Here is a 236,102-nt window from a genome sequence, read left to right on the forward strand (position 1 = left end):
CCCTGCAGAACATCACATAACAGTGCACCCACACAACCCTGACCCTGCAGAACATCACATAACAGTGCACCCACACAACCCTGACCCTGCAGAACATCACATAACAGTGCACCCACACAACCCTGACCCTGCAGAACATTGCACAACAGTGCACCCACACAACCCTGACCCTGCAGAACATTGCACAACAGTGCACCCACACAACCCTGACCCTGCAGAACATTGCATAACAGTGCACCCACACAACCCTGACCCTGCAGAACATCACATAACAGTGCACCCACACAACCCTGACCCTGCAGAACATCACATAACAGTGCACCCACACAACCCTGACCCTGCAGAACATCACATAACAGTGCACCCACACAACCCTGACCCTGCAGAACATCACATAACAGTGCACCCACACAACCCTGACCCTGCAGAACATTGCACAACAGTGCACCCACACAACCCTGACCCTGCAGAACATCACATAACAGTGCACCCACAGACCCACAAAACTTCATATAAGTGCTCCTATATACCCCTTCATCCTGCAGAACACCACATAATGCACTCACACCCCCCTCACCGTGCACAACAGTGCCCTCAATGTGGCTTACACCGCACTCACTAAACTGCTGCCTCATAAAAAGCCAAACAGGCGGACGATTGCTCCTCCCACACATGAGACAGGTCACATATGCATGACGTCATCTAGGGTCCCCTGCATTCTAGCCGCCACCATAATAGTAGACGCAGCCGGTACATAAGGCGTGGCCTATGTACCAGCAGTCACGTGGTCCATTCATTCCCCATCTTGATAGGTCATCGCAGGTGACAACAGCAGTTCAATGTTTTACATGTGAAATTCCGTTGATGCTATTGGCTCTCGGTACAGGATGCAGCGTTTTGTGCTCGCTGCGCATGCGTAGTGGAATCGCGCGCTCCATTTCAACAGCTGAGTGTGTCGGTGTTGTGCTGGGTGCTTAGAAGTGTAAGTAGTGGCTACGGCTCACCCGATGATACGTAAACTTTACGGAAATCCTGCAGTATCCATAACGACACAGCTCCAATACCTTGTGATTTGGAACTGCACGAGAGAGCGGGGTGTTTCTGTATTAACAGCAGGCGGGCTCCGGCCACAGTGCACTATGACTGACCGGGCAGGTGATGGCGCTGCGGGCTGGGTAGTGGCCGAGCTGCTGCCCCTGTATCAGGCTGGGGAGTCCACCCTCCTGCTCTGTGGCCCCCAGGGGCCACCCTCCGCCCTGCCTGCACCGCACAGCCATGTTATAGCGCCCCCTAACCTCAGTGTATCTAGTTCTTGCAGCCGCTCTGTAACTGTACAGGGACAACGCCCCCTTCCCGCATCTGTGTGCTGCACCAACCTGTGTATGTAGCCGGGCACTGCATATAGCTGTGTGCTGTACCCTGGTCACCCCTTATACCTGTGTGCTGTACCCTGGTCACCCCTTATACCTGTGTGCTGTACCCTGGTCACCCCTTATACCTGTGTGCTGTACCCTGGTCACCCCATATGGCTGTGTGCTGTACCCTGGTCACCCCATATGGCTGTGTGCTGTACCCTGGTCACCCCATATGGCTGTGTGCTGTACCCTGGTCACCCCTTATACCTGTGTGCTGTACCCTGGTCACCCCATATGGCTGTGTGCTGTACCCTGGTCACCCCATATGGCTGTGTGCTGTACCCTGGTCACCCCATATGGCTGTGTGCTGTACCCTGGTCACCCCATATGGCTGTGTGCTGTACCCTGGTCACCCCTTATACCTGTGTGCTGTACCCTGGTCACCCCTTATACCTGTGTGCTGTACCCTGGTCACCCCTTATACCTGTGTGCTGTACCTTGGTCACCCCTTATACCTGTGTGCTGTACCCTGGTCACCCCATATGGCTGTGTGCTGTACCCTGGTCACCCCATATGGCTGTGTGCTGTACCCTGGTCACCCCTTATACCTGTGTGCTGTACCCTGGTCACCCCTTATACCTGTGTGCTGTACCCTGGTCACCCCTTATACCTGTGTGCTGTACCCTGGTCACCCCTTATACCTGTGTGCTGTACCCTGGTCACCCCTTATACCTGTGTGCTGTACCCTGGTCACCCCATATGGCTGTGTGCTGTACCCTGGTCACCCCTTATACCTGTGTGCTGTACCCTGGTCACCCCATATGGCTGTGTGCTGTACCCTGGTCACCCCATATGGCTGTGTGCTGTACCCTGGTCACCCCTTATACCTGTGTGCTGTACCTTGGTCACCCCTTATACCTGTGTGCTGTACCCTGGTCACCCCATATGGCTGTGTGCTGTACCCTGGTCACCCCATATGGCTGTGTGCTGTACCCTGGTCACCCCTTATACCTGTGTGCTGTACCCTGGTCACCCCATATGGCTGTGTGCTGTACCCTGGTCACCCCTTATACCTGTGTGCTGTACCCTGGTCACCCCTTATACCTGTGTGCTGTACCCTGGTCACCCCATATGGCTGTGTGCTGTACCCTGGTCACCCCATATGGCTGTGCGCTGTGCCCTGGTCACCCCTTATGGCTGTGCGCTGTGCCCTGGTCACCCCTTATGGCTGTGCGCTGTGCCCTGGTCACCCCATACGGCTGTGCGCTGTGCCCTGGTCACCCCATACGGCTGTGCGCTGTGCCCTGGTCACCCCATACGGCTGTGCGCTGTGCCCTGGTCACCCCATATGGCTGTGCGCTGTGCCCTGGTCACCCCATATGGCTGTGCGCTGTGCCCTGGTCACCCCTTATACCTGTGCGCTGTGCCCTGGTCACCCTGCTTCCGGCTGTGCGCTGTACCCTGGTCACCCTGCTTCCGGCTGTGCGCTGTACCCTGGTCACCCCGCTTCCGGCTGTGCGCTGTACCCTGGTCACCCCGCTTCCTGCTGTGTGCTGTACCCTGGTCACCCCGCTTCCAGTGTGTGTAGCTGAGATGTTACCATTTAGGCGTTCACTGTTGAATTTTCTTTGATGTAGACCCTGTTCATTCGATGTCTGGCATGAAAGACCCCGAAACTGAGATGGCAACGGTGAAACTAAAAGACTCCTCAACCCAACAAATGGAGGAGGCACTTCACTACTTCAAGCGGAGTATGTAAAATGTATACTTAATGTATGTATTCTTCTAACTTCTTTATATTAAAAAAAAAACCTTATGATTAATTTCTATTTTTGTCCTTATAGTAACCTCCAAGGTACCCATGAAAGGAAACCTTACTCTTATCCAGCACCTTACTACCATAGAGTCTATTGGCCTCAAGCATGGAATCCCAGCAGATGGTGTTAATATTCTACTCCGACTTGCTCTGAGTGGCAACCTTGGTAAAGTACAATATTAAACAAGTGTTTGGTTATATACTGCAGACTAGCTGAAAATCACATACTTCACTCTTCTTACATAATAATAGTAATTTTTGTTTTGTTTGCCTTCTACTAGTGGACAATGTAAATACTCGAATCTTAAAATGTCTGGTTCCTGCTACAGCGCTGCAACAGGACTGTATTATTGCTGCTGTGTCTCTGTTCTGTACTGGAAGAAGTACCCCCAGCACTCAGGTCAGTTTTTGATTTGTTTCCATACACTATAATTATCTATGAAAAAAGGGGGTTTATGGGCGTAAAAATAAAATTGTTTTAGTATTGAGAGTGGGAGCTCTACGCTTGTGATGTTTCATTTGTGCATCATATGTCAACTCACTGCAGTCAATAACTGACTGTGCTGGCATGTCCTACACAAGCTAAGCATCAGAGGAAGCAAGGAGCAGCAGGCATAGGGGCAGGTGAGAGTACATCTTTTTAAAATATTTGTTTTTTTAATTCTGTTTATTGGCCGGCGAATGTCATAGTGGCAATCCAAAGTTATTTATAACACAGAAAGATGAAATGTACCACTAATCCAGAATGTTCAGACAGTGTATGGTACGGTGCCCTCCTCAATCGCTATAGTCCATTCCGTTGCTACTAATTTCATTCTAGGCATTTGGCCGGACCTCATAGACTAGGGTCTGTTCAGAGTGCCAACGTCCTCCTTGACTACTTTGACCCTGAGGACTGCCCACATGCCTAGGTAATGGGTAATTTACATGCGGTGTAGGAATTTTACAAAGTCCGTTTTCAGGGGTTAGTAGTAACACTGCTAGCGCTTATATGTCTAGAATTAGTAATATAAGCTTTATTACACTATATTTACAAGTGGCATTTTTATGCTGACTGTTTCCCTTTAACCTCTTAGGGACATATGACGTACCCGTACGTCATATGTCCCCAAGAGGTGTTCAGAGCGGGGCCGCGGCTATTAGCGGCCACGGTCCGATCGCCGTGCCCGCTAATACAGTAATCAGATGCAGCTGTCAAAGATGACAGCTGCATCCGATTACCGGATGCAGCACTTCCCTGGTGTCTAGTGCAGGCAAATAGCGGAAAAAAAAAAAGTGCGTCAAACTCCTAGATGCCAGCGCTGCCTCAGAGGAATCACAGGGACGATGATGGTAATATTTAAAAGGTTTATTTAGAATACGCACAGAGTATTACGCGTTTCAAAAGCATAAGCTTTCTTCCTCAGATAGTTGTGCATACAGAGTGTAGGACAGTGGGAGTTTAAAAGGACTGAGAGGATTGAAAAAAAGGGCGCCAATCCCGCCCATTACTGTTGCTAGGCAATAATATAAACAAACCAGGAGGTACACAAACACTAATCAATACAGTTGTATACATAGAGTTGATGTAATGATAAGGCAAAAGGTATATATTACACTGCAGCTATTGGGAACTAGAGGCAGATCGCTACAGATAAATGTAATGAGATTGCAGGAAACCAAAACATGTTAGATCCCTCTGGATACATTGTAACAGTGAGGACTTGTTCTGCTGAGACTGTGTGCCGAGAGCAGAGGTCACGTGAGCAGATGTGTCCAATTACAGAGGAGGTGTGGTGAGAGGGAACCAATGAGGGCACTTAGGGATGTGCCTTCAGCTTCAGACTCCAGCAGGAGGGAGCTGTCAGATCGTGTTGTGAAACTGGAATCCCCATCAGGCTGTGGCGTAGTACAAAGGCTGATATCACTGTGCTGAGCTGCAGGGGGATTCATGCTGAGCAGTTCGGCTGTCCCATGGGCATGGCAGGCAATAGAAGAATGCTATAGAGGCAGGTAAACTGCAGCTGGTAGTGGAAACCGAGGAGGGGATTATCGCATAACAGGGATAATGTATATATACACAAATATAGATAGGTAAACTATTGGAATAAATTCATGATGATAAAAGAATACCTAGAAGTATATAAGGTAAACATAAGGGGATTAGAGGTAAACACATTCCTCAGGGGGTATATTATCACATAAAAACATTAAATTAGTGATAAAACCATATCAAGGGAATAAAATCATGATGGTGAATAGTCTATATCAATATAAATAAATAAATAATAGTAGGATAAATTCATGGGGGGGGAAAAAAGGTAGAATAATGATAATAATTAATGATCAATAAATTAAAAAAATAATCAGAAAAATAAAACAAAGGAACATGGTGATATAAACAAACAAACAAACAAACACGCAAACCACTATATCTATGATGGTATATAAGAATATAAATAAGAATGAAATGCACCAAAATATTGGTATTAATATTCGAAAAAGGCAAAGCAAATTAGTACACGTTTTCTATATATTCATTTAATCCTTTAGGGACCAGGGTCTTAAGCTTATAGATCCAAAAATTTTTTCCCTTTTGCGCAGGGATTGGAATCTGTGACCGCCTTTGGGGATCTGCTCGATGGGGGTAATGCGGAAGGCGCTAAAGTTGGAGTTAGTGCAATCGATGGCATGTCTGGATACACTATGTAGATAGAACCCCTTCTCCACGTTAGCTCTATGTTGGTTCATTCTCCTCCTTAGGGCTTGGGTGGTGCGATATAGAATGAACCAACATAGAGCTAACGTGGAGAAGGGGTTCTATCTACATAGTGTATCCAGACATGCCATCGATTGCACTAACTCCAACTTTAGCGCCTTCCGCATTACCCCCATCGAGCAGATCCCCAAAGGCGGTCACAGATTCCAATCCCTGCGCAAAAGGGAAAATTTTTGGATCTATAAGCTTAAGACCCTGGTCCCTAAAGGATTAAATGAATATATAGAAAACGTGTACTAATTTGCTTTGCCTTTTTCTAATATTAATACCAATATTTTGGTGCATTTCATTCTTATTTATATTCTTATATACCATCATAGATATAGTGGTTTGCGTGTTTGTTTGTTTGTTTGTTTATATCACCATGTTCCTTTGTTTTATTTTTCTGATTATTTTTTTAATTTATTGATCATTAATTATTATCATTATTCTACCTTTTTTCCCCCCCATGAATTTATCCTACTATTATTTATTTATTTATTGATATAGACTATTCACCATCATGATTTTATTCCCTTGATATGGTTTTATCACTAATTTAATGTTTTTATGTGATAATATACCCCCTGAGGAATGTGTTTACCTCTAATCCCCTTATGTTTACCTTATATACTTCTAGGTATTCTTTTATCATCATGAATTTATTCCAATAGTTTACCTATCTATATTTGTGTATATATACATTATCCCTGTTATGCGATAATCCCCTCCTCGGTTTCCACTACCAGCTGCAGTTTACCTGCCTCTATAGCATTCTTCTATTGCCTGCCATGCCCATGGGACAGCCGAACTGCTCAGCATGAATCCCCCTGCAGCTCAGCACAGTGATATCAGCCTTTGTACTACGCCACAGCCTGATGGGGATTCCAGTTTCACAACACGATCTGACAGCTCCCTCCTGCTGGAGTCTGAAGCTGAAGGCACATCCCTAAGTGCCCTCATTGGTTCCCTCTCACCACACCTCCTCTGTAATTGGACACATCTGCTCACGTGACCTCTGCTCTCGGCACACAGTCTCAGCAGAACAAGTCCTCACTGTTACAATGTATCCAGAGGGATCTAACATGTTTTGGTTTCCTGCAATCTCATTACATTTATCTGTAGCGATCTGCCTCTAGTTCCCAATAGCTGCAGTGTAATATATACCTTTTGCCTTATCATTACATCAACTCTATGTATACAACTGTATTGATTAGTGTTTGTGTACCTCCTGGTTTGTTTATATTATTGCCTAGCAACAGTAATGGGCGGGATTGGCGCCCTTTTTTTCAATCCTCTCAGTCCTTTTAAACTCCCACTGTCCTACACTCTGTATGCACAACTATCTGAGGAAGAAAGCTTATGCTTTTGAAACGCGTAATACTCTGTGCGTATTCTAAATAAACCTTTTAAATATTACCATCATCGTCCCTGTGATTCCTCTGAGGCAGCGCTGGCATCTAGGAGTTTGACGCACTTTTTTTTTTTTTTTTTTTTCTCCCGCTATTTGCCTGCACTTCTACGGGCCCCTTTGGGAGCATCCCGGTCTGTCTCTCCCAGCTAGCTGCAGCCCTGAAACACAGACGCCAAGTTGAAACAGGATACAGTACCCCATAAAGGGGTGATATGCAACAAGCCCAAGGGGCTTTAAGGTGAGCCTCTTTCTATCTTTTCATTACCCATTGGTACCTACGGTATCACACGAGGCGCCGCCTCCCGCCTTTCGCTTTTTTTCTTTATCCTATCTGGTGTCTAGTGGGGAGATCGCTCCTCCAGGACGTTGTCCCAGTGGAGCGATCCAAACGTCTGTGCCGGCCGGGTGTCAGCTCCAAAATGGCGTTGATCCTGGCTCGGCACTCGGATGCTTTCGGCTGCAGCAGCCGAAAGCATCAGAGTGCCGATCTCATTGATCTTTGCAGTATAACTATACAGCAAAAATCTCAATGAGCGATCAATGCACTTATACTAGAAGTCCCCCAGGGGGGCTTCTAGTATAAGTGTAAAAAAAAAAGTGTTATTAGTAAAAAGTCCCCTCCCCTAATAAGTCTGAATCACCCCCCTTTTAAATAAAAGTAAATAAATAAATAGACATGTTTGGTATCGCTGCGTGCGTTATCGACCCGAACTATTAATTAATAACATTCCCGATCTTGCTTGGTAAACGGCCTAATCACAAAAAAATCCCAAAGTGCAAAATTGCGCGTTTTTGGTTGCATCAAATCCAGAAAAAATGTAATAAAAAGCGATCAAAAAGTCGTATATGCGCAATCAAGGTACCGATAGAAAGTAAACATCATGGCGCAAAAAATTACCTCACACAGCCCCATAGGCCAAAGGATAAAAGCGCTATAAGTAAGGGAATGGAGCGGTTTTAAGGAACATATATTTAACAATGGTTTGAATTTTTTACAGGCCATCAGATACATAAGTTATACATGTTATATATCGTTGTAATCTTAACGACTTGAGGAACATGCATAACAAGTCAGTTTTACCCCAAGGCGAATGGCGTAATAATAAAAAAAAAAACAAAATAAAAAAAACGTTTTTTTTTTGTTCAATTTCACACATTGAATTTTTTTCTGGTTTCGTAGTATACTTTATGCAAAAATTCAGCCTGTCATTGCAAGTGGCGCAAAAAATAAGGGCTAATGTGGGTCTCTAGGTGGAAAAATGCAACGAAAACACAAACGAAAATTGGCTCTGTCCTTAAGGGGCTAAAGGAGAGGTCCTAACAATCATGTATTACTGACTGGCTCGGTTGAAAGGCATTTTCTCACGAGTTGTGATGACATCTTGACATCTTGAGGGTGGGGGGGAGGGTACTAAGAGAAAATACACTACCTGGCTAATGGACTGTCCGCTCGCCAATCAGTGACTGCAGCAGCATCTCGCTCCAGTCACTGACTGGCTGAGCGACCAGTCAATCAGCCGGGACGTGACATTGACAATCCAGGAGATACTGGAGCCCGGCGGAGATACTGGAGCCCGGCGGGTGTCACGGAGCGGCAATCCAGTGCTGGAGAGGCACGGGGAGAGGTGAGTTAAGATTGTTTATGTTCCCTGCCTGTCCTGAGATTTGAAAGCAAATGCCTGTGGACAGATTTGTTGTTTAACCCCTTAAGGTCAAAGCCAATTTTCGTTTTTGCGCTTTTGCTTATTCCATTTTAAGTTTAAAAGTCAACAGCGCTTGCATTTTTTAACCTAGAGACGTATATGAGCGCTTATTTTTTGCGAAACCAATTGTACTTTGCAATGACAGGCATTATTTTTCCATAACATATGCTGCGAAACCGGAAAAAAATCATTTGCGCTGTCAAATTGAAAAAAAAAACGAATTTGTTTTGATTTCGGGGAGTTTTGCATTTACGCCGTTCGTCCCATGGTAAAACTGACTTGTTATGCATGTTCCTCAAGTCGTTACGATTACTATGATATATAACATGTATAACTTTTATTGTATCTGACGGCCTGTAAAAAATTCAAACCGTTGTTAACAAATATACGTTCCTTAAAATCGCTCCATTCCCAGGCTTATAGCGCTTTTATCCTTTGGTCTATGGGGCTGTGTCAGGTGTCATTTTTTGGGCCATGATGCGTTCTTTCTATCGGTACCTTGATTGCGCATATTTTGATCACTTTTTATTACATTTTTTCTGGATTTGATGCAACCAAAAATGCGCAATTTTGCACTTTGGAATTTATTTGCGCTGACGCCGTTTACCGTGCGAGATCAGGAATGTGATTAATAGTTCGGGCGATTACGTGTGCGGCGATACTAAATATGTTTATTTATTTGTTTATTTATTAATTTATATTTATAAAATGGGAAAAGGGGGGTGATTTGGACTTTTATTAGGGGAGGGGATTTTTTATTAATAAACACTTTTTTACTTTTTTTTTTTTACATGGACTAGAAGCCCCCCTGGGGGGCTTGTATATACATAGCACTGATCTCTCATAGACATCAATGCTGTGTATATACACAGCAAAGATCCATCAGATCGGTCATAGATTGCTATGGCCTGCTGCAGGCCATAGCAATCTATTGCCGAGCCGGGATCAGCGTCATTCCGACGCTGAGGCCCGGCACGGGCAGAAGAACGGATCTCCCCCCACCGTGATCGCATCGCGGGGGGGGGAGATCCGACCCACTAGACACCAGGGATAGTGTGCATTAAGCACTTCAATGCAGCTGTCAGGTTTGACAGCTGCATTGAAGTGCTTAATTAGCCGGCGCGGCAACGGGACCCGCGCCGGCTAACAGAGGCACTGCCCGGCTGCACGTGTCAGGCTGCCCGGCGGGACCCCGCTCTGAACACCCCCTGCGGCACCATGACGTATCAGATACGTCATGGGTCGCTAAGGGCTTAGAGGTTCTCCAGCCAGGACCCCTTTTTAAGAAAGGGGTTAGTGGAAAAAAACACCTACTTGACTCCCTTGTTGCAGTGCTGAGTGGGCCCTCTACATCACATCTCAGAACCCAGAAGCGGCCACACACCAGGATCTGAAGGAAGGGAGTACAGGTGCCAGCATGGGAGCCAGGCGGGTAATTGTATGTTTGTTTGCTTTTTTCTACTCGTTCCCTCCCTGGGTTTTCTGCAAAAGGGGTCTTGGCTGAGCAACCCCTTTAAATTATGTAACTGTTTTCGGCTTCCCAACCTTCTCCAGCTACCCCACACAGGCCAGAGGGGGCTGAGAAGCCATTTTCACAAGAAAGGAATACTTCTTTGATAATCAGGTGTATGCTTGTGCTACGTTTGTCTGTAAATTGTGTTTGACAATCTCTAATTTTTCAGCTAAAGAACTGTTTATTCTTTGACAGATCTTGTTTATTCGCTGGCTGATCTCTGTGTTTGATCTCATTCCATGCAAAGATGTCCTTTCCTCACTTTACAACTTTTTCTTCTGTTTGCTACAAGATGACAAACTGGTAGGAGAACTACTGTTTTTTTTTTTTGTTTGTTTTATCATAGTCTGCATACATCCCTCATAATCCAAGATCTTTCCTGGGGTCCGTTCGTCAGGTGATGCAGTTATTGTCCTAAAAAACAACTTTTAAACTTGCAGCCCCGTGCCCAACGGGAGTATCTGTGCCCTAACTTTGCACCACCCCTCCGTCCCTCCTCCCCACCCTCTTCATCATTAGGAATGTCACTGGAACGGTTTTTCCTGTCTGAACATTACACAGGTGTCTTAACGATCCAGCCCATGTGCCGTCCTCACACAGCTGATGAATAGGAGACAATCTGCCTGGAGCATTCCTAATGATGAGGAAGGCGAAGAGAATGGACGGAGAGGGTGTGGCAGCCTAATTCATACACAATCTAAGCCCCAGCCGTTGGGCACGGGGCTGCCAGTATAAAAGTTGTTTTTTAGGACATTAACTGCATCACCTGCCAAACGGACCGCAGGACAGATCTTGGATTAAAAGCAGCTATCCAAAGGTACAAGCGGTTTGGGGGAACAGATTGTGGGTACAGAGTCGCTTTAAAGAAAGAGCTGTCCACAAAATGAAGACCTCACCTGTTTTCACACCTTATTTTATAACATACGTTATGGTGATTGTTTCAGTAAATCTTTCTTCAGTGATCTTTTATCATCTGTGGATTGTGCTATCTCGGTGGGGCTTCATGTTTGAAGCGCCACTTAGCCCGCCCACGATGCCACCGTTGGTGCGGCCCCGTGACATCGACGCGTAGGCCCTGCCCCTCAATGGCCATTGGGACAGACCAGCATAAAGGTCTAGGCCCCACCCCCTCTAGATCGACTCATACCAATGCCTGCCGAGGGGGCAAGGCCTATGTGGCCATGACGTCACAGGGGTGGGGCCAATTGTGGGCAGTGCAAAGTGGTGCTTCGCCAGTGAAGCCCCGCCCAGGTGGCACAATCCGCAGATGATAAAAGATCACTTTTTACTTGAACAAGCACCATGACATATGATATAAAATAAGGTATTAAAACTGCTAAATTTACCCATTACACCTGTGTAGAGAAGTCAGAATGCAAAAAGGGGGTTGACAGTGTCACTTTAAACTGATGAAAATACTCACCTTTGTGCAGTCTGCATGTATAGTCTACCTCGTGTAGAGCTCTAGTGAGACCACATATGGAATACTGTGTCCAGTTCTGGAGACCTCACCTGCAAAAAAAAAAAAGATATCAATTAAAATAGAACTGGTCCAAAAGGCTACACAAATGGTGGATGGTCTAAAGCATAAAATCAGGAGGGACTTGAGGATTTGAAAATGTATAGTTTTGAGAAAGTAAAAGTGGACACATGATGATAACATTTAAATATGTTATAAATAAGGTTCAGGAGGGAAGTGTTTTTAATTTAAAAAACAAAACAAGGGGGCAATCTGAGGTTAGTTGGGGGAAAATCAGAAGCGAAATGGGAAACATTACTGAAAGAGTAGTAGATGAGTGGAACAAACTTCTAGCAGATGTGGTAGATAACTCTATGATAACTGATTTTAAACATGTGTGGGTCTCAATCACTCAATTATATAGTAAGCATAAGGTCTACCACTTTTTTTTTTTTTTTATTATGTGTAGATCTAGTAGTAGGATGCTAAAGGGGTACCAACATGTCAGACTGAAGAGAATATACCACTTCCTGTGGGGCATTTAGCAGCTGATGTGTAAATGATTTCTAACTTCTTCCATGACAGCACTACAGAAGCCTGACGCCACACCCTACACTCCCATACAGACGATTTTAAGAAACTTTGTAATTGGGTTTATTAGCCAAAAAATGCTTTTTTTATCATAAAAAAGCAGTTTGAAGCGCCCCCCCCCCCCCCCCCCTTCATGGTTTTCTATGAAGAGGGGAGGGGTGGAGGGAGATGAGGCATCAAAACAGGACAACAAAGAGTTAATTTACAGCTACATTACCGGGCTATCTCCTCTGAAGTCAGCACTGACCTCTCTGACCTCTGAATACCGGCTTTATTCCTTTGTTGCTCCTCCCCCTTCCCTCTCCATAGATTACACAAGGCTCTACTTGATGTAAAACAGTCGAGATTTCCTGATAATGAGCAGTGAATGAGAGGAGGGGGGAGGCCTGGGGAAAGTCTTTTTGAATGCAGATAATGGCATATTTGCCTAATAAACCCAATTACAAAGTTTCTTAAAATCGCCTGTACTATTGATTTCTGGAAAAAAAACAAAAAAAACAAAACGACAGTGACACTTTAAATCATTTTATACATTTTTTTTTTTCATCCCTGCAGTGTCCGTTTTTATGTCACCTGCTCTACCTGCTAACCAGAAAGGAGCATGGTAAGAGAATGTTTGTGTATGAATGTGTAATATTGTGAGATTGCACCCTTACATTTTTTTTTCTTTTTTTTCTTTTTATCCTAACAGTAAAGGCATACAGAGTAAGGAGTCTACTTGACCTGCAAAGCAAGAAGGTATGAAATATGACACTACAGCATAATCCCTAAGTGTGTGTACGTAAATAATCTTCCCAATAGAAGCTATGGATTGAACCAGGGCTGGTAACTGCACTGATCCCAATGCGGAAGTGCACACCAGCCTGTGGATGACCTGCAGTCATGGAACTGCTATTCATAACACTCATGCTGACTTGTTGAGAAAAATCTGTGGATTGGATGTCTATGTTAAGGGGGTATTCCCATCTCATGAAGTTATCCCCTATCCACAAAAGGGATAACAAACTGATCCCAAGAATGGGGACATAGTTGTGTTTGGAATGGCTGAAGCATGTCAGATATGCATGGTCCACTGCTCTTTGGGTTATCTGAACTTAGCAGTGTTCGGTGGCAGCATAGAGAATAATTGGAGCTTGAGCTGTGCTTGAATGGTGTACTTCATTAATTCCAGGGTCAACTATGTCCCGTTCTTCAAATCGGTCAGGGTCACAGTGATTGGACCTCAACCAATCAGCATATTATACCTGTCCTATTGATAAGTGGTAACTTAGTGAGATAGAAATACCTTTATAAAATGACCAGAGACCAGTATCCTATTTTTGTTGTCACTTCACACAGCCCCCTGCAGCCACACTTTAAAGTGACACTGTCACCCCCTTTTTGCATTCTGACTTCTCTACACAGGTGTAAAGGGTAAATTTAGCGTTTTTCATAACTTATTTTATATCATACGTCATGGTGCTTGTTCAAGTAAAAAGTCATCTTTTATCAACAGCAGATTGTGTCAAGTGGGCCTTGATGCCCATTGGTGGGCCGACCTAGAGGGGGTGGGGCCTAGACCTTTAGGCCAGCCTGTTCCAATGGCCGATGAGTGGGCGGGGCTAACAGTGGTGTTGTGGGCAGGACTAAGTGGCGCTAATGCCACGAGGCCCCGCCCACTTAACACATCTGCAGATGATAAAAGATTACTTTTCACTTGAACAAGCACCATGATGGATGATATAAAATAAGGTATGAAAACTTTACATTTACACCTGTGTAGAGAAGTCAGAATGCAAAAAGGAGGTGACAGTGTCACTTTAACTTAACGGTATTGTACTTTTGCAAGTTTTAAACTGATTATACCTTTTTATTATACTTTTTGCAGGGTTTGCAACCACATATCCTTGGCCTTTTATCTATGTACAAAGTTTTCTGTCCAGAGTTGGTTTCTCTTACTTTACCCAGCAGAATAAAGGCAAGTTATTATTATTATAATAAGGTGCAGTTAATATTCCATTCTTAAGGGGGGAAAATAAATGATCAAAAATAAGGATCTGATCCAGAAAGGCCACACTGTGCTGGCTAGATGAGCTGAAGCAATTTTTAAGGAGAACTTTGGGCAAGATATAATATTTCTCAGAGGCAGGAGTGTGGGGGGCTATATCAAAGAATTTGTACCTACCCATGCCCCTGCAGCCTCACCACCACCAAACACTGACAGCCTCCGGTCTCCTACAGCTCCTGGCTTCTTGTGTCAGCGCGACCCAGAGAAAAGTACCCACTCAGCCAGTCAGTGACTGCGAAGGTGTCCCGTCCCAGTCACTGACTGGCTGAGCGAGAATCTCTGAGCCAGGTCTTGATGTTGCAGGAGCTGCACAGAGTCCAAGAGCAATGACCCTGCACTTTGAGGGGCACGTGGACGGTATGTAAAACTTTTTTTTTTTTTTCTTCCTCCACAGCCTATGCACTCTGTGAATTCTGACTGGCAAAATTTGGAATCTTGTGTATTCGTTTTTTCTCCTCTCCCTCTAAGAGCTATAACTCTTTTATTTTTCCATCTACAGGGGCATGTAAGGGCTTTTTTTTCAGAAATGTGTACTTTGTAGTGGCACACTTCAATTCTCCAAATAATGAATGACGAAACCAAAACATTATTATTTGAGTTGAAATTGGGGGGACAATTTTATTTTTATTTTTTGGGGGGGGGGGGGGTTGTCTGTGTTTAGGCTACGCGTTGTATGGTAGAACTGACATGATATCTTTACTCTATAGGTCAGGTTAAATACAGAGAGGTGCATGTTTTAAACAGCTTTTCTAATGTTTTACATTTCGACTGGTTCCGACTCCACAGCCCTAAATATAAGGATGGTAACAGAGCAATTTTAAACATATTTAGTTTTTTGTTTTTAAACATGAGGACAAAACAAAAGTGCAAAAAATGAAAAGTGGCTGAGGAGGGAAGGGGGTTAAAGGTTACAAAGTATGCTCAGTAATGTTTTACATTTATGTCATTGAGACAGGTCCTGTCTGTCATGTAAGTTTGCTGTAACACGTATCCCTAAATGCTGTTAAATGCTTGGACAAGATAGCAGCCCCCATAACAATGTACAATGAATATAATAAATTACAATAAGAACATAGAACCTTATGATAAAAAAACATGTTCCAGTATCTGTCTCCAATGAGTAAAATAAAGTCTAGGAGATACATTTTCTTAAAGGGGAAGTCCCGGAAAAATTTTAAGATATGTTATTGCCCAACAAAAGTTATGAAAATTATTAATAGACACTTATTATGGGAAATGCACCTATAGTGCATTTTCTCTGCACTTACTACAGCATAGCGTGTTCAGGTGTCTCTGTAAAGTTGGTGATGTCACGTCACATAAACTGCGGACACTTGCTGCAGTGGTCGGACAGACTGGAGCAGCGGGAGTCGTCAGTTTATATGATGTGACATCACCAACTTTACAGAGACCTGAACACACCATGCTGTAGTTAGTGCAGAGAAAATGCACTATAGGTACACTTCACATAATAAGTGTCTATTAGTAATTTTCATAATTTTTGGTGTGCAATAACATATCTTAAAATTATTTTGCACGGACTTCCCCTGTAAAGGGTTATTCCCACCTTACCTTTTTTACCTTGCACATTGCTTCACTTCCTGGTTTCCTCTGTGGATGGACTTCTTCACTGTAATTGGTCCTCATCACAAACAGCACTAGGGCTGGTATCGTTACTGCACATAAGGTGGCAAGGGAGCCTGTATGCACACTAAGGGTATGTGCACGCTACGCAATACATGCAGAATGCACGTATTCCGTAGTGTGCACATACTCCAGCCAGGGAGGCTAACACATCAGAGGGTCTAGCAGGGAGCGAGAGCTAAAAAGGTAATCAATTGCAAAGTTTCTTAAACTTTTAGATAGTTATGGAGATATAAAAAACCCACTTAAAGGATCTAACCTAAACACCTAAAATCTTGGTGTCTGATAGCACAGGACATCTTCTGAGGTCTTGTGGAGTCCATGCCTCAATGGGTCAGAACTGTTGCAGAAAACTAAAATTTATTCTAATTAATCTAATTCTAAAATAAATTCTAATCCATCATTTTTTTTTAACAAAGTGTTGCTCTTTTGCAGATGTACTTTAAGGATTCTAACTTGCTCTTTAAGTTAAAAACTATCACAAGAATTAGCTTGGGGGATCCTGTTAAAGATTATAGGCTGTCTGCAGGAGAAAGTAGCAATCCACCATCCAGATCTGTCAAAAGGGTGAGTTTATGTATTTATTTTTTTGTTTTTCTTGGAAACTAACTATCCTCCATAATGTCCCAACTACCTTTTGTTATATATTGATGTCTTGTCACCACTTTTTTAGGACTTTTTTTGGACCTTTCCTTCCTGGAGCTGCAATATCACAGCACATTTAGATCTAATGTTGTACACAGTTGGGTGTTTTACATCTACAATATGGTGTCCTAGAGTGTTCAGTTTTGCCTCCTGTGTTCTTAAGGTCATGTATTCTGTGCAAATATGAAATATACTTTTTTAATGCTATCTATGACATGCCATCTGACAGTCATGTAAACATCAAGAACCTCTAAAGAGCCCCTGTCTGTTTTTATGCTGACTTCACTTCTGTATACAGCTGTTTTCCTTGCACATGTTTTCTTGTCAGTTTTAAGGGGGCACTCCCGCAAGAAAAAAAAAGTAAACTAATATAGATTTGTAAATTGACTTCTATTTAAAAAAATATTTTAGTACTAATCAGCTGCTTTATGTCCTGAAGGAAGTGGTGTATTCTTTCCATTCTGAAATGGTGCGCTCTGCTGCCACCTCTGTCCATGTCAGGAACTGTCCAGAATAGTAGCAAATCCCTGTAGAAAACTTCCTGCTTTGGACATTTCCTGTCACAGACAGAGGTGGCAGCAGAGAGCACTGTGTAAGACTGTAATTTACAAATCCGGATAACATTCTGAAACTATTTGATTTCAAAACAATTTTGTTTAGCTGAAATACCCCTTAATGCCAAGTTGATTTTTTTTTTTCTTTCAGAAGTGGAACAGTAATCCATATGTGCCTGTGAGCAGCAGTACTGTTTGGAACAGTGATTCCAAGAATTTTATATCTAGTAGTAAGACTTATCCCATGGAGAAAATTCAGTCATTTTCACAGCTGCTGGAGAACATCCTTAAACTTCAGGTGATGACTATTCCTGGGAATTTTCATATTTACTAAACAAGTCTACCAGTCAGATTGTTGGTTGAATTAATTTTTAACAATGTCATTTATCCTTTTCTCTTTAGCTTCCAGCACAGATGGGCTGTGTAATACGGAGTCCTTTATTGTTGAATTACATTAACTGTATTAGAGAGGATGACTCTTTGCTACGACTGAACTATTGGTTGGCGTTTACACTTCATGAAGGTAACACAAGAATTGATTATATTACTTGGCATGTTTCTCAGATTTCTCATGCAATACACCAGCATGTCTATGGCATTGGCTTTTGGTCTAGAGAATTTTAAGTTCATATTTTGCACTCTTGGTTTAAAATGCCTTTTAAAATGATTTGTAAATTTTGACCTTTTAAATTTTTGTGAAATCCTGTTATCATGTTGATATAAGTGGAGTGTTCTGTTTGTTTGCAGAATGCGCCTGGTACACAGGACAGAAACACAATAAACAAGAAGTGGAAGCTTTTTTAAACACTGTTGTGTACACACAAGAATTTCTACAAGTAAGGGTTTTGCTTTTTTTTTTTTTTTTTTTTTTTTTTTTTTTTTTTTTTTTCCCTTTTCCCGCATTTTACTCTCTCCCCACACCACACCACTGTGGTGCCAGTAAGGGGGTATTGCCAAGTCGTGAACCCTCTTTCTATACCTGGTGGCTTCTGGCTGCTATCATTTTAAGTGACAGGAGGGTTATAAATGTAGAGGCAAAGCAGAATGTGGTGGTTCATCATGACTTTTGGCTCCTTTTGACCTGCCTGTTTTCATCTTTTAAGACCCTTCTGGATCAAGTTCTTGTCAGCACACAGAAAAGGAACCTGCTTAAATTTAGATCCTGTTAATTTCGACCCCTCAAAAAAAAAAAGAAAAGTGTACCCTAAGTTTATTTATTTCTTATTCTTATAGGAAGGACTGTCAGGTACTGAAGAGTTTCTTCATAAATGTTTACCCTGCTGGAATGGGATTTATTGCACCCAGATATTGCAGCTTATCAGATGGATTCCACTTTACTCCTTTTTAGGTGAGCAAAAGAAGAAGCCTACATGGGAAAACACAACCTTGAGTTAGTATCTCTACCCATTATCTGTGCAGTGTTGTTATGCTAGTGCAAACAGGGCTTCTGTCACCAATTTACTGGAGCATTGTTGAATACAGTGATTATTACAAGGTTTAAGATTTACACTGAAGCTGAAAATACATTTTAAATAGCTGTCTGGTAAATGTCAAATTAGCGTCAGCGTTTCACGTAAGCGAGCGCCGATATGCTAAATCAGCAATTGCTTACTGAGCCTATTTAACAGCTTGATAATCATGCAGCAAGTAATGCAGAAACATCATTAGCAATTTCCGTGCGGCCGTTGCTATATATAATAAAATTAATAAAGTTTTACTTACCTCTCTGTGCACCTCAGTGTCGTCCTGGCTGTTCCTCGATGAATGGAGCTGAGGCTGGCACGTCTGAAGCCATCTGTGCAGTGACAGGCTGTTAAACGCAGTGATGAGAGTTCAGATCAGCTGATTGGCTCCTTGGCTGATCGTTGTCTTTATTACATGGGGCAATATCTGATTGGGCAGATAATAGGACTTTTAGGCATTAACACTCCCCTTGACAGAGTGTACATGTTTTCTAAAAAGCAAAGGCACTGCCGAACACCTCTGATGAAAGTTTTATCTTAAAGGAGACCTGTCACCCCCCCCCCCCCCCCGTGCCGGGGTGACAGGCTCCCGACCCCCTTTAGAGCCCCCTATACTCACGTGATCCCGCCGGGTACCGCTTCCTGAGCCGTTCGGGTCACGGAGATATCAGCGCCCGAAGCCCGGCGAGCGCGCTGACAGCAGAGTCAGATGCCCATAGAGAATGAATGGGGAGTCCGATGCTCCGTCATTCTCTATGGGCATCGGACTCTCCTGTCAGCGTGCGCGCCGGGCTTCGGGCGCTGATATCTCCGTGACCCGACCGGCTCAGGAAGCGGGACCCGGCGGGATCACGTGAGTATAGGGGGCTCTAACGGGGGGGTCGGGAGCCTGTCACCCCGCCACGGGGGGTGACAGGTCCTCTTTAAAGAGCAGAAAGATTGAGCATGTTGACATACAGCATGCCTCACCGCTGTCAACCTATTTCCATGAAATTAAGTTTTTGTTTTTCTTCTCCAGAAATTGGACCTCTGTTGTTTGAAACTCTTATCCAACTGTTTGTCTCGTCATCTTTGAGTTTTAAAGTGAGTATATATGAAACAATTATATATTTTTAATCAAGATTTTTCATGTAGCAGAGTTGCTGTTAATAGAAGAGATACCCCACAGAGATTGGTGCTGTGAAAAATGTATTCTCTATTAATAAGCCAAATCAGTCCTAGATAGCTGGACACCCTTTAAAGAACAAGAAATGCCTCTAAAGATCAGAAGGCAGCAGCATTTAGGTAAGCCTTCTGGTTCTTCAAACTAATTTTGGTGCCCCACATCCCTAGTGTGACGATATCCCCTCCCCTTGGTGAGGGGCCCTGCTTTACTTGGAAAGCACATCACTGAGGGGATATATCGTCACACTGGGGTTTCTGGGCCTGCCGCCAATGCATAGAGGCGGACTGGTGCACAAGAAGAAAACTGCAAAGAGCGCAAGAACCAGGCGGCATTTAAAAAAAACAAAAAACAGTAATGGTACATTCGCTTTAAATTTTATGGTAAAGTGCAAGTGGTAAAAAGAAACCTTCCATATATTATATGGTAAGATTTCAATGCAAAGTACAATTGGTACTACAAAAAACAAGTCGTCTTAAGTTTTTGTTTATAGAAAAATATTATGGTTGTAGGTATAAATTTATATTCACATTTGCAATTCCATGGAGGGAAAAAAAAATTATAAAAAATGGACGTACATCCCCATGGCACACACTATTTAATACTAATCGATCCAGTGATCCAGCAGCCCCACTGCTGCCTGATTTGATCGTCTGTGCCCCATCACATCTTGCACCTGCTCCTGTGTGGCGACCCTCATTGCTGCAGTCCGGTGGGGCCCATAGGGTTATGTCTGTCTGCAGTGGGGCTCCTGGACTACTGGGTCGCTCCATCCTTGGGCACTGTTGCTTCCGTGGGGTACTTGCTGTGCGGCACTGCGCCATTTAGTTTAGGGACCCACACAAATTAGGAACCTTGAAGCGGTGTGTGGGCTTATACACTTTCATCAAGTTGTAAGTTACTCCTGATCTTGGTATTTAATAGTGCTGAGAAGTGCTTTTGACAAATTCTTAAATTCTGCAGTGTTAGGAGAGTTATCAACAGAGGTCTCTGAAAGCTGAGCTTCTCCCAGCAGCCTTAAAGGACAAGTGCCATGAAAAACTTTTTCCCAGTAATTGAAGCACATTACAAAGTTATATAACTGTGTAATATGCTTCAATCACCTATCTGCCTCCCTTCTCTGTCTTTTCCCCCCTCCACCCCCCACCAGGAAGTGTCCTGACTCACACAGACCTGATTACTGTCGTCACAGTCACCAAGCTCTTCTCTCAGCTCCTTCTCCTGTTACACTAGCCTCCCCCCTCCCCTGCCTTGTCAGGTGACAGGCTTGCTCAGCTCCCATTGGCTGAACAACTGCAAGCCATCACTTGTCACATCTCACTTGCTTATCTTCCCTCAGACTGACTCGGGCACATAGGCAGCTCCCCCTCCCCTCATACCCTCTCTCCTGCTGCCGTGGACTCAGTGAAGGAGTCATGTCACTAGAGAAGATAAGCTGAGCAAGCAGAGTCACCTGACAAGGAGGGGAGGGGGAGGCTGGTGTAACAGGACCTAGAGCAGCCCTCCTGCTGATGACTCACCCTCACAAGAAGGAGCTGCCTGGTGACAATCAGGTCTGTGTGAGTCAGGACACTTCCTGGTGGGGGGTGGAGGGGGGAAAAGACAGGGAGGCAGATAGGTGATTGAAGCACATTACAGAGTTACAGTGAGTCCAAGAAGTATTTGATCCCTTGCTGATTTTCTTTGTTTGCCCACTAATAAAAACACTATCCTTCAGCACTTTTAATTATATTCTAACATGGAGAGACAGAATATCAAGAAAAAAATCCAGAATATAATTTTAAAGAATATATTTTAATTAATTTGTATTTCAATGAGGAAAATAAGTATTTGATCCCTCTTGCCAAACACACTCAATACTTAGTGGCAAAGCCTTTGTTTGCAAGCACAGCGGTGAGACGTTTGTTGTAGTTAACCACAAGTTTAGCACACACACCAGGGGGAATTTTGGCCCACTCTTCTTTGCAGATTCTCTCTAAATCATGAAGGTTGGTGGGCTGTCGCTTGGCAACTCTGACCTTCAGCTCCCTCCATAGATTTTCGATCGGATTGAGGTCTGGCGACTGGCTGGGCCACTCCATGACCTTAATGTGATTTTTCTTGAGGCAGTCCTTTGTTGCCTTTGCTGTATGTTTAGGGTCGTTATCATGTTGGAAGACCCAACCACGGCCCATTTTCAGATCCCTGGCAGAGGGGAGGAGGTTGTCCCTCAGGATTGTGCGGTACATGGTTCCATCCATCTTCCCAGTGATGCGGTGAAGTAGCCCTGTACCCTTGGCAGAGAAACACCCCCAAAACATTATGCTTCCACCTCCATGCTTGACGGTGGGCACAGTGTTCTTGGGGTCATAGGCAGCATTTTTCTTCCTTCACACATGGCGGGTGGAGTTGAGGCCAAAAAGTTCAATTTTGGTCTCATCTGACCACAAAACCTTCTCCCAATAACTTGGTTCATCTTTCAAATGATCATTGGCATACTTGAGGCGCGCCTCCACATGTGCTCTCTTCAGCAGGGGTACCTTTCGGGCACTGCAGGATGTGAATCCATTGGTGCGCAAAGTGTTGCCAATTGTTTCCTTGCAAACTGTGGTCCCAGCTGCCTTCAGGTCATTTGCTAACTCCTGCCGAGTGGTTGCAGGACGATTTCTGACTGTTCTCAGCATCATTGCCACCCCATGAGGCGAAATCCTCTTTGGAGCACCGGGCAGAGGTCTGTTGATTGTCATGTTATACTCTTTAAACTTTCTGATAATTGCACCAATAGTTGTTACTTTCACATCCAACACCTTACTAATCTTTTTGTAGCCCATTCCAGCTTTGTGAAGGTCAACAATTCTGACTCTGGTCCTGTGACAGCTCTTTGGTTTTACCCATGTTGGAGACTTGAAATCTGTGTGATCTGTCTGATTCTGTGGACAGTTGTTTTTCACACAAGTGATTAGTGAGAACAGGTGGCTTCAGGTCAGGTAACAAGTTGATTGGGAGTGTCTAACTGGTCTGTAAAAGCCAGAACTGCTAATGAATACTAAGGGATCAAATACTTATTTCACTCCATGAAATACAAATCAATTAATATATATTCCTTAGATTTATTTTCTGGATTTTCTTTTTAATATTCTGTCTCTCCATGTAAGAATACATATACCATTAAAAGTATAGAATGATCATGTCTTTATTAGTGGGCAAACAAAGAAAATCAGCAAGGGATCAAATACTTCTTGGACTCACTATATATAACTTTGTAATGTGCTTCAATTACTGGGAAAAAGTTTTTCATGGCACTTGTCCTTTAATGCACTTGGGCTTTTGGCAGCTCAGACAAGCGCTAGAGGTTAGAAGCCCAGAGAACTATGCACGCACTGAGCATGGTTTTCAGAGTGCTTGTACAAGATTTCATCTAAGGGGAGTAGTTGAAAGTGAAGCATAGTTAATGTCAAACAAGGAACTGGAGGTGGATAGAAATGATGACGGGGTGTTGCAGGTAAGCGCTGAGATTTAGGTAGCTGGGCTTATGTGTCCAGGAGGACCCCCCCCCTAAACTTTAGGAGCTCATTTCCATATTAATAAAAATAGTTCTATCTCAACACTAAAGGGTTCAATCTATAAAAGCAAGGTATGCATGCAATCAGACTGAGAAGCCCTATACAAAAATGCACTTAGTTTAACCATCTAAAATTCTGCTTTAAGGGTGACCAGTTAAATTTATGTTCTAGGTACATATGTCTTAGTAGCCCACTAGTTGTGGGCTTGTAATTGCATTGTTCTCAACAGTGTGTGAAGACAGATTTGATGTGTTAACATATATTTTCCCGCAGATTAATGTGATAAAGACCCTGAAGGAACTCTTGCTAAACTGGTTGGTGAAACATTCTGTATGCCCAGACCACAAAAGTGCAAACAAGTAAGAGATACCCACTCCTGCCCACCCCACCCTTTTATTTTTGTTTTTGTTTTTTTCAAATAGCCTAAACCTATATAGTAGCTTTTCAGCTAATCTGTCTTTTTACTATTAAGAATGTAGCGTAGTAGTAGTGTACCTGTCACGAAGGCTGCTGACCTGATTGGCGGTCAATTCTTCTCTGTGGCCTTAAATTTGTCTTATTGGATACAAACATACAGTGATGGTAATACGTGTGACCCCCATTGACCAGAATCCATGGATACCAAAGATTCTGGCCGCAGAAAATAATTCAACGCTCAGTAGGTCAGCGGACTTTGTGACAGGTACATTTTAACTAAAGACACAATACCCAGATACCCTCAGGCACTTGACCTAGCGTACAAAAACTAGATTGACATAATTAGATTAACTGTAGTTGTTTGTGCCTCCTTTCTCTTTAAAGAAAGAGATTTCATTAGTAATGTTGGCAGCATTAGGAAATCATTTCAGTTGGGAAATGGGAATCAATATTACAAGGGATGGTAGGGGTAACTTTGTCACTTTGGGCTGATTTTTCTGCACAGTGTCACTATTGTAGGAAATAAAGTGATTTGCACTTTTGTCTGTGGTCAAATCAACTTATGATTATGTATCTGTCATATGATGTGTTGAAACAATAACTACTTATACCTACTATGTGCTTCAGTCAGGAGGGGGTTAAAAATAGTGCTATGATAATATTGGCAGGTTCATACTTAGTGTGTTAACAGAGAAATGTTTTTGAGAGTCCATTTACAGATGCAGTATCTGCTACAGATTTGATGTCACAGATTCTATGATGCGCTAACTATATTATGGGGCACCTCATCAAATCTGCAGCAGATCCTTTCAATGGACCCTAAAAGTGTTTTTGCATGGTATTTTGAACTTCTTTTTTTTTTTTTTTTTCTCCCTCCCTCCAATGTTGAGTTTACTTTAAATTCTATTTATTTTTTGTCTATAAAGCTGTAATAATATAAATCTCTGCATATTTAGACTTTGTGTTTTGTGACAGGAACGAGACCATGTCAGGCTTGATGACTTCTGTTGATGATCTGATCGAGTTCACGGGCCGTTTGTGTACTTTGGGTATCCAGTTACATAATAGTCCACTACTTCTACACATTATTCTAGACTTCTATAGATTGGTAAGAGTACTATTGTTAAACATGTGAAAGCGTTCTGGACTTTTATATTAATAGAATTTAAATAATGGCACTTGTGGGACACTTTCAGTAACTTCGGCTTTTTTGACCAAGCGCTGGGATAAAGCAAAGGTGCACGCTTCTTCTAGCCTTTTGGCAGTGTACATTTGCAAAACATCTGTTACTAAGTTGTATATTACTGAGCACCTCCGTTTTTTGCATCATTGCATCATTTCTCTGAAGAAAGTTAGGGATTTTATCAAATCCCTGAACCCTTTCAGGGGAATGATGAAATGAGTGAGTTGCCGGAGCATTGCTTACCCTATTGGGCCAATCGTCTGTAGTGTTACTCACGTTGGAAGGGGAAGCGGCTGTCGGTGACAGTATAGCATGTTGCGTTGTTTGTGGAATGGAATCTGCTGGGGCCCATTCAAGTGACCTTTTGTAAAATCTGGCACACGTGATATGTGTGGCAATACCGTAGGAGAAGGATACAGGTCGAAATTCTGCGCTGTTTATCCTGAAAGGCAGAGAGCGTTAAAGATCGAAGGTAAAATGCCGCGAAACACCTAAAAGGATTGGCTGAAAAAAAAATGAAAGATTCTTTGAAGAAATGTAAAGACTAGTGATGAGCGAACATGCTCCCAGCTTGGTACTCCTTCGAGTATTGGGGTACTCGTTGTTTGGACGAGCATCTTGTGATACTCGGGAAAATCTCATCATCCGTTTCCTGTAAGTTTAGGTGCAGGAGACTCTTTGGTACATCCTGCGATCACGTGGGACCCATCCATGTCAATAGCAGCGTTTAGTTGGCCAGATCAGATGACCCTGCCATATTAAAATCTCGTCCGCCGAGGCTCGGCTCACATGCATGCTGGAAGAGATTAGGGACAGAGCTGCTGCTGGTCAGGGAGAGCGTTAGGGAGGGAATTAGCGTTCCAGTAGGCAGGGAATACTAGCAAAACAACCAAAGAGCCCTTGTAAGGGCTTCAAATAGTTTTTTAAATTGTATTACTACAGATTGCTGGCTGGGACTTGCAGTGTAGCTACCACAATTTCAGGATCACACTGTGGTGATCGGCTGCTGGCATAAAGGGGACATTAGGTGTTGCATACAGACCCCTAAGAAGTGCTCAGTACTATTTTATTGGGACCTCTACTAGATTTTCTGATTTCTATATTTCTTACACAAGGCATATCTAAGTTCACTACTGCTTGTTCAGTGTAAAGGGGGTGTCACAGAGTGTGTATAGGTGCAACCACCAACAGATTGTATCCCACAGCCCCCTAAAAACTAGTGGGCCTTCTACTATATTTTCTTATTTCTGTATTTCTTACACAAGGCATATCTAAGCTCCATACTGTGCAGTGTCCATAAAATGGTAAACCCCAGGGGTAAGGGTCGAGAGTGTGGGGTTCCAAGCGATGCAGTTGGCTGAGGCCGTGGTTCAGGGCAGGGTGACACAGCAGCACCTGTTGAGGAGGGAGCAGTGGCACACCGCAGACGTTCACTCCCTAGCTGCTTCTCGCAACTTACGGGGTCTCAGGGTACACCACTTCCACGCAGTCCACCCACGCTACCCAAGGGAGTGGAACCCTTGCTCCAGCAGCTCAGCCTCCTTCCCCACAGCCTGGCCCCTCCAGGGAAAGAAGGGATTCAGATCCACCACCACCATGCTCCCAGGAACTCTTTTCTGGACCCTTCCCTGAGTCTGAGCAACCGGAGCAGTCGATCTGTCCCGATGCCCAAACTATGCAGCTCACGCAGTCAGTGGGTGATGAGAGTGGAGACTTGCAAGCGGGGTTGGAAGAGATGTCTGATTATGACAATGAGACCCGGTTGTCAGACAGTGAGGTTGTTGTCATGGATGTAACTCAAAGTGGGGTGCAGAGTGAGAAATTGGAGGAAGAGCTGGTGGATGAGGACGAGGTGACTGACCCGAGCTGGGTGGATAAGCCTAGTGAAGAAAGTGCTTCTGAGGGGGAGGCAAGTTCACCCGCAGGATCGGTTGGAAGAGGGGTGGGCAGAGGGAGAAGCAGGGGCAGAGTGAATTAATCAGCAACTGTTTTACAGAGTCAAACTCCCATGGCCAGGCCTAGATGTTCCCAAGTGTGGATGACCGACGGACTGTAGTTTGCCACGCAAGGATCAGCAGGGGAGCCACCACTACCAGCATGCGCAGGCATATGAGTGCTAAACACCCCACTCAGTGGAACCAAGGCCGTTCAGTCAGTGCAAGTCGCACCCCTGCTCCTTCCCCTTTGTCACATGCTGGCTCTGGCAGTCCCCCTGCCCAGGCCCCAGGCACGAGCGCCTCCCGCCCTACACACACACCTTCACCTCCACTGTTCAACTGTCCCTGCAGCAGACCTTTGAACGGAAGCTCAAATACGCTGCCAGTCACCCTCACACACAAGCCTTAAATGTGCACATAGGCAAACTGAGCCTTAAGATGCTGCCCTATTGGCTGGTAGAGACAGAGGCTTTTAGGAAACTCATGGCGGTGGCTGTCCCTCGGTACCCTGTCCCCAGCTGCCACTACTTTTCTTGGTGTGCCGTCCCAGCCCTACACCAGCACGTGACGCATAACAACATCCGTGCCCTGACCAACGCAGTCAGTGACCAGGTCCACCTAACCACGGACAGGTGGACAAGTGCTGGCGGCCAGGGACACTAAATCTCCCTGACGGCACATTGGGTCAACTTGGTGGAGGCTGGGACAGAGTCTGACCCTGGTTCCGGTCATGTGCTGCCCACACAGAGGATTGCGGGGCCTACCTCGGTTGCGGTCTCTCATGAGTTGTACACCTTTCTTCTCTTCTTCCTCCTCCTCTCTATTACCCTCCACAAGCACGTCGCCTCCATTTCGTAGCGCTAGCTGCATCAGCACTGCGGTGTGCAAGTGCCAACAGGCGGTGTTAAAACTGCTCAGCTTAGGCGACAAGAGGCACACTGCCCAGGAGCTGTTGCAGGGCATCACAGCGCAGACAGATCTTTGACTCGCGCCCAGAGGTGTAGCCAGTTCTTCTTCCTGCACCAGGGGCAAAGATTCAGTTTAGCGCCCCAACCCCCCCCCCACACACACACACGCCCAATCCCCAACACCCCAAATACAAACTCCTCAGCATTACGAGCTGTAACTGCACACTGGGAGCACAGAGAGGAGGTGCAGGGAGCTGGAGAGCAGGAACAGACCCAGGCTGCAGAGGGCCCCAGTGTATAACTAACCTAATTGTACCACCACCCTCCTGCTTTAACCTCTTAAGGACTGAGCCAATTTACGTTTTTGCGTTTTTGTTTTTTCCTCATTGTGTTTAAAAGGCCATAGCAGTTGCATTTTTCCACCTAGAGCCCTTATTTTTTGCGTCACTAATTGTACTTTGCAATGACAGGCTGAATTCTTGCATAAAGTACACTGCGAAACCAGAAAAAAATTCAATGTGTGGTGAAATTGAACAAAAAAAACGCATTTTGTTTATTTGGGGGGTATTTGTTTTTACGCCATTCGCCCTGGGGTAAAACTGACTTGTTATGCATGTTCCTCAAGTTACGATTAAAACGATATATAACATGTATAACTTTTATATTATGTGATGGCCTGTAAAAAATTCAAACCATTGTTAACAAATATATGCTCCTTAAAATCGCTCTATTCCCATGCTTATAGCGCTTTTATCCTTTGGTCTATGGGGCTGTGTGAGGTTTCATTTTTTGCGCCATGATGTTTACGTTATATCGGTACCTTGATTGCGCATATACGACTTTTTGATCGCTTTTTATTACATTTTTTCTGGATTTGATGCGACCAAAAATGCGCAATTTTGCACATTGGAATTTTTTGCACTTACACAGTTTACCGTGCGAGATCAGGAATGGGATAAATTAATAGTTTGGGCGATTACGCAGGCGGCAATAGCAAACATGTTTGTTTATTTTTATTTATAACATGGGGAAAGGGGGGTGATTCAAACTTTTATTAGGGGAGGGGGCTTTTTATTAACAACACTTTTTTTTTTTTACATTTGGGGACTTCTAGTATATGCACTCTGATCTCTCATTGATCTATGCTGTAGCATAGATCGATGAGATAGGCACTTGATTGCTTGATAGCCGAAAACAACCAAGTGCTGAGCCGGGATCAGCGCCACAACATCCCGAGGGGGAATCTCTGCCACTAGACACCAGGGACGGCTGCATACAAGTGATCGGATGCAGCTGTCAACTTTACTCAATTAGCGGGCACGCGGCATCATCAGCTACTCAGCCGAGATTGTCTGAGCATAACTGTGTTCAGCGAATCGCGGCTGAGCAGCTGATGACGCCGCAGAGGGGGAGCCGGCATGAGGGACGGTCAAGCGGTTTTGCCGCCCGCCCAAAGATGACATCATTGTCATAAGATGGCGGACGGGGGTTGACACGAATCAAGTGAGTATAGAGCACTACACTTCCGGGTCTAGCGTGGGGGGGGGGGGGGGAAACACGAGGAAGGGGGCCATTCACTAACATAACATACATTACAAAGTTGTATAATGGTTCTCTGTGTGCTCACTGCCATGCTGTGTCTGGCCTAATTTTTGGGACGCTCACTGGCTATTGCTTTTACCTTGGTCACTCTGTTTTCACCGCCATGCTGTGTCAGGCCAAATTTTGGGGTGGTTCATATGCTACCTCTGTTTTAACCAGGCTGTTGCCCAGAATTTGGTATAATGGTGCGATTAGGCCGCCTCAGAGGCATCCATACATGCTCCCCTGCTGTTTCCTGTCCATTTCCATGGTGTTTCCATCATTTTCTGAGGTTGACAGGTTTTCACACGACCTTTCCTCTACCGAACTTGGGTCCCCTGCAAAAATGCTCCAGTTTCCCATTGACTTCAATGGGGTTTGTTACTCGAAACGAGCACTCGAGTATCGGGAAATATTTGTCTCGAGTAACGAGCACCCGAGCATTTTAGTACTCGCTCATCACTAGTAAAGACGTGTCTGTGGATTCCACAGTTTTGGTGTATGTACCTAAGGTTGATAGAGGCCCATTAAATGGAAGTACCATTGAAAAGTAAGGTACTCTTCAACTCTAGACACCAAAAATCAACAACGTGTTTTAATTTTAAAGGAAAAAAATGAATGAACGTGATTTATTAATTGCATTCGGTAAAAATATCAGCTTAACTACCGATTTCCTTTGTTAGTTTCGAATACATCTCGTTTCAACGACTATTGTTGTATTACTTGATAAAATAAACAAAGAGCCGGGCGACTCCTGACTCATTTCATTATTTCCCCAAATGGGGTCAGGGATTTGATCAAATCCCTGACTGACTTCAGGGAAATGATGTAATGGTGTGGACATTTCATCATTTCCCGGGATTTGATCAAATACCCAGATTCTATCATTTCCCTGCAACTATTGCCACTTGTAGTATCTTTATGTCCATTGAAAGCTATCATTGGATATATGATGGTAATTAAATATATCCTCACTTCCTTCACTAAGTAGGTCATGATTTCCTGGGATTTGATAAAATCCCTGATTCTATGATTTCCGTGCAACACATGGAACCTCTCCAAAGCAGCACCCTGATGCAGCGGTTGTAGGTTCAGCGGTGAGAGCCACAAAGCAGTCTGCTCTGCCATATCGGATCGCTTCCCCTTTTAACCGCTCTGTCTGGTTAGCTTGCCAGCTAGGGTCAGTCACCTCATCGTCCACCACCTTCTCTTCAAAATCCTCACTCTGGTTGTCCCCCTGACTTTCTGTCCTTACAACAGCCTCACTCACCGACAACCGTCTCTCATCATCCATCCATCAATCTATCCCTAGTTGCTGGTCCCCATCCTTCAGGTGCCTCCTAAAGCATTACTTACTAATCAGGGAAGGAACCTGAGAACAGTTTCTCGGAGTATCCCAGTTCAGAATCACTCATTTTCTTGGAGTGGCCCAGTTGGGTGGAAGGAGGAGGATCAGAGGGAGGAGTGACAGGTCCAGTCCCTTGGCACGTGAGACTGGACAGTGTGGGAAAACTAATTTAATGTATTATCCGCCATCCACGTCGTCACCCGCTCGCACTGCTATGGATCATATAGTGCTGTACCACCCGTCCTTGTTAACTGGAAGAGGAGGCCGGGACCATCATCAGTATGGCTACGTCCTCGCTCCTTACCGCTAGTCTTATCCATGTTGTACATAAGTACAGTAAGTAACTATTTCTTACAACGTACTACAAGAACACAAACTTTATTATAGTGCTTGAAAAGCACTATATTGTAATCCGTATTCTTCTTCTTCTTCCGTTTCTTCTTCCAGCCATTTTTCTGCGCGTAATACAGCCCGAACCGCTTTGCGCACAGACTCCGTTCAAACTGCGTTTCAAAGCCCTCGGCGGTGTGTGGTGTGCTATCTATTTTTCGTTTCGATCGGATTTGTCGTTTTTAAAAAATTTACGTTTAAAGACCCCAAATTTCCCATAGAAAATAATGGCCCATTGCAAATGATGGCCACACTCTAACCGCTGACAGCCAATCACAGCACATATGCAAATAGCTGAAATATAGCAGCCAATAGGAACTGTAAGGTCTCGTCATGCATTGTATCACACCATCCACAGTCACATGTCCACTATTGGCCAACAGAAGATGTAATATATGGAAGGTCCTTAACGATTTTGTTTCCCTGACATGAGTAAGATTGTCATGGTAACCGAGCAATGATCTTTACCATTATAAGTAGCAGAGGTCAGTCAGTAAAATAGCAGAGCTGAGGCAGCCATGTAGCAGGTACGGGATCTAAGCTGCTCTTAAAAGGACAGTACCCAAGCCGCTATTAAAGGAACGGTACCAAAGTCGCTCTTAAAGGGACCCAAGCCGCTCTAAATGGGTCCCTTTAAGAGCGAACGAAGTACCTGTAAGAGCGACCCGGGTCCCTTTAAGAGCGACCTGGGTCCCTTTAAGAGCGATATGGGTCCCTTTAAGAGTGATCTGGGTCCCTTTAAAGGAAATATTTAGCTCTTAAAGAGACCCGTTTCGCTCGAACTGAGTCCCTTTAAGAGTGAAATATGTCCCTTTAAAAGCGACCTGGGTCCCTTTAAGAGCGAAATATGTCCCTTTAAGAGATAAATCGGTCCCTTTAAGAGCGACCTTGGTCCCTTTAAGAGCGAAATATGTCCCTTTAAGGGCAAAATGGGTCCCTTTAAGAGCGACCTGGGTCCCTTTAAAGAGCGACCTGGGTCCCTTTAAAGAGCGACCTGGGTCCCTTTAAAGAGCGACCTGGGTCCCTTTAAGAGCGACCTGGGTCCCTTTAAAGAGCGACCTGGGTCCCTTTTAAAGAGCGACCTGGGTCCCTTTTAAAGAGCGACCTGGGTCCCTTTAAAGAGCGACCTGGGTCCCTTTAAAGAGTGACCTGGGTCCCTTTAAGGGACCCAGGTCGCTCTTAAAGGGATCCATGTAGCTCTTAAAGGGACTGGACCCAAGTCACTCTTAAAGGGACCCAAGTCACTCTTATAGGGACGGGAGCCATGTCGCTCTTATAGGGACGGGATCCAAGTTTCTCTTAAAGTGAAGTCACTGGTAAAGGGGCGCTCTTTTCAAGCACTATTTTCCTGGAAATGCAAATCTAGTTTTATACTACTGTGTATAGTTGCTGGTCACCAGTTCCAGTATACCATATAATAGTGTTATATTGTATGTCAGATGTTCTGGGGGTTTTTCTGTATCACACAGGGACATTACTAGTCCTGAAAAGTGCTTTTGGCTACTGGCCTGTCTAACTAATAAAGCTATTCCCAAGCTCTGTCTCTCCTCTGCCCACTCTCCCTACCTACTAAATACTAAGTCTCAAGCCTTTTCTTCTGTTAGTCAACAGGTACTCGACTTCATGTAGCTACTGCAGCCTACCTGAATCACACAGCAGTGCTTGTCAGGTCTCTGTTCCCAAACGTTATGTAATAGAGTGATGTATGCTGAGGTTGGGGATATATAGTTTTCTTCGACTTGATGCTGTATTTCCTGAGAGCTAGGCAGGAAAATGTGTTTAAAAAAAAAAAAAAAAAAAAAAAAAAAAGCAAAAAAAACTTTTCACAGCACATTTATGGTGTAATGGTATCTACAAGTCGACGGCCACTTTATAGTCCAATAATTTAAATAATTTCAGTTATAGTAATGAAAGATTAAAATCATTATATATATATATATATATATATATATATATATATATATATATATATATATATATATATATATATAAATAAATTTTTTTTTATTTTTTTTTTACAGGTCTCTGATGTATATGTACGTTTTCATTTGCCCCTGATTGTCTTTCCACCTCCTGCAGTCTTTTATGCAGCTCTTCTTTGTACAGACTCTTTTAACCTTAACCAGCTCTGCTACATCATGTATAGGTAGGTGATCAGAATCTGCTTCTTATATTATGCCATTTATATTGCAGAATAAATAATTTTCTGTATGAACTTGCAGATACAGGGATAACCTCTTGACCACAAAAAAGGATGAGCAGCTTAAAAAGGTAAGCTATAATAAAGCGTGAAATGCAGTTAATATTACAAGTGTTTGAATTCAAACAATAATACCCTATTTTTCCTGTGTTTCCAATCTGCCTGTATATAGAGTCAAGTCCTTTTAAATATAAGCAGCCAGACGTTTCAACTGTATAACCAGTACTTGACCGCCATGGTGGGATGCCTTTGGACATCTCAAGCCTTTACATATGACAACCATCCCCAGGGTATCAGGATTGCGCCAGAACTACTTGAAAAGGCCGGAGTTCCAGCATACAAGAAGACTTTCAATCTGGTGTTTCATCCGGCATTACTGAGCTTTGCTGTCAACTTTCTAAGAGATGTAAGCAAATTTAGAAGCGTTTTAATACTTTGTTAACATTGGAAATGCAGTCTCAAATTACCAAATTATGCTCATCTCTTTCTTTACTGTTTTATTTTAAATAAACTTAAAGAAGATAATAAGGTTGAAAAAGACACAGGTCCATCAACTACAACTTATATAGTTCAGGCTTAAGGGGACAAACACACTTGGCGGATCCGCAGCGAGACCTCTCGCTGCGTATTTGCAGTGAGACTCGCTGCAGATCCCGGCCCTATTGTTTCAATGTTAGACAAAATCGATTTTGTCCCCAGCCCGCTCCGTTAACCCCCCGGCCGCCAGAGCATATACTTTACCTGATCCCGGCTCCGGCTTGCTTCGGCGGTTCCCGGAGTCTTCAGCAAGCCGGAGACTGGATCAGGTGTATGCTCGCTCCAGTAACCGCCCGCAACCACTCCCCCCCCCCCCCCCCCCCCCCCCCCCCGGAGCGCCGATCGCTTCACGCAGCCCCGGCAGTCTTATCGCAGCCCCGATCGCTCCCCGCAGCCCCGGCAGTCTTATCACAGACCCGATCGCTCCCCTGCAGACCCGGCCGCCCGCAGATTGGGGCTGCTGGGGGGGCGATCGGGGCTGGGGGAGGGCCGGACGGGGCTGTGGGGGGCGATAGGGGCTGCGATAACACTGCCGAGGCTGCGGGGAGCGATCGGGGCTGCGGGGGGGGGGAGGGGGTCTGAATAGGCGGCCGGGGCTGCGGGGGGGGGGGGGTCTGATCAGGCGGCCGGGGCTGCGGGCGGGCACTGGAGTGAGTGTATACTGTACCTGATCCCGGCTCCAGCTTGCTGGAGACTCCGGAAACCGGGATCAGGTAAAGTATATGCTCCGGCGGCCAGGGGGGGTTAACGGGGCGGGCTGGGGACAAAATGTACATCCCTGCTGCGATTTTGTCTAACATTGAAACAATAGGGCCGGGATCCGCAGCGAGGTCTCGCTGCGGATCCAGCAAGTGTGTTTGTCCCCTAAAGGGGAAGTCCAGGCAGAATAATTTTAAGATCTGTTATTGCCCAACAATAGTTATGAAAATTACTAATAGGCACCTATTATAGGAAAGGCACCTATAGTGTATTTTCCCTGCACTTACTACAGCATGGCGTGTTCAGGTCTCTGTAAAGCGGTGGGACAGACTGGAGCAGCAGGAGTCGGCAGTTTGTGACGTGACATCACCAACTTTACAGAGACCTGAACAGTCCATGCTGTAGTAAGTGCAGGGAAAATACACTATAGGTGCATTTCCCATAAGTGTCTATTAGTAGTTTTCATAACTTTTGTTGGGCAATAATATATCTTAAAATTATTTTGCCTGGACTTCCCCTTTTAACCAGGACTATTAAACCTGAATAGACAACACCCCCATCCCTTCCTAAAATGCTTTAAAAAATTTAAAGGGGCCCTTTTTCCTTAGCTACAAAAAAGATTTGTAGGCTGCAGGGGCCACAAACAATCGCTGGTCAGAGAGAGTAACGTCAATTTGCAATGCCTTTACATGGCACAACAAATCGTGCAGTCCTATTAATATATCTGTGCTTTACGATGACAAGCTGTGTATACCTACAATCCACACTGCTTGTTATCTACCAGCTCTCCTGTCCTGCCCCACCTCCTCCAGCTGTCACTCAGGACTAGAGAACCGGATCACACTACTTGTGACATGAAAACTGACAGCACAGATGTACTCATATGTGCTGTCAGTTTACCTTTATCGTTATAGGCCTTACATAATCCTGTTTACACAGAAAATGTGTGGCGGATAACTATAAAGTTTAAAACATGTTCTAAAGACCCGATCAGCCGAGGATTGGGCGTTTGCTCTGTCCTCAGTTTATTGCTGTCAGTTTTATACGGGCTGATTATTGGCCATAGGAGCATTTTTAGCAATGCTCCTGGCCGATAATAGTCCTCATTTAATAGGCCCTTTAGCCTTACTGCTATGCCATGCTATAGTGCTTGAAAGTGCACTGGACTGAACAAGCTGGCACTGTGCTGGGCGATGCTTTACAGTTCATTACTATAGAAGGCTTGTGGAGAGGGAAGGGGTCAATGTTGTAAATGTTTACAAATGGTGCACTTGCTTGTCTGTGCTGCTTACAGTTGTGGGATATTAGGGGGAGCAACTGATTTGGCTTATCTGTGCTGTTCCATGTTGTCAGATTGACAGCTGTGAATAGCAGTGCATGTTGCCCTCCTACCAACATGACAGGCAGGACTTGTATTGGCATTCTCGGCGGCCAGGTTGTTAGATAGCCGACATCTATTGCCCTTCTAGGCTGTTGCAAGCTGTCAACTTAGAAATCTGACAGCCAAGAACATTAGACAAGCCAATCGACTGCTCACCTCGGCCTAGGAATGAATTAAGGAGATGGGACAAAGGGGCGCAGCTGAAAAACCAAACCCATTTGTTCACATCTTCAGGGTGATTACTAACCCAACCACGGGTGGCAGCAGACACAAAAGAACTATACAACTTTTAGCGTGGTTTTCATGGCCTGGGATCACTAGAAAGGATTTAATTTTACAATGAATATAATTTGGCAATCTATGTAGCATTCTAACTGCTTTTATTTGAGCAACAAATTTATTCTGTGGAATATCCCTTTGTGTGTACATCTGGCATAGAAAAAGCTTGAAAAATCAAAGTTAGTCGGCCAGTATAAATATCATATACAAGAATTACTAACATTTCTTTCCATTTATATTTCCTCCTAGAGATACTCTGAAGACAAAATGTTTGAACTCAGTCTCTTGAAGGTAACATTTATGGTATTCACTAACTTATGTATGACAGCCACCAGTTGTCACCTAATCTAGTGATAGATTCACTACTACTGTTTAATGCTGTACACATAGACTAGTCTATCATAGTGGCTCACTGTTTAGTTAGGTTTACTTTACCCCACAGTTTTGGCACAATGTCACATGCAAGCCACACTCTGCTAATCCATGCCACCTTGTTGAGTGAGGCTCAAAGGTACCGAGGAGACACACAAAATTTAGTATAAAGTATGTGTGCCATTTTTTTCACAAATTAAAGAAGTCTGGCAAAAAAATTTTATTAAAGTATTGTATTGCCCCCCAAAAGCTATAAAAATCACCAATATACACTTATTACGGGAAATGCTTATAAAGTGTTTTTTTTTCCCTGCACTTAATACATCAAGGCTTCACTTCCTTTATTAAATGATGATGTTACGACTCGACTACCAGAGCTGTGCGGGCTGTGACTGCTGGAGAGGATGATGGCAGGGGGACACTGAGGGACACAGGGCACTGGAGGTACACTGAGCATCTCTCTGCCATTATCCTCTCCAGCAGCCACAGCCCGCACAGCTCTGGTAGTCGGGTCGTGACATCACCATTTTATCCAGGAAGTGACATCACCATTTTATCCGGGAAATGAAGCCTTGATGCAGTAGTAAGTGCAGGGAAAAAAACACTTGATGTACATTTCCCATAATAAGTGTATATTAGTGATTTGTATAACTTCTTTGGGGGGGCAATAGAATACTTTTAATACAAATTTTTGCTGGACTTCTCCTTTAAAGGGAACCAATCACGCCGATAATCCATCTTAAGATAAGGAAACGTGCTGGCACATCACCCAGCACGTTTCCTAAACATCCCCCTGTAACCTCCGTGCCCCCCTCCATCAGTCAGTAATCTTACTTTGAAGAAGTCCCGCGCTGTATGTAAATTTCTGGCAAGTAGTCAGGGTGGGTGGATTTAGTCAAGGTGGGCAGAATCAGTCAGAGGTCCTGGGCGTCTGTAATGGCTGTAATCACGCCCAGAGGGGCGTGCTTGAGGTCTGCCTTCCATCCACGTTACCCGGAGGCTTACGTTTCACGTCGGCGGCGCGCTGACATCCGCACGCAGCGCCGTCATCTTCCGGAGTCCGCGCATGCGCAGTACGTCGGCGTCGTCTCCTGTCATACTGCGCATGCGCAGTACGTTGGCGTCGTCTCCTGTCGTACTGCGCATGCGCGGACTACAGAAGACGTCTGCGCTGCGAGCGGATGATGTCAGCGCGCCGACGACGTGAAGCGCAAGCCGCCGGGTCACATGGATGGAAGGCAGACCTCAAGAATGCCCCTCTGGACGTGATTACTGCCATTACAGACGCCCAGGACCTGTGATTCTGCCCACCTTGACTAAATCCGCCCACCCTGACTACTTGCCAGAAATTTACATACAGCGCGGGACTTCTTCAAAGTAAGATTACTGACTGATGGAGGGGGGCACGGAGGTTACTGGGGGATGTTTAGGAAACGCGCTGGGTGATGTGCCAGCACGTTTCCTTATCTTAAGATGCATTTTCGGTGTGATTGGTTCCCTTTAACTCTTAATTGTTTTGTGATCTAGTCTTTTATAATGGGCTTTTCAAACCCTCTCTGTTCTCCACTGCAAACTTGTACAAAAGTCTTCCCTATGAGAATAATTTTATAATCCAACAACACTTGCATTTCTTTCAAGATATACCTCCATTTTTCCCTACACTTCTGCTACCATTTTAGATAACTTGCACCCACCAGCTACTGAATGTTAACATGATATGAACAGCAAGAATTTCGAGTTCACAAGCAAACACTCTGTTGCAGTTTCTCCCAATATAATTTTAACAAACTGGTTTGCTCTTATTGCCCAATACTGTGCCTTCTGTAACAGCTATACTCTCTTCACTGTGTGCTTTTCTGCAATGAGATCCATATAACAGCCATACTCCCTTCACTGTTATATGGATCTCATTGCAGAAAGGCATACAGACACACTGTACCTAGAAATCCCTCACCAAATCCAATATGATCTCTTGTATAGATTCAAATGCATGAAAGTAATTGCACCATCACCACGAACCAAAAAGCATGATTTGTAGGAAAAAGTAGTGGAGTGATTTCCCTCATCTAACGTAATAGCATTGTACATGGCATACTGGTTAATGCATTTATATATCATTGCACAATATCATTTAACAGCTGTAAAGATAATTTGAGACACAATGATTTCAGATTAGCCAATTATTATTTATATAAACAAATCCTATTGTTTTGTGATCCTTTGTTTTATTACTGCATCGCACGCTTTGTTGAATGTATTTGATAACTTTATAACTTACCAGTTGGATGTGTAAAATGATAAAACCTGCTGTGTACAACAAAAAGATGTTGATTTTATTACTTTTACGTAGTGGGTCATATTAGATATGTGAAATAACGTTTGGCACATTATTTTTTTTTTTTTTTTACATTTCATGACGTGTCCCATTACATGTATCACACAGGGTCGGTCCTGGGATGCATATATTGAATTTCTGTACAGTGAAGGAATGACTGATCTTAAGATGTTCATAGAGAATAGTGTAAATCGTGTGAGCTCCAAGAAGAAAGAAGAGCAAGAACTTCAGTCCTAGTTGAATGCTTGCCTTATATACAAGTACAGTATTTGAGAGTGGGACAATTTTGCACTAATGAACCTGTCAATTACAACAACTGTGTATATATATTTAAGGGTCAGTTTACACTGTGCTTAGGCTCTATATTGCCTGTATGCCTATGTATACTACAGTGGGCCCATACCTTTTTGCTGGTAGAATGGTAATTGTTTAGGCTGGGTTCATAACATGTTCAGGTTCTCCAATTGCTTATCAGTCTTTATTATTGCACAGTTTAAACCAGGTTTCCTACAATAGACATTTGACATATTAATTGGATATGCTATAAATGTTTCATTGTAAGCGTCAAGATGGGACATGGCCATACATGCATAGTCATTGTAGTTAGAGAGATATGGAGAGCAGTAAGCTTGCTCCTTTGAAACCATATGCCAGAAGGTCTATTGTGAGGAGCTCTATTTAAAAGTTTTTTGGGATATTTTAAAATGTTGTTGTGTTTTTTTTTTTTTTTGTTTTTTTTTATATATATATATTGCTGCCCTTGCATAGGACTTGACCAACACCCTATTCATACCTAACCACGCTCCAAGGTGTCCTCCTATGTCGGATTTTGGTCTCCTGCTGAAAGCTCCAGCAGCTACTTCCGAGATGGACTTGTCTCAGTAGTGACAGCTCACTCGGCCAATCAATGAAGTGGGACAGAGATTGGATGAGCAAGCTGTCACTGCCGAGACAAGTCAGGATGCCAAGGGAGCCTGGTTAGGAAAGAATAGAATGTTTTTTTATGGCAGTAATATGTATAAAATTTTAAATGGCTGGAGTTCCTATTTAGGGTCCATTAACTTGTACAGGATCTGCACCAGATTTAATACTGTAGTTATTAATATGACTAAATGCTGGAACAGAAAAACTGAGACATTAAAGCGGCACTATCAGCAGGTTCTTCCTAGAAAACCTGCTGATATGCTGCAGTAGCTGTGTCCCTCAGTAGTATATAGCCATTAGTTTCACCCCTCTCCTTCCCCGCATTGCTTCAAAAATCGCTAAATGCTCTTATGCAAATTACTTGCTTAAGAGCATTTAGGGCGTTGCTCGGGGACCCCCTCACCCCCATCCCGCCCACTATGCATATTCGTATACGCATAGTGGGCTCTATACACGGTGGCTGCTCAGGAAAGCAGTCCCCTCAGAGACAGGCTGCTTCCCGCGCATGAGTGAATCCCCCCAGGCCCCCGCCGGCCCAGGGGGATTCCTGCATGCGCGGGAAGCAGCCTATCTCCGACAGGACTGCTTTCCTGCACAGCCACCGTGTATAGAGCCCACTATGCGTATATGAATATGCATAGTGGGAGGGGGCAGGCTGGGCGTGGTGATGCTCTTCGGGGCCGAGCAACGCCCTAAATGCTTTTAAGCAAGTAATTTGCATAAGAGCAGTCAGCAGTCATGAGATCAGTGGTGACATCAGAGGAGAGAGCCTGGTGATGTAGCTGTAAATTTAACTCTTTGTTGTTCTGTTTTGGTGCCTCATCTCCCTCTCTCCATAGGAAAACTATGAAGAATGCCGGAGAGCTTCAAACTGCTTTTTCATTACAAAAATTCATTTTTCGGCTAATAAACCCAATTACAACGTTTTAACATTTTAACGACAGTAACGTTTTAAGGGGTATTACACTCAAACATATTTTTTCATATGTTGCTGCTCATGGTGAGACTAACAATTTATTCCATGCTTGTTTTATTATCTATTCAGTCTCCTTCTGAGTTCTGAGCTGCTGCTTTCTGCAGATGACCGTGTCTGTCTCCTTCCCCCATCCACAACTTTGTAATGTCAGGAGGGTCAAAGGGATCCAATCAGCCCAATTGGGCTGATATGGTTCCCTGAACCATATCAGCCCAATTGGGCTGATATGGTTCCCTGAACCGCTGTATACAGCTCCTGTAGCAGCCACAGCACTTACGGGCCGCAGCAGCAGCTGCATACCCAAAGAAAAGTAAGTCCAATAGAGACTAGAGCTAGCACCAGTGTTAATGTATGGCTTTTCAGACTGTATGGGCTAGGACCAACAGACTGAGGGCGTATAGGCAGAAGTACAGCTAGGTGGTGCATACAGCTAGTAGCAGAAAATAGCAAATCTAATCCAGTAGAAGAAAGAGCGAGCACTCGCCATCTGCTGAAAACATAAACCACTTAATTCGGGGTTCACTTCAGCATGTGTATCTCCCTCCCCAGTACACATGCTGAAGTGAACCCCGAATAAAATGGACTATGTTTTCAGCAGATGGGGAGTGCTAGCTCTTTCTTTTACTGGATTATAGATACCCAAAAAAAGCACTTAAAAGCGACTCTGTACCCACAATCTGCCGTTTGGCAGGTGATGCAGTTATTGTCCTTAAAAAAACAACTTTTATATTTGCAGCCCCGTACCCAACGGGCGTGGCCTAGTTTGTGTATGCATTAGGCTGGCAAAACCTCCCCGCCCTCTTCATTATTAGGAATGCTCCAGGCAGATTGTTTCCTATTTCCCAACTGTGTCAGCCTGGCACATGGGCTGGATTGTTAAGGCACCTGTGCAATGTTCAGCATGGAGAAAATGTTCCAGTGGCTTTCCTAATGATGAAGAGGGTGGGACTTGTTTACATAATTTGTCTCGTAAGGGAGGGGGAGTAGGCAGAGACTGAGAGAAAAGCTCACACACAGTTTTTCTTTGTCAAAAAAAAGCAGCTCAAAACTGGTTGAAGTAGACTGAATAGATAATAAGATTGGAATGAATTTGTTAGTCTCACCATGTTGCTATATGGTGTTATGTTTGCGTGAAATACCCCATTAAGATGTAAACATTTAATCTCATTATAACCTTTTTCCTTGCATATTTTAACATACCCATGTTCCATGTTCTAGCTATGATAATAGAGAACATTTATACTAGAAAATTGTTAGGCTCTGTTAAAGGTGGTTTCACTTTTTACTCATAGTTTATTATCTGGTAAATTTCTATAAAAGCTCTGTCAAATCTGAGACCCAAAATTGTATAAATGTTTTGTTATTTAATGTATATGACATTAAAGAAATACTTGTGTACTTTTGATACACTGCTCTTGTTTGTTATGGTCTTTATCATTTTCGCATTTGAAGTGATTTTTAAGCAGTTTTAAATTGTTGCATTCACCACTGCAAAAGTGAGACTTTCTCCCAGGAGACAATCTTCTCAATAGGTATTATCTTATCAGTTTTCTTACCTGAGTTCTGAATCTCCTGAAGTAGGGAGGTTAAATCACAGTGAGGTCGCCAGAAACTTGACCTCATTGGGGGCTGCCCAGCATCACAGATTGCAGAGACAGCCAGACAGAGACACTGTTTACATGAGTGTCATGAGGAGTTAAGAGCGGGCACGGAGAGAGCAGATTGGACTTTTTTTTTTTTTTTAGTGGAGACTCAGGAGTGTTTAGCAGGAGATTTAGAACTTGGGAAAGGTTACTGATAAAATAATAAGTATGAAGCTGATTGTTAGCTGCCAAGAAGGGGGATTATTGAACATATATATTACGAAAATTTATGACCCCTTTTAACCCTTTGAGGACCAGGACCAAAATGACCCAGTGGACCATGCAAATTTTGATCTTTGCGCTTTCGTTTTTCCCTCCTACCCTTCTAAGAGCTCTAGCACTTTCAGTTTTCTATCTACAGATGAATAGTTGTACTTTGTAATGGCGTCTTTCATTTTACCATAACATGTATGACGGAATCCCAAATATATTATTTATGAAGATATAAATAGGTAAAATCTTAAAAAAGAATGCAATATGGTAACGTTTGGGGGGGTTCCTGTGTCTACGTAATGCACTATATGGTAAAAGCGGCATGATAATATTACTCTATAGATCAGCCCGAACACAGCCATATGTAGGTTTACACAGATTTTCTAATGTTATATATATATTTTTTTTTTTTTATGAAATCCTTTTTTTGGCAATTATTAATAAAATGGGCCTATTGTGACGCTTATAACAGTTTTATTTTTTCACCTACAGGGTTGTATGGGGTGTCATTTTTTTCCGCCATGATCTCTAGTTTTTATTAATGCAATATTTGTGTAGATCAAACGTTTTGGTCACTTTTTATTAATTTTTTTAATATATATAATGTAACATAAAATCGGTAATCCGTGCACTTTTTTCCCTCTTTTCGTCTACGGTGTTCACCGTTCGCAATGACACTTGTTGTATTTTAACAGATCGGACAATTACGCACGCTACGGTAACTTATGTTTATCTATTTTTATGTTTTATTTATATAATGGGAAAGGGGGGGTGATTTAATTTTTTATTGGGCGAGGGGTTTTGGGGTAGTGTTAGTGATTTTAACTTTTTTTTTTTTTAATATATTTACATTTTAAGTCCCTTTGGGGGACTTGTACATACGTTTCATTTTCTACACTGATCATTGCTATGCCATAGGCATAGCATTGATCAGTGTTATCGGCGCTCTGTTCATTGAGCCTGCCTGTGCAGGCTCAGTGAACAGATCGCCGATCGGACCGTGCGGAGGCAGGTGAGAGACCTCCGGCGGGGTCCCGATCGGTAAGTGACAGGGGAAGCGGCGTTTAAGAAGTTAATGTCACGCTGTAGCGCCTCATTAACAGTGAGGTGCTGACTGCAGCCGGCCCTCACCTGCTATGACGCGCGCTTCATAGCTCAGGACGTACCGGTACGTCCAGGGTTGTCTGGGCACAGACTTCCAGGACGTACAGGTAAGTCCTCGGTCGTCTAGGGGTTAAAAGCCGCTATCCGAAGGTGCAAGTGGTTTTGGGGGGGCGGGTCAGATTGTGGGTACAGAGTCGCTTTAAAGGGAACAGGCGCAGGTTACGTATACGCATACGTATACACTCTGTCCAGGGTCATTAGCGACCGCACAAAAAACTGACATGTCGGGAAAAAATGTATCAACTCCAGCTTTAAAAAAATCTTTTAAATTGTAGAATTTAATTTTGATATGAATTTTATTACACGTTTTGCTCATGAATATATATTATGAGCAACATTCTAATAGGACACTGGCCCTATTACATAAGGGTTGTCATGGAAAAGTTGTCGGTCACTATTCAGCAGTTTGTTTCTGAGCTGGAAGAGTCAATTGTGTGGGGGGAGATCTGTGCTGTTCTCTTCCTGGATGCTGGATGACTGTATATGAGCAGCAGTGTAATATGAAGATATCCTGTGTAAGAAAACCGCACTGGGACAACAAATTAGCTATAGGCCACCACAAAACTCCTATCTGATCATTTCACATGACTTAAAGGGAACCTGTCACCTGGCATTCCGATGCTGAACCCGTCCGACCCTCCGATGCAGCCCCTGATACTTACACTTTGCTGGAAGTCCCGCTCCTGGACCCGGTCACCGGGCGGAGATATCAGCGCCGGAAGATGAGTGCGCGCTGTATGCAAATTACATGAGATGAGTCAGATGCCCATAGAGAATGACTGGAGCAGTCATTCTCTATGGGCGTCAGACTCCTCTCTGGAGCGCGCGCACACTGCTGCTGACTGCAGTATCTCTGCCTGGGGAACAGGTCCAGGAGCAAGACTTGCAGAAAAGGGTAAGTATCCAGGAGTGCACCGGGGGGGTCGGGTGGGCTCAGTGTCTGAATGCCGGGTGACAGGTTCCCTTTAACAATATAAAGTACACAGTGCATCTAAATATACAGTGGTGGCCAAGAGTTAAATACCAATACTCTTCAAAAATGGAGGCTAGATCGCCCTCTAATTACTTTATACGGCAGCCTCTGACCACAGCTCCCCTAGGAGCCATACCCGGCACACATGTAGCCTCTTCAACACAAATGTGTTGTGATGCGTACTCCAATCTGCCTGTTTATGCGTATGAATAAGTAGGCGTGAGCATCTGCGCCATCGGGAGAGCTGTATGGTGCTTTGGAGGCCCAAGCAACGCCTACAGTGCTCTGAAAGATCTCAGTGCTCTGAAAGACCAGTGCTGGTTAGAGGAGTTAAGTTGTATTTTAAAATTTTGAGAAAAAGCAATAAAATTCTTTTTACCAACAATTTTTCTTCCACCTGAGCCAAAAAAAGTTTTTATAGTGTTACTGTCACTTGTAAAAATGCTTCCCATTGGGGAATTATGATAGGTGATAAAGATCACAACTTCTGGGCAAAAGTATATGTAAATGCGAAGAATTATATTACTGATAAGAAGCACACAATGACACCGTTTTTTTTTACACACACAGATTGTATTCTCTATCGGATATTAATAAATGGCGCAAGGGAGAACCCGTTGGGTGTTGTAGATGTGGGTTTGAGAGCGCATCTATAGATCATCACTGGTGGTTATGTTGGGGGTGTGAATAAATTCTGGAGGGAGGTTTTTTTCAGTCATGACACTGTTATTTGAAGAGGTCATAGAAGATGAATATGTATGTGCACTATTGGGTGTGTTTGAGGGTCAACATTTACCAAGAAGCACGAAAATGGTGATTTACAAGCTTTTTGGCGGCTCGTGTGACCATATTGCAGAATTGGATTTCGCCCAAAGCTCCAATGGTTAAGGAATGGAGGGAATTGGGTAGCACAATGTTAAGGAATAAACTGTGGCATAATACCTATATAAAGAAAAATAAGGATGGGAAGTTGGAGGAACATGTTGCCAATTGGGAGAAATATTGGTGTGATATTATTTGAGGGTTGTTTTTTACCAGCTGAAGAGGAGGAGAGGTATTGGGGCAGGGAGATTATGGACAAAGTGCAATTTAATATTAGTATAACAAAAGAATAAAAAAAAAAAACTTCACGTTGATTTTTCTATGTATAAGAACACATTTTGGCTATGTTCACACATAGTATTTAAGCATTTTGTTTAGTATTTTTTTTTCACCCAAAATCGAGAGTTGAACTGACAGGGCACATTATAATGGAAAGATTTAAACAGTTTTTGATTTCAATCCACTCCTCCGCTCCAACACATTGTATACACTCTGGCCAGGATCCTTAGTGGCGCCGTAGAAAACAGACATTTTAGTTTTCTGCCACCGCTATTCAGTGAATAGCGGCCGCAGAAAACCATGTCAGTGCACGCTATGGAGCAAGCGGCTCCGGACGCTCGCTCCATTGTGTGCTATGGGGGAGTTCTGATGCGGGTGCGCAGGGATGCGCCTGCATCAGAACTCTGCTGCACTAAAGATCATCCGGTCGGTTCTGCAGTACCGGCCGGGATGATCTTTTCTGAGACCGGCTGTTCCGTGACCCGGCCGCTCTCATGTGTAGTGTGAGTTAGAGGAATTTATTCCACTTTCACCTTGAAAACCTTTCAAACTTGAAGATTCACAGAAATAGAAAAGACTAAGTCGCAGCAGCATCTGACAATGTCTCCTGCCCAGCCGCAAACACACATGATGAAACACTGATACCTTTTTGACATATTTGTTGTTGTGTCTTGCAATGACGTCTCCCTTTCTTCTCCTCTTTGATCATGTGTCATTTTGGTATGTCTGTAATGAGCACCCAGTTATGGGCTCCGCATTCCACCCCCCCCCCTTTTTTCCTATGGTTTCCAGGCAGCAGGAGTCAGCAGCCAAACAATCAGGTTCCGATTTGTCTGATTTACTGTAAGTGCAATCATCTCTGGTTATGGGTGCTGCAATGTGGAATTTCATTGTTTTAGGTAGAGTGTTAAAAATATAGTAATGGTATTTCTGTAATTGTTCAGAGCTAGAGAATAAAATCATAAAGTTATTCTGCAGGTAGACGTCCGGAGCGTATACGCATACGTATACACTCCGTCCAGGATCATTAGCGGCCGCACAAAAACCTGACATGTCAGTTTTGTACGGCCACTATTCATTGAATAGCAGCTGCTCAGAACATGTCAGTTCTTCCCGGCCGCACGCTCCTTTGTGTGCAACAGTGAATCGGGATGCGGGTGCACACGGATGAACCCGCATCCCAATTAAGCAAAAATAAAGATCATCCGTCCGGTATCTTCAGTAACACAGAACGGACGGTGTTTTACACAGTGGGAACCAGGGCTGTGGAGTCAGAGCTAGTTTTGGCTGGAGTCGGAGTTGGAAAAAAATGTATCGACTCCGACTCTAGCTTTAAAAAAAATCTTTTAAATTGTAGAATTGAATTTTGATATGAATTTTACAAGTTTTGCTCATGAATATATATTATGAGCAACATTCTAATAGGACACTGGCCCTATTACATAAGGGTGGTCATGGAAAAGTTGTGCGTGCTATGGCAGCAGCAGGCTGTGTATGCTATGGCTGCAGCAGGCTGTGTGTGTGTGTGCGTGCTATGGCTGCAGCAAGCAGTTTGTGTGTGTGTGTGTGCGCGCGCTATGGCTGCAGCAGGCTGTGTGGGTGTGTGTATGCTATGGCTGCAGCAGGCTGTGTGGGGTTGTGTGTGTATGGTATGCTATAGCTGCAGCAGGCTGTGTGTGTGTGTGTGTGTGCGTGCTATTGCGTGCCCCCACAGTGACCTTCTATATCACTGTGTGACCCCTCTCTATATCAATATGTGTGACCCCCTGTATATCACTATGGCTGACCTCCTATATCACAGGTATCTGGCATTGTTAGCAGTGTTTCTTTAAGTTTGGTGAATATTTAGTTAGAAACATAGAAGACTGTCAGCAGGAAAATATCACCTGCTCCATCTAGTCTAGTTGTGAGTAGTTCAGGACATGGAGGCTGGAGACTGGCTGCCAGGGCCGCCGATAGGGCAGTACAAGTTGTACTGCCGTATGGGGCCCGGACCCTAAGAGACATGGGGGGGGGGCCCGCCGGCCGCCGCCCCCCGTCCGCTACGCTAGGGGGGCCCGCACGGCCCCCCTTGCCACTTGTTTTTGAGCATCCCGAGAAGCTGCGGCCGCGCTCGGGATGCACTGATCGCTTCGATGTTCCGTCCGCACAGTGAGCGGGCGGAACATTAAAGCGATCAGAATACAGGAGAAGGACCTGTCAGTGTCCTCCTCCTGTATTCCCTCCCATAGGCTGCCGGCACTTCATACCAGCAGCCTATGGGAGGCCGGGACGTGACCTCTCCGGCAGGCGTGATCATGTGACGTCATCACGCCTGCCGGAAGTCCCGTCCCTGCGGCTCGCAAGATGGAGCCCGAAGAGGAGGAAAAGATGCTGCCTGCAGCCACAGCGTGGATTAGGTGAGTAGGATGTTTGTTTTTTTTTAGGGGCACCTCTGGGGGCATTATTAGTATATGGGGGCACCTCTGGGGGCATTATTAGTGTATGGGGGTACCTCTGGGGGCATTATTAATGTATGGGGGTACCTCTGGGGGCATTATTAGTGTATGGGGGTACCTCTGGGGGCATTATTAGTGTATGGGGGTACCTCTGGGGGCATTATTAGCTCATGTGGGGCACCTCTGGGGGCATTATTAGTGCATGGGGGCACCTCTGGGGGCATTATTAGTGTATGGAGGCACCTCTGGGGGCATTATTAGTGTATGGGGGTACCTCTGGGGGCATTATTAGTGTATGGGGGTACCTCTGGGGGCATTATTAGTGTATGGGGGCACCTCTGAGGGCATTATTAGCTCATGGGGGCATCTCTGGGGGCATTATTAGTGTATGGGGGTACCTCTGGGGGCATTATTAGCTCATGGGGGCACCTCTAGGGGCATTATTAGCTCATGGGGGCACAGCAGGGAATCCTACATACAGGGGGCACAGCAGGGGATCCTACATACAGGGGGCATCCCACATTCCTACTCGCTTTACTGCACATAACACCAAACAGCGCAGTTACTATGGGAGCCTACAGGGGGGAGAAAGGAAAGGAAGCTGCTAGAAATGTGCGGAGCCTAAATTGTCTCGCAGGTTCTGAAAAGATGAAACATATCTGGAAGGAATCATCATGGAGGACTGGGCCGGATGGAGAGGAAAAGGGAAAGTGACGCCTCAGATCAAAGAAGACGTCACCTGTGAGTCCCTGTATGACACTTTTCTTATGTTGTAGAACATCATTTAGTAGGGGTGCCCCGAGGTGACAGCTACTACATTATCTGTACTCAGAGATATCACTGTGTTATCTGTGGTGTTACATAGGACTGCAGGTGCCATCTACATTATCTGTACTCAGAGATATCACTGTGTTATCTGTGCTGTTACATAGGACTGCAGGTGACTACTACATTATCTGTACTCAGAGATATCGCTGTGTTATCTGTGGTGTTACATAGGACTGCAGGTGACATCTACATGATCTATACTCAGAGATATCACTGTGTTATCTGTGCTGTTACATAGGACTGCAGGTGACATCTACATTATCTGTACTCAGAGATATCACTGTGTTATCTGTGCTGTTACATAGGACTGCAGGTGACATCTACATTATCTGTACTCAGAGATATCACTGTGTTATCTGTGCTGTTACATAGGACTGCAGGTAACATCTACATTATCTGTACTCAGAGGGATATCACTTTGTTATCTGTTGTGCTACATAGGACTGCAGGTGACTACTACATTATTTGTACTTAGAGATATTGCTGTGGTATCTGTGGTGTTACATAGGACTGCAGGTGACAGCTACTACATTATCTGTACTCAGAGATATCACTGTGTTATCTGTGCTGTATTCATGTGTGCTGGTGTCTGTATACATGTGTGCTGGTGTCTGTATGTGTGTATACATGTGTGCTGGTGTCTGTATAAATGTGTGCTGGTGTCTGTATACATGTGTGCTGGTGTCTGTGTGTGAGATCAATTCTAGAGAACTGGCTCATATACCCCATTTTCCCTAGTGGCTTAAAATGTAACCTCTGTTATACAGTTATAAAATTGTAGAACCTAAATGTGAACAAGGTGCAATTCAAATAGACACTTACTTGTATAGCTGTCTCTTGTGCTCTGTATGCAGTGCATTATATTCACCCTTGCAACGTACAATTAATAGCGTGTCTACAAGCCCAGCAGGGCTCATTATGATGGAGACTAAAACTTATACAAGAGTGGGGTAGGGGTTCCCCTGTATTCAGAATGCTGTTGAGTGCTAGGCAATTCCCCGTCTGGGATTATTGAATTTCGAGGGTCTATGCAGAGCAGGATAAAAAAAACCTCTGCTGCACAAACAGGATCTCCTAGAAAGCGTACTCACCGCCATGTATTCGCTATCACTGGCTTGGGTGAGCTAAACTAGTCTGCCTGGGGGGTTGTGTGATTTGTATATGCTCACTAACATGGAACAGCCTCATTATATTAGCCTTATCAACATATTCTATGTTAGTGAGCATACCGGGGGGGGGGGGTTATATTGGTGAACATATACAAATCAAACAGCCCCCCAGACCCTCGAAATTCAATAACTCCAAACGGGGCATTGCCTAGTACTCAACAGCATTCTGAATACAGGGGAACCCCTACCCCACTCTTGTATAAGTTTTAGTCTCCATCATAATGAGCCCCGCTGGGCTTGTAGACATGCTATAAATTGTACGTTGCAGGGGTGAATATAATGCACTGCATACAGAGCACAAGAGGCAGCTATACAAGTAAGTGTCTGTATGGTGACATTTAAATTGCACCTTGTTCACATTTAGTTTCTACAATTTTATAACTGTATAACAGAGGTTACATTTTAAGCCACTGGGGAAAATGGGGTATATGAGCCAGCTCTCTAGAATTGATCGGAACCAAATTATACCTCCCAGCAAGGCGTGGGTCGAACACACAATTTTTTATTTTTATTAATGTGGGGGGCCCAGACACTTTGGTTGTATGGGGCCCCGAAATTCCTGATGGCGGCCCTGCTGGCTGCATCCACTGCACACACAGGAGAATCTGCTTTATATACAGTATTCCTTTATTCACTCAGAAGTCGCCCCAGGATCATGTAGGACATTAGGGAGAAGCTGCTGAGCCAGTGTGATAAATAACTCCCCTGGTATATGACTGGCCATTTATGAAGGAGCAGGAGTCTGAGTCGGTCCTGATAAAATTCAGGAGTCGGAGTCGGAGCCTTACCAACTCCATAGGCCTGGTGGGAACATGGCCTAATGGCCCTATTTCACGGGCCATCTAGAGGAGCAAACGAGCGCTCTCTGTGGGGGGCTGCCCGGGTGATCGCTGATCGTCCGGGCAGCCCATAGGATACAGCAGCGTCTGCTGCCGATGCTCCCTATTCAACGGAGCGACGGCAGCAGATCGTTGCTGTATCAGTCGCTTGTTTTTCAAGATGTTGAAAAACAAGCGATTGCAACGATCAGCCAACATGAACGATGTCAGCTGATCGTTGTACTCTATTCCACGGGACAATTATCGGCCGATATTCGTTCCGTGGAATAGGGCCTTAAAGCGTAACTATCATTTCAGGGTAATTTTTCTGAAAATATTAAATATCAACAGTACAAGCGATTTTAAGAGACTCTGTAATAGGTTTTATGTACTAAAAGAGTTTCCTTCTGGACTGAAAAAGCAATCTCCCAGCCTCCCCACTCACATCAGATGAAGCAGGATTTCTGTGTCCATTATGTGGCTATGGAGAGGGGAGGGGCTGTTAGGAGTGACTGAGCACGGAGCAGTCCTGCACAGCACAACACCCTGCAATCTTCTCTCAGTAAGTTCATAGATAAGCACTGACCTTTCTGACCCATGAATTTAGCGATTTAGGTGCCCAGACAGTCTACAAACAGCTGACCTTCATGTCACCTCTTCCTGCTCCCTCGTCTCCCTCAGCCCCTCCCCCCTTCATAGGCTTACAATGGAGAGAGCAGAACCCGTCTTCACTGGCTTCTCTGTAATGAAGACGTGTTTGCCTGATAATGCACAGATAGGAAGTAGGGGGGGGGGGAGGCTGGGAACTTGCTTCTTGAGTACAGAAAGAGGCTTTTTTGGCTGATAAAACCTATTACAGAGTTTCTTAAAATCGCTTAGACTACTGATTTCTCCAATAAAAAAAACATGACAGTTACGCTTTAAGATGCATACTAACTTATCTAAAGCAGAGACTGAGGCATTGAGGGATCTGCAAAATGACGCCTCCATAATTGTAAAAAAAGCGGATAAGGGGGGCGCGATCGTGGTTCAGGAACGCGCCTCCTATATCTCGGAGGCCATGCGGCAATTATCCGACACAAACGTGTATTGTAAACTAAAAGGAGATCCTACAAAGGACTTTAAACAGATTGTGGACACATATGTTGGGGAGGCCGTGATGTCGGGTGTTATAACTGAAAGAACTGCCAAGATTTTGTGTGTTGATTCCCCTAGGGTACCTGTGTTATATCTGCTTCCCAAAATTCACAAGGACTGCAGCACCCCTTCTTGCAAAGTATTGTGAAAAGTCTTGATCGCTGTCTCTCTGACACGGGCCAATTTTTAGATACTATGGAAAAGATCTCTAGTGATAATGTAAGTCTTTTATGTACGCTGGATGTACAGAGCTTATATACTAACATCCCTCAAGATGAAGGTATGGCGTGTGTCAGAGAGCAGTTGTGCAAGAACGCAATGTTGGATAATAAGATGATTGGTTTTTTGATGGGACTCTTGGACCTAGTATTATCTAAAAATTACTTCAGGTTCGATGATGAATATTTCTTGCAGCGGCATGGAGTTTCCATGGGCTCATCGGTGGCTCCTAGCCTGGCTAATATTTTTATGCATAATTTTGAGGAATTATTTGAGGTCAGTAACCTGCCGGAATCGTCCACATGGATGCGCTACAAGCGACATCGTCTGCTTGTTATGGACAGAAAGTGAACAGAGGCTAATAGAGTTTGTCAATAGTATTAATTCATGTCATCCTTCTATTAAGTTTTCGTTGGAGTACGACAAGGATGTCATTCACTTTCTTGATGTCGAGGTTAAACGGAAAAACAATGAATTTGAGACTACACTCTACTCTAAATCAACTGATAAGAATAACATGCTACATAGAACTAGTCAACACGCTCCATATGTGTTTAAAAGTTTGCCCAAATCCCAATATGTGAGAGCTAGGAGGATTTCTAGCTCATTAGGGGAATATAATAAAAACGCAAGAAAATTAACTAGAAAATTCATAGAGAGAGGCTATAAGAAGCATGATCTCGAGAAGACTTGCAGAGAGGTGGGCCAGATGAGTAGGAGTGAAGTACGTAAACGAAAGAAAAAGAAAGAAAAAAAGGAAATCAAAATGATGTACAGTATGACCTATGATAGACATTCTAGACTAATTAAACAATCTGTGTTAAAACATTGGGGCTTACTGAGTAGTGATCCTAAGTATGGGTCCCTATTCAGGGAGAAACCCATTTTTGGCTATAGGAAAAATAAATCCTTGGCTAACAAACTAGTGAGGAGTGACATCAGGAAACGTAAAATGAGCAGACAGACATTTATAGCGGCTACTAGAAAGGGAGGGTACCTTTGCATGTATGTAGTGCCAACATTGTAATAGCATAACTAAAGGTGGTGAGTTATCCCACCCTACAAAAGGCAAAAAATATGGGATTAAAGGTTTTCATACATGCAACGATACCAATGTGATTTATTTACTCAAGTGCCCGTGTGGCATGGGGTATGTCGGCCAAACTAGCAGACAGATCAAGGTTCGTTTAAACGAACATAAATCGGCCATCAGAAGGTTTAACACAGTGAAGGACAAAAAGGAGGAAAGTAGGGGTGAGTTTGGCGAGACCACGGTCGCACGCCATTTCTTCGAACATAGACACAATATCTGTGATTTAAGGTGGCAAGTCATAGAAAAGCTTGAGGTGGGTAACAGTAGTGAGGAGAACCGAAGACGGTTACTCCAACGTGAAGCATATTGGATCACTGAGCTTGAGACATTAAGGCTGGGTTTACATATTAAGGGTATAAACCCACACACCGTATACGCAGCTTATTTACTGCTGCGATACGCAGCAAATACGCAACAAATACGCAGCAGATTAGATCTAAATAACTGGACACAGCATCAAATCTGCACCACCAAATCTGCTGCGTTTTTGCTGCGTATCTGCTGTGTATACGGTGTGTGGGTTTGTACCCATAAGTTGGCATCAGTTGCGTTTTTTGCCTAAAAACTGACCACAACTGATGTCACAACTGATGCCAAAAATGCATCAGTTGTGATCAGTTTTTCTATCTGTCTTTTCATTAAAAACCATCAGTTGCCATCAGTTGTCATCAGTTCCCATCAGTTGTCACAAGTTGCGCTCATCAGTTGACATTTTTTTCCCCAGTATGTTTTCCTGTCATTTTCAATGGGATTTGCGGGGGAGCGCACGGGGGCTATATACTAATTGGGGGAGCTCACAGGGGGGCTATATACTACAAGAGGAGAGCGCACAGGGGGGCTAAATGGGAGGGGGAGAGCGCACATGGGGGGCTATATACTATTGGGGGAGAGCGCACATGGGGGGCTATATACTATTGGGGGAGAGCGCACAGCAATGCTGTATACTAATTGGGGGAGAGCACACAGGGAAGCTAAATATTACTGGGGGGGCAACAGGGGAGCTATATACTACTGGAGGAGAAACAGGGGGGGTGATATACTACTGGGGGACCAAGGGGGGACTATAGGGGAGGGGGAGAGCACACAGGGGGAGATATATGTTTATTTTGTGCTACTATTTGCCTGAACGCCGGATGCCAGAGCCGAACGACATGCGTCCTGCCCGGCGAGGCATCCGGCGCTCTATTCGATTGAATTGGTGCGGCGCCGCATCACCGGAGCGGCGGTCCGCCAGGACGCTGCAAGATGCGTCCTAACGCACCGACGGTCCGGCGATGCGGCGGCCACTAGTTCACCGCCGCACATTTTGAACGATCCCATTGAAAACAATGGGATCAGTTCAAAGATGCGTTTCCCTCCGGCGCTTTTCTCCTGCGCCGGAGGGAAACGCCGCCGCACCGCCGGACATATGTAAACCCGGCCTAAGTCCGAAAGGTCTTAATGAAACTTGTAGTTTTCGAGTATTTTTATAAATGTAAGGTATAATGGTTCTCCTTCAGAAAGGATCATGCGAGTTATATATGAATTGCTATAATGAATTGCTATAATAATGTGATGTAATATAAAGAGTTAATGCTTTTTCTCATATATTGAACTCCCACCCGTTACGTCCTTGCGCATGAAGAAGGAGGAGCTTATCCTCCTAAACATCCGCAGGCCAACAGGTGGACGCTGGGTGAATGATATAGCCTCGTGAGCATTGTTTGTACCAGCACCCTGAATAATAAAAAAGAAATGGATCTATGATCAGACCTCGGGGATTCATTTTTCTAAAGAGTCCAGGGATACGAAGGACGGCCGTCCGGAGGGGCTGAGGTACAGGTGTATACACACCAAGCTTTTCTCACTATTATTCTTGTTACGTGTATGAATGGGACGGAGTGGAAGTCCCTAAGTGAGAAGTGATTTGCAATCTATATAGTGCGGTTTTTGCTGTTTTCTATACGGAGTTACGCTTTGACCTTTTATTCACACGTTGTAACAGTGCGGCTGTATTTGCGGCTGTAATTGTGCGGCGGTATTTTTGGTGGTTCGTGTGTATGCTTGGAAGTATAGGATATGCGGCTGCACAGTGCACACTATGTCTGAATCTACGGCCCTATCGTAAACGGACCCGTAAAAAATGAACAAGATCATTGTTTGCGGCTGAACATGCGGCCGAGGATTGACAGGCGGTCCGTACGGAGTACTTCAAAAATAGCCGGCAATGATGCCGAATGCCGATGCCTCTAATAGTTAATATATTAAATTACTAAAACACATTTTCTTTGTAATCAAGACACTTTCGTTGGTCAATAATTTATTTCTAACGAATCCATCATTTTGCAATTAAATATACTGTTAAAAAAAATAGATATATAAATAAATGTATATTTATCTATATATTTATTTTTTGACAGTATATTGAATTGCACAATGATGGATTCGTTAGAATTAAATTATTGACCAACGAAACTGAATTTATTTCCACGAAAATGTGTTTTATTCATTAAATATTAATTAGTACAGGAAGCTCTATAAGCCGTTAATTCATATTCCCGGCAATAGAGCATTCTGTACTAATCATCACTTTACTTTAATTAAAACATCAAATGTTTCTTCTAATTATGTTATGACAATAGCATTATTAGAAGAAACATTTAGAATTATATGTGCGCTCAGCTGATTGGCTGTTCGGCTGAGCACACATATAATGAGCCGGTCCGCAGCACAGTGACTTCATTGTGCTGCGGACCAGCGAAGAGGACACATCGGGACATCGGATGGTGAGTATAGAGCTCTCCCCACCCCCTCCCCAGCACTGCACCCCTCCCAGCAAGGAAGGGGGGGGGTCAGTTAACCCCTTCCTTGCTGGGATGGGTGCAGTCTGACATCAGTCTGGCCCCCAGGGGGTTAAGAGGGATGCAATACATCCTCCCTTAACCCCTTGGGGGTCAGACTGTAAGCAGCGATCTGTAAAGATGCTGCATACTGTAAGGAGCACAACACCGCTCACAATGATGGGTGTTGTGCTCCTGTTTGTGTGTTTTTTGTGTGTTTCTCCCTTTTTGTTTTTCAGATATCGGTATCCTGGGGATTACGTCGGATTCCATGGACTACGTCGATGACCAGCGGTTGTTCTTTGAATTTTTTTAATAAAATGGTCAATGAGGGGTGTGGGGGTGTTTTTATTTGAATAAAAAAATATTTTAAACTTGTGTCTTGTCTTTATTTCTTTACTTTATAGACTTAGTAGTGGAAGCCGTCTAATAGACGGAATCCATTACTAAGTTGGGGCCTAGTGTTAGCCGGTATAAAATGGCTAACACTAACCCCCCATTATTACCCCAGTACCCAATGCCACCAGGGGTACTGGGAAGAGCCGGGTGCCAGTGGTCCCGGAGCGTCAAAATTGGCGCTCCTGGACCGGGCGGCAGCAGGCTGGTAAGATTTAGGCTGGGGAGGGCCTAAACCAATGGCTCTTCCCACCCTGGTGTTACCAGGCTGCTGTCGTTTGGTTTTTAACCCGGCTGGTTATAAAAATAGGGGGGACCCTATGCGTTTTTTTTTTAAAATAAATAAATAATTTAAAAAAAACGCATAGGGTCCCCCCTATTTTTATAACCAGCCGGGTTAAAAACCAAACGACAGCAGCCTGGTAACACCAGGGTGGGAAGAGCCATTGGTTTAGGCCCTCCCCAGCCTAAATCTTACCAGCCTGCTGCCGCCCGGTCCAGGAGCGCCAATATTGACGCTCCGGGACCACTGGCACCCGGCTCTTCCCAGTACCCCTGGTGGCATTGGGTACTGGGGTAATAATAAGGGGTTAGTGTTAGCCATTTTATACCGGCTAACACTAGGCCCCAACATAGTAATGGATTCCGTCTATTAGACGGCTTCCACTACTAAGTCTATAAAGTAAAGAAATAAAGCCAAGACACAAGTTTAAAATATTTTTTTATTCAAATAAAAACACCCCTCATTGACCATTTTATTAAAAAAATTCAAAGAACAACCGCTGGTCATCGACGTAGTCCATGGAATCCGACGTAATCCCCAGGATACCGATATCTGAAAAACAAAAAGGGAGAAACACACAAATAACACACAAACAGGAGCACAACACCCATCATTGTGAGCGGTGTTGTGCTCCTTACAGTATGCAGCATCTTTACAGATCGCTGCTTACAGTCTGACCCCCAAGGGGTTAAGGGAGGATGTATTGCATCCCCCTTAACCCCCTGGGGGCCAGACTGATGTCAGAATGCACCCATCCCAGCAAGGAAGGGGTTAACTGACCCCCCCTTCCTTGCTGGGAGGGGTGCAGTGCCGGGGAGGGGGTGGGGAGAGCTCTATACTCACCATCCGATGTCCCGATGTGTCCTCTTCGCTGGTCCGCAGCACAATGAAGTCACTGTGCTGCGGACCGGCTCATTATATGTGCGCTCAGCCGAACAGCCAATCAGCTGAGCGCACATATAATTCTAAATGTTTCTTCTAATAATGCTATTGTCATAACATAATTAGAAGAAACATTTGATGTTTTCATTAAAGTAAAGTGATGATTAGTACAGAATGCTCTATTGCCGGCATATGAATTACCGGCTTATAGAGCTTCCTGTACTAATTAATATTTAATTAATAAAACACATTTTCGTTGAAATAAATACAGTTTCTTTGTTCAATAATTTAATTCTAACGAATCCATCATTGTGCAATTAAATATACTGTCAAAAAATAAATATATATATAAATATACATTTATTTATATATATATTTATTTTAACAGTATATTTAATTGCAAAATGATGGAATCGTTTACATTTAATTATTGAACAATAAAAGGGACTTTATTAGTCAGAAAATGTGTTTTATTAATTCAATATATTAACCATGAGAGACATCGGCTATAGTGCAGAGGATCGCAAACCCCGGTAATAGCAATTCATGTAAACTGTGTTCCCTGCTTTCCCAGATGCATCCAGAGGTGTTTCCATCACTTTCTTAACATTTTATTTCTTATTTTTAGTTGAACCAGATTTCCAAGTAAATGACCGTATGTTTTGAGCCGCATGTCTATTTTTTCCCACGGCCGGAGTTTCACCCGCACATTTACAGCCGCATAAAAAAAAAACAGCCGCACAGTTACAGCGTGTGAACCCAGCCTAAGACAGCACAACTGATAGCAGCATATACATGGAAGGCCTGGGCTGCTGTGGAAAAAAAGGATACCTGATGATGGACAAGAAAGACCCACCCATCTGTTACATGCTGTGGACATGATTTGACTGTGGCATCCAAGGGGTTAAACTGCTGGGATAGGATGTTGCTTCAGGCCTCGCAGTTCTCTGCCACTCTGCTCGGCCGCTTCTGGAAAAAAAAAACACAGCAGCTTAGCCTAAATGGGCCATGCCACTCCAAATAGCTTTTGACGCCTCTGATGACGTCAAAAGCCGTGGCAAGATTCTGGCGATCCACTCCCTGGATTCCGTCAATATTTTTTCATAGACTTACATTGAAAAATATCAACAGAATGAGCTACTGGCTGGGGAGTGGATCTCGCTGCAGTGATCTCTCCTGATCAGAGCGTGATCTATAACTTTTTACTTGTCACAAGTTATTTCTAGTGACAGCCTACACTTTAAAGCCCCTTAATGTCTGCTGTAAAAACACGTATGGGTGGTTACTTACGGGGTTAAAGTATTCACGATTTCACAAGTTAAAGGGGTTGTCCCATAAAATCAAGTTACCAACTATCTGACATCTGGGACCCCCACAATCTCCAGAACAGGGACCTGACTCTTCAGATGACCTCCACTCCATTCATCCTCTATGGCTGATACTGGAGACAGGGTGGTGCTGTGCATGTGTGACCACTGCTTTATACTCGGGGGTCTCAGTGGCTGGAACCCCATGATAAGTTAGTTATCCCCCATTTGGAGCACAGGCACAGCATGATGGTGCGACCCTAACAACCCATCACCTACTTAGGGCGCCAGGGGACCACTGTAACAGGGCCAATATGTAATTTATCTGTATGGAGAGAAGCGATTGCAGGAGCAGGATACAACCATGGATGGCCACAGAGCATCCAGCGCAGCGTTGTTCAGGTGCGACATTGGTTCGTGTGCAGCGTCCTCCTCCCCACACGGAGGATGCTCAGCGCCGAGTGATGCAGGAGGAAATCTGGGGGAGAAACAGGGGAGGGGGCAATAATAATAATGCTGGCTGAGAGGAGGGTGGGGGTGACCGGACAGGCGCACTGAGAGCTCCGGCTTCGCTCCCCCGCAGCACCGTGCCCGGTAGCAGGTAGGCCGCTTCCATCACCACCTCATCCTTCCCTCACCGCGCCCGCCCTATTCTCGTCACAGCGCCCGGGTGTACGGCCGTGACTGTGTGCGGCGCTCACGGCGGGGCCTGGATTCCGCCAGACTCTGTGAGGAGCCGCCATGTATGAGCTGTGCTGTGTTGTGTCACACAGGTGACGAGTACACCGGGACCCGTGGTGACTCCGCTGTGGTGCTGGTATAGGAGAAATGCCGCTTGGATGAGGGTTGTGGGTACAGTGTGATTAGGGCTGTATGAGTATGCCTTACCGCACAGTATACACACTCTATATACACACTGCTTGTAGACACTTCTGGAAACCTAGGTCTATCACAGCTGTGAGCTGCATCTGCAGGAAACCCGACAACCCTTTTAGGCTGTGTTCACATTAGTACAGTGTCCTGCATGAACATATACATGGGAAATCTGTTCATATAGTTGAAGATGAAGTTGTTCACTATCTTAGGGCCATTCCCAAAATGTTTTTTACTCAGACTTAAAGGGGTTCTCTGAAATAAGGAAATGCTTTTATAGTTTTCTGGGTATAGTATAAGGCTATGTTCCCACACAGTATTTTTGCTCAGTATTTTGCAACCAAAACCAGGAGTAGGTTGAAAACACAGAAAGGCTATGCCCACACACTTGAAATTTAGGGGCTGGCCTCCATTTAAAGGCAAATAACGGCTGTTATTTCAAAATAGCGTCCGTTGTTTTGAAATAATGGCCACCGGAGGATCCAACGGTAGTCTCTGGTCCCCACGCTGATACGGCGCACTGACGGCCGCAGGCCCCCCTTGCCGCACTCTTGTGACCGCAAGCAGTGTCTTGCTTGCGGTCACAAGAGGCAATCCAGCCCCCAGCTGATGCTGTGCTCCCTGGCGGGGTGCCCTGCACCCGCCCGGCGCACGCATAAGGAAGCCCTGTGTGCGTCGAAGGCCGGAACTTCCGGTACAAGCAAGCGCGTATTAGAGATGCTCGCTGTACCGGAAGTACTGGCTCCGGCACGCACAGAGCTTCCTGATGCGTGCGTCGGGCGGGTGCAGGACAGGGAGTGTCAGCCGGGGATAAAGAGAAGAAGACAGCCGGCGGGGGAGCGAGTGGTTAGGTGAGTTGTTTTTTTTATTACTTTTTATCTGCACTGGGGGGCATCTATAAGGGGGCTAACGGGGGCCGGCCATCTATAAGGGGGATATCGGCGGGGCATCTATAAGGGGGATATCGGGGGGGGGGCATCTATAAGTGGAATAACATGGGGGCCATCTTTAAGGGGGCTAACGGGGGGGGGGCATGTATAAGGGCCATAAAACGTGGGGACATCTATAAGGGGGATAACAGGGAGCCATCTATAAGGGGATAACAGAGGGGCCATGTATAAGGGGGATCACATAGAGTCAGGGCTACCCACTAAATGAGGATGTAAAGGGGCCAATACAGATGTGCAGTTAGTATAGAGATGAGGATGGTGCCTGAGTGAGGAGCCTAATATGTTTGTTTGGCAGATTCTGTGGATTCGTGGCTCGGAGAAGTTCTCATAACGGCCCAGGACAGATGGAGAAGAAGATGAAAAGGGAAGAACTCGTCCCTTGTGAGTCACCAGAAGACGTCCCTTGTGAGTCACCAGATGTAGCTGCACTGTAATGTATATGGTGTACAGAACCTGTGTAGAGCTGCATCCACCTCTATATGACTGGATGAGGTGATAGTGATCTGTGTACAGTGGATGTTATTTAGTAGCATTAGTCAGTATGTGGTGGTGTTAGTCAGTATGTGGGGGTATTATTTGTAACTTATCTGGTACTGTGTTTTATTGGTTTTAGTATACAGGATTTGGTCAGTAAATGCCCTATTACACCAACAGATCATTTGACAGATTTTTTTAAGCCAAAGCCAGGAATGGATTTGAAAAGAGGAGAAATCCCAGTCTTTCCTTTTATTTTACCTGTTCGCTGTGTATAGTCCATTCCTGGCTTTGGCTCCAAAAAAATCTGTCAGATTATCTGTTGATGTAATAGGGCCTAACAGTATGGCGGTAATATGTATCGTGATAATATTTCCTTCCTATATACTGGTATTATTGGTAATATCGGTCTTGATATATATCAATAGCATCGCTTGGTCATTAGTAACTGCACTGTAATCACTTACATAGTGTGCAGAGCATGTGTACCATTGGTGTCTAAATGGTTCAGTGTATGGCAGTCCCGTGGTCACTACAGTACACTAGTGCCATCATAATTAATCCAGATGCTAGGAGCTCCCAGGTCCAGTCCCCGGAACAGTGTGACAGTATGCTGATAATATGGTAGGGGTAGATGTTTTTGTTCTATCCCCTATTAGGGGTCACTTCCCTAAACTTAGCCCCCACTGATCTATGTATTCTTATATGCCACAAAGCATCCAGTGTATAATGCACCTAGGACCCAACTACAACAGCTGCAGGCACTACAATTCCCAGCATGTACTGACAGTCTGCAACCCTCAGGATATGCTGGGAATTGTAGCACAGTAGTACAATCGTCTGATAACTGCCGCTGTAGACAGATGTATTGCTGGACCTTCAGGGCTGATGGTTGTCACCCACAGATTGCAGCCACCAGGAGCTTCTGCACACAGTGATTTATTAAACTGTTGTCGACTCAGAAACTACAACTCCCAGCATACCCTGAGAGCTGTATATCTGAGATTTGTCACAGATGAATCCAGGAAAGGACGGGGTCAGCATGTCATGTCTCACTGGTTCTATATTGGTGGGCCCCAGGTACCCCAGTCCGACACTGATAATGGCAATTTTTTGCCATAAAATGTTGGCCATCCACCAATGTTCCCTCTAAGCTTCAGTCACTGCTGAGCGGAATGGCAAGTGAGCTAAGCAATGTTCAAGCAAAGGTGGGCAAACCAAAATCCTAACACAGGAACGTCGGTACCTTAGTCTAATGTAATATAGCAAATTAATTCTAGTGAACAGTCGGTGTACATTCACATGGCCACCGGTTGTGGATTTGATGCAATATTTCGAAATTTAGTTATATTGGTTTACACAGCATAAGATCCGAGCAGTTACATCCAGTGACTCACATGGGGCGTCTTCTCTGATCTTCTCAGTCGCTAATTAATCCTTTCCAACCAGGCCGGGCTGGCTTGAAGATTTTTTTCTGGCCTCCAGAATCTGTGAGAGAAACATTTTAGGTTCCTTTCTCCAGCACATATAGTAGTTGGCCCCACTTCAGGATGCTCTTAGTATTATAGTACTCCACTGCTAGGATGCCCCTAGTATTATAGTAAACCCCTGCCCCCTCCAGGATTCCCCTAGTATTATAGTTACCCCTGCCCCCTCTAAGAAGCCCCTAGTATTATAGGTACCCCTGCCCCCCAAGTATTGTAGTTAACCTCCAGGATGCCCCTAGTGTTGTAGTTACCCCTCAAGGATGCCCCCAGTATTTTAGTTACCCCTGCCCCCCCAGGATGCCCTAGTATTGTGGTTAAAGGGGTTGTCCGGCGATAAAAAATTATTCACAGAATAACACACATTACAAAGTTATACAACTTTGTAATGTATGTTATGTCTGTGAATGGCCCCCTTCCCCGTGTTTCCCCCCACCCACGCTAGACCCGGAAGTGTGGTGCATTATACTCACCGCATCTCGTGTCGTCCACGGTCTCCGATCCTCAGCAGTGACGCCTTCTTCGGGAGGCCGGCGGATCTTCCCGAGTGCCGGCCACCCTCTGCAGCGTCATCCGAAGCACAGCCGCGATTGGCTGAGCATAACTGTGCTCAGCCAATCGCGGCTGAGCAGCTGATGACGTGGCCGCGTCATCAGCCGCTCAGCCGCGATTGGCTGAGCACAGTTATGCTCAGCCAGTCGCCATAGGCTGTATCCCAGTTTTCCAGGTGGTCCTCCCACTGTATCCACCCGCTGCACGGAGTGGCCAGACAGCAGGTTCGGACCATCCTTAATTCCAAATGTTTCTAGAAATCCCCCATATGTGGCCGCAGTGTGTCACCTGACTTAATCACAGGCCACAGACATGACAGAAGCCTTATGTATTTTTGGGGTCTTTTCTTATTTAAGGTTTTTTATAGTCATTATATCATGTCACGGAGGCTTTGGGGTGCCAAAATATTTGTGTAAGACAAGTTGACGTTTCCATTGGTTCAATTCTGGGGGACATGTGACACCCTGATCATTATTTATTTAATTTTTTTTTATGAGATGGTACAAATAAAAAACACAATTTAGCAGCAGTTTTTCAACAATTTTTTGTACGCCGTTTACTATACGTTACATATGACATGTTATCGTTATTCGTCAGGTCAGTACGATTACAGTGATATCCATTTTATATAGCTTTTGTTATAGTTTATGGCATTTATACTATAAAAGCTGTTTGTGTCTTGCATGTTGTAATAGTGGTAATATTAAAAAATTTTTGCCAATGGAGTTATGTGAGGGCTTTTTTTGCGGCATAAGCTGATGCTTTTAGTGGTACACCTTTTGGGTACATGTGACTTTTTTCTATATTTTTTAGGGAGCGGGATTAACAAACAATTTGTCGGCGGCCACCGGTAACGGGCATTGCCAGCGCAGCTAAACACTTTCATCTCTTCTTACAGTGAATCCACAGTGAGAGGAGATGAAAATATGTCCCCCCCCCCCCCCCCCGTCCCCATAATTAACCCTAGTGACCTGGTCACTGACCCTCCCCTCACTGGGCGGCCATCTGATCCAAGATGGCCGCCGCCATCACTGTGAACAGACTCTGTTCACAGTGATGGATTCCTAAAAATGATCAAAGCTCCATTCTCTCCACCACCGGAGGTGGCAGAGAGCATGGGGCAATAAGCGGGGACCACCCAGTGTGGTCCCAGTACATGCGATCAGCGGTATATACTATATACCGCTGATCGCTTGTTCCAAATGGTGCCGGCACTTTTTTACCCCTGTCACCAAAGTCAAAAGCCGCCCCAGATTAGCTGTAACCACTCCAGATTACCTGTAACCACCCCAGATTACCTGTAACCACCCCACATTACCTGTAACCACCCCAGATTGCCCGTCACCTCCCCAGATTGCCCGTAACCCCCCCAGATTGCCCGTAATCCCCCCCCCCAGACAGCCCGTAACCACCACAGATTGCTTGTAACCATCGCAGACAGCCCGTCGCCACCCCATATTGCCGGTCGCCACCCCAGATCACCAGTGACCACCACCAGATTGCCCGTCACCACCCCAGATAGCCAGTGAACACCACCAGATTGCACGTCACCACCCCAGATAGCCAATGAACACTCCCAGATAGCCAGTAAACACCCCCAGATTGCCCATACCCCCCCATATAGCCAGTAAACACCCCCAGATTGCCCGTAACCACCCCAGATTGCCTGTAACCACCCCAGAATGCCCATAACCTACCCAGATTGGCACAGACTGCTCGTAACCCCCCCAGATTACCCATAACCACACCAGATTCCCTTTCGCAACCTCAGATAGCCAGTAAACACCCCGAGATTGTCCATTACCACCCCAGATAGCCAGTAAACACCCACATATTGCCTGTAACTAAAATGACACTCCTTCCCTTCTGAGCCCTGCTGTGTGCACATACAGTGGTTTATGCCCACGTATGGGGTACCGTTCTACTCAGGAGAACCTGCGTTACATATATTGGGGTGAGTTTTCTCCCCTGTTCCTCGTGAAATTGAGAAATTTCAAACTAAACAAACATGTTATCGGAAAAATTCTATTTTTTAATTTTTACGGTTTAGTTTTGAATACTTTCCTCCAATACCTGTGGGGTAAAAATGGTCACCACACCCCAAGATGTATTCTTTGAGGGGTGTACTTTCCAAAATGTTTTGGAGGGGTTCTATTCTGCTGACACTATAGGGGCTGTGTAAACGAACCTGGCGCTCAGAAACTTCTTCAGAAAAATCTGCACTGAAAATGCTAATTGGCGCTCCTTCCATTCTGAGCCCCGTTGTGTGCCCATTATACCCCTAGATTAATTCTTTAAGGTGTCTAGTTTCCAAAATGGGGTCACTTATGGGGGTTTCCACTATACAAGCCTCCTAAATCAACTTAAAAAAAGAACTGGTGCCTAAAAAAAAATCAGTTTTGGAAATTTTATGAAAATTTCATAATTTGCTGATACATTTCTAAGCCCCGTAACACCCTAAAAAAGTGAAATATGTTTACGAAATGAAGCCAGAATAAAGAGGACATATTCATAATGTGACTTACTAACTAATTATTGTCATGGAACTTTCTTTTTTTAGAAGCAAAGAATTTCAAAGTTGGTAAAGTGCAAATTTTTCAAATTTTTCATGATATTTTGATGTTTTTCATAAAAAAAAAACCACAAGACAGTGACCAAATTTTGCCACTAACATAAAGTACCATATGTTAGGAAAAAACAGTCTCAGAATCGCTAGCGTACGTTAAAGCATCACTGAGCTATAAAGCGCATAAAGTGAGACAGATTTTGAAAAATGAGCCTGGTCATTAAGGCCCAAATAGGCTTGGTCCCTAAGGGGTTAAAGGGGAACTCCGGATAAGAAAAACTTGCTTTCTATTAAAAGTACATTAAGAGTCTGTTCACATGTACAGACTCGCTGCGTAAAACTCACACAGAACTCGCATCAAACTCGCATGAAAGTAGCTGCGTTTTTTGTGGTGTTGAACTCTCCTGAGAAAATCATGTGAAAATCAAAACTCGCATGTTAAAATCGCACCAAACGCAGCGAGAATACACATACATTGACTTGATAGCAATCAGTATCACTGTGGATTTATGTGCGAAAAACTAGCTACGATAAATACGCAGCGAGTCTGTACGTGTGAGCAGACCCTAAAAGTTATATAGATGTGTCTATACAATGTATTACTGTATCTGTACAGTTCTGTCACACTGGTAGCTGATAGAAATCCAGGAAGTGAAAAAAATGGCCCCTGTGCCAATCCACATTGTCTCCTGCTCCTTCTGCTTATCCCCCTAGGAGACAATTCTTCCATGCCTCTGTCTCACATTGTGTTGTTTGCTGATGATGCAGACAGGGGGCAGGGCGTGATGTGACAGGAGGCTTGGCTGGATAACCCAATCCCCTGAGTGATTTACCATCTCTAACCGGGCAGAAGCAGCTGCTGCACTAATTTTTCTGATTGTAATGGGTGGGGGCTGTGATTATCACATGAGGGAAAGCATTGCATTCTGGGAAATGCCAAACCAGGAAGAACAGAAACACAAAACAGTGCAAAATCCCCCCAAACAAATGGATTTTTGGTAGTTTCAAAACTGGGATAGACGGGTAAGTAATGCGTTATGCTTCTGCAGAAGTTTCTATTTTTTTAACCTCTACCTGGATTTCCCCTTTAGGTATAAGTATAGATTTATTTTAAAGCACGATAACAAAAAAAAAAAAAAAAAAATTAATAGAAATCTTACTTTATTTCACTTCCACTGAAGATTTAGGTTTTGGACAGTGACATTTAAAAGTGAATGTATCACTAGGCACATCGCTTTGTTTTTTTTACATGAACAGATTAGCGTGGGGATGCTGGTGGTGCGGTCCTTTTTTTAGAACCACTGCCGGGTCCAGTGCACGGCGCCAGTCTATTCCCGAGCACCAGCCCAGCATGAAGCAGTGGAGGCAGGCCGGCTGGCCACCAGTGTGACGATCTCTCCTCTGTGACGCAGCTCCATTAATGGAGCCGTGTCACAGAAGGCATCCCACGCCGATTCATTCATGTAAAAAAAACAAAGTGATTTACCTGATGGTACGTGCTCTTTAAGTTCTGTGTAGGAACAGGTATGGGTAAGATTCTGAAACTTTGGTAGGTAAACCCCTTATATAATAAAATGCTATGCTCTTTGAGTAATAATATGGATCTGAGTAGGTTGTAGAATTTCATTATTTGACTGGAGGGACTTTTCACTAAACTTCTCAAGTTGTAAATGTTCTTGTCCTAACTGGGATCATGGATGATAAACAATACAAGTGTCACAAATTCCAAATCTTAAAGCTCTTCCTACACTGATAGCCCACACAAATGCCTGTACAGATTCTACAGCTGTACACAGGGCAGAAGCTGTAAGCATAATATATTCTAGATGAGGATAATATAAATACATTATTCTTCAGTGCCAGAGTATTCAGGGCTAAATCCTCATCCTCATGAATAACAAGGCACACCGTTAAATGGGCGCTGACGTTATAACTTTCAAAATCTAAATCAACAGGGGATGTGAAATAAAGCAAGTTTGCAATTTACAATATTATTATTTTCCTTTTTGTTATGCTTGAGGGTGCGTTCACACCTACAGGATCCGTAGCAGATCTGCAGCAGATCCACGGCAGATTTGATGGTGCAGATTTGATGCTGTGTTCAGTTATTTAAATGAAATCCGCTGCGGATCCGCAGCAGAAAATCTGCTGTGGTTCAGGTAAGTGTGAACGTACCCTTAAAGTTTTTCTGTTGTTTGGGAACAGAAACACTTCCCAAACAACAGTAACAGTACAGTAGACCCGTACTGATTGAGAAAACCAGTGAGTAGAGTACCGTGCTGCAGCATGTCCTCTCCTCGCTTTGTGTGAGGAATAAAAGAGTTGGGCTCCATAGACTTATATTATGAGCCTGACTCCTTTTTTTCTAACACAGAGCAGTGCGGTCCTCTCCCTGCCCATTCTACCGATCGCTATGGGTCTGAACACTCAGACCCAGACCGATCAAAACTTTTGACACTTTAAACGTTTTCCCAAACAACAGGTACGCTTTAAAACAGATCTTTAAAAGGCAGCTTTTTATGGCTCAGCCAACATTCACACGTCCGTAAATTTTGCAGACCTTACGGATGGGAAAGTCCTGTAATGGATTGTTTCCTCGCCTGTCATGATGCATCATTATCACGCCGGGGCGGAGAAAATTTTTGAATTTTCGGGGCACTGATTTAATCAAAGCTCGATTGAAGTGGAATTCAGTTTTGGAATTTAAAAATAAATACATTTAAGGTACCTTCACATGTACCTGATATACTAATGATATGCTAACATCAGTGCTGTCAAAAAAAATAATTGTTTGGGAATTGACAGTTTACTAGATAAAACCAGGAGAAGTGTGCTAAATGTGGTAAAGCTATAATAACAGTAGTTAAACATGCCTGAGATAAGCATATATCTATCCTAAGATAATAAGAAGGGAAATACTAAAAAGGCAGACTAGATGGACCAAGTGGTCTTTTTCTGCTGACAACATTCTTTCTTTTATTTAACCCTTCCACTGCTGTACTGGTTGTATGTAACCCTTCTACTGCTGTCCTGGCTATATGTAAACCCTCCACTGCTGTCTCAAGATGTCTGTGCTTCGAACTCGTCAGAATCAAGTTGTAGTCACAATAAGTCAACAGTATGGACTGGGATGGATAGAAAAGAAACAGGAAGGTACACAGCTTCAATCAGAGAAGATATCACCTGTGAGTTACTGGATGTAACAGCACTGTAATTACTCTCATACTATAGCAACTGTATGTGGGTAACATTTGTGTGTCCACAGTGGTTTCTATCGAGTAATATCGTATTATTATTCAATCCGATGCCAATTCTTCCTGATGACGTCACCTAGTGATGTAACCTATAATAAATGTCTATAATAAAAGTTACATTTTAGGTGTGGATGTTTACATAATAACGTTTTCTTATGCCCTAGGCTTCAGCCTATGGTAGTTGGTAATTAAGAAACAGAGCCTCCAGCACAGAAGTGAAATCCCACTTTCCAAACATGCCACAAAAAGTAAAGCAAGTAAATTGCAGACCTGATGATTGTGCCAGTAGCCATTTACTTGCTGGGTTTTGATGGGTCTGCACTCCCCCGCACACAGTGCCATTGGCATGATTGGGCTGTCACAGTCACCCTGATCCTGAGATATAGCTGGAAGAAGTCTTCATGGTGGTCTGGGTTAAATGGGAAAGAAAAGGAAATTAAATTACTCGTTCCTGACCACCAGCAAGGAAGGCAGGAATATATTTCCATGGTTGCAACAAATCACAGGATGTTTAGTTAGGCTGGCCGGGCACAGTGATGCAGCTCGCTAGCCTACCAGGAAAAATGATGAGTGGCCCAGCGATTCTGATTGTTAGCTGAAGGGAAGTTTAAACAGGCAGCTAATTTGAGTATTTGCCTGTATTTATTTGTGCTTTGCCCTACGCCGATTGCGTTTTTTTGTCTGTATCTTCTGCATTTCTGACCTTGACTTGTTTCTCTGACTATGTCCCCAGATCCTGACTTTGTAGCTTGCCAATGTCTGTGTTTAATCTCGGCCTTTTCACTTAGCTTCTTATTTTGTCTTTTCTGATCCCCTGACTTATTAATGGATCTTCCTATTTAGCGTTTTGTGGCTTAAAGGGAATCTGTCAGCAATTGGACCCAAGTTGCTGACAGTGTTATAAGCATCCTGTTCAAAATGGTACATATAGCTTATCCGTCCCTGTAGCAGAAAATGTGCAATCTTCATTTTCTTAGTGTAACCAAGTGTCAAAGACGGGTTACGGCTCTCCGGCCTTGCCGTGCTCTGTCACGGCTTATCCTTGGTGGTTCCTCCATCCTCCTTTTGAATAATAATTTCAACTCGGCCTCCAGCCAGGAAGAGCGGCGCACATTCATTGACGGTAATAAGCTTCACTGCTCAGCATGCATGCACATCCGCTATTCTTGGCAATGTAGGACGTGTGCATCATTAGCGTTGCGGAAACTGGAGGTCAAGATAAAATTACTATACAAAAGGAGGAGGTAATTACCACCAAGGATGAGGCGCCACCAATCGTGGCACGGCCGGAGAGCTGCTACTCCCTTTTCGACCCTTGGTTACAGTAAGAAAATGAAGATTGCACATTGTCTGCCACATGGACGGATAAGCTACAAGTACCATGGATAGTGAACAGTTCTACCCCTGACAAGCCTTGCACCTAGAAACAAAATATAAGACAGTTAGGTTAGGTGTGTCTGGTGTTCACAGTTTGGGGAAAGATCCAGGTAAATGTTAGGGAGAATAAGGGCCATTTACCACTTGTACTTGTCATCTTTTGTTTCATTCTTGGCTGCTTTCATTATCATTTGTTTGCATCATCATTCAGTCCATTTTCTGCAGTACCAATCATCAGATGGAGAGTTGCTAATCTCATTCTTGTCATTTTACCTTTTATTAGTATGAGGATTCTTGTTTTCTTTATGTGACTGCCTAACGGCATTCTGTTATATGGTGAGTCCTAGGAGTATCTGAGTAAACAGAACCACTGATAGGACTTAGGTAAAGTGACTTCTAAAAATGTAACCCGGTCCTAATCTTAAACCCTACTTGAAAAAATCACAGAGTTTAGGAGTGACCCCATTATGGGGAAATGAAAGATTTCACAAATTTATAAAGATAGAAAATAGCAGGTTTTGGAAAAACAAAGGTATTAAATGTGTTACCAAATATTCAAGGAAGGGCGTTTGAAAGAGTTTGTCACATTTATACAGGAATATAAAGACAACAACACTTGTTTTATTGCAGCTGCAACATGCAGTGACACACACGACTGACAAAGATATATTTGAGGTTCAACAATACACTTTACAAAAAATCTCAGGGAATAAGAGGGGGGAGATGGGAACACTGTATTAAGTTATCCTTAACGCAATCACAGAGATAATATATAAACATAAGGAGGAGAATTGGGAGAAGGAGGTAGGGCCAATAGCACAAGAGGAGTGGGAGAATGCCCTGGCTAATAAAAAGTCCTCTGTTAGCAAAAATTGCTGTTTATTACAATTAAAAATTAAGAATAGGAACCAGTACTCTCCATTAAGACACTGTAAGAGGAATATTAGAGAACACGATAATTGCCCCAAGTGTGGATTGGGGGAAGCAAGTTATATTCATATGGTACTGTATGGGGCTGTCCTAAGATACAAAGACTTTGGAGATAAATAGCAGACTACACTAGTAGGACGCTGAGCCTAACCGTGCCTTAGGGTATACGGAACGATAATTGGCTGAATTGGCCTGATTCGGCCGATCATCGCTCCGTGTAATAAATGCAATAATCAGCCGATGACAATGATCATCTGCTGATCGTTGATATAGGTTAGAACCTGAGCAACGATCTAGCAGATCGGCGCTCTTTTACAGGTATTATTGGGCCCTGCTCGGCCCGTGTAATACCACCCTTAGAATGCAATTTATCTAATTCTGGGCTGTAATGATATGTTACAAAAGGAAGAAACAATTGTCCTGAGGTTTCTTTATGCTGGTTAGGGGATTGATACTAAGAGTATGGATAATGAGCGAGAGGCCAACCCTGGCACATTGGATCAGGCTGGTAAACCAAACCAAAATCTTGTATTCAGGGAAAAAGAATGGAGATAGAAAGTTGGCAACCTCTGGAAACCAAGCAAGTATCACAGGGCTGTGTTTTTTTGCACCATGGTCCTCTCCCTCCTCGATGGGTGGGTAAATAGGTGGGGGAAGGGTTTTATTGGGTTTGTTGGTAGTGTATGAAGAAAATGAAGAATGGTATAAAAAATATATACTACTGTATATGTAAAACTGGAGATAATTGGCTATATAGTGGTACGTTAGTTTAAGAGTAACTTGGATTGAGAGCGTTTTGCAAGAAGAGCTCACAGTTTTTTAAAATTGTAACTTGGTTTAAGTGTATTGTTTTGGTTTAAGAGCTCCCTGTACTGGGTGGTAGGGTGATTGGGGGAGATACATGGTCTGCATAGCGTGGTGAACAGCACTGTTGTCTGACCCAGGAAATCTCCCTCACCTTCCAAATCATAGCAGATCCACTTCAGGCTTGGGCTTACATCAGGGGACAGGACTGTGGAGGTGACTTCTCTGCACTTACATTCCGTTATACACACTGCTGTATAGAAAAGTCCTCCTGCACAGCTCGGCTCTGTGATTCTCACTTCTTTGCTGTCATGTGACCACACAGACCTGTGCAGTTTTTTTTTTTTTTTTTTTTTATTCTTATGCACTTACTGTACATTGTACTTTACACGCTGATTGCTATACTGTACAGTAACTTATAATATCACATATTCAGCTTTCTAAATGTTTGTTTCATTTGTTTTACATGTTATGATCTTTAGCCCCGCATAGTTCTGATGCGAGCGCTCCATAATGTGCACTGACAGGGTTTTCTGTGGCCGCTATTCAATGAATAGCAGTAGCAGAAACCTGACATGTCAGTTGTTTGCGGCGCCGCTAGGGATCCCGGCCGGAGCGTATACTATGTGTATACCCTCCGTCCGGGATCCCATAGACGGCAAAGTAACATATATTTTCGTAATAATCATGGCCGTGGTTTTACTAAAATATACGTTGTGTGAACATAGACTAATGAATAAATATGTGGAGGAAAAAAAGATGGTTTTCAATTTACTCAAATTTTGTTTCTATGTTCTGTACTGTTCAAATGAAAACATTGTGTTATTGAGTTGAAACAATGGTTTTGACAGCAAAGGCGAGAGGTAATTATCATGTGATGAGTACATTTTTCTCTTGCCTGTAAATGCTTACTGTTTATATGGGAGCTAACATTGGGGAGTGACTGGAATGTATCCCGGACAAAGCATGGTTTCTTTAGGAAAGGGCACAAGAGTCACAGTCCCCCAAATGACATTCCTAAGAGCAGGGGAGGGGACATGGAGGATCTGGGCTCTTTTGAAACAGTTCTTCCTTCATTCTTCTCAAGTACCTTTCTATCCTTTCTGTTATATAGTTTATTTTTTTTAAGAATGTGCAGTTTTTATTCTTTCACCTCTTACATTCATCTTACATTCTATGTCTCCTTTCTTTTCTAGCTGCATCTTTCCTAGCATTTCCATATTTACCATCCTTGGAATGTCTTAGCCGTCTGAGAACACTCCAGGTAAGATGTTTCTTCTAGTGGTATAGCCTCAATTACTTTTGCAATCATGTTAAAACAATACTGTCAATGTTAAAACAATACTGTCCATGTCCTCTGAAATATTCAGCCTTCTTTTCGTTGTCTCTTGTAGTTCTTAGATTCTGAGTAGACAAAGAAATCTCAGATTTGGGCAACATGAACCTCTGCTGGAATGAAATAAAGAAGAGATCTCACAGCCTAAGGTATCTGTAAAGTCCATTGATGACAATTGTCTCCCATGTATGTACTAAGAGATTATGAATGCCCCCACATACTAGAAGAGGGTGGAGGAACAGGTGCCTCAGGTTTTCTTGTATGTATAATATTTTGATAGTATCAACCTTATATAAGGCCATATTTTATTTTTTCTTGAAATGTTTGAAATATGTTGATTGCTTGTTAAACTAAACTGGTTTCTAATGGATATACTGATTTAATTATAGGTTTATGTAGTGTGTACAATGTGTGTACATAGAATTTACTATTGTGGAATACTGATTATTTTACTGATTAATTTATTTTATTGCACATTAGGTAGTATTTACATGTGTGAACACATCCTTGCTAGTTTTACTTCTACTGTTCTGCTAATAGTACATTTTCATTTGTAAGCATGGTTTCAGTATGCCTGGAGCTTTGTGGTAGCTCAAATGTCCTCATTACAGTACAAATCTGTAAGAACTATTGGCCAAATTGGAAAGTGTATGTACAACAGAAACAGGTCATGTGGTTGCTATGAGGCAACTGCTTAGGCTGGGTTCACACTGCGTTTTCTCTATTTGTTTAACATATACGTTTTGTGGAAAAAATTAATGCAAAAACAGATGTAATATAGTGTGTCATCCATTTAGATCTGTTTTTCCATTGACTTCCATTATAAAAAAAACCAAAAAACGGATCGAATCGTTTTTTTTTAACGGACACAAAAGTAGTGTTGACTAAGTTTTTATGTCTGTTAAAAGTAACCAATTAAAAACGGATACGTTAAATGGATTGCAAAAACGCAGTGGGAACTCAGCCTTAGGGCCAGTTCACACTGAGCAAACACGGCGCAAGCTCTGCCGCGGAATCCCGCCGCACTCAGTGTCCTGCTTTGAGTGAATGGAAGAGCGCGCGCCTGTCCGCTGCCGCCGCTCTCCACTCGAGGAATGAACATGTTAGTTCCTCGAGCGGAGAGCGGTGGCAGCGGACGAGCGCACGCCCTCTCCATTCAGTTACCGCAGCACACTAAGCATGGCGGGATTCCGACGATCTTGCTCAGTGTGAACTGGCCCTTAATTTGTCTTGTCTCTATTTTAGTAGAAGGCCTTAAAGGGGAACTCCAGGTGGAGGTTAAAAAAATGAAACTTCTGCAGAAGCATAAAGCATTACTTACCTATCTATTCCATTTTTGAAACTACCAAAAATCAATTTGTTTTGGGGGGTTTTGTTCTGTTTTGTGTTTCGGCACTTCCTGGTTTATCAGTTGTAAACAGTACTACAGGTTCCAGGATGCAATACTTTCCCTCAGCTGTTCATCACAGTCCTCCACCCTGCCTATTCCCCGCCCAAAGCTGTTGCAGAACATCTAGGCTGTGTTCACACATTGCAGTTTCATTGTGTTACTGAATTATTTGCAGTAATTTATGATTTCATTGTGGTCCCACAGAGCACGCTGTATTCTCTACCTGTAACACCACACAGCATGCTGTATTCTCTACCTGTAACACCACACAGCGCGCTGTATTCTCTACCTGTAACACCACACAGCATGCTGTATTCTCTACCTGTAACACCACACAGCACGCTGTAGTCTCTACCTGTACCACACAGCACGCTGTATTCTCTACCTGTAACACCACACAGCACACTGTATTCTCTACCTGTAACACCACACAGCAAGCTGTATTCTCTACCTGTAACACCACACAGCACGCTGTATTCTCTACCTGTAACACCACACAGCACGCTGTATTCTCTACCTGTAACACCACACAGCACGCTGTATTCTCTACCTGTAACACCACACAGCACGCTGTATTCTCTACCTGTAACACCACACAGCACACTGCATTCTCTACCTGTAACACCTCACAGCACGCTGTATTCTCTACCTGTACCACACAGCACGCTGTATTCTCTACCTGTAACACCACACAGCACGCTGTATTCTCTACCTGTAACACCACACAGCGCACTGTATTCTCTACCTGTAACACCACACAGCGCACTGTATTCTCTACCTGTAACACCACACAACATGCTGTATTCTCTACCTGTAACACCACACAGCACGCTGTATTCTCTACCTGTAACACCACACAGCACGCTGTATTCTCTACCTGTAACACCACACAGCATGCTGTATTCTCTACCTGTAACACCACACAGCACACTGTATTCTCTACCTGTAACACCACACAGCATGCTGTATTCTCTACCTGTAACACCACACAGCACGCTGTATTCTCTACCTGTAACACCACACAGCATGCTGTGTCCGCACCGCCTCCTTTGGCAGTCTTCCACGCCCTGTTTAGTGACGCTCTTGGCCCAGCCCCGGCTCGCATGCCTGTCAGCGGCCACCCCGCCCCATCGCATAACGCGCACACTGCCTACGTCATCTTATAGAGTTCTTGGGATCGGATCCTGCGCAGGCGCACTGACGCGACCGGCTTTACCAAACTAGTCTAGCCAGTCACGTCAGTGCGCCTGCGCATGATCCGATCCCAAGAACTTTACAAGATGACGTAGGCAGTGTGTGCATTATGCGATGGGGCGGGGTGGCCGCTGATAGGCATGCGAGCCGGGGCTGGGCCAAGAGCGTCACTAAACAGGGCGTGGAAGATGGCCAAAGGAGGCGGTGCGGACCCGGCCATGTCACTACAGCGGTGCCGGAGCTCAAAAAAAACACCACATGTGCATTTACATGGAACCCTGTGAAGGCGGGAGGCAGGGGGAGACGACCAGCTACCCCACAAAGGCGGCGCTACACTAGGGCACGAACGCTTCGGCCCCGCCTCTTAGACACGGCAGCCCCGCTACTAAAGTTGGATTTTCTGCCTCATCAAAGCCTAAGCTGCTTTATATAACATACCACCAGAAAGAACTTCGCCTAAGCTACAACAAGGTATAGGTAGTTTGGGGGGGGTTCCACAGTGGCTACAAAGTCGCTTTAAGGGGGGATTTATTAATGGTTTTATGTATTAATGGTTTTTTATGGTTTGTGTAATAAAAAGTATTAATTAGGCTAATTTCTATGGGAAATCCGTGCCGTGCTTCTGTTCCGAGTAATGACATGTCCTATTTTCAAACGGAACGGATTGGAGATCCCTGAAAACACTGAACATGTGAATCAACTAATACAAAGCAATTGGCTGTAACAGAATGTGTGAATGCAGCCTTATGGTTTTGTGCTTTTATCATTCACTAGAAACATGTATATGATAATAAAAATGTGACGTGCATGTGAAAGATTTACCTTAACCTATGCCTGAGATCGTCATTAAAACTGATCTGTCTTAAAAATGGAGTATGAAATCTGGTGTTAGCATTTCCCTTTTATGTTTTTTATATTTCAGCTTTGGGGACATTTATCTTTACAAATGTGCCACATTTATTATATGTTTTAAAGATTTTGTAAGCACTTTTGTGCCTTGATCAACAAGAGCCGTGGATTGGATGAAGAGGGTATGGTACAAATTTACCAACCAATAGGTTGTGAAAAGACAGACGCTTTGATAAATCTGCCCTACTGTGCAAGCCTATATATTCACACTGAGCACACTGAGTCTGTGGCTGCCTTACTGTCTCAGTGTGATGTCTTTTGCGGCTCCGCTCAAGATTTCACCACCAGCACAGATGGGGAATCTTTACTGTAAGAAAAGCGAGACTATGGAACTCATTGCAAAATTATGTTGTGATGACTGACTTATTAGTAACTTCAAGGGAGGCACGGATGCCTTTTCTTTTAAAATATTTAGCATTGTTTCAGCATTTTTTTTGGAACAAAGCTGTAGTTGAACTGAATGACTGCATACATTTACTTTACACACCTTATTTTCCATATTTTAATGCCTTCCTGCACAACGACAGTTGCGCCGTGGTGCCGCTAAGTGGGTATAGAGGCGGCTCCCGGCTGTTATCAGTAGCTGGCGACCTCCGCTAGTAGCCAGCATGGATCGATCCTCGGTTCTGCCTATGTAACCATTTCAAAACTGACAGCGGCATTTAAATGGCCTGAATTACCCTCAGCTCTCAGCACAGTCTCCGCCTTTCGGGCTGCCACATGCGGAATTGCCTGAACTTTTAGATTTATCACATTCATGATCTCACATGATAATTGGTGTAAGCCCCAAAACCAGCCAAAGTGCAAAATTGCGGATTTTTGGATCCCAGAAATGTAATAAAAAAATTAATAAAAAGTGATCAAGTCGCTAGTGTGGTACCCAATAAAACTACAGATGATGGCGCAAAAAAAAATTAGACCTCACTGATGAGGTGAGCGAGTACTAAAATTCTTAAATGCTTCGAGTTGAGTATTTTCTAATGCTCCAATGCTTGATTCAAATAATGAATCCCATTAAAGTCAATGGGGGACTGAAGCATTTATTCAGGGACCTCCTATTTGGCAGAGGGGAGGGTGTCTGGCGCACCTGAGAACCTCAAAAAGTGATGGAAACACCATGGAAATGGAACTGACCCATTTTGACATCCAGGGATATCTTGATAGGTTAAGGAGCATACAGAGAGAGCCCTCTCTGTACATCACCGCTCCCGGCACTCAGCAGCCAGGGAACGTGGCTATTAGCCATCAAGCTTGAAACGCTATACTGGCTAATTAACCATTTAAATGCTGCTGTAAAAACTGACAAAACTTGAAAAAGCTATCACCTGGGGTCTAATGGAGGGATCATCCCCCCGGGGCTGGGACTTGGCGCCACAATGACGCTGATCCTGCAACAGCAATTGACTATTATGCGCTCAGGCACTGATCTCGGAGATCAATACAGAACATATGTACTGCATTGATCTATATGAGAGAATAGTGCAGTTATAATAGAAGTTACTGTAGGAAAAATCACCCCTCTTTCCCAATGTATGAATAAAATAAATAAATAAATAAATAAAACATTGCTGCATCTGTAATCATCCGAACTATTAAATTATCAGATCCCTGATCTTGCACGGTAAGTGCAAAAACCTGCCAAAGTGCAAAATTGGTCACATCAAATCCGGAAAAACTGTAAAAAGTGATAAAAAAGTCACATATATACAAGCAAGTACAGATCATGGTGCAAAAAATGACACCTCATATTACCCCATAGACCAAAAAATAAAAGCATTATAAGGATGGTAATAGAGCAATTTTACACATATTTAGTTTCTTTAAAAAGGTTTTAATTTGGCAAAAACTGTCAATTAAATAAAAGTTATATGTTACCTGTCGTTGTAATAGTACTGACATAGATGACATTAGGGCTGGGCGATAATGGCCTAAATCAATATCGCGGTTTATCGTACATGTAGCCGCGGTAACGATAAATCGAACGATAATTATGACACGCCCCTTTTAAAAAGCCACACCCCTTTTGAAACCCCCATTTTCCGATGGTAATACAAAAGTGGATTTATTCCATATAACAATATGCAGCAAACTTCACAAGTAATACAGAATGCTTTGGCGTCTCCTACGCCATTTTCAAGTGGCACTTGAAAATGGCGTAGGAGACGCCAAAACATTCTGTATTACTTATGAAGTTTGCTGCATATTGTTATATGGAATAAATCCACGTTTGTATTACCATCAGAGAGCTTCAGAGTATTTTTTACTAGCTGACTTGGTCCAAGGTCTGGGATTCATATGCTGGCAGCCACAGTTCATTTAGTGTGCTGCCTATATTGTTTTCTCTATCTATCTATCTATCTATCTATCTATCTATCTATACAGTATATATTCAGATAGGAGATAGATGGATGATAGATAGATAGGAGATAGATAGGAGATAGATAGGAGATAGATAGGAGATAGATAGGAGATAGATAGATAGGAGATAGATAGATAGGAGATAGATAGATAGGAGATAGATAGATAGGAGATAGATAGATAGGAGATCGATAGATAGGAGATAGATAGATAGGAGACACGTAGATAGGAGATAGATAGATAGATAGATAGATAGATAGATAGGAGATAGATAGATAGATAGATAGATACATAGATAGGACTCCTATCTATCTATCTATCTATCTATCTATCTATCTCTATCTATCTCCTATCTACCCCCAGTCACTCAGTGGCTGCAGAGGTCAGGTATAGGTCGGCACCTCCATGCTCCCCCGGGCACCGCTCTCTCTCCCGCACAGGAATCCTCTGCCTCTGTCACTCAGTGCTGTAGCACATATACCTGTGTCCCGGACTGAGCGTCACACATGGCCGCTTCCAGAACGTACAAAAGATAACGGGGTCCGAGGATTCCTGTGCGGGACAGATTGCGGTGGCCAGTGAAGCATGGAGGTGCCGACCCATACCTGACCCCAACTGTATGTGCAGGAGAGGGGGGGCATGGCTCACGCGCAGATTCCAAAGAAGCTAGAAGTGAGTCGCCCGGCAGCAGCAGTGCAGGAGGGGGAGCTGCTGCCTGTGCGCAGCCTGTCAGCAGCCCCGCAGCAGGATCTTCCATCCCCTGCCCTACCAGTATTTGTGCGCCCTGGCTCGGGAGGTAAATCGAAAAATCAGCTTTCCAGCCCCCACCTCTCCACCCGGCCACGGTGGTATGCGGATGAGGCCGGCGCTGTACTGCTGCTGCACTGTCAGCATGCACCCAGGCCCCCTGCGTTGTGGTAACAGGCTGCTATCACCACACAGGGGGCCTGGGTGCACGCTGACAGTGCAGCAGCAGCTTCCATCCAGATCGATATTGTACAGTACAGCGCCGGCCCCGCCCCATCGCCCGCATACCACCGGCAGTCCGGCACCAAACGCTACTGCACCCATGGACCCCCAGGCTGTTATCACTACATAGGGGCCGGGCCTGGGTGAGAAGCGGCTGCCATCTTACCGCCTGTGGCGCAAGAAAGTGCCGAGAGGAGAGCACAGCCAACTGCCAGCCCGCGCGACCACAAGAAAGCCCGCCCGCACGCAGCCAATAAAAAGGAGGGCCGTAAGCTCATACATAGTGTGCACTGTGCGGCCGTATATCATATACTTTCAAGCGAGCGCATCAACCTCAAAACTACGTGCGTATATTCGCGGTTCGCACTACGGCCGGAAAGATACGTAGTGTGAACATAACCTAAACCTGTATAAGATTTTTTTAACATCATAATCATTATAATATTAATGCAGAAAGCAAATCTATTAACCTTGTAAGAATTATTTCCTCCAATTTTTCATTAGGGCACGCCTCGAAGCATTTTCAGATCCCACTCTCAAGTTGCAACCACCACTCCAGGAGATAATTGACTGGCTAGGGGAAAAAGATGAAGATTTGTCTGCCCAGCTTCCCCTGCGAGGTGACCTTTCAATGGTGGAGCAAGCCAAGGATAAACATCTGGTGAGCTATACTACACCATACTTTACCTAAGCCTTTAAAAGCATCTAAACCAGTGCTTCCCAACCTTTTCCACCTCGGGGCACACCTTGGAAAAAAAGATTTCCTCGGGGCACCCCTACTAAATAATGTTCTACAAAATAAGAAAACCATCATACAGTGACTCACAGGTGACGTCTTCTTTGATCTGAGGAGTCACTTTCCCTTTTCCTCTCCATCCGCCATGATGATTTCTTCCAGCTACTTTTCATCTCTTCAGAACCTGCAAGACAAAAAATTTAGGCTCCGCACATTTCTAGCAACTTCCTTTCCTTTCTCCCTCCTGTCGGCTCCCAAAGTAACTGCGCTGTTTGGTGTTATGTGCCGTAAAGAGAGTAGGAATGTGGGATGCCCCCTGTATGTAGGATCCCCTGCTGTGCCCCCATGAGCTAATAATGCCCCCAGAGGTGCCCCCATGAACTAATAATGCCCCCAGAGGTGCCCCCATGAACTAATAATGCCCCAGAGGTGCCTCCTATGAACTAATAATACCCCCAGAGGTGCCCCCATGAACTAATAATGCCCCAGAGGTGCCCCCATGAACTAATAATGCCCCCATAGGTGCCCCCATATACTAATAATGCCCCAGGGGTGGCCTCCATATACTAATAATGCAACCAGAGGTGCCCCCATGAACTAATAATGCCCCCAGAGGATCCCCCATGAACTAATAATGCCCCCATATACTAATAATGCCCCCAGAGGTGCCCCCATGAGCTAATAATGCCCCCAAAGGTGCCCCCATGAACTAATAATGCCCCCAGAGGTGCCCCAATATACTAATAATGCCCCCAGAGGTGCCCCCATGAACTAATAATGCCCCCAGAGGTGCCCCCATATACTAATAATGCCCCCAGAGGTGCCCCCATATACTAATAATGCACCCAGAGGTGCCCCCATGAACTAATAATGCCCCCAGAGGTGCCCCCATATACTAATAATGCCCCCAGAGGTGCCCCCATATACTAATAATGCCCCCAGAGGTGCCCCCCATGAACTAATAATGCCCCCTGCTCTGCCCCTTAAAAAAAACAAACATCCTACTCACCTAATCCGCGCTAAGGCTGCAGGAAGCAGCTCTCCTCCTCTTCGGGCTCCATCTTGCGAACTGTGGGGACGGGACTTTCAGCAGGCGTGATGACGTCACATCATCACGCCTGCCGGAGAGGTCATGTCCCGGCCTCCCATAGGCTGCTGGCATGAAGTGCCGGCGGCCTATGAGAGTGAATATACTGTAGGAGCAGGATGCTGACACTTCCTGCTCCTATATTCTGCTTACTTTAATGAACATAAAAGTGATCCGTGCATCCCGAGAAGCTGTGCAGCCTCAGCTTCTCGGGATGCTTAAAGAGACAGCGCACATTTCCCACCGGGATCCCGCGGCACCCCTGGTTGGTTCTCCCGGCACACCAGTGTGCCGCGGCACCCTGGTTGGGAAACGCTGGCTCAAAGAGACAGCGCACATTTCCCACCGGGAGTCCCGCGGTACCCCTGGCCGGTTCTCCCGGCACACCAGTGTGCCGCGGCACCCCGGTTGGGAAACGCTGATCTAAACGAGAAAAGTCAACAGTTCTAAGCGACTCTGTGCCCACAATCTGACCCCCCAAACCACTTGTACCTGTGGATAGCTGCTTTTAATACAAGATCTGTCCTGGGGTCCGTTCGGCAGGTAATGCAGTTATTGTCCTAAAGAACAACTTTTAAACTTGCAGCCCTGTGTCATACTGGCGTGGCCTAGAGTGTGTATGCATTAGGCTGGCACAACCTCTCTGTCCCTCCTCCCCGCCCTTTTCATCATTAGAAATGCTCCAGATTTTCTACTATTCATCACCTGTGTCAGCATGGCACATGGGCTGGATGGTTAAGGCACCTGCGCAGTTTTCACTGCAGAGGAATAGGAAAGAGGGTGGGGAGGAGGGACGGAGAGGTGGTGCAAAGTTAGGGCACAGATACTCCAAGCCAAGGCTGTTTGGCACAGGGCTGCAAGTTTAAAAGTTGATTTTTAGCACAATAACTGCATCCCCTGCCGAAAAGACCCTAGGACAGATCTTGGATTAAAAGCAGCTAATCAAAGTTACAAGTGGTTTGTGGGGGACAGATTGTGGGTACAAAGTCACTTTAAAGAGTGATTTTTGGTTGCACTACATCAACTATACGTCTTCAGTTTTTTTATGAAAAAGATTCACTAAGTGAGGAGTGTATTGTAATGTTCTGCAGAAAGTCAGTCAATTTACTGTATAATACACACTGTAATTACCAGAGTGTTTTTTTTTCATATTTAAAGCTTAAAGGGGTAGTGAGGCGGTAAAAAAATTATTCACAGACGACACACATTACAAAGTTATACAACTTTGTAATGTATGTTATGTCTGTGAATGGCCCCCTTCCCCGTGTCCCACCACCCCCTACCCGTGTACCCGGAAGTGTGGTGCGCTATACTCACCTGTCATGTGCCGTCACCCGTCTCCGATCTTCAGCTAGTGACGTCTTCTTCGGGCGGACGGTGAACAGCTCCGACTGTCCCGAATGCCGGCCGCCCTCTGCAGCGTCATCCGATGCTCAGCCGCAATTGACTGAGCATAACTGTGCTCAGCTAATTGCGGCTGAGCAGCTGATGACGTGGCCAGCCTCATCAGCCGCAATTGACTGAGCATAACTGTGCTCAGCTAATTGCGGCTAAGCACAGTTGTGACGTGGCGGAGGGGGGACGGGCGGCAGCGACTCGGCCGTCCGTCCGAAGATGATGTTTGGCGCAAGATGACGGATGGCCCTCGACAGGGATCAGGTAATGTATAATGCACCACACTTCCGGGTACACGGGTGGGGGTGGTGGGACACGGGGAACGGGGCGATTCAGACATAACATACATTACAAACTTGTATAACACTTTGTAATGTGTGTTATTTTGTGAATAATTTCTGAGCGCCGCACTACCCCTTTAATTGACAAGGAAGCAGAGTACATAAACGCAAAGTGGGGATGAGGGAGAACTAACAGCAAAAGCATAACAGAAAAGGCAAGAGTCTCAGTACCGAACAGCTAAATAGAATATTAGGTCAAGCAGGTCAAATTACGGGTTTAGTTGACAAACAGTATTGTCTTAACAGTGTATAACAAGGGTTGACCAACAGTATCAGTAATCAACATATGATTACAGCTCCAATTGCTAAAACTAAGGAGGTTTCAGAGATGAAAACCACATACAGTGGGGAAAACAGATATGTGATACACTGACGTTTTTGCAAGTTTTCCTACCTACAGACGATGGACAGATCTTTAACGGGGCTACAAAACAAAAGGCCACTTTCTTTCAGAGGCAGCACTGCTCTTGTCTCCAGTTTGGGTGGGGTTTTGCAACTCAGTTCCATTGAAGTGAATGGAGCTTAATTGCAAACCACACCTGAACTTGAGACAAAAGTGGTGCTCTCTCTGGAAGAAAGTGGCCATGTTTTTGTAGCTCCGGATCACCCCTTAAAATTTTATTGTAGGTACACTTCAACTGTGAGAATCAAAAAAAAAATTCCATAAAATAGCATTTTATGACTCTTAAATATTTTTTTGCATGAAATAAGTTTGATACAATAGAGAATACTTTTTTGCAATTATGCTGAGATCTTGCATTTAGCCCCAGACCAAGGAATATTGACAGTCATCTTATGTTTCTTTCATTTTCTAATAATTGGCTCAACAATTCCTTTTCACCAAGCTGCTTCTCAATTGTCCTGTAGCCCCTCCCAGCCTTGTACAGGTCTACACTTTTGTCCCTGATGTCTTTAGCAAGCTTTGTTCTTGGTCAAGGTGGAGAGATTAAAGTGTGATTATGTGGACAGGTGTTGTTTTTTTTTTTTTTTTAATGAGTAATGAGTTCAAACAGGTGCAAATAAAACAGGTAATGAGAACAGAGGAGAGCTTTAAAAAAAACAAAAAAAAAAAACAGGCCTGTGAGAACCAGAATTCTTGCAGGTTGGTAGTTGATCAAATATTTCATGCAAAAAATGCTAATTAATTATTTAGAAATTATACAATATGATTTTCTGGATTTTTTTTCTCACAGTTGAAGTGTACCTACAATAAAAATTAGACCCTTCTACATTCTTTGCAGGTGGGAAAACTTGCAAAATCGGCAGTGTATCACATACTTATTATCCTCTCTCTCTCTCTCTCTCTCTCTCTCTCTATATATATATATATATATATATATATATATTTATTTTTATTTTATTTATTTATTTATTTTTCTTCAGCTTTTTCATCTCCCCTAGGGAACTTGCAACTGCTTTATCGTTAGTACTGAAAACTGTAATACTTTTGTATTGAGTATATTATAAGTCCAAAAACAAGGAATGCAAGTTTTAAAAATGTTGGAAATGACAAGTGTGCATTAGGTCATAACAACCTAAATCTAAATATATGGATATCGGTTTTGTGGCATGCTCTTTTTAAATATAATTTCACCCTAATCACAGCTATTTATGGAAGAGGTGAAGTCTCGTGGTCCTTATATATATTCTGTACTTGAATCTGCTCAAGCTTTCCTCACACAACATCCTTTTCAAGATATAGAAGATGACACATCTACTTTAGCCAAAGGTTAGTACCTTTTTCCCCCTTAATAATCCTTGCAAAGGACATAGGACATAGGAGTTGCATCCTTCCCTCTACATCAGATATAACCTCATGTACAGTACTGTTCAAACGTAATGTAAGGTGTATGATTAACCAATTATGCCATACAGGTGAAAATGACCATCATTCCTTATGTAGGTTGAAACCCAGTATTAACTGAGACAAAAAGTAGCTATGTAGGAAGCCTAAACTGGTGAGGAGCAGCCAAACTCTGCTACAAAGGTGAGGTTGTGAAAGATAGTTTCATACCACAGTTCATACATCACAGCAAAACTGAGCACTGCAACATAAGACATAAGATAGTTTACTGCATCAGCAAGGGGTCTCCCAAAGATTTAAAACAGATTTTAAACTGTGCTGTTCAAGATCTTCTATAGACGCACAAAAAACAGGTAACCTTAAAAAGTGTGCAATGCTCAGCCAAGGTTTGAGCTAATACCCTGAAAGCAGGGAGTTTCACAGAGTCTGATTTTTCTTTGGCACTAGAGAACGTAGCTATTTAGCAGCCTGTAAGATCAGGGCTGAATTCTAGTTCTTGTGGTGGGAGTGTGTACTGTAGTCTCCATTGAGTATTTTTATACATGTGCTAAAAAAATGCTCAGTAAATAACCTGTGCTAATTTTTGGAGTACTGGCCCTTTCTCTTTTACATTTTCACTTGACAATCAGAATGTTGTAGCAGAGCGGCTGGTGCCGGTCACCAAAACACAATGCTAAACTTTCAATTTCCTTTAAAACTTCTCCAGATGCCTCGCCCAGGAGCCGATCTCAGAGTCTTAGCCGTTTACTTTGGAAACAAGCAAGTGTGGCTAGTGAACTGTGGGACAGGTTGACTGCTCGTAGTTTAGACCAGCAACGTCATCTGGAACGGACATTAGAGCAGCTTCGAGATTTAGGAGTTTCAATGAAAGAAGCTACAGATGCGCTAAGTCAAGCAGAGAGTGTTCAAACAACTTGGGAACCAATAGGAGACTTGTTTATCGATTCCTTGCCTGAGCACATCCAGGCTACAAAGGTAAAAAGGACAATGCGCTGTTGATGTTATTATATGCAGTAATAGCAAATTTAATAAAAATTATGTCTTCATTATTTTTTAGCTATTTAAAGAAGAAATAACTCCTATAAAAGACACAGTCAAGATGGCTAATGACCTTGCCCATCAGCTAGCCTTATGTGATGTTCACCTCTCTGTAGAAAATGCGCGTGAGCTTGAGCAAATTAACAATCGATGGAAACAGCTACAGGTATATGCAGTTAATTTACATTCAGTACCAGGATCACTTTTTTTTTAAAGGCACCTAATCCCTATGTGGTATTTAAAAGGGAGTATAGTCTTCTTCATCTGTACTGTTAGTCTGCTGTGTGATAAAAAAAAAAAAGCTTATTATCTCTTTCATAAAAGAATACAATATTCTCTTCCAGCACAAATTCTTTTAGATCCATAATCAATAGTACACGTGAATATAAGAAACTTTATTATATATCCTATCAGAGAAAAAAAAGCTTACTTCTCCTTTTATGCATCATCTTCTTGGTACAGTTAAAGGGGTGCTGTGGGGCTTTTCCGCCTATGGCCGGATCCCGCCTCTGACACTGACTGGCTGAGCGGACGTCTCAAACCCACGTAAGAGACCAGGAAGTGGGCAGGCAGCGCGGACTGGAACAGTGCGTTGGAACCGGGGAGGTAAGAGGACGCCGTTGCCTTCAACCACCTCCTCCCCGGTCATAGGCGAAAAAGCCCACAGCCCGGAGTACCCCTTTAATGTCTACAATTAAAAATAAAGCGACTTTGCAAATAGTCTGTATTAGGTATGTTCATACTGAGCAAAAGCGGCGGAATTTCGCAGTAAATCTCTCCGCCGCAGAATCCTGCCTGCCTAATTGTCACACAGTGCTTCTATGGGAAGGCTTGCGTGCCTCAGTCAATTTTTGGCTAAATTAATGTTTCTAAGAACACTCATTAGTGATATTCAGGCTATGTATAAAGGGCTCTTTACCCCTTGACCAAGCAATTGTCTCAATTTTTTTTAATTGTCACCCAAGTGCCATTATTTTTTTGCAACATCTTTTGTCAACATACCTATAATACATGCTTGTTTTTTGTTTGTTGTTTTTTTGCATTATTTTGGTGTACATATAACTATTTGATTACTTTCTTTTTGTATTCTGAGGCAGTTTAACAAAATACAGAAATTTTTGCATTTGAGGAATTTTATTTATTTATATATTTATTTTAATTTTATTTTAAATAGTTTTACTCTTTATTAGTCCCACAAGGGTACTTTGAAATGGAGTCTTTGGATTGCTCATATATTACACTGCATTATTACTACAGTGCAGGGTATAATTCTGTCAATATAATGCTGATAGGTGACCAAACTGATCTTGCCAGAGGCACAGCTGGGTGGGCGCGAATACATGGCATACCTGGGGGCCTTTCATTAGGCCACTTGCTGCCAGAAATTGTGTCACCACAGAGCCGATAAAGAGTGACAGAAAAAGCACATAAATGCCACAATCACAACTTGGCTGCAGCATCTAAGGGGATCATAGGTTTCTCTTCTTCTGCTAGAAGGCAGGCAGTAACATTTATTGTCAGCACTCTGGGTTATATATTGAGGTAGGGTAAAGGGGGTCAGGCAAAGAAGGATTCAAGAAGGCAGGTAGAGTTCAAACACATATAATGAAGCATTTAGTAGAAACACTTTCACTTGGAACACTATAATGCAAGTGACCTATGTGGAGCATGTGGCTTCCTTAAAGGTAATGCAGACAATAGTAGTGCAGGGATTGGCTGGGGCAGATATAGGGTGTATTTAGACCAGTGTTTCTCAATGATGGTTTATTTGCCAGCCGCCCTCTGCCGCGTCATCAGCTGCTCAGCTGTGATTGGCTGAGCACAGTTATGCTCAGCCAATCGTGGTTGAGCAGCTGATGACGCTGCAGAGGGCGGCTGGCACGAGGGACGACATCATTGTCACAAGATGGCGGACGGGGGTCGACACGGATCAGGTGAGTGTAGAGCACTACACTTCCGGGGGTGGCGTGGGTGGGGGGAAACCCGGGGAAGGGGGCCATTTACTAACAAAACATACTTGTTGTATAACTTTGTAATGTGTGTTATTTAGTGAATAATTGCTTGCCGCCGCACTACCCCTATAAAGCAAATAAACCATCATTGAAAAACACTGGTCTAAATAACAGCTGCAAGTAACAGTAGAAATAAGGCCTTCTACACACATTCCATGTTTCACGGACAGCATGGACGTGGTAGCCTTGTAGTGGAGCCAACTCCCTCCCCTCCTTCCCTCACAGCATCATCTACCAATATGATTCTGGGAGCGGAGAACCCGCTCCTGGACCTTGCCGATAGCCTGCAAGTCTCCCCTTTGCTGCTATGTCAGGACCCAACTGATGAATGCCCCACACAGCCAGTCAGTGACTGGGGCAGGATACCGTTGCAGTCACTGATTGGCTGAACGGGCTAAATTCCACCCGTTAGTGACATGGCAGCCGCTAGAACTGGCAGAAACCTAGGTACACCCATTTACTGTTTGGAGAAGCCTGTTTGGAAATCAATTTTAGAATATTTGCAGCCAAAAGCCACACATTCGATATTGAAATAGAGACAAGCAATGTGTGGCTGTAACAGAAGCCACTTTGCAGGCAATATTGAAGCATGGTGGAGATTCCTTGCAGGTTTGGGGCTACATTTCAGCAAATGATGAAGGACTTGGGATTTGCTCATAATTTATGGTGTTCTCAATGCTGAGAAGCTTTGTTCTTCGTGTAGTGCCATCAAGGAGACACCTGGCTCGAAATTTTTTCTGCAGCAGGACAACAACCCCAAAGATACAGTCAATGTCATTTAAAACTTTCACCTAAAATCTTTAGCGTACAAATGAACAAAAAGTCTTGAAAGTGATCATATGGTCCCCACATCAACATCAAGATGTGAGGTCAGTGTAGTCACACCAAATATTGATTTGCTGTAGATTTTTTTTTATACCCAAGAGAGCCTTTATATGCCACCTGTCAAACTTGATGGTACCAATATTTTTATTTAGTCAACTAATTGTATTGACATATACAAGTATACATGTAAGAACAGCTCCTCCACTGCAAATCACAGGTTTCAACAAAAAGGTACCAGATGACCAGTATAACAATTTTTTAAAAAGACAATGCTTTGGTTATACTTTTATCTGCTATTGCAGTGGAGGAGTTGTTTCTATATTTGAGGATCCTTGTGATTCCATGGAATTAACTGCGATCCATTACCTGCATGCATTATTGAGTGTTGTGCCTCCTATTTTGCACAACCGAGCCAGGTGAGAGTTTCTTGTGAGTTCTCCCACCCTCTGAGTAGCCATTGATCCACACTATGAAGTGCTGTTCCCCTTTTTCTTTTACAAGTATGTATGACAGCCTATACTGTAAGTTGATTGTTTAATAATATGTTTGTGCACATAAATATAATGAATTCATAGACCATTCTTCTGTAGACTTCTGTTACGGAACGTCTCCGGCAGCTGCAGGATGCTCACCGTGACTTTGGACCCGAGTCTCAACATTTTTTATCTTGTAAGTTTCTCTACTTTCTCCATAAATGTTAAAGTGAATAGCAACAGACTATTAGTAAAATCAGACATTATGAAACCTACACATGTCCCTTTTATTTTCAGAGATGGTAAATATCATAGGGTCGTTGGACAAAATGTAGGCCACAAGCTACAACACCAAAATGCCACAATTTCATCAAGAATTTACCTTATTTAATTTATTCTTTCTATCTGAAAATTACTGGAATCCTTTCCTTTAGTTAGGCCACATAATCTTGTGGTGGCCCATACCCTGGAAATTACATGTGCTTCTGAGCTCTCAATAAGGTCATTATCTCAGATACTAGAACCTCCAGTATTATGAAACTGCGTGGACTTTCCACACAAGCTCCCTCACGGACGATGCACACACCTGTGGGTTGCAACGTGACCCCCTTCACTTGTATGAGTAAAGGGGTCAGGTGACTAAAAATGTATGATATGGTCTGTATCTTGGGAGTTAGCGATTAGTTAAGCAACTTGACACACTACTGTGAATTTCCCTTAAATGTCTAAAGGCCCTATTGCACAGGCTTATTATCTGCCCAATCAGGGAGATACCGCTCCATGTATCAGGGCCAGTGATCAGCTAGCGTCATGACTCATTTCTTTTTTTTTTTTTTTTTTTTTTTTAATTTTTATAAAGTTTATTTAACATAAATAGAATTCACAATACAAACCACCTTAGCTCTCGTCCCAAAATCAGGACAATCGCACATATACAAATCTTATTTACCCCAATACATCAATCAGAAATAATTGTAATATCATAGAAACAAACCCTCCCCTCCCCCATAACCCCCCCCTACCAGCCACAGAACGAGAGAGACAAAGGAAGAGGAAAAAAAAAAAAAAAAAAAAAAATTCACCACTTCCTCCACAACCGCTTACACTTATCCTCTCTACTCCTAATACCCCTAGCCTCCCACCAATCATACCTTTTGATCACATTCACTTGACTTATCCACTCCTCTATTGAAGGTCCCGTCTTCCCTATCCAGTTTCTCAAGATTACCAATCTTGCCAAGAAACAATACTTTAACCAAAAGATTTCCCTCTAACTGTAATTCCGGTTTTTTCCCCCAAAACTGCCACCTCTAATGTGAGTTGCCCTTTACAGATACCTTTATTATCCAGAACTTCCATTACTCCTATCCAGTATTCTTTAATCTTAGAACATAGCCAGAACATATGGGTCAGATCTGCCTCCCCCTCTCCACATCTATCACAGCATGAGCTCTCCCGGACTCCCACCTTGTGCAAAAAACAATGGTGAATAATGAACTCTGTGCAATATTTTAAATTGTATAAGTTTGTATTCAGGATTCTGTGATACATTATTAACACTCTTAAGCATACCCTTCCATCTAGATTCTGAAAGTGATCCACACACCCTCTCCCATTTAGCCTTAAGGGCGGGCACCCTTAATTCATATCTTTCTTCCAATAATATTGTGTACACCCGTGAAGGAAGCCCCTTCCCTTTTGTCAAAGCCATAACTTTTTCCATTCCTTCATTACAGAAAATAAAAAAACTCTCTTTATTACGTGTTCTATTAACCGCGTGTTTTAATTGTGCATAAAAAAATCTATTTTGCCAGGTATCTACATAACCTATAAAGAGATCTTCCCATTTCCTGAGAAGACCTCCCTCAAAGAAAAACTGTACTTTACTATGTCCAAACTCCTTCCAAACTTCTGATTAGAAGTTCCTCAAATTCAGGGAAGTTAATATTATTCCACAGCTCCGTACATGCAAGCTCCCTCTAACCTTACAAACCTTCTTAATTTCCTGCCAAATCCTGTGAGTTAGTGTACCAAAAAATCTACACCCTTTGAGAAAACCTGTAAAACCACCTGACTCTAATATTTCAAAAATCCCCAGTTCCCTATTTTCATATACAATTTAAGAAACACCAACTTGACTCCTTATGGGTAATAATATAGGCAAACTGAAAAGCCAAAAAATATAAAAAGAAGTCCGGGAGAGCAAAGCCGCCCCAATCCATCCTAGGGCAGAACCGACCATACCGAAGCCTTACCCTCTTTCTTCCCCAAATCAGTCTGTTAAGCAATATCTCAATCTTCCTAAACCACTTAGTAGGTATCCAAATTGGTGAGGCGGCCAGAAAAAAATTTATCTGAGGGAGAAGGACCATCTTGATAAGCGCCATCCTCGCCGACATCGATATAGGGAGACTAGACCACACCGCCACCTTCTTCTCTATTCTTTCTACAGAGGCTTAATATTATGTTTCAAAAAATGAGAGGGATCCACCGCCGCCAGTACCCCTAAATACTCAAGACCCTCCCCCATCTTGCAGACTTTCAGATTACAGAAGCCGTCCCTAGGTCTCTATCCAAAGGCATAATGAACGACTTGGTCCAGTTTATCGACAACCCCATTAGATACCTAACACCCCAAAAATCCTCTATTATGCCCGGAAGATTCACACCGGGGTCGACGACAAAGAGGAGCAAGTCGTCCGCGTACATAAGTATTTTTTCCTTATCTCTCCTCAAACCGAAGCCCCTAAATTTACCACAAGACCTTATCATTCCGCCAAAGGCTCGATGTACAGAGCAAATAACATAGGGGACAACGGGCACCCTTGTCTAGTCCCTCTATGAATACTAAATTGTGGAGACACCCTACCATTAATAAGGAGTCTACCCAAGGGCTGCCTATACATCACCTGAATCAATTTTATAAATTTAGCACTAAAGCCAAAATGCTCGAGGGTCTTCCATAAATATGCCCATTCTACCTGATCGAATGCTTTACACGCATCCAATGCTACAACAGCTCTGTCCCCCTCAGCTGGAATTTGCATATTCAAGTACATTCCTCTTTATGTTATTAAATACTGTACGGCCTGGCATAAAGCCGTTTTGATCTTCCGAAATCAAAGCCGTAATAACCTTTGACAGCCTCCTAGCTATTAGTTTAGAGAACAATTTAAAATCTATATTCAACAGAGAGATTGGCCGGTAGTTCCCCATCTCAAGATGGTCCTTCCCCCTCTTTCCTATAAGCACAATAACCGCCTCCTCCATAGATCCCGGAAGTCCCCCGTCCCAAATAGACTGATTCAACACCTCTAGCAGAATCGGAAGCACCACCTTAGCATGTCTTCTATAAAATTCATACGGTAATCCGTCTGCCCCCGAGCCGTATTTCCAGCTACAGAGGCCAAAGTTGCCTCCAACTCTGCCAGAGAGAGTGGTGAGTCCATTACTTCTCTCTGCATTTCTGTTACTCTAGGCAAGGAAATGCGATCAAACAATAACCATATCTGATTTGGATAGGTCTGGGGAAGAAGAGGAGTACAATTTAGTATAGAAATTCACAAAAGCTGTTTCTATGGCATTCTGATCAGTGGCTAACCTACCATTTCTCCCTAATGGAAAAGATATTACTGTTCTGTGTCTGATTCTTAATTATATTAGACAAAAGTTGGCCTGGTCTACTCCCATCCCTAAATCTCCTATAGTCAGAAAATAACATTTTATTATAAGCTCTATCTTTCACAAACCTAGCATATTCCTCTTGGGCTATCTTTAATTCTCTAAGTGATCCTTCATCCGCCCTTATCTCATAATCTCGACTTTTCTTCTCAACCTCCTGTACATGCTTCCTTTCCCTATCTTTAAATTCTCTCTTTTAATCAGATCTTTTTAAAATAACACCCTCTAATAAATGCCTTTAAGGCATCCCAAACAACCTGGATACTTGCTGTTCCCCTATTAGACAGCATAAAGCCCTCTATTTCTCTGTCAATTTCCTCATCCTCCTTTCCCAGAATATTAAGCCAATGAGGGTTAAGTTTAAAGGGTCTATCCAAATGCTCATTTGCCCCACATAATTTCAGACCCCATATCACCGGAGTGTGATCAGATATGTTTTTTGAAGCATATGTAACCTTAGTAACTAATCTAAACCCCCCCTAATCACTGAATACCATATCTATTCTAGAAGCCGAACTGTATGAGGAACTAAAACAAGAGAATGCTTTCCTTGTTGGATTATGACACCTCCATACATCTAGCCATCCCACTTCATCCACAAACCTCTCCAATGGAGAGCTTCTATTGACTAGCTTTCTGACATCCGATCTCCTGTCCTCCAAGGACATAGTACAGTTAAAATCCCCCGAGACATAAAGCCCCCTATATTCCTTATTTGCCGCGAAACGCAGCAAATCCTCCAATATGTCCCTGGAGAACGGGGGAGGGATGTACACAAAAGCCAAAATTATATTAGAACCCTCTATGCAACCATACAAAAATACATATCTTCCCCTATTGTCCGTCTGTGACACAAAGATTTTATGGTCTATTCTACGGTGAATCAGAACTGACACTCCTGCAGAAAAGGAGGAACCAAAAGAGTGAAATGACGAGGCTACCCAGCCCCTAGAGATACCCACCACCGATTCTGAAGTTAAATGGGTTTCCAACAGCCCAACTATTGCCGGCAGATGTTTATTAACTTGATCAAACACAGCAAACCTTTAGCCTTTCACCCAAACCTCTCACATTCCAACTAACTATATTGACCATAACACCTACTCAGCCAAAATTGCGTCTCCACAGCCAAAAAAAAAGAAAAAAAAAAAAAAAAAAAAAACCTCCTATCTCCCTCCCGTCCCGGGCTGGACCCACCCCTCCCCTCCCCCCCCCTCTCCCCCCCCCTCTCCCCCCCCCATCCCACCACCTCTAACCCCCATAACCCACTGCAAAACACAGTGTGTCCTACACCCGAGTTTTCCCCACCCGCCACACTTGCTACCTATCCCACTTATATAAATATGGGGAAAGAAAAACACTAGAATAAAAAACAGTTCATATTATGGGAGCTTCATACTCCCTCATTAATTTATCCCCTGCGTATCCATCCATTTTCTTGCTTCCTCTCCGCCGACTGAAAAAACAAAACCTTCCCCTCCCATTCCACTCTGAGTCTAGATGGAAAAAACAGGGAGTATTTAATACCTCTGGATCTCAACGATTTTTTAACCTCAAAATACTGGGCCCTAGCTCTCTGTGTCTCTACCGCGAAGTCTGGAAAAATAACAACCTTAGCATTGTTATAACGCAAATCCTCCATTTGCCTTGCCTTCCTCAAAATCACATCTCTATCCTTAGATAGTGACACTTTAACAATCATGGCTCTCGGGTTGTTACCCACAATAACCCTACCTGGAATCCTGTGCGCCCTCTCCACCGCAAAGAGGGAAGAGAGACCACCCGCAAATTGTTTCTTCAACCAATTTTCCATAAGTTCACATGCACCTTCTCTCTCTTCCCCTCTGGGATGCCTATTATCCTCAAATTGGCCCTGCGGGATCTATTCTCCAAATCCACCACCTTCTCCTTCAGTGCTTTATTACTGACCAGTAATGAGGCCACCTCCTGTTTGATTTTATTTATGTCATCCTCTGCTGTACTAATCCTAGACTCAGCTTCCGTACACCTATCCCTAATTTTCTTAACATCTTCTCTGATAAGGGCAATATCATGCTGTAGGGCTCCCACTTGTCCCGACAGTGCCTCCAAAGTGCTGCTGCTCTTTGTCACTACTCCCAAGATTCTTCCCAATACCGAGGAAGGATCTACCTCCTCCATCTCCCCTCCTGGTATCTCTTCCGAAGCGGACTCATCAGCTGTCCTTGTAATAACAGTTTTACTTTTACTTGCCCCCTGACCAGGAGAGAGAAACTTATCCATTTGTTACTGGGTTTCCCCGGGGTACCCCCTCCTTTTTCCCTCCCCTTTTATCCATCCGAATGCAGTACTCAAAACCACCAGGCAAAAGGAAACAACTCTTTGTTTTGAAGTCTCTTGTTCTCGGTCCAGTAAAGCACTAAGATCCGACCACAGAGTCCCCAAAAAAATTCCTCTGATAAATCCCTATCTGGAGTCTCTTGTTGTCGGGTCCCGTAAATCACTAAGATCCGACCCCAGAGTCCCCACTAAATCAGTACCCACAGATCACCTAGGTCTCTTGTTCTCGTCTCCAGTAACACACATAGATACGAGCCCAGAGTCCCAGACCAGATCTTCGTCAACCAGCATTCCCCACTTTCCCTCCCCCAGAACTGTAAAGAACACAGAGATATGTCATGCAATCATATAGAAAAATCAGTCCGCCTATCCACCCTCGACTAAGCAGAAAAGAGATGACCGTTCAAATCTCCTTTCGCCCTCCCGGGCCAAGCACATAGGGAAGTCCACCATTTTATGGGGGAGGAGCCCCTTCTTAGTTCAATGCAGTCCAGATCTTCAACTGCAAGTCAATCTTACACTTTATATCCTCAACAGGATATTGAGTTACAACCCAGGGTTCAGCAAACACGAGCTTCTGGTTCCCACTTATACAAGAAAGTTATGGGCTTTATATTTCCAGCAAGGTATACGAAGGCAACACAGGATCCAGTAAGGATAAGAAACTTCTCTTTTGCCAACCATAGAGAGTATGACAAAGAGCACAGTACATAAACCAAATACATAGGCTGCGAGGTTATGTTATTGCTCCTGTTCTACAAGTTCTGTTGGATCAACTCTCAGGTGAGGGAGGGAGAGAAATTCACTTAGCAAAGTGAGGCACCATAGTGCCATAGTCCACGTAGCATGGGAAACATAGCATAAACTTGTAACTCCGCTGCTCCCAGGACTTAACACATAAACAGATTTTAAATGGCTCTGACCCAGATAATAATAAAAAAAAAAATCAGCAAAACGACACAGTTCACTAGATAGACACGGTCAGATAAAAGAAGCCGTTATTCCCTCTTGAGAGGGTATCACCTGTCTTCACCTCCTGCCGAGGCCGCTGCCGTATGTCCTCATATGCCCGAGAGGGGGAGGCCGATAGCCGAGTCTCCCAGCCGCCAAAGATCCTCCACGCTCGCTGCTGAGGCCAGACTTTCAGCCTCGTGGCTGCCTGCAGCTCTCTCACCGCTGCTCCGCAGCCCTTCGTCCGGCCGGAGACCACCCCCTCACGGCGTGAGTCGCTCCCGCTCTCTCACTGCAGGAACAACCCCACTCTCAAATCAGTTTGGGGAAATCGCCAGTCACCCTCTGCAGCTCTCTCACCACTGCCTCGGGTGACAGAGGCGCTCTCCGGCACCTCGCGGCCCTCCCGCCCTCTCACTGCGGGGGCCGCAGTCTTCAGCGTCTGGCCGACTCTCCTGGCTTAGTCCACCACGGCACTCCGTCTCCCCCACACTCCTCATCAGCAGCGCTCGGCCTATTCCGGCTTCAGCAATTCATGGCACCTGGCCCAGCAGTCATTCAGCCCTGGGAGCTCTCATGCAAGCGTGGCAGGTGAGCAGAGGAACACACCTAGCTCCTCCTCTTCCTCATCCCCCATGACTCATTTCTTACTTCAGATATGTAAAAAAAAAAATCTGCTTTCAGCTGCACATTTTCCCATGTAATAAGATATGTGCGGCTAATGGATGAATAACACGGGGCTTGCACAGTTTAGTGTCTATTTGTGCAGCCCTAGTTGCACAATTATCGATCTAGGAGATTAGTGCTCGTTTACAACAGAGCTCATGCTGCGTTTATACGGAGTGATAATTCGCTTAATCGAACGAATAACAATTTCTAAGTAACTATGTCTTTTTCATAACGATCAGCGTTTAGACTGAATGATAAATGGTTTGGAAAAATCGTTATTACAATCGTTTTATGATCACTTAATCCTGTCTCACACATAGGGTGAATCGGTGAAAAACCAACAATGATTTGAGAACATGTTGAAAGATCACAATATACGATTTCTTGCTCGTCGCTTGAGCGTTCACTGTGTTTCCAGGAGCCGATTATCTCTCAAATGTGATCGTTTTCACGAAAATAAAAATCGCAAAAATAAATGCACCATCAGGCCGTCAAATACAACATAAAGTTGAAAATTCCTCTTAAGGCTGGGTTCACACTACGTATCTTTCAGTCAGTATTGTGGTCCTCATATTGCAACCAAAACCAGGAGTGGATTGAAAACACAGAAAGGCTCTGTTCACACAATGTTGAAATTGAGTGGATGGCCCGTCATTTAATGGCAAATATTTGCTGGTATTTTAAAATACGGCTGTTGTATTGAAATAATGGCAGGTATTTACTGTTATATGGCGGCCATCCACTCAATTTCACCATTGTGTGAACAGAGCCTTTCTGTGTTTTTAATCCACTCCTGGTTTTGGTTGCAATATGAGGACCACAATACTGACTGAAATATACGTAGTGTGAACCCAGCTAAGGGTGTATTCACATGTACAGGATCTATAGCAGATCTGCAGCAGATTTTATGGCGCAGATTTCATTGCCCAGATTCGATTTGCTTTGAATCTGCAACTTCAAATGAGAGAAGCAAACATGGGAAGCTCACCCTGGAGACCTTTTTCAAACGCTTTGCTAGTTCACAAAACATCACCCCTCACTTACCTTTTATTAAGCAGGGTTCCTACGCTTCACACACTTTGGCCCTATTGCTAATGTGTCATAATTTTGGCACAATTGCACCAAAACCATCTTATATATCTTCTGCCACATTTACTATTTTTGATATTTTTCCAATGAGTACAAAAGGTGACATAGTGGTATACAAAGAGACTGGCCTAGCTATAAAAGTGGACATTGCTTTAAGTGTGCCAAAAATTGTGCAAGATTGCCCCTAACAGTTGGTCTAAACCTAAATCAGATTGCAGAGGGAAAATCTGCTCAAAAATACCTGATACAGGTAAAATTGTGGCCAGGAATGAAAGTTTACACATAATAACTTAATTTCCATCCAAAATGATAGCACATGATAGGAGTGCACAGAAAGTGATTGTCACAACACCAATTTATCCTCTAAAACAGACATGTCAAACTCTGGCCTGTTGTCCGCAGAGCCATTTTTTTTGGCCCGCCTAGGAAATCTGTGATTATAATACAGCTGGGCCGCCGAAGTTTATTATTGGCCCGTTAAGAATGTGTAAGCAAAGATCTATTGGCTGCCATTGGATCTATCCTATGCTGCCATTGGATATGTCCTGAACTGAACCCGCCTCCCAGTAAGTCGCGTAATTGTACTGCACAACTCACCATTCCAGGGTTGTGGCCGTAACTGTCAGGAGTGCTGGAGTCCAGGACAGGTAATTATGTTGTGTGGGGCCTTGGGGGGACTGTGTGCACTGCCTCTGGCGTTCTCCCCCTCAGGACTCTCCTCCTTCCCTCAGCCACCGGCCGACCACCACACACTCAGCTCCTTCCCTCAGCCACCAGAGCCACACAACAGCAGTGACAGCAGCAGGTGACGTTGTTATGTACACATGGGGGATGCTGGGGGGGTTAACTGGACACATGGGGGATGCTGGGAGAGGGGTTAACGGGACACATGGGGATACTGGTAGGGGGGTTAACTAGACACATGGGGATGCTGGGGGTTAACTGGACACATGGGGGAAACTGGGGGATTACCCGGACACATGGGAGATCTGGGGGGGTTAACTGGACACATGTGAGATGCAAGGGGGTTAACTGGACACATGGGGGATGCTGGGGGGGGGGGGTTAACTGGACAATTATACACGATTTTTTTTATAAATATCATGGTCGGCCCACGACTTAGTCCAAGTTTTTAATTTTGGCCCACTAAGGTTTTAAGTTTGACACCCCAGCTCTAAAATATTCAGAGCTTTGTGGAATGATCACAGATTTCTATGTCTGCTTCTAAATGAATACTGCAAAGAATCGCCCCTGGCATGCACTGCTTGTATCCTCATGACAGATTTCTTTATAGGATTTTGTAAATCAGTAATAGATTAAGGTTTGTTTGGGGTGTTTTGGGGAATAGGGTCAGAAACATGTCTGTGCAATATTCAAAAATCATTATATGTCAGCTGCACATCACCTTGTGTAATAGGGCAGGTGCAGCCAACAATGTCTGAACTATAGGACCACACTAACAATCCAGCAGCCTTGTTTACCCAATATGAAGATGTTTAATAAGCTCAATAAACTAGTTGTGGTCTCCTAGATCTGCACTCATATTGGATGGGGGTCAGGGTGTATTTTAGACATTTGTAAAAGATAACTAACTTTGAAATTTTAGTATAAAAGATTAATCACATTTTAATATTCTAGCTTCTGTCCAAGTGCCCTGGGAGAGAGCAATATCACCCAACAAGGTTCCCTATTATATCAAGTAAGTAACTAGAATGTCCTGCTTAAGTTGTAGCCTTATTGTCTCTTATATTTCTCTGGTGTATGATTGCATGTGTATTACAACAAATAGTTGTAAAAATTATTATATGCAACTTATTAATAAATAGTTAATAGAAATATTTTTTCATCCTTTGCCAGGCCATTCCTCCTTGTTAGCCTTTTCAGTCTTTTCCACAATCCACATGGCCCTCCCATCCTGGAAATTAGTGCTTTTTTAGACTACGTTCACACTTAATATTTCAGTCAGTCTTTTGGTCAGTATGTTTCAGACCAAAATCTGGAACCGACAGGGCAAAATTATAATAAAAAGATTTTTGTGCTCAGTTTCTGTGTTTTCAACACATTCCTGGTTTTGGTGGGGAAAAGACTAACCAAAATACTGACAGAAATGCTATGTGTGAACATAGCCTTAGGATGAAAACACAGCACAGTCTGCGAAGAAGAATGTACAAAAAGGGATTGTGGCTACATTGGTGGGCATATCCAGGCTTTAAAAATGAATGGCATGCTGATCAGAGGGACTGGCAGCATGGCCAATGCTCACAGAGCAAAGATTGGTTGTCGGTAACCTAGGCCAGTGATTTTCAACCTTTTTTTAGCCTCGGCACACTTTTTATACTTAAAAAATCCCGGGGCAAACCACCAACCAAAATGGCACAAAATGACACTAAAACAGTACATATTATACATATAGTTAATAATATAGATTCTAAACGTATTTATACTCACTCAATGTGAAACCTGGGCCTGTTTTCTTCTCCCCCCTGTGCTTCTCTCCTGTGCTTCTCTCCACCATACTTCTCCCCCCTGCTTCTCTCCTGTGCTTCTCTCCACCATACTTCTCTCCTGTGCTTCTCTCCCCCATGCTTCTCTCCTGTGCTTCTCTCCCCCATGCTTCTCTCCTGTGCTTCTCTCCACCATACTTCTCTCCCCCCTGCTTCTCTCCACCAAACTTCTCTCCCCCCTGCTTCTCTCCACCAAACTTCTCTCCCCCCTGCTTCTCTCCGCTGTTTCCCTCCCCCATCCCCATGTTTTTCTCCCCCCTGCTTCTCTCCCCTGTTTCTCCCCCATCCCCAGGTTTCTCTCCCCCATGCTTCTCTCCCTGTCTCCCCCCCCTGTTTTTTCCCCCATGCTTCTCTCCCCCATTGTTTTCTCCTGTTTCTCTCCCCCATCCCCAGGTTTCTCTCCCCTACTTCCTCCTCACCTCCTCTAAAATGATTGCCGCTGCTGTCCGCCTCACCTACTGGCCGCCCGTAGGGCCCGGACGTGCTCCTCCAATCAGCGGAGACCGGGAGCGTGGTGCTCGCATCACGGCCTGCCACAGCGCACCATGCTCCCGGTCCCTGCTGATTGGATAGGAGGAGCACGTCCAGGCGCTACAGGCGGCAAGTAGGTGAGGCGGACAGCAGCAGCGGGGCGATCTGCAGGGGCACCATAGTTTGGGGAGCTTTTCCCGCAGCACACCCGACCATGTGTCGCTGCACACTAGTGTGCCGCGACACACTGGTTGAAAATCACTGACCTAGGCAAAGGGCTAGGTTGTTATAGAGTACAAGGCATGACAGCGAAAGTAGGCAATCTTGCTAATTACTTTTACATCAGTTAAAACACTTTAACATATGAGAATAACCCTTTAAGTTAAAAATTGGGTATGACCAGGGCTATGGACCTTTTACACACTTTGACACCACTTTGATAATGAGCACCGATCAATTAGCATTTGTTAGGAGAGCCTGTGTGGCCACCTAGCAGAGATCTTCTTGAAGGTCTTTGGCAGTCAAGTGGGTCGGATTTGCCTTTTTAGTAATCCTATGAGCAGCTGGCTCTAAAAGTTTTCTTGGTCTTCCAGACTTTCTCCTAACTCCACTGTTCCTGTTATCTGCCATTTAATTACAATAGGCAGCTGCTTAGAAGAAGCCATGTTTACTTTTTTGGGGATAAGGTTAGAGGAGTTGGGGTATTCATAAAATGTTGAAATTTGTATCACCTAGCCTTTTCTAACAATGATTGTGAACTGGACAAATGACTGGACAATGATTGTGTCTTTAACTGGATAAAGTTACTTTAGTGCTCAAATCTCCTTGAGTTTGCTCTAAAATTGTACAAATTCAAAGTAGTACACTGATATTGCTTAAAGTGTTGAAAAGTGTGTTTCATCCTTTAGACCACATTCACCCATTCCAGACCGTGAAGTTGCCCAACAGAATCAGAGATCTCCTGGTATAACGTGTCATTAAGATGGCAGAAGTGCTAAAAGTGCTTAAATCTTTGTGGGACTGTACTGACACAGCTGCACAGCTTTATCAGTGCAGTTCTGCGACGATTTAAGCATTTTAGTGCTCCTGGCATAATAATGATACATGATGTCACAAGGTCTCGTGTTCACAGTCCACAGTTTCTGTTATTTACGGAATGTTTGGAGTAGCCTTACTTGCTTGAGTGTTCACAGTAACAAACCTAAACATACCCTGCCCATTCTTGTTCCCTGGGCATTATTTGTGTATGGAGAGAAAAACTGAAGTTACTAGGACTGCCTGGGTTCCCTTGGGGCCTGAATTGGTGCTACAGCTGTGGCCGGAGAGTTTCCCTACATGGACAGTGTCAACTGGACAGCATGTATTGTCCTTGACTTCCCCTCAAATACTCTACGACCTCCCCTTCACATTTGTGAACAAGGCAGTAAAAGTGGCCCTTTGCTAGCATATTTAACTTGGAAAGCCAATACTTTGCCCCCTGTAGTAGCAATTCAAGACACTAATACTTATACTTTCTGTTTTCTGTTTTTAGTCTCCCATTCCCAGGGTATAATGGGATACAGTGTTTGTCTAGTGCCTTATTGCTAATGATTGCTTGTCTTTAGCTGATTGTCTCTCTGTTCATATAGTCACCAAGCACAAACAACTTGCTGGGATCATCCAAAAATGACAGAGCTATATCAGGCACTTGGTGAGAAATTGTTCTTTTGTTAACTTCCTCCTCAGTTTGTGTTTTTTGGTATACACAATCCTATACATTTGTTAGTTCTGAAAAAAAAAAAAAAAGTTGATGGAGATACAACCAAGAGACATAGCGGTAGTAACACAGCACTGATCCAAAGGCGTCAGTCACCACAGCCATCAGTCACTGATCAGCACGGTGCTGAAACCCACCACCCGCTCCAATCGGCTGTTTACTGTGTACTGCGGGCTCTGAATAGCTGATTGGCATGGGTGCTGGGTGTCACCAGTCAGTTCACTTTGCCCAGAAACCGTTAAAGGACAACTACACACAATTATAATACACTCTGTATAATATATTTGCCTTTTTTTGTTGCTTTTTTTTCCAGGAGATTTAAATAACATCAAATTTTCTGCATACCGAACAGCAATGAAACTGCGTAGAGTTCAAAAGGCTCTAAGATGTAAGCATCAGTAGTTTTAAAACTGTGTACATTTGGGTGATGCAAACTATATTTTAAATGTATAAGTTCACTTAGAGGACATTCTAACTGATCACTTAAACTAATACTATAAATACACAAAAACACAGAAAAATGCAAAAGCTCACCGCAATGGCAAAATACAGACCCACTATAGACATGAAAATAGTTAAAAGCAGCCCCCCAATCTGCTAAAAAAAATTCCCACAAAAATAATGAGGCTCTTGGTTACCATTTGCAAACTGTGTAAACTACCCCACCACGTTAAAGGCAGACCCTACACTGTACTGTGGCCTCTCCATGGCATGAAATACGCCTATGCTCTGGGCATGCAAGATCCATCTTATACCTGCAAAAGTAATTACACCACCTGGGTGGGATAGGTGGAGTGCACAACCAAGTAGAGGCAGCCACTCCCCCCATCTGAAACACAGAAAAAAGGACAAATTTGGTCAGCTTTCCTAGAACACCATTCACACTAGGCAGTAGCATGTTGCTATGGCTGAAATGGCAAACATACAAAAACACAGAAAAATGCAACAGCTCGCTGCAATGGCAAGATACAGACCCACCATAGACATGAAAATAGTTAAAAGCAGCCCCTCCAACTGCTAAAAAAAATTCCCACAAAATAATAAGGCTCTTGGTTACCTATTGCAAACGGTGTAAACCACCCCACCACGTTAAGGTGGCCTCATTCCAGGGCAATCTTACACTGTACTATGGCCTCTCTACTATAAATGGTTCCTATATCACATGGTTGGGATACGATTTTCCCTTATAATTCAAGCATTGAAATGTGTCCATATTATAAATATGATGGACAGCCGATTTAATAGACCACCAGCAAAAACTATACACTACAAACCTTTTGCACATTTATTGCATATGCCACAAATACCTTATCAAAGTCTACAGAGACCCCAGTTGTCATGAGAATAGGGTTTTTCATTGAGGAGGTGACTGTGCTTAAAATCTGTTATTTCTCCTTTGATGTCTTTTTTTTTAACATTTGTGTTACTTCATACTGCTTTTTATTTCTTTCTATCAACATGTTTCAGTGGACTTAGTCACCCTGCCCCTCCTATCTCAGATATTTAGTTCGGATATCCTGCAGTCTGCAGATCGCTCTCTGGATGTTCTTGATGTAATTCGATGTTTGAGTTCACTGTATGAGCGATTAGAAGAAGAACGTGGACTTTTAGTCAATGTGCCATTGTGTGTGGATCTAGCCCTCAACTGGTTGCTAAACGTCTTTGATGGGTAGGCATTTGCAATAGCTTTTTTGTTGTGCATACCATAACATAAAATGGGCTTTTCAGCCAAAATACAGTGGCTTGCGAAAGTATACATTACAACCTGTGTTTAAATCTGTTTTCAATCTGAATTGTGTATTTATGATGCATCTGTTTTTGCAATTTATGGCCATGTTCACATTACGTATAACACTGGCCGTTCTGTGACCTGGCCAGTTACTGAAGATCATCCCGGCCGGTACTGCAGTACTGTTTTTTTATTTAACCAGAATCAAAATCTGACAATGTCTTTTCCTTCTTATTATACAGTGGTCGTGTTGGAAGGATACGGGCTCTTTCTTTTAAGGCGGGAATAGTGTGTTTATGTGATTGTGATGTAAAGGGAAAATTGCAATGTGAGTATTATATTGGATTGATTAGAATGCTTTGTATAATTACATAATTACTTTTTTATTTCTGTAGAATATTTTAACAACTGCATAATGTGGTTGGAAAAAGTCAAATGATCATCTAGTTCTCCCAAGGATGTTTAGGGAAAGATGGTTGTGAATTGCGGGGAAGGCTGTGAGTAACTTTTAGAACTTTGTTTACTGTCTATTAATCCATAGCAAGGTAAAAACACACAAGGCATAAACCATTCTGCCCTAAACAGGAAGGCCCCATTCACACGTCCGTGTCAGTTTTTACTGTCAGGAAATCCTGATCAGGAGACCTCAAATGTCATCAGGATAGTATCAGGATTTCCTGACAGTAATCCGTTTTTACCATCAGGAAACCATCAGGAAAAACCTTCAGGATTTCCTGATGAGATAATATTGTCTAGTATGCCAACATAAATCACAGGTACCCGTGTACCTGGATGGCCACAGGCTGCAGAACTACAACTCCCATCATGGCCTGTCAGCAAGGCATGATGGGAGTTGTACGTCTGCAACCTGGATGGCCACAGACTGCAGAACTACAACTCCCATCATGGCCTGTCAGCAAGGCATGATGGGAGTTGTACGTCTGCAACCTGGATGGCCACAGACTGCAGAACTACAATTCCCATCATGGCCTGTCAGCAAGGCATGATGGGAGTTGTACGTCTGCAACCTGGATGGCCACAGACTGCAGAACTACAACTCCCATCATGGCCTGCCAGCAGAGCCATGATGGGAGTTGTACTTCTGCAACCTGGATGGCCACAGGCTGCAGAACTACAACTCCCATCATGGCCTCTCAGCAAGGCATGATGGGAGTTGTACGTCTGCAACCTGGATGGCCACAGACTGCAGAACTACAACTCCCATCATGGCCTGCCAGCAGAGCCATGATGGGAGTTGTACTTCTGCAACCTGGATGGCCACAGGCTGCAGAACTACAACTCCCATCATGGCCTCTCAGCAAGGCATGATGGGAGTTGTACGTCTGCAACCTGGATGGCCACAGACTGCAGAACTACAACTCCCATCATGGCCTGCCAGCAGAGCCATGATGGGAGTTGTACTTCTGCAACCTGGATGGCCACAGGCTGCAGAACTACAACTCCCATCATGGCCTGCCAGCAGAGCCATGATGGGAGTTGTACTTCTGCAACCTGGATGGTCACAGGCTGCAGAACTACAACTCCCATCATGGCCTGCCAGCAGAGCATGGTGGGAGTAGTAGTCCTATGGGGTAATCTCACCTGTCCCGGATCCTGCTCTGTCGGGGCCGCGAGGTTGGGGTCCGGGTCCGGGTCAGAGTGCAGTGCTGAGGTCCGGGCAGCGGCGGCGGTCGGAGGTGTGGAGCATCCGGCGGGCGGCCCGGTGGTGAGTTCCCGGGGGGGGGGAAAGCGGTGTTCCGGTGGTAAGCGGCGGCGGCGGCGGGTATGGGGGCGCGGGGTGGTTGTCGGGGGCTAGCGGGTACTGGGGGTTAGGCGGCGGCGGCGGCGGGGGGGGGGTGGGCCGGGGCGGGGGATCTGCACCGCAGTCTGGCCGGCCAGAGTGTGCGGTGCGGTGCGGGGGGGAGGGGGGTGTGCGGGTGATCGGACGGCGGCCGGGGCTGGCTCTCTACCAGTCCGGAATCGCGGGCACTTTCCTGATATACATCAGGAAAATGCCCGTGATTCCGGCGCTCCCATAGACTTCTATGGGGCGTCCGTGCCGGATTTCCGGACGAAAATAGGACAGGATCTAAAAAATCCGGTCCTATTTTCCGGAACGGACACCCTTCCGGAAAAATCCGGAAGGGTGTCCGTGTCTAATGTTAGTCTATGAGTCCGGAAATCCGTCCGGATTTCCTGATAGGAAATCCGGACAGATTTTCCGGACGTGTGAAGGGGGCCGAAAAAAATCAATTCTGATCCTGAGTGGGGATTAAACTGGATCAATATTTATAAAATAAGTCTATACATTCACATACGTATTAAAGGAGAAGTCCATGTACAAAAACTACAGGCAAGTTGGTGGAGGAAGGAAAATAATAAACAATTTTTCTTTATCTTTATGTACATGTTGTTTTGTATATAATAACTGTGGAAAAATTTTATAAAAATATATATATAAAAAAAATCAGTAATGTGATAATTGAATAGTTCAAGTGATTCTGCATGCATGCATTTTATTTTATTTTTTGAAAAATGGGCTGATTTAAACGTTCATTATAGGATGCATTTATTTATATTTTAAAAAAACAAACATTTTTGTTTACACTCATTTTTAGTTCCCCTAGGGTACTTAATACCATGATTGCTCATAGGGATCAATGTAATACTCTATGTATCGCATTGATCCATCATTTCTGCACACAATTGCCTCAGCCTGTTGGAAGCACGCTGAAGCAATCACAAGCTGATTGGTTCCCTAAAAGCAGTAGATTCTCCCTTGGAGCTGCTGCTAGTAGCCACTATGGCATAGAGAAGCAATTCATTGCTCGGTCCTTTCCCACCATTGTTCTTAAAATAAGCATATTTTGCAGTGGTAGGTATGCAGCATTTCTATTTTTGTTTAGAAAGTGAGTCTCAGACATATCTTTCCATTTTTTCTCTCATTTCTAAACTTTCTTCCTAGGCAGTAAAATGAGACAGGAGCTTACCTTTATTATTTCCCTGTTTTTACTGACTGTGAGTGTGCTAGAAAAGTATTGGGTTTACCAAATGCTGTTGGTGGTAAGCATGGAATAGTAGTTGCACAGTGGTACCTCAGCAATCTGGCTGTGCACCCTGCGCAGCTGGTTGTCTTTGGGCCACTTGTTAGGACAAAAACAGTAATGCCATCCCTTTGTGAGGTGGGCCTACCTATTTAATAATAATACTAATAGTAATATGTTCATATTGATATTACTCTTCTCTAATGCAAAGTAAATGTTTTCCTTAGATCTGTTTTCACAAGTTGCTGGACCTGAAGGAACTTGTGATCAACGGCAGCTTGGCCTTCTTCTACATGAAGCCATTCAGATACCCCGTCAACTAGGAGAGGTTGCAGCATTCGGAGGAAGTAATGTTGAACCGAGTGTGAGGAGCTGCTTTAGATTTGTAAGTGTACAAACATTAAATTGCATAGTTAATTATTACTACTAATCTATTTACAGGGCTGACGTCCTGTGGCCACATGAATACCTTACAGCCTCCTTAAATAATAAACTGGACACTTTCCTGACAGTTTGGAACACGGGGGATTTCCTCTCTATCACTGACACCATGTAGGATTCCTTCTCCCTGCTGCCCCAGCTCCCTTCCCTCTGTTGTTGTCTCCTATTGTTTGTCTTGTCCCATATCTTCATATTTAGTGAAAATTGCTAATTTAATGATTTAGTTTAGATTTATTGTTCCCCTCTAGCCTTAGTATGGTGATCTTTCCTTTGTAGAGATGAGTGAATTTACAGTATAAGGCTCGGTTCAGACGTTGTAACTGTGCGGCTGTATTTGCGGCTGTAATTGTGCGGCGGTATTTTTGGTGGTTCGTGTGTATGCTTGGAAGTATAGGATATGCGGCTGCACAGTGCACACTATGTCTGAATCTACGGCCCTATTGTAAACGGACCCGTAAAAAATGAACAAGACCATTGTTTGCGGCTGGACATGCGGCCGAGGATTGACAGGTGGTCCGTACGGAGTACTTCAAAAATAGCCGGCAATGATGCCGAATGCCGATGCCTCTAATAGTTAATATATTAAATTACTAAAACACATTTTCTTTGTAATCAAGACACTTTCGTTGTTCAATAATTTATTTCTAACGAATCCATCATTTTGCAATTAAATATACTGTTAAAATAAATAGATATATAAATAAATGTATATTTATCCATATATTTATTTTTTGACAGTATATTTAATTGCACAATGATGGATTCGTTAGAATTAAATAATTGAACACTGAAACTGAATTTATTTCCACGAAAATGTGTTTTATTAATTAAATATTAATTAGTACAGGAAGCTCCATAAGCCATTAATTCATATTCCCGGCAATAGAGCATTCTGTACTAATCATCACTTTACTTTAATGAAAACATCAAATGTTTCTTCTAATTATGTTATGACAATAGCATTATTAGAAGAAACATTTAGAATTATATGTGCGCTCAGCTGATTGGCTGTTCGGCTGAGCGCACATATAATGAGCCGGTCCGCAGTACAGTGACTTCATTGTGCTGCGGACCAGCGAAGAGGACACATCGGGGTGAGTGTAGAGCTCTCCCCACCCCCTCCCCTGAACTGCACCCCTCCCAGCAAGGAACGGGGGTCACTTAACCCCTTCCTTGCTGGGATGGGTGCAGTCTGACATCAGTCTGGCCCCCAGGGGGTTAAGGGGGATGCAATACATCCTCCCTTAACCCCTTGGGGGTCAGACTTTAAGCAGCGATCTGTAAAGATGCTGCATACTGTAAGGAGCACAACACCGCTCACAATGATGTTTTTTTTGTGTGTTTCTCCCTTTTTGTTTTTCAGATATCGGTATCCTGGGGATTACGTCGGATTCCATGGACTACGTCGATGACCAGCGGTTGTTGTTTTAATTTTTTTAATAAAATGGTCAATGAGGGGTGTGGGGGTGTTTTTATTTGAATAAAAATGTTTTTTAACTTGTGTGTTGTCTTTATTTCTTTACTTTATAGACTTAGTAGTGGAAGCCGTCTAATAGACGGAATCCATTACTAAGTTGGGGCCTAGTGTTAGCCGGTATAAGATGGCTAACACTAACCCCCTATTATTACCCCAGTACCCAATGCCACCAGGGGTACTGGGAAGAGCCGGGTGCCAGTGGTCCTGGAGCGTCAAAATTGGCGCTCCTGGACCGGGCGGCAGCAGGCTGGTAAGATTTAGGCTGGGGAGGGCCTAAACCAATGGCTCTTCCCACCCTGGTGTTACCAGGCTGCTGTCGTTTGGTTTTTAACCCGGCTGGTTATAAAAATAGGGGGGACCCTATGCGTTTTTTTTAAATAAATAAATAATAAAAAAAAAACGCATAGGGTCCCCCCTATTTTTATAACCAGCCGGGTTAAAAACCAAACGACAGCAGCCTGGTAACACCAGGGTGGGAAGAGCCATTGGTTTAAGCCCTCCCCAGCCTAAATCTTACCAGCCTGCTGCCGCCCCAGTCCAGGAGCGCCAATTTTGACACTCCGGGACCACTGGCACCCGGCTCTTCCCAGTACCCCTGGTGGCATTGGGTACTGGGGTAATAATGGGGGGTTAGTGTTAGCCATTTTATACCGGCTAACACTAGGCCCCAACTTAGTAATGGATTCCGTCTATTAGACGGCTTCCACTACTAAGTCTATAAAGTAAAGAAATAAAGACAAGACACAAGTTTAAAAAATTTTTTATTCAAATAAAAACACCCCCACACCCCTCATTGACCATTTTATTAAAAAAATTAAAACAACAACCGCTGGTCATCGACGTAGTCCATGGAATCCGACGTAATCCCCAGGATACCGATATCTGAAAAACAAAAAGGGAGAAACACACAAAAAACACACAAACAGGAGCACAACACCCATCATTGTGAGCGGTGTTGTGCTCCTTACAGTATGCAGCATCTTTACAGATCGCTGCTTACAGTCTGACCCCCAAGGGGTTAAGGGAGGATGTATTGCATCCCCCTTAACCCCCTGGGGGCCAGACTGATGTCAGACTGCACCCATCCCAGCAAGGAAGGGGTTAAGTGACCCCCCTTCCTTGCTGGGAGGGGTGCAGTGCTGGGGAGGGTGTGGGGAGAGCTCTATACTCACCATCCGATGTCCCGATGTTGTCTCTTCGCTGGTCCGCAGCACAATGAAGTCACTGTGCTGCGGACCGGCTCATTATACGTGCGCTCAGCCGAACAGCCAATCAGCTGAGCGCACATATAATTCTAAATGTTTCTTCTAATAATGCTATTGTTATAACATAATTAGAAGAAACATTTGATGTTTTAATTAAAGTAAAGTGATGATTAGTACAGAATGCTCTATTGCCGGGAATATGAATTAACGGCTTATGGAGCTTCCTGTACTAATTAATATTTAATTAATAAAACACATTTTCGTTGAAATAAATACAGTTTCTTTGTTCAATAATTTAATTCTAACGAATCCATCATTGTGCAATTAAATATACTGTCAAAAAATAAATATATATATAAATATACATTTATTTATATATATATTTATTTTAACAGTATATTTAATTGCAAAATGATGGAATCGTTTACATTTAATTATTGAACAATAAAAGGGACTTTATTAGAAAGAAAATGTGTTTTATTAATTCAATAGATTAACCATGAGAGACATCGGCTATAGTGCAGAGGATCGCAAACCCCGGTAATAGCAATTCATGTAAACTGTGTTCCCTGCTTTCCCAGATGCATCCAGAGGTGTTTGCATCACTTTCTTAACATTTTATTTGTTATTTTTAGTTGAACCAGATTTCCAAGTAAATGACCGTATGTTTTGAGCCGCATGTCTATTTTTTCCCACGGCCGGAGTTTCACCCGCACATTTACAGCCGCATAAAAAATACAGCCGCACAGTTACAACGTCTGAACCGAGCCTAAATGAAGCGAATTGTTTCATTAGCTCGGAAATCGTTTTATCAGCTGGTTGCATTTGAAGTCTGTACTGCTCCGACCCGGGGGCCTGGAAAAGCTGGTCCCAGTCCGGGGAGAAGCTGCACAGAGCGCCATGGACTTCAAAAGCAGCAGGCTGTCAATAGCAACAGTGGCCATTGTTCACACAATGTATTGAACAACGGCTGTTGTTTTACACTCAATACAACAGCCATTGTTTTTGAGTGCCAAACAACGGCCGTTGTTCATACGTTATGTGAACATAGCCTAAGCCATCATTTACAGTGGATTTCACACAGTGGATTTAATGCCATGTTAATTCATTTATTTCAATTGATTTACACAACATAAAATCTACAGACCCTGACTTAGGGTCCCTTTACACACACACACACACAGATTATCTGACAGATTTTTGCAGCCAAAACCAGGAATGGATTTAATAAGAAGAGAAATCTCAGTCTTTCGTATGACCTGTTTTCTGTTTATAGTCTGTTCCTGGCTTTGGCTGCCAAAATCTGTCAGATATCTGTCCGATAATCTTTGTGTGTAAAGGGACCTTAAAACTTCCCTTGTATTAAGTCTTGTTAACCAGAAGGATCAAATACTTATTTCTCAATGCAAAATGCAAATAAATGTATATGATTTAGACAATGTTATTTTCTGGATTTTATTTTTAATATTCTTTTTCTCACTGTTAAAATTAATTTACCCTTAAAATGATAGACTGTTCATGTCTTTTTCAGTGGGGAAACTTACAAAATCAGTAAGGGATCAAATAATTATTTCCTTCAATGTAAAGGTACAAAGGGGCACATTCAATTATGAAAAGGTACACATTAAGCTGTGGTACTCATCAGACAATGTCATATAAGGTATGACAAGATGTTTGAAGAGGACCTGTCACCACCCCTAGAGTGATATGAACCTTATGATGTGACCATCAGTCAGACAGTGTTTTTTAACTGTGAAATAAATGCCACAATCTAGAAAATGTTTAGAATCTGATCTCCACAATGACTTCAGGATTTTTCTTTTTTAAAAGGGAAATGGAACATCACATCTGGAGTTGTCTCAGTTTCTTGAATGGGGAAGTCTGGAACCGCAGTCCTTAGTATGGCTTCCAGTTTTACACAGAGTAACATTAGCTGAAACTGTCAAGCATCAGACAAAGTGCTCCATCTGTAAACAGTGTCCAATAAAGGGATTTAGGTTTGTATATGTGTGATCATGAAATGCCCCAGGTATAGAGGACTGCATATTAATTATTAGGGTGTGTTTACACTGTTAGGCTATGTTCACACAACGTATGTTTTCGTAAAAGTACGCCTGTTGTTGCAATCTGCAACAACGGCCATTCTTTGTACAAGAACATACGTTGCCTTGCTTTTTATGGGTCCCCGGCCAGAGCGTATAGACATAGTATACGCTCCGGCCGGGATCCCTCCTGGCGCCGCAAAGAACTGACATGTCAGTTATCAGTGAATAGTGGCCGCAGTGAATAGCGGCCACTTTTCAGTGCACACTATTCCACGCTAGTCCAGTGCACACTATTGAGCAAGCAGCTGCAGCTGCACGCTCGATAGTGTGCAGTGGAGAGTTCTGATGCGGGCACGCATGGATGCATCAGAACTGTGCAGCAGCAAAGATCATCCAGCCGATGCTGTAGTACCGGCAGGGATGATCTTTTCAGAGACCGGCCGTTCCGTGACCTGGCTTGGTTACGGAACGGCTGGTCTCTCATGTTGTGTGAACATAACCTTAGGGTGTGTTTACACTGTCTGATTTGTAATTGTTGAAGTCAAAACCAGGAACATGTTATAAATGGAGGACAGGTTATAAAGGAGAGACTCAGATTTCTTAGATTTAAATGCATTCCTGGCTTTGTTTTTATTAATTGTAATTAAAAACCTAAACATGTGGACATACCATTAGGCAAGGTTTACACGTTGGCAATCATGAATGTGGCCAATAGAGATGTTATGCTTCGTACATTGCTTTGCTTATGTCGAATGGCCCACACCATACCTCTATTTCTTCACCAATAGCCATGCGATGTTGCCCATAATCCATTTCTAGGTTTTGACCGCATTCCAATATTGTATGGATTAGCAGAGTCACAGAATGTTACAGCTTTCATTACTTATTTTATATCACACCTCATGGTGCTTGTTCTGGTAAAAAGTCGTTTTGTGGATTGGTATATGTGGGCGGGGCCTCCCAGCCTACGTGCCACATTGCTTCGCCCCTAGCGACACTTAGCCCCACCCCCATCCGTGACGTCATTGACACATAGGTCCCGCCCCCTCATCGGCCATTGGTGTAGGACAATCTAGGGGGGTGGGGCCTAGAGCTTTAGGCTGGCCCTTCCAATGACTACTGAGGGGGCGTGGCCTATGTAGCGATGACGGCGCTGATGGGGGCAGGGCTAAGTGGTGCTAGGGGCAGAGCGATGTACCAATTCACAGGTGATAAAAACGACTTTTTACCAGAACAAGCACCATGAGGTGTGATATAAAATAAGTAATGAAAGCTGTAACATTTACCCTTTACACCTGTGGAGAGCAGTCAAAATGCAAATAGGGGGTGACAGTGTCACTTTAAAGGAAATCTGTCACCAGGTTCATTCCGCCTTAAATGCGAACAGCATGGATAGATAGCTGCCAATCAGAAGCCGGTGGGCGGAGTTTTCTGCTTGTCAGGAATATTGAGGACTCCTGTGCTTATGCACATAATGGAGAGGACTACTTATTGTCCATGTTATTAAGAAAGATATCTCTGGATCAGCTGCACAGAACACTGTTAGTAATACAGTGGTACCTTGGTTCTTGAACTGCTCGGTTCTCAAACTGCTTGGAACTCAAACTATTTTCAAGAAAAGTTTGCTTTGGTCCTCAAACTTTGCTCGGTTCTCAAACACTTTTCGGGCCCCCAGTCTTGAAGTACTGGGTATCTGAAGGTTTTTGCGAGCGTCGATGGAGGGTTGAACCTGGTGAGTTTAGCATTGGTGAGGCTTCACATACAGTACGGTACTATATAAGACTGCTGGAGTGCATATACAGTACAGTAGTAGTACAGTCAGTGCACCACCATCTCCCATCCTGTACTGTATAAGACTGCTTTAGTGTATATACAGTAAAGGATGAGTGAGGAGTTAGTGACTACTGTTTTTGTTGAATGTTTCTTGTGTATAATGTCCTGTACAGTATAGTGCTGTTCTGTTCTGTACTGTAGAGATGACACTGGGCACTATACAATGTAATATATGGGTACTGTAGGTAATTATTGGTGGGTGCTGGAACCAATTATACACACTTACATTATTTCCTATGGGAAGACACTGCTCGGTTCTCAAACTGCTCGGTTCTCAAACTACCTTCTGGAACCTATTAAGTTCGAGAACCAAGGTACCACTGTACATCATTCTGTTCAGCTTCTCTATGACTAGTTTATGCTACCCTTAGATAGGACAGCATAAACCTGCTGACAGAGTCTCTTTAAGTAATTCTCTAGTTACCACAGTCCACTTTTCCTTCACTGACCTGTAAAGAAAGTAGTCCCTCACACACAGCTGCAGAGATCTAAACAATACTCAGTGCTATGGTATCTAATCATCATGATAGTTTCTTCTCCACTGCCCCCACCAATTTATATTTCTTTATTATTTGTGCTTCATATACTTCATTTTTACACTTCTATAGGCCTGTGTATGTAAAAGAAAAAATAGTGCAACACATAGATTCTTTCTCAGTCTGAGAGATATAAATAGTTTTCTGTCTTTACATATACAGACTTATGGAAGCACATAAAGAAAGCATATGATATATACGGTAATATACAAAGGTATCAGTGCACATGGCTTATTACCAGAAATTGAGGGTCCACCCCTGGAGGCTGCAGAAGGTGGACCCAGAAACCAGCAGGTCAAGGAATAGCAGGGGCACTGCCCTTGACATCAATGTATCTCATAACCGAAACAGATTTTTCAAGTAATACCTATAGTGATGAAGTATTTATTTTCATACATACTGTTGAAATACATGCAATATTAGGCTGGGTTCACACACAGTATATTTCAGTCAGTATTGTGCTCCTCATATTGCAACCTCAACCAGGAGTGGATTGAAAACACAGAAAGGCTCTGTTCACACAATGTTGTAATTGAGTGGATGGCCGCCATATAACGGTAAATAACTGCCATTATTTCAATGCAACAGCCGTTGTTTTAAAATAACAGCAAATATTTGTCATTAATTGGCGGCCATCCACTCAATTTCACCATTGTGTCAACGTGTCAACAGAGCCTTTCTGTGTTTTCAATCCACTTCTGGTTGAGGTTGCAATATGAGGACCACAATACTGACTGAAATATACTGTGTGTGAACCCAGCCTTATTCATGAAATACCCCCTTTAATTTAGTTACTTTGGTTTTACAGATATCGCAGTTTAAAACAGTTTGGTGTGGATATATGCCAGTCCTGCTTCTTAACTGGACAAGCAGGGAAAGGAAACAAGCTCCATTATCCCATCATGGAATATTACACCCCGGTAAATAAGTTATTTATTTTCTTAAATGTTTGCTTGGTATGAGTGTAAACAAAAGAAAAAGGAACTAAATTCCATGTAGCAAAGAGACAAATAAATACAACAACCCATCACAGATGTGGGAGCAGAAAGGAGGAATCAGTGAATCAAAAGTGTTTCACTGAGCTGTAGAATTGCATTAACAGCTAGGTGTACTCAAATGCATAATGGGGTTAGGGAGAACAGTGGCGTAGCTACCAGGATCGCAGCGGTCACTCCTGCGACCCGGCCCGCCATGAGGGGGGGCCCACGAGGGCCCCCCTTGCCACTGCACTGCTCCCCCATTAATCACTCTTGTGACCACAAGCCTTGTTTTGCTTGCGGTCACAAGAGCAAGCTTGTCCGGTCTGATGCATGGCTGCCAGGGGTGTCCTATCCCCAGCAGTGAACTCAGTGAACTCCCTGTGCCGCCTGGGGCCCTGATTTCCGGCACAGGAAGCGCACGTCAGAGACGCTTCCTGTGCCGGAAGTCCTAGCCCTGGCGCATAGGGAGTTCACTGATGCGCGCGCTGCCGGGGATAGGACGGGACACCCCTGCCAGCTGCGCATCAGCCAGGGTCCCGGACGAGCCTGAAGAAGGAGAAGATCGCCGGGGGAGCGAGTTGTGAGTGAGTTTGTGTGTTGTTTTATTTTAATTCTGCTTGGGGAAGAGGGGGACATCTATAAGGAATGGGGGAAGAGGGGGGCATCTATAAGGGATGGGGGAAGGGGGGGGCATCTATAAGGGATGGGGGAAGGGGGGGCCATCTATAAGGGATGGGGAAGAGGGGGGCATCTATAAGGAATGGGGGAAGGGGGGTGGGCATCTATAAGGAATGGGGAAGAGGGGGGCATCTATAAGGGATGGGGGAAGAGGGGGCATCTATAAGGGATGGGGGAAGGGGGCCATCTATAAGGGATGGGGGAAGGGGGGCCATCTATAAGGGATGGGGGAAGAGGGGGGCATCTATAAGGGATGGGGGAAGGGGGGTGGGCATCTATAAGGGATGGGGGTAGGGGGGGCCATACATATGGGATGGGGAAGAGGGGGGCATCTATAAGGGATGGGGGAGAGGGGGGCATCTATAGGGGGGGGGAAGAGGGGGACCATCTATAAGGGATAGAGGAGAGGGGACATCTATAAAGGAGCGGGGAAGAGGGGGCCACCTATAAGGGATGGGGGAAGAGAGGGCCATCTATAAGGGATGGGGAAAGAGGGGGCCATCTATAGGGGATGGGGGGAAGAGGGGGGCATCCATAAGGGATGGGGGAAGAGGGGGCATCTATAAGGGATGGGGAAGAGGGGGCCACCTATAAGGGATGGGGGGAGAGGGGGGCATCTATAAGGGATGGGGGAAGAGAGGGCCATCTATAAGGGATGGGGGGAGAAGTGGCCACCTATAAGGGAAGGGGGGAGAGGGGGCCGCCTATAAGGGATGGGGGGAGAGGGGGCTGCCTATAAGGGATGGGGGAAGAGGCGGCCACCTATAAGGGATGGGGGGAGAGGGGGCCACCTATAAGGGATGGGGGGAGAGGGGGCCACCTATAAGTGATGGGGGAGAGGGGGCCATCTATAATGGGGGGAGAGAGGGGCCATCTATAAGGGAGGGGGGAGAAGAGGGGGACATTTATAAGGGAGGGGGGAGAAGAGGGGGACATCTATAAGGGAGGGGGGGAGAAGGGGGCCATCTATAAGGGGGCTGGCAACATGCAGTGGGGGCCATCTATATATACTATAAGGGGGGTCACATAGTGTCAGGGCTACCCACTAAATGAAGGGTGTAAAGGGGCCAATACGGATGTGCAATGTGTATAGAGATGAGAATGGTGCCAGAGTGAGGAGCCTAATATGTTTCTCTGGCAGATTCTGTGGATCTGTGGCTCGGAGAAGTTCTCATAACGGCCCAGGGCAGATGGAGAAGAAGAAATTGAAAAGGGAAGAACTCTGATCAGAGAAGATGTCCCCTGTGAGTCACCTGATATAACTGCTATGCAATTTATATGGTGTATACAACCTTGTGGAGCTGCGTCCACCTCTATATGACTGTATGAGGTGATAGTGATCTGTGTACAGTGGACCTTATTCAGTAGCAGTGGTGGTGTTAGTCAGTATGTGGTGGTATAAGTCAGTATGTGGTGGTATTAGTCGGTATGTGGCAGTGTTAGTCAGTATGTGGTGGTATTAGTCAGTATGTGGTGGTAATATTTGTTACTTGTTATCTGGTACTGTGTTTTATTGGTCTTAGTATACTGGATTTGGTCAGTAACAATGTGGTGGTGATGGTAGTGGTTGTGGTGTGGCGGTAATATTTCCCCCTTGTATACTGGTATTATTGGCAATATTGGTCTCCGTATACAGGATTTGGTCAGTAACAGTATGGCGGTAATATGAATGGTGATAATATTTTTTCTTCCTATATGCTGGTGTTATTGGTAATATCTGTCTTGCGGTACATATCTATCTATATACACACGTACACCTGCCAGTAGCATCACTTGGTCGTGAAAGGGGGGGGGGGCAAGTTGACCTCTTGCACCAGGGCCCAGGAGACATTAGCTACGCCCCTGAGGGAGAATGTGAAACTTGATGGTAGTGCAGAGGGTGCTGTTTATTACCTTTTCATCACTCTTCCTCATAAAGTACAGTCACTTATATGAGGGTTAAGCTTCTTCCTGTTTGTTGAGGTTTTATACGAGAGAGAATACACATAAACACTTTTACTGACTAACAGATCAGTATTAGGCATAAGACCACTTGGAAGAGACCCTGAAGGACTCCCATTAGTTTATGGGCATCACCATAGGATAGACAAAAATAGTACTATACGTTATATTGAAAGTTATAGATGGTGGAACAAACTTACAGCAGATGAGGTAGGTAGATCTGCAATAACCGAAAGAAAATACTAAACAATGGGTGAGTCTGTACAGTATACATCAATATACAGCTTAGTTACAACAAAACAAATAAAAGCTTATTGTCAATATCCAAACCAATATATGTATATATTTGACAAATACCTCTCCGTTTTTTATCAAAATAACCAAACCTTATTGTCTCATCACTCCTGTCCCTAAGATTTGTCCCTAATCTTGACTACAGATGTAGCCCCCTTCTCTAGGTCCCTTTACCGTAGGACTGCCCCAAAAAGTAGAACAATCCTCCGTCTCGAACCTAACCTAGTCTCCTGTCACTCCTACGTCTCCCTGTGACATTGAGTGATCAGACAATAAGTTCTTCACTGTATATAACAGACTTGACTCTATCACAAGGACTCTACCACTTCAGCATCATGTGGGTATTGGAAAGTCACAAAAACTAACTTTAAAAAGTTTCTGAAAAGGAAAAGTTTAGATGTGAGCAAATCTTATCTCATGGCAAAAGCAAAAATAAAAGTTGATTGACACATAAACCAAAAATAGCATAACAGGTAAATGCAATAAATAAATAAATAAATACAATGTGACCTACTATGTAAACACTAGATTCACTTATAACCAGATAGTGAATTCACACTCTTCAGTAAGGGATTCTCAAAATTTCCACTTTTTTTTTTTTTTAGTCTTTTTACTTCATTTTGTACCTAGGAAACGTCTTTATGATTAGATCACACAGGTCTAATGACTGGTCACATCTCTTCCTATAAATAATCATATACTGATATACATACACCAGTTATATGAAGTAACTGGGCGCTTATTACTGATATAATATTTGGATCCTACTGAATTGTCTCTTGTTTCACTGAGATCATCACATATTACAAATAAAATAACCACCATAGAAATAAAAGCAAAGTATATACCATACATCGTCTAAGGATTCAAACTTTTTTTATGAGAATAATATATATCATATGATCCTTTTTGTAATAGTAGCATTGGTATGGATCCTTTATCCTTAAACCCATCTTTTGACTGACAGGCCTCTCTACAGACACTTGGACTCTTGGCCTCAGTTATATAGCTTCTTTTAAGGCCACTCGTATAACCTCAGACATTGGCTTTGTTCTCTCCCATAGCTTTGGCTGACTTGTAAAGAAGACACCAGTACAGACAAGGACATACCTATATGGACCACCTGTGGCAGGTGGATGACGTCCACTTACATTCCCTAAAACAGGCAGGAAGATGACAGACTATGCAGACAGGCACTTTACGGTGTTACTTATGTAGGTTATGACAGGTGTAGATAATACAGCCGTACACAACCCTCTCTGCTATATTTGTTGTCCCCTGGGCCGCCCAATGCGAGGATACTACACCACATTACACATGGCTTCCTTCTGCTGGTTTTGTCAGATAACTTACAGTGAGATACAAGGCGGTTGGCAAACACAGTGCGTTACTTACTGTCCGCATTCCATCTTTACCCTGTACCTCCTCTCCATCCGCTGATCTCACAGCTTGTTGCTGATTGTCTCTGGAAAAGACTTAAAAACAAACAGATCCACATCTCCCCCTCCACCTGTACACTATGTACGGTTACCTCAGGAAGAGACCGAAAACATCTCCCCATTCCCTTGTACGCTTTGTACAGTTACCTTGGGAAGAGCACAGAAACCGCAGCATCGGCAGCTTCGTCCATCATCCATCACCCTTTTGGCTTCAGGGTTTGTCTGCGTGAACTTTGCGTCAGCCGCTCTATGGCAGCTTTTCTTCTTTGAACAGTTTTTTTCTTTTTTTTTTTTTTTTTTTTTTACAAGTGTTTTTGGTAAGCCCAGGGATCAAACAAATCTCTCACTTGCCAATTAACCCATAATAGTGGGCTTCATATAGACCTCTGCACAGTTACCTTCAACCATCCTACATGTCTCAGTGATTGTCCTCACCTCCAGCTTATGGCAGGAGCGGTTTCTGCAGTGGAACGTCACGCTGCATGGCGGTCACCATATATCCTTGCGTCTGGTGTCATCCATCTTTAAAAAGTCTGAGATAATCTACAATGAAAACTTTTAAACTTTCATTAATATTTGGGCTTTCAATTACATTTTCATCTTTCACAATTTAAAATATCAAACACATTAAGTAATAAAACCATCCTTATTCAAAAATAAAAAGTTGGTACAGTGTTTAAAAAGAAATTTAAAACATCAAAATTGGCTACTCCATCAAAATGGGCTACTCCCATTTCCATTCACCTCTATCCCCTCCCCCATTTGAATCTACATCAAGAGGCAACAGAGATGCTGGATTCAATGCACTTAGTACAAGATATATATATATTGGGGGCATAAGGAGTGCAGACTGGAGCCATGGATATGGGTTTGGCTTTACTAGGGATAAAACTATATATATATATATATATATATATATATATAGTCATGAACTAGTTTGCTATAATCATCACAAAACTGTTAACCCTAAAAATAACAAATATAAATAATAAAAAAAATAATAAAACATATTACACTCGGCTAGTCCAATTTAACCTTCTTTTGCTATAAATGAAATAAAAGACACCTTAAAGATGAAATGTAAAACATACTGTATATAGAATAATTCTTTTTATCAGAGTTCTTTTTGTCAGAACCTTCAGCTTAATTTGTACCATTATTAGCTGAAATGAATCCATTCCTTCAATACGCTGCTCTTATCAGTAAGCAGAATGCTCTGTACCTCGCTTCTAACCTTGAGCAGTGAGCAGTAAAATCATAGATTACAAGAGTTAAAACTTCTTGGAAGTTCTTTTTTTTTTTTTTCAAACATCCTTGAAGTTACAGAAGATATCAGATGTGCTCTTATACACCAGACTGTAACCTTGGACAGTGACACACATACTTAAAACTTAGTAGAAAAAAAAACAATTTGTGTAGAACTTATTAGGATAGATGTGTACATATATATACAGTAAAACCTTGGTTTCCGAACACCTCGGAGTTCGAACAATTTGGTTTTCGACCTAAATTTCCCCCTGAAGTTTTGCTCGGTATCCGAACAAAACCAGGGGGATAACTGTCAGCTGAACTGATGTTCAGCTGACAGTTAGAGGTGTTCGGAACACTGAGAGGCAGGAGCGGGCGGCTATTTAAACTTGCCGCCGTGCTCCTGCTCCAATCAGCTGCGGGGGACACCCTGTAAAGAAGTGGGGAATCCCATCATAATGATGGGATTCCCCACTTCTTTACAGGGTGTCCCCGGCAGCTGAGAGGAGCAGGAGCACGGCGGCAAGTTTAAATAGCCGCCCGCTCCTGCCTCTCACTGCGGGGACAGGCTGTAAAGAAGCCGTCTCCCAGCGCTGTCCTCCTGTCTCTCCCCACCAGCCCCTCCGCCCCCCCGCCAGCCCGGAGCGCTGTACACCCCTATAGACTGCGGCTCGCCCGCAGCCCCGCTCACCAGCTTCTTGCTCCCGCTGCTCCCCGCCGCCTCTGCAGACTCTCTCTTACCCTGCAGAGGCGGCGGGGAGCATTATGATGGGATTCCCCACTTCTTTACAGGGTGTCCCCCGCAGCTGATTGGAGCAGGAGCACGGCGGCAAGTTTAAATAGCCGCCCGCTCCCGCCTCTTACTGTTGCGGGGGATGTGGAGTGTTTTTGCACTCTGTGGGCCGGGTGCTCTGCACCTGACCCACGGAGTGTAAAAACCAATTAATCACATTTACATTGTTCCCTATGGGAACTTACAGCTCGGTTTTCGAACTGCTCGGTTTTCGGAACAGCCTTCCAGAACCAATTATGTTCGAAAACCGAGGTACCACTGTATTTATATATATATATATATATATATATATATATAAAGACTTGTTAAATAAAGTTACCTAGAAATATATATATTACAGTAGTAAACTACTTCTTAATAAGTGCACAAACTTCTGCGTTTGATCTTTACCAATTATCACTTTTCTCTTGACATATCTAATAAAACGTGCTTTTTCTCTCTGACTCCTCCTGACACTTACGTACAACACTAATAGGTCTACTAGACCCGGCTCTTTCAAACAGTCTCTATACTTTTCCTTTCAACAAACCTTTGTCTAACTTTCTTCACCATCAGGTAATAACATTCATTAATAAATGTGCAAAACAGTTGTTAGACTCTATCGGAGAGTCCTGTGCCCGCCCCCTCCGCCCCCTATCAACGTCCATTATTTTGAGGCTAAAATAACAGACGTTATTTAGCAGCCTGGCCTCCCCTTGTGACTGGTGTTTGCACATTATTTTAGTTTGGGGTTACTAATTGAACTTTGGGTGTGTCTTAATTGAAAAGTCCATTGAATTTAATAGTAAAGACGGAGAAAGAACGGTGGAAAAAGGAAAACTGTGTGTGAACTACTAATAAAAAAACGTCCGCTCTTTGCAAAAGACGTCCGAAAATAATGATCATGTTCATTATTTTGACGGCCGCGGCAAAAACGTCCGTTATTCAATACACTGTGTGCATTAGACGTTCGTCTTCCCATTGACTTCAATGCATTGCTATTGTAGTCAGTTAAATCGCGGCAAAAATGGCCGTTATTTTAAATATGTAAATCGGCCGCTTTTTTCTATTTTTGACTTTGTATGAACGTAGCCTTACTGTGTGGAAACATTTTAAGTTTAGTGTTTCCTGTGGAGATACATTAATATATATATATATACACACATACCATTTAACTCTTCATGTTCTTTTATAGATATTCACCAGGTACAGTGATTGAATTCAGTTTATGTATATTGTTTATTAGTTCCATAATTTGGTTTGCCTTTAGGCTGTGTTCCCACATGGCATTCATTTTACGTTAATGATGCATTTTTGCCACGATATTGCAGCAAAAATTGTGCTATTTTACTGCAATTGTGCAATTCACAGCAAAATAGAATCAAAATTGTGGTGGAAATGCATCATTAACACTAAATAAATGCCATGTTGGAACACAGCCATGCACAATCTTTTGTTCCCATCAACACCATTGGCATTACTGGTCTATCACATTCTCATTCTCTTTTGGCAAAAAAGAGAAATAAAAGCATGGACATTTAGGACATTTAGAGCAGTATTATTTTCTAGAATCCCCTCTTTCACCGTTTGTGTATGTAATCAAAAGGAAACTAACAGCAGCTTTGAATACTTTAGCCTGCTGTTGTGTTCCTATAGGCCTGGGGATGCTGAGAAATAATTTTCTTTATGTTTTTTATCATTACCCTCAGCACAGCTTTTATTAAATCTTTATTCAGTATGCAAATTAGGCAGTTTAGTGCTCTGGGGACGGGAGACTACTATCAGCTGGCCCCTCTACATGAATAAAGAGGCGTCGCTCTCCAGTGGTGTTACCCTGGCCTCTCATCACTGCAGAGTGCCAGAAGACTATTCAAGAGATGGATAGGGCGGAACAATGCACTAAGGGCAGTATTCCCACCTCCAGTGCACAAAAACAACTAATTTACTTATTGAATAGAGTGAAGATATACTGAAATGGCACTGAAGATAAAGGTGATAAAATTTACTTTATTCTTAGTGTCCCCGGCCCTATGGGAACATAACAGCATGTTAGAGTCTTCTAACTCACTGTTAGCTTCCCTTTAAAGTCACACTGTCACCCCCTTTTTGAATTCTGACTTCTCTACACAGGTGTAAAGGGTAAATTTAGCAGTTTTCATACCTTACATTATATCATACGTCATGGTTCTTGTTCCAGTAAAAAGTGATCTTTTATCATCTGCTGATTGGGATACCTGGGCGGGCCACTTGGCCCTACCCCCTCAGTGACATCATCACCCCTTTATCCTGGCCCTTCCAATGGCCACAGAGGGGAGGGGTCTATGTGTCGATGACGTTACAGAGAGGCCAAGGTATCCCAATCCACGGATGATAAAAGATCACTTTTTACTGGAACAAGCACCATGACGTATGATATAAAATAAGGTATGAAAACTGCTAAATTTCTGTAAAAATATATAATTAATATTATCCGAACATATCAGGGAAAGGCAGCCATCTCGTTAAATAGATGCTGCTAATAATGATCATGATCTTTATTAGTGGCCATCTTTGTAACGGGATGTCCGTCCTTGGCCGATATGTTCCCAAAATGGGAACACAGCCTAATGGTCCATTTACACATAAAGATTATCTGACAGATCTGCCAAAGCCAGAAACAGACTATAAACAGAGATCAGGTCATAAGGGAAAGCCTGAGATTTCTCCTCTTTTCATATCCATTCCTGGATTTGGCTTCAAATCTTTGGCAGATAATCTGTCAGGTAATCTATCTGTGTAAATGGGCCCTAAGGCTGATGTTACGCATGGTGGTAATGAGGTCCTACACACAGTGGCTGGTTGCAGTGATTAACACACATGTAAGAGCAGCCATAGGTTATCATAATATTGTTACTTGAAGTACAGGATTATCACAAGTATTCTACCGTGATGAGTAATTCGCACTGTTCATTGTATTACCGTATGTTCTAATTTATTTATTTTTTTAAAGCTTATTTTGAAATTAGAACAGTATTATTAAATTAAAGTAATTATTATTATTTAATTATTATTAAATTGGGAATTATGTTATATAAAATTTACCTTGATCATCATACATAATGACCATTTTTTAGACAACATCAGGAGAGAAAATGAGAGATTTTGCAACAACTCTGAAGAACAAATTTAGGACTCGTCATTATTTCAGCCGACATCCCCAGCGGGGTTATCTTCCTGTGCAGTCTGTACTTGATGTAGAAGTTACTGACACGTAAGTTGTCCTAAGGGTTCTTATAGGTAAGAACAGTGTAATGGTTACTGTTTTATTGGCCACTATTAAACGGCTATTCTGGACAAAATTCACTGTTGAGCTATCCACAGGATAGCTAATCAGTAACTTATTAGCAGGGTGACGATCTCTTTATTGAGTAGCAGTAGAGATGTGTAACTGCAGTTTAAGTCCTGTTAAAGTGAATAGAAGCTAGGCTGCAGTGGCACATCTTCACCACTACAAAATGAACAATTTGAGACAAAACTCCTTTAACTGTGTACGGCATTCTACTCATCAGTTACTGATGAACTATCCCGTGGATGCACTGGAAAATCAGTTTTTGGAGATCAAGCCTTTACCTGCTACGCATGTATCTATAACTCCTGCCAGGTAGGCAGTTTAGCAGCAGTTCTAATACAGTGGTGCCTTGGATTACGAGCATAATTCGTTCCGGGACCGTACTTGTAATCCAAATCCACTCTTAAACCAAAGCAAATTTTCCCATAAGAAATCATAGAAATGCAGACAATTGGTTTCACACCCCAAAATTAATGATTTATTATTCAGAATAACATGTAAAACAAATGAAAAAAACATCTAGAAACAGCTGAATATGTCATATTATAAGTTACTGTACAGTAATGGAGAGGATGGGAAACACAAGGGCGGACAGAGACTGCAGGGAGCATGAAGGAATGAGCAGGGCAGATGTGGGCACATACATGCAGCACTCTCTGTCCGGGGAGAGAGGGGTTACACCTATGAAGAGATTTATTCCACAGTCCTGTCCCCTGATGTAAGCCCTATCCTGAAGTGGATCTGCTATGATTTGGAAGGTGAGGGATGCAAAAAACACAGAAATGAGTATAGAAAAACAGGCTGCACCTCAATATATAATATGCAAAAGTATGGATAAGTTTATTTTACACAACCAAAGTATACAAACATTTAAAAACACCTAAAACCAGAAACTGAATCAAGCAGAGAGCTAAATGAGGCTCAATGTGCAACCTCACACACCCCCCGAGCAAAAAAGGGATAACATAACCCAGAGCTGTGTTATAAATAAGATTGGTAACCCACAAACAAATAGAACAAAAAATATATGTGTATATATAAACCAATGAAATTATTGCATTCAATAATTTCTGTTCCTGCCACCCCCCTGAGCAGTTTTGTGATACCATATTTGTTCATACGTATGTTTTTTGTTTATTGACTTTCCGGTGTGATTGGCTTATTGCCTGCATTCATCCTCTTACTCAATTTATTGATCTCCAGTAGTATATTGATTGCAATAATTTCATTGGTTTATATATACACGTATATTTTTTTGTTCTATTTGTTTGTGGGTTACCAATCTTATTTATAAGACAGCTCTGGGTTATGTTATTCCTTTTTTGCTCGGGAAGGGGGGGGGGTGAGGTTGCACATTGAGCCTCATTTAGCTCTGTGCTTGATTCAGTTTCTTGTTTTAGGTGTTTTTAAATGTTTGTATCCTTTGGTTGTGTAAAATAAACTTAGCCATACTTTTGCATATTATATATTGAGGTGCAGCCTGTTTTTCTATACTCATTTCTGTGTTTTTTGCATCATGTCTTTTGGAGTTTAGTGGCTGGCACTCAGCTAGGATTACATTGGTGGTGCCCGCAAAGGAGGTTTCTTGTTTTGGAAGGTGAGGGAAACTTCCTGGGTCAGAGTACAGTGCTGTAGACCCCGTTATGCAGACCATGCCCCTCTTCCACTCACACTTACACCCAGTACAGGGAGCTCTTAAACCAAAGCACAATTTTGAAAAACTGTGAGCTTTTAAACCAAAACTCTCTTAATCCACGTTACTCTTAAACCAAGGTACCGCTGTATATGTATTAGATATAGCTACTAATACTACTACTTATAGTTGTATCTCAGGGTAGGTAGCACCTAAACCTGCAGTCGGTGCCCTATTTCAAAGTGCAGTCCAGGCAGACATAGAGTGGCTTAAAGGGAATGTGTCATCACAAAATTTCTTCTTCCTTTTTTTATGTAAAACATATTTTAAATACATTTTTGGGGAGGATTTTTTTTAATAATTTTAAATTTTTCTCTATATTATATAATAATTCTGATATCTTGCAATTTTGATTCTCACTACTGGAGCTAAAGCAAAACTGAGACAAGAGCTGTTAAGAGGAGGCTGCTGTAATATTTCATAATCATTTTAAGTGGACAGAGTCTGTATTTTGTCGTCTATGTCCATGAGGCTTGCCGTAAAGAATGTCACTAAATGCTGTAAAAAACGGCTAAGGCCCCATAACAATGTACAAAAAAATATAATAAAAAAATTACAATCAGAAAATAGAATCATTAGAAAACAACTTTTAGAGCTTCACCTTCTCTAACTAAAAATGTATGTGATAAAGTGTTTTTCTGTTTTCTTATAAATAAAATCTGTAAATAAAAGCTGTAGTCGGTACATTTTTCCTGAGTTGAACCGAAATTAGCTCCAACTCCACAGCCCTGATTAAAACTGAGCCTTAATGTGACCAGATTTAACCAGAATGTTTAATGCTATATTGCAGGCCATTGTCTTCTCCAATGCTTCCCCATGCTGATACACATTCAAGGATAGAACACTTTGCCAGCAGGTCTGTATAATAAGATTGTTACTCAACATTAGGCTGCTTAATGATCCATACTGCTGTGTCATTTTTTCTGTTGTTTATGTCTGAGTGTTCAGACCATGACTGATTGTGAGATTCATCCGGGAGAAGACCGCATTCAGCGTGGTCCTTTCCTGGCTCTGTGTCATGTGATGAGTCTATGAGCCCAACACTTTTCAGCTCAACTTTGAGAGACAGAATGTTTAGAACTATAAGAAAAAATTGCATTTTATTGCATGAAATAGGTTTTTAATCACCTACCAACCAGTAAAAATACTGGCTCTCACAGACTGAGAGTTAGTCTTTCTTTAAGAAGTTTGTCTTTCTTTAGGAAGCCCTTCAACTCTGCACTCATTACTTGTATTATTTGCACCTGTTTGAACTCATCCTCTGTATAAAAAACACCTGTCTACACACTTAATCAATCGCACTCCAGCCTCTCCACCATGGCCAAAACTGAAGAGCTGTCTACGGACACTAGTGACAAAATTGTAGACCTACACAAGACTGGGATAGGCAAGCAGCTTGGTGAGAAGGCAACAACTGTTGGCACAATTAATAGAAAATGGAAAGAAATACAGGATGACTGTTATGTCTTTTTTGGTCTGGGGCTCCATGCAAGATCTTGCCTTGTAGGGTAAGAATGATTCTGGAAAAAAGTCAGGAACCAGCCCAGAGCTACATGGTAGAAACTGGTCAATGACCTGAAGAGAGCTGGGACCAAAGTCTCAAATTACCCTTAGTAACACACTATGCATTTATGGATAAAAATGATGCAGGGCATGCAAGGTCCCCCTGCTCAGCCCAGCACATGTTCAAGCCTGTTTGAATTTCACTAATGACCATCTGAATGATCCAGAGGGGGCTTGGGAAAAGGTCATGTGGTTAGATGAGACAAAAATAGAACTTTTTGGTATCAACTCCATTCACCATGTTTGGAGGAAGAAGAAGTATGAGTACAACCCCAAGAACACAGTCCTAATGAAGCATGGGTGCGGAAACAACAAACATACATCATTCTTTGGGGATGCTTTTCTGCAAAGGGGACAGGACAGCACTGTTTTGAAGGGAAGATGGATAGGGCCACGTATTGCAAGATTTTGACAACAGCCTAATTCCTTAAGAACATTGAAGATGGGTCATGGCTGGGTTTTCCAGCATAAGGGCGGGTTCAGACTGAGGAATTCTCGTGGAAAATGTCTGCGGAATTCCGTCAGCTGTCCGCCCGCACGGGCACGCGTTTTCCGCCGGCCCCATAGACACCATTCTATGGGCCGGCGTATTCTGCAATCCGCTGAAAGAAGTGACATGACACTTCTTTCAGCGTATAGCGGAATACGCCGGCCCATAGAATGGTGTCTATGGGGCTGGCGGAAAGGCACCCAGATGTGCGGGCGGACAGCTGACGGAATTCCGCGGACATTGTCCGCGAGAATTCCGTAGTGTGAACCCGCCCAAACAGTGACCCAAAACACACAGCCAAAACAAGAAAGTAGTTGTTGCATAAGCAGCATTTCAGGGTCCTGCAGTGGCTTAGCCAGTCTCCAGACCTGAACTCAAAAAAAATCTTTGAAGGGAGATGAAACTCAATGTTGCCCAGTGACAGCCCCGAAAACTGAAAGATCTGGAAAAGATCTGTATGGAGGAATGGGAAAAAAATCCCTGCTGCAGTCAATGCAAACTTAGTGAAGAACTACAGGAAAAGTCTGACCTCTGAAATTGCAAACAAAGGTTTCTGTACCAAATATTAAGTCATGTTTTTCTATTGTATCAAATCCTTATTTCATGCAATGCTAAATTATTATTTGAGAATCAAACAATGTGATTTTCAGGAATTTTTTGGGAGATTCTGTCACTCACAAGGGGATAAATCCATCCTACATAAATGCAATACAAATGGCTAAATCACAAAGTCCTGGTGCATACCACAAAACCCCACGTGTGGAGGAAAGGCTGCAATTCAATATGCAATACAACCCCCCCTGATTGCAGCTAAGTGGCCATAGAAAAAAAAGTTAAGAAAAGAAAAATAAACACTATTTATAAAGCTGCCTAACTTCATACTGTATGTGCTTAAAGGGAACTTAACAGCGGATAAGAAGAATCTAACCTGCTGTTACATTCCTATAGAGCACAGTGCAGATTTTCTGCAATTACCTGTACTACTGCCCCCACTGCACCAAACAATCTCATTCACAAAATAATAAAATCCAGGGTTGCACGAAAATCCTGGTAATGGTAAGAAAACCTTGGTATTGCTGCATTTGTGTAATCACCCAGGCTGTAAAACAATAACATTATTTAACCTAAAGGGTGAACATAATAATAGTGAATAAAGAACTTAGAAAGTTACTGGAAGGCATTTATTAAGTCCGGCGTTTTTTACGCCGGACGTAAAAATGCCCCCGCAGCTCCGGCGCTACGGAGATTTATGTAGAGGCGGACTGCCTCTACATAAATCCCGTGCGCGCCGTTGCGCACCGCCGAAAACCTACGCCAGCTGAGGACTGGAGTAGGTTTTCGGCATACATTTTGGCGGAACGGATGATAAATCCGCGCCCTCCGTTCCGCCCACTCTCCGCCCCTTTTCTGCCCCCTTTCCGCCCCCTGGCGTACTCGGCGGAAAGTGCCGATTTGCGAATATTTTATTCGCAAATCCGCCATTTTTGCTTAAAAAAAGACGCAAATCGGCACTTTCCGCCGAAAATCATCCATTCGCCGGATGATACATGTGGCCCACTGTCTTTTGTTGATCATGCAGCAAAAGTAAAATAGGTGATGGTAGTGACGTGCAGCAAAATCCTGAATACTGAACAGGTTTGAATGGTAAAAATAAGGACTACTTAGGGTGCCTTTACACAGAGAGATTTATCTGACAGATTTTTGAAGCCAAAGCAAGGAACAGACTATAAACGGAGAACAGGTCATAAAGGAAAGGCTAAGATTTCTCCTCTTTTTAAATCAATTTCTGGCTTTGGCTTAAATAATCTGTCAGATAAATCTCTCTATGTATACACAACATTAGATAATGCCCTTAGAAGTGGCCCCAAATCAATTTGATTAGGCGGCATGATGGTTCCATGATCTTTAAAAGCTACATAATTTTTCAGACATAATATATAAATACATTTAATATAGCCTTTATCTGTTCATGTTATTCTTCATGTGTCTTGCAACAAATTATTTTTCCTTTCTTTCTGTAACAGACTTGCTGAGATGGAAAATCAGAACTGCTCCTTCTTCACTGATAGCCTTTCTCCTGATGACAGCCTGTGAGTATTACTGCCACAATTGTAGTTATTCATTATATAATAACCACAAAATACATCTGACAAAATACACATGTAAACAGATGGGTGTGCAAAACCAAGTATTCCGTAAATAAGTAAATAAACATAATAAAAAATATCACATTCACTACCACTTAAGGTGACAGCCATATTGCCGACCATACTGTAGATGGGTTAAAAGATGAGGCCTAAACATAGTTCTATTAGTCCTCTCAAAACAACTATTCGAGCCCATACACGAAATATCTCTCAGATATCTAATGTTCAAAACATCTTTTCTCATTGCAATAACAACTGAGAGAAGAGTTGGAGAAATCAAAGCTCTGAGAAAGCTGTAAGAAAGCTTTGTGAGAATAATTACCAAGTAAACCACTGAATATACAGGAGTTGAAAGGGGTGTGTGTGTGCTCCCTCTGTTTCCAGAGATTACCGTGATTGCTGCGAGCCCCTGGTTGCCATGGCTGCCAGGGTCCTGACAAAGGCCTGCCAGCCCCTGTATTGTATGAGGTCCCTCTTTGTAGCCCCCATATAGTATTAGTCCCCTCTGTGCCGCCCCATTTATTATTAGGCACCATTGTGCGGACCCTGTATAGTCATAGCCACTCAATGACATGCCTACGTAAGTATAAGAATACAACTGCAGTGAGGACTGCAAATTCAGAAAATCTGCGGTGACAGTGGGTCACACCGTTTAAGAATACCCTCGCTGCCCAGGCAACCTCTTTAAAGAGAACCAATCATGGAGAAAGATTAAAAAAAATTCCCCTAATTAGATGTAAATAATAATTTTATTAATATTTGTAAATATAATTATTTTAAAGCTGCGGTTTTTAATTATTCACTTTATACTTCTCTGTCTCGCGACGGCTCTTTTCAAAAGAGGCGCGAGACAGGAAACTCCCGTCATGAAAAGTGGCAAGGCAGGGCGCCACCATCTTGATGACATCACTTGCGTTCCACCGCTGGAACGCAAGTGACTAAATCAAGATGGCGGCGCCAGGCCTTGCTGCACCGAACAAGAGGATTGGGTAAAGTAAAAGATACAGACTGCAAAAGCAGTCTGTATCTTCATAAATAGACAAAATGAAAATACAGACTGCCTTTGCAGTCTGTATCTTATACTTTACGTAATCCTCTTGTTCGGTGCAGCAAGGCCGGGCGCCGCCATCTTGATTACGTCACTTGCGTTCCAGCGGTGGAACGCAAGTAACGTAATCAATATGGCGGCGTCCGACATTACTGTATCGGTGGAAAGGATTAGGTAAAGTATAAGATATAGACTGCAAATGCAGTCTGTATCTTCATGAAGTCTATTTATTAAGATACAGACTGTATTTACAGTCTGTATTTTATACTTTACCTACTCCTTTGTTCCGGTGCAGTAATGCTAGCCACTGCCATCTTGATGACGTCATGCTGGAACACAACTCAAGATGGCGACGGACGGCATTACTGCACCGGAACAATGGAGTAGGTAAAGTATAAAATACAGACTGCAAATGCAGTCTGTATCTTAATAAATAGACTTCATGAAGATACAGACTGCATTTGCAGTTTATCTTATACTTTACCTAATCCTTTGTTACGGTGCAGTAATGCCGGCCTTCGCCATCTTGATGACGTCACTTGCGTTCCAGCGGTGCGTTCCAGTGCGACGTCATCAAGATGGCGCCGCCCGGCATTACTGCACCGGAATAAAGGATTAGGTAAAGGCAGTCTGTATCCTCATAAATAGAATTAGGGAGAGATGACCTTTGATAATAGGGACAGTTAGTTTTAGGTGATAGGTTCTCTTTAAGTTCCCATTACACTGGGTGATTATCTGCCTAATCAGGCAGAATGGGGAAGATATTGCTTCATGTAATAAAGACAACAATCAACCGAGGAGCCGATCATCGGCTGATTATTTTCTTTCAGAATGTTTGAAAATTATCAGCCGCCGACTGCTCATCGCTACGTGTAGTAGAGCGCTGATGCGAGTGTAGAAAATAATAAAGAACATATGCTTACCTGTCCATATGCTTGGTCAACTCTTGGCTTGTTTCTGGGATTCCCCTCATACTGCAGCCACCTCCAGCACTTCCCAACCCATCTCAGAAGTGGCAGGCTGCTCAGCCAGTCACTGACCGCGGCAATGTCCCATCTCGGCCAGTGATTGGCTAAGCGGCCTGTCACTTTAGAGACCGTATCAGAAGTGTCGATGGCAGCTGTGGTGAGCAGGGAATCCCAAATACAATCAATGCAATGTTCATGCAGAACAATAATAAAGCCATGTAATAGGCTCTGTAAGTGAGCTCCGATCTAGCAGATTGCCACTTTTTTACCCTGACCATTGGGCCGTGTAATACCATCCTAAGTCATCATATTATCTTGAGCCTACCTAAAGTTAATGAGTTAATGAGCCTTGAGACTTAAACACTCGTATTGCACTTACTATCGAATGATTGCATTGTCAAGATTTATGCATTTTATTTCCTATGTGACCAGTGATGAGGATCAGTACTTACTACGCCACTCCAGTCCTATTACAGACCGAGATCCATGTACTACACAGACAGTGGAAGGACTAAATCCAGAAGAAGAACAAGGGGAGTTAGAAAAAATACTTTCCCAACTGGAACATGAAAACAGGTATTATCATAACTCATAATTTCTGTTTACGGATGAAGGGACTGTTGATTTCTAGTGTCTCGGGATGACGAGACACTGGAGTGTGAGAAGCTGTCAGAAAGGGACGCAGCAGGCTTTCCCTGATGGCGGAGGGGGGTCCAGGTATTAGCAATAACAGAGCAGGGTTGGAAGTAATGATTTTGTCTGTGCCTTGAGTGTATATTTTAAAGACAGATGAGAATATAAGGGGTTAGTAATAAAGACAACACAGCAGACTACAGCAAGTGAGGATGTGCTATGATCACAGGCTCTCTGCACTGCACATAGAGAGCCTGCTTGTGTGAGCTTTCTGAGCTGTTTGAGATGTTGTTTTGTTGGTCAGCTATATTACTGTCTGCATATTTCTGGGTACTGAATTGATCTTGCAGTCTTAGTAGGCCTAGTGTAGCCAGACTTCAGATAAGAGAAGAAAACAACCCACAAAGGGTCAAAAGGACTGCTAGGTCATCTTCCTGAATCTAGTTATACAGCTTAGAAGAGTCCTGCCCGGACTGGCCATTGGGTGATTTTGTTTGTTCTTAGGCATGGTTCCATATTGATGTTGTTTGTCTTTATTTCAAGGCAGAGTTTTCCTATTTTGCTGTCATAATAATATTGTGATGCTCACAATAATAATTGTTTTTATCCCAAGTAGTATTCTTGTTTCATAATTGTTTGAATTTCCTTCTGAACAAAGTTTTATTATGGAGATGCCACAGAACTGTTCCTTGTGTTTGTTAGGCAGGATTTCATTGTCATGTCACAATAATTGTTTTTATTCCTGAGCAGAATAAGAGTTAGGTACTGTCGAGTAGTCCGTAGTATTTTAAATAAATGTACACAAAAGTTAAGTACTATCACATTGACACTAGTAATTTAAGTACATTTATTGTTGTCACTGTGGTGCAATTCATCTGAACCTAAAGCTGTGTCTTTGATTGTAGGATAAATGCCTTTGTGTAAAAAAATAATAATCATCACTAGCTAAACATTATGTAGAAATGAAACAAAAAAACAAAATGTTTTAGGCTGACAAATCCTTTTCAATTTATTTGGTCAGGTATAATTGGTATATGGATGACTTTATGCTTATCTTGGTTGGGAGGCTTCTTGGAGGGATAGGTTTCTTTGTGTACCTACTTTATATAAAAGCAATATGAAGGTTGTGTTCCCACTGTATTATGAGGCTCAAAAAACTTTACAATAAAAACATGCCTCAAATTTCCAAGTGTTTTGTAATTGCATTTGGAGCATTTTATTTTTGTTTTGCATAGCATTTTTGAAACCGTTTGTGGAATTTCTTAGCGTGTTTAATGTGCATTTTTTAAACTATTTTATGCAAACGTTGTCTTTGCTTGCAATTTTCTAGCAAAAAAAAACCCTACTGCAGTATTCAGTGTAATTCATAGAGAAGAATTGTAGACATAAAATTAGTGTATTTTTTGCCTCAAAGTTCATGTAAAAGCTGCATGTGAACATGGCCAAACAGTAATCTCACATAAGAGTACACAAGAAACAGTCATTGTAAATAAGTTTATTTGTATTCTACATTATATATTAGAGCCTTCAACAGCCTTCTTTCTCTGCAGAATTCTTCAGGGAGAGTTAAAAAGATTGAAATGGCAGCATGCAGAGGTCGGAGAAGGTGCCTTATTTGGGGAAGTTTCACCTGACTCTGGGGGCAGCGGCAGCGGTGACATACAAAGTGAAGAATTGTTAAGCGAGGCACGGATACTGCGACATCACAAAAATCGCCTAGAGACCCGTATGCAAATATTGGAGGATCACAACAAACAACTTGAATCCCAGCTACAACGACTCAGGGAATTATTGCTACAGGTATAAAAAAAAAGAGATTTAAGGAAAAAGTTAAAGGAAAAGGAAAAGTTCGGTCAAAAGTATTTTTTAATATGTTATTACTTATGGAAAGTTAGACAAATTCCTATTGTACATTAATTATGGGAAATGCACATATACTACTATTTCCCTTAAAGGACAACTCCCGCGGGACCCCCCCCCCCCCCCCCAAAAAAAAACACAGACACACACAGACACCATACTCACCATCCCTCCGGTGACGATCGCCACTCCATTCGACCGCCGTCCGCCTCACCATCACCGCCGTCCAGCGATGTCTCTGATTTCCGGGTCCTGAGGATGGAAAAGGCTGCCAGTGCGCTTGCGCACTGGCAGCCTTTTCATTGGCTGGAGTGCATCACATGGCTTCCAGCAACCTCAGCCAATCAGGGCTGACGAAGCTGGAAGCCATGTGATGCGCTCCAGCCAATGAAAAGGCTGCTGGTGCGCATGTGCACCAGCAGCCTTTTCCGTCCCATTCACTCTCTATAAGGACGCCGAGGAGGAAGAAGACCCGGACCGCCCCCCGGCTCTGACGTCGTCGTCACCAGATGCCGCCCGGGAGAAGAGGACCGTGACAATCGTAATAGGTAATGTATATATTCTTTAACTTCCGGGCGGGGGGGTCGGGGGTCCGAAAGTGGGGGAAGGGGGCCAGACCGGGTATTTAACCACATTACAAAGTTATATAACTTTGTAATGTGTGTTAAATAAGCTAAAAAATTTTTTCGTGGGAGTTGTCCTTTAATTTAGCAGATCATGGAGACTTCAAATTCTCTAAAATACCGTGACATATATATATAGAATTCAATGAGTACCATTGACTTCTATAGTGCGCCCCTGCTGGACACTCTATGGAATTAACCCCTTAAGGACGGAGCAACTTTTCGTTTTTGCATTTTAGTTTTTTCCTCCTTGTGTTTAAAAGGCCATAGCACTTGCATTTTTCCACCTAGAGACCCACATGAGCCCTTATTTTTTGTGTCACTAATTGTACTTTGCAATGACAGGCTGAATTTTTGCATAAAGTACACTGCGAAACCAGGAAAAAATTCAATGTGTGGTGAAATTGAACAAAAAAACACATTTCTTTTATTTGGGGGGTATTTGTTATTACGCCATTCGCCCTGGGGTAAAACGTGTTATGCATGTTTCTCAAGTTGTTACAATTAAAACGATATGTAACATGTATAACTTTTCTTTTATCTGATGGCCTGTAAAAAATTCAAACCATTGTTAACAAATATATGTTCCTTAATATCGCTCCATTCCCAGGCTTATAACACTTTTATCCTTTGGTCTATGGGGCTGTGTGAGGTGTCATTTTTTGCGCCATGATATGTACTTTCTATCGGTACCTTGATTGCGCATATATGATTTTTTGATCGCTTTTTATAACATTTTTTCAGAATTTGATGCGACCAAAAATGCGCAATTTAGCACTTTTTTTGCGCTTACACCGTTTACCGTGCGAGATCAGGAATGTGATTAATTAATGGTTCGGGCGATTACGCACGCGGTGATAGCAAACATGTTTATTTATTTACTTTTATTAAAAACATGGGAAAAGGGGGGGGATTCTGACTTTTATTAGGGGAGGGGGCTTTTTACTAATAATAACACTTTTCTTTTTTACACTTAGGCCCCGTTCCCACTGAGCAAAACTAGCGGAATTCTGCTGCGGAATTGTCCGCCGCGGAATGCCGTTAGCCTCCCGCTAATAATGGGAGTCTATGGGAGGCGCGCGCTCCTGCCCTGTCCGTGCTGAAGAATGAATTACAGCAGCTCCTGCGTGCCGAGCGGGTCCGCTGCTGTAATTGAGGCCTGCGGAGGTATGCAGTGTGAGTGACAGCAGGGTCAGGCATCAGCGGCAGCGCAGGGGATTCCGCCGGGCCCGGTGCTGTAATTGAGGCCCCGGTCTAATGGAGGAAGTAGGCCCCGGAAATAGTGATCCAGAGCTCCGGAATGCTGCTTCAGGATCAGTGGCAGGCTCGGCATCAGTGCTGCGGTGATAAGGATAGCCCTGGTCCTACTTCCCCATCATCTACCCATAGTATGAGCAAATGATGGGGAAGTAGTACACAGCATATGTGGTGGCGGTGGGGGGGGGGGGGTTCGGGTTGGTGATGGGCATGGCCCTGGTACTACTTTTCCATCATCTGTTCATACTATGAGCAGATAATGGGGGAGTAGTACAGTGTGTAACAGTGCAAACAGTTTTACATTGACAGCCATTTATTCCATAGTCCAGAGTGTCCAGCAGTGGCGCACTATATATAGAAACCAATGGTTCTCTTGAATTCTATATATAGTGCGCCTCCTGCTGGACACTCCATTGGAATTACACCTGATTTGTGACGTCACAGTATTTCAGAGAATTTGAGGTCTCCATTATCTACTAAATTAAGGGAAATAGCAGTATATGTGCATTTCCCATAATTAATGTACAATAGGAATTTGTCTAACTTTCTATAAGTAGTAACATATTAAAAAATACTTTTGGGCAGAGTTTTCCTTTAATGGGGTTGTCCAGGCCTTGGAAAACATGTCAGCTTTTTTTGCAGAACTGTGTAGTAAAATAGCTGTTTTTTCTAGTCTTGAATGACCACTTTATTAGTTTCTGATTATGTTTTAAGCTCTAAAATACGGAAGGCAGCTTCCAAGACGAGAGGGGGCAGGGGGGCAGTTATTGGAAATTGCATGCAGGTATTGATTCAGCTGATTACCAGGCTCAAAACATACGTGAGGAAAGAAGTAAAGCATTAGAGAGCAGAACAGGCAGGACCTTTTCTGCTCTCTGGATAACTCCTTTAAATAAATGGGCTCTGTCATAAAAACTACTTTGCATATTCTGACAGAGGCATCAATATTTAACATATTTGTAATTCACTTCATTTAACCCCTTAAGGACAGAGCCTGAAATGGCCTTAATGACAGAGACAAATTTTATGAATATGACCAGTGTCACTTTATTCATTAATAACTTCGGGATGCTTTTACCTATCCGGCTGATTCTGAGATTGTTTTCTCGTGACATATTGTACTTTACATTTCTGGTAAATTGGAGTCGATACTCATAACGAATCTTTATGAAAAAACCCCAAATAATGTGAAAAAATGTGAAAAACTGCATTTTTCCAACTTTGAAACTTTTTTGCGTATACAGAAAGTGGTTATACCACATAAATTATATATTAAATAGCATAAGCAACATGTCTACTTTATGGTGGCGGCATTTACTAAACGATCTTTCATTTTTTTTAGACAATAGGAAGCTTAAAACATTAGCAGCAAATTTTCAGTAAAATTTCAAAATCAGATATTTTTAGGGACCTGTTCAGGTTTATTAAAGTGTATTTGAGGGGCCTGTATGTTAGAAAGCCCCACAAAGCACCCCATTTCAGAAACTGCACCCCCCACACTCTGCAAAAGCATATCCAGAAAGTGTTTTAACCCTTTAGGGGAGTCACAGAAATAAAAGCTAAGTGTGTAAGAAATTTGAAAATTTTAATTTTCTGTGCAGAGATTTTATTGTAATCAAATATTTTTCATAATTATAAACCTATTACCAGAGAAATGCACCCCAATAATTATTGCCCCGTTTCTGCAGTTTATAGAAATACCCCATATGTGGCCCTATTGCGCTATTTGACGCAACCACAAGCCTCAGATATATTTGGTCATTTCTGACTGTACCACTTCAGGTTGGCAGAGGCTCTGGGGTGCCAAAACCTAAAAAACACCCCTAAAAGGACACCATTTAGAAAACTACACCCCTCAAGGAATGTAACAAGGGGTGCGGTGAGCATTTGGACCCCACAGGTGCTTCACAGATTTTCCGAACAATATGGCGTGAAAAAATAAAAATTTATTTTTTACACTAAAACGTTCTTCTAGCCTTCAATTTTTCATTTTCTTAAAGGGATAAGAGGAAAAAAAAGACACAAAATGTGTAGCGCAGTTTCTCCCGAGTACGGAAATACCCCACATGTGGCGATAAAGTGCCAAGGGGGCGCAGGACGAGCCTCCAAACGGAAGGAGCGCCATTTGGCTTTTGGAAGCTGAATTTCACTGGAAAGGATTTCAAGGGCCATGTCGCATTTACAGAGCCCTCGTGCTGCCAAGACACTGGAAACCCCCCACAAGTGACCCCATTCTGGAAACTACACCCCTCAAGGAATCTAACAAGGGGCACAGTGAGCATATGGACCCCACTGGTGACGGGCACAAATGTGGAACAATGTGACGTAAAAGTAAAAAATTTAATTTTTTCACTTTCATGGCACAAATGTGCCCGTCATCAAGGGGTCCATATCCTCACTGCACCCCTTGTTAGATTCCTTGAGGGGTGCAGTTTCCAGAATAGGGTCACTTGTGGGGGGTTTCCAGTGTTTTGGCAGCAGGAGGGCTCTGTAAATGCGACATGGCGTTCATAATCCATTCTAGCCAAATCCAACCTCCAAAATCCAAATGGCGCTCCTTCCCTTGGGAGGCTTGCCCTGCGCCCACATGGCGCTTTATGTCCACATGTGGGGTATTTACGGACTCGGGGGAAATTGCTCTACACATATTGTGTGTGTTTTTTCTCTTTTAACCCCTTGTGAAAATGATAAATTCAAGGCTAAACCAACATTATAGTAATATTTCATTTTCACGCCACATTGTTCCACATTTGTGCCCGTCACCAGTGGGGTCCATATGCTCACTACACCCCTTGTTACATTCCTTGAGGGGTGTAGTTTCCATAATGGGGTCACTTGTGGGGGGTTTCAACTGTCTTGGCAACACAGAGGCCTTTTGAATGCAACATGGCCCCTCGAAATCCATTCCATCCAAATCCAGCCTTCAAAAACGAAATGGCGCTCCTTCTCTTTGGAGGCTTACCCTGCACCCGCATGGCGCTTTATGTCCACATGTGGGATATTTACGTACTCGGGAAATTGCGCTACACATTTATTGTTTTTTTTTTTTTATCTTTTAACCCCTTGTGAAAATGAAAAAATCATGACAAGATCAATGATTTAGAGTAAAAATTTTACAAAAATTACACTAAATGTTGGTCTAGCCTTGATTTTTTCCATTTCCACAAGGGGTTAAAAAAGAAAATTAACACAAAACGTGTAGGGTAGTTTCCTCTGAGTACAAAAAATACCCCACATGTGGGCATAATGTGCCATATGGGCACAGGGCAAGCCACCAAAGGGACAGAGCGCCATTTAGAGGCTGGAATGGAGGACGGAGGTCATGTCACAATTACAAAGCTCCTGTGCTGCCAGGTCAGTAGAAACCCCCGACAAGTGACCCCATTCTGGAAACTACACCCCATAAGGAATCTAACAAGGGGTGCAGTGAGGATATGGACCCCACTGGTGACAGTCACTTACATAGAACATGTGCCGAGAAAATAAAAAATACCATTTTTTTTAATTTTCACGTCCCAAATGTGGCCGTCACCAGGGGGCCATATCCCCGCCGCCCCCCTTGTTAGATTCCTTATCGGGTGTAGTTTCCAGAATGGGGTCACTTGTGGGGGGTTTCTACTGTCCTGGCTGCACAGAGGCTTTGTAATTGCATCATGGCATCCTCTAATGGGAATGGCGGCCATACCTACTTAGCTGGGAAAAAGGGACAATTCTAATTTATTTGGGGGTGTTAGGCCAATTATTAGTTTATAAGGTTGGAAATGACAGGTGTCCATCAAATTCAACCTGTGTTGATCCAGAGGAAGGCAAAAAACCCTCGTGAGGCAGACGACAGTAGCCTCATCACAGGGGAAAAATTCCTTCCCGACTCCATAATGGCGATCAAAATAATCCCTGGATCAACGTGACCCCTGAAATAGGAATAAGGGACAGAATTTAGATAATGTAGAACCCCAATGACGTGTGGTACGCCTTGAAGCGATCCAGTATGCAGAGGCCGGGGGGGATCAGGACAGGTGTCACACTGGAAAATGGTGTCCTTCCTGATCCCCCTGTTACGCCACACTCTGCACTTCTTCTGGGGTCTCCCTTTCTCCAGTGTGGGGGACGTCACCTGGAAAATGTTGCCCTGGTGCGATATGGGGTCCTTCATATCCAGAAGCGCTGGGTCCGCTCCATAGCTGCTAAATATTAGGGCTCTGTTACTGCTTCTGATATGTTCGGATCGTGCCGCAAGCTTCAGTAGCTCGGGCAGCAAGGGACCAGAAGAGGGGGTGCTGGTATAAAAGTTATCCCCGTACAGGTGGTAACCTTTATCCAGCAGTGGGAAGATCAGTTCCCGGACGATCTTTCCACTTGTTCCGAGGATGGGGGGGGAGGGGGCTTCTGGGGGCTGGATTCGGGTGTCCCTTCCTACATACACTCTAAGGGTACGTGCACACTGCGTGTCATAGACTCCATTCTATGCACGAGCGGATTCCGCTCTCCGTCCAACGTATTCATTCTTTGGATGGACGATGGAATCCGCCCGTGCATAGAATGGAGTCTATGACACGGATAGAGACATGCGCCCGCATCAGTCCGCCGGCGGGTGCCAGCTGCGGAATGCACGAAGGGTTATCCTTCGCCATTCCGCAGTGTGCACGTACCTAAATCTGTAAGTGTACCCTGAGGTACTCTCACAGAGTTTGGAGAATTTCACGCCATACCGTCATCTCTTATTGGGACGGTACTGGCGGAAAAGACGTGTCTGGGGGGCAGCGTACGCTACCCCCAGATACGTCACTGGATGATGAGGATGATGAGGATGAATGGAGGAAAGAAGGATCCCCCCATTCATCCTCACTGGCTGTTTCGGTGTCGGAGGCAATAATAACGTATCCCTCTGACGCCGAAAACACCCTGGGGGCCATCTTTATATGGGGATTGGTATATGGGGTATGTAGTGGTGTAGTGTCAAACTTTATTCAATGTAGTGTGGTGTAATGTAGTGTTTTTTACGTGTTTTTTTTACAGTAAGTATAAAAAAAAAACCTACGCCAACAAAGGCGTTGCTGATAAATGCCGCACTTATGCGCGGCACTTATCAGCAGACCGTGGCAGTAGAATATAGAAAAAAAACACCCTACGCCAAAAAGGAGGAGTTGCTGATTAGCAGCGCACTTTCGTGCGATGCTGATCAACACTCAGCGGCGATAGGGTGCGGAAAATAGAAAAAAAAAATTTCTACATTCTGAACATCCCTGTAGCTGCTGATAAGTGTATTACACATATCAGCCGCTAGAGGGCAGCAGAGCGCAAAATCCGGAAAATGACAAGGCTGGAGCCGAAAATAGCCGAAAGAAAACGACGGGGACCGCCGGAAAGATCCGAAGACGCGCCGGAAAGACGGAGGACGCCGCGAACCCGGAAGACGCCGATCAGGACCCCGGGACAGGTGAGTAATGTACAAATACCTGCTCTGGACCCCTCAGCTACCTAGCTGAGGGGTCCAGGGCAGGTATTTTTTATTTTGTGGGACTCTGATCGCCGTGCCACCGGCCCGATCGCCGTGAACGGCCAGCCGGCCGTTCACGGCGATCGGGCCGGTGGCGCGGTGACCACCATTACTTTTTACAGTAATGGCGGTCAGTGCCGTCTTCGGACAGCACCGACCGCAATTTTTTTCCAAAGTTTCCGATCGCCGCTATTGGCTGATCTGAATTGATCAGCCTATAGTGGCGATCGTAAGCACGGGGGGTGTTAACCACCCCCCGTGCCGAGAAGCTAAGATGGCCTGCTATGATTTATAGCAGGCCATCTTCCCCGATCGCAGCGATCTGGGAAACATCGGGCGTAAATTTACGCTCTGATGCGCCAAGTACCAGGGCGCGAGGGCGTAAGTTTACGCCCGATGTCGTTAAGGGGTTAAAAAGAATTTTGTTTTCTGTTATATTATTGGCCACTAGGTGTCACTGTTTTAGCTGAATTATATTGAGATCCAGAATGTCATAATAAAATTCACAATAAAAATGGTGATATTTTACATCAATTAGAGCAATTGTGGCTAAAATAGTTTTTGACTACAAATTTACAGTAAAAAATGTCAGTTTAGCCAGATTGCTGTAAAATTGCATTTTTTTAACAGCGATTTTGTGAATTTGCTGCAAAATCACATTAAACAGACATACAAAAAAAAATATTTTTCAAGATAAGCATAATGTGATTTATATTGCAAAAATAAAGTCCAGGTGTCACAATCATGTACACAAAGTATATATGATTACTTCGGGAGCTTATTTAAAGGGAACCTGTCCCCCCCCTTCCCCCTGTGCCGGGGTGAAGGCCGCCCGACCCCCGCTAGAGCCCCGGATACTTACCCCATCTCGCCAAGTCCCGCTCCTGGAGCCGCTCCTGAGACAGAGATATCCTCGTCGGAAGCCTGGCACGCGCGCTGCTGAGATTTGTCCGACTCCCATAGAGAATGACGGCTCCATTCATTCTCTATGGGCATCGAACTCATCTATGCAGTGTCACGACTCTGCCGGATGCTGGATTTTATAATACGCTGGACTTCTCTGTTAATGTTGAGTTGATGCCTCTCCAGATTAACTCCTGTGCTGTCTGATGTGCAAGAATAAAACTCTGGATTTCAGCTGCAAATTGCTTAAAAGGTACTTGCTTTTATTAAAAAGCAGAAAAGTGTAAATAAAGTTTTTTAAACTTTAAACTTTTTGTAATTTTGCGTGTGTGAGACATTGTTTGGCTCTGCCCCTTTTGTGGGGGTGGGGCGGTTCCAATATTGTTTGCTTTTACCTGTATTATAGCAGTTTTGTTACCAATGTATACATATCTGGATATAAAGAAGGGATTTGTCTCGCAAAACACATTATCGATTTTTTTACATAGTTTACATAGTGTTTTTATTCCCATAATACAAGCACCTACCTTTTAAGCAATTTTCTGCTGAAATGTGGAGTTCTATTTTGGACCTTGGAATCATAAGCTTTTTATTTTTCTTGGTTACCATGTTGTGGACATTCAAATCCTCTTTGATTATATAATATTTGATTAAATATTATTATTATGTTTTGTAGCCCAGTGTAGATGATGGTAAGAGTTCTTCCACCTCACAGATGGACTCGGAAAGTAAGTGTCCTACAGGTGATAAGAAAGGAACACCAGATACTGAAGCCGCAGGTGATTTAAAAACTTACTGTAATTTAATTTTAATTTCAGCTCAAATGTTTGTTTACCCGAGATATAATGGTGGCTATATACCTGTTGCTGTTATCCAAACACTCGTTCCTCCAGGTCCCTCTATACACATACTTGCTCAGCTCGTACACATCAATCTACAAATTAGTAATATTGATAGGGGCCCCACTGCTGAGACCTACCACTGCTGAGATTACTAGAATGGTGGTCTGAAGACCCATGTTCCTTTTTACTGCATGACTGCAGTGAGGACAAGTTTGAATGGAGTGGTGGTCGTACATGCAAACTGGTGCAATTTTTAAAATATCTGATTATTGGAGATATCTAAATAGAGCGCTCAGTTGTCCCTCTCAACCCCATAAACAGTGGCCCAGATTTATCAAGCTACCTAAATCCCACAATGTCTGGCTTTTCCCACAGCAACCAGTCAGAGCCCAGGTTTTATATCGAGGGAAAAACTAGACAGTTTGGTTTTCAGGCAGTTTAAATCTGGGCGTACATGTCAGGGCCGCAGCGATCCTAAATTTATCAGAAGTGATGTGAAAATTAACAGCAGGTTAGAAAAACTGCTGTTTTGTTCCCATAGGGCCGGGGACGTTGAGGAAGAAGGAATTTTAACTACTGCATTTAATGCATCGATCAATAATTATTGATCGATATTAATCCTCATTAATATTCATCTGGCACTCTGCACTGATGAACCACTGAAGGATTGACGATACTGCAGAAGCGCCACCTAAATATTATTAAAAATGGGCATGCCAGATTGGCTAGCTTGGGGTGGTAGTTCCACCCCCAGTGCACTAAACAGTGAAATTGTTATATTGAATAAAGTGGAAATTTACCAAAAATAACAGTGAAGATAAAGGTAAGAAAACTATCTTCATTATCAGTGTCCCCAGCCTAAACAACTGTTAGTTTCTCTTATGGCCCAGAATTATCATCCTTGCGCTTGACAAATACTTGAAAATAATCCAAATGTTAAAATCTGTGTTTATTTTTAAGTATCCACCAGACGCAGCCCCATTCGCGTAGGGGGTCACGGCAGGGCAGGGAGGTGGCCTCCTCCTGCACGTAATTTATTATGCTAGCGGGCATAGATCATGCTTAGAATGTAGACTTACATTTTTACACCTGTCTCAGGATGGCAAGTTAACCCAGGACTGCAATGCCTGTGGCTAAAGATGAGTGACTTGAGCACACTCAAGTTCATCCAAACCTGAATGCGCAGCATTTGATTACCGGTGGCTAAAGAAGTTGGATACAACCTTAGGAAGTCCTGGAAAACATGACATATGGCTATATTCATGTTTTCCAGGCAGTCCTAGGGCTGCATACAACTTCTTAAAAGTGGACATAAGTTGTTTGTGTAAGGGTCATATTACACGGCCCACTCATAAACTGTAAACGAGTGCCGATGTAGCAGATCGGCGCTCGTTTCCTGAGCAATTACATGGGCTGACTATTTAGCAGCAAGGGCTGCATGGACATTGGACATGGTTAGTGATGTTCGTGCAACCCTTGCCTTTAGTGTAAAATAATTAAGTATTAACCTACCTTACCATGGTCCTCAGTGTCTTCTGGGGCCTTCCCCAGTGTCTGCAGCTCTGCCTGCTGTTCCAGTCTTTACACTGACAGGGCGCCGGCCACTCAGCCAATCACTGGCGTGAAGTCATGCGTGCCCGAAGACTGATGATTGTAATATAAAATCGTTTCATTGGCTGATCGTTCTCTCTATTACACGGAGAGATAATTGGCCAAATCAGGCCAATTCAGCTGATTATTGCTCCATACAATAGGGCCCTAAGACTACCTCTTTAAATGCACTGTTTATTTCTGATGTAATCTACTATTAAGATTTTACATGCCAAAACTATAATATCAATGTATGATTTTATCCAGATGATGTGGACAATGGAACTAGGGATGTGAGCTTACACCTGGAAGACATCATGGAAAAGCTAAGGAATGCTTTTCCAAGTACAAAAGATAAAGAATTATATGGTATGTAGATGAGTGTGTATACTTTAATTAAACCCTTCTTATCGGGGGACATTTATGAAGCCTGCCCAGGTGGCGTACCCCACGGAGAAGGCACATATTTTTACCTTCTCTATGGCGTAGTCCAACTGTAACTTATGTCTAATGGATGGTTTGGAGGTAAATGGGCATCAAAGTAGGGAGAAGCCGTGGCTTGATTGTAGATGTAGACTATGTTAGAAATCTTCACCTGCTTAGGAGCAGGTCTAGATGTCTGTGCCCGCTGTGCAGGTCCTACCGTATTTATGCCAAAGGCATGCATAAGAGTAAGCCAGTCTTGATAAATGCCCCCCAACTAGGGATGGTCTGAAACTGCCGAGGTTCGGGTTCGTATGAAGATTCGGGTTCGCATCAGATTCCCGCTGTCTGCTCACTCCGTGCAGCGGGTGGATACAGCGGGAGGACCGCCTGGAAAACTGGGATACAGCCTATAGCTATGGCTGTATCCCAGTTTTCCAGGTGGTCCTCCCGCTGTATTCACCCTCTCCACGGAGCGGGCAGACAGCGGGAATCATCCTCTCCACGGAGCGGGCAGACAGCGGGAATCATTTCCGAGAGTTCGGGTTCGTACGAACCCAAACCGAACTCTGTTCGGACCATCCCTACCCCCAACTGTTTATATGTGTCTCTGTTAACCATCATATGACAAAATAATATTTTACTTAATTACCATGTTGATGACATATGCCTCTGACCAATGGGGGAGCACCCCATGACAACCTGTGTATTACTTGGACAAATTCTTAGAACACAACATTACAATTTTATGTAGTTGTATAGAATTCTTGTCCATACCCTTCCCTTCTATCCATCCCTCCCTTCTCTTTAATCAACCTCTTCTTCCTCGATTGTGTCCTTCTTCAAGTGGACAGAATTTCACTTGTAGGACAGATTTCTGAAGCACAGCGTCTAATCGGAGGATAAGACAGATTTATTAAGACACTAACATAATAAATATGTCCACAATAGAGACATATAGACAGTCATAGAGAAAGATGTGGATGGGAAAACAAATTTGAAAAATTCCTCCCTGTGGCCCATAGTTAGGATTGTCGATTTTTCTTTTATTTTACACCAAACACATCATTAAAGGGCTATTCTGCTCAAACTTTTCATATGTTGCTTCCCATGGTGAGGTTAACAATTCATTACACAGTTGTTATTATCTATGCTGTCGTCTTCCCGCAGTTCTGAGCTGTTGCTTTCTGCTAAACCCTTCTGCTACAGTCCCTGACAGGCTTTATCTGCAACTTTGTAGCTTTTTTGTAATACTGGAAGGGTTCATCTGAGGTCACGTTGCTGATAAACTCACTGTGATTATCCCTCTCAGCAGATAGGAAATTGTTTACATCAATTCTTGGAAGGGAGGGGGCGGAGGGGGAGACAGAGAGAAAGGCTGCCACACAGATTTTTGTGTCTTCAGCAGAACACTGTAAGGGTATGTCCACACTACGGTATGAAAGGGAATAGCCCTTTAATGTGAATACTATCAAGTTTTTTTTTTTCCTTTATTTATTAATTTTAATCAATAAAATACAAAAGAAAAAAGAAACCATCTCTTAACATACATTCACAATCAGAAAAAAAGTTATTTTACATATTCAACCTTCCCTCCCCCTCCCCACACCCCTTGCCGCTGAGGGAGACAAACAATACCAAAAAGAATACTATCAAGTTGATCCGCTAAGTGCAAACTAGATTTACTAAAAACTGTAGGGAAATCCTTAGTAAATAAATTGGGACATCTAAAAAAAAAACCCAAAGGGCATGTCTCTTGCAGGTTTCTGCGCTGATTTACTGCTCACTTCCTAATTTAATGAGAGAATTTGATGAGTATGCCAGACTAATTTTAAAATGAATTTCACTAAATCAGAGGCCTTAAATGTTTCCCTTTTAGAGACCGTAGTATTAAACCTCAAAATCGTTCTTTTGTTTTAAGCTGGCCACATACTCTATCAAATATTTGGGGATTAACCTGACTGCTGATCTAAGTTCATTATATCAAAGCACCTTTGTCCCACTTTTAGCAAGTATTCTAGCAGATTGTTCACAGTGGATGAAAGGCTTATTTACATGGTTCGCCGTTGTGCAATTTATAAGGTGAATATTTTACCACTTATCATTTTTTTTTTCAATGCCTACCAATTCGCTTGCCTGCTGCTTTTCTACGATCTCTAATTTCCTCACAGTCTAAATTCATCTGGGGTGACAAACCAATAAGGGTACGTAGGGATTTATTGTTCTGACCCAAGGACCGAGGAAGAGTCTGTCTCCCTATTATAGGAAGATACAACCTGGCGGCCCAGCTCTCTCACATAATGGATTGGTGCCACAATCACTCTAGAAAACATTGGGTAACCATAGAACAATCCTTTACAGACATACCTCTACGTGAAATCCTTTGGCTTCCTAGTTCATCCTACCATGGGACCAACAATCTACATCTACAATGTCTTTAATACTAGGTCATCCTGAATTTAGCCCAAGCCAGAACGATCGCGTGTTTCATGAGTGGATACAGGCAGATGTCTTCAGAGCTAAAGACTTTTATTACAGAACTCCGCCTGCTGGGCCCCTGGGGGTTATGTAAACTATTCCACTTTCTTATATCCAGGCCTAATCCTACTTATCTCTCTAACTCACTGACTCCATTTGAATCTTTGTTTACTAGAAAGAAACCTCAGTGGCCTACCAATTTTTGTTAACAGTTCCAGAGGAACCGCCACCAAACTTTATTTTGAAAGGGAAACTAGATTTCAATATTTTACCCCTAAACGTGTTAAAATCTATACCCTCACACACAAGTCCTTCATTAGTTCCCACTTTCATGAAGCTAGTTATAAAATTTTATCCAGGTGGTATAGACTTCCTGCTTGGCTACATGCCATTATTCCAGAAGTAGAACCGACCTGCTGGAGGTGTGGTTCTGGAAGGCCACCGTGGCATTGCGCGGTGGACACATGAGAACAGGGGCCCCAATAAGTTATGTTATTCGGGCATTGGTTTGCTTTCCCTGTCTCTCTTTTATTTCAGGTGATGGTTGTAATGTGTCTGAGTCTGATGGCTGCGGAGTTAAGGACGTCACCATTATGTACTATTGAAAGCAGTATCTGGGCAGAATAGGTTGCCATGGTGACAGTTGGTCAGCACTGATTGGACAGAAGTACTGAGCATGAAGGAGCAGTATATAAACCTGCGCTCTGTGAGGAGAGGCTCAGTTAGTTACCTCACCTGTAACAGTGCCCCGCCCCTCAAGTTATCCCTATGAATTGTCAGTGTTTTATTAGTGGATGTGGTCACAGAAGTAATTTCTGTGGACTGGTTTTTAGTTTGGACTTTAAGTTATTATATTTATGAATAATAATATTTAATGGTTGGTTTAATAAGTAAGCCATAATAAAACACTGTGGCCTGTTTCACCAAATCAACTTGTTACGTCTTTATTCAGTTTTATATTAAAGAGGATGTACCACCTGGTACCAACTAAGTGACTGCTTGAATTACCAGGTTACTTCTGACGGGAATGAGGTGAGGCGAGGACAATGCCAGAGAGCATGTAAAAAAAGTGCCCACTTCATGAAACCAGAAGGCCCACTTAACACATATACTTAAAAAGGATGTACCACCTGGTACATCCTCTTTAACCTAAACCCACTGATCGAACGGCGCCGGCACGGGGAAGCCAGTGCCGCGGTCCGTTTTTCGAAACGAGGCCCGGTTCCTGTGCACAGCGCCGTTCTGTGCACTGGAACCGGCCGGTGCTCAAGCACTGGAGGCGGGCCGGGCCGGGCCTCCCCCAGTGAGAGGAAATTCCCTCCCCTGTATGACGCGGCTCCCTTAGAATGAATGGAGCCGCGCCATACAGGGGAGGGAATTCCCTCCCACTGGGGGTGGCCTGGCCCGCCTCCAGTGCTTGAGCACCGGCCGGTTCCGGTGCACAGAACGGCGCCGTGCTCGGGAACCGGGCCTCGGTCCGAAAAACGGACCACGGCACTGGCTTCCCTGTGCCGGCGACTTTTGATCAGTGGGTTTAGGTTAAAGAGGATGTACCAGGTGGTACATCCTCTTTAAGTATATGTGTTAAGTGGGCCTTCTGGTTTCATAAGGTGGGCACTTTTTTACATGCTCTCTGGGATTGTCCTCGCCTCACCTCATTCCCGTCAGAAGTAACCTGGTAATTCACGCAGTCACTTAGTTAGCAATTCCTACAGGTCCTGCTCTTTCTCCTCCATCACTACGACTTGCCCCTTAAGGTTTATAGTAATGGCTGCAAGGGCATGTATTCCTTTTTCTTGAAAAAAAAAAAAAAAAAAACACAGGATCTCCCCGTCCCCCAATCTCCATATGGGTCTTGGAAATTAATGATCTCATGTACATGAAAGATCTCACTTCAAGCCCTCAATAGTCTTCAGTCCATATTTTCTCGCACCTGGCTGGCTTGTATGCAGTTCCAAGAGTCAGATGCCTACAAAGACCTTTTTGGGTAACTCCAGTAATTCTCCAAGCTAGAGTCCATGACACCCCTATCTGGAATTCCCCTTTATGTGTCAGACTGTTTTCATGATGTTTTTTGTAATTTGTGGCAAGATGTTGCTTGCGCAATGTGTTTAATTTGTACTTCAATAAAGAATAAAAAAAAAAAAATAAGTGTGTGTCTTTGAGATTAGACAATGCCTTTAACATAACATTTACATTTTCTTATCTTTTTATATTTCTTAGATGATAATTCTGCAAGCCAGAAATCTCCAGCATTGCCTTTGTGACACTGGACCTCCTTTCTATACAAAAGTATTAATTGGTTTAAGAATAAGTAACTTTGAAGAAGCACTGTTTATACTTCATGAGCAATGAAAAGGTGCATCAAGGATTAACAATTGATTGTTTTTTATGTGTAAAACAATGATTTGCTACTTACATTTTTCAGATACATCTGAGAACAAGAGAAAAACATTGTGTGTAGTCAATTTATAGACAATCTGGTTATTAGGCCTTTTCAAGAAACTAGTAAAAGAGCTTTTCTTTTGGTCCTGAATTATTTTGACAGTTGTCAGGCAAGCTAGATTAAATGGCTGAAGTCACCTACAGTGTTTTGCTGCGATCTTTGTGACGTTTTCATTGGCACTTTTGACTGAGTTTCTTTAGCTCGAAAAAGCAGTGGATAGACCTTGAAAAGTGGACATGCAGGTAGGGCCAGGACCTATGTTATAAAATCAATGCCTTGAAAAAAGCTTGGAATGTATTCTTGTATTCCTTTTTTTAAAAAAAAAAAATGAAAACACTGTAATGGAGCACCAAGGCTGGGTTATCTAACAGCTATCTCCTACTACTAAGCAGTCTATTTTGACTTTGACAGTTTTACTACTAGTAAAAAAAAATGTTCTGTACATGGTAAATCCTAGTCTTTGGACATATACCTCTATGTTTGCTCAAAGTAAATCCTATAAATAAAGTGCCAGATACAATCAGATCACATGCATAACATTTAACCCAGATAAATAACCCCCTCTTCTATTTACTGGTCTAAATTATTGGCTAATTTCGTACAAGTATGTAATTGTGTAATGAGGTGGAACTGAATGTCATTTCAGTTATGTAAATGATGTTTGTTAGATGTGTTCAGCCATGTAAACTAGAAAGAAATAATACTGCTAATACAGAAAGATGAGGAAACACTGACTGATGTCCCTTATTGAGTATGAAATGTGATTGGTGGTCCTTGAGTGAGCAGATCTAATTGTACTCATCTTTTAAGTGAACCAAGTCATCTAGTTCACATTTCTGGCAAGGATTAGTTCATCAGGAACTAAAGCAAGTGATGAGTCAGGGAGTGACACAACTTTATTCACATTTGTATTTGCTGAACTGTTTTGTGTTTTACTACTTTCCAGATCACTCACACTAATGCTGCGTTTACACGGAACGATCATCGTTCCGTGTAAACACAGTAAACGATCAAGCGATGAGCCGTAACAGTGTGAAACAGCAGAACGCGTTTCGGCTATATGCCTTTGTCAACAGGCAGTTGACAAAGGCATATAGCCTAAAACGCGTTCTGCTGTTTCACACTGTTACGGTTTTTAAACCAAATAAAATTATGAGATGAATATGGTGAGTGCCGGGATTTCAATTTGATATACTACTTTGGGACTACGCTCCTTTCCTCGTGCACCACCAGCTTGCACGGAGTGCCGCTCTGATCCTTCTCCGTACAGGGTTTAAAATTTAGACTGGTGCAAACTGCCCATAGCAACCAATCACAGCTCCTCTTTCATTTCACCAGAGCTGAAAGCTGAGCTGTGATTAGTTGCTGTGGGCACTTTGCACCAGTCTAAATTTTACACCCGTTGAAAAAAGTAGGCCTATGTATTTAATAACGGACGTTATTGCCGCGGATGTCAAAACAACGTTCATGTTCATTTTTTTCAGAAGTCTTTTGCAAACAGTGGATTTTTTTTTATTAGTTGTTCACACACACTTTTTCTTTTGTTACTGTTCTTTCTCCGTTTTTACTATTAAATTCAATAGACTTTACAACTAAGACACACCCAAAGGCCAATTAGTAACCAAACTATTTTAGGCTCAAAATAATGGACGTCATTTTAAACGGAGCTGAAAAGACATTGTGTGAACATAGCCTAACTCACACGCTATTTCCTTTAGGGTACAAACCCACTTGACGTATTTGCTGCGTGAATCAGTCTTAAAAATAAGCAGGCAAAACGCAGGTTGGCTTTATACAATTGTTCTGTGTTAAAATACGCAATTGCGTATTTTTGAAGCATGAAGCTTGTTGTTAGCAAAGCATCAGTTGTTAACAACCTGTGCGAAAAACGCATGTAGCTTCATGCTTCAAAAATACGCAATTGCGTATTTTAACACAGAACAATTGTATAAAGCCAACCTGCGTTTTGCCTGCTTATTTTTAAGACTGATTCACGCAGCAAATACGTCAAGTGGGTTTGTACCCTTAGTTACTGATTCTTGAAAATGAAAGTAGTAAAACTCAACACAGTCTAGCAAATCTAAATAAAGATAAACCTCTAAAAATGCAGCCTAGACACAGGCCAGACAGTGTCTGTCTGTGTGTGCGTGGTAAAAGCATGTTCAATTGCTGTCATAATATTACTCTCCTGTTACCACAGGGGCCCAGTCTTGCTGATTCCCCCCCCCCCCCCTCCGCCAGATTACTCCTTTAGCATATTTTGCAGTGGTTACTATACTGTCTGTCACCAAACTGTCAGACAATAATTCTGGGTTGTGACACTGCTAATTTGTTATATATGTAATTGCACATATAAGTACCATTACACAGTATCATCACATAAAGTTGTGGCAAAATGGTGCATATTTATTGCCATCACTTTACTGCGATCTTGGTCATATTGAGGCTAGTTCCCATAAAAACCATATACTTTATTCATAAAATTATACACAAACACTAAAAAACAACAAAGAAACAGACCAGGATGAAAAGTGGCAGTGCGCAGAAATGGCATGTATTACAAAAGATGACATGTACAAAAAAGTAATTTATGGGGAGATAAATTCATAAATCTCACAGTATTGTGTATGGTTAGCTACCTATCTCACTGTAACCCCTACAAGGAGTATTCGTACCGGTCTCCCAATACACATACAAGATCTCCTGAGGAAGCGATAGACGCGAAAACGTGCCTTAAGGGGGATCTGGTGGCGGTGGCATTAGTTTACATCACAAGGGGTGAGTTTTAATGATGTTCACTTGAGATCTTGTATGTGTATTGGGAGACCGGTACGAATACTCCTTGTAGGGGTTACAGTGAGATAGGTAGCTAACCATACACAATACTGTGAGATTTATAAATTTATCTCCCCATAAATTAATTTTTTTTACATGTCATCTTTTGTAATACATGCCATTTTTGCACACTGCCACTTTTCATCCTGGTCTGTTTCTTTGTTGTTTTTTAGTGTTTGTGTATAATTTTGTGTATAATTTTATGAATAAAGTATATGGTTTTTATGGGAACTAGCCTCAGTGTTTTTTCAGTATATAAATTTGCGTAGAGGTGTTGATGTTTTGAGGTTCATCTGGACTAGTACATTTTGAGGAGTTTTTTTTTACATTGAGTTATTATTATATGTCCAGGTGGGATTATAAGTATAATTGATCTTGGTCATATGCAGCAAAAACTGATAAAGACATTTTACCTCAACATGTAAAAACATTAAAGGGAGTCTGTCAGCACCTGGGCCCTACCCGAGGTGCTGAGAGTGTGCTGTAGCTGGCCTTCCCCTTGTAAGCATGTATCTCAGAACCAGAGAAATAATAAACTGAAAAAATGTAATGAACTAGTCTTCAGAACTAATCTTTTAAATTAACTAGATCATAGCGAACTAATCTTCAAAATGAACTAGATTTCCCATCACTAATTTCTACCTGTTATGCAGAAAGGAACAATAATTTACTATGAACACAATGTCTGGCAGAGAGGAGGAGGAAATTAGTGGGAAAATGGTCCAGCGAGTCACTCCACACACTGGACTTATAGAGCCCTTTGTAAGTAAAGATTTCAGTCAATAAATTCCAAGTTACATTAAATATTTCCTAAACAAAACTATTAATCAGTCTCCATCATACCCACAGACTAGACTGGTTACTTTTTGTAAAAGACTCTGTAAAAGTGATCAATAGTTGGAAAAATTGCTACAAGAATTGGATGGACGTTTACCGCCATACAGTTGTCATGCATATGCCGCAATATTTTTAATGTAAATTTAATTGTGGATGGGATGTACTGTCACAGGAGGCAGATGATGAACTCTTACATTTAACAATGTCTAAAGGCACCTTTACATGCCAGTGATCATTTTACAGACGGTAAAATCTTTTTTGGCTGCACATCTCTCTAAACAGCAGCTGTGTAGCTCATAACATTGTGTTTAATGGCCTCATGGATGATGCAGGGATCATTTGTGTGGCCCAGCCATGTGTTTAATGCCTTATAAAAGCTGACCGCTGCTCGCATACTGCGACATGTAAGAGGACCTTTAGTTTTACTATACAATTAATCTTTCCTCATTAAATACAGCTTTCAGTTAGTTCTCTGCACAAAATGTTAGGGGAATTAGTCCTGCTCATCGGTGAAATATATTTGAGTAAGTTCTAAAGACAAACTGTAATCCACCGAATTGTGCAGGTATTGCACTATTATGCTTCATCAGATATGAAGCAGCTGGTTTACCAATTATCCTAAAGAAATATAATTTATTTGCAATTTTGTTTAAGTGCAAGATCAGCTGTGGGGAGGGCTGGCGGCAGCCCAGAGAAGGGTCCAGGGAGCTGGGGCAGGCTGCAGAAGCTGTTCCCCGCAGCAGGGAGAAGCAAGGGGCGGCGCAGAAAATTCAAAAAGCCGCCTGCTCTTGCCTCTCTCTCTCTGACTCCGGTGACTCCTAAAAAGGAGCTGGGATTCCTGTCATAATGATGGGAATCCACGTTGTAACTGGGTGTTCCCTGCAGCAGTTTAGAGTGGGGATTGCTGTCATCATGATGGGAATCCCTGTTTTTTTTTTTACAGTAAGTAGTGGTGCAAGATGCCCCCCAACTTACTGCTAGGCTTTACACTCTGTGGGCCGGGTTCTCTGCACCTGACTCATAAAGTGTAAAAAGCAATTAAAGACATTACATTGTTCTTGAACGGCTCGGTTTATGAACGGCCTTCCAGAATTAATTGTGCTTGAGAGTGGAGGTATACTGTAGTATAAGGTGAAAAGAATTATCCAGGAATGTAGTTTATTCTAAAAGTAAATGTCCACCCTTGAATACCATTTTGTTTTTCTTTATAGATCTAAGTGGTTTCAACATTTTGTGCTACTTAGTTTCTTAAAGTGATAAATCCAACCTGCTGATATCTGCCTAGCGTACAAAGGGCACTTAGGATGAGTGTATGTCTTAACTTCATCCGCTGAGCTGTTCCCATGCTGTTTTTTTTTAATCTCATTTAATACATCTTTGGGCTATTTTCATACAGTGTCTTTTTATGCAAAATAACGGTCGTTATTTTACACTGACGGACATCAATAATGATTATAAACATAGCTTACGGCCGTCATTATAAAACAGCGACTTCCTCTGTTAGCAAAGACGTCTGCCACCGTGGCTAGATTGATCATGCAGCCTATTAAAGTTATTATTTACAGTACAGTGTAATTTTTTTATTGCACGATTGTCACAAAAAGTTTAAACCACTGCTCATTCATGTTTTACACAGGCGAAAAATTGGGAGATAAGTGCCAGCTTAGTATTTTATCTTAACAGTCTATGCAGAGGCTGATTGAGGGGAAAAAAATATCTGCTTCAAATTCTATAAAGATCTAAATACAATATGGTGTTAAAAGGTGGACATCCAGTTTAAGCACAGCAGGCAATTGTAAGTTGTACAGGATGGTCAATGCATGTGATTGTTTTGTGAAGCAGCAGTTTTTTTCCAGATTGATATAATGAAAAAAAAAAGGTTTATACATGTGTTCCTTAAGGCTATGTTCACACAAGGTATGTTTTCGTAAAAGTATGGTCGTTGTAATCGGCAACAACGGGCATACTTTTCACGAAAACATGCGTTGCCTATTCCTCTATGGAATCCCGGCTGGAGCGTATACACATAGTATATGCTCCGGCCAGGATCTCTTGTGGCGCCGCAAACAACTGACATGTCAGTTTTCTGAATAGCGGGAGCAGAAAACCCTGTCAGTGCACACTGTGGAGCGAGCGGATCCGTCTGCTTGCTCCACAGTGTGCAGTGGAGTGTTCTGAAGCGTGCGTGCGCGGATGCACCCGCTTCAGAACTCTGCGGCCCGAAAGATCACCCGGCCGGTCTCTCACATTGTGTAATCATAGCCTAAACATGTAAATTACATTTTAATGTTTCTTGTGAAACTGTGCATCTTAAAATGTACTTTATACAGGCTTTGCTGTGTGATCCTACACTATTTTAAGATTAGAGATTCTATTCCATACTTTAAGGTTCGCTCTTTGTGAAAACAGTTCCAAATCATGAGGTTCACATACATAGGTTGAACTGCAGTAAAGTTAAGAGTTCTACTGTGACCGCAATAATGTCATTACAAAAAAAATAGGTGTAGAGTTTTGATCTTCAAACAGTGCTTTTTTTTCTGCCATATAGAAGAAGTGAAGTCTCATTTTTGTGTATAGCACAATTAAAAGTCTATCATGGACTTCTTCAGTTTCTCTACTCAATGATCGTGCACACTTACAGTTCATGACAGAATGTTTGTAGTGTGTCCATTATAAATAGAAATTTACAGTAAAATCAGTTAAGCTAAGCGCTGAATTCCTAGGTCTGCATCCATCTTCTCCAGCCACCAGGAGTCAAATACTGAGCGTTTGGTAATTCTCAAAACAAAACTTACTGTAATTTTGCTCATCTCTAATTATGATAAAGACTAGATGGACCCAATAAATGTTTTTATTTGGAATATGGTACACTGTTATATGCAAACCCATGAACCTGAGAATCACTTGGTACTAGGAGACTTTACAGAGCTAAGGTGTCATTTTGTCTGTTTCTCATTTCTCTATGAGGGCTTCAAGCTGCTCCTGCAATGATGTCACCTAAAGAGAAAAGATACTTTGTATTATTAGCTGCTCAGCACACATGCTAATACTTATTTTTACAAACAGTAACACCTTTATTCAGGCTATGAATAGTGTCAAGGAGGTGGGCCTATCATTCCTTGGGCCCTTACACCACTACTTCTCACTGTGCTGTATGCCCATCCTTTTGCTTAATCAGCTATGTATAGTGAGTCATAGTGGTATCAGGTCCCAGGGCATTATAGACCCCACCTCTTTTACACTATTCATGGCTATAAAGGTGTTTTAAACTAAACAAAAAATAAACAGAGGCAAAGTAGAGATCAGTGAACTTACAGTAAGGTATGCTTTTGAATGATTTAACTGATGTATATCCAGTGATGCTGCTAAGGGCCTGTTCACACTACGGAAGCAGTGCCGTGGAAGGCAGACTGATGGCCAGGACTACGTTGAGAGTCTGATTTCTCGGATTAAAAAAGACTCCACTGTTCTAGTTCTACTCTGCACTTGTGCTATCTGAATTGCAAAATGGTGCGCAAAATAGTCACTGAAGTTACAAGTCAGCCTGCTGAGTAATGGCTAATTTAATAATGGTAATATTAATCTTGGACTTTTTCTCTTCTAAATATTTTCAAATTTACTTACTGCCTCCTATTTTCAATAAAACACGCAGCATTCAACACTGTATGGTAACTTTTCAACTTATATTTAGTGGGTAAAATTACTATTGAATTATTGGAAGTGTGTACTTTTTGTTATTTTAACTTGTTTGTTTCATTGCACTGTATAATCAATAAAGAGTTGCCTTTACAACTCTATATAAAAAATTCTGTACATACTGACCCTGACTGTGTATTCCTACCATGATAACATTGTTTTGAAGTGTGTCTAAACGCAGTGATATTCACAGAATATTTTTACAACATTTATAAAAGCCACTAATAGAAAATGTTTGTTTTTTTTAAATCCTAGTTGAAAATTATTTTGGGTGTGAACACAGCTTGTAAAGTTCAATAAAAAGAAAAAATCAGTACAGCTTCATAAACCTCAAGCTTGCCTCATTCAGCCACCACACGTTATTCATAAGGAATTAAATCAGCTGTTATGCCTAAAGAAAGTTGCAGCCTGCCATACCAAATGATACCCTTGGGCCCTCCATTTAATACACGGACAGGCTATGTTCACGCTGAGCAAAATGACAGGTAAACTCTGGCTCAGGCAGGCTCTAATAGCAGAGCAAAAAACAAAAACCCATAATAAAGTTCTAACAATACTATATTTTAATTTAAGGGTCTTTTTAATCTTTGGCTGTCTGTGGCCGCAAAAGAGTACCAGTCAGCGAGATCTGTGCTCATTTGCAGTGCCTTTAAATCCAGATAGTCTGCTGCAGTACAACAGATACCACCCCCAAAGAACGGACGTGGCCTTTCCACTGAAAACTATAAGACGGAGCAGGTCAACTGGGGGCCAGTAGCGCTGTCCCCAGTACTCCAAACAGCCTTACTAGATGCTGAATTCAACTACAAACTGCATGGAAACTGCTCCAAAGATGAAGGTAAGAGACTTACCTTCACCCTCAGTGCCCCCTGTGCAATAGGGAGTCATGTGCATCTAACCTGCTGATAGTTTTATAGCAACGATTCATTGACTCCTAGATAGCGCAAGTATAGCGCAGAGAACACGGCCGGCGGCTATCTGAGCGGCTGCCGTGTTCTCTGTATGCCTCTCACTGTGGTCACCTCCGCTGTTCTCCCTCCGCATCCATTGGCGCCAATTTCAAATAGCCGTCACTCTGCGATTGCTAGTGCCGGCTATGTAACTGTGTAGATGCCGCTGTCACAACTGACAGCGGCATTTACCCCTCCTGAGCCCGCTCCATATGCAGCAGGGGTCGGCTACTGTGTGTGGCAGACCCCCGCTGCCGCTGCCTCTCTGATAATAGAGTCTGGCTCGGCCAGACTCTTATCAGGGAAATGATTTATGCAGAGGAGCTGCACTGAGGTATTCGAGGCTGGAGGTCCGGTAGAGGAGGACGGAGAAGGCTGGAGGTGGGGGAGGCTGAAGAGGGAGAGCGGGGGTCTGGGAGAGGAGGACGGAGGAGAAGGGGGGGCCCTGCAGCACATGTGAGGATCCAGCCGTCTGGCAGATGGGGGAAGTGGGCCAGGGCTGTGAGGAGCCGACATCAGCATAAGTAGTGTATAGCAGAGCTGGCTAAGTAGTGTATAGCAGAGCTAAGTAAGTAATGTGGAGCTGAGCTAAGTAAGTAGCATGTAGCTGAGCTAAGTAAGTAGCGTGTAGCAGAGCTGTCTGAGCAGCGTATAGCAGAGCTAAGTAAGTAGCGTATAGCAGAGCTGTCCCATGTACGCGGTATAGCGGAACTGTCTAAGTGATCTCTGTACTCAGTACACAATTATGTAAAAAACGTAAACCTTTATTTTTAACGTAATAAAATTTAAAAAAGGTCCATGAATTGGTATCTCTGTAATAGTGCAGGTCTGAAGAATATAGATAACATTTCAGGTTTATTATATTCGCTGTCTAGGGGGTATTATATTTCTATAGTTTTTTTTTTCTTTTCTTATATTTTAGTATCAAACTGGTATGGAGTATCGAAATAAAAAAGTTAGTATCAGTATCTCAAAAGTCTGGTATCGTGACATCACTAAAAGAGAATAACATTTTTTTAAACTATGCTCCAGTTTTATCAAAGGGTGTAAAATATACACTGGTGTAAACTGTAAACAACCAATCAAAGCTCCTCTATCATTTTACCAGAGCTAAAAGCTGAGCTGTAATTAGTTGCTGTGGGCAGTTTACACCAGTGTATATTATGCACCCTTTGGTAAATGTCCTCCCATGATTATATACAATATGCTGACCGCATACCAGTGCTTTGGAATCCCACAATAAAAACAGATTTTAAATAGACCTAATGGTCCCAATTTATCAAAGTGTGTAATATGGCCCCTGGTATAAAACTACTGTGGTCATATAAAGACAACTGTATATAAAAATACACTGTATAATATAGTTTGGCCAGGCAAATTATTCTATTAGGCTGTCAGGATGTAAGCAGCAATGCTGTATACATCAATTCACAGCTCACACTATTTCCAGGGTAAAAGTCCTAACCTTGCCAGATGTACACAGCACTCACTTGCTGTAGTTTCCTATTTTCCCATTATCTGAAAATATTACAGCCTGTTCTCTACAGGCAACCAAACTCCTGAACAGTTTGGGGACTTTTATGAAGTTCTTGACAGGGTTATAAATAATTTTGCAGTGAAAAAGAGAAAGGCTGGCCTTGTTGAATAGTTGTGTTTTGTGAACCTAATAATTACGTAACTATGTAAAACCTAGCTGGTAACATCAGAAAGTTCCCGGCCGCTCGCTAATTCTGACAATGTAGCGTCATAGGCTTAAAGAAGAAGTCCAGTAAAAAATTTTATTAACAGATTTTATTGCGCTCCAAAAGTTATACAAATCCCCAATATACACTTATTACGGGAAATGCTTATAAAGTGCTTTTATCCCGGCACTTACTACTGCATCAAGGCTTCACTTCCTGGATAAAATGGTGATGTCATGACCTGACTCCCAGAGCTGTGCAGTGGCTGCTGGAGAGGATGATGGCAGAGGGATGCTCACTGTCCTTCCAGTGCCCTGTGCCCCCCAGCATCCCTCTGCCATCATTCTCTCCAGCAGCCACAGCCCGCACCGCTCTGGAAGTTGGGTCGTGACATCACCATTTTATCCAGGAAGTGAAGCCTTGATGCAGGGGGAAAAAAAAGCACTTTATGTGCATTTCCCGTAATAAGTGTATATTGGTGATTTGTATAAGTTGTGGTGGGCAGTACAATACTTTTTTTTAAATTGTTGGAATTAAGGAGATACAGCTGGGGAGTGTATTGCACTGCTGCAGTAATCCCTCCTGGTTATATCTCCTGATCTCAGTGGGTCACAGCAGTGAGAACCGCTGCAATCAATAACTTTTGACATGCCTGATGACATCTCGAAAGTTATCTTTTTAAGAGAACCTGTCACCCAGCATTACGGCGCAGAGCCCGCCCAACCCCCCCAGTGGAGCCCCGGATACTTACTCTTTCCTGCAAGTCCCGCTCCTGGAACCGGTCCCGGGACGGAGATCTCGCCTTCGGAAGCCGTGCGCACGCGCTGCAGAAATGAGTCCGTCTCCCATAGAGAAAGACGGCTCCAGTCATTCTCTATGGGCATCGGACTAATCTCTGGTAATTTGCATACAACGTGCGCTCACCTTCCGGAGCAGATATCTCCGTCCGGGGCCCGGGTCCAGGAGCGGGACTTGCAGGAAAGGGTAAGTATCCGGGGCTCCACCGGTGGGTCGGGCAGGCTCTGCGCCGTAATGCCAGGTGACAGGTTCCCTTTAAATCAAATTTTTACTAAAAACATATGATATAGAACTATGTAGTGGAAGAGAACATAAGAAGAAAACATCTGTAATGTAAAACTAAGTAATATTTAGTAAAATATCTCACCTGCTGTTTCTCACGGTCTTCCTGCTGCCTGAATTCATCAAGCACTGCTTGTAGCCGTGTCTGGGGGTTTACAGATTAAACAAAATGGTAAGAACACTCATTTTATAAACAACCATCCCACATAGATAGTCCTGCTTTCTTACCTTTAAAGCAACATTCTCCACCTTCATTATGAGCTCTTCTTGACGTTTCCTCCTTTCCTGAGTCTCCCGCAGTTTCTTCTGCAAATTTTCAACTTGTTTCTGCAATTCTAGTACTAGAAGTAAATGAAAAGTAAACTATTCAGAAACAAACACAAACATTACTACATGGGTATTTATGGTATACCATTCTTTAGTTTGCTTATTTTTCTCTAATGGCTGCAACATTCTGCAGATAAATTTTATAATACTGTATCTTTGTAAGGATGTAACTTACCCTGTTTTAACAGGAGCTGTGTTTAAACTTTTACACTTTTTAAACTACACTACCTCATGCAACTCATGCTCAAAGACACATAAAAATCCAATGCGAGCTGTAAAACTTTTAAATGTCAAGCAACATCACTCACTATAAATAAAGCAATAATTAAAAGGGTACTCTAAACATAATTTTTTTACACTGCTTTATTTCTTTTTAATGCTGCTACTAATAGTAGCAGCAGCAGTAAAGGATGACATGCCACCAACATTTGTGTCGGGAACTGCTGGTCCCAGCTCTGATCAACACTATACTGCACTGTGCAGTATACAGTACACAGAGGGAAGCGGGACCCTGCGCTGTACAGCATTTGATCTAAGCAGGCAGTTTCAGGCACAAACGTTGTTGACAGCAGAGGGGTTGCATGCTTAAAAACATAGAAGATAGTCGGCAGAAAGAGACCCAACTAGTCTGCCCTTTTAGTGTTTCCTTTTTTTATTATCCTAGGATAAATATAAGTTTATGCCAGGCAGGTTTTTAATTCTGTTATTGTAGATTTACCAACCATATCTGCTGGATAATTAAGTTTATCCACCTCTCTGTCTCTTTATACCTCCTATAGGCTGAATGTTTTTTTCCCTTCACTCTAGCCTTAATAAAAGGGTATACCGCACAAACATAACTTTTAACATGTTGCTGCCCATGGTGCAACTAACAATTTCTTCTATACTTATTTACTCTCCTTTCCCCAGTTTCAAGTTGCTGCTTTCTGCTTAAGACACAAAAACTGTATCTAGGCTGTCCAGTCTTTTTCTGCTTTCAACCTCTTCCCTTTATCACGGTGAGTTCATCAGCAAATTGACCTCAGAACCACCATTACAAAGAAGTTACAGAATTGCAGATAAAGCCTACTAGGAGCTAGTTTACATCAGCTGTCTTGGAGGGGAAGTGGGGGAGATAGAAAGAAAAGCTCACACATTTTTGTGTCTTTAGGAGAAAGCAGCAGCTCAAAACAAATATGTAAATAAGTATGTAATGAATTGTTAAGTCTTGCCATGGGCAGCAGCATATGAAAATTTATGCTTGAGTGGAATACCCCTTTAAAGTCTCTAGTTAACCATAATCGATTCTTTTTTCTTTTTTAATGTGCCTGTTTATGTGCTTTTAATATGGTACTTTAAGTACTGCTCACCATTGAACGTGGCCCTCATTCAACCTAAACTTAAATATGCATGCAAACCCAGAGTCTCTAGCTCTGTATATATTTTGGATGACTGTTAAGTGACTGTCCCTAATATAAACAGCTACCCCACCACCCCCTTCTCTCTGCTTTGTCTTTAGTGTACAATATATCCTGGTACAGCTATTTCCCCATCATTAGAATCTTTGAACGAGGTCTTTGTTACAGCAACTAGATCCAAATCATCCCTAAATATAACGGCCTGAAGCCCATAGATCTGTTTCCTAAATTGCAAGCATTCGTACACATTACATTCTTCTAGACAGTTTCCACAATTCTTTTCTGTAATACAAAAAAAAATATTCTGTAAAAAAAATAAATAAAAGAATGTGACTCCTATATGGCTCTTGCTAAAAAAAAAAAAAAACTAAAACGTTTGAGTACTTATTTCAAGATATTATTTGGGAAACAAAGAGGTTCCTATGTACTATATATGAGATGCTGCAACTGATTAAAATGATGGTTATCTGGCAGCATTGAACCCTTGGATCGATTATTTAATAGCTGTTCAGCATCTAAAGGTGGTGAAGTATCAAGGTCATAACACTGGTTATTGGCATTCCAGACAGATAGTTTCTGCCCATGGGAATTAATAGGGATTTGCTTTAAGACAAAAACATGCTTAAAAACCCTGGAGAGGAATATTTGCTGTACTGCAGGATGTTTTATCAACATTTACAGATAAAGCATGTCTGGCCCATTCAAAAGAATACTAGTAGGCAAAACAAAGGCTCTTGGTGCTTTTATCACCCAAAAGACCATTTGATTATAAATACCTCAACTTTCCACTAGTGAATCCGTCAATGCAAAGTGCTGTTTGACACCAGCCATTGCAACATGTGTTCTGGACTCTGGACACATACCCCTATGGGCCCTTGCTAGAATACCCTATTTTAGATGGCATACACAATAGATACAACTTTATGACAATTGTCAACATTCACCTATCTGGTTGGTACCCCCATCTTGGCCATTTTGACGCCCTCTTTGCTCATCTTCCATTTCCATAATGTTTAAGTCTTCTTCTTCTTGTCGTTCTCTATCCTCCTCCTCTCCATCACTGCTGCTACTAATGTCATTAAAGATCTCACGCAGTTCATCTCGCTCCACTAAACAGGTTTTGAAAACAGAAAAAGGGAATAAGTATAAAGGGAAAAAAACAGATATTGCTGAACAAGTTTTAGGATGCAAACATATGAACGCTTCACTCATAGAAGAAAAAAGAAAGAAAAAAAAAAAAACAAAAGTTCAAATGTGATAAAAGTGTTTTTTTTTTGTCTTGGTACTAAAAGCTAAAAATACTACTTGTATAAATATCTGCTTTATGAAATATGGAAGCAAGATAAATAAAGGGAACCTCTAATGACTTTTTTGCAGCCTGAACCATGAGTCATGGGGGCTGTTCCTTGTAGCTTCCACCAGCCGCACTGACCTTGACTGATTGATCTCTCATGAGCAGCTTGTGTAATAAGGCCCTAAGAAGAGATCAATCAAGTCTGGTGAGCAGGTAAAAGACATTAAGGAATGCCTTGATGCAAGGCTCAGGCAGCATGGATCCGATAGCAGATTCCTTTTAAGTGAAAAGTTTCAATTAAAAACAGGGTCATTTTAATGTGGCAATTTAGTAATTCTGTTTATGAGGCATACAGCATGCCCTTGTATCGTATACTATAGGTGCACAGTAATCTGTACCCCTAATATGTTAAAGCCTGCAATAAACATCAGCTATCTGCTGGTAGTAGTGGACTTTTAGGCCCTAGTATGAAGCCAACCCCTTGCCACTACGGCCTTCTCCTCATATTGTGCTGAAGTAGTATGGCTACTGCATGCAATAAAAAGTTGTCAAACACACTTTAAGCATAAGAGGAGTCCCACACTGTCAAATGTGTTATTACCCCCCTCAATCTCTCAGAAACATACATTTGGACTAGCACAGCTGTTTTTTGTTTTTGTTTTTTATAGAGATTAAAGAGTGGAATAAAGAACAGGGAATGCTGGATCGCAGCAGACATCAGGTTTCCCCTATACCCATAAGAGCAGTGTTTCCCAACCACAGGGTTGGGGGGGATTCTCCAGGGGTGGGAGGGTAGAAGGGGACTGAAGAGTTTTTACAACAGTAAACAGGTTGGATATTACTGCTTTGGATTGTCAAAAGGTCATTATAAAAATAAGCTTTGTCAGCAGAACTGAATCAAGAGAGGTCTTTTCTATGCTAAATACTGTACTCTCTTTTAAAATCGATGTAATATTTTATAACAGCCATTTATAACACAAGTCAACAAAATGTTTAATTACTTGAGGATCCATGTACTTGTTTCATGCCAGACATTCCAGGAGACCCATCCAGGCCAGTCAGATTTTCATTTTCTTTGGACTCATCTTCAGCGATCACCTCCCATCCTACAAGCTGTTGTCAAGGAAAAAAAGGACAGAACTCCCCACCAATCTGGTCAAAGCCAAGCAAGTACACACACACACACACACGTATATATTTAACCTCTGTGTTTCACATAGTTGAATAAAACCACTTTTTTAAAGAAGCATTCTGCTTTTTAAAAAAAATTTTATTGGGGCAACGGCAGCAGGCTCGCCTGTATACTCACCGGACTGGTCACTTGTGTGGCGTTATTCTGGTGCTTCAAAGCTGTCCAAATCCCACAAACGGCTTGAATCTACAGTGCTGTTAAAGAGCCGAAAGTCACCACCTTCTAAGAATCATTATGAGAGCACTCTCACCGGGATGCATAGAAGACAATGATTTTCTGCCTCTGTAGAACCAGGACAGCAAGAAAAGAGGTCACGTGGGCATCAGTGGGACCTGAACAGTATCAGAGCACCAGAATAATGCTGTGCCGCAGGAAAACTAGGATGAAACTAGGGTGATCAGCCAGGGTGATTATACACAAGTGGAATGCTTCACCTCCATTTTTGTATTTAGATTCTTGGCATAAGTTTTGGTTTCCTACACTGTGTTGCTCTTGTTTTTTATCTGTATACATATATGTATATAGTATAGAAGAGGAGCATGAAAATTGCTGCATAATGAAGCTGAAATGTCATGTGGCACCATCTTGCTAGAAGATCTGCATCTACACCAGAAAGAAGGATGTACATGATCTTCCACGTGGATAAGTGCCTGAAGAATGCCAAAACAACATTACCCAGACCATAATGCTGCCATTACTACCTCATGTTCCTTCTCTGTTGTTTCTCCTCAGATATGCCATTTGATTAAACAGAAGATGAGACTTGTTGGAGAAGGCATCAGCATACTAACTTTAAAAGTGAAGCCTTTCCTGCCGATGCAAGTTTGTCATCCACGATCTGGATATTACTCAGAAAAAGATACGGACACTGACTGCCTCTGCATCTGTGCTCAAAAGACGTTTCACTTCTTTCTCCACATCTGGGGACTCGATGTACTGCAAGTGTCAGAATGTATCAATATTTGAACCAAAATAAAGTAAAATACACACTTCAGCATACAGATGTTTAAAAAAAGAAAAATTAAGGCCACACACCTTTTTTTTGGCAGTTTTCCTGAAACGCCTTTTGCGCACATTCTTTAGAGGAAGGGTTACTGAAAGAATAGAACAAATCCTTATAAGCAGGAAAGTTAAAATTACACATTAACTATGTTCAAGTATGTTTATGTTAGAGGACTCAAAAGTGTGGTCTGCAAACTTAACATATGCCTTAGGCTGCATTCACACGTTCAGTGTTTTTCCCGGTCCGTGATTGTGGTCCGGCAGCAACCTCCGTGCAAAACAGTCCGTTTTTCATCCGTTTTGTATCCGTGTCCGTTTTTTTTCATAGATCTGTGTTAAAGCATTTTAAATTATATTGATTACATTACATCCGTGTTTTTCATGGATGAACGCAGATGTCACATCCGTGAAAAACACGGATCTCATTGATTTCTATGGGGAATCCTTTCCGTGCATCTGTTGCGAGTAATGACATGTCCTATTTTTTAACGGAACGGATCGCGGATCCGTGAAATCACGGAACATCTGAATAGCCCAATAGAAAGCAATGGGCTGTAAAATTGTCCGTGAGCACGGACAACTTCCCGGAACGTGTGAATGCAGCCTTAGGGAATTGGATTGCATATAGCCAAGAGTTGACCATGTTCAGACCATGGAAGCATACATGTCACAGTTAAGCAGTTCAAACAGTGCTTCTCAATTACAGTCCTCATGGCCCACCACAGGTCATGTTTTGAGGACCTTCTTAGTATACTTAGTGATATAAGTATACCCAGTGCATCAACTATGATCACAGGTGTTCTTTGCATGGGATATCCTCAAAACATGACCTGTTGAGCCACAAGGACTGGAATTGAGCACTGCTTTTCAAGCACCGCTTTAAAACTTCCACATGCTGGCTCAGATGACATGGAAACAACCCACACTTCAACGAATATCATGCACAAGCCATATTAAGTTAGGGTAGGGCACATGCACAGAACTCTGATGAGTGGAACTTTTCCAAAGTAACTCACTCTGACATCTTTAAACTAAATAGGCCCTCTGACATATAGGTGAAATTTGATGTGAACCCATGCTTTGGCTGTGTGTGTAAAGGGATCCCAAAGGAAATATGAAAATGTTTGTAAAAGATCTCTTCTGGCACAACTAGTGAAAAGCATCACTATATTCATCTTCCTAAACTAGAATAGAAAAAAAGAGTCTTACTTCCATGATTCCAAATGAATTTCTTCTCTCTGTCTCTGTCCTTTTTTTTGCTGGCCTTTGGGTCACTTGCTCCAGTTGGTTCCTCTACAGGAGGGTAAAGATCGCCATCAAGGGTACAAACTAACATCTATAATAAATTAAGAAACTATTTAGAACAAAAAAAAAAAAAGTTACGCTCACATTTTATAATCCAAATGGATAAAAAAAAGTTACCTGGCAGATATCAGCAGTCTTGTAGAAAGTCTTCTTGTCTATGGTTTTCAAACACTCTAATACACATGGAACATCAACCAGTTTTGCAGCAAGTGGAACCCTATCAACACGTACAATCCCATGGCGGCCATCCGCTGTAAACAGAGACAGAAAAATTTTAACCTTAAAGTGTCACTGTCGTGAAATTTTTTTTTGCAGAAATCAATAGTCCAGGCGATTTTAAGAAACTTTGTAATTGGGTTTATTATCCGAAAAATGCATTTTTATCATGAAAAAGCAGTTTGAAGCTCTCCCCCCTGTCTTCATTGTTCTCCTATGGAGAGAGCTAAAGAAAAGACCAAAACAGGACAACAAAGAGTTAATCTACAAATCCCTCACGGGATATCTCCTGTGACAGTCACCAGTGACCTGTCTGAGCTCAGATTACAGCTGTCACCCAGCTCCGTGCCTGTAATCCTCTGTTATCTGCTTTCTGCTGCCGGCTAACTCCCTCCTTCCTCCTCCCCCCTCCCCTCTCCCTAGAGCAGACAGGGGACGTCTCCTGCAACAAGTCACAATTTTCAGATTTTTCAGAGTGGATGAAAAAGAGGAAGGAGGGGGGGACCTGGGAAAAGGCTTTTTACATGCAGATAATGGCAGATTTGGCTAATAAACCCAAATACAAAGTTTCTTAAAATCGCCTGGACTATTGATTTCTGCAAAAAAAAAAAAAAAATACGACAGTGACTCTTTAAGGCTATGTTCACACACAGTAAAATAAAGGTAAAACACAGTGGTTATTTTCGCGACACGAAGCATGGACATGGCACAGACTGCTCAATAGAAGTCTATAGGACCCGTTTTTTAACTGATTCCACAGATGCCACACCTGACGGAGAGTGTAAGGGGGTGTGTCATACCAGCAAAGGGAGCACCAATTCCAGTTTTGACAAGTGCTAGGGAAAGCAGGCTATAACTGGGGCCCAGAGGGGGAGAACTTGAAAATAACCCACCCCACCAGCAAGGATGCAGGTAGTAAGTACTACAAGCCTGCATTTTATTTTTCATTAACTAGCAACAGGTAAGCTTTAACTATATTAGTCTTATGATTACAGACTGCTATAAACTGTGGAAAATTACCATGTTGAAGACACTATCAACAATAAAGTTAGTGGACATTTTTTTACATGCAAAGCATTTGGGCAATGCCAAAGTAACATGTGTTCATAAATACACTTAGTGGGCATAGACCTTTAATAACTTTTGATCAAACGATCATTTAGCCGACAGCTCTCTCTCCTGTTTGGCTGGGGGCAGAGGTAAGCTGCAGCCACACAGTAGCTGGGCTCTTTCTAATCCTGGAAAACTCCCTCAGGGTACCTTCACATGTACTATTACAACTTACCGGATTCGCAGCGGATTTCAGGCTGCGAATCCATGTAGTGTGAAGGTACCCTAAAGGAGTAGTGTGAAGTGCAGGCCCCTTTAACCGCCAGCCTTGAGCATACATTATCTGCTCTGCGCCGCGGCTGTGTGTAAGGCTCCCGTCGGTCCCCATCAGCCAGAGTTGCCATGCACAGATTGGCTGGTGGGGACCAATGTGAAGCCAGAAGCCTCACACACAGCCAGGGCGCCAAGCAGGTAATGTATGCTCTGGGCCGGGGGCTGTGGGCGGTTAAAGGGGCCTGGTTACGTATCCGCAGCAGAATGAAAATTCCACTGCAGATATGTAACCCCATAGAACTTCACACGACATGCATTCGCAGCGGATTTTGCTGCAAACTCGCCACCCTGAAGAGGATCTGCAGAGAAGAATGGCAGAAAATCCCCAAATCCAGCTGTGAAAACCTTATGGCATCATCCCAAAGAAGACTGTAAGCAATGTCAAATGTGCTTCTTCTAGGTACTAAGTAAAGGTATGAATATCTTTGCAATATATTTTTTCCCCTAATAAGATCAACAAATTAGCCAAGATTTGTGACATTCAGTTTGCACTGAATGTCATTATGGGGTACTGAGGGAAGAATGATGGGGGGGGGGGGACTTACTTCAGCATAAAAGCCGCAACATAACATGTGAAAAAGGGGACATATTCAACAGCATAACTTTGTAAATGACCAGTATAAATTCTTTCTTTTTTTATACTTACGATGCAGCTCAATTGACAGTCTGTCTTTTGCATTGACATTGCCAGACTGCACCATCCTTCTCACTGTTGATGCATATTCCTATAAGGCAAAATAATATGGTAAAAAAGCATGCCAAAAAACCTCTGTATAGAAACATTTAGAAAAGATTTTATTCTCATTACATATACCTCTTTTAAAAAGGTTTTCTGGCTAAAGAAGACTGATCTGTGGGGTGCCAGCACCCGCACTATACAGTGGATGGAGCCAGATGCAGTTTCCTCTGTTCCTCGTGTAGTGCTGCTGATTAAAGTGTACCTCTCACGATGGGCTATCCGCATTAGAGTTGGGACCCTCTGGTAATCCGGAAGTTCGGATCTCCGTGGACACGCAGACAAAGTCTGACGATAATGCGCATAACCCCCTTTAGATCCAATGGGAGTTGCACGTATTATCAACTGATTGCACCCACTGGAGGCTGATGTGCAGCAGGCTAAAAGAATCTACGCCAGCTCTGAGCTGGTGTGGATTTTTAAATGAATATATGCATAAAGGTTAATACATTTTGCAATGCCGTTCCCCTCCCCACCCACATGCTGAGCGGGGGCGCAAACTTGGGTAAAAAAAAGCCACAACATTTTTTTGCAAGGTGGGTCCTTGCTCAAAAACGGGCAACTTTTACCCAATTTGCACCTGGCTGAGACATTATTCTGTATTCTTCAACTTCCATTGAATATCAGCAGTAAAACAACACAGGCTCCTCTGCTAGCAATGTTCCTGCAGTTCCTGGACCATGTCCTGATGAAGCCCTGCAGCAAAGCGCTATATGGAGTAGGGTCCTGTATATTTTTACAGTACCCAGGGGGGAGGCTGCCCAACACTATCGCTTTATGACAATGAAGAAACAACACATCAACAGCATGCTGAGTAAGAAAACACTGCACTTTACCTGAGGGAGCCTCAAAATGAACTGGTTTTCCAATTCATGGGGAGCATCATCTTTGCTACGTGATGTCTTTTGTTCTATGAAAAGCAAATAAAGGGTGTGGTGAATAACGTCTAAATTTTTTAGATTTCAAAAATGATGACATTTAACAGAAACCAGATCCCAGTTGCTCTGGCCCCCTACATAGGAAGTAATTTACAGTCTCCAGTCGCTCTTTCTGACTGTTGTATGTAAGGATTTGCTTTATCCATATGAGTTATCTGCTTATTTTCCTTTAAATCTTATTTGAGTCTCATTTTGGGATTACATTTTAGGGGATTTAGAACCAATTACCAGTTTTCCCATAAATTTTTGGTCTCAACATACCAAGGTCATCCTGGAACCAATTAATATTGTATGTTGAGTGGCCACTGTACTATAATGGCTTAGAGGACAACTCCGGCGCTTTTCTTTTTTAGCTTATTTAACAAACATTACAAAGTTATATAACTTTGTAATGTGTCTAAATAAGCAGGAAGTTAAATAAAGTATACATACCCGATTACTGTCGACCCCGTCCTCTTCTCCCGGGCGCCGGGCGGGCCAGGTCTTCTTTCTCCTCGGCATCTTCTGCTAAAGTGAATGGGACAGGAAAAGGCTGCTGGTGCCCTTGCGCACCAGCAGCCTTTTCATTGGCTGGACCGCATCACATGGCTTTCAGCTTGCTCAGCCCTGATTGGCTGAGATTGCTGGAAGCCATGTGATTCCCTCCAGCCAATGAAAAGACTGCTGGTGCGCAAGGCACCAGCAGCCTTTTCATGTCCCATTCACTTCACACGGACCCGGAAGTGAGGGAGATCGCAGGATGGCGGCGGGAGGTGACGGAGTAGCGGGCGGCCGGAGATTCAAGTGCCGATTGTCACCAGAGGGATGGTGAGTTCGAACTGTGTGTGTGTGTCTGTTTTTTTTTTTAGGTCCCGTCGAAGTTGTCCTTTAAAGCAAATGTACCACTTTGCATAATTTTTTTATACTATCTGGTCGGCACAGGCGCGTAAATCACGATGACGTGATCCATTTTTGGATTCTGGTAAAGGTGCATCACGGAGGGGATATCGGTACACTAGGGGCACTGGGCCTGCCTCCAGTGCATAGAGTGGACCAAAGTGCACACGTAAGTCTATGAGAAAATATTGACGGAATAAGCAGCCGGCCAGGGAGTGTATTGCAATCTCTCCCCAGCGATATCTTCTGATTAGACCCACTGTGATCAATAACTTTTGACATGTCATGCTGGCACTTGTGGTGCGGCTGCTCCCCCCCCGCCCAAACTCCTCCCATCCTGGCCGCTCCATCCGCATAACAAGTGCCAGCAGCCCCAGTGAAAATACCCCTAGCCCCCAAAGGACCCCCCCCCAACTCACAACCCCCGCCAGCCGCCCGAACCGCATCAACAGGAGCATCTCCTCCTGTGTGCATGTCTTCCTCCCCGCTGTCTCTCTCCCACTGCAGTGAATGACTATATGCGGCTGGAGAGAGACAGCAGGGACTGCTATAGCAGCGCTCACCCCGCTGCACACAGGACCGGACAGCGGGGTGAGTACCGTAGCGAGTTGAAGGGAGGGGCAACCGCACCACAAGTGCCAGCAGCCCTATCCTATGTGCTGTGGACGGGACTGCTGGCACTTGTTATGTGGATGGGGCCGCCAGGATGGGTGTAGTTTGGGGGGGGGGGGGTTGTGTGTGTTTCACTAGTGGCTGCTGGCCCGGGGGGCAGCCGTACCACAAGTGCCACCAGCCCCGTCCTATGTGCCGTGGACAGGGTTGCTGGCACTTGTGGTGTGTTTGGGGTGGCCCAGGGGGGAGTTTGGGGTGGGGGGAGGTCACTATAGTTGTATTTTGCGAATAAAAGCATAGTAAATGTCCTAGTTATTTTTACAATGTAATTTCTTCACACTTCATCTGAATTACACCCGATTTATGATGTCACTTTTTTTTTTTTTTTTAAGAGAAATTGAAGACTGCTTCATCTACTAAATTGAGGGAAATATCACTATATGTACTGGCTGGAATTCCTGTGTTTAGTCTCTTTTTTTTAACCAGCAGAAAATCTGCCTTCAGAAGACTGGAGCTGGATTTCTGGTAAGTTCAGCTTTGTTTTACAATATAAGTACTAAATAAATAAATAAATAAATAAATAAATGTTTTTATCACATCCCCTACTGATTTATATATTAAAAGTTATAACTCCATTGACACTTTAAGGAATACTACATAATGAATATAGATTACTTGTAGAAGTCATCTTGCTTGATTTCTGTTCTGCCTTGTTCTTTAATACCTGGTAAAAGAAAAGAAAAAAAAACAACATTTAGGGAACACCCCAGGCAAGACTAATGGTGCGTTTACACAGGCAGATTTATGGAAGCCAAAGTCAGGAATGGACTTGAAAAGACAGGGAATCGCAGTCTTTCCTTTATGACCTGTTCTCTGTTTATAGTCTGTTTCTGGCTTTGGCTTTAAAAAAATCTGTCAGATAAATCTCTCTGTGTAAATGCACCATAAGACACTTGCCCAGATTTATCCATTCACCTGAGGCAAAAATCAAACACATTTCTATCTCAGGCAGACTGATGACTCTGTGCCACTGTGGCACTTATCCCTCTCTCATACTTTAGTGCAGAGCGAGAAGCATAACACAAGGACTTCCCCTTTGGTATCCCTTGAAACCCTGTGTTTTGTCATAATACAAAATGGGCTTTAATAAATGTTTGGGAAGACTTATAGCGCTGTCTTATAGTAAAAATGTTCTTTATTGCCCATAGGACGAATCACAGCTAATCGTTCATTTTACCAGCTCTGATTAATATCTGAAAGCTGAGCTGTGATTGGTTGCCACAACCATGAACAATAGAGATGAGCGAATTTACAGTAATAACGATGTGAATCAGTTTGTTATCTCAGCAATCCGCTCCTCAGCCGGCTGCCTTCTAACTCACTGCCGCTCCACTCCAGGTGCTGGGAAATGCTGGATCTAGTCCAGGGAAACTGGGAACAGTTTTCCAGGGCTGTATCCAGCTTTTCCATACACCTGGGAAGGAGCGTTGCTGAATTAAAAGGCAGCCAGCTTGCCAAGATAACAAATCAATTTGCTTCTTTATTACTGTAAATTTGCTCATCTCTAAAACAATTGCTCTGCTTAAAAAAATAGTTCACCAAACTGTGCTAATTAAATTCACCAAAATGGTGTCTCACAGCGCCGGGCGCTATGATATATATGCAGGGCCGATTCTAGCTTTTCTGCTGCCTGAGGCGAAAATTAAAATGGCGCCCCCCCCCCCCCCCCCAACACACACGCCCAGGCTTCCTGGGTCAGAGTACAGGGCTGTAGACCCCGCTATGCAGACCATGCCCCTCCTCCACTCCTCCTCCCACCCAGTACAGGGAGCTCTTACACCAAAGCAATGCTCTTACACCAAGTTACTATTTTGAAAAACTGTGAGCTCTTACACCAAAACGCTCTTAAACCAAGTTACTCTTAAACCAAGGTACCACTATATATATATATATATATATATATATATATATATATATATGCAGTAAATATACCATATGCATAACCACACCACAGCAGTGAATATACCGCACAGATACATATACACCAGCTATGAATATACTTCTGCACACGTTCGTATATACTATCAGTGAGTATTCCCAATGCATTACCATATACCAGTAGTGTATTCTGTACAGATACATACATAACAGCAGTGAATATACCAAATGTATGCATATAACTATATACTAGCAGTGAATATACAAAAGCATCCATACATATCGGCAATGAATCTACCGCACATACATATATATATATATATATATATATATATATATATATATATATATATATATATATATATATATCAACAGTAAATATACGAAATGCATAACAATATACTAGCAATAATTATACCTAATGCATAACCATATACCGGCAGTGAATATACAAAATGCATAACCATATACAGCAGTGTACACCACACAGATACATATATACCAGCAGTGAATATACCACAAGCATACATATATAACAGCAACAAATGCATTCATATATACCAGTGATGAATATATTGTATGCATTGATATATACCACAGCAGTGAATACAACCATGTGGTACATGGTTATATTCACCAGGTGCGAATTCGTTGCACTGGCTACAGGGCACAGCTCTATGAGGTTTGCTGTACTTCTGCTGAATGCCTCAAGCAAAGAGCAGAAGGTGGCACCAGATTTTGACACACAACCTGGATTGTCTGCCAAAATCTACTGGTGTTGCAAATCGTCACATTTGTCCATTTACACAGAAAGATTATCTGACAGATTATCTGCCAAAGATTTGAAGCCAAAGCCAGGAATGGATTTAAAAAGAGGAAAAATCTCAGTCTTTCCTTTATGACCTGATCTCTGTTTATAGTCTGTTTCTGGCTTTGGCTTCAAATCTTTGGCAGATAATCTTTCTGTATATATGGACCCTTAGGGACTGAAAAAGGTGGTCCAAGGGCAGGTAAGTATCATTTTATTTTGTTTATATTTTTTTAAACTTTCATTCTGGACTACTTCATATAGAAGATTCTTACTTTTAATAATAGGGTCAACGAGGGTTCTTGGGGTATTTTATTTCAATAAAGAGCTTTGTTAAATTGTTTTTCTTCTTACTTATTTTTGGCTTAGTAGTGGAAGCCGCCTAATAGATGGCATCCATTAGTAAGCTAGGGCTTTGTGTTAGCTATTATAAGTGCTGACACTAACCCCCATGCTTATTACCCCGGTACCTACTGTCACCAGGGGTACTGGGAAGAATCAGATACTGTCTGGCCTGGAACGCCAGAAAATGATGATCCAGGACTAGGCAGCAACAGGCTGGCGTTATCAAGCTGGAAATGACCAAAATAAATGGTGCTTGTCTCTCTGATAGTGTCAGGCTGCTGCTGCTTGGTTTTGTATCTGTCTGGTTATGGAAAATAGGGGAGACCCCATCCATTAGTTTATTAAATAAATAAAATGCGTCGGGTCCCCCTCATTTTCCATAACCAGCCAGATACAGCCAAGCTGCAGCAGCCTGACAGGAAGGCAGGGGCCATTTATTTTTGGACACTGCTACCCTGATAGTGTCAGGATGCTGTTGGCTGGTTCTGTATCTGACTGGTTATAGAAAATGAAGGGGCGAAAGCATGCATTAGTTTATTAAATAAATAAAAAAAATACATAGGGTCCCCCTCATTTTCCATAACCAGCCAGATAGAAAATCAAGCAGCAGCAACCTGACGCTACCAGGGTGGCAGGGGCCATTTATTTTGGCCATTGTCACCATGATAGTGTCAGGCTACTGTTGCTTGGTTCTGTATCTGACTGGTTATAGAAAATAAGGGGGCCCATGCATTAGTTTATTAAATAAATAAATAAATGAAAAAAAATTTGTGGGGTCCCCCTCATTTTCCATAACCAGCCAGATACAAAACCAAGCAACAGCAGCCTGACGCTACCAGGGTGGCAGGGGCCATTTATTTTGGCCACTGCCAGCCTAATAACGCCAGCCTGCTGCCGCCCAGTCCAGGAGCGCCATTTTCTGGTGCTCCAGGCCTGACGGTATCTGGCTCTTCCCGGTACCCCTGGTGGTGGTGGGTACAGGGGTAATACGCGTGGGGAGTTAGTGTTAGCCCTTCTACGGGCTAACACTAAGCCCGGGTTAATAATGGATGCCATCTATTAGATGGCTTCCACTACCAAGCCAAAAATAGGTAAGAAAAAAAACACCAATTTTAAAAGGTTCTTTATTGAAATAAAACTCCCCCGAGACCCCTCATTGACCCTTTTATTAAATCAAAAATGTAAAAATCTTTTTTCCGAAGTAGTCCTGTCTCTACCTGTAAAAAAAAAAAAAAGTGAATGAGCTGCAAACAAAGACCCTGGCTGCATTAAGTCTGTTGTCATTATGAGGAGGTCTCTGCAGAGGCCCTGACCCCTGAATGCAGAGACTCCCTAATAATGAAAATAGACTGCCAACCCGGAAAAAAAAACTAACAGGTCCCCCCACCGCCGCAACCCGCACCTCCGCAAGCCGCCCGCCACCCATCCAACCCCCCTACCACCCCAGGTACTTACCACAGCACAGGGAAACCGCTCTTCCTCAGATGAAGACCGAAACTGCACTCCTACTTCCTGGACAGGTGACGTGACCTCAGTGCGTAGCGCCGCGGCGGACGGCCGTGGCGCACGCACGCACACATGTACGCACCCAACCAATCAGGAAGAAGGCTGGGTGACGTCAGATGCAGGGACACCGGTGAGCGTGGGCGGCGCGAGCCGCGCGACGAGTGGTGAGGCCGTGGCTGCGGCTGTCATTTTAGCCAAGTTAAACTTAGCTATAATGACAGCAGCGGGGGAAATCTTGCCGCCCCCTGAAGGGACGCACAATCTGCCGCCTGAGGTGGAATACTCATTCCGCCTCATGGCAGAAGCGGCCCTGTATATATGATATACAGCTATGGCATGACGAGTATGGTATTAAAACTTCCCCCCTTTTAAAGGGGGTTATCCAGTGCTACAAAAACATGGCCACTTTCTTCCAGAGACAGCACCACTCTTGTCTCCAGTTTGGGTGGGGTTTGGAAATTCTGTTCCATTGAAGTAAATGGAGTTTAATTGCAAACTGCACCTGAACTGGAGACAACAGTAGGGGGAAAAGTGGCCATGTTTTTGTAACCCCTTTAAGCCCCATTCACTTCAATGGAACTGAGCAGCAAAACCCCACCTAAGCTGGAGACAAGAGTGGTGCTGTCTCTGGAAGAAAGTGGCCATTTTTTATAGCGCTGGATAATCCCTTTAATTAAAGCATCCCCCCATCAGCAATTTAGCCCCCTGCATTCCCCAGCTCAGCAATTACCAACCCCCCAATCTGCAATTAAACACCTTCACGTCCACATACGCAATATCCCCTTCCCCCACGTCTACAATTTACCCTCTCTGCTCCCCACCTTTCTGCAAGTAACCCCCAATCCACCGTCTGCAATTTAAATCACATCAGCGAATGTTAGCTTAGGTTTAAAAATACAGACTGGCTTAGCATCCGTATCTAATACATTACCGAACTCTGTTGTTATGATGCTGTTCCGACGGGCGCCGCCATCTTAGAGTAGTCTCTGCGTTCCAGCACTCCCTTCCCTCCTCTTCCGGCGCTTCACGCCATGGCGCATGCGCAGTATGTCCTTCCCGCACAGCGTTGGAAGACAGGAGAGAGAGAGACATCTAGCGGCAAATGGAGTTAGTGAAGAAAAAGGATAAGAGACAGAAAAAAGAGCCCTATCTACAGTGGAGGATCATCTGTGTATTGTGTGTGACAGCAGGGGGCGCAGTAATACGGGGGGTTAATCTCCAGCTGCTGCGGCTCCTTGCTGTGAGGATGTGGATGGTGTGTGATACAGACAGTGCTGGAATTTTACACCAGATTAGGCGAGTTCCATATCAGCCAGCAGAGGGCTCCCTCTATCCAGCCGGCATACAGCTTTCTAATGGTGTGGTCGGTTGTGCCAGTGTAAGGTAGATGACTGGTACTAAGGGATCCATCCCTAGCACTCAAGCCCCAGCAGCCACATCACATATCCTCCTCCCCCACATATCATGGATAGATAAGTAAGATAAGTATATATATATATATATATATATATATATATATATATATATATATATATTATATATATATGTTGCTCTGACTAATTGTGATACAAGGCAGCGCTGCAGCTGTGACACTTCAGCTGGTTATGTAAAGGACAATAGAAAGAGGCAGCTGTGCTTTCCTTCTTATGGAGAAGCCTTCTTCACCTTAACCCTTTGAAGACCAGGCCCAAAATGACCCAGTGGACCGCGCAAATTTTGATCTTCGTGTTTTCGTTTTTCCCTCCTCCCCTTCTAAGAGCTCCAGCACTCTCAGTTTTTTATCTACAGGCCATGTAAGGGCTTATTTGTTTACAGGAATAGTTGTACTTTGTAATGGCGTCATTCATTTTACCATAACATGTATGATGGAATTCCAAATATATTATTTATGAAGATATATATAGGTGAAATCGTAAATAAGAATGCAATATAGTAACGTTTGGGGGGTTCCTGTGTCTACGTAATGCACTATATGGTAACAGCGACATGACACTATTATTCTATAGGTCAGCCCGAACACAACCATATGCAGGTTACACAGATTCTCTAATGTTATATATGTATTTTTTAATGAAATCCTTTTTTTGGCAATTAAATATTAATAAAATGGGCCTATTGTGACCCTTATAACGGTTTTATTTTTTCACCTACGGGGCTGTATGGGGTGTCATTTTTTCCGCCATGATCTCTAGTTTTTATTAATACCATATTTGTGAAGATCGGACGTTTTGATTACTTTTTATAGATTTTTTTAATATATAATGTAACATAAAATCGGTAATCTGCGCACTTTTTTCCCTCTTTTCGTGTACGCCGCTAACTGATCACAATGACGCTTGTTATATTTTAATAGATCGGACAATTACGCACGCTACGGTATAGTATATGTTTATCTATTTATTTATTTTTATATGTTTTATTTATATAATGGGAAAGGGGGGTGATTTAGACTTTTATTGGGGGAGGGGCTTTGGGGTAGTGTAATAGTGATTTGAACTTTTTTTTTTTTACACTTTTGAAGTCCCTTTGGGGGACTTCTACATTCACTACTTTGATTTATACACTGATCATTGCTATGCCATAGGCATAGCATTGATCAGTGTTATCGGCGATCTGCTCATTGAGCCTGCCTGTGCAGGCTCAGTGTAGCAGATCGCCGATCGGACCGCACGGAGGCAGGTAAGAGACCTCCGGCAGTCCGTTTCAACGATCGGGACCCCCGCAGTCACACTGCGGGGGTCCCGATCGGTAAGTGACAGGGGACTCCCCCTGTCACTTACACTTAAACGCCGCGGTCGCACCGCGATCGCGGCGTTTAAGGGGTTAATGACACGCGGCAGCGCGATCGCTGCAGCGTGTCATTACCGGTGAGGTCCTGGCTGCTGTTTGCAGCCGGCCCCCACCTGCTATGAAGCACGCTTCATAGCGGGAGAAACACCCAGGACGTAAGGTTACGTCATGGGTCGTCTGGGGACAGACTTCCATGACGTAACCCTACGTCCAGGGTCGTCTAGGGGTTAAAGTGTCACTGTCGTGAAATTTTTTTTTGCAGAATTCAATAGTCCAGGCGATTTTAAGAAACTTTGTAATTGGGTTTATTATCCGAAAAATGCATTTTTATCATGAAAAAGCAGTTTGAAGCTCTCCCCCCTGTCTTCATTGTTCTCCTATGGAGAGAGCTAAAGAAAAGACCAAAACAGGACAACAAAGAGTTAATCTACAAATCCCTCACGGGATATCTCCTGTGACAGTCACCAGTGACCTGTCTGAGCTCGGATTACAGCTGTCACCCAGCTCCGTGCCTGTAATCCTCTGTTATCTGCTTTCTGCTGCCGGCTAACTCCCTCCTTCCTCCTCCCCCCTCCCCTCTCCCTAGAACAGACAGGGGACGTCTCCTGCAACAAGTCACAATTTTCAGATTTTTTGGAGTGGATGAAAAAGAGGAAGGAGGGGGGGACCTGGGAAAAGGCTTTTTACGTGCAGATAATGGCAGATTTGGCTAATAAACCCAATTACAAAGTTTCTTAAAATTGCCTGGACTATTGATTTCTGCAAAAAAAAAAAAATACGACAGTGACTCTTTAAGTCCCAGGATGGATATGTTACAATATGCAAATGAATTGCCCAATGTTTGCAGATTGTAAATGAGCACCTAAAAGGGGTTTTCCAGGCAAATAGGATAATCACCACCTGGTACCTGTGCCTGCGATCAGCTGTTCGGCACCTGCAGTACACGGTCAATGTTGTTTGTCACCACGTGTCAGATCGCTGCCTATACACGGTGACAGGTGACAAACTTCTTCCAGGCTCTGTTCACGGTGTGGCGCGGGCACAGAAAAATTACTGGTGGACTATCCTGCGGACAGCTATTTGGCCAATTTAACTCCAAGACCCCTTTTGAGGGGATATTTTAGCAAGAATGTAATTAAAGGGAAACTCAGCAAGTTATAAGCATCTAACCTTCTGATATGTCCCTATAGTGTACTGACTACACAGAGGATTCCCCCCCCCCCCACAGTAACTAGCCTTCTTTGCAAAAAAACACAAGCCACCAAGAGCGGCACCCATCTCCCTTGGCAATAAGCATACGACCCTGTAACAGTGACTGTCCCTCTCGTCAACGAGCATAAGAGGCCCTGAGCAATACCTACTCCTTGGCAACAAGCCTAATGGTGCCTTTACACAGAGAGATTTATCTGACAGATTTTGAAGCCAAAGCCAGGAGTCTTTCCTTTATGACCTGTTCTCTGTTTATAGCCTGTTCCAGGCTTTGGCTTCAAAAATCTTATCTGTGTAAACACACCATTAGGTACAGAGCAGTACCTAGCCCCCTTGACAACTATCATAAGACCTTAGAACAGTAATTGGCAAGGAGCATTAGGCCCCCCGTGCAGTAACTCGTACCCTTGGCAAATAGCATATATTTTTTCATATACTTTATTAGCTTAGTAGTGGTTGCTTTCTGATAGATGGTGTCTGTTATTAAGCTGGGGCTTAGTGTTAGCCCATATGGCTAACACTGACCCCCGCCTTATTACCCCAGTAACCAAAGCCTTTTCGGCTCAACAATTAAGCTCCTTTCAAGCAATGTCAGTACAAGTGCAAATAATGTAGGATAATTGCTAATCACATACATACAGTGTGAAAATATACATGATTATAAAAGTAACAACCATATTTACTTATATATACTTATATAGTAATTTTCCATTCTCCTTTATCCATATGTATATATGGATAAAGGAGAATATATATATATATATATATATATATATATATATATATATATATGGCATGTATGGCCAAATTACCACCTAAAGCTTACCAGAGAGCTTACTTACAATGTTCACAATGCTCATTCCGCCACCTAACAAGAATAAAGCCTTCTGAATACCACCCTGCAGACCGGACTGGAGCAGCGGCTGTCACCCTTCATCTTACTGTGGCTGACCATCACACCACCCCAGGCCCTGACAAGACAGGAAACCCTTGCATTTAGGAGTCATCTAGCCGTTTCCATTGTTGCATCATTCTTGGTCCCATCTAAACAGGACCAAACTAGGACATAACTATGAAAACCCCCAAGAACCAATCACCATCACAGTTCAACACAGCAATTAACTCGAACAAGACATGTCCCATAGGATCAACAGTGGCCCTGCGGGGCGACCGACTCCGGGAGCCAAACATATGTGGCTGTCAATGCCGAGACAAGTCTGTCTCTGAAGTGGTGACTAGATTGTTCAGCGGGGAAATTGAAGACATTGCAGAAGGGACCCTGTGGCGCATGGTGAGATAAGAATAGCATGTTTATTATGTTGTACTGATGGTTAACTAATGGTGCGTTTACACAGGCAGATTTATCTGACAGATTTTGGAAACCAAAGCCAGGAATGAATTTGAAAAGAGGAGCAATCTCAGTCTTTCCTTTATGACCCGTTCCCTGTTTATGGTCTGTTCCTGGCTTTGGCTTAAAAAATCTGTCAGATAAATCTGCCTGTGTAAACGCACCATAAGTAATATCACTAGTCATTTATTGATGTTATTGGAACATCCAGCCTATGGCTAACTGCCACATCAATAAGGATGTTATTGGAACATCCAGCCTATGGCTAACTGCCACATCAATAAGGCCGTCATGTAAGGCTTCGGATCGGCTACCATGTCACGCATAAGCATAGGAGCAGAGAGTAATGCCAGTGAGTGGTTGATATTACACTTTATCACTGTGGTATGATTATGTATTTTGAATGTTACATTTCACACTATTGTATATGAAATATTTGGCACGTTTGTGATATATTGTACACAGATAATAGCTATGTTCCCACACAGTATTTTTTATACCAAAAAGAGGAGTGGATTGAAAACACAGAAAGGCTATGTTCTCACACTGTTAGAATTGAGTGGATGGCTGTCATTTGTGATTTTCAAACAACAATGTTTTGAAATAACAGACATTATTTGCCATTAAATGACTCAATTGACTCATCCACTCAATTCAATTCCAACAGTGTGTGAACATAGCCTTTCTGTGTTTTCAATCCACTCTGGTATTGGTAGAAAAATACTGACCAAAATACTGAGCAAAAATACTGTGTGGGAACATAGCCTTAAGGTACAAACACACACGGCATATACGCTGCGTATTTACTGCTGCGACACGCAGCAGATACGCAGCAGATTAGATCTAAATAACTTAACACAGTATCAAATCTGCTGCGTATCTGCTGCGTATGTTTGTACCCTTAAAGGCTATGTTCACACTACGTATATTTTAGGCGGTATGTTTGAGGCTCTATAGCAACCAAAACAAGGAGTGGATTGAAAACACAGAAAGGCTCTGTTCACATAATGTTGTAATTGAGTGGATGGCCGTCATTTAATGGCAAATATTTGCTGTTATTTTAAAACAATGGCTGTTGTATTGAAATAATGAAAGTTATTTACCGTTATATGGCGGCCATCCACTCAATTACAACATTATGTGCACAGAGCCTTTCTGTGTTTTCAATCCACTCCTGGTTTTGGTTGCTATGAGGACCTGACATGAGGACCAAATACAGCCTCAAATATACATAGTGTGAACCCAGCCTCAAAGTAGTTTCACACACACCATGGATTTTATGCTGTGGATCCGCAGCAGATTTGATCTAAATAACTGAACACAGCATCAAATCTGCACCGTCAAATCTACTGCGGATCCTGTATGTGTGAATACACCCTATTACATGGGACGATTATTGTGCGAAAAATCGTTATATTGTTCGAATTTATATGATAATCGTTCTGTGTAATTGCAGGCAACGATTGAATAATAGTTTGTATGTCGTTGATTGTTGATTTAGATCTGAACTTAAAATTATCATTAATCGTATCATTAATCGTATCTTTGAACCCACCCACTGCAGCCCCGGAAAGGGCTAAACATATATTTATGTTTGTTTTGGGTATGGTATTGATGTGGTATGTTAACATGAATATACGGGGGGTTATGGTCCTTTTACACGGAACGATTGATCGTTCGTTTTTGCACGATAACAATCGAATTCGAACGATAATCGTACGTGTAAACGCAGCGAACGATCAAACGACGAGCGTTCATTTTGATCTTTCAACATGTTCTCAAATCGTCGTTGATCGTTCGCAAAAAATTCGCAGATCGTTCAGTGTAAACAGTCTTTCAACAATTTCACCTATGTGTGAGATAGGCTTAAACGATCGCATAGCGAATTTTCCGTACGATGTATCGTTCCGTCTAAACGCTGATCATTATAAAAAAAACATCGTTCATTCAAAATCGTTTATTGTGCAATCGGGCGAATTATCGCTCTGTGTAAAAGTACCATAAGCTAGATCAAAGATTAGAGGAAGAGGGAATATGTAGTAATACAAGGGGTTTTATAGGCTTAGCTATACTAATGTTTAATATGTGATATATTGTTCATGGTTGTATGTGTTGGAATATCAAATAAAAACTGAATTATAAAAAAAAAAAAAATAATTGTTCGCTGTAATTCCACATTCGTTTACTCAAGTTCCGCATTTTTTCACTAATCGTACAGTGTAATTGCACATGGTTCATTGTTATGCTGAGATCAGAAGGAATAAACGATCATAGTAACGATCGCAATAACGATCGTAGTAACGATCGTAGCTAACGATTATCGTTCTGTGGAATATGGTGAACGATTTCAGGTTAATGACAAACAATCTCGTTTGCAATTGTTTATTGTTAATCGTTAATTGTTAAAAATCGCTCCGTGTAATAGGACCCTAAGACTGTGCTATCCAGCAATAGCCAACATTGCTGGAATATAGAATATAAAATATAGAAAAACCTTGTATGTCACTGAAACATACTGTGTCTCTGTATATCCTGTGCGCAAAAAAATGATTGCTCATAGTTACGTGTCCTATGAGCCATCATCTATGCATTGCCCTCATGTAAACATTACTTAGAAATGGATGACGTCAATTGTTTAATCCTTTGTGCACAGTTGAGTAACATACCTGTGGTGAGAACTGCGTGGGTTTCAACTCCTTCACTTTTTAACTTTTAAAAAATCCTGTCCAACCACACTAAGGCAGAAAGGAAGACTTAGTATCTTTTATACTTGTTTTACATATTTAAATATTTTATATTTAAATAATTAAATATTGAAATGTAGTTTTGAATAAATGAAATTCACATGTTAAGAATTTTTTATTGCACGTTGCAGTAAGAGCAGGGCCGTATTAACAGCTGCTGCTACCCTAGGCATTAAACCTGAAGACGCCCCATCTTGGGGAGCGCGGGGGACAGTGGTTTTGGTCACATGCATTTCTCTTAATGTATAAACATTGTCTGCATCGCGTTTTTCCTGCTTTTTAACTGTTTAAAACATAAATTGAATCAATGCTTAGAGCAGTCTGCATATTGTGTGAAGGAATTCTCACTACAGGATTGGTAGATTAGTAGGTAATAGCTCCAGACCCGAACAATTCCATCATACCTCCCCCCCTCCCCCCTCGAAAAGACAACAAATTTAATGGCAAATCTGAATGGGAGGTGGGAGACTAAAAAATTAAAACAACTAAAAAAATTAGTTTCTTTCCTCTTGCTCCCTGGTGCTGCCATAGGCATCGGACCATGGGTCCCTAGTGGTAAATACGGCCCTGAGTAAGAGCAGTAAAATAATCCACTTATGCTAATATTTACATTCCTGGTTGTTATAGATAGGCATTCAGTTAATGTACATTGTAGACCCAATGTAGACACACAAAGTGACAGGATGGGCACGATTTCACAGGTACAGAGCTTACACTACTACCCTCACACTGTCCTCTATCTGTCCTGATACCTAATCAAGCTTCTATAAGCCTCTCAATACCGCTACCTGTGTCGCTAGCTAGTGTAAGGCTGCATTCCCATGTTCCGTGATCCGGACGTGGAATGCATGTACTGGAGTCCCCCCGCGCCCGGACAGCATCTGTAATTAGATGCTGGGAGCGGGGGAGACTGTATTCATAAGCGCCGCGCCTCCGTGATCCGTGATAGGTTCACACTATGTAACTGTGCGGCTGTATTTTTTATGCGGCTGTAAATGTGCGGATGAAACTCCGGCCGTGGGAAAAAATAGACATGCGGCTCAAAACATACGGTCATTTACTTGGAAATCTGGTTCAACTAAAAATAACAAATAAAATCTTAAGAAAGTGATGGAAACACCTCTGGATGCATCTGGGAAAGCAGGGAACACATTTTACATGAATTGCTATTACCGGGGTTTGCGATCCTCTGCAGTATGCCGATGTCTCTCATGGTTAATCTATTAAAATAATAAAACACATTTTCGTTGTAATAAAGTGCCTTTCGTTGTTCACTAATTAAATTTAACCCCTTGCCTCCGCAGCCTGTTTTGGCCTTAATGACCAGGGCCTATTTTTCAAATCTGACCTGTCTCTCTTTATGTAGTGATGTCTCTGCGATGCTTTTAACTATCGTGGTTATTCTGAGATTGTTTTTTCGTGACATATTCCTCTTTATGTTTGTGGTATACTTTGGTTGATACACTCAGTAGTTTTTTGTAAAAAACACAACATTTGGGCAAAAATTTGAAAAATTTACAATCCTTTATATTCAAAATTCTCTTTTTCTGAGAAAGATAGTCATGCCACATGAACTAATTATTAAAGGACAACTCCCGCGGGACCCCCCAAAAAAAAAAAAAACACAGACACACACAGACACCATACTCACCATCCCTCCGGTGACGATCGCCACTCCATTCGCCCGCCGTCCGCCTCACCGTCACCGCCATCCGCCGTCCAGCGATGTCTCTGTCTTCCAGGTCCTGGGGATGGAAAAGGCTGCCAGTGCGCTTGCGCACCGGCAGCCTTTTCATTGGCTGGAGCGCATCACATGGCTTCCAGCAACCTCAGCCAATCAGGGCTGAGCAAGCTGGAAGCCATGTGATGCGCTCCAGCCAATGAAAGGCTGCTGGTGCGCATGTGCACCAGCAGCCTTTTCCGTCCCATTCACTCTCTATGAAGACGCCGAGGAGGAAGAAGACCCGGACCGCCTCCCGGCTCTGACGTCGTCGTCACCAGATGCCGCCCGGGAGAAGAAGACCGTGACGATCGTAATAGGTAATGTATATATTCTTTAACTTCCGGGCGGGGGGTCGGGGGTCCGAAAGTGGGGGAAGGGGGCCAGAACGGGTATTTAACCACATTACAAAGTTATATAACTTTGTAATGTGTGTTAAATAAGCTAAAAAATTTTTTTGTGGGAGTTGTCCTTTAATTCAACATCTACAACATGTCTGCTTTATGGTGACGTCATTTGGTGAACTTCCTTTTACTTGTTAGGATGTTAGAGGGTTTCGAAATGTCGCAGCGATTTTTCAAATATCAAGAAAATGTCAAATTCTGATTTTTTTAGGGACCAGTTCAGTTCTGAAGTGGATTTGTGGGGCCTGTATGTTAGTTACCCCCATAAATCCCTCCACTGTATTCATAGTAAAATTTCATAAGTTTATTAACTCTTTATGTGTTTTGCAGAAATTTAAGCAAGCTGGAGGGGAAATTTTAAATTTTCATTTTGTTGGCAGATATTCCATTTTGATACATTTTTTTCTTCTAAAACAGCAAATACTAACTGAGAAATGGAACTCACTATTCATTCCCCTTATTCCAATGTTTCTAGAAATCCCCCATATGTGGCCACAGTGCATCACCTGACTCAACCACAGGCTGCAGACATGACAGAGACCTGGGGAATTTTGGGGTCTTTTTTAATTTCAGGTTTTTTTTAGCCATTATACCATGTCATTGAGGATTTGCGGGGTCAAGTTATTTGTGTAAGACGAGTTGACGTTTCCATTGGTACCATTCTGGAGGACATGTGACACCCTGATCAATATTTATTAAAATTTTTATAAGGTGGTACGAATAAAAGACACAATTTAGCAGCAGTTTTTCACCATTTTTTTTGTACGCCCTTTACTATACATCACATATGACATGTTATCATTATTCGTCAGGTCGGTACGATTACAACGATATCCATTTTTATATAACTTTTGTTATAGTTTAGGGCATTTATACTTTAAATACTGTTTGTGTCTTGTATATTGTAAGAGCAGTAATATTTTTATTTTTTCACCAATGGAGTTATGTGAGGGCTTTTTTTTTTTTCGGTATAAGCTGGGATTTTTAGTGGTACACCTTTTGGGTACATGGGACGTTTTTATAGCTTTTATCTATATTTTTTAGGGGGAGGAATTAACAAAAAATTGTCATTTTGGTTTGTTTTTTATTTATTTTTTGAATGGAGTTAATCGGGCGGTATAATTAATGTAACCAGTTAACAGACGGGGTCATTACGGACGCAGCAATACCAAATATGTGTACTTTATAGGGGATCATTTATAAAGGGGGATGAGGAATGTGTATATTTTAATTATTTATGTAATTATTTAATTTATTTGTTTTAATTATTTATTTATTTATGTATTTGTGTTTGTGTTTTTTTTTTTAACTTTTGTACAAATATTGTACAAGTACAAATATAATGCATTACAGCACATAATCAGTGCTGTAATGCATTATATAGTGAATGAGTGTCAGTGTCACACACTAACACTCATTCAAACTATCAGGTCCCTGCAGCTGATTAAAACGATCAGTGCAGGGACATGATCGTTCAGCACGGGGGGGGGGGGAGACGGATCGGAGGACGGGGGACAAGGGGAGGGAGAGGACGGGGGACAAGGAGAGGGAGAGGACGGGGGACAAGGAGAGGGAGAGGACGGGGGACAAGGAGAGGGAGAGGACAGGGGACAAGGAGAGGGAGAGGAAGGGGACGAGAGGAGGGAGAGGACGGATCGGAGGACGGAGGTGGGAGGTGGATCGGAGCGGGGGGAGAGCACTGATGCAGACTGAATCGCGGCGGTAGGAGCCGAATGCGGAGGGAGGGAGAGGTGAACGGAGGGAAGAGAGGAGAACGGGGGGATCTGCATCGGGGCGGGGGGAGCTGCATCGGGGCCGCAGGGGGCTGGATCGGGCCGGGGGAAGCCCGGAGGTTACAGGGAGAAGGAAGGGGGGTCTAGGGGGAACATTACAGCGGTGACAGCGGGAGGAGGCAACGTGCTGCAGCCTCCTCCCGCCGTCCGATCAGCTGAAGACACAGCTAATCTCCCCATAGAGAGTTAACTGCCCGGGGGGAGCACGGCTCCCCTCCGGCCAGTGGCAGGGGGAGGAAGCTGTTTGACACAGCCTCCTCCCACTGTAACATCTCAGCAAGGGACAGTGGGGGGAGGCTGGAAAAGCAGGGACGTCATGATGAGTTCTGGCACTGTTTTTCATGACGTCCCTGGACGTCATATTGGGGGAAGGGGTTAAACTAATCCATCATTTTGCAATTAAATATACTGTTAAAATAAATAGATATATAAATAAATGTATATTTATATATATTTATTTTTTGACAGTATATTTAATTGCACAATGATGGATTCGTTAGAAATAAATTATTGACCAACGAAACTGAATTTATTTAATCGAAAATGTGTTTTCTTAATTAAATATTAATTAGTACAGGAAGCTCCATAAGCCGTTAATTCATATTGCCGGCAAAAGAGCATTCTGTACTAATCATCACTTTACTTTAATGAAAACATCAAATGTTTCTTCTAATTATGTTATCACAATAGCATTATTAGAAGAAACATTTAGAATTATATGTGCGCTCAGCTGATTGGCTGATCGGCTCAGCGCACATATAAAGAGCCGGTCCGCAGTACAGTGACTTCATTGTGCTGCGGACCAGCGAAGAGGACACATCGGGGTGAGTATAGAGCTCTCCACACCCCCTCCCCAGCACTGCACCCCTCCCAGCAAGGAAGGGGGGGTCAGTTAACCCCTTCCTTGCTGGGATGGGTGCAGTCTGACATCAGTCTGGCCCCCAAGGGGTTAAGGGGGATGCAATACATCCTCCCTTAACCCCTTGGGGGCCAGACTGTAAGCAGCGATCTGTAAAGATGCTGCATACTGTAAGGTGCACAACACCGCTCACAATGATGGGTGTTGTGCTCCTGTTTGTGTGTTTTTTGTGTGTTTCTCCCTTTTAGTTTTTCAGATATCGGTATCCTGTGGATTACGTCGGATTCCGTGGACTACGTCGATGACCAGCGTTTTTTTAATGTTTTTTTTTTATAAAATGGTCAATGAGGGGTGTGGGGGTGTTTTTATTTGAATAAAAAATTTTTTAACTTGTGTCTTGTCTTTATTTCTTTACTTTATAGACTTAGTAGTGGAAGCCGTCTAATAGACGGAATCCATTACTAAGTTGGGGCCTAGTGTTAGCCGGTATAAAATGGCTAACACTAACCCCCTATTATTACCCCAGTACCCAATGCCACGAGGGGTACTGGGAAGAGCCGGGTGCCAGTGGTCCCGGAGCGTCAAAATTGGCGCTCCTGGACCGGGCTGCAGCAGGCTGGTAAGATTTAGGCTGGGGAGGGCCTAAACCAATGGCTCTTCCCACCCTGGTGATACCAGGCTGCTGTCGTTTGGTTTTTAACCCGGCTGGTTAGAAAAATAGGGGGGACCCTATGCGTTTTTTTTTTATTATTTATTTTAAAAAAAACGCATAGGGTCCCCCCTATTTTTCTAACCAGCCGGGTTAAAAACCAAACGACAGCAGCCTGGTATCACCAGGGTGGGAAGAACCATTGGTTTAGGCCCTCCCCAGCCTAAATCTTACCAGGCTGCTGCCGCCCGGTCCAGGAGCGCCAATTTTGATGCTCCGGGACCACTGGCACCCGGCTCTTCCCAGTACCCCTGGTGGCATTGGGTACTGGGGTAATAATAGGGGGTTAGTGTTAGCCATTTTATACCGGCTAACACTAGGCCCCAACTTAGTAATGGATTCCGTCTATTAGACGGCTTCCACTACTAAGTCTATAAAGTAAAGAAATAAAGACAAGACACAAGTTAAAAAATTTTTTTATTCAAATAAAAACACCCCCACACCCCTCATTGACCATTTTATAAAAAAAAAACATTGAAAAAACGCTGGTCATCGACGTAGTCCACGGAATCCAACGTAATCCACAGGATACCGATATCTGAAAAACAAAAAGGGAGAAACACACAAAAAACACACAAACAGGAGCACAACACCCATCATTGTGAGCGTGTTGTGCACCTTACAGTATACAGCATCTTTACAGATCGCTGCTTACAGTCCGGCCCCCAAGGGGTTAAGGGAGGATGTATTGCATCCCCCTTAACCCCTTGGGGGCCAGACTGATGTCAGACTGCACCCATCCCAGCAAGGAAGGGGTTAACTGACCCCCCCTTCCTTGCTGGGAGGGGTGCAGTGCTGGGGAGGGGGTGGGGAGAGCTCTATACTCACCCCGATGTGTCCTCTTCGCTGGTCCGCAGCACAATGGAGTCACTGTACTGCGGACCGGCTCTTTATATGTGCGCTGAGCCGATCAGCCAATCAGCTGAGCGCACATATAATTCTAAATGTTTCTTCTAATAATGCTATTGTGATAACATAATTAGAAGAAACATTTGATGTTTTCATTAAAGTAAAGTGATGATTAGTACAGAATGCTCTTTTGCCGGCAATATGAATTAACGGCTTATGGAGCTTCCTGTACTAATTAATATTTAATTAAGAAAACACATTTTCGATGAAATAAATTCAGTTTCGTTGGTCAATAATTTAATTCTAACGAATCCATCATTGTGCAATTAAATATACTGTCAAAAAATAAATATATATATAAATATACATTTATTTATATATCTATTTATTTTAACAGTATATTTAATTGCCAAATGATGGATTCGTTAGAATTAAATTATTGACCAACGAAAGGGACTTTATTACAAAGAAAATGTGCTTTATTAATTTAATATATTAACTATTAGAGGGGGTTAGTGTTAGCCGGCATTCGGCATCATTGCCGGCTATTTTTGAAGTACTCCGTACGGACCGCCTGTCAATCCTCGGCCGCATGTCCAGCCGCAAACAATGGTCTTGTTCATTTTTTACGGGTCCGTTTACGATCGGGCCGTAGATTCATACATAGTGTGCACTGTGCAGCCGTATATCCTATACTTTCCAGCGTACGCATGAACCACCAAAAATACCGCCGCACAATTACAGCCGCAAATACAGCCGCACAGTTACATAGTCTGAACCTGGCCTTAATGTATGTGTTTAGTTCACTGTACAGGAGTTGACTTGATCATATATATATATAAGTTGCAGTTAAATGATAGAATTAGGGATTTGATCAAATCACTAAGGGATTTGATCAAATCCCGGGAAATGATGAAATGCCCGCGCCGTTCCATCATTTCCCTTGGGATTTGATTAAATCACTGACCCCTTTCACAGAAATAATGGAATGAACTCTATCGCCTCTCTGTTCCCCCCTGCCTATCCTTTCTGCTCCCCATCCGCCTCCGCCGCCTCTCTGCTCCCTGTTCCGATCATTTCCCGTCCGCCCCTCTGCCATATGCCTGCCGGGAGGTGTGTCGCCCTGGTCCCCGTCCGCCTCCGGTCCTGCCTGCCCCGCCCTACAACATGCCTCCTGCTCCCCTGGCCTGTCCACTCTGCTCTGCTCCCCGTCCTCCCCAACACCGTCTGGAGGTGTGCAGCTCTGCTCCCTGTCCGCCTCCGTTCCCGTCCGCCCCACTGCCATATGCCTGCAGGAAGGTGTGCCGCTCTGCTCCCCCGTCTGCCCCGCCACCATATGCCGGCCGGGAGGTGTGCCGCTCTGCTCCCCCGTCCGCCTTCGCCGCGACTCCTCGATCGTTCACTCCATCATTTCCCTGCGCTGCTGAGCCAGTACCCCCAGGCTCCTCCCCCGGCTGGTCCGCACCAGGGGCAGGAAGCCGCTGCCTTCCGCACAGGGCCGAGAGGAGAGCAGGCCAAACCAGGCTGTGATCTGCCATGCCAGGCTTGCTCCCTTGCCCAGTCTTTACCAGTGGAGGCCACCGCTGTCTTTCCAGGGCTGCAGGGGGGTAGTAACACCACTGAGGCGACACTGGGCTGCATTCCACCACGCCCGGCTTACCTTCATGACAGAAGGAGGAGAAGGTAAGGCTCCATTAGGGGCCGGCACAGCTGACACCGGAAGGTCCCGAGGGGGGGCTCTACAAGTGGCCATGCTGGGAGTCCGTAGGGCTCAGTCGGGTAGGGGGCAGAGAATGGCGGGTGCTGACCCTAGGGGTCGGCAGAACCAGCGGTGGGGGGACTTCACTATCCCCAGGGGGCCTCGTTAGAGCAGATTGGAGGGCACGCTGCACCCACTCCTCCCCATAGCTAAGGGCCGCACCCCTAACAGAAGCCAGCAGGGATTCCAGGGACATGCTAACTAACGGCTTACACAGTTTGCTTTCACTTCCTCACCTACTTTCACTTTCCTGACTAGGTGGGCAATGATGTTTTTCTCCCCGCCTCAGCTTATATATCCCCCTAAACCCCTCCTCTCATGTGACTCTACCTCCTCATCCCTAACCAGTTAACTCAGACATTTTGCTGCTGAAGGAGGCTGCACCACTAAACAGGCACCCACAGTTGTCAATAGTTTAGCACCTCATAGAGGGAGAGAGGAAAGGGCAATGAGACTGTAATGAGTGCTGGTCAGGTTGTCTCCATTTAGACCAGGCATACTTTCATCTTCTTCTCTGCTAAATGGAAGGCACCAAGAGCAAAGTTTGGCCAGGAGGCAACAAGTGAGGTAGGCCTCAAATATCCCAAGGGCCAAAATGGCACTAAGACCCCTCATTTTGCTCTGTAGGGTATGGGAGGCGCTGATTGGAGTAAACAGAGTAGTCGTAGGGACAATAGAACAGGAAAATACCAAGTAAATTTGGTAGCAACAAGAAACTCCTCAGTACACCTCTTGCTGTGCAGGGTAAGGCTGGCAGGCATAACCATACACGTATGTCTACAGTCTTAAATTGAACCACTTTAAATATCACTAGTTGTACTTATTCCTTGGACTCCCTTGGCTCATATTTTGTGCTTCTCCATTGAATTATGGTCTCTAGATGCCACCTAGTGGTTAACAGTAAATTACAGCCATTGCTTCTGGTTCCTTGACTGCAGGATGGTCTACTTGGCTCCTCCTAAGGTTCCCCCACTCCACCCCCTTTATCCAGTAAAGGACACCACCACCATATTGCAAAAAGGCTGTGTTGGCTATATTTAATAATACCAACATTATTCAAATGACCCATCTCTCCAATAACCATATCCCTAAATGAACATATACAGAAAATTAGTATAAACATACAAAATTGAGCATAGCAATGTACAGTGTGATGACTACCTGAGTTAGACCTGGAGTAGAAAATCCTCTTGGAGACCCCATTTTACTTCCTCCCGACTTGTCTGCCCTCTGCCGCACTCAGCAACCGAAAGGCACCCACAGACATCTGGCTGTGTGTTTCGGGTCAATGTCAAGCTGGAAGACCCAGCCACAACCCATCTTCAATGCTCTTACTAAGGAAAGAAGGCTGTTGGGTAGAATCTCAAGAGACCTGGCCCCATCCATCCTTCCTTCAATACATTTGGAGAAAAGCACTCCCAAATATGATGTTTCCACCCCCACCCTTCACAGATGTTAGTGTTCTTGGGGTTGTACCCATTCTTCTCCTTCCTCCAAACATCTGACCATGTTCTTCTCCCTTCTCCCATGCCTCTCCCATGCCTTCTCCCATGCCTCCTCTGGGTCATCCAGATAGTCATTGGCGAACTTCAAATGGGCTTGGACATGTGCTGGCGTGAGCAGGAGGTCCTTGTGTGCCATGCAAAATTTTAATCCATGACATAGTGTGTTACATATTTAGGCTATGTTCACACTACGCATGTCTCTGCCCGGATGATCTTTCCGGCCGCAGGATTCTGATGCAGGTGCAACAGCGTGCGCCCGCATCAGAACCTCCCACAGCACACAATGAAGTAAGTGGCCGGAGCTGCTTGCTTCATTGTGTCAACTGACAGGGTTTCCTACGGCCGCAATTTACTGAATTGTGGCCGCAGAAAACTGACATGTCAGTTCTTTGCGGCGCCGCACGGGATCCCGTCCGGAGCGTATACGATGTGTATCCCATAGAAGCAGAGGCAGTGATCCACAATGTGAAAAGTACGGCCATTATTGCCGATGGCAACAACGGCCGTACTTTTACGTACTGTGAACATAGCCTTAATAAGGTTAAAAAACAAGAGTCCATCAAGAAACCTACAGAAACCCTACTTTGCTGCCCTAGAGGTAGGCAAATGACAATTGCCCCATCACAGGGAAAAAATTCCTCCCCACCTCCAATGGCAATGCGAATTAATCCCTGGATTAGTGTCCCAACCCATGAAATCTAATGTCCATAACTTAATGTATATAATATTTTCAAGAAAAGCATCCATGCCTCCCTTATTTAACGTATTTAATGAATTAGCCATGACAACATCATGGGGCAAAAAGTTCCATTGTCTCACTGCTCCTACAGTAAAGAAACTGTGTCTGTGCTGGTGGTGAAACCTTTTTTTCCTCTAGACATAGAAGATTCCCCCTTGTCTTGGTTACAGGCCCAGGTATAAAAGACCATTACAAAGATCTTTTTTTTTTCTTTGGCCCGGGAATACACCAGCGCCATACATGGAAATCGGGCCGTGGTTCAAAAAAAAGGACTGTGGCAATGGCATCCCCGCCCCCAGCACCGGTCTATCAATGTAAAAATCAAGAAAGCGATGTATCCCCAGTACACCCATCCACCCCTGGCCAGCCTCTAATAAAAAAACTTACCTTCATCCTCAGTGCCCTGAGGGACAAAGAGATATTAGCAAGTTAGATTCTTCTAACTGGTTAATAGTTTCTCTTTAAAAAATTATTGTATGGTATCCCATTGTTCTCCACATCCCCGTGTTCTCACCTTGTTCTGAAATAACGGGAGTGCTCTATACCTTGGTACTATTTATTTATACTTACCTTTCTCCCATTTTTTACATCTTCTGGCATCTTTTAGCACCAGTGTTTAAAATTAGTATTAGCATCTAGGCACAAGCACTTTAGGGATGAGTTTCATTCTGAGACTGCATTGACCTCCATGCCTTAACCCCTTGGCATATACCCACCACCGCCAGGAAATAACAACACAAGACAACTTCTTCCTTTGCTGGGTGGAGATCGGCCACAGCTTTTATTTAACTTTTCTCAACTCTTTTATCGTAAACCGGCACTCTCCAGTGCCAACTCAAACCGGTCCAAAACAGCCGTGGTATGCCACCGGCGGACTCCCGCCGTACATGTCTGGCTGTTCCCCAAACCATCAACAGAATATTCAGGCAAGCTGTGACTTAGATAAAACCTGCAGACAAATAAAGGTGAAAGAAAATCTCCATCTGTATATCAATTTCTTAAAATTTTTTTTTTTTTTAATTTTATATATATATAAATTTTTTTTTTTTTTTTTTATTATATATATATTTTTTTTTTTTTTTTTTTTTTTTATATAACAAAAAAGGGGAGGGAGGGAGGGAAAACCGCTAAGTGGTGCAGTGACAGTAAAACCGCCCCCCAGGTCCATATATACAGGTACCCGCCTCCTTTACTAAAATCGCTCCTATAGGGTCAAAAACCCGCGAAGGCCAGGGATTGGATGTATGCTAAATAGGGATGAGGAAAGGAGGAGGGGGAGAGGAGGAGAGAGGAAAAACCTCTGGCAGAGAACTTAACCCTTTCCTGGCGGCCATAAGCATGCACCATACCACCATGGAGAATGACACATGCAGTCCGCCTGCGCCCTTCCTAATCAGTCGGGCACCCTACAGACTGCATTGACCTCCATGCCTTAACCCCTTGGCATATACCCACCACCGCCAGGAAATAACAACACAAGACAACTTCTTCCTTTGCTGGGTGGAGATCGGCCACAGCTTTTATTTAACTTTTCTCAACTCTTTTATCGTAAACCGGCACTCTCCAGTGCCAACTCAAACCGGTCCAAAACAGCCGTGGTATGCCACCGGCGGACTCCCGCCGTACATGTCTGGCTGTTCCCCAAACCATCAACAGAATATTCAGGCCAAGAAGGAGCCCTGTGAACCCTACACAGGGCTACGACCTCCACCCAACAGGAAGAGTGCTTGCTCGATCCCATCCTGTAAACCGGACAAGAAGATGTCATGCCCAATCTCACTTAGGTGAACACCATCAGAGGACATTAAGCCACGGTTATCACCCTCCAGTTGGCGATGTCGAACCACGACACCAGAACGGGCCCGCACGAACCGTGACATTCTAGCATTGAGAGTCTGCCTGGAACGCTCAATCGCCAGAGGGTCCCTTGCATACTGCCACATCACCCGAGGAACGACCTCCGACCACACCAAGACAAATTCCGAAAACAACGGACCGAAACGCAGGATGTCCGCACGCATAAGTGCCATGAGCTCATTGATCTTGGCGTGACAGAGGTCGTTCCCACCAGCATGAACCACTAGAATGACAGGGCCAGAGGTAACCCCGGCAATGGACATGACCTCCGAGAGAACCTGAGGCCAACGCAGCCCCCGGATGCCCCTCCAGAAAACTTCGATGTGACGAAAACCCAGGCTCCTGCCACCAGGACGAATCTCGGCCCGCTGGCCAGCCCGGAAGATATAGGAGTGACCGAGAATCCACACGGTCGGGGGAACCACATCTAAAAGGAAAAACAATGATATTACAAAAGCAAATCCGGCCTAACATATCGAGCGTAGCACGCCGAGCGCCAGCGACCAATTCGCATAACCGCCGACTCGGGCAAACCCGCTCTCGCCGCCTCCGTGGCCGCCCCGATGCGGAAGGAGTGCGTACCATACTCCCTCGGGGACAAACCCAATGCAGTCAGCAGCTTGCGCAACATATGCCGAAATTGAAAAACCGTAAGCGGTGTGCCATCCTGATGGACCAAAAAACGTTCGGAGCTGACCCGAATGTTGTTATAATCATTGACTAAGCGCACCGGGCAGACCACGCCATCAACCGACCATAGCGGCAGCCACGCACCCCGACCATACTGATCAGTCTTCGACCGCCTAATTTTTACCCGGACCGTCCCTTCGCCGACCATCACATCATCGCCGCGCAGACCCCCTGGTTTAAGCTTAGAAGGAGGCAAGAGCTCGCCTATCCGTAGCGCGCCAAAAAAGGCGAGGCCAAAAGCCACAGCAAACAGTGCACTCTCATAAGGAGAACTGCACGCCGCCGGTAAATTTTGGATCATACGAACAAGTAACTGATACGAAATCGGACGCCGCTGATCCACCTTCACCTTCTCCTTTTTCCACCCTTTCAAGGCTTGCCTAATCAGGAAAGCCCTGGTAACGTCCCCCCAACCCAACAGCTTAAAGTAAAACGACACCCCAGAAAGCTTACGCTGCGCAACACAACCAGACGCCCCAGAAGCCCTGATGGCCATCAAAAACTCAACCGTGATCTCCAACCTTACAGACTCCTCACCAGCCGCATCTCGTCCACGGGCCAATGAGCACCACTCCTCCCACGCCTTACCATGTAATCTCCAGGTCGCAGGCGTCACCGAAGCGGCAACCATCTCCATCATTCGAGGTCCACGAGATTCCAAAGGTTCACCGGGCAAGGGCAGCCCGACTCCTTGGCCCCCGGCAGGGGCTCTCTGAAATCCTGCCAATTAAAACGGGACAACGCATCAGCAATGGAGTTCTGCACGCCCGGTACATGACGAGACCGGAAGTAGATATTATAATCTAAGCAACGCAGAACTAAGTGCCGCAAGAGATTAATGACCGGAGGAGAAGAGGAGGACAGGCTATTAATACAGCGGACCACCCCTAAATTGTCAGACCAGAAACATATGTGTTTATTGGCGAGGCGGGGGCCCCAGATCTCGACCGCCACCACAATGGGGAAAAGTTCAAGCAAGGTGAGGTTTCTGCAGAAACCCAACTCACACCACTCCACCGGCCATGCCTCTGCGCACCATTCATCACCTAGGATAGCCCCGAAACCAACAGAACCCGCCGCATCAGTAAAGAGGGCCAACTCGTCATTGGTCATCCTAGTACCCATTAGGCAGGTGCGGCCATTGTAGGAGCCAAGGAACTCCTTCCAGACCCTGAGGTCCGCCTTCAAAATGCCGGTAATGCGGATGCGATGCTCGGGGAGACGAATGCCCTTGGTGGCCAATGACAGCCGTCTGCAAAAAATACGCCCCATTGGCATGACGCGGCAGGCGAAAACAAGAAGGCCCAACAAAGACTGCATCTGCCTAAGGGTGACCTTAGATACGGCAAAAAACCCATCAATCAAATCCTCCAATTTTTCCAATTTATCCAGAGGAAGGCGGAAAACCATAGCCACAGTGTCTATCTCAATACCCAAAAAGGTAAGAACCGTGGCAGGGCCCTCCGTCTTTTCCCCCGATAAAGGGACCCCAAAACGGTGCATGAAAAACTGAAACGTGGACAACAGAAACTGGCAGGAAGAATCCTGCGGCGAACCCACAAAAAAGAAGTCGTCCAGGTAATGTATAACAGAACTAGAGCCAGTTTCATAACGCACCACCCACTCCAAGAAGGAGCTGAAAATTTCAAAAAAGTGGCACGAAATGGAACATCCCATAGGCATGCACATGTCATAGTAGAATCTGCCTTCCCACCGGAACCCGAGCAAATGAAAACAATCAGGATGTACAGGCAGCAGTCGGAAGGCAGATTCCACATCAGATTTGGCCAAGAGAGCCCCCCTCCCCGCTTTTCTAACTAACATGACTGCCTTGTCAAACGACACATAAGAGACTGATGCATCATCCGCCGAGATACCGTCGTTGACCGACGAACCCTTCGGATACGACAGATGATGAATGAGTCTGAATTTACCCGGCTCCTTTTTAGGAACGACTCCCAGAGGAGAGATCCTCAGGTTATAAAAGGGGGGCGCATCAAAGGGGCCAGCGACCCTACCAAGCGCGACTTCTTTTGCAACCTTTTCACCAGTGACCACAGCATGTTCGCGGGCCGACTTTAAATTATCAGAAAACTGAGGTTGACCTGAATAATTAAACGGGATAAAGAAACCAAACTGAAAACCTTCTAACAAAACAGCCGCCTCAGAACTATTGGGGTAACTGTCTAGCCAAGGGCGCATCGCGATTACGCTCACTGGCGTCCTTGACCTCGGCAGTTGCTGGCTTACTAAGTTGTCGGATAGAGGGCCTGGGGCATCGCAGGGCTGTATGAGCTCCCCCGCAGGAGGAGCATTCATGTTTGTATTTGCACAATCCTGCGAACCGACAACTGCCCTCGTTAAAGAGCCAACATGAACCTGGTCTGCGCACGGCCACCGACCCTGAGGCTGAAACTCCCCCGGGACCAGTGGCCGCGGCCTGAAAGGGCTGCACTTTTGGTGCCATCATCAGGCGAAGCCACACATCCGTGGCCCTGACCCCCCAGCCGATCTCCGGCTGCAAAGCCAGGCGCCGCCGGAAGTCTTCATCATAACGCCACCAGGCGGATCCCCCATGTGACTTGTATGCACTGTAGATGCTGTCAAAATAGACAAACAACTCCGTGCATCGCTCCGGATACTTCTGACCCATGACACAGCCTAACACCGAAAAAGCCTGAATCCAATTATTCATGGTCCTAGCGACACGAGGCTTCCTGAATTCGGTGGTCCTATTGCTGTCAGGAAAAGCCCGACGTTCCTTATCCACCGTAAACTGGTCGGCCGAAATAAGGGACCAAATGTCCACATATTGATTAGTCCATATCTTATCTTTAGTTTCCGCATCCAGATGCGCACCCAAAGGGCTGATACCACAGAAGAAAGCCTCCTTGTAGATACCAGCCCTAGGTGGGGGAGGCTTAGAAACCGCAGATACGGCCGGGGTGCTGACAGTGGGTGAGGAAAGCTTACACAAAATAGATTGCAAAGCAGAGAGTACCTCATTGTTACCTGATTCACCCGCGCCCCAAGCCCCCGTAAAATTGAACTCACCACTCCCTGAAGCGACCGGTTCAAATGACGAAGCAGGCGGAGGAACGAACGGTCCCACCGGGTCAGAAACGGGGATGACTGCAGGAACAGGAACCACCACCGGCTGGGATGACTTCCTAGATGAGGGAGAATATTCGCGCCGACTACGGTGACCCCTTGGGCTCCGACCAGAGACCTCCGAGGCGTTCGTTGAACCGTCAGAAGTCGACGGGGACCGCCAGCGGGAGGACCTGGAACGCCTACGGCTGTCGGAGACCTTGGATCGTCGTCTGGAGTTGCGATGATAGTAACCAGACGACCGGCGGCGGTGGTAGTGCCGCGGGCTCTGTGAGGAAGATGAAGAGCGGGATCTGCGCCGGCTGGAAGCACTCCCACGGGACATCGCTCTGGCAGGTGGGCACTGCAACGGGGGCTCATTGTGGGGAGGAGGGGCTAGGCTGCCACTGGCTAGTACAGGAGCAGCAGACACATGCCCTGCGGTGGGGACAACAGGTGGCAGTGCCAGCTCACTAATGGAAGGCCGGGCAAAAGTAGAAACAGCCACCTCAGATGCTACCGAGCTGCAAACCGGCGCAGCCTCTGGCAGACTAGTGGTGGCTGGCTGCTCTGATGGGAGAGGGGCATCATCGGATGAAATACTGGCTGTACCTCCCATTCTTAGCCAGGGAGAGGCACAAATTAGGCTAGGAAATAGGGCAGAGGCCGGGGGTTGCTGTGTGGCCGCCTGCACAGCAACACCGGGATAGGAGGGGTTAACAAATTGCCGGCGCTCAGAGGTGGACGGGGCCGACACCGGCAGTGAGGGCAGAGGTCCTGGAGCGGAGCTGGCGGCAGTAGCCACAGCAGAGCGGGCGGGGGAAGGAGAATGTCGGGAAGGGGAGCGGGAGCTGACCTGAGGACGGGCAGGAGCAGTGTGCAGCGCAGCGCCGGCACGGCGGGACCTACCACGTGCCGAACCGGAAGCCGGAAGTGACGTGCTGGGGCTGAGCCGGTCAGGAGCGCGTGTGCGCCGCGCCGAGCGCCTGCCAGCGCCGGCAGACGGAGGTGAACGGGGAACCGGAGGGGGGCTGAACGCAGACAGGAACCTGCTGAGCCAGCCCTCACCCTCCGTAGCGGCACGCGCCTGCAGCGCGGCCATCAGAGACTCATCAGCCGCAGCCATGGACGAACCACTTCTGAAAACCGCTAAGTGGTGCAGTGACAGTAAAACCGCCCCCCAGGTCCATATATACAGGTACCCGCCTCCTTTACTAAAATCGCTCCTATAGGGTCAAAAACCCGCGAAGGCCAGGGATTGGATGTATGCTAAATAGGGATGAGGAAAGGAGGAGGGGGAGAGGAGGAGAGAGGAAAAACCTCTGGCAGAGAACTTAACCCTTTCCTGGCGGCCATAAGCATGCACCATACCACCATGGAGAATGACACATGCAGTCCGCCTGCGCCCTTCCTAATCAGTCGGGCACCCTACAAATAATGGGAATGCTCTGACATTATTTATTTATACTTTCCTTTTTTTATTTTGGCTTTTTTTTATTATAATTTTTGATAACAGTGCTGACATGTAGGCACAAGCAGTTTAGGAACGAGTCTCATCATGAAATTTGATTGTGTAAATGTTTTAAATGTTCGTATATAACAGCGCAGAAATAATAGAGGTGTTTTCGCTGTATTATTCTATTATGAATTTTGCACTTATGTTAGACTTATAGTATTCTATTTATATTCACTTGTTGCATTATAACATTTTATGGCTAGTAGAGGATGTCTTCAGTCACACACTATGTATTACTTTCTGTTGGAATACCCAGTTGTCTTTCTTATTTTGGGCCTCGGTTGGCATTGCTTGTGGTGCAGTTGTGCAACTGTGCAGTGTGTATTCTTGAATTTCCCCTGTCTCTTAGTTATTGTGCATGCATTGACTCTAATGTAGGCATGTCACAGAATACTAGCATGTGCACGCAGCTGTCATGTCACTGATCAGTGAACTATATAATGTCTGAGGACATTGATAATATAGGCTGCTGCTATTAAAGTGCTTTTATATTAAATCATGTTTTTCATTTGTTTTGTATTTTACCCAATGGCCACGACCACACAACATCTTTTCTTTTTTTTTTTGACCGTTTGGCTGCAAAATGACAGCTGCTGAAAAAACAACCACTATTATTTTTTTGCTGTCACACAAGTATCGCCCCTTGATGTCTATTGGGTGTCTCTTTATTGGATGCATCACAACTCCTCCCCTGTTGGAATTGCAGTTTTGACAGTTCTGGCATGAATATGTGCCCCACTTATCTGTACCCAAAAAAGTTTGTCTTGACCCTTTTTTTTCCTTAAGGTCTTCTCTCACTAGGTGATTCGCTATTGTCTTTCCTTGTGTAATAGTAGGGTGAATAACCTGGTTGATTTGGAAACCAACCATCCAAATTTAGTTTCATACTTAACATACCCCAGTGTGTGTGCAGTGTCCCAGAACAGCCATTCTTATGCTCATACTTTTATTATAACCTGTTCTGTTCTGGAAAGCTATGGTCCACTGCAAACTGCGTGTATTGTGTCACCCCTGCAGTATTCAGGTCTGCTATTTCATTCATTTATTGCATGTGTATTCAGGTATCAGTGTCAAAAGGTATTATGTCGCCTCCTAGTGTTCAAGGATGGTACTTCTCATGTATATTCCTCTGTATATGCCTAATAGTGTGATGATGCAATGGCTGGATGTCACGTGACTGTGCCCTGCTTCCATGGTAACTCCAGTGGTCATCGAGTTTTGGCTGGGGTTTACCATGTGACTTCCTGTTCTACCTCAGTCTATTCCCTACCATCAAGGGGATAGGTTGTCCAAAGAGAGAGGCCTGCGTTGTGCTCTGCTGCTCCAGTCCACTGGCTGTGTTCCTGTCTCAAGTCTCAAGATCCTCATCTGGGTGTCGATTCTTCAGTCATTCTTCAGTTCCTCTCATCATCATCTTCTCAATTCATCAACAGCAAGTATTCAATTCAAGTCTCATTCCACCCAGCATCTCTGCTTCAGTATCACTACTACTCCCATTATTCAGCACGCTAATCTCACAGCCTATTGCAGCATCACCCATTACTCTGCTTTATTCAAGATTGCCTTATTCCCGGTTGCATCCGGAGAGACTGTTACTACTAGTTACCACCGTTACAATAAATACACAACTACCGTTGTTTCTGAACCTTGGCATTGGTGTGATCATTGGTGCCCTGACTAAGGACAACGAAGAATCGCACGCCCAGTATTCCCGCATGGTCAGGAGCCCGGTTTCCAGCTGTAGCACCCTCGTGCCTAAACCGTGACCACTACATCCTACAGCTGCCCCGATTCCTGCACCCTCACAACATCTGTATACTGCGGAGTGGCCCCTAGGGCCCATATGTGACAATAAACATCTTGGGTTATATATGTCTTTGATGTAAGACTGTGTACTCAGGGGCGAATTAAGGATACCATGGGCCCGGGCGGTTCAGAAATTGTGGGCCCCTTGCTAACCATGCTCTCTCTAGCTCTATCCACACCCCACTAAGCTCTGCCATACAGAAGGCTGCTGCTGCTGCTGTCTATGGGACACTTCAGCTGATAATGACAAGGACTTACAGGAGGCGTCTTCTCTACCATGAGCGATAAATCAAAGTTGTTCGTTTTTCCTTTTCCTCTCCATCTGGCTCCGGCCATCATGAAGACTTCCCCGGCCATGACTCATCCTCACAGGATCATTAAGCAGTCCACATCTGCTTAACACAGTAACCATGCTTCCTCTGTGCCTTATATAAGCCCCTCCATGTATAGCCCTCTCAGTAGCATCCCCTCTATATATATATATGGTGCCAGGGTTCGGCATGTGGTGGAAAGGGTGGATAAATTACTTGGGGGGGCTGGGGATGACCCAGCTGTCATGGTCCATGTGGGAACCAATGACAGGATACAAGGTAGATGGAGGTCTATTAAAAATAATTTTAGAGAACAAGGTGCTAAGTTGAAGGGAAGGACCTCCAAGGTGGTATTCTCTGGAATACTGCCTGTGCCATGCGCATCGCAGGAAAGTCAGCGGGAGCTTAGGGAGTTAAATGCATGGCTCAAGTCGTGGTGTAGAGAAGAAGGGTTTGGGTTTTTAGAGAACTGGGCTGAATTTTCATTGGGGTACAAACTGTTTTCCGCAGATAATTTGCACCTTAATGGAAGGGGGTCCGCTGTGCTGGGGGAGAGAATCCTAGAAGGGTTGGAGAGGTTTTTAAACTAGGCATGTGGAGGGAGGACAATGTAGTGTGTAATATAGTGGCGGATAGGTTAGAGAGGGGACAGAACATTGAGGTGGGAGGAGAAGGGTCCTGTGGGGGGAGGATAAGACCAGTGGATAGGGAGATCCATATGTTGCATATGAGCAGTGGGGATGATTGTAGCCACAGCACTGTAATAAATCCTATTTCTTATAATGTAGCAGTTAAACTCAATGGTAATATCAAGTGTATGGTTAATAATGCCAGAATTCTAGCCAGCAAGATGGGGGAGCTAGAGGCCTTGGTTCTGGAGGAGTCCATTGATGTGGTTGGTGTGACTGAGACATGGCTGGACTCCTCACATGACTGGGCTGTCAATATTCAGGGATTTGCGTTGTTCAGAAGGGACCGGGTGGGCAGAAGGGGAGGAGGAGTATGTCTGTATGTCAAAAATAATATTAAAGTGAGTGTAAAAGATGCAATAGTGGGTGATGACTGTGATGATGTGAAAGCATTGTGGGTAGAACTACAGAAGGAGGTAATGAGTAAAAAAATTATTCTTGGTGTAATCTATAGACCCGCCAATATTACTGAGGAGGTAGATGGTCAGTTGAATAGACAAACAGAGCGGGCTGCCCGGGAGGGGAGAGTAGTGGTAATGGGGGACTTCAACTGCCCAGATATAGATTAAGGTCACGGTTCAGCTAAAACCACAAAGGGGAGGGAATTTCTTAACCTACTGCAGGATAATTTTCTGGGCCAGTTTGTGGAGGAGCCAACTAGAAGTGATGCCTTGTTGGATCTGGTTATTTCTAACAACGCTGAGCTGGTTGGGGATGTCACTGTCCATGAACACCTGGGTAATAGTGACCACAATATAGTGACTAAAAGTGTAGAAAAGAAAAACATGTTGGGAGGGCAAAAACTCTTAATTTTAAAAGGGCCAATTTTCCTGGGTTAAGGGCAGAACTTCAGGGCATAGACTGGGAGCGGCTGCTGTCACATACGGATACAGCTAATAAATGGGAAATCTTCAAATCCACATTAAATAACTGTACTGCCAAATATATTCCTATGGGTAACAAATATAAACGGTTAAAATCAAATCCCACATGGCTTACAACCGAGGTTAGAAGGGATATAAATGAGAAAAAAGGGGCATTCAAAAAATACAAATCAGAGGGGTCAGCTTTAGCCTTTAAACATTACAAAGAAGTCAACAAAACCTGTAAAAATGTAATAAAAGCAGCAAAAATTCACAATGAAAGACAGGTAGCTATAGAAAGCAAAAGAAACCCCAAAAAATTCTTCAAATATATTAATGCAAAAAAACCAAGGACAGAGCATGTAGGACCCCTAAATAATGGTAACGGGGAGTTAATAACTGGGGATCAGGATAAAGCTGAGTTACTTAATGGGTTCTTCAGTTCTGTATATACAAAAGAGGATGGAGCTGTGGTGGGTGGGGCCAGTACTGAGGTGGGTGGGGCCAGTGCTGCTAACACATGTAATGTACTGAACTGGTTTACTATAGATATGGTCCAAGATAAATTAAACAAACTCAATGTAACCAAAGCTCCAGGGCCTGACGGATAACACCCCAGAATTCTTAGGAAACTCGGCTCTGTAATTTCTCTACCCTTGTATGAAATATTCAGTGATTCTTTGCTTACTGGTATTGTGCCAAGGGACTGGCGTAAGGCAAATGTAATGCCGATTTTCAAAAAGGGCTCTCGAACTTCCGCAGGTAACTATAGACCCGTAAGCTTAACGTCCATTGTGGGGAAACTGTTTGAGGGGCTTATAAGGGACTACATCCAGGAATATGTAGTGGCTAATAGTATTATAAGTGATAACCAGCATGGTTTTACTAAGGACAGAAGCTGTCAAACCAGCCTGATATGTTTCTACGAAGAGGTGAGTAGAAGCCTTAATGGGGGTGCAGCTGTGGATATCGTGTACCTGGATTTTGCTAAAGCGTTTGACACAGTTCCTCATGGACGTCTGATGGGTAAGTTAAAGTCTATCGGTTTGGAAAGTTTAATGTGTAACTGGATTGAAAACTGGCTTAATAATCGTACCCAGAGAGTGGTGGTCAATGATTCCTACTCCGAATGGTCCCCGGTAATAAGTGGTGTACCCCAAGGGTCAGTACTGGGCCCTCTTCTGTTTAACTTGTTTATTAATGATATTGAGAATGGAATTAACAGCAATGTTTCTATCTTTGCAGATGACACCAAGCTTTGTAGTACAGTACAGTCTATGGAGGATGTGCAGATGTTACAGGATGACTTAGACACACTGAGTGTTTGGGCGTCCACTTGGCAAATGAGGTTCAATGTGGATAAATGTAAAGTTATGCACCTGGGTACTAATAACCCACATGCATCATATGTCCTAGGGGGAGTTACTCTGGGAGAGTCACTGATAGAGAAGGATCTGGGTGTACTTGTAGATAATAGACTACAGAACAGCACACAATGTCAGTCAGCTGCTTCTAAGGCCAGCAGGATATTGTCATGCATTAAAACAGGCATGGACTCTCGGGACAGGGATATAATATTACCGCTTTATAAAGCTTTGGTGCGGCCCCATCTGGAGTATGCTGTCCAGTTTTGGAACCCGATTCATTAAAAGGATGTTCTAGAGCTGGAGAGGGTAGAAAGACTGGCAACGAAACTAATAAGGGGAATGGAGCATCTTAGTTATAAGGAGAGATTAAAAGAATTACATTTGTTTAGTCTAGAGAAGAGACGTTTAAGGGGAGATATGATTAATTTATTTAAATAAATATATAAATGGCCCCTACAAGAAATATGGGGAAAAGATGTTCCAGGTAAAACCCCCTCAAAGGACAAGGGGGCACTGCCTCCGCCTGGAGAAAATAAGGTTCAATCTCCGGAGGCGACAAGCCTTCTTTACCATGAGAACTGTGAATCTGTGGAACAGTCTACCACAGGATCTGGTCACAGCAACAACAGTAGATGGCTTCAAAACAGGCTTAGACAAGTTCTTAGAGCAAAATAATATAAATGCATATGTATAGAACCTATCACCCCTCCCCCTTCCCTGTATCCATCCCCTCCTTGGTTGAACTTGATGGACATGTGTCTTTTTTCAACCGTATTAACTATGTAACTATATATATACCCCTCAGTAGCAGCCTCTCCATATATATACCCCCCTCAGTAGCATCCCCTCCATATATATACCCTCAGGGGTGTAACTAGAAATGGCTGGGCCCCATAGCAAACTTTTGATTGGACCCCCCCCTTCCCCCCGACTGACCACTAGACGGTCAAGTGAAGTCATAACTACATAACTGCTAGCTCTGGTCAGGAGTGCTTGCAGTTAAAGGGACATTTGCAAAACCCAGGAGACCAGCAGGGCCACCCGATGCTGCAAATGATGATGGCTCAGGGGGCCCAGTGTATTGCAGGAGCAGGCCATGGGGCCCCCTGATGCAGCGAGCCCCATAGCAGCCGCTATGGCTGCTATAGTGGTAGTTACGTCCCTGTATACCCTCCTCCGTAGCATCCCCTCCATATATATATCAAGCCCCCTCTGTAGTATGCCCTCCATATATAGCCCCCTCTGTAGCATCCCCTCCATATCCCCCTCTGTGCAGCATCCCCTCCATATGCCCCTCTGTGCAGCATCCCCTCCATAGCCCCCTCTGTGCAGCATCCCCTCCATAGCCCCCTCTGTGCAGCATCCCCTCCATAGCCCCCTCTGCAGCATGCCCTCCATATCCCCCTCTGTGCAGCATGCCCTCCATAGCCCCCTCTGTAGCATCCCCTCCCCATCCCCCTCTGTGCAGCATCCCCACCATAGCCCCCTCTCTGCAGTATGCCCTCCATAGCCCCCTCTGTGCAGCATCCCCACCATAGCCTCCTCTGTGCAGTATGCCCTCCATAGCCGCCTCTGTGCAGCATGCCCTCCATAGCCCCCTCTATGCAGTATACGCTCCATAGCCCCTCTATGCAGTATACGCTCTATAGCCCCCTCTGTGCAGCATGCCCTCCATAGCCTCCTCTGTGCAGCATCCCCTCCATAGCCCCCTTTGTGCAGCATCCCCTCCATAGCCCCCTCTGTGCAGCATCCCCTCCATAGCCCCCTCTGTGCAGCATCCCCTCCATAGCCCCCTCTGTGCAGCATCCCCTCCATAGCCCCCTCTGTGCAGCATCCCCTCCATAGCCCACTCTGTGCAGCATCCCCTCCATAGAAATGGCAAGCTGGCCTGATCCCTGTATCTCTGACCACAACTTCCTTGTGAATTACAATCTTTCATTCTAATCAAAGGCTTCCAGGGTATGCTGGGATTTGTAGTTTCAGAGAGGACAACCCTTTGAGTTGGAGTATTTGCTGCTACAACTTTGAGTATGCACTGGAGGCTCTTTGTGCTCTTCCCTTATATAGTAGTTAGTTCTCTCTGTGTCACATATAGAATTTAGCCCCCATCTGTGCTCCCATATAGTAATTAGCTCCCTCTGACTCTATATAGTACAAAGGCCCCTCTGCTAGTCCAAGTTGGGATCTTTGAATAAGAAGCAGGACAGGATGGCTGGACATCATCCCAGAATTGATCTAGGAAGGGGCTTTATGCTAGGGTTCTTTCTTTTTATGGCACGCATCTAGCAGCCTGGTAAGGGTTTCCTGTGCATGGATTAGGGGGAGCTCTGCTGTCAGTATGTCAGGACCAGAGAAACCTCTATTAACCTATTTTACATTGCCATGGTCATGATTTGTAATGATTTTGATGGCTGCCTTCTGAAGGACCCCAGGCCTGACATATATATTCTTGTGTGGTGTATTATATTGAGTGATCAGAGGTTTCCAAATTAAAGTCCCATTATGGGACTAGTTGAAACATAATAATAGTATAAAGTAATGTTTTACTGCAGGGTTATCAGCTGCTGTATGTCTTGCAGGAGGTGGTGTATTCTTTCCAGTCTGGAGAGTAGGATACATTTTCTATGGGGATTTTCTACTGCTATCAACAGTTCCTGACATGGTGATATGGACAGAGGTGGCATCAGAGAGCATAGAAAGAATACACCACTTCCTGCAGGACATTCAGCAGCTGCTCCTGGAAGACTTGAGAAGTAAATTACAAATCTTTGGCACTTTCTTGCACCAGTTGATTCTGGTGGACCTTCTTACTTTTTAAGCCAGCAATAGAAAACAAGCTAATTCTGGTTGATAAATATTGCGAACAGCATGAAAAAAAAATACACAGCCATCCAATATTAGCCAAACAAAGTACAAACGCAAAATGTTATATACCCCTCTAAGTACCTACAGTCAGTTTGCCTGCTAGTGGTCCCACATATTCACTAATGACATTGTTGAAACAAGTACCCTGCACATTGGGTGGCCTTGTCAAAAGCCACTGTATGTGCTGGTGACATATGGATATCACAAGCTCGTGGTCACAAGCTTGCCACTGTTATAAGACCTGCCAAGCATGTGCAGAATGGGATTCCACTAAGCTAGAACATCACACAAGAGATGTTATTAAAAATATAATAGTAATTGTTATTTATTAGTTTTCTAGTTCTTTTTCTATCCTCTATCTTAAACATATGTACAGTAAAAAATTTCCTAAAGCTCAATTTTTGTTAGATGCATTTGTAATAAGTGTTTTCATTCCCTAGGGTAAAGGAACACAAACTATTTATGCTAGTCAAAACATGTCCGGACCAATATTCTAGTTTTTGTGGTTAATATTTGTAGATGTGCTTTTCCCACTCTATTTGTAAAAATTCTATGAACAATTGTTGTATAAGATCTGAAATAAATAACAGGCAGATTATCACTCCACGTTTACTAATGCCAAAGGAATTTAGTATGAAAGAATTTAACCTTTCCATATACCGTATAGTATAGTGTTATAGTGTAAAGGTTTATAGTGTAAAGGTTTCTGGCATATGCGCTGGAACTGCGATATAAATGATTTCTCACTAAGATCCATAAAGCTCTTCATATTAAGTCCACAGAGCTGTCTGAGGGTTTCATTTTTGTAGGATCAATAGTACTTTTTAATAGTACCCTGTAAAATGTACTTTGAGGGTAAGTGTCACACACTGCAGATCTGCAACTCACAATGGCCTGTTGACTTGATGTATCACATGCTTCACCAGCCTGCACTCACAGACGGAAAGCACAGGTAAGTGTGAACACCCCTACAGCACAGTGCTAATTGGTGAAGACACAGAACAACACAGAATTGCTGTAGACAGCACATTTGTAAGTTAAATAACTTTCATGTGTAGGATTAATCACAAATAGTTATAAGAAAGTTGGCGAACCCTTTATTTTTTGCTTAAAGTACAGCCGATATTCGGCCAAGTACGGCTGATAATCGTTTTTGTTTAATAGGGCCCTAAGATAACACCCATCAAAGTAGCTGTAGCAGTAACAATAGATATATACTAAACTGTATCTACCCACAAAGATCCAACTTTACATAGTAACATAGTAAATAAGGTTGAAAGAAGACAAGAGTCCATCAGGTTCAACCTAGGGAAACCCTACTGTGTTGATCCAGGGAAGGCAAAAACCCCTGTGAGGCAGACGACAATTGCCCCACCACAGGGAGAAAACTCCCCCCGACTCCAATGGCAACCAGAACAATCCCTGGATCAACGTATCACCGGAAATCTAATGCCCATAACTTTGCACCTTAGTGAGTATAATAATGAGTTTTTGTGTAATAATTAAATTATTAAAATTGTAAAATTAGGACACACACACAAATTTTTACTTTCTGGTTATATTTGAACTCTTTTTATGTTATGTTTAATAGAACAAAAAGAAAAAGAAAACTATTAACCAGATTATCTTATTGACCCAATAAGAATAACTATTATTCAATGACACTTTAAAAAGTGTAACTATGCAAATTTTAAAATTCAATTTTCACAGGATAAATTAAAAATGTAGCTCCCTTGGAAAACCTCCTGTTTAGTTTGCATACCATCAGAACCCAATATATTTTACCTCTGGCTAACCATACACAAGATGACCATATACCATTGCAGTAAAAGATTTATACATCACCCATCTGAGGTTGCTATGAAATTAGAAAAATGTACACTCAGTAATGTTTTTATAATATTATAATATTTAGAACGTCCATATAGTAACACTGCCCCCTTCTGTACCTTCTATAGTAATAATGTGCCTGCTTTTCCCACCCATAGTAATAATGTCCCTGCTGTGCCCAGTAATAATGCCCCCTGATGTGCCCTCCATATAGTAATAATGACCTTGTTGTGCCCCTCACAATAAAAAGGCCCACTGTTGTGTCCTCCATAATAATAATGCACCCCTTGCTGTGCTCTCCATAGTAATAATGTACCCCCTAATGTACCCTTCATAGTAATAATGCTCCCATGATATTGCCCTCAGTAATAATGCCCCTTGCTGTGGCCTCCATAGTAATAATGCTCTCCATACTGTGCACCTCAGTAATAATGCTCTTCATACTGTGCACCTCATAGTAATAATGTCCGCCATGCTGTGCTCCCCATAATATTAAGCCTCCCACCCGCTGTGCACCAATAGAAAACAAAGAACATCATACTCCCCTAATCTGGACTGTGTAGATGCAGGGAGCTCTTCTTTCTCTTCTGGCTCCAACCTGTACGCCGTGGGGACAGATAAAATATGCTTTAGGGCTATCTGAATAAATGTATGCCGTGGCTTTCACCAGTATGGTGACAATGACTGATGTCTTAACAGATGGCAATCTTTTCCGTATATGTGTCTGTTAGTGCTACATAAATAACTGCCTTGCTCTCTTAAAAGAATATTTACTTAAATGGGTGTGCTGTGTTTAAAAATAACATTGCAACACAATATTTTCTGCAATAGGCAGACAAAGCTAATTCCTTTGTGAATGAGTCAATAGTGTATTATGTGTGTTATTGCCAAAGCAGAGAATTGTGTCACTTGTTATGACGTATTGCAGTGTATTTATGATATCTGTTAGACATGAACAAACTGAACCTGTCAAATGTGAGTTTGGTTCGAGCTTGGCTTTTTTTTGTGGGCTGAACCGGCAAAAATGGTGTTGGCACAGAGCAGAAGGAAGGAAGGATGACATGACCCTTGGGTAGCTTATTATGTCTTGTAACAGCTCTCCCAGTCAAGCAGGAGGTAGTATAGGAATGATGTCAGAGCCACTATGAAAACCTATGCACATAGCTTTTAGAAGCTAATTTAGAGATAGCAGTTGATAAGAATAAAATTCAACAGTGACCATAGGGGTACAACCCACACTGATATGTGTGGCTGGTGCAGGCTGTTTTTCATTTTTAATTTTTACTATCAATTTTCTGTGTACTGATGCTGCTGAGCGCTGGTCAGTGATAGACAGCACTAATCAACAACATGTATACTACACACATAATTACTGTAAAGTATTGAATTACACTACACACTTACATTCTCCTACAAAGAAAAAAAATGGCCCATAGGTATTATTCAGTTTAAGAGGTATATGCCAATGCAGCTAGTGAGGGAGAGGAGGAAGATCCCACATTCCTTGTTTCTCCCTTTTCCTCATGCACTGGGATGAACACCCAGGAAAGCATCCAAGGAGAATGACTCAGGCAGCCCCCCATACAAGGGATTCCTAATGTTGTGGGCCATCCAAGAATCCAATCTGACACCACATATTACAATCATTTTAAAATTAGGCTGGTCATTGATCATTTCACCACCAAATTTTATGAGGTGTATATCCCTAAAAAAAATAGATCTTAATTGATGGATCCCTAATTAACTAGTTCCGGTAATATCTTCCCAGTAAGAGGAAAAGGTAAGGTATGGCATGAAAATGTACAAACACTGCAAGTATACCTCAGGGTACACTTAGGTTTGGTTTATGAAAGGAGGAACATCCACATTTAGCTGGATAAGCTTTAAGGTCTATGTGGATAACTTTTATACCCGATTTCCCCCATTCCAGTCTCAAGTTTGCGGCACTGTGAGAGAAAAAAAATCAAAGAGGCTTCCCAAGACATCCTGAGGCACAACCACTCCCAAAGGCCCTTTCTACCGAGATGGTGTTGTTGGTCAAATATAAGGACAAACATGATGTCCTTATTTTGAGAATAATTCATGGTACTGGCACCACTCTTGTCTGCAGTACCACTACAGTGACAGTGAACCCTGATTGTATTGTGGACTACAATGGGAACCTACAATCTTCATAGGAACATGGGAGGAAATTATCTGCCATGCGAAAAACTAATATATGGTGCAAAAAACATGCCCGTGCACATAGTCCAAATGGCATTGTACAATGCTTTTGTGCTTTTCCATTGTGCCGGCCACACACGGAAATACCTTTGGTTTCGGGAGGCATTAGCAGAAGCAGCACTCTCTTTGACACAGTAGGGCCTAGAACAGCCAGTAGACTGTGAAAGCAGTAGCACGAGTAGCACTCTCTTTGACCAAGTGAATGTTGGAAGCAGTAGCAATTATCTGGGTCCAGTAGGACCAAGAACTGCCAGTTGAATGTGGAAGCAGTAGCAGAAGCAGCACTCTCTAAGACCCAGTAGTGCCTAAAATAGCCAATTAAAGGTGGAAGCAGTAGCACCAGTAGCACTGACCTATACCCAGTAGGGCCTAGAACAGCCAAAGAAAGCCACAAAGAAAAATATGTAAGCACATAAAAGCCTGGTGTTTTAATATCAAGTAATGCTAGCATTGAGCTGAAGGAAACATTCTTAAATAACACCTAGTTAAATAGGATATGGTTAAGCCAAACTCACCCTTGACCATAGCTGGAGCTCCCTGCCTGCCATGTGTGGTCTGCCACATCATCATCGATACATGTGTCACTGCCATTTCTGGGTTCTTCTGGTGGCTGGCAGATAGCTTTCGCTTGATCCAGCACAAGGTGCTGCACCCTGGATATTCTGACTCCTTTTCAGGACAAACATCAACCTGGATCTCAACGCAGTAGTGCAGGCTGGCAGGTCAAAACATGACCACTGGATCTTGTAGCTGTATCCAGTTGCCATGCCTGCTACTAATGCCACTACCACTTGTGACTTCACCTCTCCCACCCTCACTTCTAGTTCTGCCACTGGTCATACCCTGAAAAGGGTTAAATTGAACCAGCAGAGATGGATGACTGACGTATAATCATGGTTCTTATCCTGCCAGACACAATTTTAAGAAAGGACTGAAAATGTAACCTGACAGGTGATTCAAAGGGTTAAATTGACCCGGGAGAGTTGGGTGATTGATGTATAATCATGTTTTTATCCTGCCAGGCACGGTTTTAAGAAAGCAATGAAGATATAACCAGATGCATTTGAAAGGGTTAAATTGAATTGCGAGACTTGGATGACTGCTTTACAATCTTGATTTTTATCCTGCCAGGCGCGGTTTTAAGGAATCACCTGACAGGTGATTGAATTGGATTGGGAGAGTTTGTTGACTGGCTTATAATCACAGTTTATATCCTGCCAGATGCTGTTTTAATAAAGCATTGATGATGCTGTGTCCTTTTGTTCCTCTGAGTTCAGCTTTTTTCTAAAAACACTTCCCTCCTGAACTCTATGTATTCCTTTAACATATAAACTACAATTTCCATCATGCCTGGACAGCTGAAGCTTAAAGGAGAAGTCCGGCCACATGACAAAAAAAAAAAATTGCTTTTACATCTGGGATACTACTTCCCACACCCATGTGAACCTATTCCACCAGAATTGGCCTTCTTGTCCACACAGATCAGTCATTTTCACAAGCCTGATGCTCCTCTTCACTTCCGGTTTAGTCAGAACACAGACTCAGCCCTTCTACTACAACTCCCAGAAGCCCCCTCGGCACGACTGCCTTCCCCCTGTAACGCCCCCTCTGTTTTCCCCTCCCCTCCAGCGTGCATACAGTCTACAAGCTGTATACAGGAGAGAGAGCCTGGGGTGTAGAGCGGCTGGCTGAAACTTGTAGTGCGGGCATACTTCGGCTGATTTCTGATTCCCAGCACTACAAGCTCCTGCCAGCCAGATACAGCAGCCTGTGTATAGCCGTCCCCTGTGTCCAGCAAGAAGGGGTAACGGCTGGGTTATACAGCGCTGCGTTCTCTACTACTGCTACAGGGTGAGAGGAGGGAGGGGGGAGAGAGCGGAGGGAGTGAGTGAGTGTCCGGAGATGAAGGAGATAGAGGCTACAGCCGAGTACTCGCTCCTGTCCGCCCCCTCCCTTCTCCCTGTAGCAGCAGCAATGAACGCATCGCTGTATAACCCAGCCGTGACCCCTTCTTGCTGGACGGGACAGGGGACGGCTGTACACAGGCTGCTGGAAGGAGGATGGGACACAGGCTGCTGCTGGGACCATAGCTGTATGTGGAGCAGAGCGGCTGGCTGAAACTTGTAGTGCGGTAGTTTCTGATTCCCAGCACTACAAGCTCCTGCCAGCCGCTCTGCTCCACATACAGCTATGGTCTGTACAGTCCAGCGATCTCTGCTGCTACAGGGAGAGAGGAGGGAGGGAGGGAGGGTGGATAGGAGCAGGTACTCGCCTGCAGCCGCTGTCTCCTTCATCTCCGGACACAGTGGATTATGCAGGGACGCCTCCAGAACGCCCCTGTCCTGACATTATTGGCTGGGAGGCGTGCCAGAGAAGGAGGGGAGTTACCGGCCCACAGGGAGGAACGCCCTGGATCGTGACGTTGCTGGCTCCACGTCACGACCCAGGGAAGCACTCAGGGACCAGAGATCGTCGTGACATCAGTAATGAAGCAGGAACTACACAACTTCCGGCAGCGAAAGTGAAGGAGAAAAGTGGGGTAAGGCTGGGGAATCAGAAACCAGTGTACATTTAAAAGTTATATAACTTTACATGTGGGGAGGAACTATAGAAAAAAAAATTTCACCGGACTTCTCCTTTAAGCTTTGGATGTCCAAGCTTGATGGGAATTGTAGTTTTGCAACAGCTGGAGGGCCAATGGTTCCCCATCCCTGCTCTAGACTATACAGATTTAAATCCTTAAGTCTTTCCTGATATGTCTTATGCCTCACACCCTCCAACATTTTTGTAGCAGTCTTTGGACCCGTTCTATTTTATCATTATCCTTTTTTAGGTGAGGTCTCCTGAACTGGACACAGTATTCCAGATTTGGTCTTACTAGAGGTCTATACAGCGTAATCACAATCTCCCTCTTCCTACTGGTTATACCTCTAGCTATACATCCCAGCATACAATTAGCTTCCCCTACAATCTGATTGCACGGTTGACTAATTTTAAAGCTGTCAGAAATCACTACCATTAAATCCTTCTCTTCTGAAGTCTTTGGGCACGTGCCCAGGAAACAGATTTCTTCCGGCTTGTTTTTGCCTGCATTCTAAGTGTATGCAGCCAAAGAATAAGTGGGTAAAACTCTGTCTCCTGTGTGCACCCAAAAGAACAGCCTGTCAGCAGGATTTTTGCAGCATATCCTGCTGCCCGCTCCAAATGATAGGTACCCTTTAAAGCGACTCTGTACCCACAATCTGCCCCCACAAACCGCTTGTACCTTCTTATAGCTGCTTTTAATCCAGGATCCAGCAGGTAATGCAGTTATTGTCCTAAAAAACAACTTTTAAACTTACAGCCCTGTGTCAAATTGGCGTGGCCTAGAGTGTCTGTGCATTAGGCTTGCATTAGACTAGCACCTACCCTCTGTCCCTCCTCCCCACCCTCTTCATCATTAGGAATGCCCCAGGCAGGTATTCTCCTATTCATCAGCTGTAAGAACTCTGCATATGTGTTGGATCGTTAGGGCACCTGTGCAGTTTTCAGACAAGTGATGAATAGAAAAAACCTGCGCATGGAGCATTTCTAATGGTGAAGAGGGTTAGGAGGAGGGACGGAGGGGCAGTGCAAGCCTGGGCACAGACACTCTAGGCCACGCCAATTTGACACAGGGCTGCAAGTTTTAAAGTATTTTTTTAGGACAATAAATGCATCACCTGCCGAACAGACCCCAGGTTATAGGTTATGCGTATTTATGCTTTATAAACCTAGGAGGCCATGTGGGTACACCACATGCGTACAAGTACTGACTTGCTATATGCTTACTATTACCTATATACGTAATCATTGCATATTGAGATTGTGGCTGCTGGTTGTCGCTATTACTGGTTCCTTTTGCACTTTAATAAATTAATCTGAGAGTTTTAATCATGTTAATAAAATTTGCATAATTTTTCAAACTATAGCCTTGTGGTGTGTAATAAGATGCTAGGGAATCTGAGTGACCCTAAGGGTACAAACCCACACACCGTATATGCAGCGTATTTACTACTGCGATACGCAGCAAATACGCAGCAAATACGCAGCAAATACGCAGCAGATTAGATCTAAATAACTAAACACAGCATCAAATCTTCACCTTCATATTTGCTGCGTATTTGCTGCGTTTTTGCTGCGTATACGGTGTGTGGGTTTATACCCTAATATACAAGATGCTAGGGAAGCTGGATGACTTCCAGCTGGCAGTGATAGTTACAGAGAACTGCACATGTGCCTTAACAATCCAGCACATGTGCAGTGTTTAGACCAGTGATGAATAGCAGAAATCCTGCCTGAGGTATTCCTAATGATGAAGAGGGCTGGGAGGAGGAAAAAGAGGCGTTGCAAGCCTAGTGCACAGACACTCTAGGTCACGCTAATTTAAAAATAGTCTTTTAGGACAATAACTGCATCACCTGCCGAATGGACTCCAGGACAGATCTTGGATTAAAAGCAGATATACAATAGTACATGTGGTTTGGGGTCGGGGTGCAAATTGTGGTCGCTTAAAGCTCCAGCTTAAATGAACAGGGAAGGGGGAAAACCCTTGATGGGGTATGGGAGTGACCCTACCACCCTCACTTTGGTCATTCCCAAAGAACTGTAATGGTTCATTTACATGTTGCTCCAGGGCTGCTGCGTAAAACCATCAGCAGATCATAAATATGTATTCAAGGGCATAGCTAATGTCTCTTGGGCCCTGATACAAGAGGTCAACTTGGGCCTCCCCTTCCTCGACCAAGCGATGCTGTTGGTATATCTTAAGACCGATATTATCAATAATACCAGTATATAGGAAATATTATCACCATAAATATTACCGCCATACTGTTACTAACCAAATCCTGTATACTGAGACCAATATTGCCAATAATACTAGTATACAAGGGGCAAATATTACCACCACAACCACTACCATCACCACCATATTGTTACTGACCAAATCCAGTATACTAAATGCAATAAAACAAATATTACCACCACATACTGACTAACGCCACCACATACTGACTAACCCCACTGCTGCTACTGAATAATCCACTGTACACAGATCACTATCACCTCATACAGTCATTTATGCCCCTATTCCACAGGTCGTTTAGAGGAGCAAACGAGCGCTCTCAGCGCTCGTTTTCTCCTCGTTCCCCGATCGCTGCCGCCGCTATTTAACGCGGCTGCAGCGAGCGGGTGAGTGCAGGAGGGGTGGAGGGGAGCTGCGGGGGGGCTGCCCGGGGGATCGCTGATCGTCCGGGCAGCCCATAGGATATAGCAGCGTCTGCTGCCGATGCTCCTATTCAACGGAGCGACGGCAGCAGATCGCTGCTATATCAGTCGCTTGTTTTTCAACATGTTGAAAAAGAAGCGACTGCAACGATCAGCCGACATGAACGATGTCGGCTGATCGTTGCACTCTATTCCACCGGACGATTATCGTCCGTAGCGGCCGATATCGGCCGAATACGAACGATAATCGTTCCGTGGAATAGGGCCTTTAGAGGTAGCCCCAGCTCTACACAGGCTCTGTACACTATATATTACAGTGAAGTTATATTTAGTGACTCACAGGGGACGTCTTCTCTGATCGGAGTTCTTCCCCTTTCATCTTCTTCTCCATCTGCCCAGGCCCGTTATGAGAACTTCTCCAAGTCACAACTCCACAGAATCTGCCAGACAAACATACTAGGCTTTTAAACTGGCATCATCCTCATCTCTCTACAAACTGCACATCTGTACTGTCCCCTTTGTGCCCTCATTTGGTTGGTAGACTGACTCTATGTGACCCCCCCTTATAGTATATGTCCCCCTCTGTGTAGATCACTATTGTACATGTATCCCTCTGTGCATGCCCTATTGTATACGCCCCCCGTGTAGCCCCCCTTATATATGGCCCCCTTTGTGTTCCCCCTTATAGATTGCTTCCTCTGTGTTGCACCCCATGTTATCCCCCTTATAGATGGCCCCATGTTATCCCCCTTAAAGAGGCCCCACATGTTATCCCCCATTATCCCCTTATAGGTGGCCCCCATGTATCCCCCTTATAGATGCCCCCCATGTTATCCCCCTTATAGATGGCACTCCATGTATCCCCCTTATAGATGCCCCCTTTATCCCCCTTTTAGATGGCCCCCATGTTATCCCCCTTATAGATGTCCCCCATGTTATCCCCCTTATAGATGCCCCCCATGTTATCCCCCTTATAGATGGCCCCCATATTATCCCCTTATAGATGGCCCCCATGTTATCCCCTTATAGATGGCCCCCATGTTATCCCCTTATAGATGCCCCCCATGTTATCCCCCTTATAGATGCCCCCCATGTTATCCCCCTTATAGATGCCCCCTGTTATCCCCTATATAATGGCCCCCCTGTTATCCCTCTTATAGATGCCCCCCCATGTATACCCCTTATAGATGCCCCCCCATGTTATCCCCCTAATAGATGCCCCCATGTATCCCCCTTATAGATGGCCCCCCATGTTATCCCCCTTATAGATGCCGCCCATGTTATCCCCCTTATGTTGCCCCCATGTTATCCCCCTTATAGATGGCCCCTATGTTATCCCCATTATGTTGCCCCAACCCCCCCCCCCCCCCCCCGTCTGTGCAAAGCAGATAAGGAAAAAAACAACAACAAAAAACAACTCGCCTGACAACTCGCCCCCTCGTCGTGGCTCTTCTCTCCTGGTCTGACCCCCAGCTGACGCACAGCTCCCGGCTCCCTGGCTCTGTCCCGTCCCCGGCAGCACAAGCGTCAGTGAGCTCAGTGTGTGCCGGGGATGTTACTTCCGGCACAGGGGACGCTTTTTATAGACGCTCCCTGTGCCGGAAGTACCATCCCCGGCGCACACAGAGCTTACTGGTGTGTGTGTGCTGCTGGGGACAGGACAGAGCCTGGAAGCCGGGGAGCCACGCGTCAGCCGGGAGCCAGCCTCTTGTGATCGCAAGCAAAACACCTCATGGGCCCCTCCTTGGTAGCAGCCCGGTCGAGGTGGCAACCGCTGCGACCACGGTCGCTACACCACTGTATGTGTTAACCCCTTCACGTCAGCAATATGTAGATATACGTTCCTGCTGCACATACCAAGTGCAGAAGGAATGTATATGCACGTTCCTGACACTGAAGGGGTTTGATGTGTGTGGGACCGCTGCAGTGAGAGCTGATCTATAGCGATTTAAAGTACTCAGTGAAAGAATAAGCGATCCATATCGATTTAAGGTACTCAGTGACAGAACAAGCATCTGTCACTGAGTGATCAGGACCGCGGGAGTCCCGATCGCATGTACCAACGGGTGGGGGTAAGCCTCTTACCTCCTACCTGTTGGTTCAGCGTTTTATGCATAGAGTCTGCCCTCAGGCAGGCTCTATGCATAGATCGCCGATATCAATGATCCATGCTATGCTATGGCATAGCATAGATTAGTGAACTTGCAGACAAAACCAGCGGCACTCGCATATTCATGCAATATGGTCCTTTATTGTGACAATCACCGACACATCACAGTGGGGTACATGCAATGGTAACAGGGGTATTCCACAGGCGACGAGCCTCACACGCTTCTACTGGCTTGATACAACGTCGACACGTACCTGTGCAGGCAGGGGCGTAACTAGAAATGGCTGGGCCCCATAGCAAACTTTTGATTGGGGCCCCTCCCCCTCAATCGACCACTATGCCATCAGCCCACTCAGCTCTACACAGGTTTTGTACGCCATATAAATTATAGTACAGTTATATTAAGTGACTCACAGGGGACATCTTCTCTGATTGAAGTTGTTTCCTTTTCATTTTCTTCTCCATCCGTCCTGGGTCATTATGAGAACTTCTCCGAGCCACGAATCCACAGAATCTGCCAGACAGACATATTAGTCTCCTCACTCTGGCCCCATCCTCATCTCTCTACACACTGCACATCTGTATTGGCCCCTTTACACCCTCGTTTAGTGGATAGCCCTGACACTTCGTGACCCCCTTATAGTATATGCCCCTATGTGTATTCCCCCTTACTGATGCCACCTGTGTTGGCCCCTTATAAATTACCACCTTGTGTTGTCCATCCCCCTTGGTCCATGGCCCCCCTGTATATCCCCATAGATGGCCCCCCCTGTATATCCCCCATAGATGGCCTCTGTATATCCCCATAGATGGGCCCTGTATATCTCCCATAGATTCCCCCTTGTATATCCCCCATAGATGCCCCCCTGTATTATCCCCCATAGATGCTCCCCCCTGTATTATCCCCCATAGATGGCCCCTGTATATCCCCATAGATGGCCCCTGTATATCCCCATAGATGCCCCCTGTATTATCCCCAATAGATGCCCCCGATGGCCCCCCTGTATATCCCCCATAGATGGCCCCTCTGTATTATCCCCCATAGATTCCCCCCCCCTGTATATCCCCCATAGATGGCCCCCCTGTATATCCCCCATAGATGCCCCCTGTATTATCCCCCATAGATTCCCCCTGTATATCCCCCATAGAGGGCCCCTTTGTATTATCCCCCATAGATGCCCCCCCCCCTGTATTATCCCCAATAGATGCCCACTGTATATCCCCCATAGATGCCCCCCTGTATTATCCCCAATAGATGCCCCCCCCTGTTTTATCCCCAATAGATGCCCCCTGTATATCCCTCATAGATGCCCCCTGTATACCCCCCATAGATGCCCCCCTGAATATCCCCCTTTGCAAAGCAGATAAAAAAACACACAACTCACCTAACTCCACCGTCGGCTGTCTTCTCCCGGGCACAGGTGACGGGATCAGCGTGGCTCAGTGTCCGCCAGGGCAAGTACTTCCGGGGCAGGGAGCATCTCTAACAAGCGCTCCTGTGCCGTGCCGGAAGTACAGGCTGGGGGCGGACGCTGAGCTCACTTGTAACTGTGCTTGCGGGACGGCAATCTCGCATTTCCCGTCCTATCCCCGGCAGCACAGGTACCAGTGAGCTCAGCGTCCGCCCCCAGCCTGTACTTCCGGCACGGCACAGGAGCGCTTGTTAGAGATGCTCCCTGCCCCGGAAGTACTTGCCCTGGCGGACGCTGAGCCCGTCACCTGTGCTGCCCGGGAATCCCCGGGACATCTCAAACAGCTGCAGCACCCGGGCTATGTGAGCTCCGGGGGCCTGCGCCACGGGCCCATGGTGCGGCGGGGCCACACAGCAGCCGCAACGGCTGCTACGGCGGTAGTTCCGCCCCTGTGTGCAGGTATTTATAGTCGTGCAGGTCACGTGGATAATGCTAATACATACAATATAAGTGCATACCATGTGTAATATATATACATAAAAAAGATATTAGTAATAGTATCAGAGAATTATACAGGCGTACGCAATATCCTGTCATATCCTATGGAGGGCATATATATTCTTTATATAAAAACATGCATATCGATCCGGTCATTGAGACCGAACAGACCCAGGGCATTGGTTTTTAGTATCCATCGGGACTCACGCTGTAGCAATAGGCGATCTCTTTTTGGAAAAGCTACCATTTCGAGTCCCGAAAATTGCATTACAGTGTGATCAGCGTCATGAACTTGTCTAATGTGTTGAATTAATCTCAGAGCTCCAGCACCAAATCTTATAGACCTACAATGTTCTCTATATCTCACAAAGAGAGGGCGGATTGTCTTGCCTATGTAGAATAATCCACAAGGGCAGCAAATTACATAGACAATGAATTTAGTTTTGCAAGTGATGAATTGATGAATATTGTATCTATTATCCATTTTGAGCACATATTGAAGTTGCAGTATCTGCACTGCCCACATTTATGATTTCCTTTTGGTAAAACATCTTTTAACCAATTTGTTGAATCTGTACAGACCATAGTATTGGACAAAATATCGTTTTTCTAAAGTTGCATTGTGAAGATCGGGGTCCGCTTGTACTATATGCCAATATTTCATGATGGCTGATCTGATGGTGTCGTTCATTATGGTGTGTCTAAAAGAAAAATTAAATCTATTATTGTCTGTGCCTCTGGAATTAAATGTAGTTGTGGCATCTGCCCTCTCTCTCTAGCCTGATCTAACAGATCTACAGGGTAGCCTCTATCTTGTAATCTGGATTTTAATTTTTGTGCCTGCATACAGTAACCCTCATGTGTGCTGTTAATGCGTTTCAATCGCATGAATTGCCCATACAGTAATGATTTTTTTACATGATAGGGATGGAAACTATGGTAATGGAGAAGTGAATTAGTGGCTGTAGGTTTTCTGTAACCTGTAGTGTTTAATTTGTCATTATGTATAGATACTTTCACATCTAAGAACTCCAATGATTTTCCCCCTATATTGCTCATGAGAAACATTCCCATATCATTGGCATTTAAATATTGGATAAACTGTGTGAAATGTTCCTCAGTGCCTGTCCACACCACAAATATGTCCAGGAAAAAGGAAAGAAACCTAGGGTATATAGATGAGGCGCACACCTGGAATATGGTACAGAAATGACTTTATTAAACCGGCTGCAAACAGGTTAAAAACATCTAAAATCCAAACAACGGCATCCTCCTAAAATACAGGAGGATGCTCACTGTTACACCACTAAGCAAAATGAGCTAGAGAGGGACTAAAACAATGCATTCCACAAGATGTTCAGTGCATAAAATAGGCATAATACACAATGGCACACAATAAATACCACCTGATTGTAAATAGTCCCAGTGTAACAGAGAACCAAATGCCCCATGCGTATCGCCGCTACCCGGCGGCTTCGTCAGGAGTGGGTATATAGTGTGAGTAAGCCAGTATATATACCTGATGTAGGAATGTCCCGTATCATGATTGACAATCCACCTGGGAGTCAGCGTGCGGAAGTGGGGACTGCGGCTGCGCACTGCGGCAGGCGAAACTAGAATAAACGGCTACGTGCCAGGGTCAGAGTGAAAATTTGGTCACTACTTTGTGTTTTTTGTAAAAAAAACATCAAAATATCATGAAAAGTTTAAAAAATTTGCATTTTATGAACTTTGAAATTCTCTGCTTCTAAAAAAAGAAAGTCATATCACATAAATTAGTTACTAAGTCACATAACGGATATGTCTTCTTTATTCTGGCTTCATTTTATAAACATATTTTACTTTTTTATACCCGGGGGTGTTATGGGGCTTAGAAATTTATCAGCAAATTACCACATTTTCGTGAAAGTTTCCAAAACTGATTTTTTTAAGGACCAGTTCTTTTATTAAGTTGATTTAGGAGGTTTGTATACTGGAAACCCCCATAAGTGACCCCATTTTGGAAACTACACACCTTAAAGAATTAATCTTGTGGTATAATGAGCATTTTAACCCTACAGGGGCTGGAGGAAAGTATTCACAATTAGGCCGTAAACAAATGGAAAATTAAAATTTTCCAATAATATATACGTTTAGATTAAAGTTTCTCATTTTCAAAAGGAACATGAGAGAAAAAGCACCCCAAAATTTGAAACGCAGATTCTCATGAGTACAACGGTACCCCATATGTGGGCGTAAACCACTGTATGGGCACACAGGACGGCTCAGAAGGAAGGGAGCGCCAATTAGCTTTTTCAATGCAGATTTTGCTGCAGAAGTTTCTGAGCGCCAGGTGTGTTTGCAGTGCCCCTGTAGTGCCAGCGGAGTAAAATCTCGCCATAAGTCACCCCATTTTGGAAAGTGCACCCCTCAGAGAATTCATCTTGGTGTGTGGTGACCATTTTGACCCCACAGGTATTAGAGGAAAGTATTCAAAAGTAGACAGTAAAAATTAAAAACGCGAATTTTTCCAATAATCTATTCCTTTAGTTTGAAATTTCTCAATTTCTTGAGGAACAGGAGAGAAAGTTCACCCCAAAATCTGTAACGCAGGTTCTCCTGAGTAGAACAGTACCCCATATGTGGGCATAAACCACTGTATGGGCACACAGCAGAGCTCAGAAGGGAAGGAGCGCCAATTAGCATTTTCAGTGCAGATTTTTCTGAAGAAGTTTCTGAGCGCTAGGTGCGTTTGCAGAGCCCCTGTAGTGCCAGTGGAGTGAACCCCCCCCATAAGTCACCCCATTTTGGAAAGTGCACCCCTTAAAGAATTCATCTTGGGGTGCAGTGAGCATTTTGACCCAACAGGTATTGGAGGAAAGTATTCAAAATTGGCCAGTAAAAATGAAAAACTCGAATTTTTCCAATAATATGTTCATTTAGTTTGAAATTTCTAAATTTCACAAGGAACAGGAGAAAAAATGTACCCCAAAATCTGTAACGCAGGTTCTCCTGAGTACAACGGTACCCCATATGTGGGTATAAACCACTGTATGGGCACACAGCAGGGCTCAGAAGGGAAGGAGTGCCAATTTGCTGGGGCAAAACCACAGCTAGTAATAGTTATTAGAATAGCGCAGTTACTAAAATACAATAAAAAAAATTAGATTACAGGTAACGTGGGGTGGTTCCGGACAGTCTGGGGTGGTTCCGGGTAATCTGGAGGTGGTTACGGGCAACCTGGGGTGGTTACGGGTAATCTGGGGTGGATACAGTCAACATGGGGTAGTCACGGGCAACCTGGGGTGGTTACGGGCAATGTGGGGTGGATACGGACAACCTGCTGTGGTTACAGACAACCTGGGGTGGTTACGGGTAATCTGGGGTGGATACGGTCAACATTGGGTGGTTGCGGCAACCTGGGGTAGTTACAGGCAACCTGGGGTGGTTACAGGCAACCTGGGGTGGTTACAGGCAACATGACGTGGATACCGACAACCTGCTGTGGTTACAGACAACCTGGGGTGTTTACAGGCAACCTGCTGTGGTTACGGTAAACATGGGGTGGTTATGGGCAATCTGGGGTGGTTACGGACAATCTGGGGTGGTTACGGGCAATCTGGGGTGGTTACAGACAATCTGGGGTGGTTACGGGCAATGTGGGGTGGTTACAGGTAACGTGGGGTGGTTACAGATAAACTGAAGTGCTCATAGGTAATCTGTGAATAAAATAAAAAGGAATTGAGGTACTCACGGTCAGCGCTGTCCACATAGAGAAGTGGCCGAAAGCTTAAATAAATGCATTTAATATAGTGAAAAATATATTTAATATAGCACAAATATGACGCGTTTCGAAGAAATACATCCTCTTCATCAGATAAAACAAAGTGCAATGGACTATTGATTTCTGCAAAAAAAAATAAAAAATACTACAGTGACTCTTTGTTGTCCTGTTTTTGTGCCTCATCTCACTCAACCCCTCTCCTGTCCATAAGAGAACCATGAAGACAGGGGGGAGCTTTAAACAGCGTTTTGGCTAATAAACCCAATAACAAAGTTTCTTAAAATCGCCTGTACTATTGATTTCTGCAAAACAATTTAAACACCAGTGACACTTTAAAGGCTTGCATTTAAACAAAATAAGAAAAATATTATACATTGCTCCAATTTAATATATATCACACATTGCACAACAGTCCATTCCATTCCCCCCCCCCCCTTTACATTAATTGTCTATATTTATGTAGGAATATTTTTTTCTTTCCCCTTTTCTTTTGCTTGTTTGGGCCATTTTCTCTGTTTGTACTTTCATCCTGCCCTTCTATGCTGTTTGTACTTGCACTCAAGCACTGTCCTGTTCCTGGTTGATTGCCATCATTTACAGAACTGAAGGCGCTTGGCTTTCCATTTGGTTGTGCTATGGGAGGCTGTGGAAATTGAGTTCTTAAGATATCAGCAAACAAGGCAGTTAGCTGAGAGCGAGCACTCACATGTTGGTGTGTGCCTGGTGTGGTAGAGTCGCCAAGTGACATGGTTTGCGCAGCCTTTATATTTATACACAAGTTTTTTGAAATTGGGCAAAATTTATGATGGCCCCTGTGCCTTTTGATAAATTTTGTGCAGTCACCGTTTTGTACAATGCTCAAATATTACCAACTGAGCAATAAAGTGCAGATGATAAATTCTCCCCTAAGATTTCATTTCTGTGCACTCACATTTACTGATTTATCGTACATCTGACAAACAGGCCACGTTAAAAACGACAAAGCAGATTTTAATGTACTATAATAAGTGGACAAACTATGTAGAGATAACATATACATTTCAGTTAAGATAACATTGCTGTAGGTCAGACATCCACCTGGACAACATGAATTTCTGTTTCTTTTAGCTGCCTTTTTATATCTTTACATTCCAGTAGCAGTTAAACTGGTTAAACTGGTGTATAGGGAGGGGGAGAAAAAGAACTGAGGTGAAAAGAATTTGTCAGAACATTCAATTCAGTAGAAAACAAACATTTGTGGTTTAGAATTACACCTCTAGCCACCTCCTTTTACCTATTTTTGCCGCCCTACTTGTATTAACCCATATGATATTATTTTAGGTTGTTTCAGAGAACATGCATGTAATACTTTAATGCTGAATACTAAGTTGGCATTTACCTGTCTTTTACTACCAGACATTGCTGAAATATTAGGTACAGTATGATCTGCAGTCATGTTGTTTTTGAAACAATACACATAAATGTAGAATCAGACTGTGCTATAACACAGGTGTAAGACACCTGTGCCTACAGTAAAATGTAGTAGCATACGTAAGATATAGAGGATTCTTTAGGCTATGTTCACACACAGTATTTTTTCAATCAAAACCAGGAGCGGGTTGAACAAACAGAAGCTGTGTAAATCTTCCCAATATAATTTGCCCTGTCAGTTCGGCTCCTGACCAAAAGACTGACCACAAGACTGCCAGAAATTGAAGACTAAAATTTGTTAGAAATACTAAGTAAAATATGATGTGTAAACATAGCCTAAGGCTATGTTCACATATAGTATTTCAATCAGTTTTTTTTCCAACCAAAATAAGGAATAGAAATGACAGGGCAAGATTATACTAAAAAGACGTGTACAGTTTCTGTGTTTTCAACCTACTCTTGGTTTAAATTGAAAAATACTGACCAAAGGACAGACAGAAATACCATGTGTAAACATAGTCTAAAAGTGGTTAACCCCTTTTGGCTACAATCAAACAACACCTTTTTTTTGGTTATTTTACAGCCATCATTTTTTTTTTAATAATGGCTGTAATTTCAACCTGTTTTAGCTAAAAACAGCCTTTTTTTAACTGTTCACAAGTTGTTTTTGTATTATTTTACTGTATGTGAACTACTGTAAGTGTGCTCAGACTGACATTTTTACCTAGTCTTTAATTTAGCAAATTATTAGTTTCAAAATTTGCCTGCATTTATTACCTATTTTACTGCTGTATTTTGCTTTTGGCTACGTTCACAAATGCAAATGTAATCTAAAAAATTATATAAAGTATAAAGGAAAGATTTATGTTTCTAATTTTTTTTTATTCAATCACAGTTTAATTAAGTGCAAAAGTTTTAGCCAGGTATGGAAAAATGCTGCATAGTTAGTAAAAATTAAGAGGGAGATTTATCAAACATGGTGTAAAGTGAAACTGGCTCAGTTGCCCCTAGCAACCAATCTACCTTTTGTTTTCCAAAGAGTCTGTGAGGAATGGAAAGTGAAATTTAATTAGTTGCTAGGGGCAACTGAGTCAGTTTCACTTTACACCATGTTTAATAAATCTCCACCTTAGTTCGTATTTGGGTAGTTATTTACTGTGTGTGAACCTAGTCAGCGCATGTTTAGTAACCTATTTTGTTGATCTTATTTCTATCTAGTAAATCTGTCTGATGTTTCAAAAATATCTCAGGGGAAAAACATCATATCTCTCTTTTTTTGCTATAATTTTCCCATAGCAGCGAATCACAATCCAGGTTTGATTTGAAAAGAGTTTGATAGGATATGAAACCTGAGGTGTGATTGGTTGCTATGGGCAAATCTCACCAGTTTTTATTTTACATAGATTCATATATCTGGGCCACTGTGTCTGGGGCAAGGGTGCATGGCTCCCACTCATGCTGTCGTATTTCTGGCCATATTCCAATTCCCACTTGTCTCCTAGATTTATGACAGATGCAAAACATTGCTTATTTTATCTTGACATATCTGGCTCCCTCAGTCCACTAGCAGCCCTCAGCCTCTGATTAGCAGCGCAGCGGCTATATGGGGAAACTATTGGGGGGGATTGACTACTATATGAGGCACTATGGGAGGATTGGCTACTATATGGGGCACTTTTAGGGGGGATTGGCTACTATATGGGGAACTTTTGGGTGGGGATTGGCTACTATATAAGACACTATGGGCGATTGGCTACTATATGGGGCAATTTTGGGTGGGGATGGGCTACTATATGGAACACTATTGGAAAGATTAGCTAATACATGAGGCACTTTTGGGGGGATTGACTACAATATGGGGCACTATTGGAAGGGAATGGCTAATTTATGGGGCAATGTTGGGGGCCTAACTACTATTGGAGAAAATAACTAGAATATTGTACAGTAATGGGAGGAGTTAGCTACTATATTGAGTATTAAGGAGGGGATTAAAAGTTGTTGGTCCTGGGAAACCTTTCCTAGTTTCCCTGCTTTTCCAGGCATCAGGAGAGGAGTAGCACAAAGCGGCCCGGAGTTCAAAGGCAGCAGGCTGACAGGCCATTGACTGAGCCTCCTTCGCTAGTACTGTAAATTCGCTCATCCTTAGCTTAGCCTAGCTGATTTAACATAGGAAAAGGGAGTCATTTTAATTTTTAATATTGGATGGGATTTTTTAATATATTAAAAAACCTTTTTAACACGTATTTGCACTTCTATGAGCAATACTGTGATTGCTTATAGAGTTATATGCAGTGCCTATGCACTGCATTGATAAATGCTCTCTGGACTCGATTGCTACAGGCTGCTAAAGGCATCCTTTAGCAAGCTCTGAGCCATGGCAGCACCCCAGGCCTTGCATTGTGGGAAGCCATTCCCCACATCGGACCACCAATAAGGCATTGTAGTGCCATTTAAATGCTGCTGTCAATTTTCACACCAAGGTCTAAATGGTTAAATAGCCGGCATGGGCGATTGGTCAGTGACAGCTATCAACCGTGGCAAAAAACAGCACAGTACAGAGAGGGGTCATGTTGTGAGTCCTCTATGTACCCCCTTAATAATGCCATGAAGAGTATACTTGTCATTGGTTGGTAAGGGGTTAAAGGATTTTTTTGGGGGGGGGAAACATAAAACATACTGATTGGATGGGTGCTAACACCTGAAACCACTGCCAATCAGCTATTCGTCTCCCAGCAATCAGCCAAGGCCAGAAACAATTGATTTCTTTTTCTGTGCAGTGGTTCCAACATGTAACTGCAGCTCAGCCCACAGATTAGAGGCTGATGAGTTATTCTGTGGACAGCTCATTACTATGTTTTGTCTCAAAAACACCTTTATGGTGCGTTCACACCTACAGGATCTGCAGCTGATTTTTTGCAGCAGATCTGCAGCAGATTTCATTTAAATAACTGAACACAGCATCAAATCTGCACCATCAAATCTGCTGCAGATCTGCTGCAGATCCTGTAGGTGTGAACGCACCCTTAGAGGATATGTTCCCACAATGTTTTTTTTTTTTTCATCTTGCGGCTGTTTTTTTTGGATGGCTGTCATTATGGCGCCAAAACTCATCAGCTTTATGCTAATTAGCTTAAACAAATGAGTTTTGGCACCAAAATTAAGACCATCCAAAAAAAGGGCAAAAAAAGACTTTGTGGGAACATAGCCTAAGTTTGTCTTACCTGCCCTTGGCTGCCTCTGCTGAAAGAGGTGCAACAGATGGACTGACACCCGAGGCTCCACTCACAATCCTTAAAATAAATCACATAATTAAATCTGTTATATAGCACTGTTAATTAAACATTATAAATTTTAGATATCAGCCCATAGAGATGAGTCCGATGCCCATAGAGAATGACTGGAGCCGTCATTCTCTATGGGAGCCAGACTGACCTCAGTGGCGCGCGCGGCTTCGGGCGCTGATATCTTTGTCCTGGGATCGGCTCCAGGAACGGGACTCGCCGGAAAGGGTATGTATCCGGGGGCTGCACCGGGGGGTCGGTCGGGCTCTGTGCC

At 43.6% G+C, this 236,102-nt stretch overlaps 3 protein-coding genes across 8 annotated transcripts; 2 read left to right on the forward strand and 1 right to left on the reverse strand.

Moving 5' to 3' along the window:
* The first annotated feature begins 891 nt into the window (after nucleotides 1-891).
* On the forward strand, nucleotides 892-40,542 carry CENPI (centromere protein I). Of its 3 annotated transcripts, none has more exons than XM_069985737.1 (21): nucleotides 892-982; nucleotides 2,993-3,106; nucleotides 3,200-3,337; nucleotides 3,453-3,571; nucleotides 10,734-10,841; nucleotides 13,144-13,192; nucleotides 13,280-13,326; nucleotides 14,456-14,545; nucleotides 16,715-16,846; nucleotides 17,630-17,776; nucleotides 17,881-18,001; nucleotides 18,226-18,314; nucleotides 18,712-18,826; nucleotides 19,960-20,024; nucleotides 23,919-24,004; nucleotides 25,038-25,170; nucleotides 33,431-33,555; nucleotides 33,632-33,680; nucleotides 33,782-34,015; nucleotides 36,755-36,796; nucleotides 39,321-40,542. In XM_069985737.1, exons 2-21 carry the CDS (start codon nucleotides 3,007-3,009, stop codon nucleotides 39,447-39,449), a joined length of 2,118 nt encoding a protein of 705 aa, XP_069841838.1. In that variant the 5' UTR covers nucleotides 892-982; nucleotides 2,993-3,006; the 3' UTR covers nucleotides 39,450-40,542. The 3 variants fall into 3 exon arrangements, with proteins under 3 accessions (XP_069841838.1, XP_069841836.1, XP_069841839.1); XM_069985735.1 differs by lacking the exon at nucleotides 892-982 and adding an exon at nucleotides 1,073-1,155; XM_069985738.1 differs by lacking the exon at nucleotides 892-982 and having other exon boundaries at nucleotides 3,041-3,128.
* A 19,289-nt stretch (nucleotides 40,543-59,831) lies between these two features.
* Nucleotides 59,832-154,614, forward strand: DRP2 (dystrophin related protein 2). 4 transcript variants are annotated; one of them, XM_069944015.1, is made up of 24 exons: nucleotides 59,832-59,997; nucleotides 74,056-74,123; nucleotides 74,254-74,344; nucleotides 81,520-81,676; nucleotides 86,180-86,303; nucleotides 87,085-87,353; nucleotides 87,436-87,582; nucleotides 90,844-90,922; nucleotides 101,074-101,134; nucleotides 104,039-104,100; nucleotides 104,480-104,554; nucleotides 105,634-105,835; nucleotides 106,138-106,223; nucleotides 109,167-109,324; nucleotides 113,893-114,059; nucleotides 117,285-117,396; nucleotides 126,942-127,078; nucleotides 129,640-129,705; nucleotides 132,927-132,992; nucleotides 135,498-135,641; nucleotides 137,249-137,498; nucleotides 146,515-146,617; nucleotides 148,538-148,639; nucleotides 153,395-154,614. In XM_069944015.1, exons 3-24 carry the CDS (start codon nucleotides 74,298-74,300, stop codon nucleotides 153,436-153,438), a joined length of 2,658 nt encoding a protein of 885 aa, XP_069800116.1. In that variant the 5' UTR covers nucleotides 59,832-59,997; nucleotides 74,056-74,123; nucleotides 74,254-74,297; the 3' UTR covers nucleotides 153,439-154,614. The 4 variants fall into 4 exon arrangements, with proteins under 4 accessions (XP_069800116.1, XP_069800114.1, XP_069800117.1 ...); XM_069944013.1 differs by lacking the exon at nucleotides 59,832-59,997 and adding an exon at nucleotides 60,115-60,196; XM_069944016.1 differs by lacking the exon at nucleotides 59,832-59,997 and adding an exon at nucleotides 60,304-60,368.
* Nucleotides 154,615-160,122: 5,508 nt separating this feature from the next.
* On the reverse strand, nucleotides 160,123-181,608 carry TAF7L (TATA-box binding protein associated factor 7 like). The gene is made up of 13 exons (XM_069986048.1): nucleotides 181,504-181,608; nucleotides 176,651-176,699; nucleotides 174,386-174,459; nucleotides 173,460-173,538; nucleotides 171,332-171,465; nucleotides 171,119-171,245; nucleotides 169,943-170,001; nucleotides 169,771-169,843; nucleotides 168,717-168,821; nucleotides 167,366-167,530; nucleotides 164,926-165,038; nucleotides 164,783-164,842; nucleotides 160,123-160,286 (listed from the first exon to the last, which is right to left on the reverse strand). Exons 2-13 carry the CDS (start codon nucleotides 176,661-176,663, stop codon nucleotides 160,242-160,244), a joined length of 1,047 nt encoding a protein of 348 aa, XP_069842149.1. The 5' UTR covers nucleotides 176,664-176,699; nucleotides 181,504-181,608; the 3' UTR covers nucleotides 160,123-160,241.
* Between the last annotated feature and the right edge of the window lie 54,494 nt (nucleotides 181,609-236,102).

The sequence above is a fragment of the Dendropsophus ebraccatus genome, chromosome 10 (assembly GCF_027789765.1).
Source record: "Dendropsophus ebraccatus isolate aDenEbr1 chromosome 10, aDenEbr1.pat, whole genome shotgun sequence".
Classification (NCBI taxonomy): Eukaryota; Metazoa; Chordata; class Amphibia; order Anura; family Hylidae; genus Dendropsophus; species Dendropsophus ebraccatus.

Excerpts from the sequence above, each read along its gene's own strand:
- CENPI (XM_069985735.1), top strand. Across the intron at positions 18,827-19,959 it reads TCCACTTTACTCCTTTTTAG|AAATTGGACCTCTGTTGTTT; the intron begins GTGAGCAAAAGA and ends TTTCTTCTCCAG. Across the intron at positions 25,171-33,430 it reads TTCTAGACTTCTATAGATTG|GTCTCTGATGTATATGTACG; the intron begins GTAAGAGTACTA and ends TTTTTTTTACAG.
- DRP2 (XM_069944015.1), top strand. The coding sequence starts at position 74,298 with ATGAACCTCTGCTGGAATGAAATAAAGAAGAGATCTCACAGCCTAAG. Across the intron at positions 87,354-87,435 it reads AGCACATCCAGGCTACAAAG|CTATTTAAAGAAGAAATAAC; the intron begins GTAAAAAGGACA and ends ATTATTTTTTAG. Across the intron at positions 109,325-113,892 it reads TGAGGAGCTGCTTTAGATTT|GGAAATGGAACATCACATCT; the intron begins GTAAGTGTACAA and ends CTTTTTTAAAAG.
- TAF7L (XM_069986048.1), bottom strand. Across the intron at positions 170,002-171,118 it reads ATTCATTTGGAATCATGGAA|TAACCCTTCCTCTAAAGAAT; the intron begins GTAAGACTCTTT and ends CTATTCTTTCAG. Across the intron at positions 167,531-168,716 it reads ACAAGTACATGGATCCTCAA|TGGAGCGAGATGAACTGCGT; the intron begins GTAATTAAACAT and ends AAACCTGTTTAG.